The sequence below is a fragment of the Marmota flaviventris genome, chromosome 7 (genome assembly GCF_047511675.1).
Source record: "Marmota flaviventris isolate mMarFla1 chromosome 7, mMarFla1.hap1, whole genome shotgun sequence".
NCBI classification, from domain to species: domain Eukaryota; kingdom Metazoa; phylum Chordata; class Mammalia; order Rodentia; family Sciuridae; genus Marmota; species Marmota flaviventris.
Window position 1 is genome coordinate 116,692,307 of NC_092504.1, and position 235,886 is coordinate 116,928,192.

The 235,886-nt window shown below is 42.2% G+C and overlaps 1 protein-coding gene, 1 long non-coding RNA gene, 1 other non-coding gene and 2 pseudogenes across 9 annotated transcripts; 2 read left to right on the forward strand and 3 right to left on the reverse strand.

Moving 5' to 3' along the window:
- Nucleotides 1-3,480: 3,480 nt before the first annotated feature.
- LOC139706440 (uncharacterized) lies at nucleotides 3,481-22,225 on the forward strand. Its single transcript, XR_011708020.1, has 3 exons — nucleotides 3,481-3,751; nucleotides 20,378-20,815; nucleotides 20,998-22,225. It is a non-coding gene; the product is annotated as an uncharacterized lncRNA (long non-coding RNA).
- Nucleotides 22,226-22,270: 45 nt separating this feature from the next.
- On the reverse strand, nucleotides 22,271-194,673 carry Tmem131l (transmembrane 131 like). 7 transcript variants are annotated; one of them, XM_071614595.1, is made up of 35 exons: nucleotides 194,505-194,673; nucleotides 193,798-193,868; nucleotides 185,941-185,984; nucleotides 116,180-116,248; nucleotides 111,375-111,498; nucleotides 110,314-110,430; nucleotides 109,150-109,260; nucleotides 82,804-82,881; nucleotides 82,449-82,602; nucleotides 80,870-80,928; nucleotides 80,424-80,532; nucleotides 79,005-79,098; nucleotides 78,361-78,514; nucleotides 77,383-77,553; nucleotides 75,986-76,055; nucleotides 74,868-74,985; nucleotides 73,165-73,306; nucleotides 71,662-71,771; nucleotides 70,348-70,420; nucleotides 67,400-67,527; nucleotides 65,632-65,774; nucleotides 62,470-62,656; nucleotides 62,069-62,254; nucleotides 61,216-61,365; nucleotides 60,237-60,865; nucleotides 52,589-52,737; nucleotides 44,268-44,392; nucleotides 41,024-41,190; nucleotides 37,828-38,013; nucleotides 35,410-35,488; nucleotides 34,068-34,150; nucleotides 26,546-26,666; nucleotides 25,331-25,419; nucleotides 24,020-24,159; nucleotides 22,271-23,376 (listed from the first exon to the last, which is right to left on the reverse strand). In XM_071614595.1, the coding sequence occupies exons 1-35, from the start codon at nucleotides 194,626-194,628 to the stop codon at nucleotides 23,101-23,103; spliced, it is 4,830 nt and encodes a 1,609-aa protein (XP_071470696.1). In that variant the 5' UTR covers nucleotides 194,629-194,673; the 3' UTR covers nucleotides 22,271-23,100. The 7 variants fall into 7 exon arrangements, with proteins under 7 accessions (XP_071470696.1, XP_071470694.1, XP_071470695.1 ...); XM_071614593.1 differs by having other exon boundaries at nucleotides 25,331-25,422; XM_071614594.1 differs by having other exon boundaries at nucleotides 79,005-79,101.
- LOC114085380 (prefoldin subunit 4-like) lies at nucleotides 38,088-38,666 on the forward strand (annotated as a pseudogene).
- Nucleotides 168,816-168,923, reverse strand: LOC114085625 (U6 spliceosomal RNA). The gene has a single exon (XR_003581513.1). It is a non-coding gene; the product is annotated as a U6 spliceosomal RNA (small nuclear RNA).
- Nucleotides 194,674-217,084: 22,411 nt separating the features above from the next.
- On the reverse strand, nucleotides 217,085-217,264 carry LOC114085608 (U2 spliceosomal RNA; annotated as a pseudogene).
- Between the last annotated feature and the right edge of the window lie 18,622 nt (nucleotides 217,265-235,886).

Sequence of the window (235,886 nt, forward strand, 5' to 3'; positions counted from 1 at the left end):
TGGCAGGGCTGCATCTCTCTCTAGAGACTCTAGGGATGCATATATTTCCTTGTTGTTCTCAGCCTCTGCATTTTTTGGCTTGTACCTCTTTCCTCTGTCCTCAAACCCAGCAATGTAATATCTTTGAATCTCTCTGTCCTCCCCCTTTCATCTGTAATTATGACTATCTGAAGCCTACCCAGAAAATCCAGAATAAGCTCCCTATCTCAAAGTTGACTGACAAGCATCCTTAATCCATCCTCAGTCTTCATTCCTCTTCACTATGTAATGGTCTGACCATGTCCCCTGAAATTTGTGTGTTGGAACTTAATCACCACTGTGATTATATTGAGAGTTGGGTGATTAATTTAGAGCTCCCAAGGATGGGATTAGGGCCCTTACAAAAGGACATGAGGGAGTAGGTCATTCTCTTCTGCTTTTCTACAATATCAGACACAGAGTTTGCCCCGCCCCCTCTGAAGAACACAGCAAAGAGGTGCCATCTTAGACGGAGAGAACAGCCTCAACAGATAGCTGGTCCCCTGACCCTGGACTTCCCAGTCTCTAGAACCATAAAAAATAAATTTCTACTGTTCATAAATTGCCCAATCGATGGTATTCTGTTATAGCAGCACAAATGGACTAAGATGCCATTTAGTATAACGTATTTACAGGTTCCAGAGACTAAGATGTGGACATCTTTGGGAAACCATAACTCTGCCTACTGAAATGTGATATGAAAGGAATCCAAAGCATGGTAGTTGACAGAGGGAAGCCAACCTTCAATATCAAAGTTGCCACAAAACATCCATTATTTGAATTTAGCTGTCTCTTAATCTTCTCCATTGCTGAGGAACATCTAAGCCATCACTATGTAATAGATTCTTATAGCATGTTTATAAAGTTGCCTATATGGGAAGTGACTCTACTGCAAGTCAGAACTCTTCCTTGTTGCTATAGTCTGGATCTAGAATGTTCCCCCACGGGCCCATATTTAAAGGCTTAGTCCTCAGCTTGGTTCTATTGGGAGGTGCTAGAAACTTTTAGAGGTGGAGCCTAGCGGGAGGTCTTTAGGTTATCCAGGACATGCCTTAAAGGAAGACTGGAATCCCAGCTCCTTCCTTTCCTCTTTTTCTCTTCCTCGTCCTCACCATGAGTTGAAGGGGTTTGCTCCACTGGGCACTCCCTCCATGATGTGCTCCAACCCCAGGAGCCCAAAAACAACAGATTGACCAAAAATTGGACCAAAAATTCTAAAACTGTGAGCCAAAATAAACCTTTCCTGCATATAAATTGACTTATCTCAGGTATTTCTTATAATAATGAAAAGCTGACCTACACAATATGGCTTTCATTTTGATGTTTGTGTTCAAAATCCCAGGATTTTACTAACTGACTTTGTGTACATCGAATACACTTAGGTAAGACTTTTCCAGACCTACTCTCCAAGTCTGGTGACCAAACTAAAAGCCAATTTCTCATGATACATTCAGACCCATGGGAATTTTTGTTTAATTATTTATATTGGTTGAGAACTATTATTTTATATTATCTTTTTTTAAACTTAAGCATAAATATAGTCCTACTATGGGTCAAATCATATCCTCTTGAATATGATATTTTTAATCAGTAATAATAATATGACAGATTTTTTAAATGAACTTTTCTATATATATTACATTTTTATGTATAATATTTAGTATCAGGGCTGAGGTTATAGCTCAGTGGTTGAGCGCTTGCCTCGCATGAGTGAGGCACTGGGTTCAATCCTCAGCACCACATAAAAATAAATAAACAAACAAACAAATAAATAAAACAAAGATATTGTGTCCATCTACAACTAAAAAAAAAATGTTAAAAAAATATTTAGTATCAGCTGGGCCCAGTGTACATGCCTCTAGTCTCAGCTGCTTGTGAGGCTGAGCTGAGAGGATTGCTTAAACTCATGTGGCCTTTTCATCATGTCACGCATTCTGTGCGCAGATCACTGTCCAGTCAGCCAGCTCCTGGGCTTGCATGAGCTTCCTATGTGGGCACCCACCGTGCTAAGCATTTGCAGGATGGGGGAGGAGGATGGGGTAGGCATAATTCCAGAAGGGACACTAGGACCTGGTGTCAATGACCATGCCCAAAGCAGAATGCCCAGTGGAAATGATGACTAAGGGAACAAGGAGCCCTTCCCGGCACCTCTGGTACTTCTCTTAGTGACCAAGGGCCGACAGAGAGCCACAACCCATCAGAGAGCTCAGTGGTCTTCCTTTCACTACAGAGTGACCAGCTGTCCCTGTCTCCTCAGCACTACTGTGAAAATCTTACATCCTGGGCAATGACCGATCACACCCACCATCATCCCCTTCCCTGAGGCTCTGCAATGACCTGCCAGGCCCCAGTGTGGCCAGAATGTGGATTCTAGGATCAGATCAACTCAGGTTCAAGTCTGTGTGTGTGCTGTCAGCTACAAGCTGGGTGGTCTCTGGGAAGTTGCTCAACATTTCAAAACATGGATGACATTTGCCTCATATGCTTGACACCAGATACCCTTCCTCTTGCTCATTTGCTCCACGTCACTGGTCTCCATTCTCTTCCTCAAATTTGCAAGACTACTTCCACTTTGCGCTTCCTACAAGGCTTGGACCTTCGCACGTGGGCTCTTGTTCTTTTGGGTCTCTACTTAACAGCTACCTCCTCAATGAGGTCTTCAGCCAACACTCGCAGATGTTCTTGGTCTTATCCCCATTTGGCTTTCTTCCTAGCATTGAATATGATCTGAATTTTTTTACTACTTTTTTTTCTTTTAAAAAATGTATTTATTTTAATTGTAAAAATTTATGGGGCACAGTGTGATAATTTGCTACATGTATATAACGTATAGTAGTCAAATCAGGGTATTAACATTTTCATCTCTTTAAAATTAAAAACAATGAGCTTGTAATAATTATACATGTAATTTATAGGTACAGGGAGATAATTCAACATGTGTGTATTGATTAAATCAGGGTAATCAACATAGGAAGACCCAATCTGAAGAAAGAAATTCTTATGTATACATATTATATATCATATATATATATAATGAATTCATTACAGTTGACTCTCTCTCCCTCAGCAAAACAAAGTATTTTCCCCCACTTATTCATGCATTAAATAAATACTTACCAGGTACCTACTATGTGTAAAACAATGGTCTAGATGCTGGAGTTATGGAAGCACACAAAACAAGCTCTCCTCATGGAGCTCCACTCTAGCCAGGGAGGTGGGAGACCAACAGAGCAGCTTAGCTGGTCCTCTGCTCAGGTCTCAGGCTGCCTTCCCACAGGAATTGGCTAGGTTAAAATTTCATCAGAGCCTAAACTTAGAAATGATTCATTTCCTATCTTCCTCAGGTTTTTTGCAAAATTCATTTCCTGAAGCTGTGGGAGAAGAGTTTCAGTTTCTTGTTTGTAGTTGCTATTAGCTCCCTGCAGTGACTTGCTACAGGGCTTCTCCAAAATGACCCTTTACTTGATGATAACTTGCTTTTTCAAAGCCAACAACAGATCCTATTCACCCTCCAGGGGAGGGGGTCAAATGAGAGCATACACAGCCCGGATGCAGGGATCATGGAAAATACCCTAAGGCCTGCTAAACTCAAGGACCCAGGATGACCCAAAGAGATCTGTTGCTGTGCACAAGGGAGAATGCAAAATATGGCCCCATCTAACCACAATCCTACTGTATGTCCAAGAGATGGGCATGCTTGGTGAGCAGCATTATGATGTCTACAGACAAACAGGTAAACATACAATATGTTAAGTGGCGATAGGTACCAGGAGAAAACAAAGTAGGGCAAGGGGAAAAGAGGGGCAGCATGTGGGCCTGGGGATTGTGTTCGTTAGCTTTGCATGACTGTGCCCAAAATACTTGACAAGAGCAACTTAGAAGAGGAAAAGTTTATTTTGGGTTACAGTTACAGAGGTGCAGTTCATGGTCCACTGATTCCATTGCTTTGGGCTTGAGGAGAGGCAGAACATCTTAGCAGAAAGGGGTGGTGGGAGGAAAGCTGATCAGTTCATGGCATCCAGGAGGCCGAGAGAGAGAGAGAGAGAGAGAGAGAGAGAGAGAGAGAGAGAGATCTCCATATATATATTTTATTATATATATAAAAGCCAAGGACAAGCTGTAATCCTCAGGGGATTCCCCTCACCCATGGCCTACTTCCTCCAGCTATGCCACACCTGCCTACAGTTACCCACCCAGTAGTCCATTCAAATTATTGATCCAGCAAGGGGATTAATCCACTGATAAGGTTACAGTGCTCATCATTGCCTAAAAGCCCCACCTTTAAACCTTTCTGTATTAAGGATCATGCTTTCAAAATGTGAGTGTTTCAGGGGCCATTTCTAAATCTAAATAATGACATGGATCAATCAGGATCAATCAGTTTAAGTTTTGCTGCTATAACAAACACACTGTCCAGGGAAATTTTCCGCTGGGTTTTGACTGGGTAATTCAGGCGGCTGTCAGCTCTGCCACCCTGTGACCCAACATCTGGAACATGTGGCCTGCTTTATGGATGCAATGGAGGCAAACATCAGTATTAGACACTTTTAAATGCTTCAGCCCAGAAGGGGCACGTGAGACTTTTGATCAAATGTATTGCCCAAAGCCATAATGGACAAGGAAGTATTATCTCCTGTGGCCACAATCAGAGAAGTCTTCCAAGCTGGTGATATTCTATTAGAAATCTAAAGGGAGGGAGTGCCATGTGGATAGCTTAGGAATGAGCATTTCCAGCAGAGAGAACAGCAAGTGAGAAGGATCGGAGGCAGAGCATGCTTGGTGCATTTGAGAGATGGCCAGGGGGCATTCTGGCTGGGGTAAAGTGAGAAAGAAGGACATGGTGGGAGACGGACAGGTGGGAAATCAAGATCATGCCTGGTCTTAGGTGATATGGCACTTGAGTGTCATGGAGAGCCATGGGTGGTCTTGGAGTGGAAGTGTGATGTGGTTCCACATACTGGAAAAGGACATTCCTGGTTGCTCTGTTGAGAACAGGATATCTCAATAGTTTTTTTTCAATCCAAAGCCCCCAACCTCTATGATCCAGCCTCTATTGGGTGGGACAGCAGAGTCGTCTTAAATGCTTGACTCCTTTTTAATTGGTCTCTGATAATTAGATTTTTTTGTTATTCTTTTTAATGATTAATTTGAATTGTCAACGTGATTGAATTAAGAGATGTTGAAGAGTAAGAGGCTTCTGGGAGGGTCAATGAGAGTGTATCTGGGAATGATTGGCATGTGGGATAGCCAACTGAAGGGGAGACTCTCCCTAAGTGTGAGCAGCACCGTCCAATAGGATGGTGGCTTGGGTGGGATAAATTTGGAAGAGGAAGAGATAAATGCAGGGCCTGTGAAAGCTTCTCTCAGAAGCTAGCACATTGTCACTTGGCAATTCCATGGCCAAAGCAAGACATTGGGCCAAGCTCAACAATGGGGCAAGGAATATGTACCACCCACAGAGAGGGGTGGCACCTCATGGCTGGGAGTCGGAAGTGATATAATCTGCCATGGTCAGAGCTCTCTCAGGAGGTCAGCAGCGCCAAGGTGAGGGTTACATGAGCATGGCAGAACTCTCCAAGGAGGCAGAGAGAAGAAGGCCCAGAGCCCTCCATGGCACCACTGCATCTCAGGTGATCAGAGAGGCCAAGAGAGGAATCAGAAGAGGAGGGTTATATTGACCACAGAAGAGCCTCAGGTCCCAGAATTTGTGACAAGTTCAAAGAGCTGGGTTTGTCTCCAGGGTCAGCTCTCATGGAGACATGAAGGATGAGGAGTCTTCAGTTGCCTTGATGAGAGATGTCACATACCACTGGGAATATCTCCCAGTCACCAACTTCCTGTTCCGAGTACCCCAGGATATGGCAAAGTGAGCAAGACAAAGAAATGTCTACACTCGGCTTCTGTCATCTGCTCATGTGGCCTTTTCATCATGTCACGCATTCTGTGCGCAGATCACTGTCCAGTCAGCCAGTCCTGGGCTTGCATGAGCTTCCTATGTGGGCATGCACCGTGCTAAGCATTTGCAGGATGGGGGAGGAGGATGGGGTAGGCATAATTCCAGAAGGGACACTAGGACCTGGTGTCAATGACCATGCCCAAAGCAGAATGCCCAGTGGAAATGATGACTAAGGGAACAAGGAGCCCTTCCCGGCACCTCTGGTACTTCTCTTAGTGACCAAGGGCCGACAGAGAGCCACAACCCATCAGAGAGCTCAGTGGTCTTCCTTTCACTACAGAGTGACCAGCTGTCCCTGTCTCCTCAGCACTACTGTGAAAATCTTACATCCTGGGCAATGACCGATCACACCCACCATCATCCCCTTCCCTGAGGCTCTGCAATGACCTGCCAGGCCCCAGTGTGGCCAGAATGTGGATTCTAGGATCAGATCAACTCAGGTTCAAGTCTGTGTGTGTGCTGTCAGCTACAAGCTGGGTGGTCTCTGGGAAGTTGCTCAACACTTCAAAACATGGATGACATTTGCCTCATATGCTTGACACCAGATACCCTTCCTCTTGCTCATTTGCTCCACGTCACTGGTCTCCATTCTCTTCCTCAAATTTGCAAGACTACTTCCACTTTGCGCTTCCTACAAGGCTTGGACCTTCGCACGTGGGCTCTTGTTCTTTTGGGTCTCTACTTAACAGCTACCTCCTCAATGAGGTCTTCAGCCAACACTCGTAGATGTTCTTGGTCTTATCCCCATTTGGCTTTCTTCCTAGCATTGAATATGATCTGAATTTTTTTACTACCTTTTTTTTCTTTTAAAAAATGTATTTATTTCAATTGTAAAAATTTATGGGGCACAGTGTGATAATTTGCTACATGTATATAACGTATAGTAGTCAAATCAGGGTATTAACATTTTCATCTCTTTAAAATTAAAAACAATGAGCTTGTCATAATTATACATGTAATTTATAGGTACAGGGAGATAATTCAACATGTGTGTATTGATTAAATCAGCGTAATCAATGTTTTCATCCCCTTATCATTACTGTGTGTTCGAAGGCTACAAGCTCGTCTCTTCTAGTTATTCATGAAATATCCAATAGGTTACTGGGAACAATCACCACACTCTGCTGTAGAGCACTAGAAATTATAATTGCAATCAAATTGGGTTCCTGTTATCCAACCTCCTTCCATCCCCCAACCCACCGTCACAGCCTCTGAGAATCACTATGTCACATTCTAATTGACTATATTTCTTGACTGTGGTAGCAGCCTTCTGAGGTGGCTCTCAGTGAGCCCTGCTTCTTGCTATTCACATACCATGTAATTTTCTCCTCTTGAATATGGGCAAGATCTATGGACCCGGTGAAGTGATGGGATGTCACTTTTTTTTTTTCACCAAATATTTATTGATAGCCAGTCATTTGTCAAGCACTATGTTAGACTCTATGTACACAATAGTGAAACAAATGTGCACAGTTCTTTCCCTCTTGCAGCTTTCAGTGTTAGATCTTGCTGATTTAACCTTCCTTTGAAATAGAGGCACAGACTTAACCTTCCTGTCAGTGTTTAAAATGGACTAACACAAGAAATATGCCAAATATATAGAAAAATTACTAATAAGTAAAGTAATAAATAAATTATGTAAATAAAATAATTCTTCTGAATATCTTATTTGGCCAAACATATCTGGTTTTACTTTGTTTTACAGTAGAGTCTATGCATTATTGTTATTTGTTTCACCAACACACACAAAAAGGCAAGATCATCAATAATACTGTTTTAAATTATTAATAAAGGGTAACAGTAATGCTGGGAATTTTTTATTGTTGAATTGTAATTATACATGTAGAGGGATTCATTGTGCTATATTCAAACACGCACATAACATAATATGATCAATCTTATTCCCCAGTACCTTCCTTTCCCTCTCCCAAACTTTTTGCTCTATTCTACTTATCTCCATTGAATTATTATTATTTTTTTAAATTTTTTATTGTTGGCTGTTCAAAACATTACATAGTTCTTGATATATCACATTTCACACTTTGATTCAAGTGGGTTATGAGCTCCCATTTTTACCCCATATACAGATTGCCGAATCACATCAGTTACACATCCATTGATTTACATATTGCCATACTAGTGTCTGTTGTGTTCTGCTGCCTTTCCTATCCTCTACTATCCCCCCCTCCCCTCCCCTCCCCTCCCCTCTTCTCTCTCTGCCCCCTCTACTGACATTCATTTGTCCCCCTTGTATTATTTTTCCCTTTCCCCTCACTTCCTCTTGTATATACTTTTGTATAACTCTGAGGGTCTCCTTCCATTTCCATGCAATTTCCCTTCTCTCTCCCTTTCCCTCCCACCTCTCATCCCTGTTTAATGTTAATCTTCTTCTCATGCTCTTCGACCCTACTCTGTTCTTAGTTACTCTCCTTATATCAAAGAAGACATTTGGCATTTGTTTTTTAGGGATTGGCTAGCTTCACTTAGCATAATCTGCTCTAATGCCATCCATTTCCCTGTAAATTCTATGATTTTGTCATTTTTTAATGCAGAGTAATACTCCATTGTGTATAAATGCCACATTTTTTTTTATCCATTCATCTATTGAAGGGCATCTAGGTTGGTTCCACAGTCTTGCTATTGTGAATTGTGCTGCTATGAACATCGATGTAGCAGTGTCCCTGTAGCATGCTCTTTTTAGGTCTTTAGGGAATAGACCGAGAAGGGGAATAGCTGGGTCAAATGGTGGCTCCATTCCCAGCTTTCCAAGAAATCTCCATACTGCTTTCCAAATTGGCTGCACCAATTTGCAGTCCCACCAGCAATGTACAAGTGTACCCTTTTCCCCACATCCTCGCCAGCACTGTTGTTGTTTGACTTCATAATGGCTGCCAATCTAACTGGAGTGAGATGGTATCTTAGGATGGTTTTGATTTGCATTTCTCTGACTGCTAGAGATGGTGAGCATTTTTTCATGTACTTGTTGATTGATTGTATGTCCTCCTCTGAGAAGTGTCTGTTCAGGTCCTTGGCCCATTTGTTGATTGGGTTGTTTGTTCTCTTATTGTCTAATTTTTTGAGTTCTTTGTATACTCTGGATATTAGGGCTCTATCTGAAGTGTGAGGACTAAAGATTTGTTCCCAGGATGTAGGCTCCCTATTTACCTCTCTTATTGTTTCTTTTGCTGAGAAAAAACTTTTTAGTTTGAGTAAGTCCCATTTGTTGATTCTAGTTATTAACTTTTGTGCTATGGGTGTCCTATTGAGGAATTTGGAGCCCAACCCCACAGTATGTAGATCGTAGCCAACTTTTTCTTCTATCAGACGGCGTGTCTCTGATTTGATATCAAGCTCCTTGATCCATTTTGAATTAACTTTTGTGCATGGCGAGAGGAGGGGATTCAGTTTCATTTTGTTGCATATGGATTTCCAGTTTTCCCAGCACCATTTGTTGAAGATGCTATCCTTCCTCCATTGCATGCTTTTAGCCCCTTTATCAAATATAAGGTAGTTGTAGTTTTGTGGATTGGTTTCTGTGTCCTCTATTCTGTACCATTGGTCCACCCGCCTGTTTTGGAACCAGTACCATGCTGTTTTTGTTACTATTGCTCTGTAGTATAGTTTGAAGTCTGGTATCGCTATACCGCCTGATTCACACTTCCTGCTTTGAGTTGTTTTTGCTATTCTGGGTCGTTTATTTTTCCATATGAATTTCATGATTGCTTTCTCTATTTCTACAAGAAATGCCGTTGGGATTTTGATTGGCATTGCATTAAACCTATAGAGAACTTTTGGTAATATTGCCATTTTGATGATGTTAGTTCTGCCTATCCATGAACAGGGTATATTTTGATGGGATGTCACTTTTAAGATGAGGTCATAAGAGACCATGACCCCTCCTCCCAGTACGCTGTCCCCTCTCCCTCTGGCTCTTTTTGCTTTGCTGGCTCTGCTGCCATATTGAGAGCTCTCCAGATGGACAGGTGTGTGTGTGACCAGGACTAAGGACAGCCTGCAGCCCAGGTCCAACAGGAAACTGAATCCTGCCAACACTCACACAGATGAGCTTGGAGGCAAATTCACACCCCATCGAGCCTTTAGGTGACTGAAGCCCTAGTTGTCATCTTGAGGGCAGCCCTGGGAGAAGCCCTGAAGCCAAAGACCCGTTGACAACATCTTAATTCCTGATGTACAGGAATAGTAAAGTGTTGAATGTTCTTGTTGGAAGTCACTGAGTTTTCTGCTCATTTGCTTTGCAGCCACTTCTAACAAATACATTGACATATTTTTTTTTATTTCTGCCTGTAGAATAGAATATTAGCCCCATAATAGGACAGACCATCCTTATATAGTTCCCTTTGTGATGCCCAGAGCGTAAAAAGAGTCTAGCACATAACAGATGCTCAGTTTTACTAAACAAGAAAAACACAAGGGCATAGGCTGTATGTACATAGAGCATGTAAGGTCAGATGAAATAAATATTTGAGCTGGGTGTGGCGGCACATTCTTGTAGTTCCAACTACTCAGGAGGATGAGGCAGGAAGATCACTGGAGTCTGAAGCTCCAGAGAACAGCCTGGGCAATACAGTGAAACCCCATCTAAATAAATAAACATTTGCTGGATGAATGGTTTAGAGACAAATGTGTGAAGGGTAAGGAAAAGAAGGTGTGTCTGGGCTTATCTTTAAGTGCCTACAGCCCCATTATGGACTCAAAAGATGCTGAAGGAGTTAGCAAAGAACAGATCAGAGCTGGGTTCAGTGGGGCACACCTGTAATCCCAGCGGCTCAGGAGTCTGAAGCAGGAGGATCAGGAGTTCAAAGCCAGCCTCAGCAAAAGCAAGGCACTAAGCAACTCAGTGAGACCCTTGTCTCTAAATAAAATACAAAATAGGGCTGGGGATGTGGCTCAGTGGTTAAGCACCCCTGGGTTCAATACCCAGTATCAAAAAAAAAAAAAAAAAGCAAAGGAAGAGCCCACAATGGACTTCACAATAAGTGGCATAGAAGAGGTCATCGAAGCTGTAGGGGCAGAGGAGATGACACAGTGAGAGAGAGAAGACAGGGGGCACAGACTGCTGCAAGAGAAACCTTGCAGGGTCATTTCTAAGGCAAAATTTCTGACTGGGACAGAGACACAGCATTGGTTTTGACTGTCAGTGGCACGGCCACCTCGCAGGCTGCTGAGCTCACTGTACCTCTCTCTCAACTCTCTTACTGTGAAACATTCTCAGACCCCCTTCAAAGCCACTTCCTGCCAGCATGCTGGTCCAGCCGACATCTTTTGTCTATTGGCTCCTGCCAGCACCCAGCCTTTCCAGACCCTGAGGGTGTCTCATGGTCAAAAGCTAAGAGCATCCCCCACAGTCGTTCTGAACATCCTTCCCATCCTAGCCAGCTGTGAGCATCTCATCTCCCAGCTGACATTTCACTTCCCATCAGGAAGCCCACCTTTTATCTCCAGAATACCCACCGCTTATTTTTCAAAGTTCTGCTCTGCAGGTTTCAGGCAGAGTAGTTAAACTGGCAAACTGTGTTTGAATTTGCCCCTATTATCTTAAATTTTATTTTTCTAAGATAAAACCTAGGGAGCGTGCACTGTGTGTGGGGCCAGTTTAGATTCCTGGTGGGGACATGGACTCTGGTAGCAGTGATACGAATCTAGTCCCCCAGTATATGGAAGCCTAGAGGGCTGGGTGCCAGATACCACTCTCTGGATGGCTGGAGTGAGAGAGGTAATTCCATAGGCAGAGCTCCTGGAGGTGGGGTTTGGGCTTAGGAGGGCTCCAGGCTCCTCACTGAATGCTAATTGGTCTGGAGATGTTAAATCGGTGCACCTCCAGCACCCAGTACCTACAGGTCCACACAGAAGACTGCAACCCAGGGATCTCCCCTGGGTTCCAATTATGTGGTGGGGGAGCCAATTCTTAGGACTCTACATCACCTGCAGACCCCATGTTTTCTGGTCTCAGATTCAGTCTCCAAACAATTTTTCTTGCCCCAGCCCTTCCGATTCCAGATGCATCTCTCCCAGCTGGTCCTGGAAGCAGTCAGATTGGAGTGGGTGGGGTAGAGCTGGGTGGGTTCCCACAACCAGGTGTCCCCCGTGTAAACCTTTCTCCCATTTGATTTTCTCCTGGTCACTTAAGCACACTCTATGTCGTGCAGTGCGTGTTTACTAGGCCTGTATTTCGGGCCCAACTTGGGTTTGCCAGGAACAGACCCACTCAGGTGCCAGCTCCAAGGCAGTGGCTGCAAAATGGCTCCTTCCTTTTGTCCTCTGCATGCCACTTGGAGAGATGGTGCCTTCTTTCCCCACACATAGGTACCGTGCAGTGAGTCCTTCAGGTTTGTTGGGCAATGTCCTTGGTCTCTAAACACAGTACCCAGACATGCTCCAGGCCTCCCCAAAATGCAGGTCCCTTTAATTCCCTTGTCCCTCTACTGTGCTCATGGAGGGACCCTCTGGCTGGAGCTTCTGGCCCAGCTGTGGCAGCGGCTGTGCTGCAGGGGAGTTTGTCCTTATTATATCTGACCACCTGTGTCCCTAGACTGCTGTGAATGTCCAGTTTTAGGTTCCAGTAAGGACACTCCCCCCCTCCCCATTTTTTGTTTCCCCACCTTGTGGGCAAAGCTGCCTGTCTGCTTTCTTGGTTTCAGGCCATGGAGCAGCCAGGAACGCGACCTCCTCTCTTCCGCCATCTTGGATCTCTTCCCAATTGGATTCTTAATAATACATTCTTACAGATTTTGTGGTTAGCAGGAATTATCCTTATCTCCCTGAGTTTTGAGATCTGGTCTATGAAAAGGGTCACAAAAGTCTCCCCCTTCAGCATAATTTGGGTTCCTCTTATCAATATTATTTTGGGCCTGCATCTCTCCTGCAGATAACAGGAGCAATGTGACATCTCCTGTCTACATGAGCCAGACAGGGCTGCAGGCAAATTGCTTCTTGGGAAAAAAAAAAAAGCATGTGGGGGTCAGCCTTGTGGACCCATTTTGTAGAATTCTTTTTTTTTTTTTTAATTTTTCTCTTAACCTTATGTTCCCACCACTTGCAACTGTCTGTCCCTTATCATGATGATGGACTGGTACGTGCCACTGGCCCATTGCCTCAGGTATGTTTGAGCACAGAGGTGACATCTGGTGAGACTAACCAGTTCATGGGCCTAATTTCTCTGACGTGGGTTGGATATGCCCGTGCATCCACGTGCTTTTGATTTAATAAGTCCACTTATGGTCATTATTTATTGGCACGGTCTGTGTCTGATGACTGGGCTGTGTGGAGGGTGGTTGTTTACTGGCACAGCACAGAGTCATTCTGCCTCAGCACTTGCACTCAAAATGGAGTCACTCAGGCAAACTGCTGCTTTATAAAACAGAGCCACTTGGGTTTGGCACTGCTGTCCTATACATCATGGAGTAACTCGGTGCAGGGTTCAGCCTGCGCTCCACAGAAAATCAGGAGACTTCTTGTGGAGATGTGAAGTCACAATAGCCAAGTGGCCTGGATTACTGAGTCACACCAGGGGACATTTGCCCTGGAGCATCATGTGCACCTGTGAAGGAATTAATGTGTTACTGCACAGTAACTGAGAACTTGGGATTGAATGTGTCCCCCAGAAGCCCATGTTGTAAACCCCCAAAGCAACCGTGCTGGGAGGTGGGGCCTAGTGAGAGGTGCTCGAATCTCGAGGTCAAGGGCTCTGTCCGTTCTGTTTGCTCTTGCACTTCCACGTTCTTCAATGTGATGACAAAGCAAGTCCCTTGCCGGACACCGGCACCTGGCTCTTGGATGTGAGGAAGTCGGTGGTTTTGTTCTTGTTAGCACAGTGTGGTCGAGGACACCTAGTTTACACCCACCAGTACAAACGCAGACCTGGAGGTGCACTGCTGACCTAGTGAATATTTTTAAAAATGAAATAAAGGAGGAAACAAGTGTTGGCTTCCATTCTGTGGGACTGTGGGTCTAGAACATAAATGGACTTGGGAACTCAGCTGGCCCCAGGGCTACATGCTCCTTTTATGGTAGGAATTTGAGTTGCAGCTGAGTGGTTGTACTGATCCCCAGAGCTGTAGCCTCTTCAGTATCAAGGTTATACATAGCACTAGGTCTCTTCCTTCCATTTAAGATTTCAAGTAAATTCCACATCTACAATGAACCAGTAAACGTCACTGGGTAAAGTGTGTGCCTGCGTGCGCTTCATTTCTAAAACTGAGGTTTCCTTTATAAATAATTGGTTGAAATCCAAAAATATTCTATTTTACAAGCATTTCTTTCTCCAGCAGGAGCATTAAATTTTTCAAATGTCTGGGTCACGCAGAAATAATTATTTTGAAATGTTAATTCAAGTTGGCATAAATATCACGGTAAATGTCTTTTTAACAAAGCTGAATTTTAAAGATGACTTTTGTAATTCTTACCTACTATTTTGATTAATTGTAATTAGATGGCCCTGAATTTTGTATATAGGCTAGACTCATATTTAAAGACATTCTCATGTGCCTTTAATCCTAGCCCAAGTAATTACTAAATATTTCATTTTATAGGGCTTTTATTAGGGAATGCTTACTGAAAGTTTCACTTTCTCTTTGCCTTTAAATTATGGCCTTTTATAGCATAATGTAAATTTTACTAGGACTTTGCCATTTGTTTTTAAGGTACTTTTCCCCATTGTTAAATAAAATATACTTTCCCTTAAGATTTAATTAAAAGTTTTGGGGAAGGGCCAACAGTAGTAACACATGCTTACTGTAGAGAATACCCTCCCTGCAAAAAAAAAAACTATCCAAAAAGAAAGTGAAGATCACAATCCTGTTCACCCACTGCCCACACCAACTGCAATAAGGTGTTGTACTGTCTGTAAGCTGGGCTCTGCTACTTGCCTGATCATTCTCTTACAGTGATTCCTAGAGGCTTCCTAGTATAGGAGTCCCCCCTTATCCTCAAGGGACACCCAGTACGTGTCTGAAACTGCAGATAGTACATATTCTGTATGCACCACTCTTCCCTCAATGCTCTGCAGTGCTGCCACACAGGACCAGGGTCGGTCTGTCCTTCCATGTTTTATGACGGGTGCTTCCATTGCATCACCACACTGGTGTGTGGGGACCACCATTAAGTAAAATAAAGGGAACTTGAATGCACACCATCAAGCCACTAACTGATGGGTGGCACCCATGGAATAGACATGCTGCACAAAGAGATGATTCATGTCTCCAGTGGAGTGGAGTGGCACCGCACAGGGCTGCATCATGCAACTCAGAACAGCATGCAATGGAGAACTCATGAATTGTTGGTTTCTGGAACCCTCGATTTAATATTTCAGACTGTGGTAAACCACAAGTAACTGAAAACACAGAGAGGAAAACTGTGGATGAGGGGAACTGGTGTACTCCAAACCTGCAAATAATTGAAACATTGCCCTGTGTAATGCATTTATTTACAGGTCCTTGCTGTTTTCCTTTTTATTTCATTTCATTTCATTTATTTTATTATTTTATTTTTTATATTTATTTTATTTTATTTATTATTTTATTTTATTATTTTATTTATTATTTTATTTTATTTTGGTACTGGGAATTGAACTCAAGGCATTTAACTACCAAACCATATCCCAGCCCTTTTTTCTATTTTATAGAGACAGGGTCTCACTGCGTTGCTTTGGGCCTCACTAAGTTGCTGAGGCTGGCTTTGAACTTGGGATCCTCCTGCCTCAGCCTCCTGAGCTGCTGGGATTACAGTCCTGTGCCAATGTCCCTGGCTTATCACTGTTTCAAACATGGAATGGATATGTTGTTCTTCATGTGTAGATATATAACATGACGACTCCTCCAGAGACCCACATCCTACACCCTGCAACCAGTGACTATGTGACTTTGTACAACACTTAGGGTTTGACCTTAGGGTGGGGAGATCATCATGGAGGACTCACTCCAATCACACGAGTCCTTAAGATAGGAGAACCTCACCAGTTTGCTCTAGGAGAAAAAAAGATGTGACCATGGAAACAGGGTCTGAGAGATGCCACAGTGCGGCCTTTGAAAATGGAGAAGGGGTGTGGGTGGCCTCTGAGAAGCTGGAAGCAAGGAAGGAAACGAGAGTCTCCTTGCCAGCACCTTGATTTGACCCTTGTGCCATCTGTGTTGGAATCCCAACGTTCAAACTATAAGAAAATGAATTTGTATCAAGCTACTATGTTTGTGGGGATTTTTGTGGCAGTAATAGAAAACTAACACCTATCTTAATTTGTTCATTCTTGAGTCAAAGAGGAATTTTTATTTTCAACAAAGTGCCTAAAAGAAGTGGCACGCTGATCCACAATGAAAAGGTCTCTCACTACTTTTAGCCTCAGAATATACTTCAAGAAATAAAAATCACATAGCTTTCCCCTCACTCACACACCTCCCCCGAAATCATACAACTCAGAACAAAAAGAGAAACCAAATCAAACAAAATACCCTCACTCAAAAGAAGTATTTAAATCAGGATTTACAATCTTACAAATTCTTTCCTATTGGAAAAAAAAAAATACTGAAAAACCAAGAGGGTAGGGGAAAAACTGGACTTTGAGGAAAGCCTGACAGGACAGGAGAATTATCAAAACTGCTAGAATTAGTACTTACACACCGTTTCTTATGTTCAGAAAATACTAACGTATGAAAAGAAATGGGCTTTTCATAATCTGTGCATTTCTGTTGATGATTTCTCTGGTTAAAAGCACTCTATAAAAAAGTCTTTAGAAATAACAGAAAAGAAGAAAATATTTCCTTTTGTTGTTTGATAATACTTCATTTATTGTTTTCTTGGTTTGTTTTTCCTGTTTTTAAATTTTCACTTTTTTTTTTTTTTTTTTTTTTACAAAGCATAGAGAGCATAGTTTGGATTTTTGTAATAATAAATTAAAATGTCCAAACCGAAGCTACTGGAGAACTTAAACAATGAAATAATGGAAGTGGTATTACAGATTTTTCCTGATATCCTACAAAACCTATACACAGATCTGAATGGCTGGGGAGATCTATTTGATTTTGCCTGGTTCCTATGAATTGCTACAGGGCAACATATTACTATCCTTTCACAATCGAATATCAGGATTGTTTGAAGATGCAGGGGAGTGGAAGCAGAGCAAATTGGTAAAAATCAGAAAGTTCAATGATGCAGCTCTAATTCCTTCTGAGGTCATAAGTTAATTAACTCAACAAAACCATCAGCAATCAGTTATTCTAGTAGGAAAAAATACCCAATGAATTCTGCAGATTTTTCTCATAATATTTTGGGGAAAAAAATCAAGTAGACATGGTTATTGTCATGTGAAAGTCAGAATATAAAAAAATTCCTTAAAGACATTAAAAAATGGAGTCACTTTTGATCTCTCAAGCATATGACTCAATGACAGAAGGGCAGCCCCCTCTTTTTCCTGTGCAGGGCCCACCAATGAGGCTTGATTTTGTTCCTCACCTTGCTTTACAGGGACTTATCTCACTATCGCTCAGGTTTAAAAACACGAAGCTGTTTCCAAATGGGGAGGCACCAGCCAGGCGTGGTGGTGCACACCTGTAATTCCAGCAGCTCAGGAGGCTGAGGCAGGAGGATCCCAAGTTCAAAGCCAGCCTCAGCAATTTAGCAAGGCCCTTATACAACTCAGTGAGACCCTGTCTATAAATAAAATATAAAAAAGGGCTGGCTGGGACCTGGCTCAGTGGTTAAGTGCCCCTGGGTTCAATGCCCAGTACCAAATAAATAAATAGGTAAAGAGTCAATAATTGACCAGAATCAGGGAAAAAGAAAACAATACCTTGAGAATTGAAGTTCTGATTTTCATGCTTAAATTTTAAAATACAGTTCACATTGAAAAACTTTGTTGTATTTATGTTTCTATTTATAAGATGCTATAAATCCATTTGAAAATTGCTTACAATAATGAATAAATAGCAAAAGGAAGTTAATGCCTGATTTTTGTGCACATCACTCACTATCTTTCTTAGGAGTCAATTCCTAGGAAAAATAAGGTGCTCAACACTCACGGCTGATTTACAATCCTGTAATGTATAAAAGTGCCTGCTTCACTTGCCCTGAGACCACGTTTCATGTTTATCCTACTGTTTCTTAACTTTTAAATTAATTGTATCAAACAGTATGTGCCAAGCACGGTGTGAACAACTCCTTTGGTCCTCCCAGTTCCCTGAGGTAGGTTCCCACTATGGGACAGAAGACACTGGGGCACCGAGCGGTTCCCTATGTGGTGAAGCTGGAGTTAGAACTAGGAAGGCTGGCCCCAGAGGACGTGCTCTCTCATGGACCCTTTTCTCAGGTGGAAAGGCCCTAGAAGGCAGGGATTTCTCCTCCGTTGCTGTTACTACTGGGGCGATTCTCAAGCTTCCCCCTCTGTCAGCATGATCCAGTGTAAAGAACAGCTGTCATCATGTGGGGACCCGCCCAGGGAGACTGGTGTATGAAAGTCCACTTGTTATGTAAAGAACCAGGGTGTCACTTCTTCCTGTCTTTGCTTGTGGGACTTGGCTTGTCTTCCAACCATAGGACACTGAGGTATTCTCCAATAACTAAGACTCACTTCTTGATGAGATGTGGGTACTGTCTGTGTCCCTCCAAAAGTTCAGGTATTGGAGGCTCAGGGTGCTGCTACTGGCAGGTGGCAGAACCTTAGAAGGTGGGGTCTAGTGGGAGGTCCTTAGGTGACTGTGGGTGGGAGAGCACCCTTGGAAGGTAGCTCTTTGACTCCTTGAATTCTCCCAAGAGGCTTGTTACCAAAAAAGCAGCTGCCTAGCTCCCCCCAGCTCTCTGCTTCCTGGCTCAAGTTGTAATCTTGAATCCGCACACACTTCCTCCACGGGTATCCACCATGAGATGATGCAGCAAAGGGCAGCCCCCAACACAGAGCCTACACCATGCTGTTTGGACTTGGAACTGCCAGCACTGTAAGTTAAATAAACCTCTTCTTCATAAGTAGCCTGGGTCAGGTAATTTGTTATAGTGATGAAAACTTGACAAATACACTTCTTTAACTGCCAGGTAACTGTGCCCACCCAGTACTTAGTACCACACATGCATGTGTGTGCGCGAGCACACACACACACACACACACACACACACAGATATCACAGTAGGTACAAAAGACAACAGTATATTCTGATGCTGTAATATAGACCCCCCAGTACCCAAAACAAGACATAATCTACTTCTCTTTCACTTCACAGTCCCGGGGTCAAGGATCCAAGACTAGAACAGCACGGTGTGCCTGGGAGGCCCAGTCTATTATTATTTTGTTTTTGTTCTATCCTCCATAGCAGGGGTTAGCAAGCTTTTTCATTTAAGGGTCAGAGAGTAAATAATACAGGCTTTCTGTCACAAACTCTTGTCTTGGCAAGTAGATGAATGAGAAGTGGCTGTGCTCTAATAAATTTTATTTGCAAAACAGGCCAAAGACTTCCCAATCGTTAACATAAGGAATCTACCTGGGGGTCCGTTATAGAAAGTGTGGTATATGCACACAATAGAATACTAGCCCATCATAAAAAGGGATGAAACCCTGTCATTTGCAGCAACATGGATGGAAATGGATATTAAGTGAAAGAAACCAAGCACAGAAAAATAAATACCATATCCTCCCTTATATGTGGATGCTGGGAGCCATTAGCCAAGTAGGTATGACAATTTCCTTGCCAGCGTACCCCATGTTGCAGTGACATTGAATGTAGGTGACCTTGCTCAAGGACCAAGGCGGATTAGGGTGTTCCCGGTTTAAGATAATCGGGTTTAGGGCGTTCCAGTTTAGGGCGTTCCAGGTTTAAGATTATTCCTCCTGGGAATAGGGCGTATCCTGCTGCCTGAGTTCCCCTTGAGTTCTCACGGGATTCAGAGAGTATTTTTTGGGAGACAGAAGCCCAGTGGTGGTGGATTTGGGCAGAGAACGTGGATTTCCCCAGAACGTGTTTGTAAAGTGCCGGTGACAGTTCGAGAATAAAGAGTTGCTGTTTGAATCTACAAGCTGTGTGGTGGCTCGTGATTGTGTGCCCAGCCAGACTGTGGCATTTGTGCCCAGCCAGACTGCGGCATGTGGAAGCTACAAAGTTGATCTCAGAGAAGTGGACAGTAGTGGTTAAGAGAGTCTGGGAAGGATGCGTGCGGAGGGGCCGGGGACAGGATGGCTGATGGGGACAGGCGAGCAGTCGGATAGGAGGAGTACAGCACAGTACAGTATCTATGGTTGACAATAACTAATTGTATTTTTAAATTTGCTAGTAGAGAGGGAATCGTGTTTTGGGTTGAAATGCCAATTACCCTATCTATTCACTCTCTACACATATTGAAATGAACACTTTAAATATGTATGATAATTAGATGTCAACTAAAAATAATATATTAAAAACCAAATACCCACAGGCCACAGTCTGCTGATCCCTGCCCTACAGAGCCTGCATATAAGTCACCCAAGGACCTTGCTGAAATGGACGTTCGGATGTGGGGAGTCCCCCTTTCCAACAAGCCCTGGGTGAAGGTGATGCTGACAGCTGTGCCATCATCCCGTGCTGCTCCGGCTCTAGTCCTTGCTCAGGCCCCACCGACCTTCCCAGGTCCCTGACGCCAGCACTGAGCGGCTGGAGTGTCTCCAAGGAGACCAGCCCCTGTCCTCATCTAACTCAGCCCTGGTGTGCCCGGGGCTCTCCAGCGACTCTTCCTGCCTCCCCTGCTGTGGCCTCTCCCCGGCTCCACCCCAGGCTCACAACCTCTCAGCGCTTTACAAACCTCAGGCTCAAGCCTCCAGCCCGAAACTCCACCCACCTCCGCCATCTGTAGGTGCAACCACCTGACTCCGCTCAGGTATGTCCTGGTCACTCAGAGCAGGTCCAACCCCACCTCTCCACGCCCGCTTCCAAGCAGGGTCCCCCCCCTCCCCCACTGGGTGCTCTGCCACTGAGTTGGTGGCATCAGTAGGATGCAGCCGTCCAGGCCCAGGCGGGCTGTTTGCCTCCTACCTCCTCAAGCCCCTCCCCACGCCGCAGGTTCCCGCCCACCGCCACCATCTCCGCCACCCAGCTGGCTTCAAGTGGGAGCAGGGACTCCTGGAGTCCCAGAGCCCCTTCTCCATGAGGGACCTACCCAGTCACAGTGACAGAACAAGAATCAGACCAGCGGCTGCCAGGGACCGAGGGAGGAGGAAACCGGGAGTTCACATTCAAGTTTGGGGGATGATAAAAACTCTAAGTAGATAAGGTCACACAGCCATGTGAATGCACAGGATGCCACTGACCTGGACACTAGCAACGATTTAAATGGTAAAGTTTGGGTTGTATTTTACCACAATAAAAATGACTTAGGGTGCTGGGGCTGGGGCTCAGTGGTAGAGCACTTGCTTAGCATGGGTGAGGCACTGGGTTCGATTCTCAGCACCACACACAAAAATATGCAAATAAAAAAGACATGCTGTCCATCTACATCTTAAGAAAAATAAATAAAAAAAAATATTTCAGTTGCTGAAAAACACAAATCCCAAAGCATTATCAGGATCGAATACTTTCCAACCAGAGTCAAGTAGACACATGAGATATAAGTTCTGCCTCAAGACTACTGCCCTAATTTATTTTTCTGCTTTCATTATCCCTCACCTTCCCATCACGAAAATAGTAACAATTCATTCTTATTCCACTATATACGAAAGCAGGTAAAAATCCTCACTGTACTGGCATATTGCCTTAGCCCTAGGATTAAATTAACTAACAAGGAAACTGGAAGTGAGTGTTCATTCACTTAAAGGTGTCTTTCTTATTTCTCTTGGGATAATGTTTCCAGGGTTCATCTATGTTGGGGTGTGCATCCAAATTTCACTCCTAAGGCAGAACGATATTCCACTGTATGGATGTACCACAGTCTGTTTATCCATCATCTGTGAGTGGACTTGTGGGCTTTTCCCACCTTTTGGCTATTGTGAACAATGCTGCCGTGAACACAGCTAGTCCACCTCTCTCCTGGCTAGACATCTAGAAAAAAAAAAAAAAACCCAAAATCTTAACATTATTCAATACTGGGGGCAGAAAGAAGGGTGCTTCACCCACACCAGGTCCCTAAATGGGCAACCTTAGGGTTCTCCAGCAGCTCAGCGAGCTTGGGTTAGCTCCCTGCAGAAGGGCAGTCCTAAGGGGATAGCACACCCGCTCTCCTTCCCCAGGCCCCCACTCAATCATGGCCAAAAGGAATTCATTCCAAGCAGGCAAAAATGCAGCATTCCGCCCAAAAACCACTCCAACTTGAAATTTCCAATAAAGACAAAACTATATGTAAAAATAACAGATTTTTATTAAAAGTTAAAAACGTCTTCCAAGTTTACACACAGCAAATAGATGATTCCACCTCGATGCACTTCTAACATCAACGACAAGCAGATACAAACTGGTCTGGCAAAACATGCATTATGACCTAACAACCCCTAAATACTTGAATTCAGGCTAAGCCTGCTTCCTGGGAGGGCAACTGAACACTTACCAGAATGTGCCCGGCTGCTGTCCTTGCCCCAGTGACTGGCCTGGTGGAGGGGCAGGAACAGTCCCGGCCAGAGCAGGGGGCTGAGGAGGGTTGCATGAGGCTTTCTGCTTTACTCCGGCAGCCCCAGGGAGAGGCCAGCGTTCCTCCAGCCCTGAGCAGTGTCCATCAGGCAATGCTCGACCCTGGCTGCACGTGACAATCCATGGAGAACTTTTGGGAAAATCCTGATTGCCTGAGCCATAGACCAATTAAGTCGGAAATTCCGAGAATGTGCCCCTCCATGTTCTGAAAGCTCCCTGGGCGCTCAGGGAGGGGAAACCCATGCAGTCACTCGTTCTCAACCCTTAACCTTCTTAGAAGTCTCCCTTGTTCTGATTTAAAATGCTGGCCATGCCTGACACATTTGTTGGTCTGTGAAAGTCACGACATTTTGATGGTGAGTCTTCTTCCACTGATTTATAAAGGGTTTACAAAAAAATAGAGCACCCGGATTTCATAAAAAAATTTATTTTCATATAAAAGTGCCAAAATATCCGCCAATGTCACAATCTATCTCAACAACCAGTTTACGCTAGTAATCAAAACACAAGCCTTTTTATTCACATTGTTTAAAAATCCAATTCTTTTCACACATTCCCACAGTAACTCGAGTCTCTGGACAGTGGGAAGTTGGCGTTCCGATTTGCTGTGGAAGTCCATATGTCCAGGTTCATGTAGGCACGGAACGGGTTGAACCCTGGGTAGTACTCCTTGCAGACGACCGCCTGGCTTTCCAGGTGGGCTGAGTGTTCTGGGGTGGGGCTGACCGGGCAGCAACTTTCATACACATCGCTCTGCGGGGCCCAGATAGAACCAAAAAGTCCAGACATTGGAGACAAGCTTCGGGTGCTGGTGAGGTAGGGCTGGGGTATAACAGGAAGGAAGGAAAGGTTAAAGCAAAAAGAAGCTGCGGAGAGGCAACGTCAAGGCTGAATAAGCACCCGAGGACACCGCCACCCACCAACCCTGATACCTGGAAATTACTTTCTACTCCATTTTGCTCAAAGAGGATTGCTGTGAAATCCTCACCTAACTGGATAAGCTTACTTGCAATCTAAGGAAGGACTCACAGCCAAATGCCCTCCATAAATTCATTTTAAAAAAAAAAAGGATAAAATGTGGTGAAAAAGAAGGTGTTGGGCCCTATCGCTGACCCCAACCCCTGACCCCAACCCCTGACTGACCTTCCTGGGACTTTCACTGCATCTTACCACAGTGAAAAAGGGCAGTGAGGACACATAAAGACAGCTGTGTCACACGGGGCCTTTCTTGCCCAGTGACAAGAGGTCATCTACGACCTCTGCCTGATGCGGTCTAAGAGGACTTTTTCAGTGGGGGAGGTCAGAATGTCATGCTCTGCAGGTGCCCACCTGTCTGACCACGTTAGCCTCCTCCAGAGGGTGGCCAGAGGGGGCTTCTGTGATTTAAAACTGGCCAAGCTTTGGCTGAACTGAACGCTGCGCTAAAGGATTAAAGAAGGATTAAATGACCCAGAGCTGCCCCTACCGCAGAGTTGACGTAACTGGCGTGTCCCCAGGCGGAAGGCACGTTGGGTGGGGTGTTCCAGGTCGACTGAGAATTGTGATCGATAAAATTGGTCTGAACTTCTGCAGGACAAGGAAAGCCGTTGGCGTAATTCATGTTTTCTACAAGAACAAGAGACAGCAACACGGGTGAACATTTTCATAGAGAGAACTGAATTCTCAGTCTGAAGCAAAAAGATGTCAAGGTCTTACTCTACTGCCAAGTGAAAGACAAACGTTACTTAACTCTGTGTGGACGGACCAGGGGGTCATTGCACTGTCAGTCTCAAGGTTAAACCTGTCTATGAGACACACCACCTGTGGAGCCCTCCGTGGGGAAAGGCTTCTTGGGTCCTGTTTTTCTGTATTTGATGGTAGTCTTTTCAACACACAAAGCACACTTCAAATATTACCATAGATTTGAACAGTGACAAGATTCGTACCAGTTCTTAAATGGTTCTTTTTTTAAAAAAATATTTTTAGTTGTACATGAGCATAATGCCTTTATTTATTTTACTTATTTTTAGGTGGTGCTGAGGACTGAACCCAGTGCCTCACACAGGCCAGGCAAGCACTCTACCACTGAGCCCCTTAAACATTTCTTTGCTATTTGTTTTTGGTGATGCTGAGTTTCACTGTAGGAAGTGCTCTACCATCGAGCCACACTCCTCCAGTTAAAAAAAAAAAAAAAAAAAAATTATCTGCTGTGCCTGTTTCAGCCACCTGCCCATGAACCACAAGGCCTGGTAAAGCAAGTGGGAGCCAACTACTTAGGAAGAAAGTTACCAAAGCACCCCCTTGTGGTTAGCAAAGAGCACTGCGTGTCCCCACAGCCCTTCCTGGAAACGGCAGCTCTAGTAGGAAAAACCATGATCAGGCTGTAATCGAAAATCAGAGCATTTTCCAGGTGATCAGGGAAATCCCACACCTCTTCCTTATTATGACAGATGCCTCAGACCCCACGTCTACAACTGTCCTTGATTTCCTTGCTAAGCTCCTTTCCTTCCTTTTGTAGCACCACCCCCCAGGGGCAAGTCCCTCAGGGCCTGGAAGAACAAATAAATAGGTTCTATTTCATATGGGACCTGCCTCCCTATAAACAAAACAAACAGCAACAACTAGGGCTCCAGCCGTCCAACAAACCATCCATCCTGTTTGGGCCACATAAGTACAAATGACCCAGTTCTACCTTATTTAGAGAACTAAACAGAATAGGGTAACATGCAGAAGCCCCCAGACTGAGAATTTCTGAGGGCCACGTAAGATAATGTCACTGGGATGTTCCAGCTTTTACCTTCTGGAAAGGCATTGTAATCATTCAGTTCCAACGGGCAGTACACACTGGGAAACTGGCCCTCACAAGTCGCGCTCCAGTCGATGAAACTGCTACGAAACACAAGACGTCTAGTTTCAGAATTGGGATGAGAATAGTCAAGTGGAAAAATCAAATAGTCAAAGAGGAGAATCATTTTATTTCCCAGCATCCTCATACCTGCAAATTCCCCAATTTAGGAAAATAAAAGATGATACTTTCTCCAGTCACAGAATCTAAGATTTACTGAATAGTCATTGCCAATGACCTGCCTTCTGCAGGACGGATGGCACTGGCAAGGTGTGCAATTCTTTTTTTTTTTTTTTTAACTTTTTATTGTTGGTTGTTCAAAACATTACATAGTTCTTGATATATCATATTTCACACTTTGATTCAAGTGGGTTATGAACTCCCATTTTTACCCTGTATACAAATTGCAGAATCACATCAGTTACACATCCATGTCGGGTCCAGACAGACAAAGAGTCCAAGGCCAAGGCTTTATTAGCCCCGCAAAGAATGACTCTTACACACACACACCCAGAGGACTCAGCTACTGAAATGTCCTCCTCCCGCTCCCAGCAGGACCAGCTCAGGGCAGTCACCCCTATAAACACTGCAGCTCACAATATGTTGATCACGGTTGCTGAGTGGCTCTCGTCACAGAAACGAGACAGCAAAGGCTGTTGTAATATGCTGACCCCAAAACCTTCCATGGGTTCTGTGATCAAACAAAAATATCAACATTGTCTCAAGTTTCCCAAATTGAGTGACATTCACACCAAACGGTGAATTTAAGTAGTATTGTGTCAACTACTTTTTGACATTCAATTTCTTTGATTCTTTCAAATTTAAAATGTGTTCAAGAGTGATGCTCTGGAAAAATGGAAGTCTCTTGCTGAGGGGGCAGGGATGGAGCGTGTGTCTTTCAAATTTGCCTCACGTATGAATAGGTCACTATTTCAATTTAAAAAAAAGGAAAGTCATGACAGGGCCACCAGCTTTTACTCCGGTTTCTCTCAATGCCTGGCTTCTTGTTTTCTAACACCACAATTCCAAAAGGCAGGAGAAGACACACAGCTTTAGTCCCCTGAAGTAGCAGCTGCCCCCTAATATTTATAGGGACTTCCTAGCAGACAACTCAGATTCCAACTGGGAGCCCTGGGCTCAGTGGGGTGACAGCGGGGGGCAGCGCACCTGCTGTGGACCGGGGCGGGCTCCTGCAGCACTCCGGGTGCCCTGTTCTCCAAAGCGCAGCTCAGGCTGTTTGTCAGACACACTGGCTGTGGGGGCCACAGGTCTCCGGGTGGGTATAGACCTACAGAAGAGAACAAGGTCCTCAGTCCACCTCTTCCACTCAGCCCTGGGTACCCCTCCTCTAATACCCAGTTCAACGTGTCTTCTTTCCAGAAAATACTACCCCATACCACCCACGCATACTGACTACTTGTGCCTTCCCAGACCTCTTCTGGGGTCATTTCAGGATACATGCTGAAATATAGCAGGTCACTTTAATCTTTGCTTCAGGTGGTGCACGATTACCTCCCGACCTGGATGACAGCGTGCGTTCACTACTCAGCAAGTATGAGAGGGCTCACTTTCTGTAAGGCCCCAATACAGATACCAGGAAGCAGCCATGAACAAGTGCATTCAAGTGAACAGAGATAAATGGCAAAGAAAAAACAAGCACGGCATGGCAGAGGTCCACAGACTATGATGACAAACAGCAATTTTAATTAGGACAGTCAAAGGCCCCTCTGAGGGCACATCCCATTGCAGATGTGCCAGAGGACAGGGAGGGAGTCACTCAGGTAAGGGGAATCACATGCCCCACAGTGGGGACAGTCTACAAAGGCCCTAAAGCAGTGTGCCCGGTGAGTCTCCAGAGAAAGGGGACCAGTGTGGCCAAAAAGAGGGTGTGAGGATGGGGGGTGAGGCTAGAGAACTGACTGTGAGGACACAGCTTGTGGCCCCTTGAAGCATCTGGGCACTGCCTTTGAGTCTAATGGGAAGCCACGGAGGTCCTGGGCAGCATGGCTGCAGGACACAAGGCCCCACAGGGTTCTCCCATTTCTGTGGAAGTGCTGGTGGCCTCTGTTCTGGACCATCTTTTCAAGGATTTTTGCTAAGCGAAACCCTTGGGGAATGTAGGCTCTGCCTCTGGAGCAAAGGGCAGGCAAGATTATTGCCTCTTACAAGATCTGGGTTCCCTAAGCTCAGGCTCCTCTCCTGTAACACGCCCCCACCACACGGAGGCATCCATCTGGGCTGGTGATGACAGCTGGCGCCAATAGACGGATGCCTGTGTAGCTGGCTTGGCCTTACCTACATTTCTGCTTTATGGGAATTAATGGACGCTGTCCCTCTGGGTAAACTTGGTGTCCACTCTGCCATCTGAGGCAAAGCTGCTGGCTCAGTGGGGCCCTCCATTCCCTGAGGTTCCCCAGATGGATGGCTCACTCATGTTTGGGTTTAGCTGAAACCTCGTGTCTTCACAATAGACTTCACAGCGATTGTCCTAACAGTTTAGCCTGCTACTTGAAGCCACAGACTGGCAGATTAAAGCCATAGACGACAGAGTGAGGGGTGCCTCAGTCACCTGGCCATTTGGCCTCTGGGCAGGGGGCAAGCAGGGCCCTGGGAAGCCGACTGCATCTGCTGGACCATGCGAGAATCCTCATCACACAGGACAAATATTTCCTGACATCTAGGTGCTTTTATGTTCATCTCAAAACAAAATTCTGAACTCAGAACACGGCAGGTACTTCTCTGTTATCTTCTAGAGCGGGCAGACCTGCTTCTTTCATCCAGCCACCTTCCCTACTGAAATACGGAGGGATACACATCACCACAGGGAAAGCTGCTCATCACCTCCATGGTTTGGGATGGAAACGATGCTTTTCTTTTGTTCCACCTTTCAGATTCAACACAGAAAGAAGCCCTTAGGATGCAGTTATCCTACTGACTTCTCCAGGAAGTAAAAAGCAACTGATACGGGTCTTCTGCAATTTGCTTAATTATCAAAAAAAAGTTTGCGAGCAGAAGGCTGATGTTTAATTTGAAACAGGTGCTTAGGTCATGGTATTTGTGAATTCTTTGTCTTTTGCTCCAAACAAGACAACGAATAAATGGCAAGTGTGGATGACTTCAGGGTTTTTAAAACATGTGTTCCAGTTTCAGCCACTATTATGATAAGCACATTTGAGATTGCAGCAGTAAATTACAAACATTTGTTGTAATTTGAAAAGAAAGAGATGTTAGAAAGTTACATATATCTCTAAATTCTGTTCATTTTGTGACATAAATTTACTGGACAGAAACAAAGGTCCAGTTTTCTAGTTAACCCCCAGTATCTTTTTTTTTTTTTTTTTTTTGTAGTTGTAGATGGACAGAATGCCTTTATTTATTTTTTTATGTGGTGCTGAGGATTAAACCCAGTGCCTCACACATGCGAGGCAAGCGCTCTACCACTGAGCAGCCTAGGCCTGCAGTTAACCCTTTGATGCGGTGAAGAAGCATAAAGACAAGATACCAAGATTGATTTCATGTCCAATATACCTATTTTCACGTGTAAATCCACATTTTTGGATGATAACAGGGATTTTTCTCCTGGAGAAAGCAGCTGTTGTTGACTTTTTCAAAAGTCTTGGAACGTTTGCTATTTTAAAATTTTGTCATTCTTCGACAGAAGGAGCAGATTGCGTAGCAGCTAACCCTGTAAACGCATGCTTACATTTAATCGAAAGAATGGTCAAAGCAAGCCCAGTTTGAGTCCATGATGGAACCCTATCCACCTTCCCAAGATGAGAGGCTGCTGTACTATAGTTTTATTCACCCTTTTTTTGTGAAGTCACATAGCACAGTAGAGTTAGTTTTCCATGTGGCCAACCTGGAAGAAAAGTAGCACGAATAGTTTTTTTAGTTAAGAAGGTGTGATAGACCCTAGAGTATGACCTGCCTTCGACTTTGGTCATACAGTAGAAAAAAAAAAAAATTAGAAGTTTCTATATAACTCCTTCTTCCTAAGAAAAAGAAACAAAAATGTCTTATGTAGCACCATTTGACTCTTTTGGAATTTTAGATTACATAGTCCCATTTTTTGAAGTCATAAGTAAGTAACTCTTTTTCTTCAACCCAGATGGGTACTTGGATTTATTTTTCTAGGTGGTAGTTGTAACACTAAACTGAAAAGACTTGGACTCAGGGTAAATTTCCCTGGTTGGAATTGGACTTTCTCATCAGCAAATGGTTCTATCTCAGAACCAATATTCCCAATCCTGTGGTTGTTCCATTGTAGATTTAGAAATTCAGGATCTGAAAAAAACCTCAAATAAAAAAAATAGTTCCAATTAAAAAAAAATAAAATAAAAAGGACTCTTTGGGACTGTGAAATGCAGAAACAAATTTTGGTCTCTCATTATACTTCCAGGCCACTGAACTAGAGGCCCCCTGTTGGGGCCCATTCTCTGCTCAGACCAGGTGGAATCTAGCCACCGGTGGAGTCTGCCCCACCCAGACTGCCATCCTTACTGCTGGGTCCACCCCCACAGAGGGGAGGACTGCACGCTTCCACTGTGGCCACTAGCTACCGTGGCCTTCCGGACTGTGACCACTGCTGACCACACTGGAGACACGGTCTACCTGCGCTCTGCCTGACAGAGGTCCCACCCGAGGAAGTCCAACAACTGTAAACGGCACTCTCCTTCCAGGACTACGCAAGTGCCCCAGGATTGTTCTTGTGAGGAAGCCAGGCAGGAACTTGGCCTCCCTCCCCAAAACAGAGATTTGCTCCTTGGGGGTAAGTCTGAGAGACCTCTGAGTATTTGAAGAAATACCACCAACAGATGATGCAGCCTACATATGACGATGCTTACTCAAAAATGAGGCTGCCCTGGGGAAAACTTCCTGCTCCTAAACATGCTTGAGTAGTAATCACTATGAGACAAAGTCCATCCGACTAGAAAAGTGGCATTAGCTGGCTGCGGTGGCACATGCCTATAATCCCAGAGGCTTGAGAGACTGAAGTGGGAAATCATTTAAACCCAGGAAGAGTTTGAGGTCAGCCTGGGCAACACAGTGGCACCCTAACTTTAAAAACCAAAAACCAAAGGTGGTATGACATTTGTCCTTGGTACTGGCCAGGCCAAAGCGATCAAAGATACCATGTTGACCCTGGAAGGTATCTCTCTGCCCAGAGATGTCAGGGATGATGGGGTTGCCCTCCTGCAGGCCAAGGGGGAATCTGTGCCATCATAAACATACTCTGCTATACCAGAGTACCACCTCCTGCCAAGGGGAAGGCCAATGCAGAAATGGCTTACAGAGCAAGCCACCTGGCTTCCTAAGGAGACCTCGGGGGTTTATGGGAGTTGTTCGGCTGGATGGGGCTGGATTCTCTGGGGCACACTGAAGTCAAAACAGCAGGGTGGTTTCATTCTGCTGCTTCGAATCCTGTTGATAGCAGCTGCTATAATGTTGTAAGTGACAAATCAGACAGACTTGATCCCACCTTCTGTTTAATTATGATTTATTAAGAATTGCTGGGGCTGGGATTGTCGCCCAATGGTAGAATACTTGCCTAGCACATGTGAGGCCCTGGCTTTGATACTCAGCAACCAAATAAAAATAAATACACAGAATAGAGATATTGTATCCATCTACAAATAATAATAAAAATCAAAAAGAATTGCTAATAGAACAATGCACTCAAGAGAAAATCAGGAGCCAAGGCTACACACAGAAACAAGAAGTGTGCATATCATAAGACAAGTCTCTATGCTTCTGTACTGTGTGCCAACAGAAACCCCTTGATTCTGGCCTATGTTTCCAAGAATGCTTTTAGGCAAAGCCTCAAAGATAAAGGAAATATCTGCTTTTGGAACAAGGGCAAGTATGCTTAATGTCTACTAAAATAAAGACAATGCCTCCTGCCCATGGTAAAAGACTCGGGTTCCCTGAGTTCAGGGTTCCTTTCCTGTCTGTCACCCCCATGGCACTGGAGGCAAGGAGAGCGGACATGAACATGCTGATGCTCATGCAGCCTCCTGGGCTAGCCTTCTGTCTTGGACCCAGGTGGCTTTTGTCTTCTGCCAGCTCATACAAAATGTCAGCAGCTAACTTGTGAACTTGAAAGTAGCAGAAGAACCTCAGAGGCTTTGAGGTTCTTGCCAGTGATGTGATCTGACTTGTGTTTAGCACAATCATTCCGGCCTCTGTGTTAACAATGGGGACAGGGTAGAAGCAGGGAGACCTGTTAGGAAGTTATTGTGATCCTACTAGTGGGAAGTAAGGATGGCCTGGATAACTATGGTGGAGGTGGTGGGCAGTGACCAGATGCTGGGGTGTCTGGAAGGTGGCCTGCTGACAGAATAAGACTGCAGCATATCTGAGACACAAGAAAGCAAAGTCCAGGATGACTCCTAGACTTGGGACCTGAATAATCAGAAAGATTGGAAAACTATAAGGAGAGCAGTTCTGAGGGAGATGATCAAGTAATGGGGGTACCTGCTGGAACCCCCAGAAAAAATGTCAAACTGACAGTCACTGATGATGCCAGAGTTCCAGAGAGACCCAGGTGGCAGACACAAATGTGGGAGTTCTCAGGGTAGAGAGTGACACTTAAAGCTTTGAAAATAGGTGAGATCCACAAGGGCTACAGAGATGATGGTCTGGAGGGCCGTGATCATGAGAAGAGGTGAGGAGGCGCTGAATCAGGAACCTACAGCATGTGACACGGAGACCAGAGTCAGAGCTGCCCAGGGACTTAATGGGGAAACACCAGGGACCAGCAGCAGTGCTCCAGTGGAGAGGAGGTGCAAGAGCTGGGTTGAGGACTTCTACGGAGCACAGGAGGCAAAGAACCTGAATTGGCAGGCACCGGCCGTTCTTTAGAGGAGTCCCCTAAGAACAGGAGCTGAGAAGTTGAGCAGCAGTGACTGAAATGAGTGGGGAGAAGGGGTCTGGGCTATTGCTGGATTCTTACGGCATATTTGCGAGCACATGGGAGTGACCTGTGAAGACAAAACTGATGAGAAGTTCGCGACAACAGCCTTGGACAGGAGAATGGCACCAACAACTCCACAGGCTGCAACAGGAGGGGAGCAGAGAAGGGAGCGAGGTGGGGCGTGTGGAGGGGGTGTGGGAGCTTCCTGAAAGGTTTCGAATTGCTTTTCTCTTTCCAGTAAGACAGAAAGCAAGATCGACCAAGAGAATGAGACAGAGGCAACGAAGTGTCAAGACAGGGCTTCTGCAGCTTGACTGCAAGGAAGGGAGAAGAGTCAGGGAAACCACTGCACCTGGGGGTCAGGGCACTTCTGCCAGATGAGAAGGGAGGTGCAGAGCTGGGAGGGACGGGCCAAGACTCTGAAGGCAGAAGACTGTAGGCAAAAGCTGTTTTTCTGTGACTTCAGGACCTAACTAGGGATGGTCACAGCTGACCAGGTGTAATAGGTACCGGCTATGAAGGAGGAGCGGGTTAAGGCACTGGGCACTGGATCACAACAGCAGAGTACATACACATCCCCCTAGTTGACAATACAACCAGAAACTGAGTACAGTAAAGGGTTTCTGGTTTTGGTTTTGGTGCCAAGGAGTGAAGCCAGCATGTGCTCTTCTCGAGCTACACCCCCAGCCCCAGGTGTCTGTTTTGAATTTTTAGTTCCCTGCCATTAATCAAATCCTCTCTTTCCTCAATTACCTCATAGGAACAAATATAGGACCATCTAAACCTCCCCTCTTCTTGCCTTAGCAAATTACAAACCATTCAATTTTAGATTTCCCTTTTATTAAAAACATTTACTTTACTGGACTCGTCATTTGATCCAATTTACAAATAATCTGTTTCTGCTGCTAATGTGACAAGTGGAAAACATATTCAAGGAACAGCACAGAGGCACTGTATTTCCAAATAAAAATTCTCCAATGGATAGAGCAGATTTTACATCCAGCTTTCATGTGTCTGAGCAGAAGGAAGCATGTGCATTAAAGCTGAATGACACCAGGAGTATCCTGTCAGGATCCCTGACCCTGATCTGGCAAGGAAGAAGCCCCAGAATAAGAGGAGACTAAAGGCACAGACAAAGAAAGGTGGAAGAGCAGGGTCAAGGAGAGGGAAACCAAGGGGCGTCGGGAATGAACCCCCCGTTGGAGGAGAGGTTTCCTTCTGCCCCCCCCCCCCCACTCCCACACTCCAAGGCCTCCGTCCCCCCCCCACATCTTGGGGAGCTCAGCTCTTAGCTTCAGGCCTTGTGCAGGAACAAGGCTGGTCACCTGGGCACTGAGGCTAGATTAACAGGTTTTCATACAGTGTGAGTGGGGGGCAGGAAAAGGAGAGGGCCAGGGAAGGGGAAGCAGGGAGTGTGGAAGCCTTGCCCCTGGCCTGCTCTCCAAGTGGGCCTCACTTCTCTTGGGCCCTTCTGTTCTCTCTCATCTCTGACTAGAGCAGGGGACCCCGACAAGGGGCTCCGACTGTACCCAGCGGTGGGGCTGGAACAGCTCTGCCTCAGCTGCACAGAGAGGGTTTAGTGCAGAAGGTCAGAAGAGACCACAGCAAGGCAAGGGCAGAGGCCCTGATGTCGCCCGCCTGCAAAGCTGGCGCCTCCCCCGTGATTCCAAGTGTACCTTGGAGATGCCACCCCACCCCCACTCCCACTCTGCCCCCCGCTTGGTCTCCTCAAGTTCTCCAGCCAGGAAGGCAGGCCCCAGGGGTACTGTGCCTCACCTTTGTCTTCTTCAGCACCTGCGGGTCCAGCAGGAAGGCCGGGCTGGGAGGGCTCTGGGTACTGTGGGACGTTACTCACGTCTCTGTGGGGCAAGCAAAGAAGGCACTGCTGAGTTTTCTGTGTAAGAACATTGAAATTTCATAACCAAGCCCAACTGAGGTTTTACATGAATTCTTTCTCTCAAAAATATCATGTAGACAAAAAGGTACAGCAGAGCTGAGAAGAACTAAATTCCCGAGATCTTGCCAAGTTTTGCTTTCATGAAACCATACAAATTTAACCAAAGTGACTAAGGCCACCTGCCACTTCGGTCTGCCTCCTGCCAGGCAGCAGCAATTCTTAGTCCAGAGCTGACTTTCTACCCCTAACTGAAAGTTCATGGCGCCTTCCTTGGCCTGGCCGATAGCTGCGTTTCCTTCTTCACATCACCCATCTAGTTACATCCCTCCGTCCTCAGGAGGCAGATGCCCAGGAAACCTGGTTACACCTGCCACTCTGAAACTCTCTCCTGGTTTACCCTGTTCTCTCAATCATTAAAGGTCCATCAGCCCTCCAAATCCACAGGTTCCCATCTGTGGATTCAACTAACCACGGGTTGAAAATATTTGGAAGAAGTTATACTGTTGTTGTTGAGGGTTATGCAGGAAGATGCTCAGGCATCACAAGGCCTGTGATGGCTATGCCTGTCCTGAATGCGTGCAGACTTTTTCTTTGTCACTATTCCCTACACAACACGTTCCAACACCTGTTTACAGTGCATTAAGTTTTATAAGTATCTAGAGGTGATTTAAAGTGCACATGAGGATGTGCACGGGTTATATGCAAACACGCACCATTTTATCTTAAGAGTCCAGAGTATACACAGATTTTGGTGTCCACAGGGGAGTGAGTCCTGGAACCAATGCCTGAGCACACAGAGAGACAGCTAGAGTTGTTTATACTTGTCCAATGCTGCAGAACAAATTATACAGAGGAGTTGCTAATGTGTGAGTATCTATTAGGTTTTTAAAAATCCTCTGAATTATCAATGCTTGGCTTTGTTTCAAGGCTTAGCAAAGGGCAGATGGCTCCCAGCATTATAGTAACTCCTGCCTCCTCTTTCTCTTTCCGAAACAACACATTTGCTCTATTACTGAGAAGGCAGTGACACCAGAGACTGCCATGTAAATTGTGTTTACTTAGAAGGATCAATCTTTCTGAATTATTAATATAATCAGGTTTTACTGTCCTGCATCCTTATTTTGTATTTTAACCTGCAGAACCGAGTGCCAAGAAAACACACTGACTGAAAGAAAAAGCACATAAAAAAGTATCATAAAGGCTGAAAAAATAAAAACTTACGTGGGATTGCAGATGTGATGAGAAAGGTTCAAGGAGATAGGAGTTTCAGAAGAAAAGTCGTTTTGGGAAACACTGTCTCCTGCATTCAAAAAATAACACATATCACAAATCTTCTAAAACAGTACAATTCAACTGTATATATTCTGTATCAAGAGGCATAGATTATCACTATTATTAACTCCAATCAGCAAGTTCAGTTTTAACTTTAAACTGATATTTACAATCAATTCATTTTTAAAAGACCTTTAAAAACCCATCTTTTTCATTAAAAAGCTAAAATAAAACTCAACACTTAGATTTAAGAATTTGGGTATTGTGGGTCATAGCAACGTATGATAGAAAGCCTGGAAATGTCATGTCCTGTTATTTATGTTTTTAATTTAGAAATAAGAAATATTGATCTTCTTCTGGTTGAGAATTGAGAATGCATGAAAGAAATAAGTTTTCAAATCAAAATGAAAAAAAAAAAAAAAAAGAATTTTGGTATAGGCTGGATGTGTGGTGCACACCTATAATCCCTGCAGCTCGGGAGGCTGAGGCAAAAGTACCATGAGTCCAAAGCCAGCCTAAGCAAAAAGTGAGGCTCTGAGCAATTTAGCAAGATTCTATCTCTAAAAAACAAAACAAGGGCTGGGGATATAGCTCAGTTGGTAGAGTGTATGCCTACCATGCACAAGGCCTGGTTCAATCCCCAGCACCAGAAAAAAAAAAAAAAAAAACCAGGCTGGGATATGGCTCCATGGTTAAGTGCCCCTGGGTTCAGTCTCTGGTTAAAAAAAATTTTTTTGCTATAATGTATGTTACATTATGAGAGAAGTTGAAACTATCAATATTATGCAACATTTAATAGTTTTTTTCCTGATTAAAAAAATTAGCTATATAATTATAGTGCTCACTGACTTAGTTCATAAAAGTAATATATGTCCATTATTTTAAAAAATCAATAAAAAGAAATAAGAAATTTTTCTTCACAGACACAGACTTATTTGGGAAAGTAGATATACATCAGGGAGAATGCAGGCCATCTCCAGAGGGACAGAGAGCCAGAAATTCAAGTTTAAAGAAAAGTTATAAATTATCTACAAATACACTATCAATATGATCATTCAGGTATCTATTTTATGTGTGTATACATATATAAAAATTTATATTTATATATATATATATATATATATATATATATATATAAAAATTGGGATCATATTCTATACATACTTGTCTTTTTTGTGTATTTTTAAATTTGTTCTTTTTAGATATAGTATTTTGACATACTATACATACATGGAGTATAATTTTCCATTCTTGAGGTTGTACTACACTTTGTCTTTTCAATCTTTCACATTGAGGACATTTTCCAACTATTATATAGCATTCAAGCACAACTTAACCCATCTCATCCCACTGTACTGATTTGGAACACCTATGAAAACTTAAATTGAGCAACAAGCATACCACTTACGGTAACTCTGCATTAATTATTATGTTTTTAGAGGTCTGTTCTCTTGACAAGATTGGTGAATGTTTAGGACGTTTGAAACATTTAAATTCATTGTGAAATTGGCAGAAATTCTGCTGCAAAAGTAACTTCTACTAAATGTTCCACTGAACAAAATATTACATGCATAACTGATACGTAACACAGGAAGTGGATTCAAGAAAGTATTCTCTAGAACTGTGTTGTCATTCAAGTTACCAATGGTGGAAAACATGGTGTACACACACACAGGATGGAATATTAAGCCTTAGGACGGAGGGAATTCCTGACTCATGCTACAACACGAGTGAGCCTTGAGGACCCATGCTGACTGAAGTAATCCAGTCACAAAGAGACAGTGTCACTGTAGGATCCCACTCACACGAGGTACCTAGAGGAGTCAAGTTCACAGGGACAGACAGTAGAAGAGAGTAATGGGAGCTAAAAGGAAGAGCAACAGGAGAGACTAAATGAGAAGTCCTGCAGATGGGGACTCGGGGTGGCCGCATAACCATGGGAACAAACGTAATGCCACCGCACTTTACACTTGAAAATGGCATAAAGGCTGGGAGGTGGCTCAGTGGCAGAGTACTTGTCAGCACGTACAAGGCCTGGGTTCGTCCCAGCACCACGAAATCAACAAAAACTAGTCACAGTGATGAACTCTGCATTACACAGAGCAATAAACAAGAACATACAAATGCACAGCTCTGTGACCTGCTTCAAAGATAGAGAACAACAACAGTCGTGATGATGGTTTGGAGGGAAATGAGGAGGGAGAGGGCAGGAAAGAAAATAAAAGGGAATGAAGGTCAGAGCAAAGCCAAGACTCAAAGTCCCCTCTGTCCTCCGTCTTCTGCAAGGCAGAGCTAGACTCTGTGCTGGACCCACCGGAGGGCAACAGAAGGCCACTCTGGGGCACCCAGCCTCCTCCTGGGACTCACCGGCTGGCAGGAAGTGCTGCGGGTCCACCACGGGCTTCCTGTCACCATCGGAGCTGCCGCTGCTGCTCCAGCTGCCCCAGCTGCCCCGGCTGGCACGGACGCTGCCCGAGGAGCTTCCACAGTCAGAGCTGGAATCCGAGCAGAACTTGTCTGCACACTTCTTCTCGGGCTTCTGGAAGTAACCGTCTACAGCAGGTGAGAGAGAAACCGTGTTTCACTCACACAATTTCAACCTGATGCCATTTCTAACAAATGGAGAGATGTGGAACCAGGAAGAGGCCAGAGTTAGCTCCAGGGCTCAGTTAGCAAGAAGAACCAAGACGTCCACTGACCCTCACACAGGCCGTAAGAGCAGCAGCGAAGAGCTGAGACTCTGCCTGCGGGAAGGACGACTGGACTCATGTGGGGCCAAGAGTCAACAGCAAGTAGAACCTCGATCTAAAAATGGTTCTGGGACAGTCCCAAGAGGGCATAAAAAAGATGTGTTGCAAAAGATGTCAATGTTACTTTTGAGGATCGACAAATTGTCACAGAACATAAGTAGAATCACAGAGCTAAAGGAAGAAAGAGAAGTAAAAAAGAACTCCAAAATTTAGAAGATGCTTGTGATGACATCAGGACGACTACTTAAAGGTACTTCCGCAAACTGGCGAAGTTTTCATCAGCCATTCTCACGAATAAACACAAGAAATGTTAGAGGAAGCAAAGAAAATCTCCAAGAAGAAACTGACGCCCTAGAGTCCATAGTGGAAGCAATTCAGCAGATGTTGGCAGACTTGGAAGTTCAATTACGTGTAAAATCTGGCAGCAAAATAAACATTGAAGCTGATGAAAGTTAAACATTTTATAATACTTATAAAATTTGTTTAATAAACTTGAATTTTTAAAAATGATGATTTCCCTTCTTCAAATGAGATGGAAAGGAAAACTTATCTTTTTAAACTTTTAATTAATGGAAACTCGCCTATTCTTACATCTTATTTATTTTATATTTTTAAAAAAGACAGCATCATCTATATATTTTGAATATATCAAGTTTAGGTGTTTTATGCCATGTTATTAAAACCAGTTAAGCAATTGTTGGTTTCTCTATTATCTAGAATACTTATTCGTTTATAAGAAAATCTAAGTTGTGTCCTGTTCTTTACGCATCTGATCTCAGTTGCTATCTAAGGATGGTGAAAACCGTACAAGAATATATATGGTCCTGTACTTGTCTGCTCAATCCACAATAAAAACTTTGTCAATTACTTAAAAAGTACATAAATATATACAACAGACTTATTTGAACATATATTTAACAGACATCACTATCATAGGTGATGGTAAAAGAACATGTAATATTCAGACAGGCCAACTTTTTTTTTTTCTCTTTTTGTTACTGTAGACTGAACCCAGGGGCACTTAACCACTGAATGACATTCCCAGCCTTTTTTATTTTTTGTTTTGAGACAAAGTCTTGCTAAGAGGCTTACAAGTCTTTCTAAATTGCTGAGGCTGGCCCCAAACCTGCAATCCTCCTGCCTCAGCCTCGTGAAGTGCTGGGATTACAAGCATGCAAACCACACCCAGCCACATCAATCTTCATCCAAATACAGAGTAGAACAACGAAAGAATGTAAGAATATTTTAGAAACCAAGAGATGTACCAAAAAAAAAAAAAAAAGGTTTATGTAAATGTTTGATTTTTTTTTAAATTATACACTTTACACTTTATTTCAGTGCTCTGTAATTAATTGGGGTTTATGTTGACAATGATGTGGAGGATAAACAGCTGTGTATTTAAAAGTAAGGCTCAGGAGGCTGAGGCAGAAAAACTGAAAGTTCAAAGCCAGCCCCAGAAACTTAGCAGGGTCCTAAGCAACTCAGCAAGACCCTGTCTCTAAATAAAAAACAAAAAAGGTTGGGGATGTGGCTCAGGGGTTAATGCCCCTGGGATCAATCCCTGGCACCAAAAATAAATAAATAAATAAAAATTAAAAGTAAGCCTTAAAAAAGGCTTAAAAGGGGGGGGGGGGGGCATTTGCCTGTCGTTCTTCCCACCACCAATAATAATAATAATAATAATAATAATAATAATAATAATAATAATGGTTCTAGAGGCTGGAACTCGATTCAGTGGTAAAGTACTTGCCTCATGTGTGGAAGGCCCTGGGTTCTAGTCCCAGCACTGCAAAAATAAAATAAAAATGGTTCTAGAAATAATGAACCACTTCTATTAAGAAAACTGAGGCTAGAATCTATGGGACGAGAGGTTTGTAGATAATTTCTCCCTGTTTTATTAAGATGTCCACTAAAATTTAGAAGTATTTGATATATGTGTAGGAAGAATCTCTAATAAAACCAGAAGTAGCCAGGCATGGTGGTGCACTCCTGTAATCCCAGCGGCTTGAGAGGCTGAGGCAGGAGGATTGCAAGTTCAAAGCCAGCCTCAGCAACTTAGCGAGGCACTTAGCAAGACCCTGCCTCTAAATAAAATATAAAAAAGGGCTATGGATGTGGTTCAGTGGTTGAGCACCCCTGGGTTCAATCCTCAGTACCAAAAAAAAAAAACCAAAAAAAACACAGAAAGCAGTATAACTGTCAAAAGAATGAAAAAATAAAAGACAGGGACAGTCCAGTTAACTGCGGTGGCTGGAGCGTGCACTGTGAGCTCATGTGGGCTGAGAGGACTGTGAATCCCCCACCACCCTACACCCCACCGGCACTGCCAAGTTCAGTGCTCCAGTCCCGCTGTCCTCAATCCTACCCTGGTCCTAGCACTGGGTGCCCCTCTATCTCTCACTTGGGGGTCCTGCCTACCAGCCCTTGGGTGGGGCAGAGACTTGGCTCTTTGGAAACTATCTGGCTCAAGAGTGGCAGTGGCACTCTCTCAACTGGATACTCCCCCTTTCCACCAAGGGTGTCCCTGTCTAGAGCAAGCAATCCTTGCTCCTGCAGCAATACATATGAGGATAGATGAGAATGGCATGGGTTTTGTCGTTGTTGTTTTTGGTGGAGGAGGGCAACACTAGAGGCCTGCCCAGGCTCAACAGAATCCTAGCTCTCTAGTCCCACCCTGACAGCATCCTATTTGGACCTCAGTTAGCCACAATGCCTGTCAAGTGTCAATCAAAGCAGAACTTCTTCTCATGCTGGACACCTCAAGGAAATAAAACTGTCCCCAAAAGCCCCCTTTAGCTCCATGTATTACATACCTGCCTCTCTCTGTGCAGCAGGTGAACTGCTCGTCATTTCTGCATCTGCTTTACAACTCTCCCCAGCATTCTCCTGTACACACCAGCTCCTTACATCAGTGCCACTGCCCAGCTCAGACCTCTCAAAATCACTGCACACAAGCTTCAGTTCACTCTGTTCAGAAGACCTGGAGGAAAAAAAAAAACAAAAAAAACACATCCACATTTTATGTATACACACACATCCTTCCCTAAGACATTAGACTCAGGAAAATCTGACCCTAGGATAAGTTGGAGAACATGATGAGCAAGGAAGGGGACATCAGTAAGAAAGAGATCCGGGGGCTGGGAGCACAACTCCGTGGTAGAGTTTGTGTTTAGCATGCTTGAGGCCCTGGGTTTGAGCCCCAGCACCAAATTTTTAAACCAGGTTGCCATTTGGGGACTAGAATTAATTTGTAAGTCATTGATTTTACTTAAAAGTTTACCATGAGAGGAATACGACTCTGCAAGGTCACTCAAGGTTAACTGATAAGTAGCTGACTTGGGATTCTTGGCTTGTTTCCTTTGCTTTTCAATAGATGAACCTGCTCTGCCAGGTGTCTGTCAGAAGGTACTGATTGTTAAACACCCCCTCACTCATTTATTTAGCAAATGTCTATTGCATGTACTATGTTCTGTGTATTGTCCAGAGAGGTGGAGCATCTATAAGGAAGGAAAGCACAGCCCCACCCCACCCTAATATGGATTATGAAGTTGAATAAATCTCTTGCTAGACCACAAACCCTTCCAGGGCAGAATTATAATACAATTTCATAAACATCGAAACAGAAATGTGGAGAATGTTCCGGGATTAACCAGATGACTCTTTCGCATGCTCTAGTTTTGGTACACAGTATTGAGTCTGCAGGATGGCAGGAAAGAAGATGAAATATGTGAGGTGCAACAGACAGTTCTGCTGGTTTCTTCTGATCAAGGTAAAAATAGGATGTGGGCAGAAACAAGAGTCCAGGCAACAGGCTACTCAATAACCACCACCTACTTCTTAAGCATCATGTTCTCAAAACATTATGAGCAGCTACAGACTCTGCCTTGGAAGTTATTTTTTTAACAATCCAATTATTCCTTCAGCATCTCAGAAATCTGCTTTTAAAAGTATCATAACATTTCATTGGTAAAACTGCACTCTATTTTCATATCTTTCTATAAATTCATATCTGGGAAAACAGACTTCATTAAAGTGACTTCATGGTCAATCATATGTTTATAAAAACAAATACGTAAAAGAATACAAGGTCTGTGTCTCACTTCCTTTCTACAGAATATTATGCTTCAGCTTTCAAATAATTTACTCTAAATTATCCGGGCTAAACAAGGAAAATGACCCATCAATAATTAGAATTCAGTGTTATTAACAAAGTAATAATGGGTATGTTTATTCTTTCATAATTGCACTTTGTGGTGGTGCCATGTGAGCTGGGTGTGGAACTGAGACTGGAGGCGACCCTACAGCTGCCCCCCCACCCCGGCCCATCATCCAGGACTTCACGTGGGCCTCGCTAGGGAGCTCTCACAGTGCTGGGCCAGGACCCCGTGCTCCCCAGGGCAGCCTACCCGCAGGTCTAGAGACAGACACCCAGGCACATGAAGCACACATGCTTCCTCTGCCATGGCCCTAGCCACCATGCAGGCTGACCTGTCAGTTCCTTCTGACAGCCAAGTTCAAGTGCAGCAAAGTGGAACCCTTTCCCTACACAAATGTGGAACTGCTAGTGAAAAAATTTTAACAAAAACATTAAAGTGCCCAGCTGAGACCACAAGAAAAAGAAATCTCTAGGTGCCAGAACTCAGAAGAAAAAGAAGCCGGGGGAACGGCTTCAGTGCCCACCCATGGACAGCTGAAGACAGGCCTCAGGGGGTTGGAACAGCATTTCCAACATAACACTGAGGTCCTGGAAGGGGACAGCCTCCATTCAAGGGGGAACCTGAAAAGATCCATCCAAGGGCCCAAGGAGGACGAGGCAAGGGAGGATGTGTCTGCTACGGGTTTTCCCATGTGTGGGTGAGGGGCGCTGGAAGAGTGATATAAGAAATCAGAACTTGAGAGTGCCCGCCTGGTATGCACAAGGCCCGAGGTTCAATCTCTAGCACTGAGGGAAAAAAAAATCAGAATTCAACTGAGTAGATTTGGAGTTAGACTGTGTACACACACAACTGACCTGGTTAAAACAGGTCAGTTTAAATGGGAAATTTAATGTTGGATTTGGGAGGCTATTCCTGGAACCTCAGCAATACAGGATTCTCACAAAACATCAGATAAGAAAATGAAAGTCCAGTGCACTTAAGCATCTTAAGGAAGCAAGGTTTCCAAAACCCAATGCCAAACTGCCAGGTTCAATCCTGGCTGTGCCCTTGCCAACTGTGGAGCTATCAAGGAGCTACTGACTACCTGGGCACCTCGCTTCCCACAGCTAGAAGAACCCACCTCATGCAGGACTGAAGCGAGGGTTACGGCGGGGGGATGGGGGGAGTGACTATTCCATCTTACTATGCCAGTGGCCAGGCTGGGAATAGGTGGCCTTGCCTGTGTCCAGGGCTTTCTCCTGCACCTGTCTCACAAATGCTCCTGCACTTCACAGACAGAACAAGGCCTTGGCACAGAAGAATGCTTAATCCTTTTCCTAAAACCTCTTGGCTTTTAGCATTTTGTAAAGGACAGATTTAAAATAAATGTGTGGTGAGTGGTACATCTGTAATTCCAGCTCCTTGGGGGGCTGAGGCAGAAAGATCACATGTTCAAGGCCAGCCTGGGCAACTTAGTGAGATCCTGTCCCAAGGCCGGGAAAATAGCTCAGTGGTAAAACGTACCTGGGCTCAATCCCCAGTTTAAAAAAAAAGAAAAATGAAAAGGACAGTGGAATGAGGTGGATATTATTACCCTGCACCATGTACAGCCAGAGGAAGGAGAAGTGTGCTCCATTTGTGTACAATGTGTCAAAATGCATTCTACTGTCATGTACAACTAATTAGAATAAACTAAAAAAAATAAAAATAAAAATAAAACAAGAAGGCCCCTGTAAGGTACTTTTAATAAAAATACAATCAGAAAATATGTTAATTTTATAAGTACATTTCAATCTTGAAGTACTATACTATACTATATTTGGTCGTCTATCCAACCTTAAGTAAAAGATAACAGCACAATGCACAAACATAAAGTAAGAAATCAGACCAAAATCATAAAGAAATTGTAAAAACCACACACCTGGAGGCCTGGGCAACACCCCTCTTCTTGTTTTTTCTACACGTTCGATTTTTATTCCAATTCAGATTTTGCACATTTCCGTCTTTTTTCTCCTGAAGCTTCTTCTTCCTGAAAGGATCCTCTTGCTAAAGAGGAAAAAGAAAGCGTTTAGCGGCCTCAAGTGCCTCGACGTGAAGAGAAACCCTCGACTGTGTTTGTTTTAATTTTTGAAGACCAACTCCATCTGCGTTTAAAATGACCCTGCTCTGGTGACAACTGAGACATATGTTCCCCGGCCTCTAGTTTGTTTTCATTTCCCTCCTTTCTCCATCTCACTCTAGCTCCAAAGAAAGAGAAGAAAAAAACGAATTGTTGCCTATAAAATTCCCGAGGGGCTAAAAAGGAAAAACATCTGCTAGCAATTTATGGGTGGCTTGCTGTTGGCTTCAGCAGCAATAAATCCTCCAGCCCCCACCTGTTAATCTGGTGTGTGCAACTCCCACGAATGACTACTAGAGAAACATCAGATTAAAACTCAGTTTAGGAGTAAGTTGTGTACTTCTATTGTTGTTTACAGATCAATGTTAGGAGAACAGCCAGATCCCAATAGAAGGCCCCAAACTTGTTGTAAGTTTCTTGGGTAAATAAAAAGTATGCTTTATATTTTTGAAATGTGGTTCTTAAAAAAAAAAAAAAAAAACAACAAAAACCTAATCCAGCATGTGATGCGTATACAGTAGATAGGAGAAGTTACAGATACATGTGTATACTTTTAAAATTTGTGCTTTTCCTTTTTTTAAATGCCAGGCCCAAAGGGAAGGGAATTCCCCTAGCTTTTGTTTTTAAAGTAGCCAGAGTCTTCTCCATCTTCTTACACATACTACTTCTCTTCCACATGCTGCCCCTTAAAGCACAGGCACTGACAGGTGAGAGGTGGTGCACCTGTGCAGCGGGACTGAGGGCTTAAAAACACGGCTCCAGCGTATCTGGTCCTTCCAGGAGGAAACTGTCTCCTCCAAGGTCCTCCAGAGCAGAGGAAGACCCCCTAGATGCACAAATCCTCTTCCTACTGACCCCTGGGACTCACATTCCAAGAAAAGCAAAGTCTGGTTCATTTTACCCTCTTTTTCAGAAGGTTGGTCCAGAGATCAGAGAAGGAATCCACAGAGTGCTAGCATACACATGACTACCACAGGAAGAAGAGAAAGCAAAGGTTCCACGACCTATGTTCTCTACGTGGCCTCTGTCTGGGACAGCAGAATCCTCCATCCGTTCAAGCAACGTGTACACTCTGATAAACAAGTGTTAGAAATAACACGAAATTCTAACTACCACGTAGTCAGATGATGGAATTTTTGCTTCCTTCTTTATATTCTTTTAATATTCTTTCTGGTAGGTACACAGCAACATTTTTTCCTGACACTGAAAGTATTTTAAAATCCTAACAAGCCCAAAACACAGAACCCTGTCCCACAGGACCTAAAGCTAATTGCTGAAGTTTGATGTCCAACAGACATAGGAAAGACAGACACGTGACCTGCACGCAACTCACACACACACCATTTGTTCACGTGCCGCTCCTTCATGGATTGGGGGGAGGGTCACCCCTCTCCTACCCACATTGTTCACTCAAAGGCCAACTAAGCCTTGTCAAAACACAAGTTCTTGAGCCTTTCTGTTTCTCCAGGGTCAGGCACAAATAAAGGGTCAGTCTTTTAAGTGTGAGTGGGTCTATGACAAAGGGCTGCCTTTCTCACATCAATCTGGTTGGAACTGTCACCCTGTGCAAACAGGAGGGTAAGTCTATTTTGGATGGCTGAGAGGTAGGACAGAAGCGCCACAGAATTCACAGCAAGGAGACGAGAAGAGTGAGGGACAAGCTGGGCTCAGAGGCAACGAGTGGAAGGACCAAGAAGCAAAGCCCACGAGTCACATAACAGGGGAAATAAATCGTGGGTGAGGAGAAGAAAGCAGAAAGAGGCTGCGAGGAACGACAGCTGACAACGACCTTTTTCTTTGAGACGTGAGTGCATCCAAAGCACTGGGCACCGAGCAGGGCGACAGGCCTGCGTCGCGGACAGTGACAGGAAGGCAAACCAGGGAAAGGAAGCTGCAGGCTTGCCCAGAAAGATGAGGCAGAGGAAGGGGTGATCGGACTCTGTGAGCAAGGTTCCCACGGGGAAGGCAGAGCTGACCACGAGAGGAAAAGAGCCACACCGAGACCCAATTCAGAGCACTGCCTCGAGGGCCACACGGCCAGCTTGCACCCTGCTCCCTGCCTCCTCGCTGTGTTGCTTGGGCAAGTCACTTGGCCTCTCTGCCTCAGTCCCCTGAGTTCCCAAAAGGTGGCTGGTTGTAAGGATTAAATTACCTGTCACAGTAAGCAGGCTGTCTTTGCTATCATCATCGTTGCTGAGCCTAAACTAAACAGAGGTGACAATTTAAAAGATGTCAAGGTGGAGAAAGAGCCTCTAAATTTTTCTAAAAGCACAAGAAGAAACCAAAGAAGAGAAACCGTGGGGCCAGGGTTGTGGCTCAGTGGTAGAGTGCTTACTGAGCATGTGTGAGGCACTGGATTTGATCCCAGCACCACATAAAAATAAACAAAATAAAGGTACTGTGTCCATCTACACCTAAAAAATAGATATGGTAAAAAAGAAGAAGAAGAAGAAGAAGAGAAGAAACCACAGATTGATTGCACAAAGGCATTTTGAAACCACCATATATAAGTAAAAGTGAATGAAAATCAGAAGGGAAAACTAATAAAAAATTCTGATACACAATGTTTGATGAACAACATTAAGTTAATATCTTGACATACAGAGTGTTCTTAGAGAAAATAAAGGAAACCACTAACATTCAATAGAAAAGTGGAAAACATAGAATATCAATTCACAAAAGGAATAGAAAAGGAAAAAAATGAGTTCATCTAGAATATTTCACAATAAAACAATATCCTTAGAAAAGGCAAATTATAGACTAGCTTGTATCTCATCTTTCCATTTTGGTTTTAGAAAACATGAATGCATTTATAATGCATGTTTACATTTGCAAATACTAGGCAATGACAGGAAGCAGGATATTGTAAGAGTGTCAGCCTCTGATTAAACATTAACATCTTAATTTATAGGATTTATTTGAAGTGGTAGGATTTTGGATGCTTTAATTTTTTTATTAGAATTTTACAAAACATGAAATAAAACAAAATGCTCCCCTTTCCCTGGTGAGATGCAAACTGAAATGAGAAACAAACCCAGCTATTCAGAGATGGAGGTGTAGCTCAGTGGTAGGTGCATGTGTATCAGCATGTAAGGCCCTGGGCTCAATGCCCAGCACCAAAAAGCAAACAAACAAGATCAAGGGAAAGCCCAAACCTTTTGGCTCACTTATCATATGACCATAATTTTGCTAAGAGAGGCTGTGGGTGCAAAAGTCAGTGGTAAAGCTCACATTTAGTGTGCATGAGGCCCATGTTCAATCCCTGGCATCAAAAAAAAATTTTTATTTATTTATTTATTTATTGGGCAAACTGGTGCTGCTGAGAGGAAAATGAAGCCAGCACTCTCATACACCACACGTGAACATAAACTGCTACTGACTTTCTGCAAGGCAATGCAGCAGCACTCCAGAAAAAGAGCTGATACCCTTTAACTCTATTTCTTGACATCCATAAATAAGGATCTATCAGGAATGAAGACAAGAATTATGAACAAAATTGTTCATCAGAGTTACTTATGAAAGTCAAAAGCTTAATGCCCACCTGCAGGAGAATGGTTTAAATAATGGATGGCTTAAATTTTGACACAAATGATAGATTGTTAATATACCCAATAAAAATAAAGCTGTCTAATATTCAACCACTTGAGAAAATAAGAATCATGACATTAAACCTACCCATAATAATAGCTGTTTTCCTCACTATTTTATGATGGTGAAGTAAGAAACTTTTTTGAAATTTGCATACAAAACAAACAAACTTCTAAAAGTGGTTCATTTTGTATAGATTTTTCCCCCTTACATTTTTAGGCTTCTATAAGAATCATGGATTCCTTCCTAAAGGGGGAAAAATCTGCTTAAAAGAAAATAAAAAGCCAGAGCTAGGGTTAAAATTTAGTTTATGGCTCTCAAACTTGGGCTTCAACCAATAAATCTGGAAGAATGTTCTCCACATACTATAGACAGATTTATACAATTTTCTAAGCTGCAAAGTTAGGCCCTAAGAATGTGCAAGAAAAACAAACGCTGAGCACTGCACTTGGGAATGTGTTTATTGAGAATGATTTTCTTTAAACGAACAATGAAATGGAAAGTACACTCAGGGGACCTCAAAGTACAATTCTAAGAAACAGGGAGTGAGTCAGACATACACAGAAATGGCAAAGGACAGCCCCCAACTCGGAACCAGAAAATCCACCTTGGTTAAACTTGGCTGGGGATGGCCACAGGGTCCATCTGAGTCCCCTAAGTCCCTCAAGCTGGCATCTTTCCTGCTGAGCCAGCAGCCACTGTTAGGTACACATGTCTGTAATAACAGGCTCACAGACCAGCGCGGGAGGGATTACATAGCCTTAGGGACGGAGTGCAAGGACTGAGAGACATGGTTAAAGCCGGTTAAGGCCCCACAGCCTCAAGCAGCTAAAGCCAAAGACACACAGGGAAGAAAGTAACTCAACAAATTAAGAAAACTGCATAACAAAGGACAGAAGTTGGAGGGCTAAGTCTGGATCTGGGATCCAGGAAAGACTCTGTGACTGGGGCAAGGGCTTAAGGGAAGGAATAATGCCCACACACGTGGCAGATGGGCACCAGGAGCAGTACTGACCATCTCAGACCAAGGGGACCTTGGAGTAATCGGTCACCACCTTTCCTCCCGGCATCCAATCCCAGTACCAATTTCTATTTCGCTGCAGGCCAATGGGCAAGCCTCTAAAGCCATTTAGAGCAGAGATGCAGATCTTCACTTCACTGGTTCCCTCTGTCCTGCATCTGATGACTTTATTTCTGCTCTGGAAAGTACGCCCTACTTGTCTTTCGGCTGAGCTCTTTGTTCCTCTGCTGTACCTGTGCTGGCAACCCATCTGCAAATTCGAGGCTGCCCAAGGGTCAGTCAGGCCACCATCTTCTTGCCACACATGCAACAGAGAACTCCAGGCAACATTTGGGTCTCACCTCCACAGGGATAACCCCCCCAGCTCAAGTTTCCAGTCTCCCTTGTCATGGAAGCTCCAGCCCCCCAGCATCTATTACACGACTGGCCCCAAAGCCCGTAACCCCCGCTGTTGTAATGACTGCCATCCTAACTGTCACTGCTTTGGTACTTACTACTTGGCAGCCTGCCATTCTAAGCACTTCTCATAATAACTCATTTCCTCCTCACAACCCCATGACATTGGAAAACTATTATCATCGTTTTACAAAAGGAGGGCACTGTGACATTAGCCCAATGTCATTTCATAGAGTGAGTGTGCATGAGCTAGATTCAAACCCAGGAATCCTGGCTGTGAAGTCCATGCTCCTATGATGCAACACTGCTCTGAAAGATGTGAAAAGAAGCTTATTACATAAATCCCAATTTCTCATCTTCTAGCCACCGAGGTGTTAAACCTTGCGTTGCCATGGCAGATGGCTGTGTAAAAAAAAGTGATTCCTCTGCTTTATGCTACCAAGTGCTAAGAAGTCCTGATGGTTTCTTCTCTAAATGTCTCTCTTCTACTCTTCCTATCCTTTACCCTGGTCCTTATCTAAATATAGGTCTTGGTGACAGCATGTCTCCTAGCAGAGTGACAGCATCCATGCTAGAAGAAACCTGATATCCATTTCTTCCCTCTCCACCCCAGATTCCCAAACACCCATACTGATCTTTCAAAAATGCATTATTCACACATTCAGTCAAGCACTTACTTAACAACTACATCAGTTCTATGTAAGAAGCAATCTGTCAAGTCTTTGTGAAACTGATTAAAAAGATGTCCAACTGATACCTGTCAGGAAGATCAGAGCCTACAGGCTATTTGTCACTGTTCAGCCAGCCACTGTCCCTTCACCCCACAATTCAGCTCTCCATGATTTGCATCAAATGTCCAAAACTGGCAACTCTTAGGCCAAATCCTCTAAAACACTTTTGGTTTGCACAAATGTGCTTTTAAAAATTATGACTGAGGGCTGGGTTGTGGCTCAGTGGTAAAGCATTTTGCGTACGTGAGGCACTGGGTTAGATTCTCAGCACCACATTAAATAATAAATATATAAATAAAATAAAGGTATCGTGTCCATCTAAAACTTAAAAAAAAAAATAAATTCTGATTGTAAAATTCTGTAGCAGACAAGCATTCTCTAGTTCTCGATAGACACCACCCACCTCCTTGTGTTTCCCATGGAGACTGAAGGAATAAAATCTCACCTCTCAATTAGCATTCAAAGGCCTTCACAATCTGGTGGACTCTGACCTTCCAGGCTATTACTCTGAGTAGGGGTGGCTGCACAGGCAGATGACTCACTGGCTACCTGTTCCCCAGTGTCCAGCTGTTCCTCACCTATGGGACTCAGTGGTTCCCCTGCCCACCTTTCCTCCTCCTCCTTTCCATACAAGTTTCCTTCTCCTCCAGGGGCTTCCCAGGGCCACTGCAGCCTGACCTGGCTTTTGAATCTCTGACATGCCCTCTATTACATGCTCATCTTGGTGCTGATTACAGAGAAAACTCTCACCTTTCTCGACATGCTGCAAACTCCTACTGCAGAATGTCTGCAACTTATTTTACAGCACTTACATTTTTATTTAAATGAAAGATTCATGCTTATAAGTTTAAATGAAACAGAGGATGATGAAGAAGGGGTAAAGAAGTCATCCAAACTCCCACCACTCAGAAATAACTAAGGTCACCCACTGACATTATGTTAACCTTAACATTGAGTATTTTTCTAGAAACATAGGTACAAATGGTGGAGAAATTATGGGAATAATTTATAACATGGGACCTGTGTTACTTTTTAAATAAAAAATTAAGGCTCAGTTTTATATTAATTTAAAGTAAGAAAAAGAAACTGAAATTGTCAACAGGAACTTACAACTTTCAAATAATTGTTCCTTCTCCATGTGATATAGTAATTCCTTAAGGATCTAAGATTACCAAGACTGGAAAAACACTTTAAGTTATTCTTTTAAGCTTTTAAACTGTAAGTTTCATTTTACATAGTAGTGGCTCTCTACCAAAAAAGATGAAAATTAAAACTTGTTTTCATTTACCTCTCAATCCTACCTCCTGTATTTGAGAAATTCTTTTTCTTTTCTCTTCTTTTCTTTTTCTTTTCCTTTTTTTTTTTGCTGAAGTTTTAATATATGCAATCTGCTCTGCAGTTGTAAAGACCATTGTGTAGTCTTAGTTCTGGAAATAAAATGGACTGAAACCTCACAAAAGACTTTTTTTTTTTTTATTTTGGGTCTATACTTTTACTTCTATCTCAATTGGCTAAATTTCATTAACTTGCCTTTTCAAGTAAGACTCTTTAGGGCTGGGGATATAGCTCAGCTGGTAGAGTGCTTGCCTTACAAGCACAAGGCCCTGTACCTTGCAAGCACAATCCCCAGTACCACACACACGCAAAAAAAGATTCTTAAATTCATTTGTGTTTAAGGATTGTCTACCTATCACCTCTGAAACAGAGTGTCAACTTGGCTAGACACAATATTCTTTGTTCCAATTTTCACTGCTGTTTTTTAGCATGAGATGTTCCTGTGGAGAAGTTTGAGGCAGCCAAGCAAGCTTAAGTTTGTGTTTCCTGATTTTCCTGTCTTCACATCTCTTTGCGCTCCAAATTCAGTTAATTTAAGTAGAATGTATGCATATCCATTTTTATATGTCAACCTTTCCTTGTGTACATAGTAGGCTCTTTTGATCTACCAACTTAGCTTCTGCCTCACTGCAGGAGAATTTTCTTCTATTATATCACAAATACTTTTCTAACCTTTTGGAGAGAATATGATGATAGTCACAGGGACAAAGAAAGAAGGTGACTCAACAAGAGCATGCCTTAAAATAATGGATATTGGTACCAAATGGACAGAAGGGATCCTGATCTGGTTCTACTCTACTGCTGGAGTTAACCCATTTTCTTAGGAATAGGTACCACAGGGAGACAAAGCTATATGGCTTCACTAAAAATTATTTTAGTACTCCCTACACATTGTTTAGAAGATAAAAGTTTCTGAAAACCCACACCAAATTCCCAATATTGATTCCAATATACTGAAAAGAAATACATTTCTTATACAAATATTTGCATCCTATACCCTAAACATAATATTTCTTTTAGTAAGAAAAAAATTTTTAAAAAGGAATACAGACCTCCACTGAAGGCATGTCCTGTTTCTCAGAACATATGTCTTCTTTAGAAGCTTTGTGAATCTTCTTTTCTGAAGATGACTTTGTGTCGACCTTTTTCAAAGTTTCACAACTGTCTACTTCATTCTTGACAGGCACTTGCTGGTTATTCCCTTGAATAAATAAAAACAATTCAATTTCTAGCTAAATTTTTCCATGCATATTCCTTTTTCCTATATCAAGCCATCTCATTTGGTTTAATGACTTTTAGGCTTAAAGATTACTTTTGACATCCATGATGCTCCAGAAACTAATTTTGTTTATAAGTAAAAATGCATTTAAATTAAGAGTTCTACAATCATTAAAAGACGACTAGGAAAAAGGCATATGGAGGGGGGGAATCAATATTCACAGCAGCAGCATTATATAATAGACAAAAGATGGAAACAACCCAAATATTCACTGATGGATGAGTGGGGGGTGGGTGCTGCATACACATAAGGAAATACTATTCAGCCTGATTCCATCACCTACGGTGAGTACACTTAGCATACTGAACAGCTGGAATTGTTAGGATGATTTTAAAAAAAAAGATCAAAATTCTAATATAAGCTACAACATGGAGGAACCTTGAAGACATTATGCTAAGTGAAATATGCCAGTCACAAAAGGACTAATGCTTCCTGATTCCACTTGTAAAAGGGACCCAGCATCATCCATCCACCATAAAGGGATAGAAAGTAGAATGCTGGTTCCCAGCATTGGGAAAGGGAGTAATGGGTGTTACTTAGCAAGCACAGAGTTACTTTTTGGGATGATGAAAAAGTACTGAAAATGGACAGTTCACATGCACAGCAACGTGAGTATACTTCATGTCAGTGAATTTTATAATTAAAAACAGTTAAAGTGCCGGGCATGGTGGTGCACGCCTATAATCCCAGCGGCTTGGGAGGCTGAGGCAGGGAAATCACGACTTCAAAGCCAGCCTCAGAAAAAGTGAGGCACTAAGCAACTCAATAAGACCTTGTCTCTAAATAAAACACAAAATAGGGCTGGGGATGGTGGCTTAGTGGCCATGTGCCCTTGAGTTCAATCCCGAGCACCCTCCCCCCCCAAAAAATAGTTAAAGTGGGAAATTTTATGATATATACATATATTTCAATCACATTTTTGGGGTGACACAAGAAAAGAACTGGGTTCTCCACCACTAATTAGAATATAATGAGATTAAATGTCATGTGAGTAGTCAAAGAGTTGCAGTTTGTTTGTTTGTAACAGGAACACAGCATCCCCTTTCCTGTCTGTGTACATGTATACAGTAGAAGCATAAAGCATCACCACCAAAGGACACATGTCATTTCACGGAAGGCCCTCTCCCTGGGCAAGTGAATAGCACCCACAGGCCAAGCAAGGAACCAACAGTAGGTGAAAGATCCAGAAGTGGGATGTGCTGGCGAGAACCTTACCTGAAAGCATGCCTTCTCCATCTGCAGTGGGTGTGCTGGGGATGGAACCCAAAGTCTCACACATGCTAGGCAAGAACTCTGTCACTGAGCTACACCTCCAGCCATTTTTCTTTTAGGTGACTTAATAGGTAAACTACTTCTATCCCTTAATTCACAATGAAGGCACAACTCCACAGCAACTGGCTTCAGTTTTGTAATTTAAAACAAAGTATTTCATTGCCTTCTATCCCCCCCACACCCCGCCCTTAATGATATCTCAAAAATCTGAGAAAGTTCAGATGGCCACAGCAGGCCCTGGCAGAATGGATGCCTGACCAGACAGTGGGATCTAAGGGGTGGGGGCGGGGGGGGGTGCAAATCTCTCAACTCACAAGATGAAAGGAGCAGTTGAGTCCCCTCAGATTCTGACACTACAAATGAAACTCAAAGCAAGATACACAGATTTTTTTTTTTAAATAACACAAAGTAAGCATACTTTTTCTGTTAACTCAAAGTGACATAAATATCAAGTAACTATAAAAACAGTGGCCAAGCAAACGGCACATACTATGAAAAGGGACACAGGATTTTTTATAGTTTAAGTACAAAAAGTTAATTTGGAGTTAGAGTCTTTAAATGTTGCAAGGAATACATGCGTATACAAAATGAATCTTGTGGCTAAACTCATTACGTAAAATATAACAATTTTCACGCCTCTGGCTATGAAGAGACCCTGACAGAGTCCAAAGGCAAATCTGATCACTGTCATTAGCTGGCAGTAAATTTTAACAGCAGGGTTCAAAAAGATTCTGAATCAAAGGCAATTAAGGAACTCTAAAAGGAATTTCTGTCCCTACAGGATGGACAGTCAACCATATGCCAAGGGGTTGAGATCTATCTTCTTTACAGGACACAGGGGACACAGCTTTTGGGTCCCCTTGTAAGCTGTACATTTTGAAGTAAGCATGCAACTGCAGCCCTGCAGAAATGTTACCACTCCCCCGTCTCACAGGTGGCAAAAGTAAAAGTCATTCTTGTGCCAAATGATGTCTAAAATGTAATTCCTTCTATAACACAAACTGACTGTTAGACCTCCACAAAGGAAAATATCCACCGCTGAGAATCAGTCACAGGGACAGCCAAAAGCAAGGGAACTCTGGATCCTGGGAGCCAAGAGTATGAGACAGAACACAGATATTCTCCTCTAAAGAATGAACCACTGCTTTCCTAGCCTCTTATTTCATGAGTAAATAGTTTTCCTTAAGTTTTCTTCATGTCAAGAAAATAGCACCTAAAGTATTAATCACCAAAGTTTCTTAAGGAGGACCCAAATTTAACAGACAAAACTACACCAACCCAAAGAAAGTGGTAAAGCCGAGATTTTTTAGAAAATTAACAATGCTTTCTGTGGGGCGAAGAATCAGGATGAACAGTAAGATGAATGCTAATCGCAAGTTCTTTGGTGATTGAAAAAGTCTACCAAAATAATATTCAAGAATATGAAACTACTGAGTATATACTTTTAAAAGGAGCCAATCCAAGTCTTCCTATTAAGCTTGCAATATTCCCATAACCTCACAGCAAGTGTTTTTTCTACAGTTAAAAATCAAAGACAAATGAAAGAAACAACAATAATAAAGGGAGCAGGAAGAAACTCTGGAAGGCGACAGATGTTTATGGACTTTGTGGTGGTGGCGATTTCAAGGATGAATGCTTATTTCCAAGCCCATCAAGATGTACACATAAGGGCTAGGAAAGCAGCTAAGTGGTACAGCCCCCCCCCCCACGATATGTACATTAAATATGCAGAACTTTTTACATGTTAATCATTTTTCAAAAAAGTGCTTGTAGCAAAAAGCAAATGGAAAAACAAGAAATGTGAATTAGCCAGCACCTTGCTTCAAATTTTGCTATCTAAAATCTAATCATCTTATATATTCTGAATAATGGATCTAATCATTATTCAGAATGATTAGATGATTCTAATGATTCTAATCTAATCATCTTATATATTCTCCAATAATGGATCTCTAATAATGGATCTCCAATAACTTGAATAGATCTTCAAGTTATTAGTATCTGTGAATAAGAAAGAACATCTTTTGTGATTTCTGTAAATACAGGTATTTCAGAAATTTTGGGGGTGTCCATTTCAGTAAGAACTTTCAGATACTGTTAATTCCAAGGCATTAGTAAGTAGAAAAGTCTACTGTCCTTTATAGTATTATAAGAAAAAAGCAGTGTGGTAATCTGCTAACTATTTCTCTTTGGTAATGCTGAGACCAAGAAGCACCTAACTTTAGCCATAATTCTAAATCTATAGTATTTGAATCATATAATTAAAAATCATAGCTATAAATATTTGAAAAGATATATTATTTCAAAAGATCATTTACATTACACATAGAGCCTCACCCTGTGAGATGATCAAGAGATTCTGGAACATGTAACAAACCTTTGAAGATTTTAGCTGTTTATCATGCTTGACAGGTTGATGCCAAAAGAAAAAGAAAAAAAAAAAAAAAAGTATGGGAAAACAGAGCCCAGGAGAATCTGTCCACAGCCTTCACTTCTATCAGGCGTTTATATTTACCATGTACTACAGGCCCCTCAGGGGAAGGCAGGGGGAAGGCACAGGCACCCAACAAGACAGGTCTTCTGCTATCCAGAAAACATTGTTTCTCAAAAAAGAAGAATAAAGTCAGAACCATTAATATAGAAGCTGGAACATTTTTTTCTTTGAGGGGGGCAGGAGCCACAAAATGGGTGGTACAATTCTCCCAGGGCACCCGGAGTTCTGATGGGTTAAGAAAAATCACTGAAGACACTCTTAAGACAAAGGATTTGCTCCACCTCTTTCCCAAAAGCAATCTTAACCACTAAAATTGCTTCTGCAGAACAGCCTTACAACCTGGAAGAAATGGATAAAAATGTGGGAGGCACATTAACCAGTTTCAACAGAGTGAGTGGAAGTTTACAATTCTGTTGAACAACACAGTAAAACAGATGAAATCGGAACTTAGGATCCTCAACCATTAGGTCAGATAAGTTCCAAAAACCAAAACTCTTTTCCTCAGATTCTAGAAAGGATCTCGAGTTGGAAATGATATGCTTTCCACAAACTAAAATACTTCCCAAAGTAAAAAAAGAACTAACGCCCAAAGCCTGAATTGAAACGCAGAAGGTTCTTGTATATACAGTTTTCTCATTCCTGAGCAACCTGCACACACTATGGTTTCCACAGCCACTAGATGACCCTTTACCATCTGCTGAGTTACACTGCTCTCCTTCCAATTTTCACAAAGGAACCACAAGCCCTTAATATTACTAAGAAACTACAAATTCTACCTTCCAACTGTTAATCATCTTCACCTAGATTTCTCAGTCCATATTCATTTTTAACTCGTCAAAATTTTTACATTATAAATGGATGGCAGGCTATCTGTACATTTTTTTTAGCATTTTGATATTTTCCTAGAATAGTGTTGCAAACATAAAACAACAAAATATAGTTGTTCCGAAGTATCCATAAGGGACTGGTTCCAGAACCCTCTCAGGTAACAAACTCCAAGGATGCTCAAGTCCTTCATATAAAATACCACATAATTTATGCATATCCTCCCACATAACTTAAATCACCTTTGGATTATCTACAATAACATAATACAATGTAAATGCTACATAGATGTTATATGCATTGTTTAGGGAACAATGACAAGAAAAAAGTGTATGAATTCAGTACAGATGCAATATTTTTGACTGAGTATTTTCAGTCCCTGGTAGGTTGACTGTGCAGGTGGTTAAATCCTTTAATGTAGAACCCACAGATGCAGAAGGCAGACTTCACTGTCCATGTCCATGAATAAAACTTCCCTTTGAGGATTCTCCTGCTGACACATTAATTCTATAGAAAAATACAGGCCTGTGAACTAGCACCTTTGGATCTTTATTTATTTATTATTATTTTTTACTTTATATGTGGTGCTGAGAATCGAACCCAGTGTCTCACACATGCTAGGCAAGCACTCTGCCACTGCACTATGACCCCAGCCCGTGAATTAGCACCTTTGAATTTGCTGGTCTGAACACAGCGGAAAGCCAAAAAATTCATCATCAACACTTACATGGTCTGATCTACAATCACCATGATGCCACTTAACATGCTGCTGATTGAACCAAAAAACAGATTAAAAGATTCTTGAAGTGGGAGAAATTTTTCATTTCAAACATCATAAACATACTAGTAATCCGCACAGGAAGGATTCTGGGCAGGTTTACCACCCACAATGATATAGGCAAATCCTACGTCTGTGGACTTTTGAATCAGATTTACTCACATCTACTGAAATGTTGTTACACGTGGTGACTGTGGCTCAACTACTGGCATTAAATACAGAGTACCAGACAGAAGGACCATAAAGCACAGAGCAAATTCTCTGACCCACTCTGGTTCTACATTTCATCCATTTCAAAGAACTGGTGTAGCAGAAGGTCCCTCCTGGCCATCTAATAAGCAGGCATGCTCGTCCAGACACTTGACGGGCCGAGAGACCGCAGAAGCAGCCTCCTGGAGGGTGATTCACTCAGACGACTATTATTTCAAGTGCGCATAGTCAGCCCACGCCAAAGACTGTACTCAGACCCACATGACTCAGAGAACAAGGAAAAGGCCCACAAGGACTCACTCCACTACCTCACCTTTTCCCAAAGGTTTTGTGGTCTGGGCCCTGAGAGCGTGCGGGTCAGAAACAGTACAACAGGCACCCACCCACCCACCATCAAGTACCTGCAGACAAGTCATCTGGTTTGATTTTAAAGATCTGGTTAACTGCGTTATCTGGGGGCAAACTCACACAGCAGGTGGACACAGTGTGGACCCTGCAGACACACGCCCCCTTCACATGTCCACCCTGCTGCCAAGGGAGACAGTACCAGCTGGTCGGAACCAGGTGCTGAGAATGCCCATTCGGCGGCCCAAAGTACATTCCGCCCACAGGACTCCAACTTTCTTTTACATTAGAAATGTCCTTTTCCGAAACAGTCAAAATTCAATTTGAGTTTTCTTTAACTAAATACATAAAGTTTGTGAGAATTAGTCAATCCATGACCTTTCTGTACCTTCTCTACATCACTGAATAGTAAAAAATATGAAGCTATCACTATGGTGTGAACATGAAGTGTCCTCCAAAGGCCCACGTGTTAAAGGCTTGGTCCCGGGTTTAGCACTACTGGGAGGTGGGGGAACCTTTAGGAAGTGAGGCTCAGTGGGAGGGCCTCTGGCTATCGGGAACATGCCCTCAAAGGCGATTAGGGGACCCCAGTATCTTCCTCGTTTCTTGGTCATGATATGAGCAATCTGCTCTGATGAGCACTCCCCATCACTGGCACCTCACTAGAGACCTCACTAGAGACCCAAAGCAACGGCGACATCTGATCTTGAACTAGAACCTCCAAAATCATGAGCTAAATAAATCTTCGCTAAGTTAATTGCCTTAGGTATTTCACTGCAATCACATGAAGCTGGCTAACACGATTATTTGTATTTAGATGTTTCAAATTAAGACCAAAGGCAACGGAGTTTTTTCCAACAGGTACAAGAATGTGTACATTAAAATGGTCAGATGGAGGAAGAGAGGGGGAAGAGAAAGAGAAGAAGGGAAGAGAGGGGAGAGGACACAGGACCTTCTGCCACGGGACCAAGGGATCAGCTCAGGTGTAATGCCAACGTTAACGTAGTTGAGCTTAGCTGTACTTCCACTAACTGTATTTGCTACATGAGAACACTTGTCTTCTTTTAACAGATGGGTGCTCTCCGAGAAGAACCAGGGTCCAGGGACCATGACACAGTGTCGATAAATAAATAAATGTTAGTTAGCTGGTTGGTTGGTGAGGTTCTGTTCAGTTGGAAACACAGCAGGGACTAATTAATTTTTGCAAATAGTCTGAGAAGCTAAGAACAAACAATTAGAAAAAGGCGTCCATATCCTCCCAACAGTAAAATTCGACATTCACACCACAATTAAACCTCCTAGCCACAACATTCTAAAACCTGGGTGCCTTGTCTTAAAACTCTGCATTTCACAAGTCACATTTCAACATTTACACGGTGTAGGAACTAGAACACTCGGCATCCACAATTAAAACTAAAGGTCACAGGTGAGAACGAATCCCATCCAGAATGACAAGGGGCAAATGGAGAGAAGAAATAAGGAGGAGGAAAAGATTACCATTATGCTTCTTGGACATTTCTGGCAAGTCTGACTGGTGGAACTGAGGTGAGTTTCTTGGCAAAGGATTTTCAGGTAGTTTCTTAGCGGTCTTCAGGGGACAGAGCTCTCGTTCCTTGAGCTCGACTACGTTCTCTGAAGTTTTAATGTCAGTTTCCTTAGGAAACATACATGTCTGTATTCCCTCCTTCAGACTACATTCTGAAGAAGTATTATTGACAACAATTGTGTTTTTCAGTGTGTTTTCCTCTTTATTCAATAAGTTTTTGGGGAGGGTTAAATTCTTCTGCAGGTTGACACTCATGCCATTTGCATAGTTGAGGCTGACCCAGTTCTCACCCATGACATCGGTGCAAATGTCCTCTTTAGCAGCAGACAGGGAGCCGCCCAGGGTCAAAGTCTGTTTCTCCTCAGTAGCAGTGCTGGCACTGCTGGCCAGGGATGCGCTGGTTTTGTGTTTACTGTAGTACACTGAGCACTTATGCTTCTTCTGAGAGTGACCATAGGTGGCTGGGCTCCTCTTGGCAGCATTCTGGACCCTGTTGGGTGGGGTGCTCACTGGAAGGCAGCTTTTCCCTCTGCCTTTATCAGAAGGGCCGTACGTGTCGAGAAAGTTCTTGCAATTGCTTCTGAATTTAAGATGAAAAACATTTAACATAAAGGCAAACCAGATAAAACCATACTTCTCTGTTTCTGCACCACGAGAAGGAGGAGGCAACCATACAGGTACGCATGTGTTAAGGAGTTCTACCTCCCCTTTGCCTTGGGCCTGTGGGGTTTCTGCCCCGATGACACCCACGAACTAGGCCCTTACGTGAAAATTACCTAAGAAAGGAAATGGTGCAGATGTTCATACAATGACACAAAGAAAGCAAATTTGGAATTGAATTCATATTACCAACAAATAAAATCAGAAGTGAGCAGTAAGAAAGTGGGCTCAGCCCTCCCCAACACACCCACACACAACAAGGGTTCTTACTTGTGAGAATGGGAGCTGATAACATCCACTGGCCCATTGTTCTGCTGTGAGGAGGAGCTGGCATTTTGCCTCTGTCTTGTTTTCATGAATTCCATAAGAATGTACTGTGCTTGCTGGAAGGCTATTAAAATCACACCTAACAGAGACAAACTGAGAAAGCAACATGACATTCATTACTGCATGGTTCTGAATTGCATTTAAAAGACCAGTTTTAAGCTGGATGTGGTGCTAAGTGCTGGAAGTCCCAGCTACACCCAAGGCTCAGGCAGGACAATCACTTGAAAGTACCCAGGAGTTTGAGGCCAGCCTGGGCAATATAGCGAGACCCCTTGTTTAAAAGGGAGGTGGGGAGTGAAAGACTAGTTTTATTATACAAGGATGATGAATAATCAATGTGACAAAATGGTATTCAAATATCAAGAAACATCATAATTTCTGATATTTCTTAACAGTAAAAATGTGCAAATTTATATAAGGCTGACATTACCGTTCAATGTTAAGCATTATTCTAGGAAAAAATCACTTCAAAAGGGTCATGTGGGTCTTATAATCTCAAATTGTCACTGTGCTGAGCTAATAAGCATTCAGATATTCCACAATGACTGCCAATGAACATATATGGAACATAACTATTACCTTGTAAGACCTATGAATCTCTTACAGTTAGTTTATTATCTGAAAGCTTACCGGTTATGACCCTGTCTACCTCACGTACATCAGAGTTCTTGAAGCAAGAAAAGTATCCCTCAATTCCTAACCTTTGACTGCACTTGGGCAATCTGTATTTTCATGCAGCAGCCCTACAACTTCACTGCTCAGTGAGGGAAGAACAGCGGAGAAGGTGGTGGCCTACCTGACAAAGAAGACCGTGAGCCTCCAAAATGATTCCTCCCAGCTGGGTCCTGGAACCACATCTGCACACAAGGGCAAGAGGTGATGGGGCAGGGTCACATTGAGAGTAAAGTGGAATTCCAAGTCTGCTGCAGTTACAAGTGTCAGCTCACGAATGACCCAGGAAGAGGTAAAGTCCGGCGTAAACCTGATAACAAGTAATTCTCCTTTATGAACTTGTAATGGTTTTAATTTTAATCATAAAGATAAAAAAAAAAATTCAGAAAATTTCTTACTTTTATAAAATAAATATTTACCTTAAATCTAACTTAAGAAGTCATAATAATGGAAAAAGTTCACCCCACCCTGTCTCCAGTGTTAAATTCCCACAAAAATGAGATGAAGTTAAAACCCAGAACTTACACAATGCTGATATCACGGGATGTGTTTGGGTTCAGGGAAAACTGATGACAGTCTAGCACTTCGAAGCCATAACCCTGACAATTATATCCATTGATTTTCAGTGAAGACACAGTTATAGGAAGAGGCCCGATATTCTCGACTTTAAAGTTCTTTGTAATAGATAAAATCTGCTTGCTGTCTTTAAGTTCTGATGAAGACAAAAGTATTATTTTATGTATATGAACGGTGAAATTTATTTAAAATAATTTACTGAATTATTAAATTTAAATGAATTATTAATTAAAATGTGAGAAAAGTCCAACATAAGCTCCAAGTACAATTTTTGATTTTTAGAATCAGAATTTCTGATCCTGTTATATCTAGGTTCTGTTAATGTAACCAGGATACAATGGAAGATGTTTTTTAAGTTGAACATTCAGCCTAGGTGCCTACATAATTATTAAAGATTAAGGTTAAAGGTTTATTCTTCTCAGAGCCAAACAGTGTGTATTTACCTCTAACCATCATGTACCTTGTGTGCCCTGTGATTTTCATTCACACTGAACCAATAGTAAGAGCACATAACATGTGTTTTGTGTAAATTCATCCATTACTAGAAACAGTGCAAACACAATATTAACATGTAATTAAACCTTTACAAATAAATGAGAGCATATTTTATATATGGAGTTTGAAGAAGTCACAAATTTTAAATAGGACTATAAGTTATCAAGTCTATTCCACATAAGGACTAATATTTAACTGGATCCATCACTTTTCTATCACTCCTTAATTTAATCACTCGGAGTCAACTCTAAATTACTGAGCAAATGAAAAAATGCATACTTTCAAGGAGAATTTTGAAAACGAAATTGCTAGCAAACCTTTCTGAAGTCAGTGCTCACTTGTAAAACATAGTTTTCTTAAAGAAAACAATTCTAATTGAGCAGTGATAGTGCCACAAATTATCCAATAGTTTCATCAACCAGATTTCTCTGTAGAAAAGACTGCTACAACTAAAATGCTTTTAGTATTTTCAAACTTTAAAAAAGTAATAGGAAAACAATTTACCAGAAACACTTTACATCTACTATTTGTTTGATATGTTTTAGTTATTCAGGAAGTCCTCAAAATAAACATAAATGGCTTTAAGGCATTTAACTTAAATGAGTAATTTAGAAATTTCTAGGGCAAAATGTCAATATATTTCTTTTCTGGGAGATGCTGAAGATTAAATATAGGACCTCACTCGTACTAAGCTCGTGTCCTGCCACTGAGCTATATGCCTAGTCCCTAATATATTCCTAAATAAGCATAGTCTAATATAATAGCCATTAAACACATGTAGCTAGTCAAACAATTTAAATAAATTTTAAACTACCAGGCATGGTGGCACATGCCTATGATCTCAGCGATTCAGGAGGCTGAGGCAGGAGGACCGCCAAGTTCAGGGCCAGCCTCAGCAACTTAGCAAGACTCTGTCTCAAAATAAAAAATTAAAGGGACTGAGAATATAGATCAGTGGCAAAGTGCCCTGGGTTCAATCCCCAGTACCAAAAATATAATAATAAATTTAAAATTGACTTTGTCAGTCACAGGAGTCATATTTTACTTTTATGTGTTTATTCTCTTTTTGAAAGGAATAGGATTTGTTCAAGTGTAAAGAACAGGAACAGAACTCTTACAGGGACAAGAGGAGCACCCCAACAGGGATTGCCCCACGAGCTATATTTTAGGGGCTCATTAACCACATGTGGTTAGTGGCTACTATGTTGAATGACACATATTATTGTGATATCCATTTGTTACTATGGTTCCTGGCTTATAACATCCCTGCTCAAGGAAGGTCAGTGAAACTAGAACTTCTCTTCCCTAAGGCATAGATCTTCCCTGTCTTTCTGTCTCTGACCTGGCCATAAAGAAAAGCACTCTTTAATTTATCCTTGTCCAACAGTAGGTCCTAAGACCCTCCTCATTCCAGAGGGGTCCTGAGCCGAGAGGCCACGAAGCAGCTGAGCACACAGACCTTACTGGCCTTCCCCACTAAGCCCACTGATGAGGTCATATCCTTTTTGTCTAAGCAAATTTTGACACCAGTGTCCATGCTTTAATCATGGACGTGCAACAGAGTCTCCACAAAAACACAGGGTTTGGGGAGTTTCTGGATAGCTGAACACAGGCTATGGGGAAGAGAATGAGAAACATATTATGTCGGGAGGGCAATGCACCCCAACACTACAGGGACAGAAGTTCCTGCACTCAGGACCCCTCCACACCCTGCTCTACGTATCTCTTCAACTGGCTGCTTTGCCTATATACTTTAAAAAATCCTGTATACCAACAGCATGGCACTTCCTTGAGTTCTGGGACGCACTCTAGGAAGTTAATCTAACCTGAGGAGGGTGTTGTGGGAACCCCAACAGTGGCCAGGCATGTAGAAGCTCCTGAGGCCTGGTCCTGGGGTCTAAAGTAGGGAGTGTCTTGGGAGCTGAGCCCTCAACCTGTGGGATCTGACGCCATCTGATGCGGAATGCTTGCTTGCTGGAGCAGAAAAATCCCACACCTTCTGAGGTCACAGGAGTGACCTGTGGTGGGAACATATGGCAAGAGCCACTGAATTTGAGCTGGTTTTTCCTTCCCTTTCTCCAGCAACGCAGACACAGAATATTCCCATCATCACGAAAAGTTCGGTTGATTCTCTCCACTCAACACTGGTCTGATTCTCTTTAGCAAAATTAACAGCCTCATATGTGTATCTTAGCAAATGAAAAATGAACCCAGCAGGGCGCTGGGTTCAATCCTCAGCACCACATAAAAATAAAATAAAGATGTTGTGTCCACCGAAAAACTAAAAAATAAATATTAAAAAATTCTCTAAAAAAAAAAATTTGAACCTATTCTGTTAATTAAACAATATTACTTAAATAACACACTCTTTTCCGCATTCTGTATCTGTTACTTAAGTTGAATACCTATCATAGCTATTATTTAAGCTAAATATCTAAAGCTACTATTTTGACCTAGGGTACCAGCCTACATATGCTCAAATGTTGGCCTGATTTAATTATTTTCATCAACAGAATGAATATACTACACATTTTTAAAATAACCTTCCTATAGCATCCTTTTACTGTCGACTTTAACACCAGGCCTCCCATCAGACAGCCAAGCATGTGAACTCACGTCGGCGACAGTCCATCAGCGTGGACTCAGGCACCTTAAATCGAAGTGAACCCCCTGCGCCAGGAAGCCTTCCGCCCACTTTCAGTAGTTCTCTCGCTCCGAATCCTTCCACACCAATTATGTCAATAACAGTCAAGTTATTCCTACAGCGAAAAGAGATAAAATTAAAAGGGATTACCTCCCCGTTACCAGGTACAGTGCATTCAAAAAGAATTAACTTAAAGAGCATGGCAACTCCTGCCATTTCACAGAATAAGGGCGGCCACAGGCACGGGAAGTGGCCCAGGGCAGTAGCATCCACGAAGCTGACCACAGCAGGAGTGGGTGAGCAATCATGACTGCTCTCTAGCCACTGGCCACAAATGAAACCTCAGATTTTTTTAATAATAGGCACCAGGGTGGTGATCAGATATCAAAGAGAAATAAATTGGTAGACACAAATAGTAATAAATTTAGACAAAATAATGAAAACTGTTTACAGGGTGAATTGGGGTATTTCATAGTAATTGTGACAAAAAGACATTCTGCCTTAGGGATGATTCTAGAATAATAAGAGGCTATTGTTTCTTTTGATTCAAAGATTTAAGACTTTACCCCACAAACAGCATACATCTAAGTCAAATTCTTATCAAATAGTAATGAGTGTTTGCATTTTCATTAATTGAAACCCTGATTTCTAGGATGAAAAAATTAAGTGAAAATGATGTTTAAATGATACACACTAAACTGAAAGCCAGTACAATGTAGATGCCACAGAAACGAGAAATTGTTTTATTTTTCTAATTATACAAAATAACACTGAAATATCTCAACATCTTTATTTAACCACTTAAAAGGCTTAAAGTGATAAGGTCTTAGATGATTGATACTATTAATGGAAAAATATTGTGTCTATCAATACAGAAACTACCCAAAGTGAAAGAACTGCTATTAAAAATTTAGACTTTCTTTTTGAGTCTAAGTGAAGTTTATCTCTGCACTTCCTATGACTTAGCTCTTCAACACAAATAAGTTCAAAGCTGACATAAGTCAACAGGGCATTAAGGAATCCTAGTTAAAAGGCTTAAAAGAACAAATTTTTAAGTTTATTTTAGCACACTTTCTTTTTGGTAATATTCACTTGTAGAAGAACAAACTTTAAGGGAAGTTATAAGAATTTTTTTTTTTTTTTGGCCAGTTGATCTGATACTAGAAAAACTTTTTAAAAATCACTAAAATGTCGTTTATTAAAAATGCCATTTGTGTTCAGCTTATCACCAATGCAGAGAGCTCCAACACAGGTCTGTTATTTACTGTATATTTTTGAAAGAAGACTCTCAGAAAGATTACCTAAAGATGAAAAAAAAATTTAAGTTGAAACTGATTTAGCTGCTTAAATCAGTAAGCATTTAGAAGACGGAACAAGAGCTAAGAGCATAAGGAAAACATGTCTTGAAGTGATTTATGTTCAAATACTGTTCAGGGAAAAGACAAAGGGCAAAATTTCAATTATTTTTCTATGCTAAAGACAGAGCAGTCATATCAGTGTGCACGTGTATGCGTGTGAGCTCTGCACTGGGCGAGATGCTGAGTAAAGTGCAGTAAGCCGTTGTAGGTATGAGACACGCTCTCTATTGGGAGAGGGCAACCGAGGTACCTCGATGGCCCCTCTCCTCTGCAGCTTCCTATCCTGCAGCACAACCTCCTCACTACAGAATGCCTGAGAAGTGCATGTCAACCACTAGAGAGATTGAGACAGACAGACAGACTGTGACAGGGACACACCTACCGGATCAGTATGAGTGAGGTAACTTTTCCATAGTCAGCTGGGGTGAAGACTACACCAACCCTTTTCATTTCCAAAGGCTGCAAGTGCAAGTGGAGGGTGCCAGACCTGGGTTCCTCAGAATGCACACCCTGCAGATTACCAACAACACAGTTAAACAACTCGGTTGTCCACGGAGCAAGTTTCCATGTTCATTAAGTGCACTGTGGGGTATAAAAACATGATGGCTTTTGTTTTAACTTCCAGATCTGACCAATCTCATCAACTTCGTGTGCATATGAGGGGTAGGGGTGCTGGGGGATGAACCCAGGACATCACATATTACACGGGATAGGCAAGTGCTCTACCGCTAAGCTCTACTCCAAGGCCCTCATCCACCTATCTGAAGTTGTTTATCCTGATGACTTCACATGATAAAATGTTCCTAAGCTGATAGGCAGAGGCTGCAGGGCAATCTGAAACCAATGCTGGGAAGGGGATCTGCTTCCTGGCTTGGATGGGAGTTGAGGTTAGAAGTCCTCCATACAGAGATGTTTCAAATGGAAAACATCAATCAGAAAACTGACCAGAATGTCTCTGTCCAAATATGTCTTTGCCCAAGCAATATGAAAAGACCACCCACCCTCTGCTGGACAACCCTAAGATACCTTTAAATACTGTACTTTAAGTTTATATAAAGAAACCATCTTTTTTTATATTCAGTCTCTCCAGTCAAGAGAAAGATCTTTATTTCTTCACATCCTCCTCTACTCTGGATTCTCCAAGATTTCTTTCTCTGAAAAATCTCATGTCCTAAATTTTAATATTTGAGATTTACTTCTTTATCTTCCTGCTGCCTTCTCTCTAGAAACTATTTTTTAGAGCTGTCGTCCTACAAGCTGCAGGAGTATTTCTGTTTCCTATGTTTTCAACTTTTAAACTTGTGGTACTCTTCAAGTCTTGCTCTCACGTCCCATGCTATCTGAGAAGAATAAATGGTGATGGTATTTGATTCATTCATTAGAACTATTGAACTCCAGGGAGCAGAAAACCCTGCTTTATACACAGAATTAAAACACTGAACAAAAATGTTGCTGATTTCTGGTATTAAATTTATAGTAATTATAACACCATTTAATCAAATGGTTTTTTTGGTAGGTGCACGCCAGGTATTGGACTACTTAAGAAAATGTAAAAATACCAAACAATCTATTTTACAAAGCTTACTGGAAATCTTCAAACATGAAAGATGAGGCTCAGAGAGGTTAAATAATTTGTCCAAGCAAGGTTACACAGGTGAAGCATGGAAAAACTGGGATTCGAAACTTTCAGTGTCCAATTCCATACACTCAACCCATTAAAGTCCCTGGATCCTATATATAAAACACCCATAAAAACTTGCTCAATTTAGGTTTTTATATGTGTCCTATACATAGGACACTGGGACATAATGAAATTGATCAAAAGGACTGTATTTCTAAAGCAAACCAACAAAATTACAATGTAAGAATCTTTCTCTACCCTACAAAGAGTTTTAACAATTTTTATTAAAATTGAGTGTCTTCACGGCACTAATACTATTCTTTTTGACAATATAATAAGTTAACAGTGGTCAAAATTTTCCTTATTGCAAAAGTGTGACATTCTTTTTTTGCTACAGTGTTTGAACTCAGTAGCACTTTACCACTGAGCTCCACCCCCAGTCCTTTTTATTTTTCATTTTGAGACAGGGTCTCACTAAGTTGCTGAGGGTTTCAATGAGTTGCTGAAGCTGGCCTCAAACCTGTGATCCTCCTGCCTCAGCCTCCCAAGTTGCTACAGAGTGCATGCCCCTCAGGAAAAATCTACACAGGTTTTTCCAAATGAGCTATATTATGCGTTCAAATATAACTAGAATATTCAGATATAAAAGAAAATGGCCTTATTTTTTCAATTTCAAACTACATATAATTTAATACCAGTATGGCAAAACATCTCTTAGTATTTTGGACTAACTGCCCCCCATACTCTAGATACTGCCTGGTAGAAAATGTCAGGAACCCTGGGATTCCGAAGGAGAACAAAACCACACCCCAGTGTAGGCTCCAACCCTGGCAGTGCTGCCTAGACCACTTCACATGCTTACTACTGTCAACAAGTCTCTGTCAAAAATCCAACTTGGAAATCTGCTTTCATTTGTTTTGTTTGAACTCTTATTAGAGGTCATCTGTGGTCCTCTTCCCATTACTCCAGTTAAGCTAGAGCAATAGTATACTTTTAAAGGGATAGAGAAGAAAAATAAGAAAATATCCAACATATTAAGTGTGCGTGTACCTCTATGTGTGTGCATTCTTTATAATAGATGCTCCCCTTTTGAATTGATTTCAAACATACAATATCTGTGAAACCAAGACTCAGCAATATGAGACTACTGAATGAAAAATAAGATATCACGCTGCTGAGTCCCTACGCTCACAATGTCCTCGCCACGTGACATTTTTACTCCTAAGTATCTGAAAAGACCTCATGATTGCCCCTTAAGATGGGAAATCCCTTTATAAGTGAGATGAGAACCAAAGAAATTGGGTGACTTGCTATAAACATGAAGGATGACAGAGAAGATTTTAAAAATGCATTTGCTTTTACCTTATCTTGCCCTAAAAAAAAAAAAAAAAAAGAATTAAGTGGGCCAAGGAATCTTACGAGATCATAAATTCTGGAGTCTCAAGTTTTATGGTTTTCTGCATAGGTCTGACTCCACTGTTATTTCTTCATTCACGTGCATCTAAATCATCAAAATGATTTACAGACTAACATGAATCTGACTCTAACTAGTTAATTGGAAAAACCTGCTATGCATCTTTCATGCCTAGAGAATGAAAATAAGAAAGCCACACACAGTTCACACAGCCATCTGAACACCAAGACAGGGGCCACGTGCTTCTGTGGCCAGTTTGTCAACATTCTTTTTTCTACTGAAAATGCCATCCTACCCGGTAAGAGCAAGCTTTGGTGAGCTGGAATTCACCAGTTGTGAAATTAATTGTCTGCATATCAGTGCCAAACCTACAAAGCAAAAAAAAAAATTTTTTTTAAGTTTAAAATAGCATTGAGATCTGCCAATGAAGAATGAATACATAATACATGCTTATGCACATGCACATTTACACACAGGAATGCATGTGTGCACGCATAAACAACTCATCCTGTCTTGACACTACCCGTCTCAGCCCTGCTTCCACACCCACCCATATCTGGTTTACTCCAAGTGCTCAATGAATCTTATTCAGTGAGTGACTCTGACATGCTCCTTGGCAGTACAGAAACATATGGAGACAAAAGTGCTAAGTATAAAGCTGTTTATTTCTTCTCCAAATGGTTCACAGCTATGAAACCCAAAAGGAAGTGATTCTCAACCAAAGGCAATTTTATCCCCACCCCAAAACATTTGGCAACGTCTGCAGACATTTTGGATGCTGTGGCTGGGGAAGCCCTTTAGGAGGTAGAAGCTGGAAAGCTGCTGAACAGCCTTCACTATACAAGACAGCTCTTCCTCCAACACACAAAGAATCATCTGCCCCAAAATGTCAACATTGCTGAAGTTGAGAAATCTGGGGACAACGGCACATCTTCCTAAACGAAAAGTTACTAACGGTCTACATAAAAGTGTGATTATGTGAAAACAAGATACAATAGGCATGAAAAAATACTATCATTCTCTTGTTTTGTTTAACTCTAGAGTAGAATATACAAGAACACTAAATCTGTCTTTCTTTTTGTGGCACTACTGACTGAACCTTAGGCCTTGTGCGTGCTAAGCAAACACTCTATTCCTCTCTGTACCCATGGCCCTCTTATTTTATTTTGAATCAGGGTCTTGATAGTTGCCCAGGCTAGCCTGGAATTCCCAGTCCTGCTGCCCTAACCTCCTGGGCAGCTGGGATTGTGGATATGCCACTGACCCTGGCTTTAAACTCATTCCTGAATTAACCAAAGATCATCATGATTTAGATTCTCAATTTTAGAAATATGCATGAAAAAGCATAATGATAAAGGTTCCCTAATTCAAAAATGCTCTGTTGGGCTATAGACCCAAGGCAGTGACAGGGAAGGTGCCAGGTAACACCCAGAGCCAGGAACATCCATTGAATACCTGCACTCAGGGACAGGGCACCCCAGATACACAGGCTGATGGGTTCACAGTGTGTATGCCCACATCCAGAGCCTGGGAGAAAGCAGCACAGGCCTTCCAACAATTCTGAGTCCTAAGAGTGTTTCCCAAACTGCCCACCAGAGGGTCTTCCTACCATTTGTGCAGCAGGCGTGCCGCGGCTTCGGGTTTCGGGTACAAGGAGAGAGGCAGGAGCTGCAGGGAGACTGGCAGCGAGGACGGGTTCCTCACCATAAAGTACTTCACCTAGACGTGAGGAGAGGAGGGTTAACACAGCGAGGGGCACAGCATCCTCCCAAGACACTCCTGAATCTCATCACAACTACGCACAGCTCCAACAGAGGGGCAGCTTAGAAAATCAACGGCCTGAACCCTTCAAGAAAATGTCCGTGTGTGGGCGGGGCTGGAGCTCAGTGGCAGAGCACATGCCTAGCGCACCACATTAAAAAAAATAAACATACATAAAGGCATTCTGGCCACCTCCAACTACAAAAGTTTTGTTTTTTTCAATGTCCATGTGGGCTGAGGGTGTAGCTCCGTGGTAGAGCAAGTGCTCTGCACAGGACTGATCCCCAGCACCAAAGGGAAAAGAAGAGAAAAAAAATGCTACGTCATGAAAGGCAAAGACATGATGAGAATATCAGAAAAGACTCGGACTACCATGACAATGCAGTCATATCCTGGGGTCATCCTGAGCCAGGAGGGAGGAAAGTCACCATGAGTTGTGATAGTGAACTCCCTAGAGAAACTAGAGTACAGACTGTACATTGGATAACATTAGGTTAATACTTCATTTTATAATTTTGATCACTATAATCTGGCTATATAAGAAAACACTTTTATAGGGGGGGCTAATGTTTTATCCTCTCAAATATGTACATGTGAAAAGGGAGAGGGAACGATGATTAAGCAAGCATGGCAAACATTAAATACTGATTCATCTTGGGGAAGGGCCACTACTGGGAGTTCTTGGTGCTATTCTTAAAACTTTTCTCTGGGGAGAAATTACTTCACAACAAAAAGTGAAAAGGAAAAGCAAAAGCAGTCTTAGGTTGTCATCCCCAAGAACTCAACAAGCACCTATTAAGGTGTGCGCTCTACTCAGAGCATGTGTGAAGGCAGTTCCTGGCCATGAGACCTAACGGGAAGTCTGCTGGTGTCACCTCTTTCCCTTTCTCCCGCCTCCTGACACCCTGGGTGGACGGAAGATAGCATCCACAAGGAAGGAGGACAACACACTCAGGATAGAAAGTACAAAGACGGGCGGAGCCTAGGTCCCCACCGTCACCAGAGCAGCCTGGCTCACTCTGGACTTCCTTTGAGTTCTGGTTTTAAAACCAAGTCCTGTGTTAGCCAAGATCTTCTCTGTGCTCAGTGGCTGAATGTTTTAACTCATACATTTTATTTAGGAAGTTCATATTCAATTCCAAATCTCTTTGTTCAATGCGTTCTGTCTCCTTAAAATTTCACTCCTCTTGTTCTGTAGGGCCTTACTCAAGGTGCCCTTATAGCATTAAAGTGTGGACTTTAAATTGATTTTGGTTCTGAAACATCTCCAGGCAGAATTACTCTGGTGTTCTGAAGACCTCAGCGTTGTGGTGTCACTGGCAAAGACAGGGGAAGAACACACTGTCCTCACCACACTGTTCCTAAGGGCAGTTGCGCTGAAGTTTAACACAAGGCCAGGCTCCGCAACCAAACGAGGCAAAACGGAAACAAAGGACTCTGACTCCTTGGGTTTCTTCGAGTGGGCGAAACGCATCATTCCTAAAACATTCCTCCTGTGCAAAGAAATTATTTTGGAAAATAATTTTGACATTCAAAAGGAAAATCATTCAACACCACTCCCACCACAAGGAACAAAGGCTCCTGGGGAAAATGGCGTGTGCTGGGTTTGGGAAGCAGGAGGTCTCAGACTGACTCTCTGTGGAGACTGAGGGCACAGCTCGGTGACAGGGTGTGTGCTTAGCAGGCATGGGGTCTTGGCTCAATTCCTGGCAATTCCCCCAAACCACTCAACCTAGAATGTTCTGTTCCCATGGAGAGCATGAAAGGCTCCGAGAATGATGGAGCAAAAAGGCACACAAGCCACGCTGAAGGGCCCCCATGCCAAACTTGGGACAATTGAGCATCAAAAGCAATAAAGACAGTAACTGAGTACAACATGCTAACAAAACTATAGGGATGCTGGAAAAAAGAGAGGCTCTTTTTTAAAAACAAAACAAAACAATATCTCACAATAACTGTAGAATGGACAAATGGAAACATCCCTCCCCATCTTACAGCCATCAGGCTAACGTCACTGATTCGGACAGTGATGTTCTGTGAATTCTAAAACCATGGGATGAAAGGTCTCTAGGGAATGGCAAGGGTAAATGATATCAGATTATCACAACCCAGCTTTTGATTAATCACTAAAGGAAAAAGGTGGCGAATGTGGAGAGACCTGTCACACATCAGCTACACCACATAATTCACCCTAACCATGCTAAACAGACAAATTAACATTCACATACCTCCTGATGGGACACAATAATAGACAAGACCAACCAGGTAATTCACATTCTTGCTAAAAATGTTTAAACTGAATGGAAACTTGAGGAACCAAGCATAAAAACTGATAGTGTGGAATGTTCTTACAACTGGCCTGGATTCGACAAAACTTGTCAACATGATGAAAACTGAACAAAAAATGGGGCACTATTCTAAAGGCTACCAAAAACCAAGACAGTCAAATGCAATGCATGGTCCTTGGATGGACCTGGTCTACAAGAAAGGAAAAAGACAAAAATAGAGTTGCTGGGTCAATCAGGATAATTTTAATACAAACTGCCTATTAGATAACACAATTATGTCAGGGTTGAGTGAGCTGGGGAAAGAATGGTGGTACAGTTAAGAGAATACCCTCCTCAGGAAATAACTTCCCAAGAAAGCACTGTGGGCTGAAGCAGAATAACAGCACTTTCCTAATAAAGCACAGAGGACTGAAGTATGCTGATAATGAAGATTTTCCTAATAAGATATCGAGGGCTGGAGTAGGGTGATATTTACAGCTTCACTTTCAAATAACTCAGCAAAAAGTGTGACTATGTGAATACAGGTATACACAGAGAGTAGGGGGAGGGGGTAAAATGGGAACACAGGGGACAAACTGGAGCCAAGGACCATGTGGGGGGTCAAGGCACTAACCCTGCAGCTCTTCTAAGATGTGAAACTTTGTCAAAATAAAAAGGTAGAAATATCATCAACCACCAAAAATTAAGGAGTGCAATTTGAAAAAAGGACCATGTGGTAGTTTTCCCCCACTGCTCAACAACAGAGAGAGGAAGATGAGAGACACACCTGCAGACGTTGCCACTCTTGTGTTTCTTCCAACTTTCATACAAGTTATTTGCAAGTTCCAAATCCACATCCCAGGTAGACCAATCCAGAGAAAGCGCCCCATCCCAATTAGGATTTTCTAAAAGTTAGATCAGATTCAATATTTAGATTTACAGAAAGTACGACTCAATTCGTTAATAATACCACGAACTAACCGTTAGACTTCTCAAACTGAGAGGACGGTAGAGTGAATCAATGCCACTCTTCTCCTCTCTTCTTTACTAAAAGTCCCTCTAATTCAATGGCAAATGATATATCAAATTAAACAAACATGTAAAAAACAAAACCAAATCGATTATGTAAAGGCATTAACATAAAAGACACATGGTTCATGAATACAGCCTGAAACAAGTTAAAATTATATACTTGCAACATTTTTAACAGTTTTAAATCTAAAATGCAAAACTGTTTCTATGGACATGTTCCTCATCACTGTCTGAGTCTTTCCACATACTGTAGAGTGCCGAGGGAAAAGCCCACCTAGACCAGGAGCTGATCCTCTACAAGGTACATGTTGTTCACCTCACCCTACTCATCTGCTCTGTGCTAAAGAGGGGATCTGTAAGAAAAGGTGGGACTCTCCCAAAAGAAACATCTGTCCTTTAAAACTCTTTTAATTATCTTAATAAATCAAAATGCAAAAAATAAAAATAAAACCCCAAGTTAGAAACTGCTTCCATAACAACACTAATGGCCTCTGTCACACATCATGATCAGCACTGCCTATGATATGTTTATGACTCTATCATCTAAGCTCTTTTACAAAATAATCATGATTTTCTAATTTTTCCTGGTGACAAGGCTGCTCTGATGATCAAACAATATTATTTTTAAAAAATCCCTTTAAAAAGCATAAGCTACTTAAGAATAAAAGGGCATTATTTACACAGTACCCTATGTGTGTCTTGAGGACTCTAACAATTTCAGGTTGTTCTGTCAGTGATTAAGCTAAGAACAGAATATGATGCAATTACTTTTGAAAAAAATTATTCCATCTACAAATGCTAACATCCTTCACTGCTTCCCACTTCCCCCAAATTGGAGTTCTACTTTAGAAAGCCTAAGGGCAAAATACTTACCTGCTTTTGATTTTCCCATGAAATAATGCATGCCACAATGTGCTATCACTTCAAAACCCAGACTCCCTTCCTAGATTGAAAAGTAATATATGAATAACTTAAAACACAACACTCAACATAAAAATCCCAATGCACTAAAATATGAAGCAGACACTGGCCTCCTCCTCAGTGAACTCCCCTTTAACCAGATGTCAAACAACTAGAAAGTGATGTCTTGGTTTCCTTTCTCCTTGAATCTGTTCTGAGAACTCGGCGCCATCTCTCCCAGAAGGGCCACTAGAGCAGCTCCTGCACAACCATTACAGCCCATAATGACAACCGTTGGGCCCACAAGACACAGCGCTGTCACGTGAATTGAAGATGAAATTAGTTTCAGGACATTCCTAGTGGCTTCTGTCTTTTTGATTTTTTTGTTTGTTTTTAACTGTCCTCTAATCCTCTGAGAAACTGTCTATCCATCTAAAGAACTTCTTGCTACTCAGGGCATTTAATGCTCCACTTCTCAGTTTTGGGAAGAATAGACTTGCTACTTCCTCATGCACCTGAAACCTGTTCTCCTGCTCCCTCCCTTGGTCACTCTTCTTATATGCATCTCTTGTTTAGAAAAAGGAAATTTCTAAGAAATCTTCCCTGCTCAAAATATGAATAAATGAAATTAGCTTTACATTTTTGTTGAGTTTGATTTGCAAGGTCCTACCTTCACACTTACAGCCTAAACATGAGCATTTCTAACTATAAAATATCAACACCAATAAGTGAGAAAAATCATAAAGATGGTTGCATGAATGTCTCATAGTGAAAAATTAGAACCCAATATTATATAGAATAGCCTGGATCAAAAGGAAGCAATAATAACTAAATGAAAAGAAATAAAACGTTAAGAAAAAAATGAGACATGATTAAGATAATCTAAATTAAACACAATTTACCCAGATTTTAGAAAACATTCTCTTGTGAACTCTTAAGCTTTCGACTTGTCCCATTTAAGAAAATTCAAGGATTATAAGCAAAACTCAAAGTCACTTAAAAAGTGGTCTACCTAAAGCATTTAAACCAACGTGATTTATCTCAAGGCAAGGCCCTGAGTTTCATCCAAGGCACCACTATATTAAAAAAAAAAAAATTTTTTTTTTTTTTTTGGAAACAAATGAAAATGAAATCTATTTACATGCTTATCTTTCAATAATCAATTGCTTCATGAAAAATAGACTCTTTCCAAATAAAAATTTCCAAATCTGAAAAAACTGATCTAAGATTGGCCTGGTAATGGCCTTCAATTTCTTAGGTAGCCTTAAAGAACATGAACTTAACCCTGTTAATAAAACCCAAGCACCGTAAGTAAAAAGAAACAATAATTATCAAGAAATTTATAACACACATGGTGTTGTAAACAATACCTTGGTTGGTGCTGAGAAAATCTGTAGAGGTACTGCAAAAATGGCACCTATGTTTGTAGTCAAAAATACATTGGTGAATAGATTTATGGCAATGTCTTTAACAGCAAGTTTCAAAGAAAATATATTCCAACAGCCTGGAGGTAGAAATAAAGGGCCAGTGAAATTCAGAATCTAAAAAGAAAAGAAGCAAGAGAGATTACTTTTCCTAACACTGATTAGGATTAAAATAATTACAAAGTATGATGTTGAAGTTCTTCCATATTTTGGAAAAGCACAATTTGACTCAATTCATTCCAGATCAAGGACGGAAACATTTCTTATAGAAATGATAGGTTTCAAATACTGCTTAATATGCCCGTATTTTAAATTTCACAAAAGTAATCTTCAAGTGATCATAAATGGCATTTTCAAAAGCCTACTATATTTTACCACAAATAAGGTATATAATTACTATACATAATCTTGTTTATAGAAATCATGTATTATAACATTTTTGAGTAATAGTTAAGAGTAAATATTCTTACAGAATATAATGATGCTCATTTTGAGATCCATGAAACTCATTTTGAGATCCATGAAACAATTGCGTTTGAAAAAAAGAGAGAGATCCTAGAAGTAATTCTAAAGGTTTTTAAAGAAAAAGAGTTGCTTTAAAAATAGGTCAAAATTAATGAGTTTTTTTGGGGGGTGGGGTACTGGGGATTGAACTCAGGGACACTCAACCACTGAGCCACATTCCCAGCCTTTTTGTATTTTACTTAGAGACAGGGGCTCTCTGAGTTGCTTAGCACCTCGCTTTTTGCTGAAGCTGGCTTTGAATTTGTGATCCCCCTGCCTCAGCCTCCCGAGCCGCTGGGATTAAAGGCATATGCCATCACGCCCAGCCAAAATTAAATTTTATAGATATGAATTTCATCACATTTGACTTTGAACAAAGCTTAAAATAGGTTAACACTGGAAGAAAAACACCATACATACCTTTAAAATGTGCCTAGCCTCCTTGGAAACAAACACATCCTTTAACACAATGTTACGGTCAAAATGGTTGAGGTACCATATTGACCACACTCCTGATGTGTTCTCATGACTCTCCACATGAAATTGGGCTGCAGAAGGGTCCACTCTGAAATACCTGTGAGCAGAAGACACGCATGCCATCAGCCCAAGTGCAGAGAACCCCAGCACTCCAGGGAGATCCAGGTGCCAACGGGGGATGCCACAAGATATTATGGATGCTGCCAACGACCACAACAATCACCTCCTGAACCATCTGTTCGCATTTGCAACACCTGAGGGCCAGGACAAAGTGGCCCCACCATGACCAGGGCAGCTAATGGAGGCTACCAGGACAAAAGCAGGACCCAAATTCTACTCAGAAAACACCATCTAAGCACTCCTTCCCACACACCTGGCGGCCTGGCCCAGAACCTACTTCAGACTGAATTATTTAGTTACTCTTTCCCATTCTGCCAAGGCACCTCTCCCTGCTTATTAGCAGTGTGAATGCACAGCAAAGAAAGTCCAGGAAAAGACCCATAGGACTCACATGAGCTATAGTTCTGAAGACCTACTAGGGGAGGAAAAAACCCCATATGACTTCAGGGAAAGCAAAATGAACCTACCCCTGCACCACCGGAGAGGAGAGGCATGCTTCTAGTGTTGGAGTGATTTTTGATTTCTTCACATCTTCTATCATCCCACTGCCACAGGACATAGCTGCTTTAGATATTTAAAAAAATTTTTTTAAAGTGAAGCATAAATATTTTTTCTTTCATTAAATCTGAACAAAAAATAAGGTATAGTTTTTATAACTTTTTCTTAAAAGTTTTTTTAAAAATTTTTTTTTAGTTGTAGACGGACATAATACTTACATTTATTTATTTTTATGTGGTGTTGAAGATTGCCTCACACATGCTAAGCAAGCCCTCTACCACAGAGCTACAGCCCCAGCCCAAGTTTTTATTTATCACTTTTTTTTTTAAAAGAGTTTTTTCTTTTTTATTATTATTATTATTTATTTATTTATTTTTAATTTTTTTTTTTTAATGTTTATTTTTTTAGTTTTCGGCGGACACAATATCTTTGTTTGTATGTGGTGCTGAGGATCGAACCCGGGCCGCGCGCATGCCAGGCAAGCGCGCTACCGCTTGAGCCACATCCCCAGCCCTATTTATCACTTTTTAATTCATTTTTTATCACCATTAAAATAGTGAATCTTGTATATATGGCAGCATGCTCTCTCAAATGCCCCTGTCTATCTCCACTAGCTTGTTCCAGTTATCTGGAATATGGTGTCTACCTCCCACCGCTCCCCCTCTCTAAACCAATCTCTCAATTTTTTCCTGATGGGAGGGGGTGGGTCATTACTTGGGGATTTCTTTTACAAAGATCTGTCTTCATCATAAATAAGAGGAAAGTCCTTAGATCTGCCAGATGACAAAAGTGAAAAATGAAGCTCACTGGTGTTGAATCTTAACTCTCCTTTTTAAAGTTATACATATGGTGCAAAAACAGAAATTCAAATACTCAAACAAAAAATGTGATTCTAATGTGAACTTTGCCCAGACTTTGTAATTATCTTAGGAGAGGCAACTGCTGGCACTTTCTTAAGCACTGTCCAGGTGTTCTGTGTATATACAGGCATGCAGACACACTTTCAAACACCTACACGTCCACATACAGCTTGCACTGTATCTCCACGGATCCATGGATTTTTTTTTTTTTTTTTTTTTTAATTTGTGGTGCTGGGGATTGAACCCAGGACTTTGTGCATGCGAGGCAAGCACTCTACCAACTGAGCTATATCCCCAGCCCCTGTGGACACTTATAGCAAAATGCACGTATCATCAACAAGAGCTTTGATGTCACCCTATCTTTTAGAAACATTAGGGCTGTGGTTTATTAAAACCAAACCCATTTGCTTTTTTTTTTAAACCATGCCTCAGCTGTAGTTTGAGTACCTGCACAGAAAAAATTACCAAACAAACAACTAGATAACAAAAAAAAAAAAAAAAACACTCCAATATTTTTAAAATGTATACCTTTGCAACTAAAAGAGGCGATCTTTGTAAAGTTTGTTGTAGAAGTAGGCAGCAGGACTGGTTCAAACTGAAGAGACAGAGCATCTCTCTGTGAGAAATGATGTACATCCTGTAACAACAACAAAAAGTCCACATTACTACTCTCAGCCAGAATACTTACCCATTCCAAACCCACTCTGTTAAAATAAGTAAACAGCAGAGACTGTATACCTAGCAACTGCTCAGCAGATGTGTCTGTCACATCAGGGAGAGGGTGCTGGCACCCACCCTCCAGATAAGGCTTCAAGTAAAAGAATGGCTTTAAAGGAGAGCAAAAGAGAGTGTGTGCAACTGTTTCCACAACTGTCCTGAAAGACCCTCATGTTCTGCAATCTGATGCACCCTTATGATTTCAAGTTCTACTTGTGTATGAGAATTTTTAAATTATAATTATAATTTATAATTACCTGTATCCATATAAGGCTGTTTCCTGAATGTAATATATACATATTTACTGCTGATTCATCTGTTCAAAAGAATCAGAACAATGAGATTAAAACAAAGAGTCATCTCATCTCCACACCTTAATGATTAAACATTCCTAATAACTTCTTTTTTTTTTCAAAATGGAAATCAAAACTGGGAGCCATTTTCTTCTATGTATTCTTTTAAGTCACACAAAAAAGATCCTTACAAAAAGGCCCGATACCATCAGCTCTTAAAATGGTGTACAAGAGTCCGGAAAGAAATTCTGAATTTAGGGTCATCTGGTCTTTTCTACATCACACTAATCACCTGGACAGCTTCAAATAAAGCTGTTTTCCTGCTGCTTGGGCACCCCTGCATTTCCTTATTTAGACAACTATATTCAGAAAGAATGAAACTCCTGGCATCTTAAAACACATGCTTCCTTTTAGCCTTTACCAACGGAAAAGTTCCCCATGGGGCAGGGGCCTTCTCCACATCGATGTCTACCTGGCCATCACTACTCTGGCCAATTCTAGGACTGAAAGTTAAATGATGTTTGACTGACAAGACTGCCAACAGCACTGGGGTGCAGCTCAGTGACAGAGCACGCACTTAGAATGCATAAGGCCCTGGGTTCAGCCCCAGTACAAAAAAACAAGACTGCTAATTAAAAAACAAAAAAAATGAACTATGCTTTTGTATACGTTTGTACCATTTTAAAAAATATGAATACACATATACACTCACATACTGTCATAACCAAAGAATTATAATAAATCCCACATTATGAATTTCACGGATCATAGGATGTATGTCTCCTACAAAAGTTCTTAGAAAGTTAAACGGATGAATAGGTTGTTTCCGATAAATAGGACACCTACATCCAGAGGTTAAATTCATAGAACCGAACACAAAAATTTTACTCTAACTTGTCAGGCATCCAAGAATAACCAGCCCCCAGCTATTAAGATACAAAACAGCATGACTTGTTAACAGAGCCGCCATGCAGTAAAATTGAAATAAAGAGCCATCAGACTTCAAACACTGAATATTTAGACTACCATGGCCATTTGATTTGTTTACTATCTTCAAAACATTAAAAAAAAAAAAAAGCATTTACAAGGAGACTCAGAACAGTCTGCAATAGTCATTTAAGCTCCTTCCCCAAATAATATAGCCTGGTTAATAGCTGCAGGCTGAGAACCAGTTACTGTTACACTCCCTCCCCCACCCCACCCCACCCCACCCCAGGTACTGGTGATTGAACACAGGGTGCTCTACCATGGAATTACAAACCCAACCTTTCTTTTTTTTTTTTTAATTTTAAGACAGGGTTTCACTAAGTTGCCCAGTCTGGCCTTAAACTTGCAATCCTCCTGCCTTAGCCTCTTAAGTACAATCTACAAGTAAATGCTATCAAATGATAATACAAATTAATCAAAATATACCATAATGAATTTCCCCCCCTTTGGCAAAACTGGGGATTAATCTCAAGGTCTCAAGCATGCTAAGCCAGCACACCTACAATTGACTACATCCCCAGCCCTATGATGAAAATTTCTAAAGATTTCACCTTACCTGAGGTCTCAGATTTATCTGTTGCTACATAAACAATAGAGAGATGATCTAACAAATCTTGTGTGTTTTCTTCAAATTCTTTTGAGGAATTTTCCATTGTTACAATTATGTTCATTCGTAAGTGCAAAACATCATCAGACTCCAGATAACAATTCTGCGATTGAAGGGAAGGAGGGGAAAGTGAAAACTCAAAAAATTATCTGAACTTTGCAATGCCAATTTTTTAAAAAGAAAAGCACTTAAGATCATGGCATCTTCATTTCCAAGGACAGACAGACTGACTGGTTTTCTGTTATTCCTGTTGGTTTTTTTAAGTAGAGAGACAGGAAGAAGGAAGAAATACTAAATATCTTACCTTTAATTGCTGACACACTTTATTATGTAAACTGCATTCCAGCTGCACTTGCAAGAGGCTACTATTAGTGGTTTCTGCCTACAAGGAAAAAGAGGGGAAAGAACTTTATAAAGGATGTAAAAAACACAATCCAGCATTAATAATATACTATTCATCATTTATTCAGAAACCACATTCATTCATTTATTCAACAAATATTTGAGTATCTGCTAAATACTGGGCATTATTCTGTTTACTGGAAATACAACAGTGTGCAAAACAGAAAAATTAGTGCTGGGTTTACTTTCTAAAGGAAATCACAAATTCTTTCTTGGGCAACATGAAAATTCTCAGCATGGCAATAGGCAGGTGAATATGTTCTAACTATACATAGAACACCGTAGCTTCAGCGTTTCCAATGCATGTTGAACATTCTGTTCAAATGCTGGAGTTTGAAGTAGGTTTACACAGTAACAGTCAAATAATTGTTTTCAAGTGTGCCTTCTATCCGTACCTTTAGAAGCCATGACCCTGACCCTCAAGTCAGACAAAACTATAAAAGATAATACCCACAATTAAACTAGCTATCATTTTTAATATCGGAAGTGCTATGGGGGGAAGAGACAAAACTATGAGAAAAGAATGCAGGACTTTGTCAGGTTCCAAGGTCTTAGGCACATGGAACAATCCCAACCTATCTGCAAGGAAATGAAAAATCCAATCGAGGGACACAGCCGTTTGGGTAGGAGGGTAGGGGCTGCAGACAAATGTGAATACCCTGGATATTAAGTGCAGCATGTGAATCTGAAGAACCTGGGCCATAAAATTTCCTCAAGTTTGACGTCTCTGGCACCAGGACTCTATGTACTTGACCTGGGAACACGTCAGAGCATTGGGAAATCTCAGCTGGGTAAAACACACTCCCCAAACCCAGGCTGCCTTACACAGTGTGTGAGCATCTGTGAACTCCAGGAAGATGCATTATGAAGCCGACTCACAATCATGTAATATGTAAGACTTACTCAAGTACATATATAGAAAAACATTCTAGGGGCTGAGGGTGTAACTCATTGGTAAAATGTGTGCTGAGCATTTTTGAGTCCTTGGTTTCAATCCCCAGCTGGGGAGGGGGGGGGGGTATTACTTCAGTTGTCAGACAGTTTTAGTACAGAAAAGAATAAAACACACTACATTTTAAAGGTAATAAAACTATGTACAGTGAAGCCAACCTTATCAACGGGACCAAATGTTAGTCAAAGGCACTTTTCAAAAGTTGCTAGTAACCACTAGTTTTCTTAAAGAGAATAATAAGATTTATACAGCGAACCTAAAATCCTAAGAACTCGATTTTTAAATTTGTCTTTCTTATGAAAAAATCCCTCCACCAAGGACATATACCAAAAAAGCCCGTAACTTTCTAAAAATGCTTTAACCACAGTTACAAATGGTCTGCAAGAAGCCCACCAACAGGAGCTGCTCCTTTTGCTCTTGTCTCCTTCGGCCTCAGTGAACACCATTAACCACTTGTCCCTCTCTGGCTCCTCTCCTCCTCTCCAACCACCAGACCCTGGAGTAATCCTGGAGGCCATCTTGGCCCTCCTCTCTCTTCCTGAGGAAGCTCTCTGACAAGGCGAAGCCTCCAGCATTTATTTCTCGAACTCGGATCTTTCTGCACACCCAGAGTCCAACACCCCCCAAGCAGCCACCTTGGCTGTGTCCCGTATCTTAAGACCCATATTCATCAACTGTACCATTATTCATATGGTTGTGTGAGCCAGAGACCCAAACACCAACTTTACGCCACCTTCAAATCCAGAACAAAGTTAGAGTAACTGTTCCTCCCCAGAAGCCCCTGAACCCATCCATGTGTCTTCATTCTTAAATACAGACTTCCAGGGCTGGCAAACTATGCCACAGGCTAACTCCGGCCCACTTCCTGCTTCTGTAAACAAAGTTCTATTGGAACCCAGACCTGCCTGTTCCTTTCTGTACTTGCTTTTGTGCTACAATAGCACTGCCACACCTACAGCACCTTGCACCTGACCTTCTTAACACTCCTCATTATAATGTAACAAACTGGTCAAGGTCACCCTCCCCAGCAGACCACAAGCACCCAGTCTGTGCTTTTATCACAAAGTCTATATCACTCAATAGGTACTCAACATGCAGTTAGCAAATGAACAGAACAGTTGGCCCGCAGTCATAATCACAGTGGGGCTGGGCAAACTGGGAATGGGAAGAAACTAAAAATAATTTTAAAATACCTATAATAGGTTATACCAAACCTGACATTTGGTGTACTTCTGATCTGAACTATTCAAAGTTTAAAAAAAAAATCAGCATACTTTCAAAGTACACTTTTATAATTAAGATTCTTTTAAAGGAATCTGCAACTATGTCTTTTCCCTTAAATGTCTGAGTAGAGAGAAATTAATAGAAGTTCAAAATTCTGATTTTGAATATGGGTTAAAAGCCCTATGTCCAGTAATTTGATATGACTTAAAGCTTAATAGTTTGTCCTTTTGGTAAATTTCTACATGGATAAATTTATAATCTGACATTTTAAGCATGACAAAATTAGCTAGAAGCATGACAAAAATACACTCTATTCAAAATGCTTGGCACCAGAACTATTTCAGATTTTGGGCAGGGGGACTTGGAACTATTTCCATATACATTACGAGATCTCTAGGAGATGGGATCCAAGTCTAAAGACAAAATTTATTCGTTTCATATTTTATACATGGCCTAGTCATCGTTTTATTTATATAACATTTTAAATAATTTTGCTAATGAAACAAAGTTTGTGGACCCTGAACCATGGGACCTGTGATGTCAATAATGGGGCTCAAAAGGTCTCAGATCTTGAAGCACTTGGGATGACAGATTTCTAGGGCAGGGAAGCAAACCCTGGGGCTTCATTTCTTTGCTGTAGAGTACATCTCAGAATCCCACAAGGGGGAGTCCTAGCACCTCCAAACTGCCCGTGCAGCATGCTGAATTTTCTAAGAGAAATCTACAAGTTCGTGCTTTTCAAAAAGAATGAAACTTTTAAAAAGAAACTATGAGCAAAACATGAGCCATCTGAAGCAACTACTCAGACTAGCATTCAGGAGCCAACTGAGCACTCAGTGAGAGCAGGACATGGCCTAATAATCCACGGTGTGCCTGGGCAAATTATGAGAGAAAAATGAACAAAACCCTAATTCTCAGTTCTTGAAACCTCCCATATTACTTTAACATCTTAGTTCATATTTTCTTAATAGTCGTCATATAAAGTATGTGAAAGTATTCCTTTTAAGAAGATGGGAGGAAATGTAGTTTGAGGAAGTGACTTATCAAAGATCCTGGGGCCAGTCAGTAGGAAAATGGGGCATGGGGTGTTCCGGGTCTTTTCATGCAAAACAGTCAGTACTTGAGTATTTTCTCCGGGTACATGGGGTATATACCAAGTCTACTCCTCCTAGGTACTTACAGGCCTAAGCATTCATCAAAACAAAGGCACATAATTGAATATAAATGCCGATAAAATGCAACAGATAAGATAAAGAAATGCTAAAACCCCTTTCTCATAAGGCATGTACTCCCGTGATTTTGTGGTGAAGTGGGTAGGAGTTTGGGAAACTAGATATTAAGAGGAAAGAAATCATCTCCCTCCACTTGCTAAGAAACTGATGGTCTTATAAGCACAGTGAATTTGAGGGATTGGGTGCAAAAAAAAAAAAAAAGGAAGAAAGTCATTTTAAATGACTTGTATTAACAAGACGAAACTTAACAGAAGTAGACAAGAATCTGTATACTACATTAATCCAAAGAGAATGCTCAAGGCACTTGAATCATGATTTCAAGGTAACACTCACACACAAAAACCTTTCATTTAAGGAATATTATTATGAAATATAAAAGAGTTACTTAATAAGTGCCAACCTTACAGTCCATTTTTCTTAGACACCCTTTTCTCCTTGCTAGTTCTGAATGCTACATTTTGGAGCTCTTCATCAATCTCTTATGCCACCTCTGTTTCAACAGGAACACAGATTCTGCCCGTCCCCACCCCCCGCCAGGGAGCTGTGTCCACCGGAGTCTGCACAGCAAAGATCTTGTATTAAATGAGAGCTCTCAGGCCCCTTCCACATTACACTCTGACTCCATAACCAAATTCCTCATTTAGTGCTTCCTGCATGACAGACAGGCTCAGCTGAACTCTTAGCAAGCACCACACAGTTATTTGACCCCGATATGAAACAATAATTGTTTCAACCCCCACCCCTGCCCTTCCATTCTGACATTAGCCACCGAAACAAAATATGCCTGCATTGTCAGAACGACTCACAAAAACATTCTGCAAAAACTGGGAACTGGCTGGAATGAACTTTGTAGTTTTGTTTTAGGGGAAAAAAGGGTTAGTAATATGTATAACATTTTTTCTTATCCACATCATTTTAGAAAAGGCAGCAGTGGCTTTGTGGTCAACACAGATTCAAGGTCAAACCCCAGCCATAAATCCATGGGGACATTCTCTTCCCACCCTAAGACTAAACTTCGGCTTCTACAAAATAGACTTACTGAATTCACAGCAAAGTTATGAGCATTAAGTGAGCCACATACACCAACCAACAGCCTCAAAGGGAGAGTTTTTTTGTTTTTATTTGATTATTCACAAGTGATGCATTTATTTAGCCAAACTACAATAAACAAACGTGGGAAGCATTGTTTCCCACATTAAAGTTGTTAGAAGGAAACTCCTCTTCCTCACTCCTTTGGTTTCTAAGAGAAGGGATTTTTTCCCCCACTACAACACTTCAATTTCTTTTTGTGAGATTTCACAACTGGTTCAGGACCCAAGAAAAAAGAAGAAGGGTCATTTAAGGCACGCTGCCTCCCATCCCCTGAAAGTGCTAGAAACCCTGACAGACCAAAAGCAATCTGAGAATAAGTTAACCCTTTCGATAATAGGACTTTGGTGCAACCGAGTAGAGATGACCCATATGGCACAACACCTTGGTTTTTATGCTTGGGAAAATAACTTATTTTTTAATTACTACGACCTGGGCTGGCAGGTTCAGAACAGCTGTGTGGGACCTTGGTAGGTCATGCAGCGATCTTGGATCTGTCCAAAGGCATGTAGCTATTTTTATACAATTGGATGCTGCTGGCCCAGAAGCAAATGGCAAGTGGATCCTGAAGGTCGGGCTCAGGCCCTGAAACAGGGCCCTGGCTCAGCAAAAGGTCAAGCTTTATAATGCAGGCTGCTAAAGCTTGACTTTCACCAACATGGGCACAGTGTGTACTTCAACTGGTGTGGCCAAGGCAAGAATGAGGCTAGCAAAGGTACTGTGGAAGCAAACACTAAAATTAAACATAGAAGCACCATTAATTTAGCAACTGCAATTCTAGTTATTTACTCAAAAGTGGTCACAGGGCCTCAAGGAGATACCTGTACACTCATCTTCATTGTAGCATTATCCACAATAGCCAAAAAGTGAAATGTACCCAGATGTCCATCAATGAATGAATGAATAAAGAAAACAGGATGTACATCCTATGGAATAGTATGCAGTCTTCAAGAGGAATGAAATTTTGATGCATGCTATTAACACAGACAAATCCTGAAAACATTGTGCTAAGTGAAACAAGCCAGAAACATGACAAACACTACATGATCCCATTTATACGAAGGACCCACCGTCTAAAGACAGAAAGTAGATTACTACTTTCCAAGGGCTGGCGGACAGGGAATGAGTCTTTAGTGTTTACTGGTGTGCAGCCACAGTTGTGCAAGATGAAAGTACTCTGGAGATGGATGGGGGCAATGCCTGTACAATAGGAACACACTTAACACCTAAGATAAAATTGGTTAAAATGGTAAATTTTACCACAGAGGAAAGAGGGACGGGAACAAGTAAAAGCTGAAGGAGAACAGAAAACCTTGAAGGCCAGTGAAACAGACCAAAAAAGAAAAAAATGGAGATACCCTGCGCTCCATACGAGAAGGTATTTAAAATGGGGAAGCTAAATCTTTAAAAATGTACTAATAAAGGAAGACAGGAAAGATATCAGCAGACTAGAAGTGTCCCTTCCAACAGAGCTAGGGTCCAGTCCCAGGAACTATGGAGAAACACACTTTTAGGTCCCCCCTTGTGTTATGGTTTGTATCTTAAATGTTCCTGAGAGGCCACCAGCTGAAGGCTTGACCCAGCCCCCCCCCCCCCCACTCCTGAGAGGTCGAAGGTCCTCTAGGAGCAGGGCCATGGCCCTGCAAGCCCCTCCTCTCTGTTCCCCACATGCTTCCCTTGACTTACACACGGGCCCAAGGCAATGAGACCAAGCAACCGTGGACTGACCTGTCTGAAACCTCTTTTGTTTGTCTCCCTCCCTCTACTTTGTCTCCCTCCTCCAATCCTCCCTCCTTCTGTCTGTCACAATGGCAGAAAGCTGACGGACACACAGGGAGAGTGGGTGACGAGCTGGACCTTCCCAGCCCGAGGCAGGCTCCTGACAGGGGACAGCAACAGGAGGCGCAGACGGCTGGGGCAGATGAGGTGGGATAGGATCACTGCTTGGGCTCTGAGGAAACATACTCGGGAGCTGGTCAAGACAGAGAAACAAGCAGAAAGGAAACACGTTCAAGGAAAACCCAGCAGGGCCAGGAGACTGAGCCAGGCCGGACGCAGAGTCGCTCTGACAGGGGACTATCTCCTGGGTGAGACTGCCCAGTGCAGCAGAGAAAACAAGGACTTGCTTGAACAATGGATGTCCCCAGTGGTCCCAGAATGCACTGATTTGATCTCTCACCTGGAAGAACTGGTCCCTCCCCCGCAAAAAAAAAAAAAAAAAAAAAAAAAACCTCAAGAAACATAAAGGGAAAAAAAATCTATCACGATGTAAAGAGTCCACTAAGGAACCCAGAAGGACAAGGACCGATGTGAGAAGCTGATTAAACTGACCTTCAAGTGAACCTTCCTTAGAGAGGGGGACAGGAGAGGACCAGCAATTCCTGAAGTCCCAAGCCATCTTGCAGAGCAGAAGGCCACAGTCAACCCTGTGGAAGACAGCTGTGCACAGGGCCAAGCTCTTTCCCCAATGGCCCTTAAGGACACGAGCTTCCCACGCACCCACAACACCCTCCAGGATCTGCTGAAAACACCCCATTGAAGCAAGTGCAAACAGGGAAACGACCTCCCTGAGATGGAGGTCCCAGGCCTCAGCGAGTCCACGTGAGAGGCGATGGCAGCCACGCTGTGTTCCGGCATCGACTTCTCAGCCCAGGCATTTGAGATGCCCCGTCCCTCAGCAGAGCAGACACCATCCAGCCTGAGAGTGCCAGAAACAGGGCTCCAGGAAGAAACAGACCCACACACGCAGAGAACAAAGAAAGACCCAGTAACCCGGCTGCCACCAGTGCACATTTCTAAAGCTCTCAGGGAAGGCCAGTGTCTTGATGCCACTTCCTGAAAAAGGAGGAAAATCTGTACAGGTGGCTCTTCCTCAACCCCAAAGCACCTAGACTAGCCCCCTGGCTAACGGTGACCTCTCCCTGTCAAGTGTTATGGGCTAATGTCCCAGACTGTCAACAAGCAGTACCAATGGACGCCAACATCGGCCTATACTGTCTCCTTCCCTCCTTCACAAGCGTGAAATACTGGGAACAATTTCTGCTTAGAATTAGTACCTGGAGAGTGGAAGGAAGCATGTTTTCCAAATCTGGCAGATTTCAGGTTGACACTCTGATACTCCAGGGTGTCTTATAAGATTCTAGAATCAAGTGAGGCTCAGGAGAGTCTTACTACTGAACTACTAGAACTGCTGGAACCCAGAGGAAACCACACGCATTCTAGTGAGAGTGAGCCAGGATGCAGCGTGCTGAAGGCACCACCCCAGCTGCCCCCAGGTGAGGAGACCTCTTGAGCTACAACAAAGAAAACAAGACAGGACAACAACATCATCTGAATGCTAACACCCGCCAGGATAATTTGATATGGGTCTACCACCCTGAACTTTCATGTCTTGCCAGGGGAACTGAATCTGAATTTTAAATAACTCCTGAGAGTTTCATAATAGGAAAGGGTTTATATTCAAAAACTTTTCCTGAAGTTGTGATGAACGCGTTTAGCTATGTGCGGAGCATTAGTTCTAAGCTCTTTATATGAATTCATTCATTCACTAGCTGCAGCAATCCTATCCACAAGTGCTATTATTATCTATTTTATGGATAAACTGAAATACAAGGAGGCGAGGTAACTGGGCCAAGGTCACTCAGCTCCAAGATTATTACTCAGGTGTCAGGTTTGGGATTCGTCTTCTCATTCACGACCTCTCTGCCTCCCTGTGATGGGCCATGTCTACCAGGCTGGTGATTTTCACTGCAGTATCTTAACTTTGTGACTTGATCCCTCCGTGAAATCTCTGGTGAGCTGTATTGGATGGATCATAGCTGACATTATGATGGGAAACAGACACGGAAGTGAATGGCCTTGTAGCAGATTATGACTGAATTGATCTAATCCATTTCAGAGCTTTCCGGGCCTCCTTTGCCCCCGGAGGCAAGGGGTTTCCTACTTAGTGGGCTACAGACAAGGTCCCCAGCTGCAGGGAGGGAGCTGGGGGCTGCGGGAGGAGGAGCTTTCCTTCCTGCTTCTCTCTACACCCTGGTTAAGGGTTTCTCCTTCAGACCCAAGCCTCCTTCCAGTAGAGCACAAGGTGTGACCTGGGAGGACAGAGAGGTAGTAACCACTGGCCCTTACCTCAGCTGACACAGGAGAACATATCTTATATCGGTAATATAAAGGTGGTTTTAATTCTCTAACTGCTGATCTTTACATATCCATTGATTTAAAACTTGGTCTTCCTTCTATACCAGGAAGACAAGTATTGATTGGGCATCTTTAAGTCTTCTAACAGAAGATGCTAGAATATTCTAATATAATGAATGTTTGCAAGAAGTCAATGGGAGATATGTGTCTCATAATCTCAGTTTTAATATTTCCTTTAAAAGATTAATTTATTCAATTATCAACTTGTTAATGAATTCAATTATTATTTAATTATCAATCAATTTTATATTGTCATATTCTGCCAGTTAACAGGAAAATAAATATTGCTTAAAGAATGATACCTGTTAGCACTTTCAGACTAGTAAAGGAAACATACACAAAAAAAATAAGAGCCGTTGGTATTATGCACAACTTGCCATTATCTAACATGCTTGACACTAAGAGTGTTTTGGATTTCAGGGTTTTTTTTTTTTTTTTTTTTTTTTAGATTTTGGAATATTTACATATATGCAACATGATATATTGGAAATGGGACCCAAGTTTAAACCCAAAATTGATTTATGCTTCAAGTACACTCTATACACACAGCCTGAAGGTAGTCTGATGTAACATTTGTAGTGTCACTGAATCTGTAACTACAACCTATCAAATGCAGTCAGGTATGAAAATTTCTAAACACAGGCACATGTGATGGCAGCATCCCAAACATTTCAGATTATAGATTTTTGGATAAAAGATATTCAACCTGTACTTGCTACAACAGGGCTCTCTCAAGGTTTTCAGTAAGTTGCCATCAATTCTCCCCAAGAGGCCATTGAGTTAAAAGAGGGACCAGGAAAGAAAATTGATTTTGAAGAAGAAAAAAGAATAAAGATGGGGAGTGAAGATATTTCACATACTAAAACAAACATGGAGGAGGAGGGAAGAAGAGCACCCACAGCCACACAGCCGGTATTCCTCTCTTTCTAGAACCTACGCCTCACTATCTTCCTTTCACCGACCCACCCCACTCTCTTGGCTTTCTTCTCCCCAAGTTCTCATTCCATAGAATATTCCCATTTGAGGTTGTAATGGGAAAAAGACTTTAAACACTTAAAAAAAAAGAGAGACACTTTGCTTTTTTAAGAGCTAGATTCAGAGGCAGGTTGACAGGGGAAATTAAGTAATAGTATATATTTACCAGAATATAGTAATGACTTTCCAGAGTTTGACAGCCTGTCATTTTCATGTAAAGAAGATCACATGACTTCTTTCCTTGTGTAAATAAAAATTATTCAATACATTATGATGCCCCACATCTGTGGGGACTCTCAGCTATCACACTCTTCATTCTAGGGAACGGAGTGCTGCCAGACAATGAGGCAAAGAGCACAGTTACAGAGCCCCTGACCTTTCCCTGGGCTCTATTTTCCATCTACAAACCCTAGACTGAACTTCTGCCACTTATCTGTTAGGGAGAAATGTGCTCCTTCCCACTTCTCCTCTGTCAAATGGTAACTGGAAGAGTTCTGTGCACTCCTCCTGATTTTACTGCCTGCCTTCCTGATTGCCACATTTAATTGACAGATCAGCACCTGTGAAGGCAAGTTGCAGATAATGATTCAGGCCACCCTCCCCACAAACCTGGCAGGCTCCGGGTTCCAGCAGGCCCTGCCCACACTTGTCCCTGGCAGGCATTAAGGGTTCGACATCAACCCCCAAAAGCAAAGGCCATGCCAGTTTCAAAGGTTAGGGACTCCTGGTCTGAAACGTATTGGGTATCACACAGAATATCCAGAGATAATCTCTCCTTTACACAATCAAGTAACATGATCCCAAGGAGGGGGACAGAATCCCTCATCCACACAAATCAGAAAACTACAAAAAGGAGATCACAAAACATTAATCATGGTGACTTTTGCCTAATGTGACTGTGGTCTTGGGTTTATTAAAAAAAAAAAAAAAAAAACATGTATTAATCGTACACGTCATGGGGTTCAGTGTGGTGTTCCCACAGAAACAAACTGCATGTGTTCAACCCAACCACCCCTTCTGCTTTTCCACCCTCCCCTAATTTTCATTTCTCTGGGTTTTCCTTTTTATTTTATAGTCTCATAATTTCTTATAATCTTGAAAAGGTAAACTCTTTTAGACAATTCAATAATATGATACCGTGCCCCCCACACACACACAAAACTACCTTTATTTTATAGAACTGTGTGTCAGACATTTCCCACTAACTTGAAAATTTCTCTAGGTTTCCCACATTTTCTTATAAGTGCATTTTAAAGAATAACGATGATTTCAATAAAGATAATTCACATTTTTTTAATCTCTCAGGCACACTATGGCTCGTGAACCTATATGCCAGATTCTGAGACAATGGCAATTTCAAATATTCTCTTTGGCTCAAATAAACCAGATCTCAGTAGCATAGATCCAACAAAGCACTGAAGAAAATACTAAAAAGTAAGTTTTGCTTTCTCATGAGCTAAACACAACTATAACCCACCATGTGTTTACAGGGACAGCTCTATTTTGTGTACTACCCACTCGTCAGACCTCTCCCTGAGGGAACCATAATTGTACATTGGAAGAACTACTTAATATTCTGCCATGCTGATAACTCAAATTGATCAAATCCTTTTTCTAATGCTAGGCCTTTAAGATGGCTCTGCATTTTTACCATAAACAAAGAACATTTTACTTGCATTTACCTTTTCTGGACCATGAATGACTACATCAGTGGATATGAAAATCATCAGGACACTGGGGAAAATGTAAAAGCTCACAGAGCTGGAACCGCCAATCTTGGCTCTGCTCTTGACCTCTACTACCAAGTAACTTAAACTCTAAGTCCATTCTACAATTTCTAAACTAAGAATTATGCCACCTGCCCCGGTAGTAAATCTGCTGAAGGTCAAACCGGTTGATGTGGGGAAAAGGTGAAGTTCTACAAATCTCAGAGGTCACAACCGGGTAGATGAGCTATTTGGGAATCTCAACTCAGATTCCCATGGACTCATCTATCTTTTTAAAACTTCTGGGACCTTCGTGTACTAAACTCAGAGCTGATAGGAAGGTTGTAAAAATGAAAAAGAAGCAGGCCTTGACTCAGAGAGCCCGCTGGAAAAGCAGGAGAGGGCACCAGCACACAGTGCTACAGCAGGGTGTGAAGCAAGGGCCACCAAGGCCGGGCGCAGGCCTGCCTGGGGACGTGGGAAGGATCCAGAGGAGCTGATGGCTGAACTGGGTCTTGAAGGATGGAACCAGGAGGAGACTCACAGTGAGCTAGAAGCTCATGAGGGTGAGTCTGAAAAAAAGAGGGTGGCAATGTCCTGGGAAGGACAGAACCTTTGATGCTGGAGGCCAGAAGAAAAGGGCGGAGCTCTGAGACTGGAGAGAAGACGGACCCAGATTCTGAAGGGCCTCGAATGCTCAGCTGAGGAGCCTGGATTTTCATCCTTAAAGCAAGAGGGGATCCAGCTAATCCCATGACCAGGAAAATAATGACCAGCTGTGTTTAACAAGACAGTAGCAACAGCAAGTGACACGTGGACTGGAACAGATAAAGCATGAGAGGGAGAATAACCCAGGTGACAAGTGAGGACAAGACGCAGCAAAAGCAAAGAAACTGCTGATCCTCATTCAGACCCACTGCAGCATCCACTAGGAATTCTCCCTTCATGGAGGTTAAAACAATGAACCAGAAAGATCCAGGAAAAGGGTGTAAAAAGAAAAAAAACAACCTTAACTTGTGTTTCCCTACCATCTTAGTCCATGTGGGCTGCTATAACAAAATACCCCAGACTGGATAATTTTTGTGTGGTTGGTGGCAAGCTGGGAACAGGGAAGAACAGGTACGGGGATTTAGCCCAGGGATGCTCCACCACTGAACTACACCCCCAGCCCAAGTGATTGGTTGACTTTTATTTACATTTTGAGACAGGGTCTTGCTAAGTTGCCCAGGCTGGCCTTGAACATGTGATCTTCCTGCCTCAGGTTACTGAGCTACTGGGTTTAAACATATGTGCCACCACACCTGGCTAGACTGGGGAATTTATTAATAACAGAACTTTATCATTCATGGTACTGGAGGCTGGGAAGTTCAAGTTCAAGATCAAGATCAAATGACAAGAGTTTTGGTGCTGGGAGCCATTAGCCAAGTAGGTATGACAATTTCCTTGCCAGCGTACCCCATGTTGCTGACATGTTGCAGCGACATTGAATGTAGGTGACCTTGCTCAAGGACCAAGGCAGATTAGGGTGTTCCCGGTTTTAAGATAATCCTGTTTAGGGCGTTCCCAGTTTAGGTTCCAGGTTTAAGGTTTAAGATTATTCCTGCTGGGAATAGGGCGTATCCTGCTGCCTGAGTTCCCCTTGAGTTCTCACGGGATTCAGACAGTATATTTTGGGAGACAGAAGCCCAGTGGAGGTGGATTTGGGCAGAGAAGGTGGATTTGGGCAGAGAACGTGGATTTCCCCAGAACGTGATTGTAGACGGCTGGTGTGAGTTCGGGAATAAAGAGTTGCTGTTTGAATCTACAAGCTGTGTGGTGGCTCGTGATTGTGTGCCCAGCCAGACTGCGGCATTTGTGCCCAGCCAGACTGTGGCATTTGGCGGCCCGTGCGGGGAACTTCTGAAGCTTAGAGGTAAGTGAAATTTCTCACCCTTGAGGAAGAGAGAAAGAATGGGTCACCAATTCAAAAAACAATGTGTTATTGTTTTGATTTATTTTGTTTTTATTTCAAGTTGCCTGTCCCTAGAAATTTCTCAGGCAAACTGGAAAAAATGGTTGACTAAAGGTTTGAAGTTTGTCGGCCCTGAGGAAGAGAAAATTGATACAATGATTTTTTATTCCGTTTTTGTTTCATTCAATTTCGGCTTTGTTTTGTGCTATCTTATTGGGTTGCGTTATCTTTATAGTAGATTAGAAATTAGTAAAAAACAAACCGAAAAGATGTTAAGTAAATTGTTAGAGGTTCAGACCATGGAGAAAGACATTTTAGATCAAACAAAAGAGAAGGTCTCTCGAGCTAGTCAGACAGAGGAAGAAAATTTAAAGGAAAAGGGGTTGTTAGGAAAAAGGCCACAACAGGAGGCTGTTACTAACTCCATTTTATCACAAGAGGGCGTAATTCAACCAACAGCCCCACCGATGGAGACAGCTGAGTGGCCCTCAAACCCCGTAGTTGATAAATGGGATCCTGAGACAGGACCTCAAAGATTAGCATGCCCTGTACTTGAACAGGCAGGAGGGCAGCGAATTCACCGTGCATTAGATTTTAAAACAGTGAAGCAGTTAAAGGAGGCTGTAACAACCTATGGTCCCCAAGCTCCCTTCACGGTAAGCATGGTTGAGTCCATTACTAACTTGGACATGACGCCAGCAGATTGGGCTAGCATGTGTAAATCTGTACTAAATGGAGGACAATATTTGTTATGGAAGGTTGCCAATGAGGAATTTTGCACGGAGACAGCTAGGCGAAATGCAGCAGCCGGTTACCCTCAAAGAAATCTAGATATGTTGTTAGGAAAAGGACCTTATGAGGGGCAACGGCAACAAATTGAATATGATCCTGCTATATATGCACAAATTGCTGCAGACGCAGTTAGGGCATGGAAGACTTTACAAGGACATGGAGATTTACAAGGTCAGCTATCTAAGGTAATACAGAGAGCTAATGAACCTTATGCTGACTTTGTAGATAGGCTAATTCAAACGGCTGCCAAAATTTTTGGGGATACAGAACAAGCAATGCCATTAATAAAACAACTGGCTTATGACCAAGCAAATCGTTGCTGCAGAGAGGTTATTAGACCATGGAGACATGAAGATTTAAACACATATATTAAATTATGTAGAGATATTAATGAACAAGGGCAAGTCTTGGCAGCTGCAGTACAACAGGCTTTAGATGCCAGGCCAAAAACATGCTATGATTGTGAACAAACAGGACATTTTAAAAGGAATTGCCCCATCATAGGAGGAGGGTTTAACAAAAGTAGGTATCAAAGGAATAGAATACCGGGTATTTGCCCACGATGCCGTAGAGGGAGACATTGGGCTAATGAATGCCGTTCTCAAACCACCATAGAAGGTACTCCCTTATCAAAAAACGGACAAAGACCAGGTATTTATCCAAGATATCGTGGAGAAAGGCATCAGGCTCCATTGCCAAAAAACGGACAGGGGGGCCCAATGCTCCGGGGCCCACAACCACAAATATACGGGGCAGTGGAGGATCCCAGCAACACCATCAGGGTAGTGCCCAGGACACATTGTCCATTAAATCCCTCATCAGACAAACCCGAGGGAGCGCAGGGTTGGACATCTGCGCCTCTGCCAGAGCAGTATTAACTCCAGAGATGGGAGTTCAAATCATTCCCACAGGAGTAAAAGGACCTCTTCCCCAAGGAACAGTAGGCTTATTATTGGGACGTAGTTCATCTACATTAAAAGGACTTATGATAAGTCCTGGGGTAATTGATCCCGATTATGTAGGTGAAATAAAAATTATAGCTAGTTCTCCAAGAGGTATATCAGTAATTTCACCTGGAGATAGAATAGCACAATTGTTAATAATACCCAGCCTACATAATAAATTTCCTAGTCATAGTGTAGAAAGAGGTTCCAGGGGATTAGGCTCCACAGGTGTAGATTGGGCTATGTTGTCTTTAAATTTAGATTCTCGCCCAATGCTAAAACTAAATATTCAAGGTCATGAGTTTAATGGGCTACTGGACACAGGAGCTGACCTTAGCATCATATCTCGTCAACAATGGCCAAAACATTGGCCATTACAACAAGCCACTCAAACGCTTCGAGGCCTAGGAGTGGCGACTAATCCCCATAGAAGTTCTATGATATTAGATTGGAAGGATCCTGAAGGATGTGAAGGAACTATACAGCCATATGTATTGGATCATCTTCCTATAAATTTATGGGGACGAGATGTCCTAGATCAATTAGGTTTGACGTTAACAAATAACATCAATCCTAATGCGCCCACTAGGGCTAGACAAGGCTTTAGGAAAGAAAAAAGATTAGGAAAACAAGGGCAAGGTATAGCAGCACCAGTACAAATAGATCAAGGAATAGACAGACATGGGTTGGATTTTCAGAAAGGGCCACTGAGACAATCAAAATTACTTGGAAATCAGAAAGACCAGTGTGGGTTCCTCAGTGGCCCCTGACTAAAGAAAAGACACAAGTAGCCCATGATCTGGTCAAACAACAATTAGCGGAAGGACATATACAACCTTCCATATCTCCCCATAATACTCCCATTTTTGTCATCAAAAAGAAATCTGGTAAATGGAGATTATTGCAAGATTTAAGAGCCATTAATAATGAGATGGTTATTATGGGACCTGCTCAATCAGGGATTCCTCAATTGTCTGCTTTGCCAAAAACCTGGCATGTTTTAGCTATAGATATTAAAGATTGTTTTTTTTCAATTCCAATTCATCCCGAGGATAGTCCACGTTTTGCATTTACTATCCCTGCATTAAATCATGAAGGTCCTGATCAGAGATATGAATGGAAAGTACTCCCTCAAGGGATGGCTAACAGTCCAACTATGTGCCAAATATATGTTAACAAAGCAATCCAGCCACTTAGAAATCAAAATCCTGAACTACAAATATTTCACTATATGGATGATGTATTATTGGCACATAAAGATAAAAACACATTGCTGGAATGTTATGCCACACTTACAAACTTATTAAAAAATTATAATCTAGAGATAGCAATAGATAAAGTACAATTAAATTTTCCAATTAATTATTTAGGAGTTCTATTATCCTCAACCATGGTCCGTCCACCAAAAATTCAAATACGAGTAGATCAACTCAAATCACTTAACGACTTTCAAAAGTTATTGGGAGACATAAATTGGATAAGGCCTTATCTAGGTATACCAACAGGAGAGTTGGGACCTTTATTTGATATTCTAAAAGGTCCATCAGATCCAAATTCACCCCGCATGTTAACTCCTAAAGCAAGAAAGGCATTAAACATTATTGAAACATATATGGAAAATATGCATTTGGATAGAATTGATATAAGTTTGCCTTTATTATTTATTGTACTACCAACAAAAAATATTCCTACAGGAGTATTTTGGCAAGAAGGTCCATTATTATGGATACATTTATCTTATTCTCCTAACACTATTCTTACTAGGTATCCTGAGGCTGTAGGACAATTAATACTCAAAGGAATAAAAGCAGCGAAGGGAGTGTTTGGAATTTCTCCCAATAAAATTATTACTCCATATACTATGGATCAAATTGATGAGTTAGCTAATGAGTTAAATACTTGGGCAATAATCATGTGTAAATCTAATGTTTCATTTGATAATCATTTACCATCTAATCCTTTGTTGTCTTTTTGGTCTAAGCATCCTGTAGTTTTTCCTAAAATAACAAGAAAAACACCTATCATGAATGCTCCAAATATATTCACTGATGGGTCTAATAATGGTACAGCAGCAGTAGTTACCCCTGATCAAACTTTTACATTTTTAGTACCCAAACAATCAGCTCAAAAGGTAGAGCTTAATGCAGTTTTACAAGCTTTTTTGATGTTTAAAGATTCTGTATTTAATTTATTTTCTGATAGTCAGTATGTAGTTAATGCTATAGTATCTCTTGAAGATGCTGGTAGGATTTCCCCTTCTTCTACTGTTTTCTCTTTGTTTTCCACTATACAAAGTCTAATCTGGGACAGAAAAGATCCATTCTTCATAGGACATATTAGGGCACATACAGGATTGCCTGGAGCCCTTAGTTTAGGCAATGATTTAGCAGATAAAACTACACATGACATACATATTTTCTCTACATTTGAAGAAGCTACAAATTTTCATAAAAGGTTTCATGTTAATGCTAATACTTTACAAAAGCGTTTTAAAATAACTAAGGAACAAGCCAGACATATAATAAAACAATGTCAAAATTGTGTGACATTTTTACCACAAGTTAATCTTGGAGTCAATCCTAGAGGACTGATACCTAACCATATTTGGCAGATGGACGTCACACACTTGCCAGAATTTGGAAAATTAAAATATTTACACGTTACAGTCGATACTTCTTCTGGATTTTTGATGGGCTCCCTTCATGCTGGAGAAAAAACTAAAGATGTTATAGCTCATTGCTTACAAAATTTTGCCACTGTGGGCGTTCCTAAACAGTTAAAAACTGATAATGGTCCTGGCTATACCTCTACCTCTTTTAAACAATTTTGCTCATCATTTGGTATTACTCATATAACAGGAATCCCATACAATCCACAGGGACAAGGCATAGTTGAAAGAGCTCATCAAACTATTAAAACATACTTATTAAAGCAAAAAGAGGGAATTGGAAAGGGGTATATATCACCCCAAGATAAACTTAAAATAACCCTTTTTACCCTAAACTTTTTAAAATTTAGATTCATCAGGACTTAGTGCTGCGGAAAGGCATATGTATCCAAAAAATGTACATAAGCCTAAGGTACTTTGGAAAGGTATTCTAACAGGACAATGGAAAGGTCCTGACCCAGTGATTGTCTGGAGTCGGGGTTTTGTTTGTGTGTTTCCACAGGGAGAACAGCAGCCAATTTGGATTCCAGAGAGATTAACTAAAACAATTTCTACAGATCGAAAAGAAGATGATTTGACTCAAAACCATAACAGCTGATATCCAGAACTCCAGCTTGGCCATTCTTACATCTGCGACAGTGATTAACCAGTGATGCAATTTTCAGTTCCTTGCCAGCGCACCCCATGTTAATTGTGGTAGTGCTGACATATCTTTGCTGATGGTGTCACCAGTGATGCAATTTTTTCCCAAGGAGCCGTCAATTGGCTTGGTGTCGTGGCATTTCTGTATCCTCCTCCCTTCTGCTAATGATGGTCTAAAATTTGGGGGCCAATGGCTTATGCTGGACCGGTAGTCAGTGACGGGTATGATCCAATTGCAGTGGTATCAACCTAAGACAGGAGGCTGACGCCTAAAGGTCAGTTTTCCGATGACGGGTAAGAACCATATGTTGAATTGGACAACCTACCAGGCACGGTCCATAAGCCACATTAACCTCACTCCCCCACTGGCACCAAGGCCAAATTTGGGGGCCAACAGAGGTGAGGCAAAGAACCTCACCCCCCCACTGGTGCATAGACCTATCCACAAGTATGGCTGTATGCTGGACCGGTAGTCAGTGACGGGTATGATTCAATTGCAGTGGTATCAACCTAAGACAGGAGGCTGACGCCTAAAGGTCAGTTTTCCGATGACGGGTAAGAACCATATGTTGAATTGGACAACCTACCAGGCACGGTCCTTAAGCCACATTGCTTGTTGTTTAATTAATCAGAAGGGGGGAGATGCTGGGAGCCATTAGCCAAGTAGGTATGACAATTTCCTTGCCAGCGTACCCCATGTTGCTGACATGTTGCAGCGACATTGAATGTAGGTGACCTTGCTCAAGGACCAAGGCAGATTAGGGTGTTCCCGGTTTTAAGATAATCCTGTTTAGGGCGTTCCCAGTTTAGGTTCCAGGTTTAAGGTTTAAGATTATTCCTGCTGGGAATAGGGCGTATCCTGCTGCCTGAGTTCCCCTTGAGTTCTCACGGGATTCAGACAGTATATTTTGGGAGACAGAAGCCCAGTGGTGGTGGATTTGGGCAGAGAAGGTGGATTTGGGCAGAGAACGTGGATTTCCCCAGAACGTGATTGTAGACGGCTGGTGTGAGTTCGGGAATAAAGAGTTGCTGTTTGAATCTACAAGCTGTGTGGTGGCTCGTGATTGTGTGCCCAGCCAGACTGCGGCATTTGTGCCCAGCCAGACTGTGGCATTTTGGTGTCTCTGGGGGGTAGGGGGTATTCTTCACAGATGGCACCTCCTATGTGTCAAAAAGGTGTGAGGAGCAAGCTCCCTCAGGTCTCCCCATTAAGGGCAGTAATCCCATCAGGATAGCTCTGTCCTCCTGAGTCTAATCCCTCCCAAAGGCATCATTTCTTCACCACCTGCTCCAACACTCAGACCCATGTCCTCCCAATCCCAGGTTCACATCTATGGCAATCAGTGAAAACGCACACCTTCCTCTCCACAGAACCCAGTGGTTCCTATTTTTTAAAAATGGGGCCAGCAAGAACTTAGACCATAGACAAGTCACACATACACTCTTGTTTTCAGAAGAGAGTAAGACATTAAATCCAACAGAATTTAGCAGGCAAAAAAATTAGATATGAATGGGTTAAAATATAGAAACGAGAAGGACCAAAAGGAGCCCGTAATGCAAAACAAAATTACATATTCTTAGTCATTATTCACTGACACCCTAGTTCAGTTTACAAGAGGGACAATTTTTTTTTTGTTATTCTGAAAAAAAATTGGGACATTAAAATTAGGATTCATACTAAGAAAGCAGAATTCATCACAATCTATATGATATCATAAATATTTAAAATGTTTTTCCTTACTAATAAGGTAAAAGGAACTTAGTTCACTTGACCATTTCTCTCTATATATGCTCTTTCAGAAAAGGAGAACAAAAGACAGGACATCCTCTTCAGAATGCATTAGGAAAGCCACACTCTGACTTCATTTCAGCTCCACAACGGGGGTTGACAGGCTCACTTGACACTTCCAACAGCAGGCAGTTCGGCCTGGCGGAAGGAACACAGGCCCAACTCACACAGACTCAGGTATGAAATTAGCAATTAATTTTTCCTCCAGTCTGTATCCCTGAAAAACACCCATAATGATTTCTAGGCATTTTTAAACCTGATTTTTGCCATAGATCTCTAACTCTTTTATCGGTTAAGAAATACGAGAACTCGTTGGGCAGGTCCTGAGTATCCACAGGAGGTAGTTTGTAGCAAGTTGCAAGAGTAATAGAGCCAAGGTGTTCTGATTACATAAAATTTCCAGTTATAACCTTAGGAAACAATTTTAAGGAAGTATAATGAATGGGCTATAGTAATCCCACATTATCTGAGAAACTCAATATGGCCCCACTGTCTCTGGTATGGACATAAATTTTATGCTCATGAAACTGAACCTGGAAGTTAGAGATCACCCCCCAACTTATTTATTCTAACAATCACTCTAAAGCCTCCTTGAAACTATGTATATTCCATGCTTTATAACTGATTTGATAATAACTGTCTCTTGATATATAAGAACTTCTATTTGTTCATGCCAATGCATATTAACTGAGCACCCACCAAGTGCCAGTCAGAGATCAAAACAAAACCCCTGCACTAAGAAGAAGCTGATATCAAGTGCAGGCCAGGCAATAAACAGCTTTCCTCTGAGCACTTAGGTTGCAGGCACTAGTCTCAGGTCCCAACCACTCATCACTTGTTTCATAACCAAACCCTGCTTCCACCTCCTTAGGCTTAGTGCACATACATCACAACCCTGCACTAAGGTATGCACCTACTTTCTATTTTTTAATTTCATTTCCTCTGATGGGACACTGCTGGGTTTGCAGGAGCAAAACTTCTGATACCTTCGGTGATTATTCTGACAACACAAGCTGCTTTCATGTTTTCAAACGGCTCATAACCATCTTAAAGATGCCTTTTGAATTATGCATCTTTAATGTACCCCACGCATCAAGCACATCTGCCATTTTCTCATCCATGCTCATAGTGTTATGAAATATTCCTGCTGTGTGTGCGTCTCTGATCTGTATTTGACAGATGGAAGAGTCAAACAACACCTGCAAATTTTGGAGGCTTTACTTTTTCAAACTCTGTTCACGGATACTTTTTATTCTTCTGACTATATTTAAGTCAGATTATTTTAAAATTTTTAATACTCAATGAATACACTAAAATCTTACTCAGTTTAGAACTAAACGCAAGGCAGACCTGAACACATAACCATCCTGCACTTTTTACCTATGTACCAAAAAAACAACACAAACAAACCAACTCCAAAAAATTACATAATCCCACTGTTTCACTGCAAATACTTTCAAATTACTTAACCTTACTGCCACGTTAAACAGCAAGAAACACTAGGAAGTATGCAATTTAGATGCAGAAAATATTATAGTTGGGATTTTTTTAAAGAAGGTCATCATTATTTCTTAAGTTTAAATCTTATAGGTTTATGTTTTTAGGGACAAGAAAGCTTAAAAGACTTAAAATTTATGTTTTCTCTATCATAATTAAAATGCAAGAAATTGAGATAATTACTTTCTAAGAGACATTTTTAAATTTTTCAAATATTAGTTTCTAATTTTTAAATGCTAGCTTCTAACAAAAGATTGGTCCAAAAAGTTGAGTTTTACCTTGAAATTCAGAAATGTAGTCTACACTGTAACATCACAGGAGCAGGGACACTGTTGTGTTTATGCCCTATCATTTATTGGCATACTTAAGAAATAATGTTCAGTAACGATTTGTTGACTGAAGGATGATATACAGCAATGTCCCTAGAGTCAGCCTTAGAAAACGACTTAACCCATAAATCCTGGCATCATGAAAAATGAAGGACAAAATCGACAGCTAGGAATGGAGCAAAGGATGACAGGGGCCAATAAAGATCACCAAGAAAATTCATGGGGGAGAAGAATTCTCTTATTCAAAAATGGTGCCATGACTATTGGTATTGATGTGCAAAACAATGAATATGGATCCCTACCTCACACCACTTACTAAAATTTAAAGTCTAAGAGGGTCACAAACCTAAATATAAACTATAAAACTCTTACAGGAAAACACAGGAGTAAATCTTCATAACCTTGGGTTTTCTAGATATGATACTAAAAATAAAAGTAACCAAAGAAAAAAACAGACAAACTGAACTTCATCAAAATTTAAGCCTTTTGTCCTTCAACGGATACTATCAAGAAAATGAAAACACAACCTACAAAATGGGAGAAAATATTTGAATATCATGTATTTGATAAAGGTCCAATATCCAGGATAAAAAATTCTTACTTCTTAACAATAGAAAACACAATTTAAAAATGGGCAAAGGATATGAACAGACACCTCAAAGAAGATGCGTAAATGGTCAAAGAACACATGAAAAAGGTCAATGTCATTAGCCACTGGGAATGCTAATCTAACCCACATGAGCCACCAGCTTCATGCTCACCAGAATGACTATTAAAAAAAAATGTTTAAAAAAAGAAAAAAACTGTGCTGGGGATGTACCTCTGTGGTAGAGGGCTTGGCTAATATGTGTGAAGCCCTAGGTTCAACTCTTAGCACAGCAACAAAAACAGAAGATAAAAAGTGCTGGCAAAGTTGTAGAAAAACCGGAAACCTCACACGTTGCTGGTAGGATTGTAAATGATGTACACATTTCAGAAAACGGTTTGATAGTTCCTAAAAATGCACAACCCAGCAAAATTCCACTGCTAAGAATACACCCAAGAGAATAAAAAAGACATGTCCAGATGAATTTACAAATAAATGTTCAAAGCAACATATTTGGAATAGCCCCAAAGTAGAAAGCAACCAAGTGTCCACCAGATGATGAATGGTTAAACAAAATATGTATGTCTATACAATAATCATGTTTGGCAAAAAAAAAGGATGAAAAACATGGATGAAAGCTAATCCCAAAAGATCACACATTTCCTTTATATGAAATGTCCAGAACAGACAAATTCACAGAGACAAAAAAAATAAATTAGTGGTTGCCAGGGACTGAGGCAATGAAAACGTTCTAAAGTTCGACAGTGGCGATAATTGCACAACTCTGCAAATATACTGAAAAACCACTCGTAGTCTTTAAATGGGTGGATTTTATGGTGTGTGAATTATGTCTCAATAAGGTTGTTAAAAATAAAATAAAATGCAAAAAAGAAATGAAGAGTTTGGTACAAGTTAAATTTCCCTATCTAACAAGCTTTGGACCAGATGTGTTTGGGATTAGGGCTCTTTCCAGATTTTGGAATATTCTCATATCCATGATAAGATATCTTGGGGACCAGATCCAAGTCTAAACACAGAATTCATTTATGTTTCATATGTATATACCTTACATAATTCCACACAATATTTTTAGTGCACATGAGTTTTGTGGACTTTTCCACTGTAGCCTCAGGCTGGCACTCAAAACAAAATTCAGATTTCGAAGCACTCTGGATTTCAGATTTTTTGTTTAGGGATGCTCAACCTGCTTCTGCTAAAGGAGAAACACAGATTTAAAAAAGCCAAGTCATCAGCCAGCAAGGCAGGCCACAGGGCAGGGAGCAAAAAGCTGTTCCCCTGCAGATAACCACAGAGTGACCTTGGGGCCCACACCTACTGGGTGAGGCCCAGGGGAGCCCAAGGCGGAATCAGATGGCCCAGGAGTGAAGCAAAGAGCAGTAATCACATCATGTGGGCGCGTGATTACCAAAGGGAGATAAGTCTTCTAAGGGGAAAGAACACAGGTCTAGGACACCTTGACAAAGCACTTGTGCTGTACGAGTCCCTGAAAACCTCACGCCTGAGCTGAAAAAGGGACAATGAAATAAGGGTAAAATTGGAGAAAAGGAGGGAGGGGACTTGAGGAAACCGCAGATTCAAAGGCCGGTGGCAGAAGGGCAATTCACGTGCACACCAGCAGAGGATGGCTAGTGAGATGTAAGGTAAGAAGCAAGGGACTGGTGTGCAACCGGGCTGAAGGGACAGCAGCCAGGGCCTGCAGGTGGCTCCAGTGGTAGAGCATACGCCTGGCACACACCAGGGCCCTGGGTGCAAGACCCCACTACAGGAAGGGCCTTGCAAGAAGCAGCCAGCCCCCCACCTCTCCGCCACACACATGCTTTAGAGCCACAGGAAGACCTACAGAAATGCACTTTAGGGAGAGACACAGGACAGGGCCAAAGAATACACTGGCAGAGCAGATAAGGGGCCGTTATGGTTGGCCTGGAAAAGGCAGGGGGCACCACCGGAAGCAAACAATCTGCCAGGTAGAGTAGATCAGGGGCAAGCTGCTCCAGTTCTCCTGAGTCCTGCAGGGTCAGCTTCCCTTCCCTCTCCATTCCACATACTCTTCAATTAACCCCCACTAAGGTAATCTGTACACTCGTCTCCACTTCGATACTTAAGACACCACTAACAGGGCATCCGGCACTCAAAAATCCAAATAACTGTCCATCACCAGAGAAATCTGGTCATTCTTAGCTACCCCCTATGCTGAAGAACAGCCCCAAGACAGGGCTAAAACTGTTCACTTGCTGAAGCTTACGCAGCCATCATGTGGAGATTCAACTTACTCTAGCCCTTTCCAACCCCTTTTCTAAAAACATGAGTCAAATCACATTACAATGTATAATGCTTATAATCTTTCAATACATCCCCCCACTGGCTTTAGGACTTAACCAAATCCAAATCTGTAAATTAAAAGAATTACGCCGTAAGCCAAGTGCGGTGGCATGTGCCTGGAGCCCTAGCTACTCACAAGGCTAAGGAAGGGGATTCTCTTGAGTCCAGGAGTTTGAGGCAGCCTAAGTAACCTAGTAAGACTCCATCTCAAAACAAGGGGGAAAGAAAAAAAAAATTTGTTTAAGATCATGGAAGGATGTTATTAATATTAAAATAAGATTAAAAATCCCCATCAATCATCTGTTTGGTTATGAAGCTTCCAGAAACGACATTACAGGTGACTTAACTATGTTAGCCTCCACCACTACAATGTAAGCTCCCAAAGCCTAGCACACTGCCGAGGCTCAATAAAACTGGTGAATGACTAAAAGCCTCTGGTACTGGCATTACTCACAATAATTTCTGAGCAATGCTTTTTACTTGCCAATCAGAAAGAAAGGGTAGGTAAGGTTCATAATATATTAGTTCCAAAGTTTTTTTTTTTCAATTTCAAATGTTATACATTTTTACAAGGAAATATAGTCAAAGAAAAACAGTGTCTAGTACTATAAGCTACCAGTGAAATACATAGTAAAAGAATTTTAAGTTTTCATTAAGTGCCTACTAAAATATCAAAACTGTTTCTTTCCACTCAGCCACATCCAGGCAGGCCTAATGCAGGGCTGGGAAGGAGACAGCAAGACAGTCTGCAGGCACGTCATTTCTGCTGACCCTGGTGGCTGTCTTCCTGAAAAGCAACCAGCAAGATTTAACAAGCTCTATAAAACAGTTCATAGTCCAACTACAGAATCGCTCTTCTCTATGAAATATGCCCCAAGGAAACAGATGATCCAAAAGGGAAATAAAGAAACTTAGGTACATGGCTTAATGGTAATAATTATCAAAACTGGAAACCTTTCAAACAGCCATCAACATTATTAAGCAAACTGCAGAATATCAACCCAGTCATGAAAAAGAGTGTATAGGGCTGGGGATGGAGCTCACGGTAGAGCATTTGTCTAGCATGTGCAAGAACCTCGGTTTAATCCCCAATGTTGCAAAAAAGAAGAAAAAAAAAATGGTAGCATAGTATGTGGATTCAGTCCACTGACACTTTACCTATATATACATTATTTCCATATTTAAGGACCATTCAAAAAGCAGAAAATAGTAAAAACTTGAATCTGATTATGTAAAAAACATATATATATATATACACACACATACTCTGGCTGTCAAAGACATATAAGTGGAGAAGGCTACAAAGCTTGTTCAAAGTGAATCTTTTAAAATGACCTGTGTTTGTGAAAGCTGAATGCTCTGGACCTGTGGCAGCAGAAAATACGCATTTGATAGCTGCTCTGCAGACCCTTCAGTAGAGATTCTGCGAGTGCCAATTCCAGAAACCTGCAGAAAGAGAGAGAGAGAGAAGCCCTCCTTTGTTACACTTGAAAAACACACTGGTCATAATGCTAAAATACCTCCTCAAAGGAAATCTATATTCATCACCATGGTCTTTAAGACTAATCCAATTATTATGTTTATATTTATCTACAAAAAAAAAAAAGAGCAGGGCACGCCTGTAATCCCAGCAATTCAGAGGCTGAGGCAGGAGGATCACAAGTTCAAAGCCAGCCTCAGCAACTCAGCCAGGCCCTCAGCAACTTGGTGAGACCCTGTCTCCAAAAATAAATAAATAAAAAAGGGTTGGGGATGTGGCTCAGGGGTTAAGTGCCCCTGGGTTCAATCCCTAGTATCTCTCCCCAAAACAAAACCCCACAAAACACAATAAATGTTGTATTTAATGTTATGTTTAAATTGATTGTTCCTCCTTATAAGAAAGTCTTTTTACAAGTAGACAACTCTTTTGATGTGATATCACATGTTCCATAGAAATGATAAGAACCACTTAGGTTACCTGAAGCTACAACCTGTTAAAGATGTCACAGGTACTCTACTAGAGGTGAAAATTCCTCACCATGCCTATGAACAGCCACAGGACTCTTCATGCACCCTTCCTAATACCTTGGTGTGAATAGTGGTGTGAACATCGTGCTCAGTGGGAACAAACCTGCAAGTACACACAAAGGTCTCCCAACTTGTAATATCCTGAAGCCAAGGACGAGACAGGCAAAGCCACCAGAGTCACCCTCAGAGGTCCCTCCCTCTGACCTGCTGGTGCGATGAGAGCCTGATGCATTTTATACAGAAAACTAGGTATAGTAGATTTCATCCATGCCCTTCAAAGATCCACAGAGGGTTCCAGTTCTGTAGCTGTCCTAAGGACAGTCAACCGTGGCAAGCAAGGCAAGAAGGTGGAAGCTGATGAACTTAACATCACTAATACACTTGTATTTTGATGACATAAATCAGGTGGCAAAGTTTCCAAAAGCCTCTTGGAAAATATCCATATCACTCTAGTTGACAACCAAATTATGTGGCAAAGAAAAAGTTACTTACATGATAGGAAAGGACTCCATATGAAGAGGTATTAATAAATAAAGAACTTTCGATGCTTCCTTCTTCGGTAGGTAAGAAAATAATTCTGAAGGAAGTTTTCCCCATTGCTGGAATTACCTGAAAGAAAGGCACCCACCCTAATTAGCCATTTGGAATGATCTTGTTTGATAACTTGTTTTTCACAGGCTTTTGACAACTTCCATTACCTTGACTTATCAGTATCATGAATCCCTGAGCATCCCCAAACAGACCAACATCCAACAACCTAAGAACATACTGAGGACTTAGAGCAAGAGAGTTTGGAGTCACAGGTCTCACACTTTCCCTTTTCCTTCTCTTATACATCCACATGCTTAACTATCTACAGAGAATGGCTACTGTACAAACACACCGTTGTGATAAAAATCAGGGACAATCTTTACCTGGTCAAACTGCCATAAGCCAAGCACTGGGCTTCCCCTTTAATTTAGTTTCTTTAATTCCAGTATTTTGGAGAAAAAAAAAAATTCCTAATTTTGAGTAGACAGAGTAAGCAAACAAGTAAAAACTTACTAGCAATTAGATTCCTCATTAAAAGTTAAAAATCACTAAAAAAAATTAGAGGATTAGGTTTTTGAGGTTTGTGTTATAGTGTAAGTGAGCTTTATAAGGAGCTATCTGCTACCTTTTAATCTTACATTTAGGAAGAAGTTCTACCTTTCTTAGTGGGTTTGAGAAGGGGGGAAGGTCATGACTATAAATCTATGTTACTAAATGTCTCAGTATTTGTCAAAATTTCAAGACAAATAACAATCTTTCTTTAATCAAGAGAAAGTCATGTTACTCCCTGGTTTCTTTAAACAACCCCCACCCCCTCCACTGGAAGTATGCAGAGCCACCAAAATCAGGAAATTGTTGAACAACTGCAAAAATACATGCTAAAGCAAACACACAGAAGGAAAAAGTTTGGGTAGCAGAAAAAGGGGAGACAGGGAGCAGAAAGTTAAAACTTGAGGCCAAAGAAAGCAAGAGAAGCTGGCAGCCTGCCACAGAGCAGTTTCCAGGAGCACATCAACACTCACCCTGCAATGAACAGGAGGCACATGGAAATGTCTAGCAGCTGTAAACACTGAGTTCACCACCACCTCACTGTCCCTACTAGGGTTGTAAGCATGGAGAATCTTTGCTGCAGGATGCCCCAGGAATCTGAGGGTAAACAAAGAGAAAAAGCGATGCATCGTATGGTTATCCATATTCCTACACAGATGCATATACATAATTATATTTTTAGACATATATGCATAATTAAATTTTTTTTTGCTGCTGGGGGTGGAACCCAGGGCCTCACACATGCAAAGCACATGCTCTACCACTGAGCTACCCCCTCCCAGCCCACACATTTTTAAACACAGAAAGTTGTTGATGTTTACTACAAAGTTAAGGACAATGATTGAATTCTGTCAGTAATAAAATATTCAATTCACAATAGTTAAAAAAAAAATCATATAGAAACAAAACTTTGCGGTAGGTCAACCCACAGTAATATCCCACTGGTTTCTGTTGGAAGAGTCCAACCCATCTAGGTCATTAAATGCTTGTTTTAAAAAAAAACACACTTGGCACATAAAAGCATTTCTCAGTCCAGGGTCTCTCATTCAAATGAAGTATGGTTAGGTAAGAAACCGTATTCATAGAAAACCCCTATTTTCTTAGGTTTGTTCTGCAAGTAATAAATTTAAAGAGGCTTTTTTGGGGGATTGCATTGTCAACTCACAAAAAGACTATTTTATTAGGTCTTATAAAATAAAATTTTAATTATTGCTTATAGCTGGTCTTCTGAAAAAATGAAAACCCTGCAGCACTTTACAGTACTGGTTCTTACCCACTTAAATTATGAGCCTTTTAGAACACTCCAATGAGAGCTTTGGCTCCACCCTCCTCCAAAAGGACAAACAAAAAGGTTTAATGCATAATTTCACAACTTTCTATCAGTCTCCCAGTGAGGATTCCGGCTCTGTAGTGAATCCACCACTGACCAAGTCTTCACATCAGCTCTTTTTCAGCAGTGCTCATCCCCCCCCACCCCACCGCCAACATGGGTTCAAGAAAGGAACCACAAGAGGGCAAAGGTCTCTGGCCCACCCCCTGGACCCACCGCCCACGTTCCCTAATTTAACTCTGATTCCTACTATCCAACTCCAAGCTCCCTCCAGTTCAGTTAGGTTATAATGGAAAAAGTTCATTGCTGTCATTTTTCAGTGTCAGAGACTCCCATTAGGATGGCCCAGAAATAAAATGATACTTCATCTAAGCAAAAAATTCAGTCATTATGCTTACATATTTCTCTGATTTTCTTCCAACTTCTCCAATATTAAAACTGTGTTATTTAGGAAAATTAAATGCATGATGTTTATCTCATGTGCCTCATGTGTGAGGCACTGGATTGAATCCTCGGGATTTCTAAAATACTGTATTACTAATATCAAATCTTTGGCATTTTTCTTCAAGCTTTCACTCCTATTTTTAATCAGTAATCTTAATGAAAGACTTATTGCATCAAATGTTCATTTTAAAACATAAGTTTTTACCTTCAGTTATATATAAAATGCACCTGAGTGTCAGGACTAAAACCTTGATTCTTTGGGTGTTCTTAAATAATACAACTTAAATTTTTCCCCCTTTTACCCTACCATAAAGGGTCACCTCTGAAAGCCCTATCTCAGAGTATTGAGCCTATATTGGCTTTTCTCCCTGTGATTAAATCAAGTAAATAAGGATTTCCATGGTTTTAGATTTTAAGTAAATAATATGCATCAGTCAGCAAAATTATTCATAGTTCTCCTCAAAGTTTTATATATTATTCACATAATTGAAACTCAAGATTTTGGTTTCAAAGAATGCAAATGTCTACCAGAAAAACACATTAGAAATTAAGACTGCAAAACAGTCCCGCCACGGCGCTTAGTGCCTGCACCCACCAGAAGCCTCAGCAGACAGAGAATGCCGGCTGGAATCTCACCACCACTGTGCTGCTATTTTTATTCTATTTTTTATTCTATTTTTAAAAGTGTTGTGAGGATATGAATTTCCTTCAGTAGTGACAACTGGAAGATACTCTATTAATTTAATACTACAAAAGAATGACTGAAATCCCTTAAGAATGATTAGCACTTTTAATTCTTAGGACCAGCAGAATATTAACCCTTAAAACAAGCCCTAAGAAGCAGGCAGAAGGCAAATGAGTAACACCATTCTGCTTTTGAATCCCAGAGGAAAACCAAAGCTTTAAGAAGGGACAAGGTCAACATCAACATCAAAATAAACAAAAGCAAAAGCTGAACTAGGGCAGTAAAGAAACAAGGAAGAGAACTCTCCAGCTAAAGTTTTATTCTAACGACTATAATTTATGCTGTTTGGAAGAAGGTAAAACCTGACTCACTTTAAATGTGTTCGAATTTAGACTAGGGTTTTTTTGTTTTGTTTTTCTTGGTAGTTATAGATGGATGAATGCCTTTATTTTATTATTATTATTTTTGAATGTGGTGCTGAGGATTCAACCCAGGGCCTCACACAGGCAAGGGAAGTGCTCCACCACTGAGCTACAGCCCTAGCCCAGCCCAAGAAGTTTGTTCTGATTGAAATTCTTTAACTTCAAGCAAAATACAATATTCCCACAATCACAGCCTGCATCTTACTAATATGAAAAATGAAATGAGTGCTGGCTTGAAATCAGAAGACTTATTTCTCCATTTCCAGTAAAAAATGACCTTGAGCAGACTATTGCTTCTCAACAACAAACACATTCGTGGCACAGGCACAAATACAGAGATATTTGAAAAGGATACATTCAGACAATGCCTGCCTGCAAGATTCATATAAAACTCAAATGACAAGAAAAATGGTTATACTTTAAAAACCATAAACATAACTGCATCACCTAAAGATGATTAATATACAAACACTGGCAATCCTTTCAAATCAAAGACCTTAAACATATTTTCAACATGCTTCTAGCTACCAGGACCATTAACTAACGGATATGGTTAATTAAAACAAGTGTGGCTGATCTATATAGATCACACGTGCATTGATTATGGAACTTCTAGGCTATTGAACACATTTTTTATGGGACTAAATATATTACATTAGGATCCTATGAACTGGAATTGTTCTTCTAATATAGCTACACTACCATTCATTTTATTATGTCTCCCAATCTATAATATATACTCTTCAGAGAAGTCCTATATTTCTTCTTCAAAGTAAAGACTTTGCACAAAAGCATTCTCTGAAAATACGAAATTAGTGAGCTTATTATAACATCAGCTAAATTTCTATAAATTCAATTTCTAATAAATTTCTTTACATAAGTATAAATTACAATGATTTTTTAAAAAACAAGCAGGCATATAAAATCTTGAAAAGTCAGAAAACTCTCTTCACCGTTTTCTCTTTTCTGCCTTTCACAGAATCTCCCTTACAATGCTCAACAAGGTATTTTAAGTCTCAGGCACACTCTCCTTCACTGCAGCGCTAAAAAACGTTTGGATGATCAGAGGAAATGGAGGGAAGGAATCCGGGTGAATGCAGGCAGGAACCCAGGCGACCACACCACCCCTGCCTCAGGTGCTCACCTATCAGGTGGCTCTTCACCCCCCTCACTTGGCCTATGCCTCAAAAAAGCTCTTCATAAAATGAAGTGGTGGACCCGGGCTGCTGAAATAAGCAGAGTTCTCACACCCCAGACACTGTTCCTACCCTGACTTAAAGCTGCATCTGTGCAGGGCTGCCATACCCTGCACCCAGGAAGCTTTGTAACACTTCAGTTTCCAACTGTTCATCACAGACAACAAGAATCCTTTAAGTGCCTCCACAGCTTACCCTCCTCCTCCTTAATATCTCCAAACTCCCAGGTTAGGCCCTCAACCAACCCCTCAGATCACATCTCCTTCACTTTGTGGGTCTGAACAAGAAACACCAGACATCATTATGGCTTATACCCACTCTTCCCCTAATAAAGGTTATTACAGTGCAACTTGGAGTCCCAAGGCAAAACAAATAAACACCTGAATATAGTTTAAAAGGGTTCAGAAACCATCAACAATGCCTGCCTTCTGAAAGCTTTTCATTATAAAATAACCTTATTTGTTTCAGAAAAACAAATGCTTACTACATTGAGTTCTCACTAAATTTTTAATTTTACAAAATAATACAAGATATTTTTACTAAAAACCAAAGAAAGCGGGTGGGGGTCGGGAAGGAAAAGGGGCAATCATAAAGGGAAAATGACTTCAATGCATGTTTGAGTTTTTTGGGATGAACCCAACTACTATGTATAACTATAAAGATCTAATAAAAAGCCAGGCGTGGTGGCACGTCCACGAAGGGAGGCTGAGGCAGGAGAATCGCAAGTTCAAATCCAACCTCAGCAAAATGGAGGCACTAAGCAACTCAGTGAGACCCCGTCTCTAAGTAAAATACAAAATAAGGCTGGGAATGTGGCTCAGTGGTCAAGTGTCCCTGACTTCAATCCCTGGTATCCCTCCAAAAAAAAAAAAAAGATCTAATAAAAAATAAGTTTTTTTTTAAAAAACTGAAGAAAGAGAAGGTAGGGTATAATTCAGTGGTAGAGTACTTGCCTAGCATGCACAAGACCTGGGTTCAACACGCAGCAACATTAAAAAAGAAAACACTAAAGAAACTACTAAGACAACTCTTTAAGTTCTGCTTTCATGAAAACACTCCTTTAAAAAAAGTTCCAGGATCAATCTCTCTTCATATTATTGATATACTTATAATTAACATGTGTATATATGTAATATAAAAGACATACTGAAAATAAATAGTATAAATTAGCTTTTATAAATTATAAAGAAAACATACTTACTGTATTCCAAAATCTAGAACTGAAGGCTGAAAATGTAAACCTTTTCCACTGAACAGTTTTTCTGAGAAGCTAAAAAAAAAAAAGAAGAGAAAAGAGAGATTAACTTTTGCTATAATTTTAAAGTTTGGCTGCTGTGTTAAGAGTGTGTACTGCCAGTGACTTGGTGCATGAGATGTAATTTTACTCTCTCAGAGGTGAATCCGAACCAGATTTTAAATGAGAAAACTGAATTATTCAAAGTCTAGTATAATTCTAGCACTGCAAATTTTAAGAGGCTGTTAGATTATGGTTATTGTAACTTCATACCAAATGTCTAGATCTTGTCAGCATTCAGACAGAAATGGGAATGGATTTAACTTTTAATAGGCTTCGCTCTGGATGAAATCAGACAAACATGGTGATTTTCATAAACCCTGAATCAAGAAAAGGCATACACATAGGGTGGGTTTGAGAGGGGACTCTGGCCTCTAAACGTGTCAGACTACTTGTAGGAGGGAAAGGCCACAGTGGCTTGGCGGGGCCAGCTCTTGAAGGCTGAAACCATTACTAGGTTTGTATCTTTAAGTCCAATCACAAAATCTCACATGACAAGTCACAGTTTTCAGCAGTTGTTAACCATTACAGCGACCTAATTTCCTTTCCGAATCAAAGGCCAAGAATCAATATAGCAGGAAAACGTATCAAAAAACATGAAAGAAAAATACAGTAAGGACATGCAATTTATTATAAACATATTTAAAGACATTACATATGTATGTAGACAGAGAAAATATCAACTGCCATGTGACATATTTAAAGGCACATAATCCAAATGCATGAAGCTCTTAAAGGTAACGCCCATTCGGCTCTCAAACGAGCGTTCCAAAATATAATCTCCTCATTTTCTCCTCACAATAAGTAGTCCCTGCCCAAGCTGGTGTGGCCCCAGACACCAATCCCAATGCAGAGAACAGAAAGAACCAGTTCCGAAGCCCTTATATCATTTTTGTTTTTTTAAAAAGCTCCTTTCCTCTATCCTTTCTCCTAGAAATCCAATCTTGTCTATCATCTTTGTCTTTTACCTCTCTCCAATATCAAATGTGTCAGTAGTAAAGCTCTCCCTCTGCCTAACTCTTGGCAACTTCTCCACTCATTTGGAAAATGGCAAGAGACCCACTGTCTACTGGACCCCCTTGAATCCCAGAAGGCCAGCAGCACTAGGGCTGGGGGACGTAGCTCAGTGGTAGAGCACTTGCCTGGTACGTGTGAGGCCCTGGGTTCAATCCCCGGCATCACACAGGTGCTCGCACGGGCACACACACACACACACACACACACAGGCCAGCACTAACGCCTCAACTTGCTTGCAAAGAAGGCCACTAACACACCGAGTTGCCTCCAAAAGAGACGCGAAGAGCACAGGAAAGGATGGAGGGTCCACCTGGGCACACCACCCTAGACCAAGCTGGCGGGGTTCACCACTCCCCAAAAATAGCTTCACGTACCCAAAACCATCCTCAGAAAGATCAGGCTCCTACACACAAAAAATGAGCAAAATAATTAATGGCAGTCCTTTCCTGTCCTGTGCCCTGAAAAGTGAAATTGCCATCAGATTTTATACTAGACTTCCAAGTGGAGAGACGAAGTTTGGAGGATTTAAGTAATTCACCCAAGGTCACACAGCTACTATGAGGCAGGGCCAAAATTCCAACCCAGATCTGTAGAGGCTGAAAATATGAATGCTGTATCAAGTTCAGGACTGCAGGACCTATCCGGGGAAGCATGCCTAGCCTGCTGGGTGACAGCGCGGGCTCTGGGCCCGACAAATCTGGAATCCAGGCCCATGGCCATCTCTTTCCAGACCTGAGTGGGCCAGACACTTAGCTTCTCTTCAATCCTACTCTTGTTATCTGCAAAACACAGATGACAACAGTACCTACTTTCAGTCGCTGTGAGGAGAACATGAAATGATCCTCCCTTTGTCTATGCCTGACACACAGTGAAGGGCAATAAATATTAGATCGTATTACAAAGAGGATGACACTCATCGAACAAGAAAAGCCAAGAGGACAGATGGAGAAGCCAACCGAGCTTCTTGTGGGAGCTGACCTCTGGATTCTGAAGTCCCTAATGGGGCAGTGGTAATTTTCTCTGAATAGAACAAATGAAACATAAACTGGGGCCATCTCATCATAGCAGATCTTTAAATCTCGTAATCAGGAATTTTTACATACCGAACAAAATTCAGACATTTGGGTCCAACCTAAAACATTCTAGTGGAAAGAGACTGGATTTCTCTAACTTTAAAGAAAATGCTATTTTTGGACCCCACATGAAAAAAAAAGTAGAATTCTGCCCTTTTTTTGTTCCTAGAAGTCACAGAATAAATTCTTTTTTTCCTCATCGGCAGACGTCAGCTCACCTGAATTTACAAGGAGGTTTAACATCACTAAGTAAGTTAACATATTAGTTCTTACAGACAAAACCGTTGACAGGTGTTGACCTGCAGAGTACTCACAGACGCACCTGCTCTCAAGTGGCTTCTAAAGACTGGGCGGGTGTGTGATGTTATGATGTATCTGGTTTCTTTTCCCTCCACAGCTCCTGGCTCATACCTCCCTCCCCAAGGAAGGCCCCCAAAACCAGAATCTGTCTTCCCCAAGGTGCGTCATTCAGACTCTCATTTTCCCTTTCTGCCTCTGAGCTAGCCTTAAAGAAATTCTCTGATTTACCCTGCTCCCAAGACATCCCTCATTCCGCGGGGTCCTGCCTGCACCCTGGAGAGGGGAGTGCTGCACAGAGGTCAAGAAGCAGCTGGACAGACAGGCCTTGCTGGGTTCTCCACCTACTCTATCACGCTCATGCGAGGAAGTCTCCACAAAATCCCCAAAGGACCATGTTCAGAGTGCGTATGGACAGTGGGACACTGCAGGCTGCTTGAGGGGTGGCACACCTGGAGGGGCCGTGGAAGCTCTGTGCCCCTCTCCACACACCTCCCCGTGCACATCCTTTATCTGTATCCTTTATAATCAACCAGAAGACATCACTGTTTCCCTGAGTTCCCTGGCCTACTCTAGTCAGTCAATCAAATCTTGAGGGTTGTAGGAGCCCTGATTTACAGTCAGTGGGTCAGCAGCTCAGGCAGGGCTGGAGAATGGCATCTAAACAAGGCTGGGGGTCTTGGGAACTGAGCCCTGAAACTGTAGGGTCAGAGGCTACCTCCAGGCGGATGGTGTCAGAACTGAGTTGGATTATAGGACACCCGGCTGGTGTCCACTGCTGCTGCTGGGGAGAAACCCCCACACCTTTCGGGACAGAAGTCTTCTCTGCTGACTGTCATGAGAGCCGATGATTGACAATGATTGACTTTTCCGAAAGGGAGTAAGCAACAAACAGCCGAAATTTTCTTAACTATGAACATCAAAAGTTATCCTCAAATATCAGAGCTAGCTAAGAAGTTACACTGTTTGAAATGACAAAGTTTTCATCTCTAAACCAGCAGCTTCAAACAAATAAGTCTCAATCAAGGGCTGGAGCGATGAAGGATGAAACTCCCCCCCCCCCCTTGTCCTCTTTTTTTTTTTTTTTTTTTTTTTTTTTTCAAAAATCAACATCAATCTTTTCACATTTCATTCACCCTGAATAATGCGGATGACTGCAGGGTGTGGTGGCACACGCCCATAATCCTCGGCTACTTGGGAGGCTGAAGCATCCGGATCACAAGTTTGAGACTAGCCTGGACTACTTACAAGGCCCTTGGTAATTTAGGGAGATGCTGTCTCACATTTAAAAAAAATGGGGGGACTGAGGATGTACCTCAGTGGTAAAGTACTCCCTGGATTCAATTCCCAGAATGATAATGATGAAAATAATACTGAATGATTCATATATGTCACAATCCACTAGGTCTCTTGCAAGCTTAGGCATAAAATAAATGCATGCGTCTTATAAAAAGCAATTATAAATTTATGCCACACATTCTAATTTTCCACCTATAAGATAATTATAAGGAAATGTTCTTCATTAAAAACAAAAGAGGAGGAGTAATGTTGCTTCTCTAACAAGAGAGACACATCGGATAAGAAAAGAAATAAGAGCAATAAACAGGAGAAACCCATTAAGACAGAGGCACAGACAATGACTTCCTGATTAGGATTCAAACAGCTCAGGAAACAGTAGAAAGAACTGACAAACAGGAGGGCATCCAATCAAAATCATTCTGCACAACAAAGGAAACAATTAACAGGGTGAAGAGACAACCTTGGGAATGGGGGAAACCTCTGCCAGCTATTCTTCTGACAGAAGACTAATATCCAGAATATGTAAAGAACCAAAAAACAAACGACCCAATAAATCAGCAGATGCACTGAACAGACACTTCTCAAAAGTATGAATGGCCAATAATTATGTGAAAAATTGTTCAGCATCTTTAGCCATCAGGAAAATGCAAATCAAAACTACACTGAGGGCTGGGATGGAGCTCAGTGCTTGGTCAGCCTGTGTGAAGCCCTGGTCCGACTCTCAACACTGTGCCCCCCCCCCACCACCAATGAGATTCCATTCTCAACCCAATCAGAATGGCAATCATCAAGAATATAAAAAACAACAAATACCAGCAAGGATGTAGGTGAAATAAAAAACACCTTGTTGACGGGAATATTAATTAGTACAGCCACTACAGAAATCAGTATGGAGACTCCTCAAAAAAACAGAACTATCATATATCAGCTCTACTACTCCCAGGTATATACTCAGAGGCATCAAAATTCAGCAAACTATAAAGATACCTGCATTTTTATGTTTATAGTAGTACAATTCACAATGGCCAAGTTACAGAGTGAGCGTTGGTGCCCATCAATGCATGAATGGATAAAGACAATGTGGTGTATATATAAACCACCACGGAGTATTATTCAGCCATAAAGAAGAATAAAAACATATCATCTGTAGAAAAAGGGATGGAACTGGAAAGCATCATGTTAAGCGAACTAAGACAGACACAAGAACTCAAGTATTATATGTCTTCTCTCCTACGTGGCATCTAGGGAGGCAAAAGGACAAGAAAGTAGCAGGGAGACTGTTAGAGAAGATTCAGAGGAAGGGAAGCGGGGCAGGAAAGAACAGTAATGGGGTAGATATGATCAAAGTATGTTATTTGCATCTATGAATATACCACAAGGAAACCCAGTATTCTATATAATTAAAATGCACTAATTAAAATATATATAACCAATCCCCAAAAAACAAATGCCAAATGATTTCTCTGATTTAATGATGCTGATCCATAATATGGTGGGGGAGGGGGGAATTAAATGAACTCTAGATAGGGCAAAGGGGAAAGGGGGAGGGAGAGGAAGGGAGGGGACATAGGGGTAGAAGGATGGTGGAATGAGATGGTCATCGTGATGTGACTCTACTTTGTGTTCAACCAGAGATATGAAAAATTGTGCTCTATTTGTGTAATATGAATTGTAACGCATTCTGCTGTCAAATATAACAAAATTAAAAAAAAAACTTGAAGAATACAAGGCAAACATAATTGTAACTACCTTTTGATGATTAAATCATAAATGATTATTTCTTTTTCATCAGTATTTTCCCCAAGTTCAGTGAACATGTATTATGTGAAATAAAAACAAAATATTTCAAGCATGTTTACAAAAATGTGTGTGTGTGTGTGTGTGTGTATAAAAATAAAATTGACAGTAACCTGAGGGTATGTGAGCTCTTGTTCATGTGGACCTTATTCCACACTCTCTTCCTGTCCTTCTTTGAACCCAGGGCCTCGTGAAGACTAAGCATACACTCACCCTGAGCTCTGCCTCCGGCTCCCTTTAGGTCCTTATTTTAAAGATGCCCACCTTCTGCAAAGAACTGCACTTCTCATCAGAAAGATGTTGAATTCTATACATGCCATTTTGAAAATATATTATTTATCTGCCTAAGATTTTTTTTTTTCCTTAAACCAGAGCTACATTTTTCTCTAGTCATATAAAGCCAAGAAACAGTTTGAAAAAGTGTCTAGCACAAAAGAAATTTCACTGGAAATGAGAGAACTAGGGTCAAATGCCAGATGTGACGGAAGCTCCCACATGACCCAGGGCTTCAGTTCCCTCTTAGGCAGAAGGAATGTGTCAGGCTGGATGAATGTGACATCCCTGGAAAAGCATCTCTAGGCCCAGACTTCTTATTCCTGGGAAAATCAAACCTATCTGCTGATATCAGGCACACCCTTTCTTAAAAACATCAGTACTGTATCTTAGATATGGAAACAAATTAACTGCAACCAATGGTTCTGGTGATTCAGAAATAGGTCACTTCAAAGACAACGCTCCACCTCTCCTAAGTGAATGGCAGGGCCAGTGTGACTCCAGCCCCAATCCCACAGGCCCTGGTCATACTGGGGCAGGTGGTCGGCTACAGGAACACACTCCCCTTGGGTTACAATCCAGAATGTGGGCCCCAGCACCAGATGCTAACAAGCAAAACTCAAAGCTCAGAAGGTTCAGAGAGAGAAGAGGGGAACCTTCCTGGAAAACCCAGCAAACTTTTTGTGGCAGCCTCTTGCATGCTACACTGGGCCACACCAAGCCCCAACAAAGGTTTCAAAAAAATGGATCTATGAGATGCACCTCAGTGAACAGCCACCACAGAGGGACACCGGACAGACGCCATGTCCAGTAGAGCCAACATGAGCGAAGATGCCAAAGCTGAGAAAAGGATGGGCCACGTGTGGAAAAGACCAGGGGGACATGGAGAAGTGAATGGGCAGGAGAGAGGCAGTCCTGAGCCCCCACTGCAGCTCGGGGGGGTGGCTCTGCTGGACCACAGGGGGCTCTGCAAGGCCCGCAGACGCTCCACCATGAGTGAGTCTCCCATGCCGTGGATCTGTGCTGCCTTTGCTCTTGAAGGTCCGACCACTTTCCAGGGATCCCTGTACCGTGTCAGAAGATGGCCCAACCTTTCTGAACAAGTGGAAAATAACTTTGCCTGGCATTAAGTGGACACCACAGCGAATATTCACAGGGAGGGCAGAACTGTCTGCTTTTCCACCTCCTGTGATGAACTGTCCTGATGGATCTCTCTCAATACCCCACTGTCTATTCACTGTTGTTTTTTAGAAACAAACACTTGCAATACCTAGAGAGAACGGCATGTGTTTCCAAACTTTAAAAAGAAAAAAAAAAAAAAATTCTTTAAGCCAAGACAGTGGTTTGGCCACTGAATGCAGTCAAAAAGGTCGTGGGGACAAGAGTTTTCACATCCATTTCTCAAACCCTCTCTGCCTCAAAAAAAGCTAACAACGTGTAGACCATGCCAAAATAATGCTCTTGTCTAGACTCCTGTGTCCCAGGAAAGACATATTATGCAAATGAGGTGCTTACTGGGCTGCCCTCATTAGTCACAAGAATGCAATGTCCCAAGTGCCAGTAATGCTGTTGGAAATCTACAGACTTCACAAAGGTAGGGATTCCTGTGCCTAATCCCTTGAGGCCCGTTCTTCTAAAAAAGTACATCCACTGGTCATTCATGGTCTCCCCTGAGCAAGAAGCAGGTACTTCTAAGACTCAGCAGCCATCTCAGAGGCCTTAGAGGAATTAGGTCTTCTCCATTATGCAGCTGGACCTCAAACTAATCCCTGCGCAGATACAAAAGCCCCAGCCTGGGGAAGTCCTGATGAAGCCTGGCCCACGGCTAGACTGGCCACTGCAGGAGAAGGCCCCTCAGGTGCTCTGCGCTGCACCTGTCCAGGCTCCATGCAATCCAGGGCAAGGCCCTGAGCTTCAGGGTCTTCATTAAACAATAGACAGACCAAAAAACTGCAAGACTTGTGAAATGAGTTGTGGACAGGGTGTAGTTCCATGATAGAGCACTTGCCTCATGTTCACAAGACCCTGGGTTGGTTAACTATATGAATAACAAAATTCTATATCACAAAATCTTAGTACTACATACTTGTTGTTATTTTCAATTTAAGAAATACTTCTCCCCAGAGGTTTGTTGATAGGAGTTTGTTGCAGAGTGCATGCAAAGAACCACTTAACAGTGGAAGCAAAAAACAGTATTTTCCCCATTAAAGTTCCCAGGTTTCTCAGTTAACTGAGGCAGGAGGATCACAAGTTCAAGACCAACCTGGGTAACTTAGTGTGGTACTGTCTCCAAATTAAAAAAAAAAAAAAAAAATTAAAGGGGTTGAAGGATAGATAGCTCAATAGTACAGTATTTGCCTAGCATGCACAAGAGCCTGGACCACAATCAATCCAGCCTGCAAAGGGGGGAATGTCATAAAAACGTCATGGGGAGGGGGCGTTGTGGCTCAGTGGTAGAGCTCTTCTTGCCTAGCATGTGTGAGGCACTGGGTTCGACTCTCAACACTGCATATGAATAAATAAAATAAAGGTCCATTGAAAACTAAAAAGTATTTAAAACAAAACAAAAATAAGTCCTTGGGCAGAACATGATTTTCTTACAGTTTCTTTCATGTAGAAAGCTTCAACTATCAAGGTCAAAGCATTAAACAAACTAAAAGACTGATCAAAGGGTAAAGTCCTCGGGACAATGCCAACATTGCTAGTCTGCTGGAGGTGCGCACACCAGGAACAGGATACCTGGGTTTGAAGGTAGCCCAGTGTGCTGATGGCCAGGCTTTTGTAAATATGACAAAGTCCTCCACCTGTCCCTAACGTTGCTGAGGATCTTCTCCCCACAGTAAGTCCCATGGAGGAGATGCTGCTTCTCTCAGAAACTAGTCCATAGCCAGGGGCTCCTCTGGATGGATCCTGAGCTCACAGGCCCTAACCTGCCCGCTCTGAAATTTTCAACATCTCCCTCCCTGATCTTCCTCCCACAACCATACATATGAAGAGACTCGTGCACTTGAGATGAGACCCTTTGACCTTCCCTTGTTCTTCAAGCCCTCCTCCCCTCACAGTCAAACTGTTGATGGAGGGGCTGGGGCTGGGGCTCAGCTGCAGAGCACTTGCCTCACACGGGTAAGGCACTGGGTTCAATCCTCAGCACCACATAAAAATAAATAAATAAAATAAAGGTTATTGTGTCTATCTACAATTAAAAAATACATTTTTAAAAAATGTTAATGGACAATGACAGCAAGTACATTTATTGAGTACTTACAGTATACCAAGTGCTGTACCAGGCACTTTATCACAGGGCCCTGTGGACACTATTATCTTCGGCTACAGTTTGGATCTGGAACATTTCCCAAACGCCCATAGGTTAAAGACCTACTCAACAGGGTAGCACTACTGAAAGGTGGTGGATCCTTTAAGAGGTGGGGCCTCTGGAAGCAAGTTAGGTCAATGGGAAATATGCCCTTGAAGGGGAGAGTGGGAACCTGGCTTCTCCTCCCTTTTCCATGCCGTGGCCCTGAGGAGAGCAGTTTGCTCCACCTATGCTCCCTACCTCTGCCATCTGGCACTGCCAACAGAGGCCAAATCAGCTGGGCCCACTGATCTTGGACTGAACCCTGTCCCACTGTAAGCCATCCCTCAGGTATGTTACAGTAGCAGGAAGCTAGCACACCATCCCATCCTCACACTTGAGTAAACAGATGCTCTGAGGGTTGCAGCAGCTTGCCCAAGCCCTCTCAGCTGGGCGCTGGGCGAGTGTGATCTGAGCACACATTCGGAACCCCTGCCTACACTGCCTGCTCCCTCTCGTCTGGCACCCAGCCCTCTCACTGCGCCACTGCTACTGCTGAGGTCATCAATGACCACAAGCTGTGAAGTCAAGTGCTGAGCTTCCTTAATCTCCCCTCTGGCTCCACTCTCTTGAACGGTGTCCCTGGGTTTCTAGGAAACGTCTCCCGCTCAAGCGCCTCTATCTCCGACCATCTGGGCCACGCTCCCCTCTGCTAGGCTCTTCCTCAATTCTCTTTTTACTCTGGCCAATTGTATCCACTCACCCACTAGGTTCACCATCTCCAGGAGTTCAAAGTGTCCCACAGTCATTTGTTATTTCTGTGGCTGTCCGGCATCTTCCTGGCGACACTGGTAGGTTCCCCACAGGTACCCCTTCTGGATTTGGAAAGGGCCAAGTACAAATCTCAATAGCCCCACCTGCAGCCAGGGTGCTGGCCAGCATGACCCACCTGAGGCAGAGAATCCGGGGAAGGAGATTGGAAGGTTGCCCTGGGGACAACCACAGCAGCAGTGCAGCCGGTGAGCAACCGGGGCAGTAGTGTCCCCAGCACCACTTCCACAGCATCATTCTGGCAGTAGTTCAAGCTGCTAATAACCCCTCTAGCTTGTTTGTTTCCTGAGCCTGGTTCTTAAATCTTCCTAGAGACTCTGTCAGCTGCCCAATATCTTTTCAATAAACTCCTTTTCTGTTTAAATCAGCCAGAGTTGGTTTTTGTGGTTTGACTGATTCATTTCCCAAGCCTGTGTATCTGTGGCCTAGACTCCCCCACTGAGCTTCTGACTCATGTTCCCATCAGTACCAGACAGCAGTCTGTGGATGGGAGGTCCACAGGCACCTTCAGAGGGAATCCAAGATGGAGTCCCACAGCTCGTGCAGCCCCCCATGGGTCTGCTGTACTGGGCTCCCATCTTGGTGAGTGACTTGCTATGTCCCCAGTCAGAGACCTTATGGATACCCTGACTCCTGTGCTTTTCTTAACTCCCCAGACAACAGACGCTGAGGACTCTCCTGGCACTTTACACTTCTGTTCCATTTAAATCTGTGCCCTGCTCTCCATTCCAAATATCAGGACTTCATATTCAAAAGGCACTGCAGCTGTAATTTGAAGGACTTTAAAATATATCATTAACTTGACATAGTTACTCACACCAGAGTCTATAAAGAACTCTCTTAGTAAAGTAGCTAAGTAACTTTGCAAAAAAAAACTAGAAAAGAAGAGACCAGCAAGTTAAGCTCTTGTTTCCCCAACTTCCATTCCAACTTTCTCCTTACTGCAACTTAGGGTATCTCCTCTGTGGTTTAAAGATTTGACATCTTTCCTAGGGAAGATGATTTTAAAATGTGCAAAATACGAAATCCATTTTCCCTTTCCTTTCAGCTCTAGGGCAGCAAGTTAGTATGAGAAGTCCTTCAGTATTAGATGTCTGAAGTGTGAACAGTTTTCCAAAGACTAGCACATGAAAGGGGAGGCCAGCACAGAAATTCACATGGACAATAAAGGCATCAGGGAGACTAAACTTCTTCCTTCCTGATCACAGATGAGCAATATAAATTCATACAATGTTGTAGCTGTATTTAGAAAACCAATGCTGAGTTCTCAAAATATCCCTATAAGTTTAGATATTAGTTCCTTGGGAGTGAGTGCTAAGGACTGGATACACGTCCCCCAAAGTCCTTTGTACTGAAGGCTTGGTCTCCAGCCTATAATGCTACTGGAAGGCAGTGGAACCTTTAGGAGGTTGGGCCTGGTGCCCTTAAAGGAATACTGGCACCCCAACCCTCCTGTCTTCTCTTTCATGTCCTGGCCAAGAGGTGATCAGGTTTGTCATGCTCTGCTACCACGATATGCTGCTTCACCCCAGACCAAAAAACAATGGGGTCAACCAATCATGGGCTGAAATCTCCAAAACTGAGCCAAAATAAACTTTTTGCAAGATGATTCCCTCAGGTATTTGCTACTGTAACAGAAAACAGACTAATAAAGAGTGAGCTAGTCATTTTTAAAAGTTCATCTAAAATCCATTAAACAATTCCACAGCTGAACCTATTCACATTATAAAAAGCCGGAATGGCCAAGTCCCACTGTCATTCACTTCTTCTGCCTGTCTGCATTAAGATACCACCATAGCCAAGTCGGGGACGTTCAAGAATCCAAACACAACTAAGACAAACGCCTAACTTTGATGTGCATGCAGTTTCACACGTACAGCCTCTCTATGCTACGATGTGCATCACGACGATCCAAGATACAGCACAGGCCCTGTTTCCAGTATCCACAGGAAGAAAATTTCATGCAGTAGAGTGGAGTAGGTTAGGAAAAGCATTCTGGAAGAGGTTTCATTTGCCTAAGATCTAGATATGCCATCTTAGGGTAAAGGTGAAGGAAGGAGTTGAGGGAAAGTTCAAAGGTATACAAGTTGCAAAAAAAAAAAAAATTGATATGATAAAAACTGAGGCACATAAAATAATTTCTTTATGTCCGAGAACAACATTTTAATTCACACACTGAAATGTTTTAAAAGTCCACCTCCAGGGGCCATGGATATAGCTGAGTGGAAGAGCACTCACCTAGCATGTGTGAAGCACTGGGTTCTAAGCCTCAGCACCACATAAAAATAAATAAATAAAATAAAGGGTTTTTTACAACTAAAAAAAAAAAATTTAAATCCAACTATAAGCAAAAATATCAGAACAACATTCAAATATAAAGAATGTTAGGAATCTTGTCAGAAAAATCTAATGAAAAACTTCTAAGCTTTTCCACTGTTCCCTAAAGGGCCAGCCTCACAGCCCTGTTGACAGAGTGAGCGAAGGAGCCCTGTGGCTTCACAGCAGTTGCTCTAGTCTCTCATGAAACTAACATGTGGATCGTTTGGTGCTCCATGCTGCTGGGGCCCATTCCTGTTTCTCAGAACACCTGGACAATATGGTGTTAATTCAAAAAATCCCAATCTTCTCTCTTTGAAAGAAAAAAAAAAAATCTACCCTCTAAACATAACCTTCTGAAAAGGAATGCTGGGAGTGCAGCTCAGTGACAGAGCACATGCTTAGCCTGCATCCCCCAGCGTGCACGCATGCACACGTACACACCACAACTTTCAAGCTGCCCACTAAACACACTGGGCCACAGAGCATCATGTCCTACTGACAGGCTCACTTCTTCCGCACCACAATCCATTGTCAGAATGGCTTCAAAGCTGATTTTTCTCACATGAAATCCAAGAAATACCAATGCTAAGAAAACCAGTCTAGAATGCACCAAGAAAGTACTCCTTAACACAAGTCAGAGGAGCTATCAGACAACTTAGAAATGTCAAAATGTTCTCTTGAGACACGATGGTACAGGTTTTTTTGTTTTGTTTTGTTTTTAAAGAGAGAGAGAGAGAGAATTTTTTAATTTTTTTTTTTTTTTTTAGTTCTCGGCGGACACAACATCTTTGTTGGTATGTGGTGCTGAGGATCGAACCAGGGCCGCACGCATGTCAGGGGAGCGCGCCACCGCTTGAGCCACATCCCCAGCCCGATGGTACAGGTTTTACTGTCTCTTTCCCAGGGACCTGTGACACACTGCTCTTTGAGCCCTCGGATCTTGCCTGTCCTTCTTCTGTGTCATAGGATTCTTAGCTGGGCACATTTCAGAAACGCTCCTACTTCTGAGCACCCGGCGGGGGGTGGGAGGGGGACTAAGTTCCAGCAAGTGGCAAGGAAGCACAGACACTGTCTGGCAGCCCCCAGGACCCCTGTGTCCTCTTCTCCATCCCTCCTCCATCTGCTGCCATAAATACACTGTGAGTGCAGGGCCCAGTGCGCTGGGGAAGGGACCACAGTGGTGTGCAAGAAGCCAGGTTCCTGAATACCTCCTGGAGCCAGCAGCTGCCTATTACTTTGGGGAGATAGATGTGACCAAGAAACTTAATTCCAATTCAAAGTTTCTCAACCTTTTCTAACAGAAATTGTCAGTAGCCACTGCCCACCGACTGCTCCTCATTCCAGCCTCTGCCCTCTCCGGGGGGTGGGTGGGTTCCAGCGAGCCTTTCCTGGCATCTGGAACTAGGGCTTCCCAATAAACCAAGAGCAAGCAGTAACAGCAGCCAAAACCTTATTCCAGCCTGAGAGTAAAACAAAATCTAAGTAAGAAAAGGAGAGTTCTGCCACTTGCCTTTCTTGGAAAAAGCCACTAACTATGGTGATGGCCCATGGTGGCCTTAGCCACACGCCGACACAAACAGGAAATGCCTGTGTATGACCATTTCAGAATCTAGTGTCCTGCCTCCTAACCAGACATACAGGGATACACCAGGACCTCTGTAAGACCCTCCCCCTAGCCAAGGGTGAAAGGGTATTCCAGACCAACATGGTCACACCAGAAGCAGAAGAGGTGCTAAGAGGAACAAACAGATTATGTCCCACCTGGCCTTCTAGGAACAAAGTCCTGGAAGAGGCTTCATCAGTAAGAGCCCACTAGCCTTTACAGTCCAGGAAATGCAAGGAGTGAAAACTTACTCTACTTTTCAAAGACTGCTTAGAACTGCCTCAGTTATTGGTATTCATTACCTCCTTGGGAAACAGGGCTGGTGGGGCTCACAGGAAACTTAAAATGGAGAACAGTTGTGTTCCCGCTCTATTTGAAGTCATCCAGTACTGCGTCCCCCTGCCGAGCTCTCATAAACCAGAAAGAGAAACCACCAGGAAAACTGTCTTGCTTCCTTTTCAGTCCTGGAGAAAATGGCCCATGGGCTACACCACACAACAGGGAAGGAAAGAATCTGGCTAAATTCCAGGGCCCAGCAAGATCGATTCACATGTGGAGGTCACTCGAAAGATGGTACAAGAATCACCTGGCTCTTATAACCAGACTTTTGGATTCCACTATTATAAAATTAACACCCCAAAATCCACTGGAAAGATTAAATGAAATTTGTTGTCAAGAGCTCTGCCAAGTGCCCAGCGAGTGTTCACCCTTGGCTGGAAGAAGGGGAGAGTGAAGGGAACAGTCCATTCTAAAGTCAGCAGACAGGCCAGGCACAGCAGTGCATGTCTGTAACCCCAGCAGCTCAGGAGGCTGAGGCAGGAGGATGGCGAGGTCAAAGCCTGTCTCAGCAATTTAGTGAGGTCCGAAAGCAACTCAGCAAGACTCTGTCTCTAAATAAAATAACAAAAAAAGAGCTGGGGATATGATGCTCACTGGTTAAGCACCACTGGGTTCGATCTCTGGTACTAAAATAAATAAATAAATAAAAATTAAAAAATAAAGTCAGCAGAGAAGCAAAACAGGAGGAATCCCTATTCTGATTTCCACAGACACAACAGATGCAAATCAGGGAAAGGCCAGAGAGTACATTTCAGAATTTAATTTATTAGAGGTGGAGTCAGGGAAGGTGGCAGAATGGCCACCAACTGAATTCCACGAGGACCTGGCAACAGTTAGCAGGGGCCTCCCTTTCAATTCTGCCAGAGAATTTAATTGTTGTTAATTATACAGATTCCACTCACATGCAAATCATGCACCCAGAGTTTTCCTTTTAAATTGTAATTTTTCTTTCAAACGCTCCAGGCACTGAAGTGTAATTGCTGAAGGTGCCCAGGAGCCAGGTCCCCTCCCACACGCCCCTCAGTTCTCTTCCCACTGCCAGGTCTGCCCCCAGTTCTGGACCTCCTTTTGAGCCCACCTCCTACAACTTCCCCTCTCCTTCTAGCACTCTCCACCCCAGACAAAGCACAGCGTGGGTCCTGTGCAGACTCCAAAGGCAGCCAGGGAAAGGAGGACCAGCTAGTGGTGACATGGTTTGAACCAACCAATCCTTGTAAATAACGGCCAATTCCAAAAGTAGTAGAGCTCTTCAATAAAACTGAGGATTATTATAGCAACATGGGAAAAAAACATACTGTGACAAGAAAAGGAAACAAAAACTTGTTGTGCACAACCTGATTACAACAACAACAACAAAAAAAAAAAAACACACAGGGGAAAATGAGAAGTCAATTACCAAAATATTCACAGCAACGTGGGATGACAGGAATATCAGTAGCAGGTCCCTTTCTCTGGATTTTCCAAAACTGTGAAGTGCTGCAGAGTCTCTGGGAATATCAAAATTGTTTCGAAGCACTTTTAAAAAAAACTCCAGAGCAATAGGAAGATGCACATTCTTTCTCAATGCAGCTTATAATTATTTCTTTCTATGGATTTGATTCCAAACTACTTGCTTTTGCTCTGGCTTTGCTGCATTTTGCCTACCTCCCTGGCGGTTTCTTGGGCTTCCTCTGGCCCCTGCTCCTCTACTTCCAGTGCAGACAGCCCAGGCTTCACCCACGGCCCAGAGAAACTGCTCACAGGATTTAGACATCACTCCAAATGCACATCTCCAGGCCAGCCCCCTCTCACACCCCATCCTCCAGAGGCCTATCCATGGGCCCCGAAACTCAGCTGGTATAGAACTAAGCTCCTGCTCTTACCCCCGAACCTTCTCTACCACAATCCCAGCCACTCAGTCAAGCCTTTGAATCATTCTTGATGGTTCTCCACCTCACACTCCATATCCAATCCACTGGAAACCTGTGAGCTCTTCTCTTCAAAATAGCCAAAGCAGAGTTGGTGGCACCCACCTGTAATCCTACTGACTCCAGAGGCTGAAGAAGGAGGATCACAAGTCCGAGACCAGTCTCAGCAACTTAGGGAGACCCTATCTCAAAATAAAAATAGAAAAGGACTAGGGATGGGGCTCTGTGGTGGAGCGACCTGGGTTCAGTCCCCCGTACCACAAAAAACAAAAACAGCCAGAATCTTCCCAGGTCCATAGTCACCCAAACCAGTCCAAGCACCATCACTTCTCTTGATCCCTTGGTTATGGGCTACGATGGCCTCAGTGGTCTCCCTGCAAGCCAGGCTCAACAGGAACAGCCTTGGCCTTATTAAACCTGTCACTGTTCTGCTCAAAGTTCCTGGAATGAATCCTTTCAAAGGTTTTATGTGAACTCCATACCACACTCTCCTAGTGACTTCACCATTTCAATTCCCTCCCCTCTGGGGACACATTCTGCTCCAGCCCAGGATCTTCCGGCTGCTCTGTGAACACTGAAGGAATACATGAGTTCCCACCTCGAAGGTCTGCAGTTGCTGCTCTCTCCACCTGAAGCATTCTCCACTCACACGGCCTCCTGGCAAAGCTCCGGCCTCCTTCAAATGTTTGTGACATCTCACTCTGTTAATGTGCCTCAATCTCCTGCTCATAACTACAGGCCCTGCCCCACAACCCTTTTTCCTGGCTCTTCCCTCCCCGCCCCCAACTTTTTCCATTCCACATCTTGCGCCTTCCAACAGCCATAAAGTTTAGTTATGATATTCAGGTTTGCTGCTGGGCTGGTTCCCACACTCTCTCAGACTGCAAGGTTCACTTGGACAGGGATTTGGGGCTAGTTGCTTGGTAATGTGCCCCAAGCATTCCAAGAATCGTAATTCAAAAATGTTGGTTGAAAGAAAACTGGTGTAATGAGTTTATCATATCAGGATACAGTGGTACACACCTGTCATCCTAGCAGCTTGGGAGGCTGAGGCAGGAGGACTGCAAGTTCAACGCCAGCCTCAGCAACTTAGTGAGAAATTGTCTCCCAAAAAATAAAAAAGTGGGCTGGGGATGTGGCTCAGTAGCTCAATTCCTGGTTCAATTGCCCTAGGTTCAATCCCGGGGCGGGGGGTACGACACAGAGATAGAGATAGATAGATTATCATATCAAAATTCAGGCCTCAGAATACTTCTTTTTTAATTATCCAGAACGAAGCTGGCCTCATCCTAACAAGTCAGAAACCACAAGATCATGAAAAAGGCTTTCCAAATTCCAGCCTCAACCTTTATCAAATCTTATTTACAACAATGAAAGTGAACACAGAATATTTTTAAAAACCAATGTAAGGTAAGTTACATCTCTTATTCAGCCTTTAAAAAATGCCAGGTCGAGGGCTGGGGTTGTGGCTCAGCAGTAGAGCACTTGTCTAGTATGCGTGAGGCCCGGGGTTCAGTCCTCACCACCACATAAAAATAAATAAAATAAAGGTATTGTGTCACATACAACCAAAAATAGGTTTTTTTTTTAAATGCCAGGTTCAATCATGGCAATGGTTTTCAAAATCAGAGTGATTCACTACATTACAAATGCTGTCACTATTAATAAGATGGTGAGACAACTAATGATTAAAAATACAGAAGATACAGGGTCCTACTGAGGAAAATAAGACCTGAACAGGCACTTAATAGTTATGGAAGAGCTTAAGCTGGAAAATGAGACATCAGGCAGATCTGGACTGTTAAGAAGAGATCCAGGTTGGCTCGGGGAGAATCTACTGGAAAGTAGTACCCAGGATCTGGACCTGGTTCAGATCCTCCAAGTCAGCAACACCAGTTCCTGCAACATGCCCATGAGGGTTCTTTGGGCCCCACTGTTTGAATGAACAGATCTGTAGTCCCAAAATGAAGGAAAAATATTCAAGATCTAACAGTATTTATAAGTCGGTTGCCCAAAAACGCAGGCAAGCTCAAAGGCAGCCTCACCTCTGCTGCCGAGGTGCACCCTGTTCTCTCACTAGTCCCCCTCGCTGTAACAGGGCCAAATGTTGGTGGTGTCGAGATACAAGATCTCAAGTGGAACCTGTCACACGAAGCTGAAAAGGTACCAAAACTAGTAAGCAGACGTACCCAGTAACAACATCATGAGGTTGGGTCCAAAAGAAAAGTAGGTAACCACTGGAACATTAAAATACATTCTGTGACTATTCATGAACACAAAACTTTCTGAGATACAGGATGAGTTTTCAAAAGGCCTAAAATAATATGCAATCCCACTAAGAAAGGAAAAAGTGACTCTTAAAACATACAAACTGGGCTGGGGAGGTAGCTCAGTCTACTGATAAAGCACATGCTTTGCATATGTGAGGCCTTGGGTTTAACACCCAGCACCAAAAGGGGAGGGGGACTACATTTCCTTAGAAAAGAATCAATAGTTTCTTTTAGGAGGGACAAAATTTTTATATACTTGTATTGGTGACTGCATAACCCTAAAAACATATTTTATAAGACTGAACTGCACTCTATTATAGCACTTGAATTATATTTCAATAAACCTTTTTTTAAAAAATAGCAAGCAAGTACACATGCCAACCTCCTAATTCAATCATGCTATCAGGATCCCGTGTGGGAAAGGAAAGAGGAGGCCATTTCTGCAGATGCGCCTTCTCTGCAGGCTCCATCCCTTTCTGTGCACACACGCCTCTGGCGCATAATGAAAATGCCATATGCAGATGCATTTGATTAGCACCGTCTGCATTTCCCATCATTATGCAGCACTTTGTAAGCTGTAGTTAATTCCTGCCTATTATCCCAGTGCAAAATCATCCTGCCTAATCTCAAGCAGCCTGGCAGCTGCAGCGGAAGAACAGCCTTGCTCTTCAGTGGAGACCCATTTGACACACAACCCCTGCTGCAACAAGGACTCTGGATCGTCTAGGGCTAATCCACTTCAATCACACAGGCACTGTAGACCAAAGAACCACCGTGACATCCTTCTTCATCTGTTAGCATGTACTTTTAAAGAAGCCAAAAGGAGAAAATGAAGAGAGGGGTGGAAATCGGGGCTGGGGTTGGGGGGAAGGGTGGAAGGAGGTGAGGAAATCAAAGAAAAGCAGAACAAGAGCCTACACCAAGACACGCGATCCTTCCACCACCTGGTCTCCAGAGCTCAGTGAAATCCACTACTACTAAATTATTCTGGACTCACCAGTTCTCCAAATAATCCCTTGACCTCTCTTCTAAGGAAGCATTTCCGTATTTTAAATAACTCCCATTGTTGTTTTAACTATAAATGAAAGAAGGAAATACACTAGCAGAACTTTATACAACAAAATACTGTATTTATACAATACTAATAAAGTATTCAGTTGGACTTTTAACTGTCATTACAAACAACTCAATTTTTAATCTGTATTCAGTAACACTTTTGAAATATGTTCTTCCTCTAACAATAACAAAAGAGGGAAATCCTGTAATCTCCATACTAGAAATACTGCCACATGTTTGCAGTGGTTACAGAAGCTCTTTAAATTCAAGAAAAGGTAGTGGAATTTTGAATAATGTGTAGCTCCTCAACATGTCCTCCCTACTAGAAATGAATCCTCATAAGCATTTACTTAAGCATCAAGAAATAATTTAGTCCACTGACATCCAATTAAGACATCTCGGAGATAACTAGGGCTTTACAAAAACATGGGTTCCAGAGCTCCAACAGTGTCTCCAAAATCAGAATCTCTGGGACAGAGTCCAGAAAATGTGTATGTTGGAAAGAAAGCACCCAAGCAATTCCACTGCACATGCATCCATTAGGAGAGTCAAGGTCAGAGTAAGTGCTTTGGGAACCACAGATCCATGCACACACACATCCATCCATCCATCCATCCATCCATCCATCCATCCATCCATCTCTCTATCCATTCATCAGTCCATCTACTGCAAATTCCATCCATCCATCCTTCCATCTCTCTATCCATTCATCAATCCATCTGCTGCAAATTCCAGGATACTTCCATGACATTTCTGTTTCCAGTGCAGCTCGATCCCATTTTTAAATTCTTCAGTCTCGATGAAGGTCAGATTACAGAAAACAAGCTACCTATTTTAAGCAGAAGAGGATTTAAAACATGGAATTAAGCATTTACAAGAACACCGAAAAGTTCAAGGGAGGTAGCTGCCTCTAGGAAAGACTCCCATGAGAGGTGTTGGTGCTCTGTCACATCAGGAACATCCTGGAACTAATGAGTCAGTTGTGAGCTGAAGACCTGAGTGCTGCTTGTCACCACTGCTGGTCCCACATCAGATGGAACCAAGTTGACTAACAGAAGATCACTCACTCTTTGCTATGCTCCAGGGGCCGACTGTGCATGAGTTCAACGTGCTTCTGATGCTACTCCACTGAATACCTTGTAAGTAAGTGGTCGCCAGAACCGAGTCCAGCAGGCCAGTCCACCTCAACTCCCCCACAAACCCCTCCAGTACTTCCTTTTAAACCCGCTGCAAACACCCCGAAGTCTATCTCACCTTTGTTACTTCCTCTGGGTTTTCTTCTATTTCCATTTCCTGTGGGGAAACTGCTCATTCAGATTCAAGTACTGCTCCTCACAACATATGAATTTCTTTTTCTTTTTTTTTTTAATTCAGCTGATAATACCACCTATACAGATCTTTTTGGCTCCTGCCAATAAACTTCCTCTCCAATTCCTGTTATTCACCAAGTAACAACATTTGAACTAAATTGATGGGATTAATACTTCAGAAATATACCACCACAACATTCAATGGAAAACTCTAATTGCATTATCAAGATCTGCCAAAATTCAGCCAGCATTTTTTAAAATTTTTTTTTCTTAGTCGTAGTTGATCAGAATACCTTTATTTTATCTATTTATTTTTACGTGGTGCTGAGGATCGAACCCAGCGCCTTGCACGTGCTAGGCTGGTGCTCTACCGCTGAGCCACAATCCCAGCCCTCAGCCAGCATATTTTACACAGTATTCTCTGAACCCTACGTTCAACACAGCATCAGATATGATCAACAGGTAGAGAGCATAAAACATGGCCCCTGACTGCAGGAGCCCGTATCCTCAGGAGAGCAGCAGAAACCCAAGGAAAAAAAGAACAAGAGAGACGGCAAGAGTAGGACTCTTTGTTCTTTTCTTTGTATCTTCGCGCGCGCATGTGTGTGTGTTGCTGGGGGTCGAACCCAAGGTCTTGTGCATACAAGGCGAGCACTCTAGCACCACTGAGACACACGCCTGGCCTCAGCTGCTGTTAAGCACACGTGAGGTCTCCTGAAATGAACATATGGTAACATCTTGTGAAACAACCCACAGACTCCACTTCTGCAAGCGGATCTTACTTAATACAATTCACTGTGTGACTTCAAAACATGGCTCATGAGTCACAAACCAAAAATCTACCACAGGTTAGTGTGGAGAGGGCAGTAATTAAAGCACATTAAGTTATTCCTGACACAGGGATTCAGGACAGAGAATGTAGCACAGGGAGACCGAAGATGGACACATGCCCTAAACTCCTCAATTTATTTTCTTCTGTGAGCAAAGGAGTCTTCCTCCTGATCTGGGGTTGTGTTTGTGCCTGCGTTGAGATTTTTCCCAATAAGGATTCCGCTTTCTCTCCTGGATGGTGTTTCACCTCTTTGAACCCAGCGCCCTCCACGGCAGCAGCACCTGTTTCTAAATAAGAAGTCCCCGAGCACAGACTCCCTCGCTTTCTGTACTCACTTTCTAAGTGGAAACATGTACGGTGAGTGAGTTTCTCGAGTTATACTGAAGGTGAAAGGGGGACACCCACAAAAGCCTGTCAATTTAAGTGGAAAAATACATTTTCTTTAGTAGAAGGATTCCACCTCACCTACCGTATTTTAGAAGTACGTTCTATGCAATTTCCTTACATAGAAAATTCAAAGTAATCAACTGGTTTGTTTCCTGTCCCCAGGACCACTGGCTCTACATGGAACAAAACATTTCCATCTTCTATAAATGAAAGTCCAAGTTCACAGACACTAGGTTAAGTGTTATTTCTTGTAAGCACCAAGATAAAATTCAGTATAAAACATCCCAGAGGTCACCAATGGCTCCAGAACAGCAAGTCGTGAAGTCTCTGGAGCCCTCTGGACAGTGGGGGATACGTCAGCAGAAGGGTCTTCCTCACCTACTGGATCTCAGTCTCACCGTGTTCATGCAGAGGCTGCACACGCCCCTCCTGGATGACACCCTATATGACAGTTACCCTTGCAGAAAAGGTGCAGAAACCCACGCCCGCAGTGACCTGCAGTATTCATGGTCAGGTCAGACAGCCCGGCTGGCTGGTGTTCCCTGACTCTCAAGCCCACCCTCTCTCAGCACACCCTCAGGGAAGAGCTGGCTGCCCCAACTCCACCCAACCCCTCGGCCCCCCATTCTATCTCCCCTCGTCTTGGAAACTCAGAAACATGAGTCTGGGCACTGTAACCACTCTGCCTGTTATGCAGCAACTCTGATAACAAATGCCTGATGAGACAGACAGGGGACCAGAAGGAGGCAAGACAGTCGTTTTCAAGAAAGGAGAAGGAACTTAAGAGAAAATGGAAGTGAGAAAGCTACTTCCTCTTAAGTTCAAAAGTGAATACTTTCCCCCTTTACCTGCTTTTAAATGTACCGTTTTTCTCCCTTTATTCTAAGTTGATTTGTCGTTGTCAAATCCGCTGCTTCTCCAAAGGGGAATGATTTATCCACATTACTACAACCAGACAGCACACACTATTTTACGATATTTTCCAATATTTTAAAATACACCACACATCGTGTTCTCCAGTCACTGGAAAAGGACACATAAATGTAAAGCTTATGTTTTACAACCCACGCAAATCTACAATGCCAACTGCTAGGAGCTTCCACACAGTCCTCCTCTCTGTTCTGCTTCTCGATGCTGGGCTTTCCCTATCAGGAAGTGGCCATTTTTACAACTAAATAACCCACCTGAAGATGCAAGCTGCAACCTGCTTTATATGCTCTAATGCCAAAATTTGCAAGTAAGCTGAGGCGACAATATTCTCCCCACCCCCCAGTTTAAAAATCTATCTGTATCTACACAGCTCTCCACTCACGGCCCCACGGATGCAGGTTGAGGCTATGGCAGGAAATGTCTTTCTACAGGGCAAGGGAATTCAGAGCGGGAAGCAGCTGCTCAGTTAATGGCAGGGCGCCAAGTCTCAACAGGACCAGAAACCAAAGCTTCTCAAAGTTGTAAATATATGGTACCAAAGGATTAAAAAAAAAAAAATGCAAGGTGGTCCCCTAAGGCATGAAAAACTAACAAGTGAACAGCACTTCACCTCAGGACTGGGGTCCACAACGACCAGGTCTGCTGACAGACACGTCAAGGTAAACATGTCAATTATCCTCCTGGGGCCGCTTCCTCAAATATAAGAGGACCCCATACTCTGATTCTCTAGTTGGCCGCAAGTTATGAAACCGAAGAAAAGCTAAGACGAGGATGCAGAAGGAACAGGCAGGAGGAGAGAGATCATATGCTCCGTTATCAGTAAGGCCCTGCAGCTGACAGCCTGGTTTTAATCAATGCAGTTTTCAGAAGGATAAGAAACAACAGAATTAGGAAACACTGACCTCCCTATGTGAATTAGGAAACACTGACCTCCCCATGTGAGACTCATTTACTACCCTCAGTTATGAGCACCATCTAAAAGAACTCAAAATCAGCCAGGCTCGGTGGTGCACACCTGTAATCCCAGAGACTATGGAACTGAGGCAGGAGAATCTCCAGTTCAAAGCCAAATTCAAGGCCAGACTCAGCCTTAGGAATCCTGTCTCAAAAAAAAAGCACAAGTGGTGCACACGCCTGTAATCCCAGTGACTCAGGAGGCTGAGGCAGGAGGATCTCCAGTTCAAAGCCAACCTCTGCAAGGCCTAAGCAACTCAGTGAGACCCTGCCTATAAAATAAAACATAAAAAAGGGCTGGGGATGTTGCTCAGTGGTTAAGCACCCCTGGGTTCAATCCCTGGTCCCAAAAATAAAAGGACTGAGACTAGAGATGTAAGTCAGTAGTAAAGCACCCCTGGGTTTAATTCCCAGCACCAATAATAACAGTACTAGTATTAATAAAAATAATAAGTAAACCAAAAGCCAACAACCTATGAACTGTGGCAGAGATACAAATTTTAAAAGATTGTAATTTAAGGTCTAGATAAAGAATCTTTAACTTTTCTTGGATTAAATAAATAACCTCATTCAACCAACATTTATTGAACCCTCTCAAGTCAGCAGCACTGTCCCAAACAAAAAGGAAACAAAGAGAAAGAGAATAAATTAAACAAAGGCCTCCTCTCAACAGCTGAGAACCTACAAATACTCTCAAGAGAACAGACAGGAGGTGAAACCCTAATTAACAGAACTTATTCCACCAAAACAATTTATCCCTCTCCTCTGTATTTGTGCAGCACTGTTCACCAACCTCCATGACAGCACACATCCCTACCCTCAGCACCAAAGAACATGGTCCCAGAGGGCGGAGAAGGTGCCTTATCCTGAGTCCCACACAGGACCTGCAGGAGGAAGTGCTCACTAAACATGGCTGAGTATCTGAGTCAGGCTGGGTGAGTGAGTCTCCTGTGAATAATAAGGCAGTGAGTGGCAGAAGATGCCTTCAGGCCGGAGGACAGGTGGCCCGAGCACTGGCCTGCATATGCTCTGTGCCCTACTCAACATAAGCGCCATCAGCAGAAGCATCACGTCACCTGGGAGTCGGCCAGAAAAACAGAATCTCGGCCCATCCCAGACCTCCTAACTCAGAAGCTCCAAATTAATAAGACCCCAAGGTGATCCATGTGCACCTTGGTGTCTGAGGAACACAGACCTAGAGAAGAGTTGGGGGGGAAACCAGTTAGCAAATGAGAACAACTGAGACTCAGGCAGCAGCAGGCGTAAAAAGAAAGGGAATGGGAGAGGATTTATTTATGAGGCTGTTCAAATCTGTGAAGAAAGAACAAAAGCTGGCCCTAGAGATGCAATTAGAATCATCATTTTAAGTTTAAGAAAACTAGAAGAAAATTCTTTTTTTAAAAAACCCTAAAAATAAAACATTCCAATACACATGATTCCATACACATTCCACATGATTTGTTTGCATAACTCTTGCACCCTTGAGAGAGAATAATCGTTCTATGTCAAGTCACATCAGTCTATAAACCAGAGAGGGGCACCTGTCAAATCCTTGGCTAGTGTGCAGTAATCACATTTAGCATCAGTAAGTCCATCTCACTATCCAAAACAGTGATAGGGTGCTAAAAAACAAGTCATCCAATGAAGCCACTTACAAAGGGACAGCCCCTGCTTTTCTCCACAGCACATTCCTAGAGACCATAACATACAGCCAATCACACCCCCATGGTACTACGTTATAATTGAAGGATTACAACCTAGTCAAAGGCAGCAAATAAAATAACAGCAATGATGTCACTGCACAAAATCTATGACAGCTAAAAATCCTCTGAACTACCAACTGATAAAAGCAGGCTTCACCCCTTATCACTGGGGTTTATGATAGAAGTGGCCTTAACAGATCACAAGGTCTGAATCCAGGGGAGCTCTTGCCCTGGGTCAGGGATCTGGGTTGAATAGCTAAGCTGAGAACCAAACCCAAGGCTCCTACACCAAGCCATCCAATGCACTGTTAGACAAGTTTACTTTCCTTATAAAAGCCCCTTAAAATACAACAAAAAGTATATACCATTAGTATACAAGCTACCTCCCAAAATAAGACATACACATAAAGACAATAAAAATACCAACCTCCATATAACACTCTTTACCTGCAAACAATGCCAGCATTAAAACATATATGTCTGTGGGATTGTTAATGGCTACAATTTTGGCCTTTTAAAGTTTTACAAAGTGCTGTGGGTTGGACCTAAAATGTCCCCCCAAAGAGCCCACACGTGAAAGGCTTACCCTGCAGGTTGGCATGATGGACAGAGGTGGTGGTAGAAGCTTTCACAGGCAGGCCCTGGTGGGAGGCCTTCCCGTCATTAGGGACCTGCCCTTCAGCTGGATCCTGGGGCCCCAGCTCCTCTCTCCTTTCGCTTCTCAGCCTTGAGCATACTGCTCCACCACATGCTCCTGCCATGATGTGCCACCAAAGGCCCAATCAACAGGGCCCATCAGTCGTGGATGAAAATCTCCAAAACTGTGAGCCAAAATGAATCTTTTCTCTCTACAAATTGACTTAGCTCAGGTGTTTGCTAGAGTACTGAAAAGCTGACTTACACAAAGCATCCTGGGAGAAAATCTGGGCTGCCGATCCTAAGCAGCCCCGGTTTGGGGCCCCACCACACACATGGCACTTGGCTCAGGTCCTCCTGGTGAGAGTCTTACCCTGGACATAGGGGCCAGCATGAGACCCAAGGCAGCTCACTCACCGGCCTTCCCTGCCACATGCACTGGAAGGGCATAAAGCTCTGAGGATGACATTCTACGGCAGCCAGAGGCCCAATTTCCCAGTAGACCTTCCACAGGCCAGACTGAAAGGTCAGGCAGAAGTGAAACCCGGGGCAGTCCAGCGACCTAAAGCGAGACGTGCTGGTCCATCAGTTCTCGGTAAGAGTGGGGCAGTGACGACTTATTCTCTTTAATCCTTTCTAAATTACCTAATCTTCCTGCAACAAACAAGAATTCTCTAACAAGAAAACTATGTCATGAAGTAAGGGCAGGACAGACGGTCAAGCAGAACACACACTCTCTCCTGATTAAGTCCTCTCTGCCTGGCCAAAACCTCAGGTATCACATCACCCCGAGTATGCGGTAAAAAAGACAAAGGCAGCTTTCTGAATCATCTGTGAGGCGGGCTGCAGAGGTGAGGGCCATATTGTCTTTTCCGGGTGTGGCCCAGATTTGGAAATTAAGTTTTCATTTTCTTTCTCTGAACACTAGCTGCCTGCAGACTGTTCTCCATAATCCCATCAGGAATAATGTAATTAATGATCACATAAAAATCCGACCACAAAATCTGAAGCCAATGAGAGGAGTACAGTGAGCACACCCTTAGAACAGCAGGCGTGTGCCAGCCTCTGCACAGGCTAAAGCTCCCATTCCTCTTGCTCCAAGAGTCCCCTTCTTCCAAGTCTGACCTCCAGATTTACATCTCAGATCTGGTTTCCTCCTACATGACGCAGTGCTATTTTCCTTCCAAATTTTAATTTTTGGTTTTTTTATGCTTCTCTTTCACCTCCACGTCATTCCTGAAACAACTATCCCACTTTGTGCTTTTGGCTAACGGAGAATCAGCCTCACGTCTTACAGAAGGAATTTCATTCAGCAGATAGCAATGGAGCCAGATATTAGGAAATTTCTCAGTTTCACAGAAACTTTCAGCTCAAAGGCAACACAATTCTGGCAGTTTAAAGTAACCCGGTTTGCCGATGCCCGACACAAACGTTTGGGAATCACATTCACAGGAAACTTCACTTCAGGTCTTCTTTTGACAAGAAATGCTAAGGGCACAAACTTAAAAATACAGGTAATCCTGCAGCCTTGATTTTATGGTTAGAAACCAAGAAACAGGGCTGGGGTTGTGGTTTGGTGGAAGAGCGCTGGCCTAGTATGTGTGAGGCACTGGGTTCGATTCTCAGTACTGCATACAAATGAGTAAAATAAAGGCCCATCAACAACTAAAAAATATTTAAAAGAAACAAAGTACCACAGGACTAAGCCACAAAACCCTACTCAATCCTTAAATCCTAAAAAGCGCAACCACCATCCACGTACGAGAATGGGCTAGGGAAACCCGAGCCCTGGGAAGCCTGGCAGAGGCCGGGGGGCTCTCCTCTGCCTTGTCCAGCGCCCCAAGGTAAGCCAAGGAGGGGCCTCAAGCATGCCCAGTACTGAAAGTGGTCTGTGGGAGGATGGTGAGGTCCTAGGGAAGGGACCATGGGGGAGGGGGAAGAAGGGAGAAATGATGGGCCGCAGCACAGGATGAGACTCGAGAATGGCCACCTATTGGCGGGTGTCATTCACTCATTCCATGAAACTTCTATTAAAAACTGTAGAACCAAGATACCCTGCTGTGTGCCGAGGATACAGAAATTAAAAAGTACCAGAAGGCTCTTGCTCTGAGGACTCCATCTTGCCAAGTGGAGGCAAACAAGGGGAGAGAGAACTGGGCAGAACATGAAAGGTTAAGGCAGAGGTGGCACGGAGCTGGGGGCAGGCTCCGGCTTCCAGGAAGGGCCCAACCCAGGCAGAGCAGAGACTTTGGGACCCAGAGGGCCAGCCCTGGTCTCCTGCCATTGCATTTACCTCTACTTCCACCCTGGGTTAGTCTCTCCCTTCCCCTGGTGCTGACTCTAAGTTCCCCGGATGCACCTGCCTTGGAAGGAAAAAGAGGTCTCCCAATATTTGTGCAAAAATGAAAGTTGGCACACCTATTCACTACAAACTTATGAACCTAGAAGGATAAAATTAAAAGGGCACAAAACAGGAACTCAAAACCCACAAGTCAAGCTTCAAAGGTGAGAAATATTCCATTTCATAAAATGTGGTCGGGGGGTCCTGCTTTCCCCCCAGCTCCTACACCACAGGCTGATACAGACTCACACTTGGCCTCTCACGCTCAGACTTATACCTCACACTCATCCCTGTGCCCAGAGAAACTAGAGGTCCCAGCATATATGGTATTTTATTCTAGAATATTCCACTCAAAGATACAGCCTCAGAAGCAGCACATACACCAAGGTATCAAGAGTCAGGTTGTGCTAGCGAATTATGGAAATCTTTTTTATTCTCTTGACAGCAAAACAAATGTTTCTTCTTTAATAACAAAATGAAGAAGGGGGGAATTACAGCATAAAACACACACACCAACATGGATGAACCTTAAAGGCATCAGGATGAGTGAAATAAACCATTCCAAAAAGACAAACAGTGGGTGGTTTCACTAGGATGAGTTACCTAGAGTACCCAAAAGCACAGAGACAGAAAGAATGGCAGGGGCTGAGGGGGGTGGGGGGGGGGGAAGAATGAGGAGTTCTTTTCTAATGGGCACAGAGTTTCAGTTTTGTAAGATGAAAACAAAATTTGGAGATGGATGGTAGTGATAGTCACGCAATAATGTCAACTTACTTAATGCCACTGAACTGTACATTGAAGAATGATCAAAATGGCCAGGCATGGTGGCACACACCTGTAATCCCAGGTACTTAGAAGTCTAATGCAGAAGGATCACAAGTTTGGGACCAGCCTGGGCAACTTAGCAAGACCCTGTCTCAAAATAAAAACTAAAAAGGGCTGAAAGGCAGCTCCATGGTACAGTGCCTGGGTTCAATCCCTAGAAATTGAAAGAAAAATAAAAATGATGATAAACTTCAAATTCTGTTTATTTTACCAATTTTAAAAATACATGTATGCATACCTAGCACAGCCCTGAGGAACATATTTTATCTAAACAAGATACATTTAACTACATTTAACAGGACACATACTTTTCTCCAGTACTGTACGATGATTTCAGCAATTACAATAACTACATAGGGACTGAGGCTATAAGTTCAGTGGTAAAGAACTTGCCTTGTATGCTCAAAGCCCTGGGTTCAATTTCTAGCAGAGAGAGACAGAGACGGAGATAGAGAGAGAGAGACAGACAGACATTATCTTAACTTCCTAACACACCTAAGGTGAATGCATGTACTGGGAATTCTGCCTGGAAGAAAAGGTCCAGAGAGTTCCCCAGAGAAACAGTCACCACCCTCCTCCCCGATGACATGAGCACCATTACCCACCTCACAGCCGCCACGACCCTTCACTGAGGCCCCACCATCTATCACCCGATACACACCTTGATCCTCTGAAGCCCAGAAGAGGAAGAACTGCCCTCATTCCACATGAGGAAATGAGGCCCAAGACTAGAGCCAGAAGGTGGCTCAGGTCTATGGGTCAACACCCATGGGTAGCGCTTGCTCCCCAATGTGGACTCCCCGTGACACCACCCCCAAATCATCCACAGAGGACTGGCTTCACAGGTGGACCCCAGGTCACTGACCCATTCGTTCCCTTCAACAGACAAGTGGAACGTCTGCTCTATGAACCTGGGCACTTCATCTTGAAAGCTAATCCCAGATGAAAAAGAAGCAACAACTACACCCCCACAAAAGGGTCCCCGTTCCTTTCCACTGACTCATTCTAAGCAAAAAATAATAATAACAATAGCATTTTAAGTAGTGCTCCAGTTCTTCACATTTAATGATGAATTCATTCCAGTCGTAAGTCTGGTGTGCCCGATGTGGAACTTCTCCTCGATGGACCCACCTGGTCATGAGGGAGGGAGCAGGAGCTGCAGGGCTTGGAGCCGGCCTGTCCTAATCTCCCATCAGTGCTTTTCAAAATTCCCCCCTAAACTTCCCTGACAGGCAATAAGTAACTGCACAGGGCCTTTCCAGTTTGCTGCCTGACAAGTGAAAAAAAATATTTAAAGGCTGGTCACCTATTTTTAAAGTGTATGCAAACCGAACATTCTAACTTTTAAATTCATTTTAACACACACACACAAAAATTAAGTACATCTTAAGGTAAATTCCAAATCTCATGTAAAACTGGCACCAAGAAAGGTGGACTACGTTTATTCAAAGCCTGCAGGGGCCCCTAACCCCTAAGGTTAGCCCAGATGAGAAAAGGAGTCCAATAGTCTCAGCATAGAGAGGTCCTCGCAGCAGGCCCACATGCAAATTTCTGGCAAGTTCTTCCCTCAAGCAACAGTTTGTTGCACGCATCATTCACTTGACATTTATTATCAACAGGGCTTCACCCTGGTAGTTTGGTTTTCACTTGCGTTTGTAAATTCCCATGGTCAAGGACTGTCAAACTTCCTTTTTTGTCCAAAGCATCGGATCCAGTTTCTTGCACACAACAGATGCTTAATATGGCAGGTTCTTCAATGAGTCCTTGTGTATGAAAGGAGCCAACAGGCCTTATTCCCAAAAATGCACTGCAAATTTCTTCATCAAAGCATCTCAATTTACCCTGCTGCCCATACGTCTCATTTTCCTTTCAACCCTGTCTCTCAACTCAGCCAAATTTGACATATACTAAATGCATGTATCTGCTTTAAAATTACATTTACCTATGATTTCCCTCCTATGTAAACTCAAGGATCGCTCAAGCATTGCTCAGTTCTTCTCCACATACTAAATGTGCTGGCTAATAGGCCAGGATGTAAAAACTCCTCCCACAGCAATTGAAAGTGTCTCCATCTCTGATCCCAGCTTTGTTCCTTTTATATTAATGTCCACTCCAAGTTTGAGTAAAACTTACCAACAGCTGAAGCTAGAAGAAAAAGTGAGAGACCTAGTGGTTTAGTCAGCTTTTTCGCCACTGTGACCAAAAGACCCTCCAAGAACAATTTTCAAGGAGGAAAAGTTTGTTTGGGGTTCAGTTTCAGAGGGGTCAGTCCATAGGCGGCCAACTCGGTTGCTCTAGGCCTGGGGTGGAGGCAGAATATCATGGTGGAAAGATGTGGAGGAGGAAAGCAGCTCAGGACATAGCAATCAGGAAGCAGAGAGACTCACTAGCCAGGAACAAAACAAACCCCAAAGGCATGCCCTCAGTGACCCACCTCCCTCCAGTCACACCCTACCTGCCCATAGTTACTACCCAGCTAACCACTATCAGTGGACTAATGCACTGATTAGGCGAAGGCTCTCTTAACCTAACCATTTCTCCTCTAAACTTTCTCGCAATGTTTCACACATGAGCTTTTGGGGACACTCCTATCTCCACCATAACACTTATCTATCTGAATATGGGTACAAATTCCTCAACTTCAAAAATAAATTATTACTAGGCCAATAAATAATTTCCAGCGTCTTTCAAAGCTTGGCCCCAACACCTGAACAGACATCAGAACGGCTGAGAATTTTGTCTACCAAATCTCACAAATGCTCACAGAGACCCCTCGTTTTCCCTAAGACTATTTGGTGTTATCACCAATTAACAAGTCCTTTACATGCTGAATATGTCCCTGCTGGACCCATCATGGGAAATGCACAAATGATGTTCAAAATATTAAGCTACAGCATGTAAGCCAGAGGAAAAAGGTCTCTCGGTGTCTTTATCAACAATTAGATTTCCTATGGACGACTTCACTGACCTGGAGCACAAGGAAAGAGGCACCCTTAGGATACAGCTAAGAAATCAGTATGTGTGTCCCCAAGAGTCACATATTTGTTGAAAACTCGTTTGATACATCCTAGGGATACTAAAAATGCAGCCTGAACACCAGTGAGACTACTGATTTTTACAGTAAGCATATGCCAGCATATACAAGAGCCTGTCATTATTTTTTCTGAAACTGGCACACAGAATTTAAATAGAAAAGTCTGCAATAATTTCCCCAAGGTTCCCCTTCCACATATCCGCAAGTCCCACTATTCTACTGCCCTACCTTGCAACATCACACACATCCCACCTATTATATATATATTTGCTCCCTGGGATGATTTAGCATTGAGACAAGAAAAATGGTAATAATACTGTATTCAACTAGGTCTTCAAGCTTTTCTATTCCATGGACAGTTTCTCCACTAATGATGTCTGCTTCTTGTTTTGAAAGATCTCAATACACAGGCTTGGCCTCTCATGGTTCTATTTTCTCTCTGGTTCCACAGTGCAGTCCCTCCTTATCGCTGTTACCACAGCTTTTCTATTATACCCAAAACACTCTCCTTTGAAACCCTCAGCAGCATCCCACAGTGCTATCAAAAGGTCCTCAGAAAAGAGAAGACCTTTGTATGTTCAAGTGTTCAGTCCTACAATTACAGTGTAGAGCATGTCCGGCTCTGGGGAATGTGTAAGAATGCCAACACCTGCTGACCCTGACCTCCATTCAAAGCATCAAGCTGGCTGGAATCAAATTAAAGCTCTGCATATTCACCCCCATTCTTTAGGTCCGTATTCTCGCTAAAGCAAGTCACAAATGTTTTTTAACAGAGTTCACTGGATTTTTTCCATTATAAAAAAAAAAAAAAGCATTCATATTAAGTTCATGAAATACAGAAAAACAGAAACAAATCATCTTGAAGGCTCATCACTCAAGTAGGGAAAATTTTCAAGCCATAAGAAAGAGGATCCAGAAGAGTGTTCACTTCGTGTAAAGGCTTTAAGATAGGTGAATCCCAGGGTGGGTTAAGAAAGAGGCTCCGCAGGCCAGTCATGGTGACGCACTACTCCAGCTACTGTAATCCTAGTTAGCTGGAGAGGCTGAGGCAGGAGGATCACAAGTTCAAAGCCAGCCTCAGCAACTTAGCAAGGCACTAAGCAATTCAGTGAGATATCCTGTCTCTAAATAAAAAAATTTCAAAATGGCAAGGGATGTGGATCAATGGTTAAGCACCTCTGGGTTCAATCCCCAGTAGAAAGAAAGGAAGGGAGAGAGGGAGGGAGGGAGGAATATAGAGAAAAAGAAAGAAAGAGGCTCCACAGACATGGCATTACTCCACTGGGTTATCACAGGAAATCAAGAACAGACCAAAATAGATATTCCAACTTCTGGTTAACAGAGCTTGGGAACATATGACTGCATAAAGACACACACTGCACACGGGATTACTTGTGTCTGTTAAAAACCTCCAGAGAGTATTTCTTTGACTGGAACTCTATTTTTCTTGAGTCCACTAGGAACCTCTGATGGGCAAAAAGCTCTTGGCCTACGTGCTAAAAAGCTAATGGACATTAAACACAATGGGTTTAATGTGTTTAAGGGTTTAAGGTGTTTATGTCTATTGAGGAAGAAGGAAAAGGAAAAGTTTCCCAGATTAAGGGACTTCCAGGCAGAGATCTGGAGGAAGCACAGGAAGCAATCTCCCAGCACAGGAAACAAGCCCAATGGTAGAAACAACAAAGTCTTCCACCACCTTCATTTTAATAAATAAATGCAAACTAAAAGAAGCATATGATACCAAATTGTGCCTGAGATTAAAATTAGGAAGATAAACAAAAATACAGTTACTCAGAGCTGGGAAAACTGACAATCTTAAGACACTGGCATGTGAGCTAAACTGGATCAGCCCTTCTGGAGGGCAATTTGGGAGTATTAAAGGTATTCAAATATGCCAGTTTTTTGGATCCTGCAATTCCGATTCCAGTAATGTATCCTGAAAACATAACTGCATAAGTATTCAAAATGGAAATACAAAATGGTGGGGTTTCTTTTCCCCTTCCTAATAAAATTAGATTTTAAATTATGGAATATTTGTATAATGAAGGCACTCATTAGAAATTGTGTAATCAGATGCAGATATGGAAAGATGGTCACAATACATTAAGTTTTGTGTCATAATCCATTTTAAAAGATACACTAGAAGTTGGGGTGTAGCTCAGAGGTAAGAATGCTTAGCAAACAAAAGAGTCATGGTTCGATCCCTAGCACCAAAGAGATACACACAAACACACACACATATAGACACACACACATTATAAATTTTATAATTTATAAAATATTAATTATGCTGTATGAATATTTTATAAATCCCAGCAGGATACAGTGAAAAATCATAACATACAATTCATCAATAAAAATATAATTAATCCAATTTACAAAGTAGGCAAAGACTATGAACAGACATTTCTCAAAAGAACATACATAAATGGCCAGTAAGCACATGAAAAGAGGCTCCACGTGATTATTCTAAATTAAAGAAATGCACTCTGAAACCACAGTGAGACACCACTTTATCCCACCTGCATGGCTATAAACAAGAGGTCAGCTAGTGAGTGTCAGGGAGGACGTAGAGAAATCACAACACTTCACACTTTCCTGGTGGGAAAGAAAAGTGATTCAATCACTTTGGAAAAGTTTGGCAGTTCCTCGAGATGTTACCGGCAGAGTTACCATAGCAACCAGCAATTCCACTCTTAGATATATTCCAAATAAAACCAAAAGCATTATTCCTAACGGTCCCCAACTAGGAACAACCCACATGGGCATCGACTGATGCATGGCTGAACACATGTGGTACATCCATGCAATGGAATGTTACCTGGCAAGAGAAAGGAGTGAAATATGGACATTCGCCACGACGCGGATAAACCCTGGAAACACGGAGCTAAATGAAAGAAGCCAGTCACAATAGGGCACCTCGCGTATGGTTCCGTTTACATAAAATCTTCAGAACAGGCAGATCTATAGGCAGAAAGTAGACCAGTGGTTGCCAGTGGGAAGTGAGTGCTAATGGGTATGGGGTTTTTTAATTTATTTTTTAATGGGGGTGATAAAAATTGTCTGAAATTAGTGGTTATGGTTGCACAACTATGAATACTCTAAAAACCACTAACACTGGGTAGGGTGGCACTTGTCTATAATCCCAGCTGCTCAGAAGGCTGAGGCAGAAGAATAGCAAGTTCAAGGCCAGTCTGGGAAACTTAGTGAATACCTGTCTCAAAATTAAAAACATAAAAAGGGCTGGGGATGTAGCTCTGTGGGAGAGCACCCCTGGATTCAGTACCACAAAAACAAGCTGGGGGTGTAGCTCAGTGGAAGAACACGCATGGATTTAATGCCCAGCACTGCACAAAATAAAAATAAATAAAAGTAATAAATACCACTGAATTATACTCTTCAAAAGTGTGGCGCACACCTGTCATCCCAGCAGCTGGAAAGGCTGAGGCAGAAGGACCTCAAGTTCAAAGCCAGCCTTAGCAATTCTGCGAGGCCCAAAGAAACTTAGCCACACTCTGTCTCAAAAAAATAAAAAGGGCTGGAAATGTAGCTCAGTGGTAAAGCACCCCTGGGTTCAATTCTCGGTACCAAAATAAATAAATTTTAAAAAAGGTTAAACTGAGATGACTGTACAAATGGTGAGTTATACTTCAATAAAGATATTACTTAAAAAAACACAGTCGTACTTTATGGTGGCTTTATTGTTCTCTATATTTTACAGAATTTTCATTTAAAAGGAATTTTTTTAACAACAGGCATTCTGGTTTCATATTATAAAATAGAGACCGTCCTCATACCCACCTAATGGTGCCTAGCTCTGATTTACTGGGATGATTAAATAAGACACCATTTGTGGAGGACAATAAAGAGTACCTAAGACAAAGCAGGGATGGAATTCGTTATTATGATTGTAACCTTTATAGTTTAAAAAAATGATTTCCATTTCCATCCTTCTTCTCTCACCACCATGCACTTGACTCATTTCTCATCATTTAAAAGGCAGCTGTCTTCTCAGCTGAGACAAAGGCTAGAAGCAAAGCCACTGAGATCACTGAGTACATGGCAAATTACTCTCTGGTCCTGTTAGGGAGCAGCTGCTCTTGCGGAGACTCCGTGTGGCGTGCTTTGTGTGCGATCCGTCACTGACCTTCTCAAGGGCCCTCTAGAAAAGGTACTAGAGCCTCACTTTACAGAGGAGGAAATCAAAGCTTGTAGGTATTTATTTAGCCAAGGTCGCCTGAGGCAAGAGACTGAGCCAGAATTCAAACCAAAGTTTATAACTCCAACGCCTGTGCTGTGCATAAGTATCAGAAGGGAAATTGGTTCCGCAAAAAAAGCTGCTTAGTAGAATCCACTTAAAATCCACGATAGTAGAAAAGCTAGAAAAACAGGGCTGAGCCCCGGCGCTCAGTGGCAGAGTGCTTGTATAAGTCCCTGGGTTTGATCTCCAGGGACAACAGAGCAAGGGGGCTAGTCCCAGGGCCTTTACCTTAAATAAATAAAACTAACTTGTGAAAATAAGTGTTATAGATTTAATAAATTTTGTTATAATCCCAGTAATGTCTTAACTCTAGGTAGAAACAAATAAGTCAAGAGTTGAGAATATTTATCATAATTTTTGACGTAATTGTTAAGTTAACATATACAACAAACGGTTACAGGGAGGAAATTTTTTGCCAAAATACGTAAGAGCCACATTAATTTTCACAAGGGCATTTCTTAATGTTCTGACATTTCAGTGACACTCTTCTGAAGGATCAAACACATCATCCCTGTCCATTTTCTCTTCTTCATTTACCAACACGGAGACAAGAGCCACAGTACAAATGGGAAACGGGAAGAACAGAAGCTAGGATTGCGCAGGAGCCAGGTCTGAATGGAGACCAGTTTTACAAGTGTTGCATTAATCGTTAAATATTTCATGATATTACAGCTTCTGTAGGTATCCCTCCCTCCACATCCTCAGAAATGGACAGAAAGAACAAGTTAGAAAACAAGAAGAGCTATTCTGCCTTCCCACACCTGACATGGGGAAAGCAAACCAAATCCCTCTGCACTTCAATTCAATCTTCAGTTACTCAAATGATAAACGTCTCTTGGTTACACCTTATGTAAAGTGTCAACTAAAAAAATCGTAAGAGTTCGAGCTGGGCGCAGTGGCGCACTCCTGTAATCCCAGTGGCTCAGGAGGCTGAGACAGGAGGATCAAGAGCTCAAAGCCAGCTTCTGCAAAGGTGAGGCACTAAGCAACTCAGTAAGACCCTGTCTCTAATAAGATACAAAATTGGGCTGGGGATATGGCTCAGTGGTTAAATTCAATCCCTGGTACCAAAAAAAAGTAATCCCAGAGTTGGGCATGGTGGTACACACCTGTAATCCTAGCAACTAAGGAGGGTGAGGCAGGAGGACGGCAAGATTGAGGCCAGCCTTGGCAACTTAAGAACACCCTGTCTCAAAATAAAATAAAAAAGGCTGGGGATTTAACTTAGTAACAGAACACTTGGCCTAGTATGAATGAGGTCCTGGGTTCAATCCCCAGTACCAAAGGGAAAAGTCATAGAGGGGAGCCCCTATTCTATTCCGTAAGGACCATAGGCCGACAGAAATGAGCTATCACCGAGTCAGGTCCAGCTTCTTTAGGGAATATGCAAATGTGCTCTGGCAAAGGCAACAACAAAAAAAGGCAAACATCAACTTCTTTTCCCTGGGATGAACAGTAGAGTGTGCAAAGCATCTGTGAATTCAAACACCTCGCTACAACAGAGCCCAATCAGACCACTATGAAGACCCTGACCCTCCTGGCCCTACCCGGAGCTCTGCTGCCTTCCTTAGGCCCAACAATCTCTCTAGACTCCTTCAAAACCAAACCAGCAGATGAAAAAAGAAAACCAGCAACAGAGGTATACCTGAGCATGGCAGACTGGTGAGTTAGAAGATCGTGAACTTCTACTGACAATGCAAATAGCCTGCACGTCTAAAATAATGCTTAAAAAAGATGAAGGCAGAAGACATCTAGATGTTGGGAACGGCTTGAGGAACAGCTCGTACGTGAGGAATGGGCCATAAAAGTGATCTCGGAAAAAGACGCACATCAATTTGAAAGTCTGTTAAACTCTGACATTTGGTTAAAATGTTGATATGGTTTAAAATAGCCAACCAAATCCTCTTTCCAGGTATTTTAACCAAGGGGGAAAAAAAAAAAACCCACATAAGTGCTCACTATCTTCTTCCTTCCCCTTCCCCTCATGATAGCCTGCCCAGGGTTCTTCACATTTTTTTTTCCAAAATCCCAAAAAAACAAACAGAAAAACCACCTACTCATTTTTTAAGTTAACATTCCACCTTATGATTTTAAAAGGTTGCAAAGAATATAATTTCCAACATATTATAAAAGCTGTTTTAAATAAAACTATCAAATGTCTTCAATAGATCCATTTAAGTCATGTGTCCAAATGCCATAACCATTTCCCACATCCAACATCCCATTTAAAAAAAATAAATGAACAAACTCTTAAAGAGTTGGAAACTGTACCTCACTTCCCTCTCTTTGATCTCATCTTTCCAGTCCCCTCCCCACCCGCCGTGTTCCATCCTACTACTTTTTTTGCTTCAAAGTCCATCCTATTTCTCTGCAATAAAAATCCATAAATGTATGAAATCTGAGTGTTTAAACCATAAAAATCAGTATTAAATAAAAATTTCTTTTAAGTTGAGTTAAATGCAATTGCCAATTTAAAGACAAACTTCACCAAACTACTAAATATAAGTGAAATTTTATTGGAAATGCCTATCTTACTGAGACAGGATTTTCTCTCCAATTTGGTCATTCTTTGTAGAAAATCATTACTTAATGACCAGAACGGGACCATTTGTGGCATGAAATCTATCGTTCTGTGTAGTTCTTATTAATGTAGGCACTGAGAAAATGTCTTCACATAATAGGTAGATGGCAAGAGAAAGGGATTTTTTCCACCAAAGAGTAATATGCACCTATGGGTGTCTAATAATCTACCAGCTGACCACTCAATTAAGTCATCTTTAAATTTCATTGAAAACAAAGACTGGGAGACTTATGTGGGGAAAGCTCCTTTATCCAGTCATTAGAGTCATTCACTTTTTCCGCAGCTGCAGCAATATTTTAATTATCCCCTGCTTGGCACCCTGAGGATGAGGGGTGTGTTCCCTTTAAAGAAAGGTAATTCTGAAAGAGGAGGTGTGAAAAGCGCACCAGCGGGCCACCTGGGCCACAGGCAATTCGCAGGAAGATTAATTTTAGGATTGTTACCACTCAGGCAGCTGCTTCCCCCTCCACTGCCCCCCATCAGCAACTGATTCCCTGATCTTGCCTGCCTGCCCCTGGAGTCTCCAAATGGCTCCAGATAGGTCTCATCTGGCTTGAAGGTGACCACTATAAGTCCCCTACATGGACCCCAGACCTCAAGTTCAAAGGCAGATGGAGATGACAGAAGCACAGGATAGGTTTTTTTTTGTTTATTTGTTTGTTTTGATTATCCCAAGTCTGATATTAATTTGGTCTATTTCATACACATGCTCTTTCACAAATGAGAGTTAAATATCAAAAGTTTGAGCGTCAGGGCTGAGGTCAGCATAGCTCAGGGGTAGAACGCACACTGCATACTCTAGGCCTTGGGTTCACAATCCCCAGCACCAAGGGGGTAAAAAAAAAAAAGTTTCCAGACCATTTCACGTCATCAGATGAGATTCTGTCTTAAAATGAGAACTGAGCCTCTTACAAATGAACACGGCAGTCCCCCCTTCCTGACAGATCATATTCCAGTCAGCAAGATCAAAACAAGGGCACCATTAAAGCAGCTGCCACCCTATTACAAAAGCGATCCCGAAGCAGCGGGTTTCAACTGCAGCTGCCCATATTCCCACTCAATCACACAGGGTGGGGCTGGGAACGTGGGAGGTTTTTTTAAAAGCTCCCCAGGGATTTTAAAGTATGGGTAGGGGACCAGAACCACTGAACCAATTAATACCTAATGTTAAAGTCAGTTTTTAATTGTGGAAGGATGATGCATAGTCTGATTTATAGGTTCATCCAAAGTTAATCTATTTCAATTCTTAAGATTTTTTTTTAATTTGTTTATTTTAGGTGCAAGAGATTGGACCCAGGGCCTCACGGATTCTAGGCAAGTGCTCCACCACTGAATCACTTCCCCTGCCCCAGGATATTTTATTAACCAAAGCATCACACCATTGTGTTACAAAGGTCTATGCAGGTAAAACTGTATCAAGAAGCACTTAAAAGAAAACACCCCAACTCAAGGAAACCTGAGATACACCATTAATCAACCTGTACCAGGAATCTTTAGCAGATGGCATTAACTGAGAAAACACTTAAGGAACCCAGCTCACAGCTTGGTACACAACAGGAACTCCGTGACTGTGTATAAAAGTTGCCAGCTTAGGACTCAGATGGTACATAATTTCCTAAACTACTATCCAGTCTTCCACATCTTCATTCATTTCAATTACTGTGATTTTTCCTATTAGAAAAAAAAAAAAAAAGTCCATATACAAGTATATTGTAAGTACATGAAAACTGGATATTTGGCCACAACCTATTCTGATTCTCCAGATTCAAATGTTAAAGTGTATCTTTTTTTGGTGCTGGGGATTACTGAACCCATCTTGTGCGTGTCACTGAAGAAGACAGACTGAAGTGCCTGGCCTCTTCAGCCCAATGCTGGGCAGCTCTGACCAGCCAAGAAAACCCGAAGCTCCCATGGTATTGGTGAAGCTCTGCGGGCCTTTACTGCCATCTAAGTTCTCCCTCTACCCAATCCTGGTCCACCCTTCCCTTCTGCAGGGACGAATCCTTAAAAAACACCCTGTGTGCTGGAGTCGGCCTCAGCATCCACTCCTAAAAACTCCAACTGCTCAGCAAACAGTTTCCAGTTAGAGAACAGGGAAGTTTCCCTCTCCTTCTTCCCTCTGGTGCCCTTCTGTTTTAATCTGAGATTAAATACCCACTATCAGTCATTTTGCCAGTTTCCCCAGGCATTTCCTGGCTGACTGATGCTTACTATTACGGTTTGGATAAGTACCCACACCAAGGGCCACCTGATGAAGGCAGGGTCACCAGGCTGTGGCACTACTGGGAGACGGTGGAAGCCCTAAGAGGTAGGGCATAGGCAAGAAGGTAGGTCGTGGGGGGCATGCCCTGGAAGGGGACCCAACCTCTGCTCTACTTTGCTTCCCAGCCACCAAAAGATGAGCAGCTGTCCCCTCCGTGTTATCCCACCCTGACGCATTACCTTGCACAGGTCCAAAGACATAGCAAAGTGACCACAGACTAAAACCTCCAAAACTGCAAGCCAAAGTAAACCTTTCCCCTTTTAAAGTTGATGTCTCAGGCATTCTGTCACAATAACCGAAAGCTAACACACTCATCCTCGAACAAACTCCTCAACGAGAGCTCAAAACCACAGAATTATCCAGGTAGTGGTGCACACCTATAATCCTAGCCGGTCAGGAGAACAAGGGAAAAGGATGGAAAGTTCAAGGCCAGCCTCAGCAACTAGCAAGACCCTAAGTGACTTAGTGAGACCCTGTCTCAAAGTAAAACATAAAAGGGCTGGGGATGTGGCTGTGGTTGAGCACCCCCGGGGTTCAATCCCTAGTGCCAAAAAAAACACAGAATTACCCAAGTCTGTGTAAACTGCTTTTCTAGTCCTACTGACTGAGGGAGAGCTTGGCTAAACACACAATCCTTAGCTGTCCGTCCCTTTAGGAATCGCTACTCTGTGACTGCCATGCTCTGCATGCCATTCTGAGATATGTGATCACGGCCAGATTCTTTTATCCTTATGAATCATTCAAATTTTTGACAGCAGTCCATGGGAACTCTTTTCTTAAACTCTAAAGTCTTAACAGTTTTACTAAAATATATCTTAGAGTGGATCATTTGGGGACATTTTTTTTCACAAGTAGCCAGTGGACTCTTCCAAAAAGTAGAAAATAATTTTATTTTGTTTCAGCATGGTTCCTTGGCTATTCCATGCCACTACTTTATTTTCCTCCTTCCAGTCCAATCACACCTTGGTTGTTTCTTCTTTGCTGTCTTCTACTTCATATCCTTCTGATGATTTTTACTTCTCGGAAAGCTTGAAATCTTGCCTGTGAAATTAAAAGTTATCAAAATAAGGGGCCTGTGTACGGGACGCAGGCTGAGCCCTCGACCCTGGCCAGGCTACTCTCGGCATCCCTGGGCGTGCTCTCCTCGCTGCTGATGGGATGGATGGCTGCAGCTCTCTGTCCTGTCCTGCTTATTCCACAAGTGCCCTTGTCTCCATTTTGGCACCAAACTGCCTCCCTTTTTCCAAAAGCTGAGAGTTTTTCTGCCCGTTTTTTAACGATTATGACATTTTAGCTGAAAAACAAAACTAGAGTACTAATACCATTATGTATCATGGGTTTATAACTCATCTCTAAAGAGACGCAGAACTTGAACAGTGAGAACCACGACTTAACATTTTTCATTAACCCTTCAGTACATGCCATGGGCTAAACTGTGCTCCCCCAAATCCATATGTTGGAGCCTTAATCCCCAGTTATCTCAAAATGTGTTTGGAGACACGATCTTTAAAATGGAGAAGAGGTCAACAGAGTGGGCAGACTGGAATCCTTCCTTTATATAAGAGGAGAAAACTTGGACCCAGAGACAGTATGGAGGGAAATGATGCAAAGACCCAGGGAGATGATGGCTGTCCATAAGCCAAGGAGATGTGTTCAGAAGAAACTAACTGGGGCTGCGGTTGGAGCGCAGAGGTGGAGCATTTGCCTAGCACACCTGAGGCACTGGGGTCAATCCTCACATTAATAAGTAAGTAAATAAATAAATGTATTGTATCCATCTAAAAAATATGTATATAGATTAAAAAAGAAACTAGGGGATTGGGGTTGTGGCTCAGTGGTAGAGCACTTGCCTAGCATATGTGAAACACTGGGTTGGATCCTTAGCACCACATTAAAAAAAATAAAGGTATTGTGTCCATCTACAACTAAAAATATATTTAAAAAAAAAGAAAAGAAAAGAAAGAAAGAAAAAAAGAAACTAACCCTGAAAATACCTTGACCTTGGAGGGAGAGATATTTTGAAGAGATATATGTTTAATCTGATTTAAACATTATGCAATATATACATGTCTAGAAATGCTACATGATACCCCACTAATATGTACAATTTTTATGCTTATAAATATCCGTTAAAATAAATTTTAAAAAATTTAAACTAGATATGGTAGTGCATACCTATAATCCCAGAGACTTGGGAAGCTGAAGCAGGAGGATGGCAAGTTCAAAGCCAGCCTAGGCAACTTAGCAAGACTCTGTCTCAAAAAAGGTTAGGGATGTAGCTCAGTAACACAGTGCACCTCTGTTCAATCCTCAGTACCACCAAAACAGTAAATAAACAGAAATTACATACAAACCCATGTATGCATGCATTATACTTAAAGAATGAATTTAGTTCTGGAGTTCATTTAGAACCAGTATTTCACCGCAAACATTTAAGAACATAAAATTCATTCATGTAGTCTCCTATCTTCCGACTAAGGTCCTCGGACACCACTTCTTCACCCTTCAGTTTGCACCTAGCCAATCTTGTCCTCTCCTCCCACGTGACCCCCTGGAAACCTAACCCTGCTGCCACTCAGCAAGGCTGACTTTTGTTTTTCCGGAAAAACAAGCTGAGATCCATCCTGGACAAGGGTGTGTCTGTGGTCAATGAGATGAAGAAGCAAAAAGGCAAGGATTCTGCTTCTCGCACATCCTAGGTTTCATCAGCATATGAAAGAAAACTTTCTGTGGAAATAAGTCTCAAAGCCTCGTTAAGAGAAGTATAATAATTTACTAGTTCTGTGGATAAATGCAAAAAAAAATCACTTAAAAGAAAATTTGTATTACAACCCAAAGACTAACCAAAAAGCAAAATAACTGTCATTTTAATATGACAATTTTTCTCTTCATTGGGACAAAACATAAACAATAAATGCATTTAGCATTCATTATACATTCAAAAAAAAAATGATTTCACTACACACTGAAAAATTCAAAACTGAGATTTTCTAATAGTTTCATCTTTCCTTGTTAAAGATTTGGTTTTAGTCTCAGCTTTGATTTTTATATAACATAAACTCCAGTTTTTGTGACCCCTAATCATTTTCAAATCACTTTCACAACCAGAACATTATTACATTCTTGCAATGAGGCTAGCAAGACAGACATTTGCCTAATTCTGTTTGGAGTGAAGCAAACTCAGAAGTTAATGACTTGCCCAAAATCACATCACTAGTAATTGCAGGACCCAGATTCTCTGACTTCTTGTCCTGGCTCCAGCCACAAAATGGAATTAAAACATTAATTTAACATATGTCTGTTTTTTAAACCATTGATATTTTGATTTATCTAATAGCATATCCTTATAGGTTTCCAAAGCTATGTCTTTGCTGCTTTAAACAGAATTCAGTATAAATAATAAGCACATTTGAAAATCACAGTAACTCAAAAATCTATTCATTTTGCCATTTTGAAATAGGTGTCCATTTTAGGTCATTTAACCTCATCCTATTCTATCCCAACAGGAGGTATCTTATTCTAATTTACGAGCAATTTAAAAAGTTGTGTTTTGCTCCAAGAGCAAGAAGGAATAACCAAATCCATGAAATGTGAAAATTCCCCTACATATAAAAATGAATAAGGGAAAAAGTGAATTAAGCGAGAAAGTTACAGCAGTGGGAACCAGCCCGTGTGCATCTGCTAAATGTTAAGGTTCTTGAGAAATTTCCTAAGTGAGAAAACACTCTCTGAGTTAAGTGTGAGAAACTGAAATTATGTCTCTGTTTGTTTTAACGCACAGTTTACAGAGTTTAAGATTAACCTCTAGGCATTTCTGAGTTTTTGCAACTAAAAATAACTCTCAAGTATTTGGGTCAACAGAAATAAACATGGTCATGAAGAGTACTAAAGAGATAAAGAAAGAACAATCACCCAGCAAAATGAGACTTTGCAAACTGGCTTTCTAGAAAGTTTATATCTAGGAACAAGGTCATGGGTCCCTAATTATCCCCTTAACAAAAGGAAATAATGTTAAAAACCTAAAACGCAAGATTTTCCAGGAGTGACAATCAAGAGTTATAGCACTTCTAGGGCAGAGATCAAATAACAAGAAGTTATAAACACCAAATGCTGTAAGCATCCTCTAACAGTCAAAGCAATCTGTGTGAATTATCTCCATACCAGAAGGATAATGTCTGACTAATACCAATCTCTTAAGACAGTCTAATTTCCAATTTTCTCCTCCTCTGTAGATCTTTTTCAAAGTAATGTTAAGCTGAACTTTTTCAGCAGAAGCTATATTAAAAGCACTGGTGTTGTAACGCCTAGTCTAACACATAATAATTCACTTGTAAACTCAAGTAATAAGCTAATATGTTCGTGGTCCTTGGTGTTAACCCTTAAAAGGTTAGAACAAATATCATATTCCAGAAGCTTAGATTCAGTGTATGGATAAGTAATTCCATGTCTCGCTGTGACAAAGAGAAGGCTAGATGCCAAACCTAATAGCTCTTGCCCTTCCCCTGAGAAAGAAATTCTTAAGTACACACAAGGCTATAGACTGGACCCTTTCCCAGCCTGCCCTGCAGCTGAGATGCAACCGTATAACTAAGTTCTGCAACTAAGACATGTATATAAAAATACTGGGACTGAAACTTCCTGGAAAAGGGGAGGGGGCAAATGCTGCGCCAGCTCCTTCCTCCTTCCTGGAGAGGAAAGGTACATGATCCTGCAGGTTGAACGTTATATTAGAATAAGACAGAACGAGTCACAACCTGGATGCTCAAAGGGCAGTCCCTGCCCACTGCTGTCTCAGATTAAGCAATGCAAGCTGGGCACGGTGTAATCCCAGCAATTTGGGAGACTGAGGCAGGAGGATCACAAGTTTGAGGCCAGCCTCAGCAATTTAGCAAGGCACTAAGCAACTTAGTGAGACCCTGTTTCTAAATAAAATATAAAAAGGGCTGGGGATATGGCTCAGTAGTTAAGCACCTCAGGGTTCAATCCCCAGTTCTCTCTCTCTCTCTCTCTCTCTCTCTCTCTCTCTCTCACACACACACACACACAAAGAATAAGCAATGCAGAGGTAAGTCTCTATGGTGCCTATGCTCCTGGGTTTTCTGTCTCGTGAAGCTGAGCTTAACCCCCACTAACACACTCCACCACCACCACAGCAGAAGCAATAATAGGAAAAGCAGTAGTTGTAATACTTCTTACAGCTACACACACCCTACAGATCCTTACCATGTGCCAAAAAAACACAACAGGGGCTTTATACACAACTTTTAACTTAATGTTTGCAAAAACCGTGTTAGGCGGATGCTGTAGGTCCCATTTCCTTAAACATGTGGTCTAGAGATGTCCCACTGTGGGATCTTGGTTGGTGACCATGCCAAAGCCCACAGAAACCCCTAGCCCCCCAATCCCTTTGAGAAGCTGCTCTTTGTCCTTGTTATGAAATTCCACCATGCCCTGGGCAGGAGTCTCTCCATGTGCAGGCACATGGAACCCCTCATCTTCCACTATCCGTGCCTTTCTCTGTGTCTTTCATCAGTTACCATCTACTTTCACTTACCATCTTCCAGAGCTGTTTGGAAATCTCTGATCGCTCTTCTCCCAAATATTTTTTCACGCGGGTATTTTCTATCTTTTAAACTTCTGTCCTGCCATTACACAGGGTCTTGAGAAACAAAGGACTAGGTCATGTGGTCATTCCAGATCACTTTTCACAACACAACCGGGGGTGGGGAGACAACTGTGTGTGTATATTTTTTCTAGCTCAACAGGTTCCAAACGAACAAGATAAAACTTTAATAAGACCCAATGTGAATACTTGAGTTTTTTAAAGGCAATTAATTACCTAAATGTATACTGTGAAAAATAACTTGTGGTTCCTGCTAAAAAGAAAAAGGAAAGGGGGGGGGGGGGGAACGCCTGTTTTTGTTCTTATTTGATCATAAAATCAACATGGTCCAAGCAGGAAGAAACTGCTAGAAGTGCTAATGAAATCTTAGGCTTCATTTTAAAAAGTAGCATCCAGACCAAAAAAGAAGTGAATTCACACAGCACCATTCATATGGCAACAGAACCATTCCACCCACTATGGACCAACGTTAAATAAAAAAAGTTTTGACCAAGCTTACATTAGGACTGAAAAAAATAAAAATAAAAAAGGAAGAATGATTTAGTTTGGAGAAGTTTACAAAACAATTAAGTAAAGCAACCGAGAGATGAGATTTGGCAGCTCTCAAAATCAGTGAGGTGCTGTGTGTCGGGTGGCGGACAGAGATAGACTCACTCTGCGCTGTTTCAGCAGGCAGACCTGGGGCGGAGGTGGAAGGCTGAAGAGGACAAGTGAGAAAGGCTCAGCAATGGGAAGCCCGTCCCAGAGGGGTGACATCCTGGTCACGTGAAGTGGTCAAGCTGAATCTAAATAATCAATCATCATAAAGGGACCAAGAGCGAGAAGATTCCTGATGAGCCTGGCACAGCAGAAGAGGATCCGGGTTACAGCCTTGCTACAGCCACGCTTGTGACGCTGCAGGTCAGCAGCCAGGACAGGCACGCTGGGCAGTGTCCTAACCCCCCAGTCCACGTCTGAGCTAAGCAGGACGACAGCTGAGCATCACTGCTGCGGGGTGGCCCAGAACCAGTGCAGAACCAGCACAAAGGCACGGTCGTGGAGCCCTCCAACAGTGGGCTCAGAGCTGGCCCAGCCTGAAGAAGAGGGAAAAATGAGTTGTGCCAAGGATAAGCCAGATAAGAGGCTTTGGGAAAGGAGCAGCTGTCCAAGTTCTCTACACTCAAGGAAAAGGACAACAAAAACACTAACGCTGACGCTGTGCGGAGGGGCGACTTCCAGCATCCCACGCTCCCAGGCCCACAGACTACGAGCGCAGAATCGGCTCCTCGATGCAGTGTGGTGAGGTTTCTCCTAATTCCAGTGGGTTTGGGTTTTTTGGTTTTTTTTCCCAAGAAAGGCTGGCAAAAGCTCTAAGCTGATACAACTGCATGGGCTGCATCAACCTCTACGCGGCGACTTCTCCATTTTCTGCTTCTCATGACTGGTTTCGAAGTGAATGGAGCAGAAAGGTCTGAGGGCAAAGGGGAAGCCCAGGCTTGCTCAGGAGGGCCAAGTGAGGAGACCCTGGGGACCAGAGAACCACAGACTCTCATCGTCGCCGCTCACACTCTGCATAGATAACAAGGGGGAAAACAGTTTGCCTCTTAAGAAAGCTGAAAAGAACTGTACTCACCCCCTCCTTCCCTACCCCTCCAAAAATAACACACACCCCCACACGTACTCTCATGCAGTGCCATTAAGCCATGTATGTTCTATTAAAGAATGGGCAGCCTCTATTCCAGAATCCCGAGGGGAAAAAAAAAATTTATGAACCAACTCACTAAAACACATGTTCCAGGATTTCAAATTCAACAGTGAGCCTGGAATGAGTGGGAGTGCAGGCGAAGCTGGCCTCGGCCCTCCTCAGCTCTGCAGCTGCAATCTCTGCCTCCTGCCCCAAGTGGGCCTTCAGGAAAAGCTCAGTGGGGGAGGGGGAGGGGGCCCCTCGGACTCAGCCCCTCAGAGGACTGCAGGGAGAGGGCTCCAGGCACAGGACTTGCAAGACCAGCCCCGGCTCCCCAGGCCTCCCAGGCAATGTTTGTGGATAAGAAAGCTGCTCATTTTCCATCCTCCTACATCTTCTCCCACCCGCCTCCTCAAGAGGCAGGCTGCAAAGGAGCCGCACCTAGGATCTGACAAAACAAAAAGGGAGAAGGCAACATAATGCTTTCCCCCGACTCAGCCAAGAACCTCAAGCCGCCTGCACACTAGCTTCTGCCCCCAGGTTTTAAACACCGACAGAAGGTGCATCCAGGAGATGCATTATCATCTGGGAGTCCGCTGCACCGGGCTTTCAACTGTTCTTCATTTTATTTTTTAAATAAGCAAAAGGGAAAATACTGAAGTAACCCTTCATTGCGAGATACACACGTCCAAGCAGAGATGACGGAGTACAGAGCAGAAAAGAGCGCAGGCCCTGAAACAAAGAACCGAGAGGACACCGCGGTCACTTCCTAATGTCACGTCCCCGAGTTCCGCACACAGGCAACTCTCTTTTCCAGAACACAACCAAGGGGCACCAACAGACGCACCACCTAACGTGGAAAGCCCTACCCCCTAGATGCAGTCTACAAAAATAAGTCTTTGAAAATACGAATAACATTAAGATGTAGGTCCCACAATCCAGCCAACTATGGAGCAAAATGAAGCTGGGCTAGAGAGTCAGGGGTTTAGAAAGGTCTGTCTGGGGGCCAGAGGAGAGGAGGTGCCTAAAGGTAGGTGGAACCGGATCTTTTTCAGCTTCGAGCAGCATAAGGCTCAACTCAGAACCAGGTAAAGAAGAGGATTTCTCTAATGGGACTCACATGACAAGAGTCCCCAGAGCAGAGGGCTCTAGGGCAGGCTGATCCTGTGGCTCAGCGATGCTATCTCTGCAGCCTTGCACTTCCCCCACCCTCACACCCCCACGATCCTTCAGAAGTGAGGAAAATTTCCTCCAAAGGCTTAAAAAAACAAAACAAAAACCTATTCCTTTCAAAAATATTTTCATGAGCACTTGATCCTAAATCATTTGTTAACTAAACCAAAGGGAACAAATGACACTGTCATACTTACCTATGAAGAGGGGACTCACCTAGGCTATCTGAGGTCCCTCTGAGGGGCCTCCCATCCCCAATGTCACACAGCAGTCCTATATTTATCTGTTGTGCACCAGGCTCTCATACAGAAGAAAAAAAAAAAGTGTTTGGTTGACTTTAAATGTTTTGATTTGTTTTTCCAAAGTAGTTTTTAGGGTAAGCTTCTGAAGTAATGCTTGAGCAAGTACAATTTAATACCATTCTAAAGAATCCCCATCCATTAAATCCACAGTCTAATCTAGTTTGATGCCCTGACTCAGACTGGGATTGTCTTAAACCAACCACCTTCCTGATTTCTGGTTGCACCACCCTGGAGAGGGGCTGGCTGGGCATTCCAAGGCCTTGCTGGCACTCTAGGAATTCATCTTCAGACTTTGTTTCCAGCAAGGGTTGACATCCTCTCCCTAAGCTTGGGTACGGCCACATCCTCATTAACACAGTCAAACAGTCCCATCATCGCATGGCTGACAGCCAGGGTCCCTCCCTAGACACCTTCACACCTCCCAGGGACCTAGCAGCTAAAGGGTAAACACCTGGCAGAGCAGGGCCTAGCTGGTGGCCCCCTGCACCCAGAATTCACAGCAAATATCTAGAACATTACCCACATCCACCGCCCCCCACCCGGGGTATCAGCTCTCTTGGAGTCCACCCCTCCAACTCAGAGCTCCAATCCCTCCCAACTCCTATTAGCTCAATAACTTCCAAGTGTTTCCCTTTCCCAAGCCTCATCAACACTCCTGTTTGCAAGAAGACAACTTCCCATTCTTCAGGAGAGACAGCCTCCTGCAAGGTCTGCCACTGGTTGAAAGGACCTTAGCTGAAGGGGCTTTCCCCAGCTCACAGCACCCAGGACAAAGAGACTGCAGTATGGGGCGTTAAGGGTAGTTATATCTATTTCAATGGCCCTTACTGCAATCCCTAGGTCAAGAGTTTTTTTGTTGTTGTTGTTGTTGTTTTTATGATCCTATGACATAATAAGCAAAAATAAAATAATGATAGTAACATCTCATCGCCAAAGGAAAACACTGAATATTTTGAAATGTATTCTTGCAGACAGCACAGATAAGTTTTTTCTGTAAAGAACTCAAAATCACATCTTTCTCTTTCAAATATTTTACATCATTATATACGTGGCCGTACTGTTGTACATTTAAGCTGTTTTTCATTTTGGGCCAATCTAAACAGATGGATAGCCCTCTATGTACAGCTTATAAGTTCATCCTATTTCTTCAAGAAACTCTGCACAGTGGACTTCCTTTAAAGCACACACTAACCCCTTTAATCTTCATACAACAATCTTATAAGGCAGGTAACGTAACCACTGAGCCACATACCCAGCCATTTTATTTTTTATTTTGAGACATGGGTCTTCCTAAATTGCAGGGGGTCTTGCTAAGTTGCCAGGCTGGCCTCAAACTTATGATCCTCCTGCCTCAGCCTCCCGAGTTGCTGGGATTACAGCTGTGTGCCACCACACATGACTACAGTAGGTATTATTAATACCCATAGCTTACAGCGGGGGAAACTACAGCACAAAGAGGTTTGACAACTTACTAAAAATCGCCAGCTAGTAGGTATGATGTCAGATTCAAGTCAAGGTGGTCTGGCTCCAAACACAACTTCTAGTTTTGGACTACAACCCTTTCCTGAGGTTGGAGAAAATATTCCTTACCAGGTAATCACTACCACATCTGCCTGTACCTTACCATCTTGTTTCAGAGGCCTGCGCACCAGCACTCTGGGTTTCTAAAAGAAAGAACCTTGACACTGGCTCATTTCTGAACTTCTGTTCCCTAACCCTCCTTAACAACTATCACCTCAGCTCAGCCTGCGGGTTGGCTCTGACCCACACTCACTACTCCTCAATCCGCCCACCTTGGTTTCCTACTTTCATTCTATGCCCCCGGCCCTGAGCCAAATTATACAAAGCCAGAAAAGATTTAAGTAAGAAGAGCTAAACTGGAAACTCAGCTCCATACACACCTTACTTTATGTGTGGCCAAAGTCCTGTGTCCCTTCTCTTAAAGTTATACACATTCCTAGAGAGCAGAGACTGTTTTTATAACCTACTAGTTTAACCAATATGCTTCAGGGGCTTTCTAGAAAATGCAAAATGCCAGTTTCTTATTACCATTATATTGCCTCCCCTCTCCCCAAGTAGTGGAGATCAAACCCCAGGGCCTCATATCATCTTCTAATCACTGCGTGTACCAGAATATTTGTCTTCTCCAGGTCCAATTTGGTAGATTTGAGACATTTTAAGGGCCAACCCGAGACACAAGACTGTCCTTTTAAAAAAGTTTTACATATATGATACAATAAGGACTTAGAATGTTTTCTGAAAAAGTCTAATTAAAACTTCATTAATTTAAAAAATGGAATGGTTAGACAAGGGATACATACATTCAATTTCTTCAACAAACTCCCTCTATTTTTAAATCTGGGATGCTTCATGAATGTGCATGCCACCCTTGCCCCGGCACCATCCTTATCTACTCAGAATTGTTCCAATTTTAGTGTTATATGCTGTCGAAAAGACCACTCCACGTTTTACTGAAGGAGAATTAAAGAGAAAACCATCTGAATAGTTACAGTGCCTTACCCAGAGTCTAACTAATGTTACAGAAGTTGCCATCAATATCATGGACATTTTAATCAGCACCCTAGTACTAGTTTTTGGTTTTAATTCTTGTTTTAAATAATATTCAGGTCAAAGTTTCTGTAACCCCACCTTGTATTTCCCTAGTTTTTATGAACTGGCAACACTGTGGTGTGTGTAATGAAGGGAAGTATCCCAGCCTGCTTTTCCTGTCCTCAGCACAGGGGAGAAAGAAATGGAAGCAAGTGGCCATGTTCAAACCACATCCCTGACATTATGCCTGCAAATGCCAGAAACGAAGTTTGGTGGCCAAATGCGCAGGCTCAAGTCCCAGCTCTAAGGCTTCTCATCTGTGACAAGAACTGAAACCTTGAGAGAGAGGAGAACAGAGAGCAATTACTTATACCTGACTCTCAAACAGGACTGTAAAATGGAGATGAGTCTATTTTCTCTTGGGAATTTCCATGAATTAAATAAGCTGACACTTATAAAAATGACCAGAATTGTGAGGTCCTTGATGAACATCAGTCCTCTAACCCAGAATCCAGGTTTCTTTATCCCCACTGTTTTCCAGATGAGATCTGCTTCATGAGGTCTTGAAAATGCACGGAGGACACAAGACCCGGATGGGCTTCAAACTAAGAAGTGTGATGTGTCAGCGGTGACATAGAAAAATCGGTGTGCTCAAAGCATACTTACTTTTGAATTTTTAACTTTTTCATTATACTTCATAATAAATTTTGGTAAAGTTACAACAGGATTATGTGCTTATTGTAATAAAAAAAAATTTCAAGACTCTGGAAAGAGGGGGCAGATTCTGACCATTTTTACCCAATATGGTGCTTTTATACAAATGTGGATTCCTCTGGGAAGACACAGGAAGGAGCAGCTGGGCCTGGCAACCCTGTGGGCAGTGGCATGAAGAAAGATTCTCAAGGCAGCCTACTCCTTCTGGTCTCCCACCAAAAGCCACAACAGACAGTTTTCTAGATCTTCGGCCTCCTCACACTCTCCTAAAAGCTAAATGTTTACGGTAACAAGAAGCAGGCTGAAGCCTCCTAACCAGACTTCCGTACCGTAGGAGAGAGAACACGTGCTCAGGGCTGCCACACATACTCAAAACTGACGCTCCTCTAAACTTTCTACGAGAAACACACCCCACCCATTCCTACGTACTGTTTCACACAGTGTCTGGAACACAGCAGGTGTCAATAAGTGGTAGACACGATACTGAAATTAAAATACTGCAAAAGCTGAGAGAAAACTAACCTACTATAAAATAGCCTGATATGGATGTGAGTGGGGTCCCCCAAAAGCTCCTGTTAATGGAGGAATATTCAGAGGTGAAATGATTACATCGTGAGAGCTGTGACCTAATCGGCCCATCCGGGTTTGATGGTAACTGTAGGCAGGTGGGGCGTGGCTGGAGGAGGTGGGTTGTCCTGGAAGGGTGCATCTTCCCTGAGGCCACTTGCTCTACCCCTCGCTGGCTCTCTGCTTCCTGACCGCCCCCCAACCCCACCAGAAACTGAGCCGCCTTCCTCCACTGGGCCCTCCCCCCATGATATGTAGCCTCCTCTTGGGCCCAGAGCAACAGAGTAGACTATCTATGGGCTAAGACCTCTGAAACCATGAGCCCCAAATACTTTTCCTCCTCTCAGTTGTTCTTGCAGGGTATTTTGGTCACAGCCTCAAAAAAGTTGACTGAAACAAGCCTAAATAACTTTTGTGATACCATCAGTCTATTTGGGGAACCAAAAGAAAGCTTTAAAAAAACAATAAAGGCAGACATGGGTGCACATCTGTAATCCCAGCTACTCAGGAGGGAAGATCACCAGTTTGAGGTCAGCCTTGGCAACATAGTAGGGCCCTGTCTCAAAGTAAAAAATCAAAAGGGCTGGGGACAGAGTTCAGTAGTAGAGCACCACTGGGCGCCCAGTACTGCAAAAACACTAAGGGAGTGTAGCTCAGTGGTATAACACATGTTTAGCCTACAAAAGGCCCTGGGTATAATCCTCAGCACCAAAAAATAAATAAATAAGAAAAAATAAATGAGCTGGGCATAGTGGCACACACCTATAATCCCAGCTTCTCAGGAGGCTGAGGCAGGAGGACCACAAGTCCAAAGCCAGTTCAGCAGCTTAGCAAGGCCCTAAGTACTCAGCAAGACTCTGTGTGGAGATATGGCTCAGTGGTCAAGTGCCCCTGGATTCAACCCCTGGTACCAATAAATAAATAAAACTGTATTTTATAGGGGCTGGGGCTATGGCTCAGCGGTAGAGTGCTTGCCCAGCACAGGCGAGGCCCTGGGTTCGATCCTCAGCACCACATAAAAATAAATCAGTAAAATAAAGTTATTGTGTCCAACTACAAATTAAAAAAATGAATAAATTTAAAAAAATTTTTGAAAACCTGTATTTTACAAAAATACCTCTAAAAAAGAAATCTAGAGATCCAGAGACTAATTATATAGAGAGGGTTTTTACTACACAATAATGTTAGATAATAAATGCACAAACTAGTACAAATTAAAATAAAATGACTATGACAAAGTATGGATACATAGTCTTAACGTAAATAAAAATTATTTTTACTGACCGCATGAATGACTGCAGAGACAAAAAAACTGATATGAATCACTGTGAAAACATTAATACAAAAGACCAGTGACTTAAATTTCATATGAATAACAAGTGTGATTACCACCGACCTGATCAAAATCCCTAAAGGACATGTATGGGCAAGAAAAATCCCGGAGATCCAAACCCTCTAGACATGGTTTTCTTCCTCATTTCTCACTTGCTAGTTTCCTATTCCACGAGCTTCCCACCTTCTCCCCTTTCTCTTCTTTTAGTCAATATTACAGATGTTTAGGTCTCCTAGAACATCTCATTTTTTCTCTGCAGTTTCCCCTTTTATCTCCAGTTCAAAAGTGGAAATAAAAAGAAAATGTAAACAATGTGTTTTTAAGTGACACAGAGACCCTTAAACTCAGCAAGAAGCCAGGCTATCTGATACTTGTGCATCCACAAACCCAATTCTACATGCCACAAATGTATTTCTTAACTTGGCAAGGACAATATACAGAACACATCTCTGAATTAAGTTTTGTTTTTGCTGTGCTTTTGCTTGAGATTTAGGCTCATTTTTAAGTCTAGAATTTTGGCTTTTGATAAAGAGCAACACAACTTTAATGGGCCCTTAGCGTACTCAGGATACCTTTAAGATTGCCCAAGTAAGCAATTAGGATAGTCCTCCTTCTTTAACTATGGCCCAAACTCGGTGAATTAATGAAACCCCTTCCCACCTACCTAAACATACTTTCAAATTAAAATGAAGCCTAATTTTCCAACCCAGGTTAAATAGATTAAAAGATTAAGAAATAGAGAGCAAGTGCTTTCTCCATCTCACTCTCACATTTCAACCTCAAATTACCCCAGCCCTCTAATGACTAGAGTAGTCACTGTGAAGGCAGCTAATTACCCACGAATTACACCAACCGTAACCAATTTCAGGATCACAGATCAGATTTTCCCCAAACACGAATCTGCTAATTAAGTGACATGAAAGTCCAACTAACAGGCAATTTGGAAGTGACATTTATCCACCTGAAAGTAGACTTACAGAATAAGTATTTAAATTCACAACAGCAGCTATCCCCCACGGACAGCACGATTACACACTTGGATAATTGTAGTTAAAATGCATGGAAGCAGAGACTCATCTCCTTGATTCAAGCATTTCCAAGAAACAACAGGATTCTCCACCAGGGAATGGTCCACATGGATCTGCCCAGGCCTGAGAAGCCACCCGCAAGTACTCACTGGCTAAGTTAAATTAGTAATCCAACAAGTTTAAGACACTTACAGACACCAAAGCACACACAGCCTGACATCCATTTCTGTGCTCTGATCAAAGGAGTGTGGTTTGATTTCAGAGCTTGGCCCAATTTGTTCATTAAGCTTCCCACTTATTTCTCACCAGGAAAAAAAAAAAAAAAATCACAAAAGAAAAAATATTTGTCCTTAGCACTCACAAGTCTGTGCAAACAAAGAATTTTCCCGAGTATGCTCCTACAGATACCCAAAGGAAAAAAAAAAAAAAAATAGAAACAAAATCCATTCAACCAAAAGACCAGGTTCAATGAGCTGGAAAGAAAACGTGTGGACTGGCTGTGCAGCTGAGCCGGCCGCACAAAGCCCAGCTGACCGGCTGGCAGGGCTCTAAGAAATGAAGCTCCCCAGCAGGTCATTCCAGAGCGCCTGCCCAGTACCAAGAAGTTATTTCCTAGAAGCTCCGGAGTTAGGAAAAGGGAAGGGGAAAAGGTGAGGGGACACCCAGGAGGACTCACAAACGAGTCTCTCTGGTTACAGCCTGAAGTGTGAGATCCCCCACAGTCATATATACAAAATGACACGCTTAAGTCCTCACCCCTCGTACCCTACTGGAAAAGGTGGTCACAGATGCCATGGCTTAAGATGAGGTCATACTAAGGGAGGAGGGGCCCTGACCCAATACGCCCGGTGTCCTTATTAGAAGGTGGCCATGTGAAAACAGACACAGGGAGAAGAACGCCATGTGACATGTGGTCACAAAAGCAGAGACCCTAGACAGACACCTGCAAGCCAAGAAACCCTGAAGGCTGAACAGGCTTGCAGAAGCTTGGACGAAGCAAGGAAGAATTCTCCACTGGTTTCAGAGGAGCGCGGCCCTGTGGACACCTTGATCTAGGGCTCTGGCCTCCAGACGGAGAGAGAGTCAGTGTCTGCTGCTCTGAGCGCCCGGTTTGTGGCACTGTGTTACAGCAGCCCTAGGAAACTGCACGGCACACTTGAACTCGGGTTTTCTTCCCCTTGCTACGCCGTCCAGCCCCCTCAGTTGGCAAAAGTTCCCACTCCACCACAACAGAGCCAAAGGGAATCCCCAGCCTGTGGTTTGTTTGGGGAGTCCCCTTTCCCCTCTGAGTGACACATTAGGCCTTGTCCCAATTTTATTACTTCTCTGCAGCTCCCATCTGCCTCCTGCGGGCCTCACCCTGCCCCCGGGCACCACTTCCCCACTCCCCGCCCCCACCCCTGACGGCCTCACTGTGGGAAGAGGTGGGGATGTGGAAGTCCCCTTCAGTGTGGGTGGCTCCTGCACCACTTCACTCACCCCATTTCTCACAGATTTTTTTAGAACATTTCTTTAGTTTTCACTTAAGTCATTAATACCCTTTCTCCTCACACCCCAACAACCCCCACTCTCACTCTCACACACCACAACTCAGTCTGGTGCCCACAGGGGGCTGGGGCAGGGGACAGACCTGAGTACACAGAGCACCCTGTCCTTCGGCCACTCCCATTCAATAACTGAGCCTTTCTGTTATCCAGCCAAGGTTTCTGCCAGACTCACTTCCCTTATAATGAATGAATTCTGAGAAAGTTCCTCAGTTCTCCCCTGGAGGCTGCCCTGCCATGGCCTAACCCACCTGTTCACCAGGCATGCCAAGGCATGCTGGACCCGAGGGTGAGCATCAAGCTCACCCTGGAACCTGCTCCCCCGATAACTATGACAGAACTCCTTCAGAAACACTGGGTCAGGGGCCTGGGGTTGAGGCTCAGTGGTAGGGTGCTTGCCTAGCACATGGGAGGCACTGGGTTGGATCCTCAGCACCACATAAAAAATCAACAAATAAAATAAAGGTAGTGTGTCCATCTTTATAAAAAAAAAAAAAAGGAAAGAAAAAGAAACACTGGATCATTTAGCTGCAACCTCATACCGTTTAATTCTAGATACCATATGAGTTCTAGATCTTCTAAAATCCTGGGTCAGTGGTAGTGAGTAAAACTGGAAAACAACCTCCATCTCCCAATTTCCACCTCACAGTTTGACCTACAAAACCATTTCTTGCCTCTCACTATTTAATCTTCAACAAAAGTATATTTTGAAATGTGATTCCCTGGATGCCTTACTCGACCAACTGCTCTAAGTCGGAGCTTGCTCATAACCCCCCCAGGGCTCCTTAACCCCTCAGTGCTGATGGCTGGGCCCCTCCCTTCGAGCTTCTGACTCAGTAGTCTGGGTGGGGTCTGAGAACTTGCCTGTCCAACAAGTTCCCAGGTGATGCTGAGTCCGCAGGACGCAGGACCACACTCCAGAGGCATGCCCTAAACCGCTCACTCACACTTGCCTCCAGTGACTCATGCCACTAGCACACACTGCTGCCGGCTTGCCACCGACCGGTCCCCCTTCTCCCATTTAGGCAAAGCCCTGTTTGTGGTCGTTGACCACGGTCAGTGACTAATCCCTGCTGCAAAGCTCATCACAACAGTCGCCCCACTCCAAGGATGGTGAGGGGTCAGTGAGCACAGACCCATTTTTGACCTGGAAGATGTTGAAGGGGGAGTCTGCTGAGGGGTGTTGCTGAGGAGGAGGCTCTTTTAACCTGCCCTCCTGGATGAGGCCTGCAGCTCTCCAGAGGAGAGCTGAATGGCCCACTGAGCACAGCAAAACAAACAGGTAGAAAGCCACCAGCTGGAGCTGACGCTAACCTGCAGAGCAAACCAGCCCAGAACCACCCTGCCCCCTGGCTTCTTGGTAAGTGACATAATGCCTTCTTTATTGTCCAAGCCAGTTGAGTCAGGGTTTTCTGTTACTTGCTGCTGAAAATAATCACAAAGCAAAGTGAGCTAACAGGAAAGCTCACCAAGGACGAAAGGCAACCTCTCAGCACACATTACAGATGAAAGTAAAAACTTCCAGGTAATGTTCCACAAACTCCACAGCAGAATGTCCACGGATGATCAATACTTAGTATGAAACTAAACACACGACCCAGCACAGAGTAACATTATTGAAGATCTCTCTTTAAGAGCCACACCCCTTTTTTTCAGGGGTTTATTAGGAACCATGTAATTCTGGGGCCTAATAAAGAATAGTTGCTGCTACCTATCAATCTTAGACTTGGTCTCCTCCCAAAAAGCAGACTGTCAATGTATCTAACACTGTACTCACAACATCAAGGTAGACAAGTATACCTGGAAGACTCCTAGGATCATGAACCTGTTTGTCCTTTTATAGCTCTGTAAACTTAAACTTTTTAATCTTTGTGAACTTATCTCCTCACCTACAAAAATGGAAATATTACCACACACCCACCCGGTTATTTAAGGATAATGCATGTGAAAGTACTTTGTAAACCATAAAGTATAAATACCAGGGCAATTACTCAAATCCAATTTTAATGGATTAAGTGGATTTAAACATGACTTGATTTGAAGAGATAAAGATTAATCATGATCCCAGAAGAATTACTTCACCAAAAATTCATGCTAACATAGATATGTCATAACTATCAACTGAAGACTGGATTGTAATTCAAACTGAACTTCACCTGTTGTAAATAACTTAGGTGCAGCAAAAGGAACCAACATCCACAAAGTAGTATAACCTTGAAGGTCAATGTTTTAGTATAACCCTATAATATAACCCTGAAAGTCAAGAAGGCATCAATGGATTTCTCACTCTGTACATTTTCACAATAGTTCACTTGGAAGGCCACACCAATTGACTCTGCTTTCACCGAAGCTATCTTCTGGAAACCACCGCCAAATCCAGCAGTGAGGCAGGGCACAGAGGCGCACACCTGTAATTCCAGTGACTCCGGAGGCTGAGGCAGGAAGATCACAAGTTCCAGACCAGCCTGGGCAACTTAGCAAGACCCTGTCTCAAAATAAGATATAAAAAAGGGCTGGGGATGAGCACCCCTCAATCTACAGTACCAAAAAAAAAAAAAAGAAGAAGAAGAAGAAAATATATATGTATGTATGTACACACCCATAACCACACTCTCCGATAGAGAGGAGTGGGTATCTCTGGACATTTCACAGAAAGCAAATCACCCTTCCCACGGGAGAAGTTCAGCTCATCAGTCGTGTCATTCTGAGTGGTTCCGTGGACCTCCTTGCTGGATGAGAGAGAGCCCATGCACTGAGCCAGGTTTTCTGAATGAAATACTTGCACAAACTGGACAAAAATAAACAGGACTGGAGGGAGGAGCAACGTGTGGCCCTAAACCTATGTTTCTAAAACCAGGCTAAAGGAAAACAATGCCAAGAATCAACTACGGCCACCTGGAAATAATAAGAGGAAACAATCTGTGAGTAATTTGTTAAAACTCTTCGGTAAATTTTGAAATTTTTTTTTGAAGAATTGTCACACTTATTGTTTATTATACTTTAATAACTACAGGCCGCTATTTTGGAATAGCACTGAGAAGAACTACAATAAGCAGACAGAACTTTCTTATGTCATTAAACAGGCTGCAATGGCCATCCTAATACAATGGTCTCTAAAAACGCAATCATGAAACACCACAACATCTGTGAGATTCTGTCTAGACTACCATAGCGATTATTTGCAAAGTGACAACATTCTTTTCTTACATTGGGGGCAAGATCACAATACACTAGAGTCATATTTCACATGTGGAAGACTCTTAACAACAAACTAATAATTCGATAACAATTCATTTAAAATAAGTAACAAGCTCCCAGGAGACCCCATTATCCTAATACTGGTGTTCCTCGACAGAGGATACTGCCTTGGGAAATCTTATTTGTCCTCTGAATGTCGAAATCCCAAGCTGTGCTGCCACCTCCCACAGTGAGAAGCCTGGTGTCATACTACACCTAGAACACCTCCTCAGAACTAATCGACCTCGCTGCTGCTATGTCATGACACACAGGGACCCTGTGACAAGGCTAATAGAGAGCGAGCCAAAGCACAGTGCCACTGCATAAAAGCAGCCTAAAAGGACCAAATGTCAGTCTCCCATCTAGCCATGGGCTTTCCTGATGAAATTTAAGTCAGGTGGAGGGGGCGGGCAACACACCCAAATCTCTCTCTTGCTTACAATGCTCTTCTTGTCTGAAAACGCCTCTCTCAGCCTTTCATCCGAGGGCTGGGACTTCCAGGGGCATGTCTTCCTGGGCTGCTGAACCCGCCCAGCTCTTTCTTCAGAATGCACATCTGACTCAATGGGTTCCTGAGGTTGTCTGCAGTTAAAGTCCTGCGATGTGCAGCCGCAAATAATCAGTGGCACGGGGATGAGATTAGGCCTTTCAGTCTTGCGCTATCTCTCCTCTCCTAAGGGCAATCCCAGTCTAAAGTAGGGGATGCCGCAGTTCTGGATTCAGCACATTTACCTACAAAAGTCAACCTCTCCAGACTGCGCTTCCACGTTTTTAATTCAGTAGTGCTGACACTAGTAAAGTGTTTTGTACGTTTTCATTCTAGACTAATGCTTCAAAATTCTTAAAGGATTAAAACTTCTTTGATATGGGAGTTACTGCTTTATACATCCTTTTCAATACAAAAATACAGATGGACACAAACCTAACCACAGCAAGGTCTACAAAAAGATACGTCTAGAGCAGCTACAAATTTCAATGAAAAGATTCTGAGTCTACGGTACTACTTTTCTAATTTATTTCAATTGAAAGCTAAATAATAACATAAGTAGGTGTTTAAAGCTTTGCGAAAAATTACGCAACCTCCATTTTTAAAAAGTTTTTAAAAAGGCTTTTGTGCCTGGAGAACTATTTTAATATATACCATAAACCTTGCTTAAAAGCCTACACTGTATTAAGGAGAAAACCTAAATTATAAAATTGATTCTAGTCAAAATTCACATTACATTGTTAGCACACTGTGCGGCAGGAGCGAATGCACTCATTCTGCAAAACCCCTCAGGGCCCACGCGAACCTGCCAAAGGTTCCACCGGCTACCCAAGACCCATTCTCCCTAAAAACAGGCCAACTACCTACTCAATTGAAAAACCACAACCTCTAATTCTAACATTGACGCCGCAGTTTCAATGGCAAATTCAGCCTGCAGCCTTGGATGTGGAGAACACGAAGAACAGCAAGTAATCAACGTGAAACTGACTTTTAATACCACGAGCTTCATCCCTGCGTTTCAGCAGGTCTTTGCTGGGACCTTTGAAGGAGACTCAGATGGGACCTTTGGTATCCTGAGAAAGGCAATTTCCAGAGGAGTTCAGGGTCCGGTGCCAAGGAAGTACCAGCAGGATGAAGGGAAGTAGGCAGGATGGGGAAGAGTGTTTTGGCAGAGAGAGAGGTGAACCAAGTCTGTGGGGCTGAAAGGAAGTGACAATGGGGGAGGGGGCAGAAGCGAGGTGCAGGACCTCAATCACAAAAGGACGTCTACATGCTGAAGAGTCTGTACTTTATCCCAAAAGTAACGTGGTTCACAAAAGACTGTTTTTAAAAGGACAGGGAAAGATGTGTTTTAGACACCTCACTAGGGTAAGAACACCGAAAACTGGCTGGGGTGGCTACACAGAGGAAGCGAGAGGGTATCTGAAGTCCAGTCACGTCTAGTGACACCTAGGATGGGAAGAGTGTGAAAGAAGTCAAGGGGGCCGGAGCCGTCGTGCACCAGGAGGGGCTGTGCTTGGGGACCAGGGACCCAGGAACTCGAGTCAGGGCACATTCATTGTCCCTGAAAGCCGCAGGGACATCTCAGTCGGCAACTGAAAACCCTGGGCAGAAGAAGGGAGGGAGGGAGGGAGCAAACGGAAGGGTAAAGAGAGAAAGTAAGAAGGCCAGCCAAACACACCCTGAGATCATTCAGGGAGATGACGAGTGGGGAGAGAAGACGGTCCACCATGAAAAACCTTGGGGACAGTTAACAAGTGTCAGACCCCATCAACAGGTGAGGAACTTAAATTTTCAAAGGAGAACAAAGAACAGCGGAAAACAGTTCCATTCCCTGTGGGGGCTCTGAGCTACTTTCTTGCCAAAAGGAAGCTTCCCTCAGTCCTTGCTGTCTCCAAGTTTATCTTTCAGCATGTCATGGAAAGGTCCACTGGAGTCCCTTCAAGTTCTGGCTCGGGATTTGTCTTTAACCGACCTCCCACTGTTTCAGGAGAACGCATTTTGCTGCTGTTCCTGATAAAAGTGTGTTTTAAAACCAGGCAAAAGCTGCGAGGTGCAGTGGAGCAGGAGCCCAGCATGCGGGAGGCCCTGGGTCACCCCCCAGCACCACGGGGACAACGGCAGGGAGAAGACGTCACTGACACTGAGCCTAGGCGGTCGGCATTTGTGATTTTTTTCAGAACATTTCAAAGCTGAAATAATACTCTATTCATATTTTGTCAATACTTCAAACTTCTCATATTCTAACAAATATTACCCCCTCAAAAAAGGCCTCTCAGAGAGCAGACGAGCTTCCCCCCCACAGGGCATCAATTCTCGTAAGAGCTGAAGGCGGATATTTGAGAACACCCAGGAGAAAAGGGGGATGGGGAGGAAGGAGGGAAGTTTTTTAATAGTGCTTTCCTGGCTTTCAACCAAATACAATTACCTATACCCACAGAAGATGAAGTCAGGATAACACAAAGTCTTCAGGAGGCCAAGGACCCTGAAAGCCTCCCCGAGCTGTCTGGGGCAACAGGCACACTGGCTGCTCCAGAGCCTCCGCCCAGCTTGGCAGTGGTCTGGGTCTGGTCCCACTCGGGGCAGACCCCAGGGGCAGTGATACAGCAGAACCACCCATACTCTGGGGTAACGGGGAATAACTGAAACTGCTTTTCACATTTATTATTTGCTATTATTATCAGATTTAATGTTCCAGTTCCTAGTTAGCAGTGGCTTCTGTACAGGAGCTCTTCAGAAATGATGTCTTCATTTTATCTTTTTGATAAATGGTGGCTTCACTGACTTCAAAGTCCAGCTGACTATCAATAAAAGTTGACACTGAGGGGTAGTTCTTTAAACAAAAAAAAAAAAAAATCAAAAAGTTTTTAAAAGGTACAAGGAGATACTAATAACTTCATAAATAAATAAGATCAATGATAAACGACAGGGCAAACCTTAGATGGAACCCAAAGTGTAATATTCACAAGTCTATATTAACAAATTATTGACTATGTAAATAAGAGGGATTAGACAAATTCCCTCCCATACCGAAGAATTTCAAAAACTGTGTTCATATGTGGCTTAGTTTCCACTTAATAATTTGACTCCAAAAAGGACCTTGGTCAGGTGACGAAGGTTAACACCAAAGTGATAATTCATGCTGATAGTACACACCTCTGACATGACAGGATGACAAGGGCAACCTATTTATGTGGTCTGCCTCCCCCAAACCCATGCCCCAATGTAACCATGAGAAAGATACCTCACAAACCCACACTGAAGGACATTTAACAAAACATCTGACCCCTACTCCTCAAAACTTTCAAGGTCATCTAAAACAAGGAAAGGCTGATAAATGAACAACCAAGAGCCTAAGGAGACATAATGACCAAAAGTAATGAGGTCCCCTAGAAGGGACTCTGGGACAGAACCCAAGAACCCCAGGTCTGAAAGTGCAAGACCCTATCAGCGACAAGGAACTTTGGGGTTTTGCTAAAAAACAGTTGTAAACCAAAGTATACATATCTACACTGATATAAATGAATGATTGCCTAAATAAGGGAAGAGAAGAATCTCCCATTCAGAATTTACAATAATCTGAGTAGGTGAAGCTCAACTCCACTTGATGACTTGCCTCCAAAAATGACATCAGGCAAACACGAGTAAAACTGAAGAGTGTGGGGTTCGGTGCAATAATGTACCAAGGGTAGTTTCTCAGTGGTGACCGACGTACCAAAGTCATGTAAGACATTAACAATAGGAAGTCGGGTGCAGTGGAGCAGGCCTGCAGGCTGGGGATGGGGCTCAGTGGTCAAGTGCCCCCGAGTTCAACCCTTGGTCCCTCCCCCAAAAAAAAGACATTAACAATAAAGGCACACTGAGAGCATACAAGATATGTGATACGATCTTTGTAACTTTCCTATAAATTTGCATCTATCCTAAAGCAGAAGGTTACTTTAAAAGTAGCAAGGCACTAGGTAGGTTTGGGAAAATTTTAAAAATTAATTAACAGTGCCAGGTGTGGTGCATTTAGTGAGGCCCTAAGCAACTTAGTGAGACCCTATCTCAAAAAAAAAAAACAGGCTGGAAATGTGGCTCAGCAGTAAAGTGCCCCAGGTTCAATCCCTGCCAAAAAAATCCCAACTCTGCAATAGAATGTAAATAAACAGTAAATACTTTGGTGACTAACCAATAATAAAACATCACACTCAGGTAATTCTTAGAGCTCTAGAGTCTGCGTTTTCAGAAAATGGACACAAGGAAAGTTTTCTAACAGCGGCACCTCAGTCAGGTCATGATCCTGCCTTTATACAGCAGGAGCAGATGCTGGCCCAGAACAGCCCAGAGGGCCAAAGAGGCCAGAAGTCGAGTCCGAGGAAAGTCACGAAGAATAAAAATAACAGGAAAATACAGGAATATCTGAAATCAAGAAGATAAAACATAAAGCAAGGCTGATCAAACCATAAACCACCGTCTACTGAGTTTTCAAATCAAGGGGGAGAGGATGGAGAATAGAGTGTAAGGCATTTCTTTGGACGACAAAAATGTTCTAAATTTGACTGTGGTATTTTTTCAACTCGGTGAATGAGCTTTTAAAAAAGGGTGAACTGTAAGATATGTGAATTACACCCCAATAAAGTTATCACCAATAAGTAAATCAAGAGGTGGCAACCAACGTGGGGAAGGGGGATAATGAGGCCCAAAGCCAGAGTGCTGGGCCACTGAGCTACCTCCCAGCCCTTTCATTTATTTATTTTCTATTTTGAGACAGGGTCTCACTAAGTTGCCCAGGCTGCAATCCTCAACGCTATTTTGTTTTGTTTTCAGTTGTAGATGGACACAATACTTTTATTTTTTTATTTATTTCTATGTGACGCTGAGTGAGGATCAAACCCAGTGCCTCACACGTGTTAGGCAAGCGCTCTGCCACTGAGCCCCAGCCCCAGCCCTTCAACATTGATTTTAATGAAATGAAATAGAAAATAGAGTACACTGCAGACAATAAAGGTGAACGCTATTTTGTGAAACTTTAACTCATTTTTTAAGTAAACATATGTACATGTATGTATTCACAGATCTCTCTCTATATGCCTGTAAGCACAAAGTTATGAGGGCAAATGTCTTACGGTCAGCACGAAGAGCTCGAAAGCCACCATTCAAAATCATTCATGAAATGCTCCCTAGTGACTCACACCTTCTGATCATCTGAGGCTGCGTCAAAAGATCATTGAGGCTGAAACCTATTAATACACCTTTAAGTTCACTAGAAAATCGACAAAAAGAAACTAGTTCTAATTAATAAAAAGGAAGGCTGGTCTGTGGCTCAGGGGTAGAGGGGGTGCTCAGTACCAGCGAGGCCCTGGGTTCAAGTGCCCGCTGTCCCCAGAAAGAGGCAAGAACCACATCCACAAAAGAGAACAAATGCCAAGGCACAGGCAGCCAGGCACCCACGGCTGTGCTCGCCCACACCTGGGTCCGCAGGCCAGGCCTCCCGAGCTCCAGACGCACACCACCCGCTGCCTACCTGCCACCTCCACTCGGACGTGTCACATCAAGTCTGAGATGCCTAGGAGACAACCAAGCGGAGTTCCGGATTCCCCTCCCACTAAATCCTTTCCCATCACAGTCATCACCTCCCAGATGCTCAAACCAAAGTCTAGAAACCTCTATTTCTCTCTCCTGCATATGCCACAGTGATCCAACAGCCATGAATTCACCCCACCCCAAAAATAACTTCCCATCTCCCTCCATCCCCCATCACCACCCTAGCCTGAACCAGCCCACAGTCCTCACTGGGTTTTGTCCCACAGATCCGAAAAGGATTTTAAGTTGTCCCACGTTGAAAATTGTATGGTTATAAAATACCCGTCATACTGTACTGATATTTCTAATAAAACTCTTAATCATTTTTAAAATATATTCAATGAGATCCAAATAGCATTACAATGATATCCACCATTATGCATTTCTAAAAATATACAAAGAGGCTCTTTGTACCTGGATATTTTATGTTGCTCCTTTCCCTCCATGAATTCATTTTCATTCAATTTCTCCCAAAGAAATGTAACTTAATATATCTATACACAGCTGGGCACAGTGCCACAGGCCTGTAATCCCAACTACTCAGGAGGCTGAGGCAGGAGGATTGCAAATTTGAGGCTAGCCTGAGCAACTTATCAAGACCCTGTGTGTAGCACTCGCCTAGCCCAAGTGAAGCACTAAGTTCAATTTCCAGTAAAGAGAGAAAAAAACTATACCCAAAGCCTTTCGTACTTTTGCAACAGAACAATGGATATAAATTGAAATGTCCTGTAACACAGGATCTAAGTGCTGAAATTTTTTTCTGAATTATCATTATGATTTTTATTAACATACAACTGATCAAACCAATAAATTCTGATAGGTAATTAAACATAAATAAAATCTGATTGAAAATGCATCCTAGGGGCTGAGGTGTTGCTCAAGGGTATATGGAAGGCCTTGAGTTCAATTCCTAGGTCAGGAAGGAACAAAGAACCTGCATCCTTTAGTGAGACAACAGAACTGTCTTTTCTCCCTAATGGGCTCATATGAACATGATTTGCTGCTAGAATGAGACAGGTTTAGTTAACGTCAATGCAATCTTGTTTTTACTGTCCTTTTTTATTTTTATTTTTTTAATGCTAAGTTTTGAAAAAGCTTGTTCACACAAACAGATGTGAGTAGAACGAGTTGTTACAGCAATGGCCCATATTACCTAAACTCCAAAAACCACACAGTGGCCTATCATTAAACATAACTTTTGATGATCCATAAGCTGCAAATTGGATTGTATACTCACTCCTTCAATTCTGTTTAAAGCAAGGACTTGGAAACAACCAGGAGTTTTAAAAGAATGTGTCTTAACTAGAATTAAAAGAATGTGTCTTAACTAGAATAATTTCAAATTGTCCCTTTGTCTGCCCAAGAGGAAACAAACAGGATTAGGACTGGGTGAGAGAAAGGCCTTTATTTTAGAAATTAGAGACGTGAGATTGTGAAAATTGACGTAGAAAATAACTTGCAACCTCTGACATATTGATTTCAGAAGACTCTATGGGCATCTGGAAACCAATTCTCTGAAATTATCCTCATACTAAGTGCCACTTAGTCTTCATGCACCTCCAAGAGACCAGAATCTTACTCTGACAACTAATCAAAACTGCCCCAAGATATTCTCTTAAAAATGTAATTTACATTTTTTTCATTTGATAGCTCCCTGCTTTACGAACTCACACCACAATTAAAAATAAAACTCAAGCTCTCTGCGAGACCTCTAAGGTTGCACACCTCTTTCACTACCCTACAAACCAACACCAACTTTCCCCAAAGGTCTTGGGATTCCTGCCACACTTCCAACCTCAGGGCCTTTGTGCCTGCCATTCGTGCTGCCCCAAGCACTGGCCCTCTGCTTGCTAGGTGGCTGTTCCTACTTTCTCCAATTGTCAGCTGGAATGTCACCTCCTGAGAGGAACTTCACCTGACTGTGTGCTGTCTACCACAAGAACCTAATGCTTAGTAGTTCTTATAAACACAATTATTCTGCTTACAGTGATGTCTGACTTCCCCGTTACACCCAGAGCAGGTCTAGTTCAATATGTCAATGTTCAGCACCCAGCAGTGCACGACCCCAACAGATGTTCGTCAAGAAGACGGAGGGCGTCAGCCTGCCATGGGAGAAGTGAGGCTGGTGTGTGGCAAAAACAAGGGGGTTTTCCAACAGCCTTCTGTACCACCTTATTTTAAAACAAAGTCATATTAATTGTTAGAAATCACAAAAGCCAAACAGAAAGATTACTATTACAGATAATTATGTCAAACAGGTACATACAGATACTTCAGAGATACTTCAGAGCATCCAGAGAGGGCAAGGAAATTTAGCATGCAACTATTGGCCCCCCGTTTTTTCCTTACCTCTGTTCTTTTTTTGTCTCTGAATATTTATTAAATTGTCTTTTTTTCAAATTTGTTTTAGTTAGTTACACACGACAGTAGAATGCATTTTGGCACATCATACCTCTGCTCTTGAGAAGGTTCCTCCACATCCTCTTCAGACTCACCCTATTGAAAAAGAAAATGCTTTAACTGCTGTTTCAAAGGAACACAAAGTCACCAAAAGACTCTCACAGGGTGATCTTGTAACGAATGTCTACAAGAGTCACCGGCACAAATATTCCATAGGTGATTTATTTAAAGAACACCACTGTAATGACAAGAATTTTAAAGGACATAAACTGCCAAGTGGTCCCTTAGAAATTCACTGTAAGAAAAACAGTTTCTACTCATTTAAAAACAGTGACTTAAAAGTAAGCTCAACAGGAGACCTCACTTCACAGCCTTTGATTAACGTGTAAGTTTAATCACACCAGATAAAGTTTAAGGCTAATTAAATCCCCAAATACAGAAAATGTATTCTGCTGAGCTCAGAATCTTCTTAATGAGTGAAAACCTGATACATTCTGACACTGAGGTAAAAAAAAAAGCTGATAACTTGATAAGTGACATGAATACCACACTCAAAAGCTCTCCCAAAACGTTGACCAGACGCACCAGGAGGAAATCTGACCTCATTAACATACGGGAGGGGGAAAGAAGGAACTGAAAAAAAAACACAAGGTCAGGCCCAAGTAATTGCTGCTGCATGGTGCTGGGTGCTGGGTGCTGGGGACGGGCGAGCTCTGGGTGCAGCGTTCTTTCTGCAGACACTGCCAGCCTCCTGGGTCCTGGCCCTTCCGGATGATGCACCAGCTTCTCTCCAACCTCCTCCTGGCACTTCTGCCTCCCTGGCCTCTCCTCCCTCCCTTCACCCAGGCTCCTGGCCCAGACTCCTCTGCACCTACCCCCTCAGCCCGCTAACCACAAAGCCTGAACCCCTATTTGCTGCCCCGTCTTCTTACTCCACACACCTGGGGGGACTCATGGATGCCCATCTTTCCACAGCCTCAAACTCATGCGGTTTTTCCAGCACAGCACCAACCCAGGGCAGGGATTGCCCAAGACCCCGGATGGCTTCCTCTACCACTCCCAGACACCTCTGGGATGTATCAATTGTCCCAACCAGGGCTCCTCAGAAACCATTATCTCGCGCACCAGCAGCAAAAAGCTTTTGATGGCCAACCCCGCCCCCATCCGCTGAGGGCACCTCACTTTACTTGACCCCAGGGGCCAAACCTTAGGGTCACCTTGCACAGCCCCCCTCCCTTCCCCTTCAGGGACAGGCTCAGACCCGTTCTTTCTTCTTCTCCACCCCTTACACAAGCAATATAGCCCACACCCTCAGCACCCCAGGCCTGGACTGCCGGAGACAGGGCCTTCTGCCATGCTTTATGGATGCTGCCTCCAAACAACTCTATGCATCACCAAAGACACTCTCCTCCTCCACGTCAATCACACAGTAGGGATCCAGACTCAACTGCCTTGTTAATCCCTGCTCAAGGACTTACCATGGCTCCTCCTGCTAGTCAGACCTGCTCCAAGCTGTTTTCTTGTTTGTTTTTTGCAGTACCAAGAATGAACCCTGGGCCTCACACGTGCTAGGCAAACAGTCCACCTCTGAGTCATACCCCCACCCTTCTTCAAGGTCTTTCCCAGAGGGTCAGCAGACCTTACCACAGGCCTAGATGTACCATCACCTACTCCACCACCAACTTCAACAAGCTCTGGGGTACAACTTTAAAGGTCACTGTAAAAGCAGTGACCTGCATTGTCTACCATATGAGGTTCCGAGGTAGACTCCTGTCACATATATTTGCCATTACCGATCTCTAAGAGCCTCCCTCCTGCCCTAAGCTTTAGGAAAACCCCTGAAATACGCACTGGCCTATTCTCTCAGTTCCTACATTTCTGAACTTGAAAGCTGTCTCAGGGTATTACCAGTCTCATCTCTCACCAACACCACCAAGTTCTCAGAAGGTAAGGCCCAATCCTATAATACTATTCCTCCCTGCCCCACATCCCTCTTGACTGTGCCTCAGGGCCCTTGCACTGACTATTTCAACTCCCTCACTGCTTTCCTCAGGCTGCCTTAAGTATCTCCTTCTCAAAGTAGCATATTTTGACCTCTTAAGTTAAACCTGCAACTCCCATCACCACCTCTTCCTCCCACCATAAAATTTATGCCCCTTGAACAGATCAAATAATTTATAGCTTGCTTCTCCCCCCCACCAACCCCCTACCAGTGCCAGGGATCAAACCTAGGGCCTCACACATACTAGACAAGTTCTCTACCATTGAGCTAAATCCCCAGCCAGTCTTTTGGGTTTGGGTTTGGGTTTTTTTTTCAGGACTGGGGGCTGAACCCATCGCTTCACAACCAAACTACATATACAGCTGTTTTTTTTAATTCTGAGACAGGGTCTCACTAAGTTCTTCTACCCAGGCTGGCTTCAGGTTTGCTATCCTTTTGCTATCCTCCCGAGTCGCTGGGATTACACCACCATACCTGGCTAGTCTAGGTTTTGTCTACCATCCCTATGACTCCACCTAGACTGCAAGCTCCGCAAAAGCAGGTGTTTTATTTACTGTAACACCCCCTCGCACCCACAATAGTGCGTGGCACAAAACTCGAGCTCAACAAATGCCTGCAAGGCCGAGCACAGTCCAGCCGCCAGACACTAGTGGATGCAACTATATCTGAAAACATCATGAACATCAAGATAGAACGCGAGGGCTGGGACTGTAGCTCAGCGGAAGAGCGCTTGCCTAGCACATGGGAGGCACTGTGTTCGATCCTGAGCACCACATTAAAAAATTAATTAATTAAAATAAAATAGTTCAGCACTGGAGCCCTAGAACAGCATGCCTTCCACCCCCAGCACCACACACACAAAAATTTTTCTTTCCACTGAGACACACAGCTGAGGCTCAGCCTCTGCAGCTGAAGCATCATGGGTTCAAATCCCACCACTGCTACTTTCTTATTGCCTTGGACTGGTTATTTAACTGCTCTGTGCCTCACTTTCCTCAACTGTAAAATCAGGTGGGATTTCATAGTTGTCAAGTGTGCAGATATGAGCTACTACTCACACCGTGCTTAAGTGGTGTGCACAGCAGTCAGCCCATTCGTCATTATTTTTCCAATGTTTACAGTGGAAGTAGATTAAACCAAAAATAAACCTTGATGACAAAAAGATTTCCAAATACTAGTCAATGATTCACTGACTGGAGAAAGATGTTATTATATAACCCAGTACCTGAAATAATAAAAAGGACCCGAAGGTTCAGCGTACCATTTCCTGTTTCACTTTCTACCAATTTCCGTTATCTACACCCTCAGACTGAAAAGGGGAGAACACCAACAGGACATGGTCTTTTTAAAGGCAGAGCTTTTCTCATTCATCACTGGATCCCAGGGGTTGGGCAGGGCCAGGCCAAGGTCAGTGTTTGCTAAATGAACAAACAGGCCTAAGAACAGCACTGAGCCGGCCCAGCCCAGGCCCAGCAGGCTCCTGAGTCTGCTGCTCAGTGGCTCCTGCTCAGCACCTTCTCCGCCTCCACATCCCTAACCAGCGACAGGGAGCATCAGCAGTGAGTCTTCATGGACCAGTCTCAATGGATTGGAAGAACAGGTTCTAGGCTGCCCTTCTTACTAAGAGGACTGACACAAAAATATCAAGCAATAATAGGAGCCAGGTACAGTGGCACATACCTGTAACTTGGGAGGCGGAGACAGGAGGCTTCCAAGTTCAGGGCCAGCCTCAGCAACTCAGTGAGATACAGTCTCAAAAATAAAAAGAACTGGGGATATTGCTCAGTGATTAAAGCAATCCTGGGTTCAATCTCCAATTCCAAAATATAACAATAACGGATAACTGATAATGATAATAATAGGAAATCAATACTAAAGTCATTTTACCTGCCACCATCAGAACTGTCCTAAACTCACAAATGGGGCACAGGGCAAGGCACTGACAGCTGCCTCTCCTCCACTAGGAAGGCTTCATGAGCTAACGACTGAATGCCTACTGTATGCACAACAGGGTCCCAAAACTCAGCAGCCTCCAGATACACCCCCCCCTTTTTTTTTTTTTTTTTGGTTTCAGGGATTGAACCCAATAGCACTTAACCACTGAGCCACATCCTCTGCCCTTTATATATATATATATATATATATATATATATATATATATATTATTTAGAGACAAGGTCTCGCTGAGTTGCTCAGGGAATCACTAAGTTGCTGTGGCCGGCTTTGAACTCACGATCCTCCTGCTTCAGCCTCCCCAGCCACTGGGATTATAGACGTTCACCAGCATGCCTGGCCCCAGACCCTCTTACTGAGAACCCAGTTGGGGTAACAAGACACATACAAGACAAAGGGAAAAATTCAGACACTCAAAAGACACTATAAGAAACTCAAAAGAAGGTTTGAAATGTTGAGGTTAGAGGTAGAGCTCAATGGTAGAGCCCTTGCCTAGCAGGAGTGAGGCCCAGTATTCCATCCCCAGCACCAGAAAAAAAGGGGGGAGAAATTATGTCAACGTCATTGCAAGTTAGGTGTCATGAAGAACTAGCCCTGAGCCACTAGCATAACAGTAGCAAGCATTCACTCAGCAAGATAAGGTACGGGGTTCACTCAGTCAAGGGTCAAGCTGGAGGGAGAATCCCAGAGGACTGACTAGAGCAGAAGACAAGGTCAGACAAGGTCCTTGAAGGCCAGAGGTCCTGAAGGCCAGAGCACGTCAAAGTGCATGTCACCCTGTATGGATCATAAGAAATCACACACTATTCTGGCCTCAAAAATGAAATAAGAGGACACACAACCACAACGGAGCTGCCTCTTGACAAAGAAGCTAATGAAAATACTTGTTACCATTACCACTTTTACAGTCAGTGTGCTGAAGGAGAATCGGAAGAAAAAAATTCTATAAACTCAAGAATTAAAATCACAGTTTTCATAGGGCTGAGGACTTAGCTCAGTGGTACAGGACTTGCCTAGCATGTACAAGACCCTGGGTTCAATCCTCAACACTGCAAAAAAAAAAGAAGACAACAATAAAACTTATCTATATAATCACAGAACACAAGTACTGAGTTATCTGTACTGGTTCAGCCCCTTCAAAGCAGAAAAACTATTTATGTCCTAGATCGATGACATCTATGGGTCAGCTGAGAGACCACCAAAATGCTAGGCAATCTACATCAGGTGCTAAGCTCAAGGCACATAATCATCACGAACCTGTCAAATCAGCACCATCACCACCACCCCCACCCCCACACACAGACATACACTTTGCAGGTAAGAAAATGGAGAACAGAGAGATGAACTGAGGCTGGAAATGTAGTTCAGTGATAGACAGAAGCTTAGCATGTGGAAAGCTCTGGGTTCAATCCCCAGCGCGCACTTGAACACATACACACACAAAGGTAAATTAACAGAAGTAGAAAGGATAAGAGCCAGGATTCATACCCAAGAGGCCTGACAGTTCCTGACAATTCAATCATTATATATGGTTTTATTAATGATGAGTTATTCAAGTTCCTAATCATAACTATATCAGGAAAAGAAAGAGAAAACAATCAACAGGAAACACTTCCAAAACAAATAACTATATAAACAGTGTTGGCAAAGGTTAGTATTATGTTTAAGGAATGCCACCACCTCTCATGTTCCTATTCTACCCATCATTGTAACCCTTAGGTTCCAAAGGCATCTCTTAGCCTTCTTAAACGAAAGGAACTCAATCTCCTGGTTAATTAAGCCAAAAACCCTCAAACACCTATAAACATTCTCTTTTCCACATACTGTCTATGACACACAGTGGAACCTTTTCGAAGAAATTTCAAAAACACTTTTAATTCCTTAAAAATAACTTTCTCCCAAACTCTGTGCAGCTGAGAGATACATATATCCCTTATCCCTGCCCAGGTATATGCAGAGTAAGATCATCTATAAAAAGTGTACATTTAGTAGAGATGGAGTATTTAGAAAATTATTTCAAACACCAGTTTCACTTTCATTACAGCTGATAAAAATAGCTCAGCTATAAATGCCTGTATAGTGAGTATTCCAGAAAGACAACTTCTCAATTCTAACAGTTTTTTATCAAAACAAACCATTACAGACAAAATCCAACTAGAAAGTAAGCATTTTATGAAACAATTTTGAGCCTGTAAATAATTCATTTTATCACAGACCTTAACATTCCAACTCTGGGCACAATGACTACAACACCATAACAAATGAGGGTCTATGATTTACTTCCCTTTTAGTCTGTGCTGGATTCCAACCTTAACCATCAGAGGTGGTCTACAACTGAGTAAAAATACAAACGCACATAGACACCAGTTGCTTCTTAACCAGGGTAACATTCTCAATTGGTAAAATGAGGGAGTTGAGCCAGGTGTGGAGGCAGAAGGCTTGCATGAGTCCAGGAGTTCGGGGCCAGCCTGGGCAACATAGGGAGACTCTGTCTCAAAAAACAAAAACAAAAAGCTAGTTGGTTTGAGGGGGAACTTAGACAGCTACTGGCATTCAGGGAGTAGAGACCAGGGATGATGCCCAACATCCTGTGACAGTGAGGACAGCTCCCCAAAACAAAGAATCCTGGACCAAAAAGTCACTCATGCCACTGCTGAACAACTCTTGAGACAAACAAACATATATTTTTAAAGTAAATTCATCAAGCGTTCAGTGTGGTTTTCTCAGTAGGGTTATGAATGGTCCTACTTTATTGTTCTTCTTTCTGTATTTTACAATGTATTATTTATAATGGGGGGAGCCACTTGGGAGTAAACTTTCAGTAGAAGGAAAGATGATTTGCTGATGGGGCTTTTTCTCAAAGGAATGGTCTCATGCAGCCTGCTAGCGTTCAGGAAAGGTCCAGGAAATTTTTCCTCTAAAATCACCTCTGCCTTCAAGCTGTTATTCATTAGCCCTGGTCAAAAATGAATATTCCAAATATCTCAAAACCAGCTTTCTCAATGCTTCACATAGAGAGGAGAAAGCTGAAATGTAAAACTGCACAGCCTCTCTCAAGTGAGATTATAGGTAGATGTTCCGTTTTTAATGCTGTCACCAATATGGGAAGTAATGAACCTTAAAACTGCCATACACAAGCTGAATACTCTTATCATTCAACACACACCCTCGAAAATACATTTTAGTCATTAGTCTGCTAGTGAAAAACGGTCAACAACATTATATTTACATGGGTACTTTTGAAGTCAGTAAGAATTTCTTGTACAAGCTAAACCTTAAAAATCAACACCAAAGCTTCACAGTACTTTATCTATAGCAGCAGGAAACCCATGGTGCTACAGATTCCCAATAAAATGTTAGTAATTATTTTTCCACATGCAATCATCATATAGGGGGAAAAAGAGAAAACCTGAAATTCAAGTTCATAAGTGGGTGTATTCTAATAGGAATTAAACGCACTTGGAGAAAATCCAAGATTACAATCCTTTAAAGTCACATCTTCATCCCAAAGCTACTTAGCGCTAATGGGAAGCACCACTCACTAACATTTATGAAATCAATGTTCCTGCGGTCTTCAACCTTCCAGCCACTTGCCATCCACACGGCACCAGCTCAAGCAGACAGAAGCAGAGTAGACCCAGGGCGAGGTCCCTCATCCACCGGGACCACTGGCGGGGGAGGAGCCGGCCCTTCCCGGGCGCAGCAGTTGCTGGCCGCAGCCCTGCTGAAGTGGCCTGGCTCCCACCTTCCGAACTTGGGGCGGGCCAGACTAACGCCTGTCACATGGTGCGGGAGGTGGCCGGGAGGGCCACCGTTGCCAGGTGTTCAGGCTTGGCCAACCGTTTATTTGCCTTGCAAAGTGGCCCGAGCGCCTGTGCCGCTGGGGGGCCAGCGGCCTCCGGGCCTCTCCTCCCTCGCCCGCCCACCCCTGTCCTGTCACCTGGTCGTCCTCACCTGAGTGGGCAGTAGGAGTTCCCCTTCTTCTGCCTGCCACAGCTCCACCACGTTCGGCAAGGGCTCGATCGCTGCACCGACACCAAAAAACACACTTAATGCACGGAAAGAAACGCTTCCTGTTTCCCTTCTCGTCCTCCGTGCCACCCGCCTCCCCAAAACAAGTCTCCTTTTCCTTCTTAGAGCCAGGCCACCCGAGGGGCGAGCCAAGGATGAAAACACAATAGTCGGAGCGTGAGCCGGCGGCCCCTCAGACGGAAAGACGAGGGCGTGCAGGTCGGGGCACTAGCGCTGGGGGGACGAGGCCACCCCACCGGACACTCGGGGCTGCGCAGCCCGACCATCTGGGTTGCGATCCCCGGGCAGCCAGGCTCCGGGGAACAAAGCTGCAGGAAGCCGGGCCGCGGCGGGGCACCAGCGCGCGCCACACAAAGCGGGGGCTGCGCCCCGGACGCAGGGGCCCGCGCACAAAGGCTCCGGGACGCGCGCGGCTAGCGGTCCCCGAGCCCCGCGACTCCCAGCGCTCGGGCTGGACGGGGGCGCGCGAGGAGACGCTGCGCCCCGAGAACCGCAATGGCTTTTCCTCCCGGTGCTGCCCCTTCCCCTCTCCTCCCCGAGCCCTCTGATAGATTTAAACAGTTCCCTAAAAGAAAGAGAAGGGGGGGCGGGGTGGAGAGGGAGAGCGAGCCCGGCGGCGCGAGGCTGACCTTGTCCCTGAGCCCCTCCCGGGCGACAGCAGGGCAGCAGGACCTGGAAGACGCCCAGCAGAAGGTTCACGGCCGCGGCGGTGCGGCAGTAGCAGCCGGGCTGCGGGCGTCGGAGCCCCGCCATGCTGTGCTCGCGCTCCTCTCAGTGCTCGCCGCGCTCGCCGCTCTGCTCGCTCGCTCGCTGGCGCCGCGGCCGCCGCGCCCCGGGCCCGCCCCCGCGCGCCGCCCCGCGCCGCCCCGCCCCGCCCCGCCCCGCCCCGCGCCGCACCGCCCCCGCCGCCGCCGCCGCCGCCGCCGCCGCAGCTCCAGCTCGGGGCGAGCCGCTCGCTCCGAGCGCGTGTGCGCCAGAGATAGGGGGGGACGGAACGCGGCGGGGCGCAGGGGGACGTGGACAATGCGAACGCACGCGGCGGCCGCGGGCGCCCCGCCCCGGCGCGCAGCACGTGGCCGCAGGCAGGCCCGCAGCGCCCGGTCCGCGGAGGCCCGGTGCTCGGAACTGTCTGTCGGGAGGGCTCGCCGGCCCGCTTTGGCCCAGGACGTTCTCATGAACTTTCGGGTGGTTTCCCCTTTGTTGGCGGCACACGGGCAGCAGTCGGGAGAGTACCCACGGGGCAGGGGGCGGCGGCGACGGCGGCGGTGGGAATGAGAAGTCGCCCGGCGAGAGACGCCCTACACAGGATATTAGTGGAAATAATGCAGTGGTTGTCAGGAAACGCGAGTGCAGCCACATGGCTACTGCCAGTTATGCAGCGAGGATATCCGGTGGCTGCAAAGTCTGTAATTTAGAATAAAAAGAGCTCTCCCAAGACCCGAGAGACCGACCTCAGCGCCGCGTGGCGGTGGCGCGCCTGGCACAGTCCGTGGAGACTGTCCAGGTTGTGACAGGTGGGCAAGTTTGAGTTTCGAAGACCCTGCAAAGATCCCCTTTGGGAATCAAGATTGCAAAATTCTTTCATCCTCTTCAGAATCATGGTTGAGGTTGACGACTTCATAGCTTGCCTGTTTCTAACATTAACAGGATAATATAAGTAAACTTGGAAATACATTTTCTAGTCCTGCTTTAGTATGTCTATGATCAAAAGGTCTAACATCTGAGATCTTTTAATATCGCATCTATGCCAGTGATGTCACAAACAAGGGCCTATTAAGAAATGGATTTGCATAACATGGAATGTCTTTGGAGTTAATTTGCTGTTTCCAGGGTAGCTTATATGAAATTCAGAGAATATGAGCTCTATGGTTTAAAGAGGGGAAGTGATGGGGCACACCTGTCTGCTTGCATTGATCCTCTATTTAATTGCTTCTGGTGCCTTACAGTCTAGACTTTGGAAAACTGGTGGTCACATAGCAGGACAGACTGTGGAGAACAAAATGAATTATAGATCCTCTTTCCAAGATACAGTACTGTGTACCCTGGCTAACACCTTTTCTGGATGTAACTCCAAATAAACTTAATATTTGAGGAGATGAGCATAAATACAAATTGCCCATGTGAAAAAAAAAAAAAGTCGCTTTGAATTATCTAACTTGAACACCTCCAAGTATACCTAACCTTTTTTCTACATTCTCTGCTGACATCTTTCTTAGTAAGGCTCTCTGGTCCCATTCCAGTATATGTGTTTTTGTTTGTTAGTTTTGTTTTTCCTTTATCATTTCACTTCTGCAGGTTTGTATTTGCCCTTTAACTCTGAAGGCTCCCCACTGTATTAAAGGGCCCTCTAATGACAAGAATATTTGCACTGGGGTGGGGGTGAAATGTTGGTCCAGTGCTTGCCCAGCATGTGTGAGGCCCTGGGTTTGATCACCAGCACTGTAAAAAAGAAGGAAGGAGAAAAAGAATACTTGCACAGCCAAAGGAGGTAGTAACTGCACCTTCAAGTTTGTTTCCAAATGCAAGTTCTCTTATAAGTCTTCTTATTTACTAAATGTAATTTTTAAGTCTTATGACCATACTAAGAAGGGGAAGCAATCAAACATTGGCAGCCTAACATTTTATTACACTTTTCAATAAAAAGTCATGATGCAAAACATTTTTCCCGATTTTTCAATTATTTTACTAAAATTTACTGATACAGTCTTTCCCATACTAATGTGTATCACAGTATCAGAGAAAAAAAGAGTAACATTGCTGCGGACTGTATCGAAATCTCTCATTTATTCCTCTACTGAAGGTTTTCAAGGCCAGCCTGAGTTTTTCAAGTTGTGGTCTCACGAACTTTACAAAGTGGGTAATGCTATTTGACTGTTGTTCACAAAGCCAGAAGCATGTATCTGCAGGGCCATGGGGTTGCAGAGGGATACAGGATTACACAGCTGTCTTCTTAGATAAATCTGACCTACTTAGCCTTCTCTGGAGGCATTTTTCATGCTGACTCATGAACAACAGGAAAGTTATGGCCCATTAAGCAGCTTCCATGTTTTGGAGTAAACTTGTCCTCCAAAGGAGAAGACTTCTGTGTATTTGTGCTGTGTTTCTATTATTCCCCTTGTCAATAGTAGATACTGTCACAGACTATTAGAAGTAGAAAATTTGGGGATATCATTTAATAGCCCAACTGCCTCATTTTATGGAATAAAAAAACTGAAACCCAGAATGGGTGAAAATATCCAAGCTATAGAACTCCTTTTAGTGACAGTTATATAGAAATATCTATGTGAAATAATGTTTCTGAAAAAAATTTAGATGAGTTAATTTAATATGAAAATTATATACACAAAACCAAAGTGTGGAAGAGACACTAGAGTGATGTCTTAGTAGAATGTATCAGTATTATTTTCATACTTTTATTGTGTATCTTGGTTTTTAAAGTTAGATCCAAATAAGCTCAATTTTTTTTTAAAGGGGGTGGCTGGCTGTAGCCTGGTGATAGAGCGCTTGTCTCGTACAAACAACACACTGCAATCAAATACACATACACACATACAAGGAAGGGTAGGGTAGGTTAAAAAAAATGACTAACATCTTGCAAATTTAAAAGCAAATATTGATTTAGCTATTTAAGGGTGGGGTTTTGTTGTTTTGTTTTGACAACAGATAATACAGATGAAAATTAAGCAAGTCTACAAATGTGAATTATGTTTCAACACATCCTACGTAAAACCAACCATGGAGTGTTAAGCCCAAATCACCTATCTCTAATCCAGAGATGATTCCTCAGGGCAGGTCACAAGGTGGTTGTGAAGATTAAATGAGATAATGTATGGTAAGCATTTGGTGTTAGGTATTCAATAAATGCTAGAAATGATATTATCATTTATTCTTATTGTGGAAGCATGCCAAGCCTTTCATTAATATGGTCCATTTGATACTGATGATTCAAGTACTTGAATTACCTATTCATTATCATATCATCTATCACTCAGACATACTGGAAATGGGAATAATTAATGAAAATGTATACGTAACGGCTGCCTGCTGGCCCATCTGTCCCTCCATTTTGGTCCTCCCACCCATGAAAATAACAAAACCAAGTGTTTCATTAAAGCCACTACCACCATCACTGCTGGGACCCAGGCCTCATCAGTGCCCAGGAGGAAAGGCCCAGAAGGGATGGGTCTTAATCCGGGAAGAAATCTAGCGATTATGGCCACGAGATGCAAACTGCCCCTGGACTCAAAGGGATCTTTCTATAACTTTATTCCATATCATCTCACAAAGCCTCCCTTAGGTGCAATGGACAGGGAGAAAATTCTCTCCTTTCTCAGGCTCCCCTATTGTGTTAAATAATCATCCCTCACCATTATAGGACTCTCAAGCAATATGGAGGAGAACAGCAGCAATCACAGTTAAAAACAGCCACCTTTTTCTATGTTTCTTTATAAAATTCAAAACTGTACAATAAAAATAGTAAAATTTAGTATATGAATTAAAATTAAAATGTTAAACAAAGAATAGCATTTTTAAAACTTAAAGACCAAAAATATTTTTAAAGGGAGGTTACTATGTGGTTTATAGGGATGACTTGGGTGTGATCCTGGTCAATGTTTAAATATGATTAAGGCTAAGGATGTAGCTCCGTGGTAGAGTACTTGCCTAGCATTCATGAGGCCCTGGGTTCAACTTCTAATATGGCAAAAATAAAAATAATTAAATAAATGTGATTAAATGAATGCTATACGATTTTTTTTTTTTTTAATGTTCACCTTCCCAACTTCCCTTACACCCTGGCATGCTGTTTGGTGTAGGTCTGGTCAGTGAGATATAAACAGGCTTCTACTGGATTGACTCCGAGAAAAGCTATTCATTTCCTGGTGAAAAGGAATAGACTTAACTAGCACATCTTTTTGTACAGTGTCCTCCCCGCTGGAACACAGACGTGATGTCCAGAGGTTTGGCAGCCACCATGCAAACCTCATGAAGAAAGTTACATGCTGAAGACAGTGGAGTGGAAAAACAGAGAAAGTCTGGATCTTTGATGGAATTATGATATTGTAGATTATACCTTCAGACATCCTGTTTGATAAGCAAAAGTAACCCCTTATTACCCCTTCAAGTTTTCTGTTATTTGTAGTGAAAAAAATCCCAAGTGAAAGAAAACAGTCAACTAAAATAGAAATAAAAGTGAATGATGAACATTAACAGTAACCAGTCTCGGGGCTGGGATTCTGGCTCAGAGGTAGAGGGCTCGCCTAGCATGCGTGGGGCACTGGGTTCGATCCTCAGCACCACATAAATACAAAATAAAGACATTGTGTCCACCTATAACTAAAAAATAAATATTAAAAAAAACAATAACCCAGTTTCAACGAGACTAACAGAATGTTCACAAAACAAGAAATCAATAAAAATAATACTTATTTTACATGTGCAAATAAAAGCAATTATCATTCATTTACATTAATTAAATTAGAAAAATAAGTCAAAGTAACAAAAATACCTACTGATTAGATATCTGCAAAGAAACAGTGCTTATCACTTAATAAACTAGCTTATGCTCCAGAGGAAATCAGGCCCATCATTGTGAGTCTGTGTGAATACACTCCTAGCACACGCCACACAGCACTGGGTACCTCTATGATCATTTGCTATGGGTTGACTGCATGCCCCAAAGTTCACACATTGAACTCCAAATGCATAAGTTAATGGTTTATGGAGACAGCACCTTTGGGGTCTTTAGGGTTAGAGGAGGTTATGGGGTTATGATGGGATTATTTCTTTATAAGAAGAGGAGGAGCCAGGCATGGTGGAGCACGCCTGTAATCCAGCAGTTTGGGAGGCTGAGGCAGGAGGATCGAAAGTTCAAAGCCAGCCTCAGCAATTTAGCGAGGCCTTAAGCAACTCAGTGAGACCCTGTCTCTAAATAAAATATATAAAAGGGCTGGAGATGTGGCTCAAAGATTAAGCACCCCTGGGTTCAATCCCTGGTATCAAAAAAAGGAAAAATATCTGTTTCGCCCTCCACCATATTATGACACAGAAAGAAGGCCCTCACCAGAAGCTCGTACCTTAATATGAGGCTTCCCAGGCTCCTGCACTGTTAGAAATAAATTCCTTTCTGTTACAAATTACTCAGTCTGTAGTACTCTGTGATGGCAGCAAAAAACAAAACAACTAAGATACTCCTCAGTTTGCTTTACTGCCTCTCTCTCCTGTATCTAACCTCTGTAAGGAAGAGTCTCGGGTTTGGTCCTCGACACTCTCTGAATGAACTCATAGAGCCCTGCACCATTAAATGCTACCTGTAGACTGATGAATCAGATTATGTCGGTCCCACCTGAAGTTCTACACTCACATATCCGGCTGCCTACTTGCTCCTCTGTCTGAAAGTCTAACAGACATCTCAAGCCTAACACCTTTCAAGCTCTTGATTCCCTCTGTCCAAATTTCCTGTTACATTCTCAGTCTTCCTAAGTTCAGTGGCACCACCGTCTGCCTAGCTGCTGGAGACAAAAGCCAAGGAGCCATATTTAATTCCTCTTTCCTTTGTACCCTCTAAACCCATCAGTGAATGCTAAAGTGTCCACTTCCAGAATATTTCCCACATCCACCCTTTCCTTCTCAACCACTACCCTCATCAAAGCTCCTTATCCCTCATGTACACTCTTTTAAAAAAATTATTTTTAAAATTATTTTAATTATTTTTATGTGGTGCTGAGGATCAAACCCAGTGCCTCGCACACCCTAGGTGAGGGCTTACCACTGAGCCCCAGCCCCAGCCCCCACGTAGACTCTTATGATTGCTTCCCTGTCTCTCTGCTTCCATTCTCCTTCCTTACACCTCAATTGTACAGCAACCAAGTGACCCCTCCCTCCATTGCGTCAGCCTATCTCTAAAGACAAAGCAACAGGGACAAACTTGGAAACTTCCCTCCCCCCACCCCCACCACAATTTCATTTTGCTTGTTTTATGATGCTTTTAGGATAGTTAGAAAAGCCTATGAAGGCCCAGCTACAGTCATTAAGAGGAAGTTACTGTAGCTACATATACCTACAAAACACACCCCACCCGTGCACCATCCTTAGAAATTACAGGCAATGTAAAATTTGTCTTTTTTTCTTTTGAGTCTCCACACTTTTAGACATATAGACAATAGAGCTTCTGTCTCTATTAATTTTGTTGGGGTGGGGGTGGGGGGCTAGGGATTGAACCCAGGGCCTTGTACATGCAAAGTAAGCACTCTACCAACTGAGCTATATCTCCAGCCCAAGTTTTGTGTATAGTAGCTCACAGTCTATAGGGACAATAATCTGTGTGAACTTCTAAGGTAGTAGACTGCGTTAATTTATTTAATAATTCATGCTTGTTATTGAAATCTTCTACTTGGAGAATTCAAAATGCAGACCAGGAAGTAGAGTTTCTTCTCCTTTTTTTTATTCCTTGTTCTTAGAAAAGATGTAGGAATACATTTCAGAATATTGGCAAGAATTGAAAAAGATCTATAAATTGAGTCAATATCTTGGTAGATGATCTTTTATTTGTGGTACTAGGGATTGAACCCAGGGGCACTTTACTACTGACCTATATTCCTGGCCCTTTTTCTAAAAAACAACTTTAGGGCTGGGGATGTGGCTCAGGCGGTAGCGCGCTAGCCGGGCATGCGTGCGGCCCAGGTTCGATCCTCAGCACCACATATAAACAAAAGATGTTGTATCTGCCGAAAAATAAATATTAAAATTCTCTCTCTCTCTCTAAAAATAAGTAAATAAATAAATAAAATTTATGAGGAATCATCGTTTTGTTTTTTGTTTGTTTGTTTCTTTTTGTTTTTGTTTTTTATGTGGTGCTGAGGATCGAACCCAGCGCCTTGTACTTGCTAGGCAAGCGCTCTACTACTGAGCCCCAGCCCCAGCCCCAGCCCCTATTCCTGGCTCTTTTTAATTTATTTGAGACAGTATTTCACTAAATTGCTTAGGGCCTCACTAAGTTGCTGATGCCGGCCATGAATTTGTCATATTCCTGCCTCAGCCTCCCACGTCACTAGGATTATAGGTGTGACCATCACATGCAGCAGAAAACTATTTTTTAAGATCTCATATCAACTATAAAACAAAACCTAGCCCTAGTCTGGGAAGCAAAACTTATATGTACTTTTTCATCTCTATCACCACTTAACAATCTGAAATGATGCTATTGTAACTCAATTGCTTCTTCTAGAAATAATGATAGAAAGTCTCACATAGCACTTATGAGGGGCCAAACCCTGTCCTGGGTACTTTGCATATAAGTCATTTCATCCTTATAACACCTTGGGATGAAGTTACTATTATTATCCCTATTTTACAGATGGGGAAATTAAAACATAATATCTTACTTCATCTGTTCCGGCTGCTCTAACAAAATGTCAAAGACCAGGTTACAAATAATAGAAATTTACTTCTCACAATTTTGGAGATTGGGAAGTCCAAGATCAAGGCAGATCCAGTGTCTGGGAAGGGCCCATTTTTCTGGTTCAGAGATGATGCCTATTTGCTGTATCCTCACATGATAAATGAAGCTCAATGGGGTCTCTTTTATAAGGCACTAAAATATTTATGAAGTCTCCACCTTCAAAGGCCTTATCTCCTAATACCTAAACCTAGGGGTTAAGTTTCAACATATGAATTTTTGGGGGATACTAACACTCAAACCATAGCATACAGACATGTAAGGATAAATCAGGAAGTGCAAAGCTAGAATTCAAACCAGGACAATACTTCTTAATAAGCCCCCACCTCCCATGAATGAAAAGTTAATGCTGACCCCCCAAAAATGCAATTGGAAACACCAAACAAAAGACATCATGACACCCCAAAAACTAACAAACCGTATAACCAACTTTGGGTTATGGAGTGTTTCATGATTCCAGAAACAATCTTATGATCAATAGAGGAAAAGGGAATTTTCTGTCAAGTTCATATGAATCACGATGAACTTGGATCTCCCTAAATCAATACCACATACCAATGTCCACAGCTAGAGAGAATCCTCCTAGTAGTATTCCAACATTTATCTGACTTGGCCATCTGAACAATCTAACTACAGTTTTGGAAATTCTGCTTCATGACTTTGATCAAGGCCATTCACTTCCACCAGCCTTTTAAAAGAAAGCCATAAAATTATATGATCTCTCAGGTCTTTTCCCTATATAACCTTGAATGATTTTCTGTTCTGACCTGATAGCTTGAGAGCAGGAAACCTGAACTTTTTTTTTTTTACTCCTTTAAAATCCACTGAGTAAAGCAACTTCACAGCTTCCTGAATCTGCGTGCTTTCAAATTATAGTCATGTTAAGTTTGGCACTTAAAGTTCAAATGAAAAGCTGCCAGGTCAGCAGTGGGGAGCCAGATATTAAGAAGGAGGGGTGGTAAAAGGGGATCTGTTCTTTCCTTAATACACCTAGACTGCCAGACTGGGGCCACTTGGCAAAGTTTACACTTGGTAGAAAAGCTCAGTCCCATCTGTGGAGCCTCAGGCAAGTTAGTTAACCTCTCTGTGCCTTAGTTTCTCACCTGTAAAATGGAGATAACAGCCAGGTGGTGGTGCATGCCTGGAATTCCAATGGCTTGGGACTCTGAGGAAAGGAGGATCATGAGTTCAAAGCCAGCCTCAGCAACGGTGAGGTGCTAAGCAACTCAGTGAGACCCTGTCTCTAAATAAAATACAAAATAGGGCTGGGGATGTGGCTCAGTGGTTGAGTGCCCCTGAGTTCAACTCCCTGGTATCAAAAAAACGGGAGGGGGGATAACAATAGTCTGCCTCATAGGTTAGGACAGAAAAATGAGTTAGTATATATAAGCCCGTAGAAGAATCCCTGGCAGATAAATGATGATATAATATTGTGGTGGTGTTATTATTTCCTAGATTAAGAAAAATAAAGTAAGAACTTAAGAAAGCAAACACTAAGAGTTTGGATGGTCTCTGCAGGAAAAGAGCTCAAGAAATGGCCCATAAAATACTTTGAGGCCAACTTTAATGCCAGGTGATCGTGAAACTAATGCCTTCATATTGCACAAGTGCCTCCTTCCACTTCTCTGATTATAGACATATGAGGTAGTTTGTTTTTGCAGTGCTGGGGATTGAACCCAGGGCCTCCCACTTGCTAGGCAAGTGCTCTACCTCTGAGCTGCATCCCCAGTCCTACATACACACAGTTTAAACTGCAGGCTCCCAAGCCATATGGGGTTTTCTAAAACCTACCCCTGACTGAAAAAGGAACACCTTGGTTAAGGTTTGATCTGTCTATCCCCTTTTTAAAAACCAACGATAGGCGCAGGGCATGGCTGTGGGCACCTGTAGTCCTAATGACTCAGGATGCTGAGGGAGGCTAGCCTGGGCAACTTAGCAAGAACTGTTTCCAAAATAATAAAAACAGAACAAAAACCTAACAATAATAAGAGGAAATACTTACCTGGGCAGAGGCTAGGTAACTTCCCAGGGCCATAGAGCTAAGTGGTAGAGCCAGAATTCAAACCCAAGCAGGCTGGTGTCTGACTGTGTGTCTATGTGCTGGTAAACAGGACCTTTTGCTTCAACAGAATAAATGTAACATGTGTGTGTGTGTGTGTGTGTGTGTGTGTGTGAGAGAGAGAGAGAGAGAGAGTGCAAGCGCATGCAAGAGAGAACAAAAGTGTACCCTTAATAATTTGATTACTGAAAAGGACATTGTCACAGTGGAAAGGACCCCAAGAAAGAAGATGTAGAACGTGACCAGAGAGGGCTTCCATGTGCACAGAAAATTAATTCCATGCGCCTCTCAATCCCCCCACCCCGGCTGGCCGAGTAGGACATAAGGAGAACAGGACCCGTCAGCTCAGAAAGAGAAACCATGCAGGAGACCCTGGGACACAACCTGAAGCAAGTCGACTGCCAACAGAAGCTTGGAGGTCACAGCAGGAGGCTTCCCAAACTGCCGCTAGGGAAGCGTGAGGACACCAGGTGGCAGGAGCCAAGGGGTAGAATCGCTAACAGCAGGTGTGTTAGCCTCCCGCAGCAGCTCAGGCTGGAGGCTGGAAGAGAAGACTCCTGCATCACCCAGCAGCTTCCTGAGACATCTGAATTCCCAGAAAGGAGCAAGCACTGCCAAGGTGTGGGAGGAAGAACTCCATCTTGGGGCTCAGCGGTAGAGTGCTCACCTAGCATGTGCGAGGCCCTGGGTTCGATCCTCAACACCACATAAAAATAAATGAATAAACAAAATAAAGGTATTGTGTCTAACCAAAAAATAAATATTAAAAAAAAGAATATTCTGATAGCTGCAACTCCATTCCATTCATACATATATATGTGTGTGTGTATATATATATACACTATGTACATACATACTGTATATGTACATATATACTATATATACTCTGTATATATTCTCTATATAGTTTTATTTTAAAATACTTTTAGTTGTAAATGAACACAATACCTTTATTTTTATTTATTTTATTTATCTTATGTGGTGCTGAGGATCAAACCCAGGGCCTCACGCGTGTGAGGTAAGATCCCTATCACTGAGCTACAACCCCAGCCTATAGTGTTTTTTTTTTAATATTTTTATTTTTTAGTTGTATGTGGACACAATATACTTTTTTTTTTTTTAATGCGGTGCTGAGGATAGAACCCAGTACCTCACGCATGCTGGGCGAGTACTCTGAGCCACAACCCTGGCCCTATATATATAATTTTTAAAAATATTGTAAAGATAAAAATGTAGAAAGGAATATCATTTGCACACATGAGGTTGGAACACAAGAGACTCCTAGGCAGTGGCATTGGGGAATGATGGAAAACATTCTGGTTTGGGCAGAATGTGTGGTCTGTGAAGGAGGAGGGAGACAGAGCTCCCCTTGGAGTGGGTGTGAATGCCAGGATCGACATGCATGAGCTGTATGCATTTAAACCCAAACCCAAACCCAAAAAACTTGGGAGGCCATGGTCATAAGCAATTTGTTCATGCATTTTTCTATCAAATGATTTTTAATTTTCAGTTACAGGAGGGGGGACTTTGCATGGTTGGATAGTCTACAAAATTAGAAGACTATAAAGTGGGGTCATCCGAATGAAGAAAGTGGGCCAGAGGTTGGAGCTGGTGACCTCACTGGGAAAGGGAATGAAGGACGGGTGCTCTCGGCTCTTGGAATGAGCAGATCTCTCCAGGCATCTCTGAAGCAGGAAACTGGTACACAGGTCAGTGGCTCAAAAGGTGCAGGGATCTGAACAGGAAACAGCTATGACAGTCCTAGTTGTCAGAGGAAGTTGATGTAATGAAGATTAGACTCTGGAAAATTGTTATTCAGATGTTAAGATCAAATACTTCTGACCATCTCTGAGGAATAAACCTAGATAGCATCTTGGAAAGAAAAAACAAGAAGAGGTAGAGAGGATTAGATGGAACCATGTGTGTAGAAGCAGTTTGCCAGTTGGGAAATGTTTTGTGAATGCTCGCCCTTCTTGAAGACCAGAGCTTCACTCTATGAAACATTGCAACATTTGCTAGAATGTTATTTAATTATATTCCTAAATCAATAGATAAATTTACAAATTCTTTTTTTTTTTTGAGACAGGGGTCTTGCTATGTTGCCCAGGCTGGCCTTGAACTCCTGGGCTCACGAGATCCTCCTGCATTAGTCTCCTAAATAGCTGGGACTATAAGAATGTACCATTGGTGTGACTGATTTTACAGTTCCTAGAGTTCTAAATCTGGACAAATGATGGTAAAATGATCATCTTTTTTTCCTACTTGAAGCTATGCTTTTGAACACTTAACCAGATTGACTCTTTCCGGTATATTTTTTGGTGATCTACAAGCCAGCTATAATTAAATTAATCATGTTGTAAATTACTAAGTCTAAAATCACCAAACCACTATGATTGGTTTAATGGCTGTTATAGTCTGAATGTTTTATGGGTTTTTTTTTTTGTGTGTGTGCTAGGGTTTGAACCCAGGGCCTTAAGCATGCAAGGTAACTCTACCAACTGAGCTATATCCCCGGCTCAGTCTGAGTGCTTTAAATCACATACCCACTCCTTCATTCATTCAGGATAATCATGGGAGATGTTCTATGTCTATGTAAGTAAGGAAATGCAGGAAGGCCTGAGAAAGGCACAGAACATTATAGACTTTAAGAAAAGAAAAATGCAAAAGTAGGACAACATCATTAAATTATTCTTTCTGCTGATCTCAGTGTGCAAATAACTTTCATCTTTTCAGGAGAACAATCTTCAATCTCTCTTGCCTAAACTTTGCATTTGGCTTCAGCAGCCTCCTGAATTATGCTAGCTTCATCTTGCACTTGCCTGCACTTACATGTCGCCTGAATGTTCGGCTCCCCAGCGCCAAGAGTCAGATTTTCCCTGATGCCTCAGGGATATCAGGTTTCAACTCAAGTTGTTTGAAGCCTGTATACATGCTTTCATGCTTTATTAACATGAATACTTTCCATTGATTTTCTTCTTGCCATCACGGAGTCCAGGGTTGTGTTCCTTCTCCAATAGTGTTAAACATCCCCTGTAACCTTAAACCCTCGTGTATGTGGGTATGTGGCAGTATTTCTAGATAAGAAAAGTAGTGATCTCTGCAAGATACCAGTTTATTCCTGTGATAAAAGTCCTGTTGCATTTTTGATGGCCTTAATTTAGCATTTATCCCCGGGGCTGGATTTTGCATTGCCTTTATAAACACACTCAAGCACAGAAGCACTACAGCATGTGTGAGTGTGCACATTCACACACACAAAAATGAGCCTAGTTCTTTTTAGGCACTTCTCCAGCTGTGAGTTTAGCAAAGCTTCGTGCTAATGGGGAGACAGACAGAATTACAGCCCCAAACATTTCCCCTGCCACTGATCCAGAACATGTGTTATCATATCACACACTGTAAATTGATTCCAAATCCCTGCCAACAGGACACTGTTTGCGTTCCAAACATCCAAAACCCTGGAACGGTGAATTATAAAACAGAAATATGCCATGCTTCCTCCTTTGGTTTGGGGTAAACCTGAGTGTGTTTGCTGTACATTTTTGACTCTTAGAATATTTTTTTTTTCAGCAAACTGCCTACAAAAATCTCTATACTTTACAATAATTACCTTAAAGATCCCTAGTCCCCCCGCTTGTTAATGACTCTTCCAATCTCTTGGTGAAGGCTGGTTATCAGGAAATAAGGCAAGATGGAAGGGCCATTTAAGATAATAAAGTGACTCTCATTCAACTGATGAGAGACATAAACAGTCTCACTTTGACAGTCTCACGGGAGTAGAAGTCTAGGATTTCAAATGTTGTATAAACAGTTGCAAAATCTCTGCAATTACTCTACAAATGAACTCCTAGCACAGATGACAGATGAACAATAACCATATATTTTCAGTCTTGGGTTACCCCATATGGACGACGTGAAATAAGTCTTTAAGTTAATGAAATTCTTTACCTGAAATAAGTCTGTACATTAACAAAAAAACATAGCTAAAAAATGTCTTCAGGTTTGTGACAATTGAGGACTAGAAGTAGAAGGGGTTAAAAAATGGGACTAAGTGTCACTAGCAACCTGACATTGGGAATATCTTGGTGATAAGCAGGGAGGTTGATTGAATCTTGTCAGAAGTCCCCAAACCAACAGTGTCTGAGGGGGTCCCAACTTAGTTACCATGGTGATACTATTTCATTCTATTAACTTCACTTGACAAGGTCTCCATTGTTTCTTTAAGTGGTGAACATTTAGCCTATTTTTAATTTAACTAAATTTTTAAATTGGCAAATAAAAATTATATATATTTATGCTGTACAATGTTTTCAAATATGCATACGTTGTGAAATGACTGCATTGAGCTAATTAACATATGCATTACCTCCAAGACTCATTTCTGGTGGTGAGACACTTAAAATCTACTCTTAGACCATTTCGAGAATGCAAAACCCAACACTTCCTCATTAGATCCTAAGAAATAACCACATATGAGCACATAGGAACAGAGAGGTCGTTAATACTTTGTAATAAATTAGCTAATGCCAGAGGGTGAATTGCCGGAGTATGTAGTCAAACTTTATGGAAAAGGGTTCTGCATATTTTCAAATGAAATCTCATTACATATGTAAGAAAGCTAGCGTAATAGTGGCTTGGCCTCCTTTCCCCCAACTTTATTAGCCAGTACCAGCTAATAAATAAATACAACCTGGCTAACTGCGCACTGACCCCAAACCATTTTGAAGAGAGTCTGGGATCAGAGAGACTTGACTCTGTTCCCCTCAGGAGGCCTGACTTCCAGGATCAGCCTAGGGTCAGCCAGCTGAGCGACTTCAGGCAAATCACCAAAAATGGCAGTGTCTCCAGACCTTTAGCAGTATGATGAGAAGTTGAAAGATTTTCTAGGTTTATTTCTTTGATCTTGTTCATTTCAAACCGTGTAGAGAATTAAAACAATGATGTTTGAAGGAGGAACGTTTAAGACCAAAATAAAAGAACTCCTACCTTACATAATTTTAAAAGGTGTCGTTGTGTCTATGGGGGAGAGGCAGCCCATAAGATTATACTAGGCAAGAACAATTCAAGTCGGTTTACATATCACAGATATTTTCATTTCCTGAAAAGTCAAATTATGAATAATAGCTATAAGACTTGGTTTAAACCATGCAGCAATAAAAGTGGCTTCTTCTTAAGTATTAAGACATGAGTATATATACTAAAATTTTTTTTCTTGAGAAATGTTCTCCTATGTTTCTGTTTATTCTGTTTCAATTGATACATGGGCTGTGGTAGAGCACTTGTCTAGCATGCAAGAGGTCCTGAGTTCAATCTCCAGCAACATCAAAACAAACAAACAAACAAACAAACAAAGAATCTTTTAAAATAGATCCATGGGCAGCATTTTGCTGTAAAATGCAATGAGTCTAAGCATGTGGACTCATGGAACTGGGTTCCAAGTCAAGACACTGGAACTTTCTAGAAGGAAGGAGGTCTGCTTTAGCTGGCTGATATGAGAGTTGTTTTTGTTTTTGTACCAGGGATTGGTATAAAACCACTGAGCCACATCCCCAGCCCTCTTTTGTGTTCTATTTAGAGACAGGGTCTCACTGAATGGCTTAGGACTTAGCTAAGTTACTGAGGCTGGCTTTGAACTCCCAATCCTTCTGAGCCACTGGGATTATTGGCATGTGCCTCTGCATCCAGCCTGTTATAAGAGTATTTGAGCAATGTTTTATAGAAGGGCTAGAGACATTTCCCCTTTGAAGAGGGGGGTAATGGTGTGGTACAAGTGGCAGACAGGGATGGACACAATGTTTTTGTTACGTGCGCTTGTTTTGTGGTACTGGGGAATGAATCCAGGGCACTCTACCATGGAGTTACACCCCCACTCCTTTTTATTTTCTATTTTATTTTATTTTTTGGTGTTGGGAATTGAACCCAGGGCCTTGTGCATGCGAGGCAAGCACTCTACCAACTGAGCTGTATCCCCAGCCCTTCCTTTTTATTTTTTATCTGGAGACAGACAGGGTCTTGCTAAGCTGCCCAGGCTGATCTGGAACTTGCAATCCCTTGCCTTGCTCTCCTGTGGGGCTGGAAATACAGGTATGTGCCACCATGCCTGACTTGACAGGTAGAGTTTTAAATAGGAAGGCCAAGGTAGGCCTCATTAAAAAGATGGCACTTGAGCAGTGTACCTTGCAACTGTCTGGGTGAAGAACATTCAGGTAGAGCACAGCCAAAGCCCAGCAGCGGGGGGTGACTACGAGAGGCCAGTCTGGCCAGAGTGGTGTGAGGAGGAGAGTTCAGAAGAGAAAGCAGAGGACAGAATGGAGCATGTGTCAGCACCTCAGAGGCCACGGTGGATTCTTTGACTTTCACTTAACAATAAGGCACAGAATAAGTCATAGAAGGGTTTTAACAGAGTACATTTCGGGGGATTCCTCTGGTTGTCACGTTGTCATTGAAAACAGGCGTGTCAGGGCAAGAATGAAACAAGGAGACCTGCGAGGAGGCCAATGTCATAATCCACGCCAGAAATTACAGTGACTTGGACCAGGCACAAGCACGGGCGGGCTGAGCAGGACAGAGATCCTAGGTATGTTCTAAAGGTATGGTTGACAAGGCCTGGGAGACAAGAATGGTCGACTCCAAGGCTTTTGGGGGGAACAACAAGAAGAGGAGAGTAGTCATGAACTAATATGGTAATAAAATGAAATACCTAATTTTTGTTTTAGAAGAAGGTCTATTTGCTAAGATGTCCACTCTGCCATTCCAATTATCATTCTGATTTGTATGCAAGCTCCCTTGGGGGTTGCCCCATTCTTCCTGCCTGTGGTCGCCTACCTCCCCTTCTCTCCCTCTGCCCATTTGAACCCTGCCCATCACTAAAGGGTTAGTTTGCTTTCCCATAATCCTCCAGGATACTGCTGGCATTGCCTAAAACGACGTTATCTGTCAACTTGCAGAGAGGTATTCCTGACTCCAGAAATGCCAGCTCACCTCTTACAGGGCCAGAAGCTAAAGAAACCTTATATATATATATATATAAAAAAGTGTCATTTCCATGTATTAGGACCTGTTGTTGAGTTTTAGACATTTTTTTCTAAAAGGGAGAAAGACCATATCACCAGCAAAGTACTTCAGCTCTTGCCTTTAATGTCCTATCTGTAATGAAGTTTTTTTCTTTTAGTTGTAGATGGACACAATACTTTTTTATTTGTTTATTTTATACGGTGCTGAGGATCAAACCCAGGGCCTCACAAGTGGTAGGCAACTGCTCTACCACTGAGCCACAACCCCAGCCCCTGTAATGATGTTTTTTATTTATTTGTTTTGATACCAGGGATTGAACCCAGGGGCGCTTAACTACTAAGCCATATCCTCAGCCCTTTTTTATATTTTATTTAGAGACAGGGTCTCGCTGAGTTGCTTGGGCCTCACTAAGTTGCTGAGGCTGGATTTGAACTTGCAATCTTCCTGTCTTAGCCTCTCTAGTTGCTGGGATTACAGGTATGCACCATCATGGCCAGCTGTAGTGATGTTTTAATGGGATGATATTCATGAGGAACTGTTGAGTTGGCTCCCTTAATAACTATTTTTTCCAATAAGTTCTTACATTCTTCACCTTCTAATCCTCTTACTCATCTTCTTCACCAAGGATTTACTCACAAATGGCTTCCTAAACCTTTGTCAACAGGACCTTTACCACTTGTCACAATCCAGGCCTGTGCTGTGCCTTTAGGCCCTACCTCACTCACCCTGCCTGTGGCTCCTCCTTTGGTCACTGATAGAGACAATTTGACCCTTCACATCACAAAGTCTTCAGACAGCTGGCATGGTGGCACATGCTTGTAATCTCAGAGGCTCTGGAGGCCAAGACAGGAGGATCTCAAGTTCAAAGCCAGCCTCTGCAAAAGTGAAGTGCTAAACAATTAGTGAGACCCTAAATAAAATACAAAATAGGGCTGGGTGTGTGGCTCAGTGGTTGAGTGCCCCTGAGTTCAATCCCGGGTACCAAAAAAAGTCTGCAGACATTTCAACACAGTTGACAATAAAAAGGATTTTGAAGGCTCTATTGTTTGATGCTCTGACTCAAGCATGTCCCTTGGCGTTGGGATGAGCTCCTGCACCTGAAGATTCATGTGCAGACATTTCAAGGGCTGTAGAGAAACTCCTGGATTGAGCTGATTCTACAAAAGTGCTGGCATTGTCTAAAACGATGTATCTGTCAACTCCCAGAGAAGTAATCCTGAATCTGAAAGTGCAAGCTCACCTCTTACAGGGCCAGAGGCTGAAGGCTTTATGTAAAACAAAAAACAGTGTCATTTCCATCTACTAGGACCTGTTGTTGGGTTTTAGATAATTTTTCTAAAAGGGAAAAAGACAATGAACATTCACAAAGGAGAGAGGGACTCTCAGTTGCCCTGAGTCCCTTGCTACTCTTCACTCTCAGTGTGACCTCTCTGGGTTTCTCACCAATCAAATGGCCTCATTCCAATCTGTCTCTCTGCCCGGAACTTCTATTACCAACTGCATACACGATGGAACTTCTATTACCAACTGCATACCAGATGACTCTCACTGTAAATGCACAGATTCCCCAATTCAGAATATCCAAAATGGAATTCATAATCGCTGCTTCTCCCGTGTCTTCTATCTCCCATCTTGGTTTCGTGCACAATGATCAAGTCCAAAATAGAAACTTGATACTATCTTTAACTCTTTCCATTCTCCTAATCCTAATAGTGAGACTCTGAATTTTCTCTTCAATATCTTTCTTTCTATTGTCCACACATAAAAAGACTGATGGGGCCTGGGAACGTAACTCAGTGGTCAAGCACTTGCCTGACATTTTTAAGGACCCAGCACAAAAAAAAGAAAGACACAAAACCAAACAACTGAAGGACCGATGGTTGCCTCTGCCCTTTCTTTATGTCTCCTTGTTGCTGCCAGTGATTCCTTTGCAACACAGATTTGGTCTAATTATTTTTCTACTTTAAACGAGTTTCTGCTGCCTACAGAATAAAGTCCAAGTTCTCAGCAGAGCCTACAAGGCCCTCCACATGGGTTCTTTTTTTTTTTTTTTTTTTAATTTATTTATTTTTTTGAGAGAGAAAGAGAATTTTTTTTAATATTTATTTTTCAGTTCTCGGGAGACACAACATCTTTCTTTGTATGTGGTGCTGAGGATCGAACCTGGGCCGCACGCATGCCAGGCGAGCGCGCTACCGCTTGAGCCACATCCCCAGCCCATCCACACGGGTTCTTGGCCATAGCATTGCTCTATTCCCTCTTCCGCAGTCACCCCAAACTCCAGGAATGAACTCCTTACGTTCCCTGAAAACCCCCACTGAATTTCCGGCTCTTGTTTTTGCTGTGCTGTTTTCTCTTTCCGGGCAGCACTTTACCCATTGCTTTCCCATGCATTTCTACTTGTCATTCAGGACAAAAGACTACAGCTGCGTAGTACATTCAACTTTCCCAAGTTATGTAATAGGCAGTCTCCGCCCTCAAAGAGCAGCAGAGTAGTAAAGCCAGATTTATTAATAGAATTTTTGGGTTTTTTTTTTGGTACTAGGGATTGAACTCAGGGGCACTCAACCACTAAGCCACATGCCCAGCCCTCTTTTGTATTTTATTTAGAGATAGGATCTCACTGAGTTGCCTAGCACCTTGCTTTTACTGAGACTGGTTTTTAACTCCCAATCCTCCTGCCTCAGCCTCCTGAGCTGCTGGGATTACAGGCGTGCACCACCATACCCGTTTTACCAACAGATTTTATAATTTTACAAGATGGTAGGTGCTACGAAGCCCAGCTCTTATTTATTTTAATTTTTATTTCTTGAGCTGCTGGGGATTGAACCCCCAGCTTCATGTATGCTCGGTGAGCACTCTGACGCTGAGTCACATTCCCAGGCCCAGTCTTTCTCTCTTGGCGAAGGCTTCTAAGATCTTAGTCTACACTCCCCAAGGTGGACTTGGTTCTGCACCTGTCTGTTCCCCCAGGCAGAGCTGGTCATCCTCTCGCCTGTATTTCCTTCAAGTGGACTTGATCAGCCCCACTCACCCCTGCCTCTTTCTTTTTTCAGTTATGGGCCTCAGGCATATGCTTGGACTCAGGTTGAAGGGATCCTGCGGGAGGAGACAAATAGCAGTAAGCGCCAAGACAGTCTTGACATGCACCATATTCTTAAAGTGATGAGGCCTTTTCCTTCATTAAGCCTTCATTAATATTTTTGGCAACAGTTTCCTCTTCCTCTTCCTTCTTTTTTTTGTACTGGGGATTGAGTCCTTTTCTTTCTATGTTTATATACATATTTTTTATTTTAATTAGGTATATATGCCAGCAGAATGCATTTTGATTCATTGCACACAATTGCAGCACAACTTTTTGTTTCTCTGATTGTACACGATGTAGCGTCCGACCATATGTGCCGTCACACATGTACCTAGGCAATAATGTCCATCTCGTTCCACCATCTTTCCTGCCCCCTTATGCCCTCCCTTTCCCTCCCTCCCCTTTGCCCAATCAAAATTCCATTTTTCCCATGGGGGGGCATTATGGATCAGCATCCACTTATCAGAGAGCGAATCCTTTTCTGAACAAATAAGCAAATCAATCATCGGTCTTGAGGTACCAAGATGGCTCAGGATGTCTGAAACCTTGTCTGCCCTGGAAGATGTTTCAGACATCTTCCTCTGTGTACCATACTGCCATACCATTTCAACTGTAAGAAACTCAGGAAAGAAGTGCTTGCCTTCATCCAGAAGGTGGCTTTAGGACAAGACCAGCCAGACCTGAGGTGGCCAGGCCCAGTGGGGCTGAGAGTGAGAAGCTCAGAGGGATGGGTGGGGTGGTGAAGCTCAGTCTGCCCTGGAGCAGAGCCTCAGTTCTGACCACACGAAGGACTCTAACCCAGAAACCTATTCTGGTAGGAAACCCTTGGTGAGTTTTGTTTTATTTTAGGTAGAGTTTATAGACACTACTACTGGATTTCAAAACTAAAGTGATATAAATAACTTTGGGCAGGGTTCAGAGAAGAACCACTGTGAGAACCACCTTGACTAAAGTGTCGGCAAAGTATCTATTAATAGACAATGAAATTGAAATCACTTAGCTGAAGGAGAGAAAGTTTAGGGTCAACCTAACTCCCTAGTGGATAAAAGGTCACAGAAAAGCTAAGAACAGAAGAGCAAAGACAGTTTTCAACGCATTCCATTTTAGATCTCTCTCTCTCTCTCTCTTTTTTTTTTTGTACCAGGGATTGAATCCAGGGACATTTAACAGGAGCACTTAACCATTGAGCCACATCCCCAGCCCTTTTTTATATTGTATTTAGAGACAGGGTCTCCATAAGTTGCTGAGGGCCTTGCTAAATTGCTGAGGCTGGATTTGAACTCATGATTCTCCTGCCTCAGGCTCCCGAGCTGCTGGGATTACAGATGTGTGCCACTGTGCCCAGCTTTGAATCTCTAATATTTTTTTAATATTTAGTTTTTAGGTGTAGAAGGACACAACACAATGCCTTTATTTTTATGTGGTGCTGAGAATCGAACCCGGGTCCCGCCCGTGCTAGGCGAGCGCTCTACTGCTGAGCCACGATACCAGCCCCTGAATCTCTATTTTTAAAAAGAGATGATAGAGTTGGGCACCCTGGCACACAACTATAATCCCAGCTACTTGTAACACCAAAGCAGAAAAATTATAAATTCAAGGTCAGCCTGGGCAATTTTGCAAGACCCTACCTCAAAATAAAATAAAAAGGGTTGAGGTTATAGCTCTGTGGTGGAACGCCCCTGGGTTCAATCCCCAGTAAGAAAAAAGAGAGAAAGCAAGCAAGCAAACCAATGAAAGGGGCTGGGGATGTCGCTGAGTGACAGAGAGTTCTCCTAGGCCCTTGGTTTGATTCCCAGCACTGCCCCCCCCCAATCAGGGGAGGAATATAATTACTCATAATTTTGTCAAAGCAAAGTTGAGAAATGAAGCGTCCCTGAATACTATCTGCTGGATATGGCTTATACAACAAGTTGGAAAGGAACCTTTGAGAGCAGGAAAATATTTTAAAAATACCCCTAAAATGTACTTTATGTCACCTAGTAGTACACTACACCTAAAAACGATCAAAATGGTAAATGGTAAATTCCCAGCTGAATAGCTGAAACTTGACAATTTCTTCAAATTGCACCTGCAGTTTTCAAGCTGCCTGCTGCAGGTAAAGATGCACAATTTATTTTACATATATATTTTGGTGCTGGAGATTGAACCTAGGGCCTCACCCAGGCTAAGCATGCACTCTGTTACTAAACTACACTCCTACTCTAAGTTATATATTTGTTAACCATTAAAAAAATTACCCATAAAAAAAGCTAGAGCTAACACATTTCCAATTGCTAAATAATGCCACTTTTAGGAAAATTCATATTTCACAGTACCCAAAATATACTAACCCACCTGTTTTTCTAAGACTCTGGTAATATCCTTAGTTTTCCTACAAAAGCAAAGAGCTGTTAAAAGGAGAATTGGAAACTGTTAGAAACAGATTTTTGTTTTTTTAGTGTGGGGTGGTGGTGGTGCTGGAAATGGAACCCAGGGCCTTGAGCACGCTAGGCCAGTCCTCCACCACTGATCCCTCGAAGGCAGACTTTAAGTCAGATGCAGAGTAAAATAGGCGTGCACTGGATGGTCAGTATATTCTCCTTTCTCTTTTCCTCGATTGGGGTGCACCATTCCAAAGGTACTATAATATCATAGAGTGAATGAAGCAAGCTTCTATTTCATCTCCTATGTCCAAAAATCCATTTAATATGTTGTCCTCAGATGGAGGACATCTCAGACATTAAAATGATAAAAACAGACATTATAATTGATCTTAACCAAAAGGCTAAGAAGTGACATATTATCTTCTATGTAGAATTTCTTTCTTTCTTTTTTTTTTTTTTTTTTTTTTTGTGGTGCTGGGGATTGAACCCAGGGCCTTGTGCATGCAAGGCAAGCACTCTATCAATTGAGCTGTATTCCCAGCCCTCTACGTAGAATTTCATTCAAGGTCGAGGAGCAGTATAATAGTAAGACTGGTGGGACAGAGTCAGTAGTGCTCATCTCATTCATTAAAGGAGAAAAAGTCTGGATTTAGTCTCCTATTAGTAAAATTAAAAGAATCTGTCCCAGCTAGGTGTAGTAGCACACACCTGTAATCCCAGCTGATTGGGAGGCTGAGGCAGGAGGATCGCTTCAGCCCAGGAGGTCAGGGCCAACCTGGGCAATTTAGGGGAGACCTCTCTGCAAACAAAACAAACAAAACAATCCGTCCTAGCATATGAGAGAAACTTGCATGATGCTAACTTATCCAGTTCCAGCCTCATTTTGCAACCTAAATAATCTACTCACTGCTGTGGCAGTGTGTCAAAAGTGACATGGATATAAAGTTTGTTTTTTTTTTAAAGAAAAAGATTTTTTTTTATATCATGCCTTCCCCTTAAAAAGTACAGGCTCATTCAGCCTTGAAAAGGAAATTCTGACACACGCTACAACATGGGTGAATGTTATGCTAAATTAAACCAGTTTCAAAAGAACAAATACTGTATGATTCCATTTTTGAGGTGGGTAGTCAATTCATAGAAAAAGAAAGTAGACAGGAAGTAGAAGGGTAATTGCTAGAGACTGGGAGAAGCACATGGAGAGCTGCTGTTAATAGGTATGAGGGTTTCAATCTTGGAAGATGAAAAAAGTTCTGAAGCTTAGATGGTGGCGATGGCTGCATAACAATGTGAACATATCTGATGCCACTGAACCATGCCCTTAAACAGAGTTAAAACAATAACTTTTATGTTGTGCACATTTTACCACAATTTAAAACATTGTTTTTAAAAGTGCTGGGTCTCGTCTGGTGAAAGTTCTCATGCTAGCTCATTCTAGATATTTGAATGTGGTGGTAATCTATGTCTGGTTCTCAAGACAGTGCAAGACTCATAACTTTGTTTGAGCTCTTAGTAAATATCTTTTGAATAGCAGCTGGGAACTTGACAACGGCTTTCTTCAAATTGCACCTGCAGTTTGCAAGCTGCCTGCTGCAGGTAAAGATGCACAATTTATTTTTATGATTTGCCTTGAGCAAGAGTTGATTAAACGCTTGATAAAATAACTTCTTGGAAGACTCGATTTAGATGTTGCTTTCCTCCTACTTTCCCACCCTTCTCCCCGCCCTCTTGAACACCACATAAAAGGCGACAGTTCCTAATGTGTCCCCCTTCTTTTTCAAGTATTAGCATCAAAGTTGGATGGCAGCGTCATTCCTTTCCTGAATGTAAACGGACCACTCTTCCCTCTGGGAACAGCACCCCTAACATTTCAACCTAGATAACAGTTTGTGAAAGAGATGGCATTTTATATAGTCTCAAAACTGGGTCTAAGATGCAAATAGGACATTTCCTTTGCATCTTTCCCTAATACACTTGCTTCTTTGGGGTGAGAGGAGTTGGGGAGCACCCTGGGAAATACAGCTTTCTGGTCCCCAGGTTCCTCTTTCTATTTCTGTGGTTTTCAGTTCCCCTCCCATCAGAAATCCCCATGGGCTGGTAATGCTTTCTCCTCTTCCTCTCCTGTCATTCCCCTTTCATTTCTCCTCTGACACCTCTCCTGGGCTTGCCTCCATCTCCTGCTACTCCTATTTTCTCTGTCTTTTCATCTTGAGTCCCATTTTCCCCAAGGAGCTGGCAGGCTGTTTCTACAAGGAACACAACTCTCTGCTTTCCAGATTACCCTTCATACTCACAGTCGCAGTTGGCTACCTCTGGCTCTTTTCCACACCACAAACCTGGTCAGGGAGTCAAGTCGGCCTCCGGGCTGCTTTCATTCACTCACCAACACCTTCCTGGCACTCTGACTTGTCACAGAGGGAGTTCACAGGGATGGCTTTACCTCCCAGTGTTTCTCTGGAGCTACAGGTCCCCGCCCCCCATTGCCCTCAATAGTGTCTTTTGCAAAGGTGGAAATGAAATAGAGCCTCATTAGATAAGCTGCTTCTAAAGCCTAAAATTTCATCAGGCCCTTAAAAAGTTCTAATCCTAGGGCTGGGAGTGTAGCTCAGTGATAGAGCACTTGCCTAATATGCATGAGGCCCTGAGTTTGATCCCCAGCACTGGAAAAATGAAAGGGAAAAAACATTAAAAATATCTATCAGCTTCTAGAATAGTGTTACCCTAGATTAGGTAGAGGGAAGTGAAGGGAGGTGAGGGGAGAGGATGTGGGGATAGGAAGGATAGAATGAAACAGACTTTATCACTTTATGTATATATGTGACTGCACGATTCTACATGTACATGATTCTACAACATGTACACTCAGAAAAATGAGGAATTATATCCCATCTATGTATGATATATCAAAGTACATAAATGCATTCTATTGTCATGTAAAACTAATTAAAACAAATTAAAAATTAATAAAAAAAAATCTATCAGCTTCTAAATCCCATCTCAGCTGACTCTGTTTTAGTGACTCTGCCTTGGCACAGGAGATCATTTCTGTATCTTTTCATTTTGGAGTGCTAACATGGCTAACTCTCATTCAAGCATATTCCATTATTCCAAAATGTGTAGAATTGCCTGGACATATAAACTGAAGCTCCCCCCACACCGTATTTTACATGCAGAAAGTCTGCCCTATATAGTAACAAATGTCAATCCACAGACTTTTTTTTTTTTTTGGTACCAAGGATTGAACCCACTGAGCCACATCCTTAGGCCTTTTATTTATTTATTTTTTTATTTTGAGACAGAATCTCACTAATTTGAAATAAATAAACAAACAAACAAATAAGTAAATGTAAGGTGGAAAGGATTAATGGGCATAGTTGCTTAGGGCCTCACTAACTTGCTGAGGCTGGCCTTGAACTTGAGATCCTCCTGCCTCAGCTTCCTGAGTCCCTGGGATTATAGATGTATACCACCATGCCTGGCCACAGATCCATTTTTGTAAGACATATAACTTTATTATCTACATCAAATTATTTTTCATCTCAAGCCCCCATCCTACAAGATGGGAAACAGCCTCTGTTAAACTTTCTAAGGGTCTTCCCTCTCCATTTCCCAAGATTGTGCTATAGCTCAGGAGTTTTGCATAATATCAAAGACTTGTGTGTCCAGTCCCCTGCTCATGGAAGTAACCAGCTGAAAATATAGCTGCTGAGGTTCAGCAGCTCTTAGCTGCTTGAGGGCCATGACAGGGACATGTGGATCCTTGCCCATCTGCACACCACACAGTCTCATCAGTCCAGGCATAACTTCTAGTCATTTCTCTCTGGGGTCTTGCTTTCTCCTTAGTAGTGGGTCTAAAAAGAATACACAGAAGGGTACCCTCACCTCTTAGGAGAGCCCCAGGTCCTTTTCTTTCCTCTTTCTCTCAGACTGGATAAATTTCTTTCTATAGTAGGTGAATCTTCCCTTCATGTTTCTAGCTGGTATCTTTTGACTATGCCCATTAATCCTTTCCACCTTACATTTATTTGTTTGTTTTATTTTAGCACTGTGGATTGCACCCAAGGGTGCTCTACCAGGGAGCTCTATCTCTGGCCCTTTTTATTTTTTCTTTTGAAACAGGGTCTCACTAAATTTCCCAGGCTGGTCTCAAACCTGTGATCCTCCTGCCTCAGTCTCCTGCCACTTTATAGCTGAGGTTACAGGTGTGTGCCACTGAGACCGGATTCCCTCTTACCTACCTACAAACCAATAGTTTCCTTATAATTAGGAATCCACTACTTTCTCTAGAGCTTAGGCCTTTGAAAACAAGAACTAGGATTTCTGTTTTCCAGGGCTAAAACAATAAGCACAACACCACATCTCAAAAGCAAGAAAAAGAGGACTTAAAATGTAACTTTAGGTCACATTTTAAGCAGCAGTTTTTGAATACAAACAATGGATGTAATAAAGTTATACATGATTTTTTATAAAAACTTCTCTCACAAAAGTACTTGTCTTTTCTTCCTTTTTTCTTTCTCTCTCTCTCTCTCTCTCTCTCTCTCTCTCTCTCTGTTTTTTTTTTTTTGAATACTAGGGATTGAATTAGGGCTTCTCACATTCTTGGCAAGTGCTCTACCACTGAGCTTCATTTTTGGATCCTCATAATCACTGTAAATGAATGGTAGCACTGTTTTTAAAAAGACCTTTAAATTGCAGTTGCCTCTGCCATTTGCCTACAGATAAACACTAAGCCAAGGGCTCACTTAATGAGGGATTCCCAGGTAGTTCTCTGGAAAAATGTAAATGATGCCTGCCATCCACATGGCATAGTCCTTAGTTGCTCTTTTTTTTTTTTTTTTAATTTCTGTGGAAATTCATGAATAACATAGCTTTCAGTACAATATCCTGAACTATAGGCTTAAGTGGTTTTGAAAACCTAGAGAAAAGAATCATCAAATGGATTGGTGGGAAAAGGAAGTCATGATTTTATACATCCATCACAATGCAGTTGTAAGTAATAAAAGTGTCCCTATAATTTTTACAACCCAGAATGTGTCCAGTAACAGAGGAAGACAGAGAGAGACAGAGAGAGAGAGAGAGAGAGAGAGAGAGAGAGAGAGAGAGAGAGAGAGAGAGAGGTGGGGGGCGGGGGGAGGTTGGGGACTTAGAGATTGTGGCTTCCTATAGGAATTTCTTTCTTCCCTTTCCAGTGCTGGACATTGAACTCAGAGCCTTGTACACGTTAGGCAAGCTCTCTCTCAAATCCCTAGTCCTTTATGGTAATTTCACACACTAGAGGCCCCAGGTAAGAAATAAAAGATTAAAACAGAAAACTGGAGGGCTAGAGGCAATCCCTGTCACAAAAATAAACAAATAACAACGATAATGAGATCAGGGCTGGGGATGTAGCTCAAGCGGTAATGCGCCACTCACCTGGCATGCTTGGGGCGCTGGGTTCGATCCTCAGCACCACATAAAATAAAATAAAGATGTGTCCACTGAAAACTAAAAAGTAAATAAATAAATAAATATTTTTAAAAATTCTCTCTCTCAAAAAAAAAAAAAGATCAATAACATAGCTAAAATGACTGTTTTTTTTTTCTTTTATATTTTTCCTCCAAAATTAAAAATGGCAGACTTTTACTCAATTGCATTAAAAGGATAAGTTGATACCATCATCTGAGAAGTTATTCAAGCCAGAATTCAATTCCTAGAACATCATTTTCTTCCTTTCCCCCAGCCTCACTTCCAGCCCATCAACCAATCATGACATCTTCACCACTGGATCTGGAAAGGGTTTTAAATCCCTACCTCTTTCCTTCCTTGACCACTTCTCACCTGGATTGTAACAATAACATATCCAGTCCTCTCCATTCCCAGTTATGCGCTCCATCCACACACTCACCACGAACTCCTGCTATGGTTTGGACCTGAAGTGTCCCCCCTAGGTCCATGTGCTAAAGGCTTGGTCCCCAGGATGGGGCTTTTGGGATGTGGTGGGATCTTGAGAGGTGGGGCCTGGTGGCAGGAAGTTAGGTCATTGGGGACATGCCTTTGCAGGGGTTTGTGCACCTTGGTCCCTTCCTCTTTGTTCTTTGTTCCAGGCCATGAGGAACATGGTTTGGCTCTGCCGTGGCCTGGTTTCCAAGGTCATGATATGCTTCCTTCTCGTAGGCCCCAAAACAAGTGATCATGGACTAAAATCTCCAACTGTGAGCCCAAATTTTAACCTTTTTCTCTTTGTAGGTTGATCATTTCTGCCATTTGTTATAGTGAAAGAAAGCTGACTAACATGCTTCCCAGATGGAACTTACAATCATGCAGTGTAGAAAATGAGCTGATACGAGAAAATTGTAGGACTTCTATTTATCTCATCCTTCAAATTATACTTTTAAAAATTTTTTTTTTAGTTGTCAATGGACTTTATTTATTTATTTATGTATATGCAGTGCTGAGCATCAAATTCAGCGCCTCCTCATGCATGCTAGGCAAGCGCTCGACCACTGAGCCACAACCCTAGTCCTAAATTATATTTTTTAAAGTATAATGTTTATTAGGTAATAATAAACGTAACTATATTAGCTGGTAGGTTTTAAATGATTTATTGATAAAAGTACGTGATTTAAAGTGTAGTGACCACTATTCTGAATGACAGTGATTTTTAAAAAATATACAGTTCTGATCATGCTAAACTTCTGCTTAAACCATTTGGTAGGTTTCTCTTACCACAAATTCAAAATATGTGACAGTTCCTACAGGTTCTAAAGGATCTACTTTTCTGATCTTGTCTACAACCTACTGACTTTTTTCTCCTGTCGAAGTCAGGTTTTTTCCATGGGAAATTTTCACAAGTGCTGTTCCCTGGCCTTTATAAAGCATTAGGTTTCAGTTTCAATGTCATTTTCTTCCCTGAAATTCCTCCTACTCCCACTCCAATCCAAAAGGCACTCATTTAAACTCTTCTAGCACCCTGCATTTCCTACCATGGTACTTATTACTATTGTTATGTTTTTTGTTCAATGTCTTCCAAAGTAGGCCATAATCTTCGTGAGAACTCAATCACCTCTGAAACTTCAGCAACTATTCAGTGCTCGATAAATATTCACCGAAAGAAAGAATGAATTAGAGTACCAACATTCACCTTGCATTTACTTCCTGAGAGTTAGGGAAACTGAGAGGGTCCTCGGATGACCACATAGAATCTCTGGTCTTTCTTATATTTGTTGGTCCTGCTCCAGGAAACCACCTTACCTTTAAAAAAAAATTAGTGGAAAAATAATTGGATATCTTTGTGGGATATGATACAATGTTTTGTGAACACCTTGCCTCTGAGACTCAATCCTGATCATTAGTCTTTTCTGCAAGGCAGTTTGAGATGCCCCAGGACAGTAGCTGTCTTCCTTCCGGATTCCCCAGCATCCCTACAAATCTTTATTTCAACACTTATTGATATGTAACTACCATTTTCCATTTGTTTCTGTACCAAGATTATCTGTAATACTCAGACATTCATTTTTGTGAATGATGTAAAGTAGGCCATTTATAACAGGAGATTTTTGGTGTTCTGAGTTTCTTTTGTAAGGGGAAAAAAAAAGGTGGGGCTGGGGTTGTGGCTCAAGAGGTAGAGCGCTTGCCTAGCATGTGTGAGGCACCGGGTAAAATCCTCAGCACCACATACAAAAAAAATAAAATAAAAATATTGTATCCACCTAAAACTAAAAAGAAAAAAAAAACTTGCTCTTAAAAAAAAAAAAAGTTCCATTTGCTCAATTTCCATAGTTCTCAGAAAGTTATAGCTACTCCCTGGAGCAAGGCAGACATTCTGGGTGAGGTTTCTTCTTAGGCTTTATTGTGATATATTAAGTGTTTACATCAACCCTTCTTAAGAACTGGCATTAACATGGGGGTGGAAAGAGATTTCATGCTTGCCTAGTTCTGCTTTTTATCATCTCCCTTTTAGAGAAACTAATTTTAACTGAGCAACTCAGGAGCTGAGTGTAAACATAAAATAAATAGCAAAGAGAATAAGAGAATATAGAAGTTGCTTTTGTCCATTTACACAAGACACAAGGAAGAGAGAAGATTGACCTCTTGCTCTTTATGGTAATGACACAAAATGGAAACGATGGAGAAATGCTTTCTTAGGACTTATGACAGGAGGAATTTAAAACAGGGCAACTGGGCTGGGGATGTGGCTCAACTGGTAGCGCGCTCGCCTCCCGTGGTGCGGCCCGGGTTCGATCCTCAGCACCACATACCAACAAAGATGTTGTGTCTGCCGAGAACTAAAAAATAAATATTAACAAAATTCTCTCTCTTGCTCTCTCTCTCTCTCTCTCTTTAAAAAAATGCATATATGAATATGTGAAACAATTCACCTTCCCCTCCCCCTCCTCCCCCCTTCTTCTTAAAAAAAAAAAAATAAAAAATAAAACAGGGCAACTGACTGGATTTTAGTTAGGACATCAACCTCATTCAATGATAACTTATATAGTTTTCTGAGTAATTTTGTTTCAAATCTAATTTTGTCAAGGTGTCTAGTATCTATATATTCTATACACAGGAAATACTTTTTTTCTTGTGGTGCTGGGGACCAAACCCAGGGACGTCTATTGAGCTATGTCCCCAGCCCACAGAGAAGATTCTTAATCTCAGCCTCTGAGCTGTTTAATTTTCAAACTGGGATCCGAATAAGGGTTCTCCTTGCTCACTTCAGTATCAAGAACTGTGTGGAACAGTTACCATACATGGACAGAGAAGCCTCCGAGAAGGGAAAGGGGGAGGAAGGACATTGCTTCAGCTCAGCAGTTATATAACCACATGGGGAATGTTACAAAGGGCTCTGCCTTGCTTAAAAATATTAAATTCTAAAAATGTCTAAAGGACACCTAACAAGCACCTCTAGTTGTTGGAGTTAATAGCTAAAATATAATAAATTCAAGATATCAATTCAATCTGATGGACTTATGAGGCTACTACTTTAAATAACTTCAGATCCTTGGAGTCCTCAAAGAAATACATATGAAGTATGTTTCAGTAATGGCAGGATAAATGTCATTTCCTTTTTCACTGATGATGAGTCATGAATGTTGACCTACAGACTGTCCCCAAACAAAATGCATTCCAATAGTTCATTTCTAAGTCAGTTGTTAGGAACTTAGAACATAGTTTCCCATAGAAACAATTTTAGACGTGGTGGTTTAGATTTCCAGATATGGCCAAAGTAGCTCATTTGCCCATAAGTAATTCACCAAAGATAACCAGCATGTATAACAATACTATTTTTCCTCCCCTTTTTAATCAGAACATGTTCCCCAACTTCTAAGTTGGAATTTCTATAACTCTTTTTTTCTTAGCCCTGAATTCCAAGATGAAGGAGTGTTGGGGCTGGTTGGGAGGTGTGGGGAGAGGTGACCAGGAGTAGTAGGCTCCTCCAACAGCCATCATAGGGTGAGAGGGAGATCTGATGGCATCCAACCTTACAGACTAGCCGTTCCACACAGTTCATCTGTGACAGTCACCTCTGCCAACTGTATTTGTACTGAGGAGGATTTTTTCTTCTGCTAAGAACTCTCTGTATGTTCAGAATATTACTATCCTCTATTAAGCATGTAACTCTGCCAGAGCACAGTGCCAATTGCCATGTCCACATTATTTCTCTTAATTCTCCAAACAATCTCACCATCTGTGAAGTCAAATTGCTTTATCTGCATTTAAGAAAAGGACATCGCCTAGCATGGGTGGGACCCGGGTTCGCTCCTCAGCACCACATAAAAATAAAGGCATTGTGTTGTGTCCATCTATACCTAAAAAATAAATATTAAAAAAAAAGAAAAAGCACAAAAAGAGTTAGGGGTGTAGACTAACTTGCTTAAATTCATATAGTAAAGCCAGGCCTTGGACCCAAGCTTGCTATACTTCAAATCCACTTATTCCAGGGATTTGGGGAACATTTGGGGGAACACAGTTTATCATTTGGTTTCCTATTAATAGCTTTAATTAAGTCAGCAATTATACCCTTTGGCAAATGAATTAGATTAAACAACTCATGAAAGAGTGTCTCCCATGTAGAAGATGCAAGGAGGAAGGTGCTAGAAAACCTAGTGGATACAAGAAGACATCCAAACACAAACAAAATTGAGATGACCAGTACTGGTACTGGGGATTGAACCCAGGGGTGCTTAACCACTGAGCCACACCCCCAACCCTTTATCATTTTGATAGTGTCTCCTAAGTTGCTTAGGGCCTCACTAGGTTGTTGAGGCTGGCCTTGAACTTGAGATCCTCCTGCCTTAGCCTCCTGAGTCCCTGGGATTATAGGCATGTGCTAACACACCTGGCTGCCTTTTATTTATTTATTTTCCCACTTTGAGACAGGGTCTCACTAAGTTGTTGAGGCTGGCCTTGAACTTTCAATCCTCTTGTCTCAACCTCCTGAGTAGCTGAATTTGCAGCATACTCCATCAGTCCCACAAACTGTCATATCTTCAATTATCTAGTTCAGAGCAACAGCCTGAGGGCAGTCATCATGACCTGGCCTCAGCACAAAAGTCCTCATGGAGGATGCAGGACTTGAGTTGAACATGGGGTACCATAGAGAGTATGCCTGACAAAGGGCCCAGATAAGCAACACCCACAGCTAATGAATCTTTAACAAAGGGATTTGACTAACTTGAGCTGTTGCAGAGAAGGAGAAGCTGGGAAAGAAACTCTAGAATTTCTTCATTATAACTTAGTTTTTTTTGAACAAGTTATAGTCAAAAGAAAAAAAAAAAATCCCTTCCCCTCACATAATTTACTTCTGCATCTGTTGTTTCTTTTTGTGACTAGATAAGCACTTATATTCTTATTTCCATTTATTTATCAAAAGGCAACCTGGTCTGTAGAAAATTTGAACAGTAATAACTGGTCAATTTAAAATGATTATACTTAAAACAAAACAAACAAACAAACAACAACAACAACAAAAAAAAAAAAACAAGTGGAGTTTTACTAAATAAATACCAAGCACTGGGGTTCAGAATAGGGACAACAAATTTCAGACATGGACTTACTGTGTTTCATCACTGTAACAAAATACCTGAAAAAAAATCAATTTGAAGGAAGTAAGGTTTTTTTTTTTTTTTTGGCTCATAGTTTTAGAGGTCTCAGTCCATGTCTGTTGGCTCCATTACTCTGGGCTTGAGGTGAGGCAGAGCATCATGGCAAAAGGGCATGGACTAGCAAAGCTGCTTACCTCATGGCAGCCAGGAAACAGAGAGAAGAGAGGCGTGGGGGCAGGGAGAGAAATGTTGGGGTCCAGGGACAAGATATACTTCCCCAGGGCATGCCCACAGTGACTGCCTTCCTCTAGCCAGGCCCCAACTCCTGGTTTCTACCATTTCCCAGTAGTCCATTGCATTATGAACCCATCAATGAATTACTCCATTGATGAGATTAAAGCCCTCATGATCAGATTGCTTTTCCTAAACCCCACCTCCGAACACTGCTGCCTGAAGAACCAGGCCTTCCACACAAAGGCTGGTACCTCAGATAACACTCAGAGGAAATTTGATATCTGTGGACCTAAACCCTGAAAAGTATGGGGTTAAGCTGGTGAGTTTGGGTTGGTGAATGCTATCCTTGGGTGCTGTCATATATAGTTTATAATTACCTGTTTGTGTCTGCCTCAGCTCTTGACTGTGATTTCTTTGAGACCAGGATCATAGAGATTATTAGTCTTTGTATCATCAACATCTAATACATTGTCTGGCAAATATGAGATAGTAAATTAATCAAAATGAGAAAAAGTATATGAATGAATATGAATAATATGAGGAATGACCTGAATAACTTAGTTAATCCTTAAGGTATCAGGATATAAATGGTTGAGAAAAGTTTTTTTCAGTCACTAGTATGGCAATATGTAAAAACGTGGATGTGTAACCGATGTGATTCTGCAATCTGTATATGGGGTAAAAATGGGAGTTCATAACCCACTTGAATCAAATGTATGAAATATGATATGTCAAGAGCTTTGTAATGTTTTGAACAACCAATAAAAAGAAAAAAAAAAAAAAAGAAACTGCCACTGATGAGATGATCAAAAGATGGCTGTATCCTATTTCCTGGAATATGTGAATGTTACCTGTATGGCAAAAAGAACATTATAGATGTGAGTAAATTAAGGGTTTTGAGAGGGGTTGATTATCCTGGATTATATGATGAGCCCTAAATGCAATTATACATATCCTTCAAGGAGGGAAATAAAAGGAGACTTGATACACAGACAAGAGAAGGCAATGTGACCACAGATGTAGAGACTCAAATGTGGGACCACAGACCAAGGAGTGCTGGCAGCCACCAGAACTTCAATGCAGTGCGCAACGGATCCTCGCTAGTGCCTCTGGAGGAAGCACAACTCTGCTGATATCTTCATTCCACCCAAAGAAACTAATGTCTTCTGGCCTCCAGAAAAAATAAGTTTCTGTTGTATTAAGCCCCCAAATTGTAGTAATTGTTTCAACAGCTACAGAAAACTAATATGGTATCTTATCTCTTTTTACAGCTTTCCTTGTTTAGTTTATATGTATTTTTAAACTCTTATTCTTTTCTTCCTAAGAAAATCTGCTGGTATTTTGAAGAAAGTAATTTTTGATATTCTTTTTAATTTCCTTAGATGTTAAGTTTCAAACTGATTTAATAAACATTTAATGATCAAAAAAAAAAAAAAGAAAGAAAAGTTTTTTTTCTATCAGGTAACATTGTTTCTTGAAACACTGTGGAGATGTGTTAAGAAAAATCAGGCAACAGAGAAGAAAAAAGCAAAGATACCCAGAGGGGAGAAGGAGAAACATGAAGGAAAGTCTTCAAGCACCCAGGAGGGATTTGGGTCATGAGAAGGAGTAGCGGGTAGCCTGCACAGGCAATGTGGTATGAAAATAATTGTAGGTAGGGAGATTAGGAAGTTCAGATTATGCACGAAAGGCTCAAATTAAAACAAAACAAATTCTAATAGAAAAAAATCAAGGAAAGTGTAGCTGAGATCTCAGTGGCAAATGTTTGAAATGTTTGTAGGGACTGAGAGAAAGGTTGACTGAAAAGTAACAGCTGCCTTATGGCCCTTTTGGAATAAGGCCAATTATAACTTAAATAAAAGCGTTGATAAGCAATGGTGAGTATCCATTTGTGGTTGGCAATGACAAAGTTTTAATTTTTTTATGTCATATGCTTTGTGAGGTGTTTTGAATCTTCAGAAAAGAAAAAGCATAGCATCAAGGAGCTTTTGTCTAGTAGGGAGAAGGCCATCTGACACTTCAAAATATATTTAGTTCCCACATCCCCACCTTCCTCCTAAAATCTTATTATAACATAGTTAACATTGTAATATAATATGGCTATCTTTGCTTCTAAATACTCTGTCATTATATGAGAAAAGTTAAGCAACTTCTTAGACATTCAATTATGGTTATGTAAAATAATCGTGATATCTAGGCACTTTATTCCCTGAAGCTGTGGCACATCAAATGTTGATACTGTTCCAAAAAACAAGCTACTTTTCTGGATCCATTAGGGAAGTACTATTATTAAAAATGTATTTTTATCTATTAAAAACAAATAGGTCATTTCTATCCCTGTTGTCCAAACTGATTTTATTCGGGTATTTCAAGGCAAAATATTTGTTTCTGTTGACCCAAGAATCACACCAAATCTGCTCTGACGGAAACTTACTGAGCAAGTTAAATTCACTCAGGTGTGGGTCTCTGGAGCCCACACAACACAGGAAACACATGCAAGTAAGGGATACATTCACTTACACAGTAACAACCACAACTGGACAGAAAAAAATTACACATCTGTTCAACTTAAACGGGTTAAAAGTTCCCATAGTTACTTTTCAAAATGTTATGAGAAACATGATGCCTTCCAAGTTCAGGCTTGCAAAATAACTCACCCTTTCTCTCAAATCCAGTCTCCACACTAGTAGGTGTATTTTAAGAGTTTTTCAGAAAGCATTTGAGCTTCAACTTTTGACAGCTAATCTTTAAAGATCTGTGAACATTACAAATTTACTTTTTCATTAACAAATTCCAGCCAAAAGACAGTGTTTCTTACAAATCTGGTTTTGATAATAGATTCCCAGCTCATTTTATACAAATCTTTTTAGTAAAAAATACTTAAAACTGCTTTTCCCATGGTAAAAGCAACTTGAAAAGTTCTCAAAGTCATTACCCTTTCCCTTATTTTCTACAGACTTCAGCTCTGTCTTGTGTTTCTCATTCTTTTTAGAAGGTCAATTCTTCATGAATAGTGACTTTTTCATCAACGAGTTCACCCCAGAACTTCCACAAATGTGCCAACAAATGTTTAGAAATGTTCTTTGAAAATATTGTCTGAAATAACATGAAACTGAAAACAAACCAAATGTCCAACAATCTTGGCTGAATAAAATATATTTTTGCAAAGAAATTTTTTATAGCACGTGAAACAAGTGGAGTAAATCTACAGACAGACACATAAAAATGTCCAATAATAGTTAAAAAGGAAAGATAAAACATTGTTGACCAATACATACAGAATAATCAATTTTTTGTTTTAAATTATAGTTATCTTTAGAGACAAAATGGTCCCTGTGTTACATAAACTATTTCATAGAATATGAAATGATGGAAAACTTTCAAATTTTTTATGAAGCATAATATTGATACCAAATTTATAAAGATAACACATGCAGAAAATCATAGACTACTGCCACTTGTGAATGTTGATGGAAAAATTCTAAAAATATTAGCAGTAGACTCCACACCACATTAAGAAACAATTTACCACTACCAATAGGGTTTTAGGCCAGGAATGTAAGGATGGTTATGCATTAAGTAACATTAATCTCATTTACCTACTCATAGATTTAAAGAGAAAGGTCACAGGATTAGCTCCATGGAAAAAGCCTTTGACAAATTTAACAACCATTCTATATGAAAACACTTAAGAAAATCAGATGAATGCTTTCTTAACTAATGTTACGAATTACATATCATAAAAGTCAGAATTTCACTTAATGCAGAAATAGTGAAGGCATTCCTAAAGCCAAAAACAAGGCAAAGATGACCTTGATCTCCACTAGAGTTTCATGAATGATATTAGTTAATACAATTACATAAAGAAGTTAGAAGGATAAGAACTGGGAGAGTTAAAGTTATATTTGACAATGGCATGGCAGTATACCAAAAAAATTTCAGAGAATTATAAACAAACTGAAACATGAGAATTTAGTGAGCCCTATGGTTTGAATGTGTCCCCCAAAGGTTCATGTATTGGAAACTTAATGCTCAAATCCACATTTGGAGATGGGCCTTTGGGAGGTAATTAGAATTAGATGAGGACATGAGGGTGGGGACCCAACATGGTATTAGTAACTTTATAATAGGAAGGGAGACTCCAGCTAGCACACTGTCTTGCCATTCATGCCCTCTGCCATGTTATGATGCAACAAAAAGACCCTCACCAGATGCTGAGGCCATACTTTTGGACTTCCCAGCCTCCAGAACCTTCAGCTAAGCAAACCTCTATTCTTTACCCAGTCTGTGTTATTCAGTTATAATAACAGAAAATGAACTCACATAACAGGAGGATACAAAATTAATATGCAGGGACTGGGGATATAGTACACTGGTTGTATAATTACCTAACATGCAGGAGGCCCTGGATTTAATCCCCAACACTGCAAATAAAGAAAGAAAATATGCAAAAGCAATAGCCTTCAGCCACATAAATTATGCCAACCAAAAGATAAAATGGAAGAGAAAAGTCTCTTTAAAAATGGCAAAAAAAGATGAAATACTTAAAACATACTTTAAAAAATCCACATGAAGAAAATAACAAAATTATTGGAAAAATATAAAAGGATACTTGAGCAAATGCAAAAAATCCCTGTTTTTGAATAAAATGTTTCATCAAGATTATCAGTTCTCCCTTAGTTATCAATCAAAAACAAAATAACATCAATTTTTTTTCTGAAATTAGAAAAGTTGAAACTAAAATTTAATAACAAATCAGTCTGTCAACTTAGAACCAAACTGTGACTTAAGGAAGAAAGCTGTATGTTGGTGGTCTAATGAATTGCCTTATGATCCCTTGAGCCAGTACTATTCACCTTGAGCTTATCTGCTGCCATATGGAAGGATTTATGATTTCTTAATAATATCCAAAAGAAGCTGAAAATCTTAGTTGTCATGTGATATTTTACAGCCTAAATATGTTGGAAATTTAAAAAATAAAATATAGTTTGGGCTAAATAAAATACATCTTGCCTGTCATGGCTAAACCACAGGCTGTCAATAGTTGACTTTTCAGGGTGGTAACCTTTCTGTAAAGGGTCAGATACAAAATAATTTTTGGCTTTGTGGAATACATATAGTCTTTGTCATATATTCCTGTTTATTTTTACATCATTAAAGATGTAAGAAGACAGTAAAAGATAGGCCCTCAGGTGGTATGTCACTAGTTTATCCATAGAATCCATTAACCTTGAGATTCAACTATGAGTATTTTGGAAGAAGACAGCCCATGTTGTTTACCTCTCAAATAATTTTCTTTTAAAATCAGGCTGGGATAAGCATAACTTATATAAGTCCATTGTAGTGGGTCATTTCATAATATAGTACATTTTCATCCTGGCATATCCTGGAAACATATCCTGAAAGGGAGTTTATACATAATTTTCAGACACAATCCTACCATCTGTCACATTTAGCTGTTCTTACAGATAATACCATATTACCTAAGAAATATTTTCTAGGTATTTTACTTCATGTTCTCAAAAAACAGTATTACCAGATTTATAATCTGGACTTTTCTGTGCAAGAATTACTGGCGTGGTTCTAGGTTTTGGGTTGCCAGTTGTACTCATTTCCTTTCCTTTTCTAATCCCTTAAAGAGGATCATGTTTGATAAAATTTAGAATAATAGCATTTATTTCTGAAACAGGCCAAGAACTTTATAATCCTGTTAGACTAATGATGTGGCAAACATCAGAGGAAAATTCATACCGATTTATCCAGTAGGGAGTGGCATTGCCACAGGAAGAACAATTCGGTGATTTGATCTGCTCCTGGATAACTGTGAAAGTTACCAGGACACTATCTTTTTTTATAATCTCTTAAAATTAGAACATATATTATTTCTGAGATTTAAAAGATAACTACATGTGAAATGGTTGATAAGATGGGTATCAGGTTTCAAATACCTTGCAAACTGCATAATTCATTGAAAAGATATTGGGATTATCAAGCATAGCATGACTTACTGAATCATATTTGGTCCTAGATCACTTATAATTCTGTTTACCCAAGTTGCATCACATAAATTCTGGCATCAATAACAAAACCAGTCCAAGACTAAGGATTACCTTGAGTCTGGCTGAACTAATGCCCCTGGGCTACTTAATTAGTATCTCCAAATTTAACTCTTAAAGATTAGTAATGGTGGTAGAGCACGTGCTGAGCATGCACAAGGCTCTGGGTTCAACCCTTAGCATATACCACCCCTCAGGAAAAAAAAAAAAAAAAAAGGGATTATCAACAGTGGTGTGCTGGGGCAGGCGAATCAACCATTTTAACAGCAAGCTAGCTGTTAGACACAGACATCATGAAAGATTAAGTTATAATTTGGTTTATAATTTATAACTAAGTTTATAAATTGTTGTTGTACTCATTTCCTTTTCTAATCCCTTTGCAATGAACTTTATTAAAAACAAAGATAAAGATAAAAAATTCATCTCTCCCTAATTATTTTACTATTACTTATGTTCTTGAGATTATTTTTATCTACTGCATCTGTATGGTAGGTGAGGGGAAAGCGAGAAATGAAAGACAGAGACCAGGCAGAGATACACACAAGAGTTTATTCATCAGAGCTGACAAATGAAGGCCATCTCTCTATAGGAGAGAGAGGCAAAACAGGCTTGAGTTCTTGGACTTCTATGGGGAAGGCTCAGGAATCAGAACCGGGCGGGTCCAATGCAGGTAGTTAAGGGTTGGGTTGGTATGAGGGAGTGGTGAGCCTTTCTCAGGAAGGCCCTTGGGTGGGAAATCAAAACTTTTTCCTTAAAATGGCCATCCAGATGCTAAGCAAGGACCTTATAGTAGGAGTACTACAAAATTGTGTACACTGACCTTCTTTTCCAGTTCTGTATTGTTATCACATTAGTAACCTGAAATTGGCTATGCTGGGAGCATTAACAACATACAAATAAATACTAAATCAGCCTCCCCTTTCCCTAGAGTCAGTTATTAAGCATATACCAGTACATTTTTGGCAATACAAGGGTGTCCTAATCTCTGATATAATCTCACAAATAGATATTGTTTTATTCATTTGTGTATTAGACCCATAAAGATACCCTCTCAAAAGTTGCCTCAACACTTATACAATAGCATTTTTTAGGTTTTATAAGAAATGGCTTATTTTTTGAACATAACATACTTTCTAAGCAAGAAAGCATGATTTCTAATAAATGACAACTGGGTCTGAGAAACTTTGGAAATCTCACAATCAGTGTTTTAAAAAAAGGCTTATGGCAGATTATTATTGTTTCTTAAATCAAATTCTTTTTTTTTTTGTGAGAAGAGCTTTTGCCCTAAGGCAACATAAACTGGCCCCACCAACAAAGATGGACCAATTTGTGCCTGTCTACCCCCAAGAAGTGATTAAGTAGGCCCAGAGGAACTCCTTACAATACAAAGGCCAGATTCACTAACAAATGGTTTGGATGCCATTTGGGTCATTTCAGACATACGGAGTATTTCACTCAAGTTAAAAGAATACCAAGATTGGACAGTGTTAAAAAAAAAAAAAATAAGGCATGTGTTGTAAAAGACATTATCAATTTTTATCTTTTCCTTTAAAAGTCTCTTTTGGAGTGCTTGCAAAAACTCTAAGCTGAATTGGTAAAAAAAATATATATATACGTGGGATTTATTTTACTTTTAGCCTATCCCTTTGATAGTTTATAAAAACCTAGAATTCTGCATAGTTGGTGATGTATACTATACAAACAACTTTATGATCTTATAAAAAGTG

What these genes read in the sequence shown, in the direction of transcription:
- Tmem131l (XM_071614591.1), bottom strand. Translation starts at nt 194,628, where the DNA reads ATGGCGGGGCTCCGACGCCCGCAGCCCGGCTGCTACTGCCGCACCGCC. An exon ending in CCAAAGCTTGCTCTTACCGG is followed by an intron (nt 67,528 to 70,347) that starts GTAGGATGGCAT and finishes GGTAATCTGCAG; the next exon opens with GGTGTGCATTCTGAGGAACC. An exon ending in ATCAGCTCCCATTCTCACAA is followed by an intron (nt 60,866 to 61,215) that starts GTAAGAACCCTT and finishes TCTTAAATTCAG; the next exon opens with AAGCAATTGCAAGAACTTTC.